Here is a 252,680-nt window from a genome sequence, read left to right as displayed (position 1 = left end):
AAGCAGGGGATTCAAAGTGTCCTGATGCGCAGGGTGTAGACTTGAGACTGCTGGGCCCCTGCACTTCCCTTTAGGATTTCCAAAGCAGTAAGGGCAGCCTCATGCCCCTGGAACACTGCAGTGTTCGTGGAGCAGCCTGCACAGCATGGGGGTGGGGGAGGAGGGTTGGTGTACAGTTTTGGGACACCCAGGGAGGGGAGGGGACAGTGGCATTCATACTGTACCCAAGGCCCTGTATACAAAAACCCACTGGCGGCAGGGGGTGGGCGTGGGGCGCCTGGGTGGCTCAGTGGGTTAAGCCTCTGCCTTCGGCCTAGGTCATGATCTCGGAGTCCTGGGATTGAGCCCCGCATCGGGCTCTCTGCTCAGCAGGGAGCCTGCTTCCCCCACTCTCTGCCTGCTTCTATGCCTACTCGTGATCTCTCTCTGTGTCAAATAAATAAATAAAATCTTAAAAAAAAAACAACCCACTGGGGGTGGGCAGTATTGGCTCTGTTTTAACAGATTCAGAAACTGAGGCATAGCAAGAAGTAACTCAGTCTACATACAATGAATGACAGAATTAGACCTCGGGCCCTGCAGAGTCTATTAGGTCTCCATCAAAATTCCCTGGGAGGCTTGACATTGTGGGGCCTCAACTGCAGAATTTCTGACTGAGAAGGTCTGTGGTGGAAGAGGAGAATGTGCCTTTGTACCAGGTTCCCAGGGGATGCTCTGCTGCTGGTCCTGGGACCACACCTGAGAGAACCAGTGGGTCTAAAGGCACAATATATATGTGCAGCATCAACAGAGGCAACAGGTGTCCCATCCTGAAGGTGGTCGGAGGTCATCGGAGAAGCCAAAGCTCATACCGCTCCAGGCTGGGTGTATGGGCTCCCTCAGTTGTGCAGGTCAGGCTACACGGGAGGAGGCAGAGGGGCAGGTGACCAGGACCTGGGGAGCGGAGTGTGACAGAAAAGCTATAAAGAATTCAGGAAGGAACTACAGGATTTGACCACTTACTGGCTTTGTAGATTTTTCCTGTTCTGGCAAGTGAGTATCATTTCTATATCTAACTAACCTCAGCCACAGCTCACTGAGGATATGCCTCCGTCTCAGAGCTGAATAAATAAAAAGGGCAAAATCCAGGAACTGATGCTGCTATCCTCCATTTGCCTCCGGCTCAGGAGCACTGAAATACCCCTTCAGCATTACAAAAGCACCCATGTCCTCTTACTCATTGTCCTGTTGCTAGTCCCCAGCACAGTGGCTGGTCCACACTTCACAGTGTGCCTGTGAGGAGCACAGGCTAACACAGAGAGTGGGAGACGTGGTTCCTCAAAGGGAAATGGCAGTCGAACAAGGGAAAAGATGGCAGATCTCATCACTGCTGAGCTGAGCTGACACCCAAGGAGGACACAGCCCACTAAGTTCCCAGTAATATTACTTAGGGAGTAGAATAAAGAGAAGGAATTAAAATCCGAACAGTAACAAAAAATGGGGGGAGGGGTGGGGATCAAGTAATGACTGAAATTAAAGTAAGCTAAGATCCTTCCATAGGAGGACAGTAAAAAATGATGATTAGCTTTAGAGTTTAAGTTATGTATTCATGTTTTAAGAATTGAGAAAGCCACTGGGAACTAGAATATGTAACATCTACACCAGACAAGGGGAGAAAAAAAAATTAAGAATACATCAATCAATGAAACTAAATACAGGAAAGAAGGGGAAAAAAGCATTAAAAATGTGACACTTAAATGGGCAAAAGCTCTCAGACTGGGTATTAAAACCACCACCACCACTACTTCCAAACAGGAGTTAATAGATTGAATATATTTGTAAAACTATGTAAGAGAGACACCTAAAATGTAACTGAAAGATTGTGTGTGTGTTTGAGAGAGATAGTAAGCTATACTATGGGCTTTGGCTCCTATTAAGACAATGAAGTGGCTCCCTTCCCCAGAATCTACCAAAAATCCCTCCCAAATCCTGTAAAAACCCCTAGGAGACTGAAGGTCATCATAAACTGGGAAGTAGGGCATCCGTGACAGTGACATTGTCTGCCTTTGCTGTACATGGGATCGTCAGTCACATACGTCACTGGTGTCAGTGGGATACTATTAGGGCAGTCCAAAAGCTCTGCTGGGGTAGAAAAGGGATGGGCTCGTGATGCCTGGCAGGCTCAGGCTCAGCTGGTTAAGGGTCTGCCTTTGGCTCAGGTGGTGATCCCAGGGTCCTGGGATGGAGTCCTGCTTTGGGCTCCTTGCTCAGTGAGGAGCCTGCTGCTCCCCCTGCTTGTGGTCCCTTCTCTATATCTCTGACAAATAAAATCTTGAAAAAAAAAGGGATGGGCTAGGCTACTCTTGGGATTAAAAAACCTTCTCCAAAGCCCCAGGGCTGGTAGATGACAGCTGGGAAGTTGCTGCTGCTTTCTAAGCATATGAAGGTAAATCTTTGAACACCTACTGGTGGGAGTGGTCAACAGTGACTATGATATCTGGAGGTCATTACTTTCCCCTTCTTAAGCTCGCTGGGACAGGATAGAGCCTGGCCCCTGGCCCTGGCCTTTCATCAGTAAATGTCACCAGACAGGAGCTGGTGCTGTGAAGGAACATGACGAGCTTATAGGCCAAAGTAACCAGATGCTGCCTGAGGAGTAAAATCCTCAGCCCCCAAGGACAGCAAACTAAACATACACACTGGCAAGGAACTAAAAATAAAGCAAAATAAATGTAGAGGGAAATATTAGCCATATGAAACAGGAACAAGAACCACATTGGAGGGGCGCCTGGGTGGCTCAGTGGGTTAAAGCCTCTGCCTTCGGCTCAGGTCCAGGGTCCTGGGATCGCCATTGGGCTCTCTGCACAGCAGGGGCAGAGTAGTAGTGTCATCATCTGAGTAACTGGGAGTCCTCGAAGAAAAGGGGAAAAGTGCAAGAGGTAATATCTGAAGATATGACAAAATGACCACAATTAACAATGAAAGAATTCATGGATGAAAAGGTAGGGAAATGTACAAACAGAAACACTATAGTAAAAGACATTTAAGACCATCTAAGACCATCAAAAACTCTGACAGCTCCCAAGAGAAATGGCAGATCAATTACAAAGAGAAAAGAACCAGACCGACATCAGGTTTCTTAACAGTATCCTTAAGTGAGAGACAAAGAATCACATTTTCAAAAAGCTAAAGGAAAAGAAACTTTGAACTCAAAATTCCTATCAAGACAAATTCATTTAAGCATGAGAATGTAATAAAAAATATTCTCAGGGCACCTGGCTGGCTCAGTCAGTGGAGCATGTGACTCAGTCTTGGGGCTGTGAGTTCAAGCCCCACAACGGGGGCAAAGTTTACTTAAAACAAAAAACAAGAAACACGAAACACAAAAAACCCCCAAACTCTCAGGAATACAAAGCTTCAGAATTTTTCACAAAAGATCCATTTAAAAAATACTCTTGGAAGAAGCAGTAAAATATGAAAAATAAATTTAGACATGAGAAGAGCTATAGGAAGTAAAAGTGAGCAAATAAAATACTCTGGCAAAGTTTGTAATCTGCAACAGCTAGGGCCAATGGAATACAAAATGAACTATATCAACAATCTAAAATCAAAACTCCGAAGAGTATCAACTTGGCACAGTTGGGAAGTCCAAAGGAACATAAGAGTATAATAGTCTTACTAGGAAGATTTAGATGGTAGTCATACCAATTGGGGGGTGGTGGTAAACGGAAATGATGAATATTGAGTAAAATCAATAAAAAAATAAAATGGGAATGTATTACTACTTTTAAACAGATAGAAGAAAATTTTCCATTGCTACTCCATGGAAAGCAAAGGAAAGAGAGCACAGTACCTAAACTCTGAAATACCAGCAGAAACAGGTCAGCTGGGAAGATGGCAGAGTAGGAGGACCTGAAACTCGCCTCCTCCCACAGATGCAAAACACTCACATCAATATAAATAACACAGAAAAATGATCCAAAGCCTGGCAGAACAAACTCCACAACTAAAGGAAGAGAAGGGGCCACACTGAAGACGGGAGCCAGTGGTGCAGAGCAAGGGTGAGGGGTGGTGGTGAAAAGACTCACATCAGGCAGCCCATGATCAGGGAGGATGAATCTCTATACTATTTGCCTTTGAAAGCAACAGGGGCAGAATTTTGTGAGTTCTCACAACCAAAGGGATTTAAAGCCTAGGATTTTTTTTTTTTTTAAAGATTTTATTTATTTGACAGAGATCATAAGCGGGCAGAGACAGGTGGGGGGGGCGGGGAAGGAGGCTCCCCGCCGAGCAGAGAGCCCTATGTGGGGCTAGATCCCAAGACCCTGAGATCATGACCTGAGCCGAAGGCAGACGCTTAACCCACTGAGCCACCCAGGTGCCCCTAAAGCCTAGCATTTTAAAAACTCTGCATGCTCAGCTCTTAGGAGAGCCTGCCTGCAGGGCCTTAGAAAGCACAGTCCCCACCCTTAAAGAGATAGCACAGCCCAGGCAAAAACAGCATGGAAGCAGTAGTTTCAAAAAAAACACCAGGTGTAGATGGGAGGGTGAGTGACTTACTAATCTTAGAGCAGGGCCTGGAAGAACAGGGATCATAGAAAGATGCCTCCAGGAACAAAGAAGCTGGCAGGCACCATTTCCTTCCCTAAAACCCCAGTATAAACCCAACAAGCAGGGATCCTGCCCTGATACTTTACCTAAATTCCTTGCACCAACATTCCCCACCCCTCCTCACCTCTGCATATCTGCTCTTCTCGGTGACACCATAAGTCTTGGTGGTTCCGGCCCCACTCCAAAAGACCAGTGCAAACCCTACCAAAGTATCTCCTGACTCCTGTTTTATGGGACCTCTGGAGGTGGCAGGATGGGGAGGGAGGAGGCATTAGGCCTCTTTTCCCAAGCAGACCACCACATACCTTGTTACAATGTGCCCCACCCCTGCTGGGAATCAAACACTGCCCACAACGGTCAAAAAGAACCTCCACACGCAGCTAGAGTAAGGAAAAAGAGGCCAGACTCAACAGCAAAACACACACAACACACAGAGGAGATACTCCCTGCTGGGCCCTCGGGAGCAGGGAACACAGCACTCTGCACTTCAGGGCACTAAGGGACCTCTTCTTCCTAAGGCTATTACTGTTAAAAGCAAGGGTAGTTAACCTTCCTAATGCACAGAAACAGACACACAAAGTTAGACGAAATGAGAAGACAGAAAACTATGTCCCAACTCAAGAACAGGACTAAACCACAGCAAGAGACCAAAGTAAAATGTATATAAGTAATATGCTTGATAGAGAATTTATAGCAATGTTCATAAAGATACTCAATGAACATAAGAGTGGATGATATCAATGAGACCCTTAACACAGAAACAAAAAGAACCAGACACCAAGAACACAGAGCATCTCAGAAGACAGAGAAAAGGATGCAAAAAATTTATTTGAAGACATAAGAGCTGAAAACTTCCCTAATCTGCAGAGGGAAACAGATACCCAGATCCAGGAGGCTACCAGAGATACCCCTAAAACTTCAACCTGAGGAGGTCCACACCAAGAAACACACGAATTAAAATGGCAAAGAAGGGCACCTAGGTGGCTCAGTCAGTTAAGCAACTGCCTTCGGCTCAGGTCATGATCCTGGGGTTCGAGCCCCGCATCGGGCTTCCTGCTTGTGGGAAAGCCTGCTTCTCCCCCTCCCTCTCCCACTGCTTGTGTGCCCTCTCTCGCTGTGTCTCTCTCTGTCAAATAAATAAAATCTTTTAAATAAATAAGTAAATAAGTAAAAATGGCAAAGAATAGGGGCACCTGGTTGGCTCAGTCAGATAAGCTTCTGCCTCTGGCTCAGGTCATGATCTCAGGGTTCTGGGATTGAGCCCCACATCAGGCTCCCTGCTCAGTGGGGAGCCTGCTTCTCTCTCTGCCCCTGCTTGTGCACTCTCTCTCCCCCTTTCTCTCTCCAATAAATAAAATCTTTTTAAAAATGGCAAAAAATACTGCTAAAGAAAAAAAAATTAGAAGTAGCAAGAGAAAAGACAACAGTTACATATAAGGTAAACTCCAGAGGTTATCGGGTTTTTTCAGCAGAAATCCTGAGGGCCAGAAGGGAATGGTTTGATAGATTCAAACTGCTGAAAGGGAAAAATCTACAGCCAAGAATTACTCTTATCCAGTAAGGTTATCATTCAAAATAGGAGAGAGAATGTTTCTCAAACAAAAACTAAAGGAGTTCATGACCACTAAATGAGCCCTAAAAGAAATTAGTATTAAAGGGGACTCTAGGGGCGCCTGGGTGGCTCAGTGGTTAAGCCTCTGCCTTCGGCTCAGGTCATGATGTCAGGGTCCTGGGATCAAGCCCCACATCGGGCTCTCTGCTCAGCAGGGAGTCTGTTTCCCTTCCTCTCTCTCTGCCTGCCTCTCTGCCTGCTCATAATCTCTGTCAAATAAATAAAATATTTTAAAAATAAATAAAAATTTTTTAAAAAAAGGGACTCTAAGTGGAAAGACCCTAAGTGGAGTATAAAAAATTAAAAAAAAAAAAAAACCCTACCACAAAAAATTAAAAGTAAGTATTTCTATAAAAATAAGTCAAGGAATTAATAAAATAAAAGGATGCAAATGACAACATATACCTAAAACATAGGGAGGAGTGGAGTAAAGAACAGGTTCAAACCTAAGCAACATCAACTTAATATAGACTACAATATACAGAAGATGTTACAGCCAAACCTAATGATAACCAGAAATGAAAAACCAGTAATAGATATGCAAAGATATGCAAAGAATCAAGAGAAACAAATCCAAGTATATCACTAAAGAAAGCCAACAAATCATGAGAGCAAGAGAAGAAAGAATCAGAGAAAAATCTATAGAAACAACTACAAAACAAGTAACAAAATGGCAATGAACACCTATCCATAACTACTTCGACTGTAAGTGGACTAAACGCTTCAATCAAAAGACAGAGTAACACAATGGATCAAAGGCCCACCTATATGATACCTTTAAGCAACTCGTTTTAGACCTAAAAGGATAACGATACATTTATCATGTAAATGGATGTCAAAAGAAAGGTGAAGTAGCAATATTTGTATCAGACAAAACAGACTTTAAAACAAAGACTGTTGTCAAGAGACTAAGGACACTATATAAAAATAAAGGGGACAACCAAACAAGAGGGTATAATAATTGTAAATATTTACGCACACAAGATAGAAGCACTCACAGATATAAAACAGCTAATAACAAACATAAAGGACATTACTGATAATAATACAATAATAGTAGGGGACTTTCACACCCCTCTTAAATTGACGGGACTTACCATCCACATAGAAAATGAACAAGGAAACAGTGGTTTGAATGACACACTGGACCAGATGGATTTACATAACCTATTCAGAACATCCGATCTTAAAACAGCAGAATACACATTCTTCTCACACAGAATATTCTCCGGAATAATATCATATATTAGGTCACAACACGAGGGTCGACAAATTAAAAAAAAAATCAAAGTCATACCATGCACCTTTTCTGATCACAATGCTATTAAACTAGAATCAACCAGAAGAAATAATCCAGGAAGACCACCAATACATGGAGGTTAAATAACATGCTACTCAAAAGTGAAGGGGTCAACCAAGAAAACAAAGAAAAAAATAAAAAATTACATGGAAACAAATGAAAATGAAAACAAGATGGTCCCAAATCTTTGGGACGCAGCAAAAGTGGTTCTAAGAGGGAAATTTATAGCAATACAGGCCTACTTCAAGAAGCAAGAAAAATCTCAAATAAACAACCTAACCTTACACCTAAAGGAGTTAGAAAAGGCACAAAATCCAAACATAGCAAAAGAAAGGAAATAATAAAGATTAGAGCTATAGAAACTAAAAAAAAAAAACAACAGAACGGATCAATGAAACCAGATGATGGTTTCTTTTAAAAGGTCAACAAAACTGATAAACCTCTAGCCAGACTCCTAACAAAAAAAAGGGGTGGAGGAAGAGGGCCCAAATATACAAAATAACTAATGGGAGAGGAGAAATAACAACCAATACCAAAGAAATACAAACAACTGTAACAGAATATTATGAGAACTACATGCTTGCAACAAATAGGACAACTGAGAAGAAATGGGTAAAGTCCTAGAAACATATAACCTACCAAAATTAAAGCAGGAAGAAACAAAATTTGAATAGACCAATTACCAGCAAAGAAATTAAATAAATAATCAAAGAACTCCCAAAAAACGAAAGTCCAAGACCAGACAGCTTCACAGGCTAATTCTACCAAACACTTAAAGAAGAGTTAGTACCTGTTCTTCTCCACGTACTCCAAAAAAACAGAAGAGGAAGGAGAACTGCCAAATTCATTCTATGAGGCCAGTATCACCCCGATACCAAAACCTGATGAAGACACCATAAACAAAGAGAACTACAAGCCAACATCTCTCATGAATACAGATACAGAAATCTGCAACAAAGTATTAGTAAATGGAATCCTACAATACATTAAAAAAAACACACACGCATCACGATCAAGTGGGATTTATTCCTGGGACGAACGGTGGTTCAATATTCGCCAATCAGTATGACCGTTTTCGCTAAGAGAGGATAAAAACTAGATGATTTCAACAGATGCAGAAAAAACATTCAACAAAGTACAATATCCGTTCATGATAAAAATCCATCTGCAAAGTAGGCCCATAGGGAATGCACCTCAACGTAATAAAGTCTTTATACGAAAAACCCACAGCTAACATTACAGTTGATGGTGAAAAACTGAGTTTTTCTCCTAAGGCCAGGAGCAAGGTAAGGACATCCGCTCTTCAGCACTTTTATTCAGCACAGCACTCGAAGTCCTGGCCACAGCAGTTAGACAACATAAAAAAATAAAAGTCATCCAGGTTGGTAAGGAAGAAGTAAAACTCAGGATATTATATACAGAAAACCCTAAAGACTACCTGAAACTACTCGAACTGACAAATGAATTCAGGGAAGCTGCAGGATATAAAACGATGTATAGAAATCTGCTGCATCCCTATATACTAGTGATGAAGCAGCAAAAAGTGAAATTAAGAAAATAATCACATCTCCAATTTCACCAAAACCAATAAAATATCTAGAAATAAACTTAGCCAAAGAGGTGAAAGACCTGTACTTTGCAAACTTTGAGACACTGGTAAAGAAATTCAAGGTGATGTGAGAAGGACAGACATTCCGTGCTCAGGGATGCAAGCACAAGTATTGTTAAAATTGCTCTATTACCCAAAGCAATCTACAGATTTAATGTAATCTGAATCAAAATACCAACAGCATTTTTCACAGAATTAGAACAATCCTAAAATTTGTCTGGAACCACTAAACCTCGAAGAGCCAAAGCGATGCTCAAAATGAAAAACAGGAGCATCTGGTGGCTCGGTCAGTTCAGCGACTGCTTCGGCTCAGGTCACGGTCTCCCAGTCCTCAGACCGAGTCCCACGTCAGGCTCGCTGCTCAGCAGTGAGTTGGCTTCTCCCTCTGCCTCTGTGATCTCGCTCCCTTTCATGCTCTCTCAAAGAAATAAATAAAATCTTTTTTAAAAAATGAAAAAGAAAAAACTAGGTATCACGATTCCAAATTTCAGTCATATTACAAAGTGGGTAGGAATTAAAACAGAACAGCAGTGGCATAAAAATAAACATATAGGTCAACGCAACAGAACAGAAAACCAGAAATAAACCCACAAGTATTAATTAATCTTTGACAGAGGAGGAATGAACGCAGAGTGGGAAAATGACAGTATCTACAACAAATGGTACTGGGAACACTGGACAGCAACATACAAAAGAATGAAACTGGACCACTTTGGACCACTCTTTTCATCATATACAAAAATACTCAAAATGGATTAAAGACCTAAATGTGAGTCCTAAAACCATAAAAATCCTTGGGCAAAGCACAAACAGTAATTCCTCTGACACAGGCCATAACAACATTTTTTCTAGATATGTCTTCTGAGCCAAGGGAAGTAAAAGCAAAAACAAACTACTGGGATTACATAAAAATAAAAAGCTTCTGCACAGCAAACAATAAAACTAAAAGACAACCTGCTAAGTGGAAGACGAAATCTGCAAGTGACATAAGCAATAAAGGGTTAATATCCAAAATATATAAACTGATAACTCAACAAGATAAAATAATCCAGTTAAAAAATGGGCAGAAAACAGAAAAAGGCATTTCTCCAAAGAAGAAATACAGGTGGCCAAGAGACACATGAAAATATGTTCAACAGCACTCATAATCAGGGAAATGCAAATCAAAACTCTAATGAGCTATCACTTTACATCTGTCAGAAAGGCTAAAATCAAAAACACAAGAGTTGGTGATGATGTGGAGAAAAAGGAACACGCTTACACTGCTGGTGGAAATGCAAAGCGATCCAGTAATAGCACTACTGGATATTTACCCCCAAAATACAAAAACACTAATCCAAGAGATTACATGAACGCCTATGTTTAATGTAGCATTATTTACAATAGCCAGACTACAGAAGTAGCCTAAGTGCCCACAGATAGATGAATGGAGTATTACCCAGCCATGAAAACAAATGAAGCCCTGCCATTTGCAACATGGGTAGAGCTAGAGTATAATGCTAGCAAAATAAGTCAGAGAAAGACAAATACCATATGATGTCACTTATACATGGGAAGAAATAAGCAAAGGGGGGAGGGGGAGAGACAAATCAAAAAACAGATTCTTAACTATAGAGAACAAACTGATGGGTTACCTGAGGGGAGGCAGGTGTTGAGGGGGATGGGGGAAACGTGATGGGGATTAAAGAATACACTTATCACAATGAAAAGAAAAATAATGGTAGATATAAGTTCTAATAGCAGTAGTTAAAATGAATATAAACATTTTAAACTTAACTGAAGACAGAATCCCACTCCTTCTTTTCCATCTTCACCAGCAACTTTTGCACAGAGACATTAGCATTTGAGGAAGCAAAGGGTGTGGAGTAACTGGGTGTGCCTGGAGCCCAGGCAGTCTGCTGGTGAGGGGCACCACAGTGAAGCAGCCCAGCAGTAGAGCAAATGAGGTTGTGGGTGGCCGGAAAGGTAAGGAGACAGAAAACATTGTGCAAGTAAGTAATTCAGAAAGTAAGTGCATATATTAATAATGGGAGCCGGATTTCTCACTGTTTTATAAAATGATTTATGAATGTGTAAAGGGAGAAGGCTAGAAAGAACCCTAACCAAGGGGTTGGATTGAAATTGCAAGAAATGTTAAGAACTCACAAGCTAAAATAAATGGACGGATGGATAGATATAGTTGTATACAGTTATGTGATATGTGTAAATTTGTTTATGGATTGACTCATTCTATACACCAATAGGACATAAGAAACAATTTTACCTCAGTAAGATGAGCACCAAGTGCTAAGGCATTAGGATTCCACGACGGATTCCAAGATTAGGGCAGGGAAAATACAGAATAATCTTGGAACATCTTGTTTTGAGTAAGTAAATGCTGAAAAAATGATGGGGATATATCAGAAGGACATAGGAGGCGACCAGAACAGGCTTCCATTGGTTAAATCTAGGACAATCTGAGTATTAAAACAAATAATGAGAGCATCAGATTATAACCCAATGAGTAAAATAGGAATCCATAAGTCTATACTGATATAAACAAAAGAGTAAAAAATTAAAAGATTCTACGAATTCTATATAAAACATCTAACAACAGAGAGCAAAAATGATGGGAAAACATTATCAGGCAAACGTTAATTATGGGAAAGGTAAGGGATCAATATTTATAGTATCTGAGAAGACAGAATTCAATACCAAAATAAAAAAAAAAGGCTGAGAGACTGCATACTGATTAGAGCAATTAATCAAGAAAATGGATATTAGTATACCTCAAAGATAGCCTGAAAACTGACAAAATTTTAGGCAAGGAAAGGGAGGCTGGGTAACACTTGGGTTAAAAAAGGAAATGAGAAAACACCTCCAAACAGACTGATAATAATAAAATCATGTCTGAATCTAGGGACACCACTAAAGAGCTGAAGGGGAAAATAGATCTGAAGTCATTTTTCATTTTCATGAAATCATTTTCAGCAATAAGAATAATTAAGAATGAATAAAGCAATCATTCAATTTAAAAAATGAACCAAAAAAACAAAACAAGAAACATAGTAACAAAATCAGAAATAAGGAGAAAAGCAAGACTGACAAAACCAAATGATGGTTTTTATAAAAGATTTTTGGAAAAGATGGATCAGAAAAAAGAGAAAAGGCAAGTAATATCAAATATAGAACGGAAGAAGGAAAAAAATTCATGAACAATATGTTAATAAAGCTGAACATAAATGAAACTATGAAAAACTTAAATATAAATATAAAATTATAGAGAAAACAAAATTATAGAGAAATATAAAAATCCAAATTGACATAAAAAATTTGAATAGGCCAGTGAACATTCAGTGAATTAAAATGTCTCCCCTTTAGAGGGATAAAAACAATTAACAGAATTATAAATTTTATATAGTTTGACTATACATTCAAAAACAAGTTTTCTGTATGTTCCACAAAATGGAAAAGGAATAAAACTTGCCCAACTCTTTTTGAGTCTAGTGATTCTAGACTCTAGTGATTCTAGAGTCTAGTGATTCCAGTGATTCTAGACTCTAGTGATTCTAGAATCTAGTGATTCCAAATTCATTCATCTTATTCAGATGAGAATTCAAGAAAAAAAATTAAATATTTCACTTGTGATTACAGACACAAAAGCAAAACAAAATACTAGCTAGCCAAACCTAACAGTATATACATATTTTTAAATTAATAAGGGTTTGTAAATAAATGCAAAAACTGTCCAAACATAAGAAAATTAATGTGCTTCATAACATTAATAAAGGCAAAAAATAAGGACTATTAAAAAAGGGCATCTGTAAATTCAATACTTTTTTATAACAAAGAAAAACTCATGGCAAACTAGAAATAGAAGGCAATGTCCTTGGTAAAAGTTATATACCTAATCCAAAAGTACATATTAAAAATACATGTAAAACTAGGGTTTCATCAAAGAATGCAAGGATGGTTTGAGATCAGAAAAATCGATCAATGTATTTCACTAAATGAATAATAATACAAAATTATATAGATACATAAAATGCATTTGGTAACAATCTTTTATTTAATGGGGGGAGGGGAGGTGTTTTGTTTTGTTTTGTTTTGTTTTGTTTAGTAAAAGCTATCAAAACTTTCTTATCTTTATGGTTAAGATTGCCTTTCAGACTGGATATACAGTTGACCCTCAAAAAACATGAGTTTGAACTGGAAGGTCCACATATACTTGGATTACTTCATAGCACAGTATCATAAATATTTTCTCTTCCTCATTATTTTCTTAATAACATTTTCTTTTCTTCACATTATTGTAACACAGCATATAATACATATAATACACAAAATATATGTTAATTGACTATTTGTTAAATCAGTAAGGCTTCCAGTCAACAACAGGCTATCAGTAATTACATTTCTGGGAAGTCAAAACTAATACTCTGATTTTCAACTGTGCGATTACTGCCCAACTCCTGCGTTGTTCAAGGGTCAACTATACAGATCAGTTATTCTTGCAATATGTAAGGGTTTTTATATCCTAATACGAATACACTTGGCATTATTCACTTTTCTTATTTGGCCAATCTTAAGGACATGAACTAATAGATTTGAAGAGAAATTCCATGATTACTAAAGGAATCTGAACATCTCTTCACATGTTCCCTGTTTGGGTTTCCCGTCTATGAAGTATTCACTATTCTTTGTTCACTTTTCTTTACAATTCAGCAGTTGTGGGTATATTCGAGATATGTATCATTTGGTGGTTTTGCAAGTACAGGTATTCCCGCTCTCTGAAAGTTGGTATTAGGCCACTTCACTTTTACAGAAACTTACATTAGTACCCATTTTTGCTAACCGAAAGATATCAGAAGAGGATTTTCACTTTCACAAAAAAGGCACAACGCCAAAATAGCATTCTGAATTTTACAGCTAGTCCTTACAGAGGCAGTGAACACCCCAAGGAGCAAAAGCAGCACCACCAAGCTCCTTTCCTGGGAACTACCCTCAGCGTCTCAGCATCAACCACCTCCGTCTCCGTAACTCTCTCTGCAAGGTGTCTGGGAGCATCTGTGCTTTATCTTGGTTTATTTTCTGCATCTGTTAGCAAGATGTGCCAAGAATCAGAAAAACCTAAGAGGGGTCGGGTCTGGGAATGCTAAAATTTTCCATATAGATTTCCATTCTACACTGTTTTGGCTTACTTAAGTTTTCATAGGAACGCTGTACCTTCAGAGAGCGGGGAAACCTGTGTCTTCTCTGAGTCTGTCATTTGTTTGCTATCTTTACTGACAATTATCTTTAATTCTGATACAAAGTTAATATATAAATTTTCTCCATATGGTTTGTGCTTTGGGAATTTTATTTAAGAAGCTCCTTTTCTCCCCCAGATCACAACAATATTTGCCGTATTTCTATTAATTTTATAATTTTACCTTTCACATTTAAGACCTTTAAATCCATTGAGAGCCCACCTTTGGACATGATGCTAGTTAGGTATCCTGTTTTCTCCATGTAAAAAGCCAGTTTTCCAACACCACCTACTAAAACAAACACAGGATTTTTGCACATTACTTAATTACTAAATACTTTATAGCTTTCAGTGCTACTGTGAATAGTATCTTCACCTTTCAATCACATTGTCTAATTAGCTGCTGCTCTAGTAGAAAAGTGCTTGAAATTTTCATGAACTATTTTGTAGCTACCATTCTTAAACTTGTTTTTCAGAGTTTGCTATTTTCTTAAATACAGGTGTCATTGCACATCCAAAAATATGACTTAAAAATAATGAGTTTCGTAAGCGCCCTGGCTGGCTCGGCTGGTGGAGCATCCAACTCTTGTCTTAGGGGTCATGAGTTGGAGCCTCACACTGGGTGTAGAGATTACTTAAAAAATAAATAAATAAAATAAAAATAATGAGTTTTCTCTTTCCAATACTGACAGTTTCTTTCTTTTTCTTCCTTATGGTCTGGATTAGAATTTCTAGTTCTATGTTAAGCAGTAGCATGACCCTGGGTATAGTAAATCTGTTAGGAAATTCGTTTACTTTAGCAGAGACCAAATAACAATGGCTGAAGTAAGACAGAAAGTTTCTTTCTCATGTGAAGGTCTGAGCTAGCAGGCAGTTCAGTAGAGAAGTGCCCCTGCCTTACGAGGTAAATGTGCTTTTGATATGCTGCCCTTTCCCACGCAGACAGAACTGGGCTGCCATGAGCGTAGTGACATTCTGGCCCATTGAAAAGGGGAAATTACAAGACGAAGGCAAGCTCTTTCCTTTTAAAAAGGATGTGGCCTGCTAGTTATAAACTGTTATAATCCCCTTGGCCAAAAGTCAGTCCCATGTTCACAGTTGCAAAGTAGCCTGGGAAATATAAGCGCTTACCAAAGAAACTACTGCCTAGCTAAAACAAGGCAGAGGAGTAGGGGGTTCTGTTAATGAAAGAAGTGGGGAGATGTATATTGCTGTATAGTTGTCTTGCTCCCAAATCATGGTATATAACCATTACTAAGTAAATGAAATTTCATTTCATTCAATTGTGGAAATTTCCACAATTGGGAAAAAAAAAAAAAGTATATCATGTATTTCCTCCTTCTTTCAATGGATTAAGTTATCAGTGGATTTCTGTGATGTCAATTACTCTTCATATGTATATAAGCATGAGTAAAGAACTTATGATTACATAAGGCACTTAGTTATTCTAAATATTTGATTCAAATCATATAGGATATTATGTTTTGCAGAATTGGAAGCACTGGGGTGCCTGGGTGGCCCAGTAGGTTAAACAAGCAGCTGCTGTTGGCTCAGGTCATGAGCCCAGGGTCCTGGGATGGAGTACCAAACTGGGCTCCCTGCTCAGTGGGGAGTCTGCTTCTCCCCCCTCTGCCTGCTGCTCCCCTAACTTGTGCTTTGTGTGTGTCAGATAAATCAATAAAATCTTGGGAAAAAAAAAAAAAAAGAATCGGAAGCACTGAACTTAGTGAAAATACAGGCTGCAGGAAGGGGATTAACCTTTATTTAAAATCTTGCTATATGCCTAGCAATATTATGATAAGAAAATCTATCACATCCAAAAGCCTAACATGTGCCAAATTCATAAAAGTTATTCTTATTCCCACTTTATAAGAAAACTGAGGCACACAGTAGTTAAGTGATTTACCTAAAGCTATACAACCAGTAAGTAGAAAGACTAGGCTTCAAAGCCTCAGATCTTCCTACTCTGTAACAATGCCTCTCAATGACTATTCTTTCAACAATGATAATACACAGGAGGAACTAGTGAATTAGTGCCTAATTCTTTCCTCAAATTTCAACTCACTACCACAGTGAACTTTTTTATTTGCATGGAAAATTAAATTCTGAATTTAACAGAAAGCTGGGATTCATACGTAGAAATTCATTTTACTTTAGACTTCTTGGAAAACTCCTGTTCTACTAAATTAGGAATGCCAAAAGGCAGTAGACAGAAACAGTCCATGTGGAATTGATAGTGGGTTTGCACAATACCCAGATAAGAGTGAGAGTTGATGGAAAATGCCATTTAGTCTCACATTTCCAAATTACGTATTTATCCTTAAGAAATAGATATATGTTCTTTATCCCAGTCTCACAATTTCAGAATCATTCAAGGTGAAATGATGCAAACTTTGTAAATCTCAAAAACCTTTGCCTGAAATGAAACATAATCCTATAGGATACCTGGTATTTCTAAGCTTTCAGGGGTCTCCCTATAGTTAATTAACTAAAAATGGGAACGAGTCTTTTGATGGAAAAAGAAAACAAGTGAAAAGACTTCGCAATGAAACAATATGCTTACTGCACTAAGTAAAAACCAAATAATTTATTTCCTGAAAACTGCTCTCTCTTAGTAATATACCATCTGTTGGCTCATACACATAAGGTTAAACAGAAAAAAAATATTTAAAATTCGTTCAAGACACAGAAAAGGAATAACTCACCCATCAAATACAAATATACTATTTTATTCTAAGGGAATATTTCTGTAGTTTCTGCAAGGGGAAAACCCAAAAGTGGTTAAAAAACAAAAAAGAACAGAAAGGATAATTTAGATGTTTTGCTTGTTTGATGTTTTTTTTTTTCCTCCCCTGGAAATAAAAATGCAATTTTACATAATTTTAATAAAATTTTAAAAAGCAAATAGTCTGACACACATATCAATAGCTACGCTTATGAAGAATGACCAATAATTAATCAAGATTTTCTTTTACGTATTAATTTAGGGTCTGGACAACTCTGTGGACTAACATGCAATTGAAGTCCTGATACAGTCATTGACCTGGGTATTAGCTGTTCTCAGTTAAAAGATACAGATTTCTTTTTTTCTCTCTGGTGTTTTCTAACAAATGTATCTACTATGCCAACAATATTTGTTCTTGATACAACTACAGAAGGGGAAATGTTAGTGTTTATACAAACCATAAAATTTGTATAGTGGGGGCTATTACAACTGATGTTTCTGGATAGTTTATTGGCAGACTTATCAGACAATCCAGTTGCTTTTCCTCCATATCAAACAAGATCTGGATGTAAGAAGTTTTCCAGTCAGAAATGACAAACACAGATGGAATTAATCATACAGAACTGGGGCAGATTTACTTCTTTCACAAAGTTCCTGGTAACCAAAACGAAATTTGTTACAGGCAGAGGGACAGAACCATCAAGTATACAACGTCAAAAGGCCTACTTTTAAACTTTTATTGTACTTAAATGACTTTCATTTATTTAAAAAAAAACAAAACACCTGCCACCCCCATCTAAAAAATGGGATATACTGAAAAGTCTTTCAAGATTAAAATTTCTAAAAGGCTTTTTGGACTTCTTGCATTTCTATTACAGGGTCAAATTCACCTCAGCTAAAGAAGTTCTGTGATTGGCCAGCATTTCTATTACAGGGTCAAATTCACCTCAGCTAAAGAAGTTCTGTGATTGGCCAACATCATAAAAGCTTTGAGTCAAAATTTTCTGGGGGTAGAAGCTGAGAATGGAGATGAGGGAGATGGATTGATATGCCAAACACACCTTATGACTTGCAATCCTCAAAGAACTACTAAAACAGCTAGAGTTTGGAATAATGCTATAAGACCTGCTGTGGATATGCAAGACAGTCAATGTCTTTGTATCCTAACCCCAGAATCCATATTTTCAAGTTTCTTAGGGCAATAAGATCATCTTCCAAATGCTTTATAGGAACATACTAGGACCTTTTCTACCATACTTCTGACAGCTAAGTAATACTGTGTCTTTGTGGAATCACTCACAGGTTTGCCAGAGTAAGGAGAGAGACTATTCTTTTTGAAATGACAAGGGCCTCCAGAAACTGGTGCAAAAGACAAAATAAGAGGATCTGGGAAACAGGAAGATAAAACAATGAGAGAAAAGCTGCCATTTGGGGATAAAATGAAAACAAAAGAACCCCCATTTCTGTGTACCACAGCTCATGCTATGAGACAGCAGCAATAAAGGCTGACACCCAGAGAAGTGGGCATTTTAGTGGGTTTTCTACAAACATTTCAAGACACTTGGGATCTAATGGGCTCCACAGATTTTCTGTGTGCATAATCAGTTCGTGGAGTTTCAGCCCCTTTACCTCAATTTACCCACATTTAGACCCACAGGTGGAAAGGCTAGACCCAGAAAGTGAAGGGACACATTACTGTGTGAACAGCAGTGAAGGCCTTTTTCCCTGATGTGAGGGGCCCATGGCAAAAGCGCCAGAGGCTTCTATCCTTCACAGAACTGGCTTGGCAGTGAAAATCAAAATCAAGACCACATCACTCTCTACCTTTTAAAAAAAAGTTGAGTATTTTTATTGGGTCTTCAAGTCTGGGTCCCACAGTCCTTATCTGATGTCACTCTTAGCTCTGCACTGATTTCTCCCCTGACGTGCACATAGGGCTTGCCCAAGTAGCCTACTGCAGCCAAGGTTTGATTCCAAAGCTACCTCTCTAAGGTCTAAGGTTACTATGGTAGAGTTTTATACAACAGTTTTCCTTAAAAATATTCCACAATTTGTTATTCCCAAACAAAATAAGATTATGCACCACTCAGAGAAATTGGTTAGTCATTCTGAAGATGTCTAAGAACTATATCACTGCCAAAGAACAACATTTCTCAGGTTCATATTCTTTCCTTCAGTTTTCATTTGTACATCCACACTGTGGTTCACGAGTCATCTGTTTTCCATTATCTTATAATCAAGTCAAGAGGACTTGTACTTGTACATCGTTTTCCAAAGCTGGATGCATTCACAGTTTGGTGCATACCCATGTGTATGAAAATAGGAACCCCACTTCCACTTTAATCTGATAATTCAACATCAGAGTCTTCTGATTTGGCTTTGGCAAGTTCTTCGTGTACCTCCCTCACCATGAGAATACGTGTTAACATGGTGTCCAGGGTCCCAGGGTCTATCGGGAATGTGGAGTACCACATGGGACTATTCGGAACACAGGAGCGCTCGGGTTGCAGGTAAAACACATCATTCCTCTGCTTCACACTTTCAGAACTATCCACAGGGAAAAAAAAAAAAAAGAAAGAAAGAAACTAAGGAAATTGGGGATCAGAAAATGTAGGAAATATGTAACTACTCTTTAATATAGTGGCTCTCGCCTTTTTCCCTACTGTGACTAATGTCATAGATAAGCGATGCACCCAGGGAGATAAGTAAGTTTACAAGCACACTCCCCCTAGTGCAACCTGTGACTGCACATTTTCTATACTCACCAGAGGTGAGTATAATGTTAACAGAAGACAAAGTATAAGTCGTTCATGAACTTTAGTATTTAAAACATTATTAGTAGCAACAAAAAATTCAACTCACATATGACACTATGGCTGAGAACCACATATCCTCAGCACCCACTAACCTGGAATGATCCCCAGGAGCATTCAGTACACATTACCACGGGGCAAACCCAGTCACTACATTTCTCTGAGAAAAAAGTGCTTTAGTGTGGCTCCTGTAACTCTAAAGTCTTAAAGTTTCTATAAGAGAAAGACCATTCAAAAAATAGAAATTCCTTAAAAATAAACTGTTTTTCTATTTACAGGTTTAGGAGTACAACCTCTCCTCTAAAATGTTTCCTAAATAAATAGCAAAATCACAACATAGTTATCACATAAAGGGTGAGCAACAGTTGTAAAGATCAAACAATAGCTGTGATTCTTGCTTTTGAAGAGATTTTTAGAAAAACAATTATCAAAATAAAGCCGTTTGTTTTTGGGTCCCAAATCCAGGCAGATATGAGAAAAGGGACAAAAAGGAGATTAAAGGTATACCCTTGTCTAAAGTTGTATTTCTGATATTCAAGTATCTTAAATCATGTCAATCATGTATCTTAAAACATGTTAACTACTTTTTGAACTGTGCTGAACCTAGTCCGGAGGAAGGCTGCTTACCATTTTGACAGGTAAAACTCATAAAGTCGGACTGGACATCGTAATGGGTTGTCAGTATTCTCTGCCATCTCCACACCCACTGGAACCTCATCATCTTCATTTCGTTTCCTTTTGCCAACAGTTAGTTTATCTTGAGATGGGAAATAATAATCAAAAGATTAGAAGAATCTTTTCTTCCAGTCTCAAGGCAGTCACTGAGCTTTGTTTCCAGTCAGAACTGTCAGTCCCTTCTCCTCCCACGAGCACTGACTGAGCACCTACGGAGGCCCTAGACAAACATTCAGTAGGTACTGCTATTAATAGGACTGAACAAATCAAAGCCACTGTTCTGTAAAATTTACGTTTTCCAACTCACCAAAATGGGTGTAGCATGGCAAAAAGCATGGTACTAGAGAGTTAGGTCCTAATTCTGAACCTGACTTTGCTGTGAAGTTTCATCAGGTGTATCTCAAGCCACAGCAAGATAAAGAAGGGAAAAAGGGCTCTAAGTGCTCTTCTACAGAATGGACCAAGAGAGAAGTTGTCACCTCTTCACCTGAAAATACTTTTACTGTGGGGCATCAGAGTCCAGTGGGCATTATCAAGTTTCTTCTAGCTGTCACAGTATTATGAAAAATGGAATCTTTGTTGGGAAAAGAAATTCTAAGTTGACCATTTGATAAGAAAAGGGCAAGCCCTTTTCCACCAACAGAATTTTGTAGAGGCCAAGGGTTATCGAAAAGAAACCAGGGTGAAGACATGGAAAGTGGAGCTGTTTCTTTCCCACTTTCTCCATTCAGGCTTTAAGAGAATATCACTGGGTGGTGGATCTGAACCTGAAGAAAAAGGTTTTCTTCTTCTTTTCTTATAGCTGCTCTTAATAGGTGGCAAAGAACTTTCCCCAGCTTCCTGCATTAGTTATTACTTAAAATTCACCCCAGTTTTCTATTTAGAGGGTACCTAAATATAAAGACTCATTCATTCAGAAAAGCAGCTGAACTTACTACCAGTCTTGTAAAGCACCTCATCAGGAAACAGGGAAATGTTACCTGATTGCCTCTCCCTGCCCCCAATATCAATTAAGAGCATAAAGTGGGCTATATACGAGCAAAATAAAGGAGACAGGACATAGTCATGGGGTGAGAAAGCACAATGGGTGTTACATTTTCTAAAGGAAAGGAGCAACTGAGAGAAAAGTTAAAACAACCATGAACATCACAATTATTCTTTACAGAGTTTAGTTTCAGTAATTTTTAAAGTCTCACATTCAAAACATATATATATTTCATTCTTATCCCAAGAAAGTAACAACTGGACTTTTGGAATTTTAGCACTTACAATTTTGGTTAGAATTAATATGTTTAATTTCTAGTTCCATAATATGTTAGTTTTTTTTAAATGTTAAAAACAAACTACTACTGAGTAGGCTGTTTTGGGAATGTAAGACCATAAACCTTCTAAGAAAATTGTGACTGCTGACATTACTCCACCATGTACTAAACTGATACAGATCTTCCCTGACATACAATGGGGTTACAACCTGATAAACCCACCCCAAACCAAAAATGCATTTAATACATGTAACCTTTCAAACACCATAGCTGAAACACGCTCGGAACACTTATATAGCCCACGACTCAGCAAAAATCCCCCAACACAAAGGCTATTTTATAATAAAGTACTGACTACCTCATGTCATTGATTAAATACAATACTAGAAAGTGAAAGGGCTGACTGCGTACAGAATGGCTATAAGCATACTGTCCCCCCTTGTGATCTTGGGCTGACTGGGAGCTGCAGACTGTTGCCGCCCAGCATCACAAGTGAGGATCATATTGCATTCCACTAGCCCAAGAAAATACCAAAATCCACATTCAAAGTACAGTTTCTACTGAATGCATGCATGTCGCTTTTTCACGACTGTAAAGTTGAAAAATTATTAAGTCAAACACCATCTGCATACTCTAGGCCAGGTTTTAAGTTTCTTCAGAAATTGACAGTTAATATTAACTATAAAGAGTTTTAGTTAACTATTTTTTTAACTAAAAATTAACTAAAAATCAATCAATCAAGATTTAGAAATAATAGGTTTAAAAATTAGGTTCCTTTAAACTAGCATTTGGGTGATCTATTGCCTCTAAATCAGTGATTCTGATTCTTAGCTTTGTGTTTAAATTCTCTGGAAAGTTTTACAATGCAGATTTATTTGGGCTCTATTTCTGACCATTAAATCAGAATTTCTAATTTAAAAGCCAATAAAAGTACAGTGAAGCAAGTGATCGTGGCAAGTCTTTAACCTAGCCTTGGCAATAAAAAAGCATCTATTCTCTAAAGCTACATATAAAGCTACATTCTTCCATGTCTAGAATTTTTAGTTATCCTTCTGTGATAAGTCTCTATTTGCATACTAACCAGACTTCGAATAAAAATCTCACAAACTCCACCACACACCTGGTTCTGACTCCTGCTTTTGTAAAGGTGGAAAGAACCTCAGATATGTCATCTTGGTGCTATACTTCAGAGTCCTAGTCCGTCTCATCACGTGGGCAAAGGAAAGCTTCAAGTGTTCAGTCACATTCTTGAGTTGAAAGTATTTGGTATTGAAGAAAAGGAGGGTGTTCAAGAGGACGATGGGTGAGTAGGCGCCCAGCTGTTTGCACTCCCACAAATGCTCTTCTTCAATGCGAGAGAACATGTAACCTGCACCGAAGAAGGGGGAAAGCAGTAACAGTACTAAGCTCCCGCTAGACAGGACCAAGTAATAAATTCTCAGACAGGACTATATAAAGGAAGTGACCCATTGTTCCCCTCTCCCCTCCTCCCTTCTATGGAAAATCAGAAAAGGCACCCCAAAGAAAGAGCAGATGAGTCCAATGAAGCACACGCCATGAGCAATCCCCTGAAATAGTTTTAATCTATTGTTATTTTAGACCAGGGTTTGGCTAACTTTTTCTGTAAAGGGCCAGATGGTAAATATTTCAAATACTGTGGGACACAGAGGCTCTGAACAACTCTGTTGTTACCAAAGATGGGGAGCAGCAGACAATACAGAAATAAACAGGTGTGGTGTGTGCCAATAAAGTTTACTTATACACGGAAATTTAAATTTCATACAATTTTAATTTTCATTTGCCACAAAATATTACTCTTCTTTAGATTTTCTCCAACCATTTGTAACTCATGGACTATACAGAAACAGGCAGCAGGCCAGATCAAGCAGTTTGCAGACTCCTGTTTGAGATCATTATGCTTACTGTTAACTGGTTCAGTTTCATTTTAGCTCAGATCATTAAAAGGCAGCTAGCTCCCTCCCTCCCTCACACACCCTCTTATTTTAAACTACATTAAGAGTGACTACTGTGATGACTTATATGGGATTCTTTTTGAAAAGCAAGAGTCCTACAGAAGAATTAAGATGAGTACACCTTTAAGCACACACTCCTCATGACAGCCTTTAAACGCAGGTCCTTCCTGATGTTCTCACCAATCCTCTTTGTTGCTGCTTATGCATTCTATTCTTGGGAGACTAACCACAAGCATGAATTTATTACTTCCAACTCTATCTTCCTTGTCTCTTCTTTGGATGCTAAATGCATCAAGACACCACACTGCTCAGAACGCTTCAAAGGTGCTCTCTGCCCAAAAGGGGCACAAAATCCTAAACGTCACATTCAACCTCTCTGTTCACAGCCAAGGAGCCTAAGACCAGGAGTAAATCAGGAAGTTGTCCAACAACATATGGTCAAAGATAATTCAACGATGAAGACTTAACTCTTCTAACAACCAGTACAGGGTACTGATAATGAACTACTGAGGAAGGTCCACTGCTAATGGGTATACTCTAGAAGTAAAGTATATGTCAGCTGCTGGTATAGTGTTCAACTTCACTGACACTACCAAACCAAAAATGGCTTCTAAAAAGTAAATACAACTTCCAGTTTTATTTTTGTTACACTGTATGGAAGTTATAATTTTACTAAAATCAATAATAAACTAAAGAGTTTCTCCTCAGAAGTACAAATATGCTATAAATCAAGACAGAAATATAAATGAACAATTTATAAAAAGATAATCATAAAAATTAAGTACTTTAGGAAGGCATATCATGAAAAGAATCAAAATAAAAGATAAGCATCCTACCATTAGGAAGTATTGTAGGTTCCCATATTTTCAAGAGTTTGGTAAGTTCAATCATAAATCTGGAATAGGGCTCAGTAAAAATGTTATCTATTCTTCCATTTTCAAACAGGTACTACAAGAGAAAAAATGGAAACATATATGTTGATACAAAGAAAACACAAGCTTTTTAAAAAAGATTATTTGAAGGAATAAAGTTTACCCTTGATTTTTGCCCTTAACATTGTGAAACGTTTTATTTAAGGAAAAACCTTGAAATACCAGGATGCAAGCTATAAGGTCCTTTTCATATGAACTATCAATATCCCAACCACTGAGCTTGCAAAGTAAAATTTTCTATTTCCTTTTTAAAACATGCATGATACAGGATAATTATAATAAATACTACAAGTACCTTTTACTCAGTTCATGAAACTGATATACTAAAAACTGGTTCTAATTTGTATTTTCCAAATCATTTTTCAAACTAACAGGATCTGAATGCAAATGTACTCTCAGAAGTTTTTAGTTTTTTAGCCTAGTTACAAGATCACTTCTTAAAATAATTCAGTTAGCTAGTGTCAGGTGACCTAAGGATACCCAAGTTTTAAACTACAGCTCTCAGCTCTCTGTACTGCAACCCAGCCTTCAAAAAAGTTCAAGTTTAATTACAGGATATAATACTATCCTGATTCATCAAGAATCATTTCACAGAATGGGAAACATGAAACAACGTGGGTAAAGTACTGCTAAAAAACATCTTGAGGGTACAGGGCAGGTAGATGACATCACTCAGGGAAATAAAATGAGCATTTACAGAACAACACAAAGTATAATTCATGCCGAAAATCTGCTGTTTTTGAGATTCGGTATTTTTAACTTATTTATCTATGGCTATTTTGGTTTTCTGCTCTTCTATCCAATGTATGACCTGGAGAAAAACTTTAGTTACATTTGTTCTGGCTAGTGAAAATTATATGCCATTTCAACATACATTTTTAATAGGCCTCTTCAAAGGCAATTCATGACATTGCCAGATTACAGTTTTACTGTTGAGAAGTATTCACCTTTTTCTTCTTTTAATAATTTTCACAACCTAAAAATATATATCCTCATTACAGAAAAAAGTTAAAATACAGAGAAAGTAGAAGAATGACATACTCCAACTCACTACATATTAGAAATATAGAGTTGAGTTTTATACCTTTACTCAAACACATGAATCATATAAAATAAAAGTTTTAAAAATCACTTTCCCCCTTGGACCAGGAAAAAGACAAAACTGCCTGTTCTTGCCACTTCCATTTAATATTATATATGAAGCCCTAGCCACAATAACCAGGCAGGAAAAACAAAGGCATTCAAATAGGAAAGGTTCTAAAGAGTAAAACTACCTGTTTATAAATGACATAAGCCTATATACAGAAAATTCTAAATACATACACACACACGAAATTGTTACTAGAGTTAATAAATGAATTCAGCAAAGTTAACAAGATACAAACAACAGAAAAATCACTTACAAAGAACAATCCAAAAAGGAAATTAAGAAAACAATTCAATTTACAATTGTATCAGAAAGAATACTTTAGAATAAATTCAACCAAGGAGGTACATGACTGACACACTTAAAACTACAAAAAAAAAAAAAAATTAAGAAATTAAAGAATACTTAAGAAAAACATCTCATGGGGTGCCTGGGTGGCTCAGTGGGTTAAAGCCTCTGCCTTAGGCTCAGGTCATGATCCCAGGGTTCTGGGATCAAGCCCTGCATCGGGCTCTCTGTTCAGCAGGGAGCCTGCTCCCCCCTTTCTTTCTCTGCCTGCCTCTCTGCCTACTTGTGATCTCTGTCTGTCAAATAAATAAATAAATAAATAAAATCTTAAAAAAAAAAAAAAAATCTCATATTCATGGATCTGACAAGAATACTAGTAAAATGGCAATATTGCCAAAGGCAATCTACAGATTCAGTGCTATCCTATCAAAATCTCAATTTTTTTATTTTTTATTTTTTTGCAGAAAGGAAAAGCCAATCCTCAAAGTCATATGGAATTGGAAGGAGCCTTGAAGAATCATACTTCCCTATTTCAAAATTTAGTACAAGGCAAAAGTAATCAAAATAGTGTATATTGCCATATGATTAACCATACAGACCAATGTATTAGAATTGGAAGTCCAAAACAAACACATGTCAAATGATTTTCAACAAGGATGCTAAGACAGAACATTCAATGGAAAAAGAACAGTCTCTTCAACAAAAGGTGATATCTACATACCCAGTTATCCCTAACTCACATGTATCCCTACCTTGCATGAGATTTAAAAAAGAACTCAAAATGAATCAATGGCCTAAACATAAGAACTAAAACCATAAAACTCTTAAAAGGAGACAGAGGGGTAAATTTTCATGAATTTCAATTTGACAATGGATTCTTAGATAAAACACCAAAAAAAGCACAAGTAACAGGAAAACTGAACATCAAAATTCAAAACTTTTATGCATATTTTTATGCATATATATGTATACTAATAAGAGAATGAAAAGAAAACCTGGAGACTAAGAAAAAATATTTGCAAATCACATATCTGATAAAGAGTTTAATATTCAGAATATAAAAAGAAATCCCACAACTCAACAACAAAAAGACAAATGACCCAATACAGAAATGGAGCAAAGGACTTAAATATTCATCCAAAGAGGACAGAAAGAAATGGCCAACGAGCACATGAAAAAATGCTCAATGGCATTTAGTCATTAGGGAAATGCAAACCAAAACTACAATGAGATATCACCTCACAGCCATTAGATGACTATTAAGAAAAAAGGAAACTGGGACGCCTGAGTGGCTCAGTTGGTTAAGCGGCTGCCTTTGGCTCAGGTCATGATCCCAGTGTCCTGGGATCGAGTCCCACATCCGGCTCCTTGCTCGGCAGGGAACCTGCTTCTCCCTCTGCCTCTGCCTGCCTCTCTGTCTGCCTGTGCTCGCTCGCTATCTCTCCCTCTATCCCTGACAAATAAATAAATAGAATCTTAAAAAAAAAAAAAAAAGAAAAAAGGAAGTTAACAAAATGTTGGCAAGGCTATGGAATACAAATAGAACCCTCATACACTGTTGCTGAGAACATAAAATGGTGCAGCCACTGTAGAAAATGGTTTGGTGGTTTCCCAACAAGCTAATCATAGAGTTACCACATGACCATGTGATTCCACCTGTAGGTATAAGACTCAAAAGAACTAACAACAGACGTTCAAACAAAATCCTGTACATGAATATGTTCACAGTTTGTTCACAGTATCATTCACCTTTCGTGATAGCCACAAGATAGAAACTGCTCAAATGTCTATGAACAGATGAGTAAATAAACAAAATGTGGTATACCCAAGAATTAAATAATTTGTACATCAAAGGAGTGAAGTACTGATTCATGCTACAACATAGGTGAACTCCATGTTGAAAGAGGCCAGGCACAAAAGGCCACATTAAACTGTGTAATTCTATTCAAATGAATAGGCAAATCCATAGAGATAGAAAGCAGATTTATGGTTGCCAGGGATGAAATGGAGGAGGTAAGAGGGAGTGGCTACTTAATGGGAATGAGATTTCCATTTAGGTTATTAAAGTTTAGAGCAACGTAGTGATGAGATTGTACAACATCCTGAGTGTACTAAATGCCACTGAACTGTACACTTCAAAATGGTTGTTTTATGATAGTGTATTTTATCATAATATAAATATTGCACTATACTACTTTAAAAATATATGTCTCTAAGAGTTTTCCATGTAAATATATATAAAAGCAATTCACTGCTTTTTAACTACTCTACAGTATTCAACAGTACAGACAGGTTAAAGACGATTGAACCATTATTATTTTGATGAACATAGAGATGGTTTCCAATTTTTTGCTGTTAAAAACAATGCTACAATGAAAATACCAGTACATATGTATGTACAAGTGTGTGCATTTCTTTGGGGAAAAATACTGATCAATGGATTTACTAGACAGAAGAATCTACATGCATTTAAAGTTTTGTTTTGTTTTTAAGATTTTTAAGTGATCTCTATATTCAACACAGGACTCAAATTCATAACCCCAAGACCAAGAGTTGCACACTCCACTCACTGAACCAGCCATGCACCCCTCCATCCATTTAAAGTTTTAATAGTCACATCAACTTGCCCTCTGAAAAGGCGTCCACGTAAGAAAAATGTACACCTATCTTCACTAATACTTGGTATTATCAAACTTTTCAATCTTTCAATTTTTAATCAGCCTAATGGGTGAAATTTTTCTTTGGTTATAGTTGAACACCCTTCATATTAGAGAGGTGGTCCACCAAAGTGATCGTAAGAACAGACTCTGAAAATAAACCATCTGGATTCATATCCTGGCCCTGCCAATTACTACCCTGGGGACTTCAGACAAGTTTTAACTCACTGTGCCTCAGCAGAAAATGGTGATGATGAGAGTCCTTACACATCAGAGGGGCACACTAACAAATAAATTAGTTAAAATATGAAATAAGTTTATATTAATACATAGCAAACACAGTAAATGATTGTTAGGCATTCCTGTACATTATGTCTGTTGGCTGTTGATTTTCCTTGTTACTTGTCTATTTGTTTCTTTTGTCAATCATCCCCCTTCTTGGCTAATGTTAACAGTGGTGGCCCAGGTATTGATATTACAATTGAATTTAGTTAATTTCTTTACATTTTTATGTTTTTCCAAAATTCTTTACAATAGGCATAATTATTTTTATAATCAGAAGAAAAGAAGCACATTTGAGATGTCAACATAAGTAACTCTTTAAAATTCTTTACAGTTAAGGAAAAGTTATTATTTGTCAAAATTGGTAAAAGGCTCATAATATTTATTTTCTAAAACAATCAGCTGACAATTTATTAACTTATATAATCTTTTTAATAGTATTTTATACTCATCTGTAACTATAAACATGATAAATACACTAGAAAAAAATTTCATAAGTTTATGACTTGTCTCACAAATTAGTATTTTATAGGTACCAGAGTATTTGGTATGCAAAGCAGTCAAATGTTTTTGACTGAAATCACAGCAACAACGTTTTGATTATATTCAAATCAGAACAGGAATCATTACCACACTTGAAATCTCTATTGATAAAACCAGAAAATGTTCCTTAGATTCATAATATCATAAACTCTACAAGTACAGGAAGTCTGCTTAGAATCTTCACAATTTTTACCTAACCAAAACGCACACATAGGTAATAAATTTTATTGGTTGAAAGAACCTATAAAAGTCCTCTCATATGCTGATTTTAAAAATATCTTTTACAATCAAGAAACTGAACCAAAATATAAAGGGAACAATAATTAAATAAGGAAAGTACTCTTTTGAATCTAGGGAAAGTGAACGCTGCTTGCATAACTAGATGCCATCGCAAACGTTATTCATCAGAAATATACTTGTATCATGTACAAAAGTGAATTTCAGATGTATTAAAGATAATCTTAAAAAAATTTTATTAGAAATAAATTAATGAGAATTTGAGTAATTAAAAGTAGGAAGTCCATACTAAGCAACACAGAAAAACCAGGAATTTTAAAGGGAAATAAATGCTTATTATTAAACTATGTAAAAATGAAAAATTTTTGAATGGCAAATATACAAACAAAAACTGGAAGACAAAAATATACTGGAAAAACCTGTTTCAAGCATTTACATCAGAGTTCCTATCCCCGACATAAAAGAGATCCTAGACGGAAAGGAAAAATCTGAATGACCAACAGCATAAAAAGATTCTACTTTATAAAACTGGAAAATACAAACTGGAGCCTAGGCCATCAGAATAATAAACATTAAAAAGAGGAGAATTCAAGAAATGGGCATGCATAACATTGCTGGTAAAGCTGGAAATTAACCATTCTGGGTAGTAAAATGAAAATCTATATTTGGGGGTGCCTGGGTGGCTCAGTTGGTTAAGCATCTGCCTTCAGGTCCGGTCATGATTCAAGGATCCCCGGATTGAGCCCTACCACCTCTGGCTTCCTGCTTAATGGGGCGTCTGCCTCTCCCTCTCTCTCTGTCCCTCTCCCCACCCATACTCTCTCTTAAATAAATAAATGAAATCTAAAAAAACAAACAAACAAACAAACAAACAAAAAAAAAAAAAAGAGAGGCACCTAAGTGACTCAGTGGGTTAAAGCCTCTGCCTTCAGCTCAGGTCATGATCTCAGGGTCCTGGGATTGAGCCCCAAGCCTCGCATCAGGCTCTCTGCTCAGAAGGAGCCTGCCTCCCCCTCTCTCTCTGCCTGCCTCTCTGTCTACTTGTGATTTCTGTCAAATAAATAAATAAATAAATAAATAAATAAAATCTTTAAGAAAAGAAAGAAGGAAAGAAAAACCTATATATGCTTTAACCTAAAAATAAAAGCGCCAGTTCATCAGACATTCAAGTAAAATATTTACTAAAGCACTGTTTTTAAGAATAAGGGGGAATAACCTGAACAGTTTAAAAGAAGAAAGGGTGAATAACTGGTATATTCATATGCTGCAATATTATGCAGCCTGCCTTTATAAAGGAAGCAATTTGATTTATACTCACCTGGAGGGACACACAGATTGAGAAAAGTAAGCTGCAAAAGAATGTGTATGGTAACAACCCCATTTTAAAAACTAAACACATCTAAAACATCTATACACATTCATAAATGTGTGGCACAGAAGGACAGATTCAACACTGGTTATCAGAGACTGGGAATGAAAGAGAGAAAACTATCCTTTTATGTGTTCAACTCACTGTTTTAACAGTTACACTGAGCACACACTACTTTTATAATTTAAAAACAAAACTTCAGGAATGAATGCCTAAATAAAAGAACATCCTCCCCACCATACAAATGGAAGAAAATCTGGCAAATAGAGAAAAAAAAAATTAACGACACCCAGAGCCTTACCACCCGAGATGATAACCACTATCAACATATTTTGGTGCATTTCATTTTATTATATATTTATAGGACTGGTTTTTAAATCACTGTATGTTAACATACACCAAAGCACACAGAATTCATACTCTCATTTTGTTCATTTAGTGCTTTAATATTATATTTTTACATGTTATCAGAAGTTACTTTGTGAACAATTTTTATTGGCTACATAATATACAGCTATATAAATATACCATAATTTACTTAAACATAATACTCGAGGGGGGGGCGGGGTGCCTGGGTGGCTCAGTGGGTTAAAGCCGCTGCCTTCAGCTCAGGTCATGATCCCGGTGTCGTGGGACCGAGCCCCGCATCGGGCTCTCTGCTCAGCGGGGAGCCTGCTTCCTTCTCTCTCTCTCTCTCTCTCTCTGCTTGCCTCTGATCTCTGTCTGTCAAATAAGTAAATAAAATCTTAAAAAAAAAAAATACTCTAGGGGGCATTGAAGTTATTTCTAATTTTGTGCAAACAATATCTGAACTTCAGATATTAGCCCTATCAGACTCCCAAAAAGTATTACTGGCAAAAGAGTATGAACATTCAAAAATATTCCTGAAACGTGTTCAAAACTGCTTTCTAGAAAGTGTGTACTAATTACCAACAGCTATGAAGGTTTCCAGAAAGTGTGTACTAATTACCAACAGCTATGAAGGCAAATTCCCTTCACAGAATTCATATCAACAAAAACTGTTATAATTTTTTTGCTAATGTGATAGACAAATAATGGCATATCTTTTTATTTTGTTTTAAGATTTTATTTCTTTACTTGAGAGAAAGAGCATATGAAAAGACAGAGGAGAAGCAGACTCCCTGCTTAGCAGGGAACCCAACATTGGGCTCGATCCCAGGACCCTGGAATCATGACCTACGCTGAAGAGAGCTGCTTACCCGACTGAGCCACCCAGGTACCTCTGTTATTTTAATATGCATTTAAAAAATTTTTAATGAAACCACATGATTTACATAAACACATATACACATACAGTCACCTATGTCACTTTTTGTGAATTTTGCTATTTTTGCCTTTTTTGTCCATAACTGAATAAAATGCACTATCCTCAATTTCTGTTACTCTACTAACAGTCTCAATTTGGCTTATGATATGATCAAGACTTTTAAATCAGGGGAAGTGGTTCATTAAGAACAGAGTATAAAAGCAATACCAAACGACCACATACACTATAATTTTTCAGCTTGAATCACAAGAGCTATCAAAATTATTAAAAACGCAATACATTTTAGAACAATTACTGAAACTGATACCTGCTGAATTCCAAGGCACAAGTATAAGATACTGTCTGGATCATATTTTTCACCATTTGGTCTCCGCACCTCTTGGATAAACTGGCATAAACCCAAACTCAACTCAGCGAAAGTGCAGGACAGAATATCTTCCTTCAGCTTGATAGAACGGACTACGGAAAGGTAGAAAACATCTGAAATATTAACTTATTAAAAAACATTAACTTATGAGAAACACAGTAACATTATTCATTGAAAAACTACTGACTACTACTGTGGGCTCAGGCACTGTAGCGTACACTGGTGAATACATGGATTACAGATAAACCCAATCTCAAGTCCTTTTCAGTTAAAGAAATAAAAACAATGCAGTGCACCATGTGTAACAGGTGCTATGACAGGGGTTGAATTTAAGAAGGATTCTAGGAAAGCAAATGAGGACCATCTATCTGACAGGGAAGGGTCAGGTGAGATTCTGGAGGATGCGACACAAATGCCAGACCCTGAAAGGTTTAAAAGACTTAAACAAATGAATAAAGAATTGTAATCTAGGGACATAAAAATATTCACCAAAGCATATTCCACAAAATACTAGTAACATGAGAGCTGGAGAAAACCGGGTTTCTAAGATCTGATAAATTCAGAAAACAGCAGCATATTATATCTGTGTCTAAAGAATCTTCGAAGATATATAAAAAGAGGTTTATTAAAGGTTCTGAGAGTATCTGTATAAAAATGCTGTGTAACTTCCTCTAACTCAGATTAGAATAAAGAACACTTCAAATAACATACAACATCTCATGCCCCTAGAAATGCTGGAATACAGAAAAATGAAGATTGAGGGGACTCAGATGTACAGGACAAAATCAAGAAGGGTAGATCAGGGTAGACTGTCCTAAATCTAACCTAGCATATTAAGGCTTTGAAGACAACTAGGAACTGAATTAATTTTACCAGGAGAGTGACCCAATTTGATTTGCAGAGATCCTAGAGAAATTGCAGATCCTATAATTTGATATGTAGAGAAACTACTCCAGTAGAGACCCTACTTCAATTCGGATTAAAGTGGAAGCACTCTTTCTAGTCACTGCTCCTCTGCATTTAGACAAGTTTGCATGTTTTCAAAGACGCACTTGAGCTTCCCTGATTTGGTTTTGCAAAAGATAAATGGTGGTTCAGAAGGGCAAGGACCATGTTTGACCTTTTCACTGAAGTAACTAACTACCATGCATGGTACATACCTGGTACATAAATTCAGTACTTTTTGGATGAATGAATAGCAGAAATGAGTAGGCATCTCCTGAGGTCATCGCATTTAGGCCTGGTAGTCTAATATAATATTACCTCTCTCCCTACCCCTTTCTTCTTTAAAACAAAGATTGCTGTGGTTCAAACTGGGAGTTAAAGGGCCTAATAAACCTCCCTAACAGAGGTATACTTTTATCACTTAGCAGAGATTACACATGATCTGCAGGAACTCAGTGAGTCAGTCACAGACCACAGCAGTCAGTAACTGCTCCAATAAGGAGAGTGACATGTACCTAAAAGCCAGCAGGGTAGACTGAGATGAAGCCAAGAGTGCACGCAATTACCTGGTTGTTAAAAAGAAGGTATAGTTGGAAAGAGGCAAAATATCTAGTGACAAAGACATATTCATCCATTCTTGCCATGCCCATCTCATTCCACAAAGATTACAGCAAGCATCTTACATAAAACACAGATAATAAAAAAGGAAAATAAAAACTAAAAACAAAAGTTTAGAATAGGAACTTCAATACCAGGGAGGAAAAAAGTTAAAGTAGGCTCTAAAATTAAACACTGCTGCTCTATGTGAATTGTTTATTGGGTCCCAAATTTCCTGGCACCCAGTCTCAAAGAGGTTATTATTAGGAAAAATTCCCACAGAAGAGGAAGAAGGCTTTTCCAGGTATTTTTCTCAACACCACCACCAGAAGCAGAAGTGTTACACTGGGTTCCATGTGGGTTACTTTACAGATAAGGGCTCAAGAATACAGATTTGAGTCACCCACATAATGTTAGAGAAAGGAAGACAATTCCTAGTATTTGTGTAACAGATTCATGCCCATACAACCTTACCTTTATAACAAGCTCTTTATAATTGAGGATATTAATTTCTCTTTTACCATAAAACTCCAAATATTCCCATTTACAAATTTAAAATTGGCAATAATATTAAAAGCGATTCAGAGAATTCAGACTACAAAGAGAGAAATGATTTTACCTCTACAGCCTGGGTCTGAGGATTCTTGAGAGAGTGCATGGTCTTGAGAACTTCCTAAAGAGTCAGAACACGGGCTAGATGCAGCATGTTCAATACCTGACAGGAAGAGAAAAAGAAATAAGAAGTTTAAATAAAAATGGGAAAATTTAACACCAAAACCAAAGTTTTATGCAGTTTTTTACCTAGTAGGTATCCCTTTTGTATAGACTGATGGCTTGAACTATATAACCCCAACCCTCTCAATCAAGACACAAATTCATGCTGTGTATTTACCGCCACATTTCAGATCCCCCTGCTCTTCCTTGGCATTTTTCCACTGAACCCAGTTCTTCCAGGCATTTACCCCATACATGTATTTCAGTGTCATCCCAGACACTGAACACCCCTGAAAGGCTCCTTGAATAAGACTTCTGGGCTCCACAGCTACTATAGACTTCTTCCGTCCCTGTAAGAATTTCAAAAATTCACAGAATATAAAATTTAGTTCTGAATCTTTAAGAAACACAGTTCTCAATGAAAGAAGGGAATAAATTTACAGAACACACAATTAACTATTAGACCCTAAAGATTCAAGTTCTTCAAGCTAGAAAGAGTTTTAGAGGTTAATCAAAACCACACGAGGAAAGAAAAAAAGAGAGAGCTGAAATGCAGAACTCTAATAATTTCTAACATTCAAGTACTCACTATGTTCCAGATACTGAACCCACCCAATGAGGTATGAATAACCGTTATTACCACTCAGGTCTACTTCCTGGAACAGATGAGCAGATCCATTCTGGGATACAAAAAAGACCCCATATATTCTCTAATTACAATTAAATCAAACTAGAAACCAATAATGAAATGATGTTAAGAAAATCCTCAAGAATTAGAAATTAAACAACATATTTATAAATACCCATGGTCAAAGAGGAAACCACAAATGCAATTAGAAAATATTTTGAACTTCAGTGAAAATGAAGACATCAATTTTCCCCCCAAAGTGCTAAAGCTTACAATGACATTTATAATATTAAAATGTTTCTATGAAAAATAAATCAAAGTCTAAAATCAAGAATCAAAGCTTTACTTTATGAAACTAGAAAAAAGTAGACCACATTAAAACCCAAAGTAAGAGGGGCGCCTGGATGACTCAGTCCGTTAAGCATCTGGCTCTTGAGTTCAGCTCAGGTCATGATCTTGGGGTCATGAGATCAAGCCCCACATCAGGCTCTACACTGGGCATGGAGCCTGCTCACCTGCTTGGGATTCTCTCTCTGTCTCTACCCACACACTAAAAATAAATAAATAAATTAATTAATTAAATAAAACCCAAAGTAAGGAAAATTAAAGAAATAATAAAAATAAGGAAAAAAATCAATGAAAATGGGATAGAGAAAAAAATAAAATTAAAAAGCTGGTTCTTTCAAAAGATAAAAAAAATCAATACATTTCTAGCTAGAATGATCGGGGAAAAAAAGACAGAAAACATAAATTACCAATATCTGACCCTAGATACATTAAAAGGGAAGTTAAGAGAATACTGTCATGCCCATAAACTTAATAAGGCAGACGAAGGAATTTCCTGAAAGATACAAACTAACAAAGCTTGCTCTAGAAGAGATAACCTAAACAGCCATAAACATTTAATTCATAGTTTAAAACTTTCCTACAAAACCCCTATAGACCCACCAGTTAAATTGTATCAATTTTATTTTAGAAAACAGAAAAGGAGTAAACACTAACTCACTGTACAATGCTACCATTATGCTGAAAACAAGGCCAAAGAATCATTACAAGACTACAGATCAATCTCTCTCTTCAATGGAAACATTTATAAAACCTTAACAATATACTAGCAAACTAAATCCAGCAACAGACAGAAGAATAAATACATCAGAAGAAAGTAAGGTTTATCCCATGAATGCAAAGTTAGTTGACCGTTTTAAGAATTAATGTATGTCATCATTTTAATAGACTCAGAAAGGAAAAACCAGGTAAGTATCTCAATAGATTCAAGAGAGCCACCTGACAAATTTAACACAAATCACGATAAAAATTTTCAGCAAATTAAAAATAGAAGAGAACTTCCTGCCTGATAGGGGCCATCCACAAGAAACCTACAAGTAATATCACAGTTATTATGGCAAGACTGAACACTTGCTCTAAGATTGAGAATAGGCATGAAGATCTGTTCTCATCAAGAATATTTCAACACTGTACTGAAGTCAGTACAATACATAAAAAAATCCCAGCTAGTACAATACATTACAAAAGAAAAGAAAAAAGAAAGTGCATTACAATTGGAAAGGAAAAAGTAAAACAATCTTTATTCACAAATAACAGGATTGTCTAGGTACAATATCCTAGACTTCAATCGAGCAAAATCATAGTACATATAATCGATAAAGAAAAAGAAATCTTGGGGTGCTGGGATTAAGCACCCAACTCTTGATTTTGGCTCAGGTCATGATCTCAGGATCGTGAGATCAAGTCCCACCCACAGTGGACAACACTCGCAGCAGGGGTATCTGCTTGAGATTCTCTCCCTCTGCCCTTCCCCCCGCTTGTACTCTCTCACTCGCTCTCTAAAATATATAAAATTTTTCAAAAAAGAAAAAATATCATGATAACTAGAATTTAAAGAAAAACTTGAAACAAAAAAAATATATATATTAAGAAATAAATTAAAAATAAAAGAAAAAAATCTCTATTTTTATATGAGAATGAACACCAGAAAATGAAATTAAAAATACTACTACTTAAAACAGAATCAAAATAAATTTCAAATACTTATTAGATAAATTTAGCAAAGTATGAGACTTGAACAGTATAAAACACTTGTTGTTGTTGTTTTATAAAGATTTTATTTATTCATTTGACAGAGAAAGAGTACAAACAGGGAGAGCAGCAGATAGAGTGAGAGGGAGAAACGGGCTCTCTGCTGAGCAGGGAGCCAGATGCAGAACTCTATCCCAGAACCCTAGGATCACACTTGAGCCGAAAGCAGCCGCTTAATGAACTGAACCACCCAGGGGTTCCTAAAACACTGCTGGGAGAAATTAAAGATGATCTAAATAAAGGAGAAAAATACCATCTTCATAGATCAGACAGCTCAAAATTGCTAAGATATCAATTCTCTGCAAACTGACCTATGGATTCAGAACAACCCCAACCAAAGTTCTAGCACGCTTTTTTGTAAAAACTGACAAGTTGATTCTAAAATTTATATGGATATGCAAATGATGATTTTGAAAAAGAACAAAGTTCAAAGACTTACACTCCTGATTTCAAGACTCATTATAAAGCTACAATAATCAAGACATTTCGTACTGTATTAAAATATACAAAACAGACATATTAAAATAGACATAGTTCCCTATTCAAGGGAACAGAACAGAAATTCAGAAATAAACCGACACATATATAGTCAGCTGATTTTAACAGAAGTGCAACACAGGGGCGCCTGGGTGGCTCAGTTAAGCATCCAACTCTTGATTTCAGCTCAGGTCATTATCTCAGGGTCCTGGGATCAAGACCCACGTCAGGCTCTGTACTTAGTGCAGAGTCTTCTTAGAATTCTCTCCCTCCCCCTTCCCTCTGCTTCTCAAATAAATAAATGTTTTTTGGTGTTTTTTTTTTTAAGTGCAATGTAATTCAATGAGGGAAAGCATAGTCTTTTCCAAAATGGTACTAACCAACTGGACATCACAAACAAAAACAAGAAACCTTGACATTTTACTCAATTCATACATAAAAATAATCTTGGAATGACACATATAAGCTAAAGTATAAAACTAGAAGAAAACATAAGAGAGTATCTTAGTTCTCACAGGTTAAGCAAAGACTTCTACATGGAATACTAAAAAGCATGAATCATAAAAGAATAAAAAATTGATAAAAAAGGACTTTTACAAAATCACAAAAGTTCTGCTCTTCACCATTAAGAAAACAAAAACGAAGTTGCAGAATAGGAACAAAACTCATGTCTGAGAAAAGAATTATGTCCATAATAAAGAACACAACTCAGTGAGATGACAAACAACCCAGTTTAAAAAATGAGCAATAGTTCTAAACAGACACTTTACAAAAGATGTAAGAATGACAAATATGCACATGAAAAGATGTCCAACATCATCAGTCATTAGGAAAACATAAACTAAAGCCACAGTGAGATACTACTACACACTGGCTAGAATGGCTAAAATTAACTGACAATACCAAGTATTAGCAAAGTCATGGAGCTGATTGGAACTCATACATTCTTGATGGGAGTTCAAAATGGTACCAGCTATTACTTTGGAAAACCATTTGATAAGCTTTCTTACAAAGTTAAAAACACACATACAGTAAGACCTAGCAATCCCACTTCTGCGTGTTTTTCCTCAAATGAAACTGTATGTTCACACAGACATTTATATCTAGAATGTTCATAGCAGCTATATTTGAAATAGCCCAAACCTGGAAATAACCCAAAATTTCCAACCGTTAAACAAATTCTGGTTTGTCCATACAATGAAACGCTACTTCAGAAATAAAAAGGAATGAATGGCTGTCTGATACATGAAACAACATAAGTTAATCTCCAAAACATTACGCTAAGTGAAAGAAGCCAAACAGGGAAGACTACAAATTATGTAATTCCATTTATATGAAATTTTTAAAAAAGGCAAAGCAGTACCATTTTGCATCAATTTGTAAAGGAGATTGGTGGTTATCAGGAGCTAGAGAAAATTGATTCCAAAGGTCATGAGGGAGCTTTTGGGATAGTGGAAGAGCTATGGTTATGGTGGTAATTACATACTGAATATGTATGTTGAAGGCCATCAAATTTTATACTTAAAATTTATAAATTTCTGGATCCAATTATAACTCCAAAGAGATAATTTTTTAAAAATAAGGCTATTAGTCTTTCAGTTTTAGTATGGAAAAATCCTATCAATATAATAAACAGTCCATGTGAATTTCACTACTATACTATATTATAAAAAATAATAAACTTCATTGTTATATGTAAAAAAGAAAAAAAACTAAATTTAGAGACTTTAAAAAAAGTGTACAATGAGGATAATAAAAAACTTTTTAAAGTAAAATAGAACAAAACACCCTCGATTATAAAAACAAAAGAAAAAGACCATGATAAAAGAAATACAAAGTAAAAGGTAGTGGTCTTTTTTTAACAACAGCTGTCTGTCATATTATTGTTATTCTGAGTTCATCAATTATAATGCAAATACATTTAAAGAATTTTAAAAATTCATTAAAATGTAATGATTATGTGGCATATACAAAGGTGTTGTGTCATACGCTATTGTGGAGTGGCAGGAATGCTGCCCTTTCTTGTGTCTGTATGGCTGAAGCCTGGACCATGAGTAAGTACATGCTCCTAGCTCATCAGACCCCAGTAACTCCAGAATGACTTACTGTAACACAAGTGAGTAACAGAACAGAGTAACAAACCATCCACTAGTAAACTGCAAATTTTCCTGGTAACCCTTCTATCGGATGGAAAAGGCTTATAATGATGATCCAGATGATGACAATCGCAACAAACACTGAGCAGCTACATAATAACCACATATTAAGCATCTGCCATGTGCTGCACTAGAAAACTTATCTTAGCAACTCTATTACCGAAACATCGAGGTTTACACATCCCTTTAAAATATTAAAAAAATACAGCTCTTGATTATACGAAACAGAAATAAAGGCACAAAACTACAAGACTGTGTAAAACAATGTATGGAATTCACTAAAAAATACCGAAGGAAAGAAAATGGTAAAAAAATTAAGTTACTGCTTACTCTTCGTCTAGGCTGAGGGAAGCCATCTCTGTGCCGTCGTCTTGTTCGGGAACGAGCCTGGATTCCCTGTCCTTTATTCAGCGGGTCAAAGGACTCTATAATAATTAGCAGAAAGCATAATTTGAGGTAAATAACTCACAGATTTATAGAAAGACAGACTGGGGGAGGAAATATCAGGTAATCATCTCTATATTAATTATCTTGTTCATGATAAAATAACTTACTTATATTCTTAAGAGAAACAAAGGATATAGCACTTAAAAACTTTAAAAATCAAGGAAACCTCCTACATGGTTACTATGGAAAGGTTAAAAAAAATTAACCATTTATTATTTAACCTTCAAAGGCAGGGATCATTTGTGTCCTAGATTATTACACAGTATATCTGCTTCATAATGTCAACACCAATGTTCTAAAATCAAGAGTATTTTATGTCACACAAACCAGATGGAAAATCTGCTTCCAGATCCTGCTCAGTTTCCCCTTTGGAGAGCGGTTTCAAGTCTGAATCAGCCTCTTGCACAGCAGTTGACTTTAAGGCATAATGATTCAACTCTTCCTCCCAGCTATGTGGAGTAGATACTGCCTCTGATTCAAGGTCACCACTGTATGTACTTCCTTGGTCTGAAACAGACAGAAAACAAACTCAAAATAAGACAGACTCTATATAGCTGAGAAACCTTCTTGAACTCCAGAATATCAAAACTGAGATATGATTGCTGCTTTAACTAGGTACACTAAAGAATGAAAACTTCTTCACCAGCCTCACAAAACTGGCTTCATATTCTTGGTATACACTTTAGAGTATTATCTCAATTAGTCCTTAAAACCAGTATGTGATGGGACGCCTGGGTGGCTCAGTTGGTTAAGCAGCTGCCTTCGGCTCAGGTCATGATCCCAGCGTCCTGGGATTGAGTCCCGCATCGGGCTCCTTGCTCTGCAGGGAGCCTGCTTCTCCCTCTGCCTCTGCCTGCCATTCTGTCTGCCTGTGCTCGCTCTCTCTCCCTCTCTCTCTGACAAATAAATAAAATCTTTAAAAAAAAAAAAAAAAAAAACAGTATGTGAGGGGTGCCTGGTGGTTCAGTCATTAAGTGTCTGCCTTCGGCTCAGATCATGATCCCACAGTCCTGGGATTAAACCCCCAGACGCACTTCTTGTATTCCCTCTCTCACTATCTTTCTCTCTCTGTCCAATAAATAAATAAAATCTTAAAAAAAAAAAACCCAGAAAGAAAAAAAAACAGTATCTGAGGTACCTTTTATTATTCGCATTACATATTAGCATACACAAACACCTGATGCACCCTACAAGTAGCTAAAATTGCAAATATTAAATCCAAGGATACTAATACTTTATGATTTGTATTACTAAATATTTTCTTTTAAAGATTTTATATATTTATGAGAGAGAGAACAAAAGCGGGGGAGGGCAGGGAAGACAAAGCAGCAGACTCCCTGCTGAGCAGGAAACTTGACAACAGCTCTATCCCAGGACCCTGGGATCATCTCTTGAGCTGAAGGCAGACACTTAACCAACTGAGCGACGCAGGTGCCCCGAGGATTATATTCTAAGATCTGAAATATATGTAGAATTACAAACCTTTTTCAAAAATCTTGGTGTCTAGAAAGAGTTCCTGTTCAGAAGTTTGGGATCCTAAGGGAAAAAAAAAAGGTATACATTTAACAACTTACATGTATACATAAAGTAAACTGGATCGCAAATGAAATAACTGCATTACATAAATGAATTGTACTAGTGAATGCTAAAATAGCCTTCATATACAGAAAGAATGATTCATTAATAAAACTAGGCATTAGTGGTAAATGAAGTCAAAGAAATTATGACTGATAACAGTAGTTATATTTCTAGGTAGTAGTATGAGAGAAGTCAGGTCAAAAGAGACCTTTATTTTAGATTTTACACTCCTGTGCTTTCTGAATTTCTTTTTTATCATGAAACACATACACCCACAACTTACAAATTGACAAATATGCTTTGAATTGCTTTTTCCTCCCAAAATATAATATGCCTTACCAATGCACTGAAAAGAACAGAGTAGAGTTTTACCAATTAACTACTTAAAAAATAAAAAGTTTTAGGACTCAAAGTAAAAAAAAAAAAAGAAAGAAAGAAAGGAAAAGAAAAGAAAAATGCTTTTTAAAGCCTAGGAAAATTGCTTTTTTTCTCTGAAATAATATATAAATTAGCCAGTTCCCTTCAGATGGAATTCATTTCTCCCTCCTGTATGTTTCTAAACCATTTGATTTTACTTACACTACAGTGATTACAACTATCTTTCTTGAAGGTTAGTTTTGAAAGTTTTTTTCAGTCTGACTCAATTTTTAGGTTAAGGCAAACTTAGAATATTTATATAGAGGAAGCATCTGAAATTGTTAACTATTAATGTGAATGGAGATGCCAACCTAAAATGAAGTTTATTATCAGGAAGTGCTCAAACTTCTAAACCAAGTATCAGAAATTAGAAGATAAAGCACAGGGGGCAATACCCTAAGACATTAAATTCCACATATAAATGGGTCTCAAATTACGAGATTATATACTAGAGAGCAAAATGAGACCAGAAACTGAGATAATAACAAATAAACTTTTTATGCATCTCTGAGAATATATATGATTTTAAAACTTAATGGCAACACAAGAGGAAAGCTGACATTTTTTTCAAATGCTACAGTGTTTTGAAAATCATCTAGCATTTATTATGCAAAATCTAAACCTGGTGGCTAGCTTTGTAAAAAACTGTCACTGAAAAAAAGAAAACATATGTCAGGAAAAAACAATTCCCAGGACTCCTCAGTGATACAGGAAAAGGCCTTCGTGTATTTCAGCTATCCAAACACCATTTTCTCTATCTCTTCTTATACCTACAAATCAAGGAGGTACAATTAAGGCTAGAAACCTTTCTGGATATGTACTGCAACTTCTTGTCACTGCCATTTGCTTTGGAGTCAAACAGAATTCAACTGGTTCCATCACATCCTGACTGCATAACCAGGGCAAGTATGATATCCTATTTTCCAAATGAGGAGTTTCAAGTAAACAGTATTCACCCACAGGGTTACTGTAAAGGTTAAATGAGGTTATGCCCATAGTGCATTTAGGACATGCCCAGGTAAGCACATAACTACTGTTCTTATTGATGGTCTACCCTCACAGCATGGGATTTATCTATAGGTTATTTTGAGCCAAATAGTTTTCCCATCCTAAGGCTCTATTTACCTTCTATCAAAATGCTTACTGTTACACAACAGGAATTCTTAAACAGGCATCATGCTTGGATATAGGAATAAAGCCAGAACATAATCATGAAAATGGATTTATAGATTATTTTTCTGGAATGATTAAGAACTAAAAATAGAATATTAATACTTAATTTTATAAAAAGGATAGAACTTTCAGTTATCAATTTTAACAAATCCATATACTTGCTATTTAGAAACACCTGACTATCCAATACTTAGTATTACTTGAGTTACCCAAATATTTTTAAGTGTACTTTTTACTTTCTTTACTTTAAAATTATACCAACCTCCCTGGGATAGAGTTTTCTCCTTCTCTTCGTCTTCTGCAATCATTTCTGCCATCTCAAGAAGATCAGCTTCAAATGGATGTGAAGGAAGCTTCTCCTTAATGTCTTCAATACTCTCAGTGACTTTATCTTCATTATCCATTGAGGATGGAATTAGCATAGGGACAGGCATCTGAAAGACGGAGAACAGTTTCTGGGGAGTATGTCTGTCAACAAAACTATTATTTGTGAGATGATTTAAGTACTAAAATAATGAACAAATGCAGGTATTTCTATTACTAATGATTAAAACAGTCCTGCTAGTTTGTTCTTATAAGACTAGAGCCATCTGAATAAAAATTCAATTCAGTGCTTTTCTGGACAATCAACAAAATGTGTTTCTGAATCATCTAAAAGAGTAATTATCTAACACATTTTTGTTTCTGATTATATTCTTGCTTAACATTTTCAGTTTCACACAACCATTTTCCTTAAGAATTCACCAAGGAAAAATATGTTTCCAATAAAAAAAGAATACATTTCTAAGAAAAAGAATGATGTAAATCACAGTTTTTACTTTCTCACCCCCGCTAGACTCTAGAATTTTAGCACATACACACAGTTTCTGTTCTTTTTCTGTTTGAGTGGTCTTATTGTGTATGAAACATGAACAGGCTACATCACAGCATTCTCTGAGAAGGCAGGGTATAAAGAGAGGAAGTCCTTCACATACTCCATATTAAAAAATACAGTGATATGATAATAACCAACTATAGTCAGGAATATTTTACAAACAAGTGAAGAGTTTTTTTATGGCATTCTAACATTTTAGTTGAGGAATACGTGCACTAAATCAGTCTTAATCTCTAAATGATTACTCACTGGAACTGGAATGCCAAATGGGACTGGTGCATACTGAGTATAAAGATGAAGAGGTATGGGCACAAACACTGGTACGGGAACTGGTACCACAATGATCTGGGGCTGACTTGGAGTGTCTTCTAATGAAGGGGAAAAAAATTACAAAAAACAAAGAGGGTTAGAAACATTCCAATAACAAAAAATTTGTAAAGGAACAAAGATTTACAGTCCAAAAGAATTATAATTAAAAAACTTTTTAAAGCACATAGACTTGGGGTGCCTGGGTGGTTCGGTTGGTTTAGCATCTGCTTTCGGCTCAATGATCCCAGGGTTCTGGGATGGAGTCCCACATCAGGCTCCCTGTTCAGCAGAAATCTGCTTCTCCCACTCCCTCTGCCTCTCCCCCCAGCTTGTGCTCTAAGAAATAAATGAAATCTGAAACAATAAAAATAAAAAATAAAGCACACAGACTTATAGTTCAACGTAAGTGTAATCTTTCACACTCTGAGTCCACAAAAGTAGAAATAAATGAAGTAGAGAAGAAAAGATTGAAGACAGCAGTGGTTAAAAGTGGTCAACACAACAATGATTGATATGAAGATACAGTGAATGAAGGATATAATTTGGATTAATGAATAGAAAGAACTGGAACAGTAATCTTAGAAGAGAGTAATAGAAAACTGATAACATGAGTAAGAACAGAATGTTGAGGAGATTAAGTAGGCAGAAGAGCCATTTTTATGAGGCTATAATGAACTTTTCAAAATCTTTCCAGTAGATAACCTGGAACTACTACAGATTGGTTAGCACGGAGTAATATGATGAAAATGTCGTAATTTACAAGTTTAATTTGGAGGAGCCTGGGTGCCACAGTCAATTGAGCATCCAACTCTTGGTTTCAGCTCAGGTCATGACAGCAGGGTCATAAGATGGAGCCCCACATCGGGCTCTGTGGTAGCATGGAATCTACATGAGGATTCTCTCTCGCCCTCTCCTTCCCCCTCTGCCTTCCACTCACTCATGTGCACATGTACACACACTCTCTCTCAATAAATAAATGAAATCTTGCTTAAAAAAGTTTAATTTGGAAACCCTCTTAGCATGGAATAAGAAGAATATCATGTATAAAAGTAGGCAACAATTGCAATGTGTAGAGCTATGATGATGAGGACCTCAACCTGGGTGGTTATGATACCTATAAAAAAGAATGAATATATACAAGCAGATGTTCTGAGGTACTAAAAGATGAAATAGAACATAGAAACCTAAATTTGAGTAGGGAAAAAGTGAGTATGATGGAGAATTCATTTAATTATTTAGTAGGTATCCTACAGAGTCCTTTCTGTGTGCCAGAAAAATACCCTAGAAGATTATAAAACCATTAACGTAAAAGAAAGATGACGCTAGTGACAAGAAGTGAAAAGCTGACAAGCTGAGTAGGGTCAGAGGTGGGAAATAATATGGGATCAATTTTACCATGGTCCAGTGGACATTAAAAAAAAATTACTTAAGGATAGGGGACTGGGAAAAGTGGGTGACAGAGAAAAGGAGATACAGGCCTCCAGTTATGGAAGGAGTAAGTCATAAGAATAAAGAGTAGAGTGTAAGTAATACAGTCAATGATACTGTAATAGCAATGTGATGGAACAGAAGGTAGCTATAGTTGAGTTGAACATAATGTATGAACTTTTCAAATCACTAAATTGTACACATGAAACTAATGTAACACTATGTGTTAACCATACTCAAAAACAAAACACCCAAATCACCTGATTAGCGATGTCTGATAACCAAGCTACTTAATACTAAGTCATTATTAATTCAATACAAATATAGGCTAATGTCATCTGTAGCATTACTGGTCAATGTGGTTCATGGGAGCTTTAAGAAAGTCAAAGCCTCAGACCCCACTAAATTACAATGTACTTAATAAAACTCCTAAGTAATGCATATGCATATTGATGTTTTCTCAAACACTGACCTACAGGATAACCTTCCAGATCTAGGATTACTTTCTGGTTTAAGATTTCTGAGGCTTGGGGCACCTGGGTGGCTCAGTGGGTTAAAGCCTCTGCCTTCAGCTCAGGTCATGATCCCAGGGTCCTGGGATCGAGCCCCACATTGGGCTCTCTGCTCCACGGAGAGCCTGCTTCCTCCTCTCTCTCTGCCTGCCTCTCTGACTACTTGTGATCTCTGTCAAATAAATAAAATATTAAAAAAAAAAAAAAGAAGAATTCTGAGACTTTTTGGGTTCCTGGGTGGCTTAGGTTAAGTGTCTGAATCTCAGGTCACGATCTCAAGGTTTTGAGATTGAGCCCTGCGTCTGGCTCCCTGCTGTGTGGAGCCTGATTAAAATTCTACTTTACTCCCTCTCTTTCTGCTCCTCCCCTGGGAGACTCTGAGATTTTATCCACAACCTGCTCCATACCCCTGGCTCAGCCACCTTAATTTTATAGTACCACCCCTCTGGATGGGTAGGTGTGGCCAGAAAGAATGGGCTCCTCTTTCTTCAGCTCCCAAGCAAGGGTTACCATACCTCACCAGGGGAACCAGCCACCATCATTTCTCATCCCCTCCAACTCCAACTGAAAAGGATAATTTCCTAGTGAGTACAGCTGATAGGCCGGGATCCCCCTTTCTTCACCCAGTTGCCACCTGTAGGGTAGAGGCCCTATTGCAGGAATGGCAGGCCAAGAATACTGGGTCCCAATCACCCTTGGCCCTGATCACTTGCAGGGCAGAGATTCCATGCCAGGAGAGGCAAACTGAGAAAATCAGAGGATAGCACCACACCCAGAATCCAGAAAAGTAGCTGAGAGCTTTTGCCTGGGGGAGAGGCCATTCGTAAGAAAAGAAAGCCCTCTGGCAACAGAGGGTGGAAAAGTTCAAACCTAAGGATGCTCTCTCTACAAAACAACAGTTCCTCAGATTACCTGGGGGGCTCAGTCAGTTAAGCAGTTAAGTGTCAGCCTTTTAGCTCAAGTTGTGATACCAGGGTCCTGGGATGGAGCCCTGCTTCAGACTCCCTACTTAGTGGGGAGTGTGTTTCTCCTTCTCTCTCTCCCCTCCCCCTCCCCCACCATTCTCTCTCTCAAATAGATAAATAAAATCTTAAACAACAACAACAGTTCTTCTTAATTAAGACCCTGTCCATATAATTCCAAAATCTAGGCTTATTTCATAAAATTACAAAAGAAAATGAAGTATTCAAAGCATGGTATTATAAATTAAAACCCTCTCTTTGCCATAATTTCTTAATTCTCAGAGGGTGAAAATACCTAACTCACTGTTGTGAGAACAAAACTGGGTAAAGTATATAAGCAACCAAATACAAAACGCAGGAAACAGTAGGCACTCAATCAATGTAAGCAGCTTTCATATTCCTTTCCCCTAAAAAAAAATTTAAAGGAAGAAAGTGCAAGGAATATACCTGTCTGGCATTCTTTGTTTTGGGTATGTGGTTTGCAAGAGGTGGCTTTAGTCTGTGTGATGGGTTTGCACAATAAAGCTTTATTCTTCAAAAGTCTTGGGGGCTGGGAAGGTGGCAGTTTCAGGGCATCTGTTTGTGTACTTGCCTAGTAAAAAAAAAAAAAATCAGAAACCAAAGAGGTTTTCAAAAGCTTATGATTAATTACAAGAAATATTGTAACTTCAAAGGAAATACTACATTGGTATTACATGTAAGACAGAGAACTTACTTAAATATGTAAGAAATACAATGTTCCTGAAATAGCAAGAGTAATAAAATAGTTTGATAACTATATATGGACTCTGAATGTATCTAATTAACAGTTCTATTTACCAAGAAAAACGCTATTTCTATTGTAAGATACTGCTGGCCAATAAAAATACTGGCTATGTTTAAAATGAGAACTGTTACTTCCTGGGTTGAGTCTTAGAAGACCTTGTTTTCAAGATAACTAGAAATAACAGAACCACTTAGGGTCACTTATTTAATGTAAAAGAAAGATACGAAAGTTATCCCAGAGACCGGAAAACACTTTAGTAATGCCCCTGTTCTGGTCATAAGTTTTTCTTGTATTTATTTTTTTCTTCTTTTAAGAGACAAAAAAAAAAAAAAAAAAAAAAAAAAAAAAAAAATACGGAGTAAAAAACCAAGAATGCTTATTTAAGGATAATCTGCCCTGGGTGAAAAACAAAGTACATTTTGTAAATATTTCATCTATAATCTGACTACATTACAAAACACCTCAAATACCTTTTACACCTGGATTCTGTAAAATTTAATTCTCTAAAACTAAACTAAACTAAAAACAAAAACAAATAAACAAAAAAAACACCAACAAAAACCTAAACCAAACAAACAAAAAAACAGCCTTCAGTAACTATACAGATAACAAGCATTCAAAGAAATCAAAGTACATAAAAGGCTTAATGAAATAACCAGAACATTTTGTTCCCAAAGATTAAATGAGCTTATAAAATTTACTTCATATAAGAAAGAATAAAGCAAGGAAAATTAGCATAGACATATTCATATGTATAAAGCTGGGACATAAATACAGTGGCAATACCAGTTAAAAGAATAAAACTTACATCACCAATGATTTTTGCTGTTACTGTTGGAACTGCACCTGATATAAATGAAAATAAATACTTAGGATCTTACACAATTGTTTAAACAGCAGCATTTAAAGCTATGGTGGAATGACAGACACAAAATCTCGTAACAAAAACAAGAATTATCTTAATTCACAGGAATACTACATGTAAAGTGTCACATGAAAAAAAGGTATCTGGAAGTGGTAATGACATTGTTTAATGCCCAGCAGCCCACAGGGAGGCACCACTTATAACGTAAGTGTATCAAACATACGAAAATGATCACTGATGGAAAAAAAAGATATAGACTGACTGTATTCAACTTCAAAAGGCTAGATAAATGCTTTCAAATCAGACATACCTTGTAATACACTGTTAGAATTCACTGTGGGCTGAGCAGCAGGAGCACTGGCTAATGATACTACATTAGCTATAACTGGAGTTGAATCCTTTCTTAGAGATGGGGGCCCTGCTGAAGCAGCTGGCACCATGGACATACTCGCTAATAAACAAAAATTTAAAAACCTTATAATTTATATGCACAAACAAAGAAACCAACATCTCAAGGAGGTTAAACGATGCTTTTAGCAAGGTTAAATTCTAAGAATCACTTTAGGATTAACTGGGCTTTTGTCTACCTTTTTAATTAGTGAAACTTAAAAGTATTGCATGTAGTTTCTCTTGCACAACTATGCATGCGGTATAGATAAAAGGCATGTGATTAGACTCTACGTCCTTTGCTTTACTCTCAAATCCTTTTTTAAGGAAGTCAAGGTGTATATACACAATTATAAATATTAACTGTCATTCTTTCCCATACTTTAAGAGTTTATTTAATTCAATGCGTTCAGAGAAAACATAATGATCTCATTTTTACAAAGCCTTAATCCAAGATGTTAAACAAAACAGGGATTTAAATGTTAATGTCATCTGAACAGAATGAAATTTGTGAATTTACATTTTATGAAATTATTAACAACTGTTTAAAGTTCCCAATCTGTAGAACAGTAATTGTTCCTAGCACTGAGCAAAGACTGTAAAGTTTAATTTTACCTGCATTGTTTTGTGAAGGTGGGTCACACATACTCTGCTGATTACAGAACATCAAGATACAAAGCAGGTTACAGAAATGCTTCATTTCTCCTCGCCATTTCAAGGACTCACTGAGTTTACCCTGTCGCTTACAACCATCACATTTGGCCATCTAAAAATGAAATAAGATGGTAAAGGAGTAAAAAACAAATTATCCGTGGCCTGACAGAATTAAAGCAGCACACAAAAGACAAGTGAGGAAACTAACTTAGAATCTAGAACACAAAACTGAAGGTTAACTACCCTAAAATGGTAAATATTTAACATTTTTAATCTTTTATACTAAACATTAAAAGTCACATTATAGAGATGCCAATAAAGGGTAATTAAAAAACACAGTGAAATCAAAATAAGACACAATCACCTTCAAAATCATCAGAAGAAAAATTCATTTTAGATAAATAATAAATTAATAAAATGCTAATTTTAAATACTTTAATATCATAAGACTGGTAAATCTTCTATAAGGAAATTTTAAAAAAAGAATGTAACTTCAGTGACATTAAAGTCTTCCTAAATCTTGTATTAATACTGAAAGAGGACATAATACATTTATTTTCTTTAATGCCATGTAGTTAACATTTATAAGTTTTAAATCACTAAACTGCCCTTCGTACTACATTAAAAAATAAAAGGAAGCAATGTATGCCCTAACTTGAAAAACTCCAGGAAGGTGGATTATATTTACCTGATAGAACAGAACTGTGTATTTGGACATGCATTCTTCACAACAGAACTCTTCTACTTTTCCCCCCAAATTATTCTGTACCAATTTGGGAGATGTCTGTAAACAATAACTGCACATTTTACAGTGATTTCCCCAGCGTTTTGCCAAGTCATGTTTATAAAGCAATTTGCAACCTAAAAACAGGAAAAATAAAATTTACATGAGAAAAAAATACTAAGTATCTACATCTTTAAACTTAAATGCCCTGTGAAAATGTTTTCACACTTGGATCCTCACCAATTAGTAGATTAAGAGAACAATTTAAAGAAATATCATTTTCTTTTATTAAACAAAATAAGACAGGACCGAAAACATTATAATGCATCACACATAATAAAAGCCAGTTTTATTTCATAAAAGTTTTATTTTGCTTGGGTGGGTGATAACATACTAGGTCACAATGTAAAATGTATTCTTCTTGTGTGTTGTGGTCAAAAGGTTTGAAAGCCACTAGTCTAGGAAGCCAATTGTGTATAGTTTTAGAATAAAACATTTTAAACATAGAAAATACTAATCTAAATAAAGAAGACAATCTACCTCACATTGATTTGCATATTCAGAAACATGTCCATTTAAAACAACAGAAGTATAATATTAGGATGCTACCAAAATTTAAGAAAGTTCTCTTTAGAAATAAGAGTAACAGGAGTGCCTAGGTGGCTCAGTTGGTTAAGTGTCCGACTCCTGGTTTCAGCTCCGGTCATGACCAATCTCAGGGTCCTGGGGTGGAGCCCTGACTCAGGCTCCATACTCAGCAGGGTGTCTGCTTAAGATTCTCTCCCTCTACCTTTGCCCCTCGCCCACCTAATAAATAAATGATTTTTTAAAGTGCAATAACTACAAGATCCCTATTAACGTAAGAACAGAAAATGTTTTTCATATCACCACCATCTTCTGTAATACAGTTCAATGATTTTTCCTTCATTTTGCCATCTATGTGATATGAAGGACTAGCTCAGAAGAAGAAAGCAAACCAAGTGTCAACAAAAGGCTTTGTTGTTATACACATAGGATAAAGTAGATATGTTTAAACAGTAACAACTTAAACCATCAGTTACTTTTAAAAGGACCAACAGTAGTAAGATGATCTTGCCTTTACCTTCACTACAGAATGACTTGTCAGCACCTGAGAATCGCACAGTCTCCTTTACAATTTTCTCAATTTTACAATATTCACACATTGCCATTACATTATTTATCTTCTTATATTCATCAGAACAATTCTTGCCACAGAACTGAAACATTTTACCCTGCAAAGAAATAATCATCAAGTACTAATTAAACATTTGGTTTATCTTTTGGAAATTCTATTCTCTCTTTCAAAACATGTAATTCTGAGAGATAAAAAGAAATGATTTTATATACAGGCCATCTTATACTCAAACCCTTTATCAGGATCCTATATTTTACCTTATAGTCAAGAAGTTCTGGTTTTGTGGCAAAAAGACGGTTACAGTGCTGACACTTGAGTTTCACAACACTTCGTGCAAACCCAACATGCTGGGATTGCGCAGCAAGTCGCTGGAGACCAGCTGCAGCAGAGCTACTGATGGAAGTAGGAGAAACGGCAGAGGTGCTCCCTGCTCCTGCTGACACTGTTGAACCTGTGGGGATGCTTACAATTACTTGGCCCTGAGACAAGGGCACTACTGAAGAATTCATTCCTGCTGGTTTATTGAACAAATTCTGAAAAATGAAACAAACAAGATGTTCAATGTAATCATTTGTTCAAATGAACAAGCAAAATTTGCTATCTTTGAGCAGCTTATAACTGAATGGGCACAGTTTCACTTATCTCCAAAAACTAAAATAATGTAACTAATAATCTCCTTATTAATTTTTAAAACTTTTTAAAAAAGTAATCTCTACGTGCAACGTGGAACTCGAAGTCCTGATCCTGAGATGAAAAGTGGTTTGCCCTACTGACTGAGCCAGCCAGGGCCCCAAACTAATAACCTCCTTTAAAAATAATATCCTCCCAAAAGATAATCTGGGTAATAACAATTCCACTTAATGTTATGGGAGGCAGTTAAACAACAATCCTCCAAACACACCAAAAGTCAAAGAATCCACGTTTAACAAGACTGAGAAAGTGTAGGCAATTGGGGCAGGAGCAAACACCTACCAAGTTTACATACTACATAGCAGGCGCCTCACTGACTGGAGGAGAGGAAGATTTCTGAAGCCGTACCTGGAACGCGACAACACAGCTGTAGCTGCAGAAGTTGCGTATACTTCCATCTGACATGGCGAGGTGATACTGAGGGATTGCTGAGGTTTTACAACTGTTACACTGCACTTGTACACCTTAGCAAATCAAAATAAAAACTAATGAGTAATATATACAAATGTATACAAATGTTTGAGAAAATAAGTAACTATTATCCAGTATATGAAAATTTAAGGGCCAGGTCAAGTTGCAGGAACTGAAACTAAATCATGTCACATACAGACAAAAACTAACTTAACATTAATAACATTTCTGTTAATTTAAAGTTGGAACAGTCTACCCTGAAACTACAAAATAAATGAATACCGAAATAAATCAGGTATGGATAAAAAGATATATTAAAGAAGCCATATGAAATTCTTTTGGAAAAGGGGAATACACAAATAGGCAAGCAAATAAACGTAACTTAAGAAATCAAGGCAAGAGGTGATATTTTACAACACAGATCTGAAATATTTTAAATCTGCCTTAAAAATCAATTAAATTTAGACAAAAATCTGTACCATACAAAAGAGCAATAACCATAACTTTTGTCAACTATTATGTAGTTTATGAAACCAGTATTACCTGCAGAAGTAACCATTTTAACTCTGTAAGCAGATAAGCAATTAACAGAACAGAAAAGCTCTGTCTTTCCCAAGCTATTGGTATTTTCAATCATTTCTGCTGAGGATCTCAATGATTTGCAAAGCGCACATGGTGTAATTTTGGCTGATTTCTATTAAGAGAATAAAATAACATTCATTTTTACCAAATTATAAATAAAAGCATAATTCTTTGAAATGTTTATACTTAACACTGTTGAGATATTTTAAATTAGTGGCTTTCAAACTTTTATGATTACAATCCTCAGTAAGAAATAAATTTTACAAAGTGACCCAATACATACTTTTGAAGTTTTACTTGTGTATTACACATATATGTATATAAAACTGAAAAAGTTTCATAAAACAATATAAATCATGATGGCACATGATGCACGTTTATATTTTCCATTCTATTCTATTTCATTAAAAAATAATGCTGACCATAACCTGGCAATTAATTTGGGGATCTATTAATTGATTGTAACTATAGTTTTAAAAATGGAATTTTAAAAAAGTACACAAGAGGCAATTCATGCTCTTACATTATACTAAAGATCAGAAGAACCGCCCCCCTCCAAAAGGTGCTATCCATGGCCATAAAATGTGAATTCAAGAGAATAAACTTATTAGAAAATTCATTACCAAATATTCTACCAGTATTAACAACAAAGCACACAAAGCAATAAGCAAGGAAGAAATGAAGTGGGAGCAAACTTTAGATATCAAAGTGTCTACATATAAGCAATCAAAGAGTCTGTTTAGCAAACAATGCTAAATACTACTAATGTATCAGGTATTCAGGATATCTTATGAAGTATATCCAGTATTCATTATCTCTGTGATGTTTCTGCTGGTAGTTTCATCTTGTCCTATCAAGTAGAACTGGTCATGTTTCCTCTGTGCCCTCCTGTACCATCATACCATCTCTACTCAGCTGTAGGTCTATCTCCCCCAAGAGACAGGTAGACCCTCAAAACAGGAATCACATCTAATGTTTGTTTAATTAATTACATATAAAGGAAAAAAATTATATATGACAAAGGAAAGAAAGCAGCAGATATGACCATCTTCAATATGCCAGGTTCTATACGAGGTAGTTTCTCATTCTTACTTCACATAATCCTAACAACATCTCAGTAACAGTAGTAGTATAATATCCATTCACAGATAAGAAAATGGACCCAGGAGTTTAACTGCTTTCCCCATGGTAAAATTCTATTTGAATAGAGAGTCAAGTAATCAAATAGAGATCTACTTTACTTCTAAATTCACGTTCTTTCTCTACACCACAGTACATATTAATATGTGAGAAATTTAATAGATATTGGCTAAATTAAAAATAATAAATCAATTTAAAATTAAGATGATTCGGGTGCTTGGGTGGCTCAGGGGGTTAAGCCTCTGCCTTCGGCTCAGGTCATGATCTCAGGGTCCTGAGATGGAGTCCCGCATGAGCCTCTCTGCTTGGCAGTGAGCCTGCTTCCTCCTCTCTCTCTGCCTGCCTCTCTGCCTACTTGTGATTTCTCTCTGTCAAATAAATAAATAAATTTTTTTAAATAAATAAATAAAATAAAATTAAGATGATTCAACCTATTTCTCCTTCTCTTGTGGAATATGAGCCATCTTTCAACGGACTGAACCAAGTAACTTTAAACAATACCAAGAAACAATACCAAGAAAACAGTCCTTTGGACAAGGATAAGTTCATGAAGATACTGGCTTTTTTCCACCTGTGAAAGCAAAACCAAGGTGTTTCTACAGGAAGAAATAAATAGTAAAGCTAAGCCCCTTTAATGTGCTCCATAATAACAAGAAATAGAAACACTGTATAACACTGAAAATTACAAAATCACTGCAAAGTATTAAGAATTTAAAAGAAATTTCTCACACATTACATTCACGAATCTTGTTAGACTATATAAAAATTCACTATTTTAAGAAAAAGAATGATCAGCTAATGCACTGAAACAGGAAGGCACTGTAAAATTTAAAATCTAAAAGGTTTTTACTATTCCTTTGGATTTATGAATTTTAAAATCTAATTTGTGATCAAAATTTACTAATACAATACAAATACAGTAAAAATGAAACTACCTAACAGACGTTTGTCATACGGCATTCATCTAATTCATCTTCTATAAACCTCATCAATTCACAAAATAATACATGATGTACATTTTATTTCCTATTTCATGAAGAAAAGGAAAAACCTTTTAAAAACAATCCTAAGGGACGCCTGGGTGGCTCAGTTGGTTAAGCAGCTGCCTTCGGCTCGGGTCATGATCCCAACATCCTGGGATCAAGTCCCATATCAGGCTCCTTGCTGGGCAGGGAACCTGCTTCTCTCTCTGCCTCTGCCTGTCTCTCGGCCTACTTGTGATCTCTCTCTCTCTCTCTCTCTGACAAACAAATAAATAAAATCCTTTAAAAAAAAAATTAAAAAATAAAAACAATCCTAAGATTTTTTTTTCCTGAATTCCAATTTCAACTATATGGATTTGATGGCAAGAATATATGTTAACTTGGACCTTACCTTGTCAAATAATAAAGTATACACTTATACGCAAACCAAAAATGTATTTCAGAGAAAGCTATTCATGAAAAAGATGAGACTGGGTCTCTCTGGGAGATGCATTATTTTGCTTTGTGCATTTTCGAAATACTGCTCAAAAACATGAATCATATTTTAAATAGCAATGCCATGCCCTAAAAACATGTATTTCAAATGCACGAAGAAAAAAATATGCTACTTATAAAACTCTGTAAGTGGATTTTTAATACATATTCATTTGACAAGTTCTATTTATATGTAAAAATATTAATTAAGCTAATAATAACATCTTAGTATTTTTGTGACAACATGTTCATAAATAAGATCTACCAAAACAAGTAGATCCTCCTAAAAGGAACAAAGACATTGAAGTTAAATACAGTCATGTACCTGCTTATATGCTGTAACACACGCTGAGCTACAAAACTTCTTGGACTGGCCCTCTATCTGAAGCATGTGGCACTGCCCAGAGCCACTGTAACAGTAACCCCCACAGTTCTCACAACAGTTCATCGTGAGATTGTTGGCAGACCGAAACTTCGAGAAGCAGGCATCACTGCAAAGTTTATGTACCACATTCTGGTAATTAACTTCATGTCGAATCTAGGAATTAAAAAACAATACACCAACAACAAGCGGAGACCATCAAAAGCTGTTCTTAAGCACAAATATTAATCTCTCTGGACCCCCTGCCCAAAAGTAAGATGACTTACAACAGCATTCTTCTGACACATGCTGCATTTGGTTGAAATGCTGTTTGTATTTATGGTGACAACAGGTTTCCTTTTCAGTTCATATGTTGACAGACATGACTGGCTGCAAAAATCTTTACTAGTGGTGCTATTTTCAAACTGGGCACTGATCACATCCTTTGGATTTAAAATATCTCTAAAAATGATAACAAAAATAAGATAAGCCACAGTACCATTTGTATTTTTCCTTTTTGTCAGTTAAAATAAATAAAACAGGGGCGCCTGGGTGGCTCAATTGGTTAAGTGTCTGCCTTTGGCTCAGGTCATGGTCCCAGGGTCCTGCCTGGGATGGAATCCCGCATCCAGCTCCCTGCTCAGCGGGAGTCTGCTTCTCTCTCTCCTCTCTGCTCATGCTCTCTCTCGTTATCTCTCTCTCTCTCTCTCTCAAATCTTAAATAAATAAATAAGTCAGAGACAATTATATATATGGAAAGGACACTGATATTTAAATAAGAACACCTCGGTTTTCCCAGGTACACTGATAAATTGCTCTGATCCTTACATTCTGTTCTATAAACAGAACTAAGACATGGCTTACTTCATAGAACTGTTGGGAGTATAAGGTGTTTCAAGACTAAAAGGATATACATCAAACAGTTATCATTCATTATCTCTAGTAGGTAGGATTATAAGAGATGTTAATTTTCTTCTTTAGGCTATTCTGCATTTTCAAAATATTCTATAAAATAATACTACATTTGAAAAATTTTAGAAACACCATATTTTAAAAGTAAAACTACAGGGCACCTGCCTGGCTCAGCTGGTGGAACATGGAACTATTAAACTTGGGGTTGAGAGACCCTCCATGTTGGATGCAGAAATTAGTTAAAAATAAAATCTTTAATAAATAAATAAATGTGAAAATACATTTCAAGCTACACAGTATCTATTCTAGTATGGTTATATAAAATTGAGAACTTCTATTTTTTTTTAAAGATTTTATTTATTTGACAGATGGAGATCACAAGTAGGCAGAGAGGCAGGCAGAGAGAGAGAGAGGAAAGCAGGCTCCCTGCTGAGCAGAGCCTGATGTGGCGCTTGATCCCAGAACCCCTAAGATCATGACCTGAGCCGAAGGCAGAGGCTTTAACCCACTGAGCCACCCAGGTGCCCGGAGTACTTCTATTTTTAAATAATTTAATTTGTACGGGTGCCTGGGTGGCTCAGGGGGTTAAGGCCTCTGCCTTCGGCTCAGGTCATGATCCCAGGGTGCTAGGATCAAGCCCCGCATCGGGCTCTCTGCTCAGTGAGGAGCCAGCTTCCCTTCCTCCCTCTCTGCCTGCCTCTCTGCCTACTTGTGATCTGCCTGTCAAATAAATAAATAAAATCTTAAATAATAATAATAATAATAATTTAATTTGTAAGCATTAGTAGCAAAGGCAATGAAGATTAAAACACTTCTAAGGCCCCCTACCATTCCATACCTTATCCTAACCCCAAACCAGTATTCCCACATAGCAGTTTATTAAATACATTAAGTGTAAACCATTTCAAAAGCCAAAAGAAGGGGCTCCTGGGTGTCTCAGTCAGTTAAGCAACCAACTTTTTATTTCAGTTCAGGTCATGAACTCAGGGTCATGAGATCGAGCCCCAAGTTGGGCTCTGTGCTAAGCACGGAGCCTGCTTGAGATTCTCTCTCCCTCTCTCTGCCCCTTGTTGGCTCATGCTTGCACTCTCTCTCAGGGAAAAAAAAAAAAAGCCAGTGGGGAAAAAAACGCCTTGATGGAAATTTTCTAAAAGGTATCTCTCTCCCATGAGTACACACTCACATTAATAGTATATAAATTATTATATTCAACCTTTCATCTTAGATTATACTAATAGAATACTTTTTACGAAAGATTACAACTTCAATAAAAGATAATAGTAAACATAACAGAATCATCACAAGGAATACCTCCTTGTTGTATATACTTGTATATACACCTTCTATATATACCTTGCATATACTCATGGAGTGTATAACTCCATACCTCATCTTCTGTACTTAATAGCTGTAGGCTCTTCTAACTTTCTGCATGTTTTTACCTTCACAATTATTTTTTAATTAGGTTTTTTTTTTAAGATTTTATTTTTTTATTTACATGACAGAGAGAGGGAGATCACAAGTAGGCAGAGAGGCAGGCAGAGAAAGCGGGGTTAGCAGGCTCCCTGCTGAGCAGAGAGCCCAACACGGGACTTGGTCCCAGGACCCTGAGATCATGACCTGAGCCAAAGGCAGAGGCTTAACCCACTGAGCCACTCAGGCGCCCCTTAACTAGTTTTTTTTTAAGATTTTATTTATTTGACAGAGAGAGAAAGAACACGAGCGGGGGAGGGGTAGAGGAAAAGGAAGAAGCAGGCTCGCCACTTAGCAGAGACCCCATCATGAGGTCCTATCCCAGGACCCTGGGATGATGACCTGAGCTGAAGGCAGACGCTGAACCAACTGACCCACCCAGGTGCCCTTAGATTTTAATATAGTACATTTACAGGGGTACTTATTGAGCACTTTTATTAAACCACGCACTAGCTACACCCTGTGTCACAATATGGTACAAGCACGCACTCAAGAAGCTTACAGTATACTGGGACGAAAAGACAAGTGACATGTATATAAAATACCATCACAGAAGTGTCCTTAAAAATATAAAAGTAAAATAATTATGAAAAAGCATAACGTACAATAGTAACAAAAGCGAAGAAACAATTATTTCAGACAATACGTGACATGAAAGGCTACCCTACCTGACATTTTATCTGTATCTAAAATAGGAGCTTTGGAAGGTTAAGGAGATAAGGATTGGGGAGCAGCATGGATCAAGGCAAGGAAAAATAAAAGCAGGTATTATTTCTCTTATTATGCCTAGCATCCAACTACATTACATCTTACTGTAGATTGTATCTGATTCCAAATAGTAAAAATTCAGAAATGATACAGATAATCCTGAAATAGTTACTTCTTTGAGTATCATTACATCAAGTAATCTGATCTTTCTAATAATATTAAAAAAAATTATCCTCCAAACTACCTCTTTTATGGAGGAACTGAAATAGATTTTTAAAAACAGTGTTAGGGCCTTATTACTAAGGAGACCTGAAAATTAAATGATGATTACCCAAAATATACTCAGAGTTTAGGTTAAATTCAAGATGCTAAGAGATTTGGTTAAGAGGTTAAGAGAAATAAAACTGTTACTTCAAATAGCTAATCAGTTTCTTTCAACCCAAGTGCTGCTGCTGTATTTCTACTGGTCTATAAAAATAGCACTCGCTATCAGGAAGGAAATTTTTTCTATCTCCACCGATTCAAATTAAATTGAAATCCTTCTTGGAATCCTTCAGGGGATTAACTTACAATTTAAACCTGTTTGAAAATATAGACTATGGGGAGTGGGGAGCTGCAGGGTGGCAGGTGGAAGAGGGTTAGTAAAATTAACCAGCTATGTGACTCTGAGGAAATCTTTTAACTTCTTTGAATCCAATTTCCTTATATTTAAGGTATGATCCAAATGAACAATTTTATAGTCAGATAAACCAGACTATCCCAAACTGCTGTAATGACTGTGTAAATAAGAGGAAAACAGGGGCACCTGGGTGGCTCAGTCACTTAAGCGTCCAATTATTTTTTTTTTAAAGATTGTATTTATTTGTCAGAGAGAGAGAGAGCACAAGCAGGGAGGAGCAGCAGTCAAAGGGAGAATCAGACTCTCCACTGAGCAATGAACCTGATGTGGGACTCGATGAGTAGAGGCTTAACCAACTAAGCCACCCAAGCATCCCTAGGCGTCCAATTCTTGATCTCAAGTCAGATTCTATCTCAAGGTAACGAATTCAAGCCAATGTTGAGGGGGTTAAAAAAAAGAGGAAAACAAGGGTAGGGAGGGTAAAGTGGTAAAAAGGAAATGAAAGAGTAGTTCAGGAAGCAAAACAGAAAGCAAGGAAAATCAAGACTGATCATGGGTGAGGGCCAAGCAGCAACAGCAAAGATATCCTATAAAATGAGAAGGGGAGAAAAGTCAGGAAGCAAATGGGAAAAAAAGGCAGAGGTGACAGGCAGTTAAGGAGTACCTGCTGGAGAACAGTAAGAGGCAAATGGAAAAGATTAAGGGGTGAAAAAAGCATAACAGGTAAGTGAATGAATGAGGAAGTAGAAGAGTTAAGTAGAATAAGTGAATGAATGAAGAGATAGAACAGTTAAGAGTCAAGGAACGACAGGGTGAAAACATGGAAGATTTATGGATAAGACCAAACTTAACAAAAGACAAATGTAATTTTAAAAGATAACTGAACTATGTAAGATCAAGATGGGTAAGATATGACAAGTAGGTGAAAATGACCTATCTCCAGATAACACTAGGCAAACCAAAGGGATATAATAAATTTAGATGAAAAGAATTAATATGTATGGACAAGAATTTAAAAACACAGACAGAAAGAGGGCATACATTTTAAAACTTCTGTGAGTGTTCTATGGTCATTTTAATATTCACTGATATATCTCTGAAAATATTATGAAAGAAGAAATAAAACAAATTTTAGAAAGTGCCAATCACTAAAGTAGAATTAGATAAAGAAGCATAAGACAAAGTTATTATATGCAATTATCTCATGGCAAAACCAAAAAAAAAACCCCTATAAAAATTATAATTTTCAAGTTGATCTAATCTTAGAACCTGCTAATAAGTATATGAGAATATAGAAATGAAGTACACACTTTTAAAAGTATGTTTTATAATTCAAACAGTATAAATAAAGAAGTCTGTTTTAACTAAATCAAACATGAAACATAAAAGGAGGCAACATAACTAACTGTGAGAAAGACTTGGAACCACATTCAAATTTCTATCAAGTCTATAAAATGCCTTTTTCCAACTAAACCAGAAGAGGGAGCATCTTCTTCCCTTTCCAGACAGAGAAAGGGAAGGATCCATGTTAGGAACTATAAATACAAATACCTAAATTAATAAATTGTGTTTTGAGTAGCTTAAAAATAGAAGCCAAATGTTTTAGAACAAGAGCATTATTCATTTTTCTCTGGCTTATTTAAGCGGTTTCTAACGATCACCTTACCAAATCAGCCAAAATGAATTCGTGTTCTTCAAACATATCAGGATGACTGTATCAAGGTCTAAGGTCATATTCTTTTGATATTAAACACTAAAATGCAACCTCTGAGGTAGTTCAGAGAAGATAAAAAATATATACACTGGAGACCTTTTAAAGATAAGAAAAGATAACAAGATACACAACTTCAAATATCTGTGGATTTCTATTACCTATAAGATAAAATGTTGTGGTATTACATGATGGCATAGTTTTTGTTTTATAAAGCATCTCAACTAACAAGGATGGGAAGGCCTGTTTCAAAAACATCTCTTAGTATGTAAAAGGCACATTATTTGCACTTAAAATAAGCTGAGCACCTAGTATTCAGAAAAACTGAGAGGGGTGCCTGGGTGGATCAGTCAGGTGAGCATACAACTCTTGATTTTGGCTCAGGTCATGATCTCCGGGTTGGGAGAGCAAGCCCCTCAACATCAGGCTCCACTCTCAGTGGGAAGTCGGCTTGAGATTCTGCCTCTCTTCCTCTCCCTTTCCCCTCCCCCCACAGCTTGGTCTCTCTCAAATAAATAAATCTTAAAAACAAAACAAAACTGAGCAGCAACATGCTGTGGGAATTCTCAATAAACATGGAAATGTAGAAAATTAATACACAGATAAGAATAAAGTACTTTAAAAGGAAACAAACAAAGGAGATAACTTAGAATTCTGCTATACTTCGAGCAACTTGAACAAGTTTTCTTGGTGGGCGGAGGCGGTGGGCGGGCAGGTGGAACTGTATATCCAGTGAGGCACAGCGTGGAGCAGAAAAGCTGAGTAGACCCCTTCCTCTGATAAGCAGTTTGCCCCTTCTGGAGGATTTTTTTACAACCAGAACAGGAAACTCGGACAGCTGTGGCTGGAACTGAAGGAAGCATTTTATTCATGCCAGATGACGCCAGTGAAGGCTGAAAGCCAGTAGTCAACTGTGGAGCTTAAAAAAAAAAAAAAAAAAAAAAAAAAATTAATGTTTTACTTTTTGCCATGAATTTTAAGTATATATATCCTTTCTTTCTCTTCTAGAACTAGTGTTGAAATCCAAAACTAATTATGTAATATACAATTAAAGCCATTCTAAATGGGCAGAGAACTGCCTAGTTTACTAATCAAGTAGATACTTCATCATACTGGTCAGAATAAATAAACATGATGCATTTACTCAGTTCTGTTTCTTACCAAGAGGACTGCCACTGACTGAAAAGACAGCACTAATTTTCAATTCCCCTTCTTGAGTTTTTTGCTGTTGGCCATGACTATACTCCTTCAAAAAAGAAAATAAATAAATAAATACTTAGAGAAAAGAAGAAATACACTGTATATAAAGAAATCCAGACATTCAACACATTTTCTTTGGCTACATAGCGGGGAGGAAATGTTCATACTACATTACCATTAGTAAGAAATAATAGCAAGCAAACTATAATTGCAATGAGGGTATAATCAGTTTGCATATGCTGAGAAGCAAGAGGTAAAAAGTGAAAGTTAGCCTACAGTCTGTAGCACTACTAGAAATTTAAATTATTTTTGAAAATTCTTATTATTACAGTATTTTAAGTTGCTGTTTATCTATTATAAAAGTAATACACACTATACAAAATTTAGACAAGCAGAAATAAAGAAAAAATTCTACTCAGATTTCCATTACACCAAAACAAACACTGTTATTCTTTTGGTATATTTCTTTCCAGTCTTTTCCCCTCCTGTATTCAGAGGCTTTACTTTTCTATATAGTAGATTCATTAAACTGAATATATCATACTATATTCAGTAATTAAACTGAATATATCATTCTAATAAAATGATTTCTTGATCACTTGAGTCAACTGAACATTTGGCTATTATTACATCCGTGTTTTTTAAGCTGGATTCCAAGACCCTGTGGTCTGCAGATGTATTCTAGGAAGTCTGAGAATTCTGAGAGAATACTTTTTTAAAATGTGTATTTATTTCAATGACTTTTTTGGTGAATGTAAACATTTTTCAGCATGAATAATCACATATAACTGAGTTGTACTACAAGTTTTCAGTGCTGTTATTTGTTTATACAATTATATTATTTCATTGTGAAATCTATAAGTGGCAGGTTTAACTTTTATTTTCACTCATTGTTTATCACGTTGAAACTTGCAAAACCCCAGCTTTTTCTTGGAATTCTCAGACAACTCCAATATAACCTCCTTTTTTGTGGTAAGAGGTATCTGGTGCATTACTCACATTTGAGAAATATTGATAGATAAATGATTTAATAGACATATCAGATTACACAGGGATGAGACTGGGATTAGGTGAGTGAGAAACCTGCCTCAGGCACAAAATTAAGGTACCAAAAATCTCAGTAATCACGATAAATATTTTAATGCATTATTTTTTAAATGTACAATCCATGATGAACAAAACAAGAAAACTTATATAAACAAAGACAGGATCAGTATTACTGATTTTTCCTTTGGCCTCAGTCTCCAATTTAATGGTCGTACATATAACCATAACCCAATGTCAGTCCACTTGTTTCCCAACATTTGGTATAATCAGAAATACCATGATGAACATTTCTGTGAATACTCATACTCTCATACTTAGCATTACATTCTAAAGAAAGGATTTTTGAAGTGAAATTACTAGGTAAAAAGGAACACAGTCAATGTTCTTGATAGACAATGACAGTTTTTTTTAAACTTTTAATTAGATTTACGCTAGCAATTTGTGTAAAAAGCCATTTAAAAGTCTTTCTCCACTGTTGTCTCAATCTGCAATTCTTTTTGTAATATCTACTTACAAAAACAGCATTGCAATGTACCAATATTAACTTTGTGTAGCATGTTATCAACATTTTTTCAATATTTACTTTTTTTAAATTTTTTACGTACTGAAGTTTTCATTTCTATGCCAAAAATCTAATTTTTACTTTTGTGACTCCTTTGATTTCTTATAAAGTTGTAGTCCTTTAAACAAGAGGTCAGCAAACTTTATCTGAAAAGGGCCAGATACTAAATATTTTCAACCCTGGAAGCCATACTACCACATCTACTCAACTGCCCTGGTAGAGCAAAAGTACTCCCAATATGTAAATGAATGAATGCAGCAATGATCCAAAAAAACTTTATTTACAAGAACAGTGTGCAGAAAAACAAAACAAAACAGAAAGAAAGCAGGCTGGATTCGGCGTGCTGCTGAGAATTTGCCAACTCCTAATTTAATCCACCTGGGATTTACTTACTTTGATGTTTAAAGGGCATTTTTTCCCCTTCTCTGAGTAACTACTGAATTCCTCCCATTCACTGTTAACATACCAAATTGTTTAAAAATGTCTTGTGGCAATCTATTCTGCATCATTATCAGCCTAATTTTTTTTTTAAAGGAAACTCTACCCCAACATGGGGCTCAAACTCACGACCCTGAGATCAAGAGTCGCACACTCTACCAACTGAGCCAGCCAGGCGCCCCGTTATCAGCCCAATTTTAGGTATCACACTATCCTAATAAACCTAATTGGGATAGGTCTAACCATTTAATAGTCCACCACTATCAACCTACTTTTTTTAGAACACACGTGTAATGTCTGTGTGCATACATGCCTATTTATTCTTCAAAACATCAGGACCTACTGATATTTTCAGTATTATACCGAAACTCTCTCTTGGTTTAGGAATCACTAATACCTTACATTTTTAAAAAGTCTCTCTATTCTATTAAATTGTCTTTTACCTGACATAAGTACTTTTTTAAAGTTGCTTTGCCAAAGGGAATACTATATATTTTCATATTACCTGAGAAACAATGATTTACAGAAATACTGCTTTTATATAACTAAAATTCAATTACTTCATTAAACTTCCATGAATTCTAATAGATCTTTACTAGTAAACAATGATAATTTTTCTCCCCTTTTCCATTTCTTCTAATTTCTTTAACATGTACCAGGTCAAAAATCCAACAAGTTAAATAATAATGCTGACAGCATTAATTTGTGTTCTTTTAGTAATTATTAACAGGTTTCCATTATTTTACTCTTAAATAATGATTGTTATTGATCTGAAGTAGATATTTCCTTACCATGAGCAAGAGTATCTATTATGAAAAATGAATAGTAAATTACAAGATGTCTTTTTGCATCTACATATCTACCCATATACTATTATTTGACCAGTTGGAAGTTATATATTAAAAGATTTCCTAATACTGACTCATCCTGACATTCCTATGTTACATAGTATATTAAAGAAAATTTCAAGGAAGAAAAAATAATTTTTTAATCTCAGGAAACTCCCCCCAAATTAATACTCATTGGCGTACTTTAATGGTCTCCAGTCAGCTCCTTTTCCCACTGTTTATGACAATTATTCCAAACTTCTGATTTTTCTTTAAGCCTCAAAAGTACATATTACTTCTGTAACATAGTAAAATAAGTACATATCTTAAGTACTCTACTTATACACCCCAGAATGCCTTCAAGGCAGAATCATGTTTATGTCAGTATCCCCCTAATAATGACTAACTTCATAAACCTTTAATTATAAACAATGACTAATAACTTGAGAAGTGAAAATCTGATGACTCAAAGACTTTCAGAAGTAGAAAAGCAGATGTCAAAACAAAACAAAAAAATCCTTTATCAGTAGCTCTACCTTCCCTTTACAATAAAGGAAGACCTGTAGCAGTACCCCAAGACAGTATTTTGGAAATGAAGGACCCAGTACCTTCAGCCAAGTTAATCTGACATACCTAAAGAAAGCCCCAACATTTAATTATTGCATTCCATTTCCTAAAACTATATGACTCATTACTATTGATAATCGATTGGCTTCCCCACCCTAATCCATTTACTTTAACAAGAGATTAAAATTAGCTTTCTATTATGAACAAAAAGAACAAAAAATCTTAACTTAAATGTAGTATTCACTGAATTTCAAACTTTTAGAACCTAGAGAAAAAGGGAAAAGGAAAATGAGGTCTCTGGCTCTTTAAAATTTCTATTTGAAACCTTCTCTAGGCATTTTTAAAAATGAAACAACTTTTATTTATATAAGGATTGTCAGACTAATAATAGTAAGACCTTGATTACGACCCCATAGTGGCTCCTTCCTGGCCACATGGCCTTGAGTAACTAGCTTAACCTTTATGAACTTCAGTTCCCTCATTTATAAATGGAATTAATTATCACCTACTCTGGTCATCTTATGTAAGAAAGATGAAACAGCGTGGTACACATAAAAGCATCTATACCTGTAAAAATATTATAGAAAATATAGTAACATGTGATGGGAATTTGAACAAAGAAATGAAACTGGAAGGCCAAATGGTATTATGTCAATAACAGAGGCAGGAGAATGACAACTGAACCCAGAACACCATAACTGAAGAAATAAACAAGAACAAATGGGTAGAAGTCTTTAAATATATAGGCACACACTTCAGCACTTTAGGTACTTTGGAAAGAAAAGAAAGTATGGAAATCAATGAAATTAACACCAAAATGAATTATGTAAAAAGGAGAATTAGGAAGTGAGCTGAAAACAAAACTACAAGTTAAGCAAAGAGAAAATCCAAAGGAGGTTTGACAAAGGGGGAATGAGCTAAAGCTATGATCTTACTAAATCACGAGAAAAGTTTACTACTAGCGACTGACAGTCAAGAGTAAAAGCGTGACCACAACCATTAAACCTATCAGTATTTTATGAGTTAGGTTAACAGTACTGTTTTAGAGACTATTAAAATAATACATTGGAACTCCCTTTTCCAGTCTATGGGAAGTGAGTAAGAGTGATAACGCACTAGGCAGTACTGAACAGCAAAAAATACAGACTTCCAATGATATGGTAGAGAAATACCTTAAAAGAACAGGACAATGAAGGGAGAGGAAAAGGGGTGGGAAAGAAGGAGGGGGAAGGAAAAATAAGGAAAGAGGGAAAAGAAAAGAAAGACCACGTATCTGTAGTTTAACAGAAGGTCCCCGGAGGGATCTCTAGAAGAATTCTAAAAGGTCTGGTCCCACAGAATTGATGTGGTAATAACAAAAAGGATTTCTCAGAGAAAACCTAGGTTTATTAACCTAGGTTTACTAATATCCTGGGACTGCCTATTATATAGTGTCAGGGTAAAGAATGCCTCTGGATCTTATGCCCAGGACCTACACACACTCCTGCTTGGTTCTGAAGAGTCCAATATCCTGGGACTGCCTATTATATAGTGTCAGGGTAAAGAATGCCTCTGGATCTTATGCCCAGAACCTACACACACTCCTAATTGGTTCTGAAGAGTCCAATATCCTGGGACTGCCTATTATATAGTGTCAGGGTAAAGAATGCCTCTGGATCTTATGCCCAGGACCTACACACACTCCTGCTTGGTTCTGAAGAGTCCAATCAATCAGGTGCTGAGCCTTTGAGGAAGTTCTTTCCTGTAATCATGATGAACTCTCACATTCGTCATTTTATAACACATTAGTACTCTCTGAATAGAATATAAAAATGTAGGTGTTTCTAACAATTCCATCCTATTGGTATTCCCAGACCACTGAATGTTTTTTTAAAAAAGTAATACAAATAATCCTTCCTGATGCACTCTTCCCTGAAGGTTATTTATTTGGTCTTTGCAATAACTGCCTTTCCATCCTAAGGAAAATACCACTGCGTCACAGAGAGAAAGTGATGCCTTTGGATCCCTGCCAGTATTATGATTTCTTATGAATTTCCCATGTTCACATTGGGGCAAGTAAGAGACAGGAAATCTTCCCTATATACAGATATGTTTGTACTCTTCTGAACCATACAGTGCCACATGAACTTTTCCTAGATTACCAGTACATTTCTTTAACCCTAATTCAGATAACCAAGATCTCCATTCTGCCTTCCTATATGTAACTATTTTCATATTCCTACTCCACCATCTTCTTCTGTGTTGCCACCACACTCATAACCATCCAGCTACTACATCTTTATCATCACTATCCTATACAGCTACCTTCCACTGAACACCAAGAAATTCCTGCTTAACTGGGTATCAATCTGATTCATACAAAGTATCTATTCTTCCAACTCCTTACTATAAAACAGTGGATCTCAACAGCAGACAATTTTGCCCCCTACTCCCATGGGACATATGGCAATGTCTGGAGACACTGGAGTGGGGGCGGGGAAGTGTTATTAATATCAAGTAGGTAGAAGCCAAGGATGCTGCTAAAAATACCACAATGCCCAGGACAGCCCCTCACAACAAAGAATTATCTGGCCCCAAATGTCAATAGTGCCAAGGTTGGGAAACTGTGCTTACAGACAACTGAATGAAAATACTTCTTCTACAGATGTCTCACATTCTCAGCCCTCCAAAGAGATATAATGGAAAGATAACCTTTCTCCAGATCAAATGTGATTTCAGAGAAATAACTAACTCATGCTACCTTTACTTCTCAGCCTCTAAATTAATGCCATCTGTGTAAAACATAGACACTCTCAAATAATTGCTGACTTTGTGTACTCATCGCTCAGTCCCCTTCATATACTCCAAAATGATTACGGCACCTAACATAATTTTTTTCTTCTATTCTAGCTACTGTAGCATCATTAACTACATAGATATCTTCACTGATTTCAGGACTTCAGTTATAGGATCTCTGAAACTTTTACCTCCAGAGCAGTCTTGAAATAGCAGAACTTGATTCTCCTGATTAATTACAAGTATGAAATTTGGAATCCCATTTCACCCACCAAAGCCTCCTTTACCTTCTATCCACTGATCAAATTAACTGGTTCTTCAACAACTCTTTCAAAGATAACCTATCCATTAATTCCTCCCCCACAACCCTTAAATCCATATAGAGTTTGTACTTCATTAGCAATAACTGCAAAAGGCTTATTACTACTTTGTATAAACTCAATCACAACAAAAACTCATAAACAACCATAAATCTTCAACCATGCCTGCTTATCACCTTCAAATCCTTGAAGATTCACTTTCTCTAGTCCTGCACTGAAACTGCAAAAATCACACAACAGTGGTATTAAAGAACAAAGTGGATTAAAAGCCTAAATTACTACTCAGGAAAAGTTTCATATAATTCTTAATTCCTTAGCATTAGTCTCACAAGATAATTCAAATTACCTCAACTTTCATTAAAAGTCTCCTCTCACACTGTCAACAAACTACTTCACTTCTTAATCAGGAACTTCCTCTCTCAAATGAGTAATTCATGTGTGGAACAAAAAAGAAAGGGGAAAGTAAAGGTGAAATGTTTACTTGAGCATTGTCAGGTTCATCTTTTATTTTGTCTAGTAGTCCCTGCTGTGGTGCCATTGCTTTGTCATACTCATCATCCAAAGGTTCTTCTTTAATTCTAATATTTGATGCAAAGGAATTTCCCAGTTCCGAACCAATGGATTCTTTATTGGCAAATGGATAGCTGGAATCCTAAAACACAATATAAAGGATTAATAAATATTCAGATTTAAAAATTATTCCTCTTCAGGTTCAACACCCAAAGATAAGCTCATTGGAAATGAAGAACTCTATGGATATTCCTTAGAGTCCCTATGCCTAAAAGTAAATGTGATCTATCTAAATATCAAATACAATAAAGAAGCTAGGATCTGAAGCTTCTTAGAACACCTTCAAAGATGTCCTTACCAAATAATAAAGCAAATTTTTTTAAAAACCAGTGCTCTACCTAACACATATAGTTACAGTTTAGAAAATGACATAAAGAAAACTTTGACACTTGCCACAGTTACAGCAATCTACATACACACTGAAAACTTACCCTAAAGTTTGTTTCTGGGGTTTGTGGTAAATGGGTATGTAATGTTTCTTCAACTTGATTAGCTATTGAAGGAAAAAAAAAACAAAACAAACACATGTATATGAATAACCAATCTTATAAAGAGTGACCTAAAAAGCTGTCATTTGATAATCACCTCTCTTGTCCAATAAAGATGCTTATTAGAATGAAATGGGTCCCCCAAATACCCAAAAGATAGCTTCACTCAAAAGCCTGGCCCCACCTTATTTTTAGCCTCATCTTACACTTTCCTTGTTCAAACCTAAATAAAATGTTACTTTAATCACTATGCTCTGAAAACTACTTGTGTTTGTTCTTGTCCATTTCTGCTAATATTATTTCAAGGCCCCGCTATCTATCTTAATCCCTATACAGTCTTCCAGATTCTCCTCAGTTCAAAATCCACCTGTCCTCTATAAATCTTCACTGACCAGAGTTAAAAAATCAGCTTTTTTCTAAGAATACCTAAAGCACTGTTTCAATTCTTTGAAAGAAATCTTGTAAAAAAAATCTTCTGCCATTGTCTTTAATTATAAATTAAATCTTATGCTATTCAACTGGTCACTGATGCTTCTACTACTTGATTTACCCCTTCTACTACTAGACATTGTGTTCCTTGAGGATAAATACCCTCATAATTTATCCCCTGTAGGAATATCAAATATATATATTGAGTAATAAATAGTAAAAAATATACTATACCCTTTACAGCCTGGTACATAATAGATACGTAAATTAATTGTTCTTTTTTAATGATACTAATTTGTTCTTTCTACGATATGTTCCCAGCATTGTCAGAAAAAATGTAAGGATTGTTATATTATACCTTGCTTTCCTTTACATCTATTAAACATTTGTTAATATTACTATTTTCCCTACACCAGGTTAGGCCCCAAGAATACAAAGATGAATAAGACACAATCTGGTTCTCAATAAACTCCTAGGCTAGTAAGTAAGGCAAAACAAATACAGAAGTATAATACTGTAAGGACTACAAATAATGAAGTATAAACAAAATGCTATGGAAATACAGATAAATAATTCATTCTTCATGTAGAGAGGTTAGGGATGACTACAGAGTAGAAGAGGTTTTTGACTTAGGTACTATTGGATAGACGTACTCTTACAGGCATATATACAAAGAAAGAAAAGGACATACAGACAAATGGAATAGCAGGGCGAAAAGAAGGCAGAGAAATAGGAAAATATGTGACATATTCAAGAATGGAATTGGAGCTACAGTATAGGGTACACTGGGCAAAGAGGCTCAAGAGAGGGCCTCGAGAAACTTCTAAAACATACAATAGAAATGTTATCAAGTAGAAAAACCCTCCCTAAGTTGGACTAATCTGTGGGACAGCAGTTTGAATTAGTGCTTACAGCACAAAGAAGTTAAATCCAACTTCAGGTTCCAATGTTCAACCAAAGAAAATGAACAGGTGACTTGAGTATCTTGCCTTCTCATCAAAATATTGCAACCAGGGAAGGGAGAAATGAGGTTTAGAGCTATTTTTCAATCATTTTTACCATTACCAAAAGTTACTGGGAGAAATTCAGTCACTCTGCAAAGAACAAGGATAAAAGAAAAATGACAAGCTTACAATGAATTTAACTGTTCATATTTCGCTTAGCATCACAAGTAATAAAAGTTATACTATTATCAGTACGTCATTATTTATTGTGTTTTATGGCTCTATTCCAACAATTATTACCTGCTTTATCAAAAAAACTGCTTTTCAACCTTGAATCCAACTCTTTATGGGGTTTATCCAACCGTTTTTCACGTTCATGATAAGTTAGGTCTCTATTTTTCTCCTTTCCAGAAAATGTCTCTTTGCTGTTTTCTCTTACTAGACTAAAATCTTTCCGTATTGACTTAAAGACAGAAACCTGATCAAACTGTTTAGGAAAGTCTTTTTTTAATTTATTTTGAATTTGTATTTCATTTTCATTGTCTGATTCATGCTGTGTGACTCTTCTCTCTACTTCCAAGCTATCATCAGTATGAATTGAAGAAACAAGATTGTCCTTTGAACTAAAATCCTGTTCATCCTCATTGTCACTACCAACGACTGGAATTCCTGCAAGATCCCCAGAGTTCAAAAAATAATCATCTTCATCCAGCAATGAATTTTCAGATCCTGTTTGATTCGGCATTCCATAAGACATGCTGTCAAGGGTAGGAGTTAAGTTGTGGTCTATATCTTCAGACATTTCTGTATCCATGATACCACCACCTTAAAAAGTAAAATACTGTTTAGACAAACGATAGTGCTAAAGATGACCACATTTATAAGGTCTGTCTGGTACTTAACCAAATACATAATTTTTCTTTTCAAACAAAATATAAGAAAAATAACAGCACAGTATTCATTTAGTACTTTGATACAGGTGTGACAGATACAACTACCCTAATGTGACAGAAAAGGAAACAGGGACCTAAAACTCGATAAGCTATATTGGGTCAGAAAGGAGGCAATACCAAAAAAAAAAAAAAAAAAAAAAAAGAGAGAGAGAGAGAGAGGGAGAGAGCAAGAGAACCAACTTCAAAATCAGACATATCTGTGTTAGAATCATAGTGTGATCACTAAAAATCTTTTATGTGATCCTGAGAAGTAAACTCTCAGGTTTATCTATCAAACAGTATAATACTCACCTTAGAGATTAATTTGTGGTGAGGATTAATGATAGTATTATAAAAGGCCTTTTAACACAGTGACTGGTACACAGAAGGAACGGCAAAGTGATAGTTTTAATTATTATAGTGATTATTCTGGGGAAGTGAGATTAGAACCCAGGTCTCTGGTATTAAAGTCTCACTGTCTCTGGTTTAACTCTAATAAAGACAGCAGGTAATGTTTACAACAGTAAATATTTAAACATAGAGAATAAAATTTATCCAAGCCAGAATTTAAAAACTATTTACTGTTTGAAACTACATGTTCACATCTCTCCCATTCCAAAATAAAACTAAAAAATCTCCCAGCCCTTATTCAGCTCTCCTTCACAGTCAATCCTCTAGAAAAAAAGTCTACACTGGTTTGTTTTTACTTCATCTCCCAGTCATTAATCCTTTGAACTTAATGCAACTTTGGTCCCAACTTTGCACTGGAACTGCTCTCATTAAGATCTTCAGTGATTTCCTAATGATCAAATCCAATTGATTTTTTTCAATTGCATTTGGCATATGCCTCCTGGAATAAAGGCCTTTAGTTTCTATGACACTATACTTCGTCCTATCTAACTAGTCTATTAATTTATTTCATACTACCTCTTCCTCTGTTGTTGCCCTCAATATGCCAGCTGTCTTCTCATTTTATACACTCGGAACTGATTAATTTACCCCCGTAGCTTTCACCTTTGCTGTGAACTTCCTAAGCACTTTAGCTTACACCTTTCCTCCAAGATTCAGATCTCTACATTCACCTAGCTCCTCTAAACCCCAGGGATCTCCAACTTAGTACTTCTAAAACCAAGCTCATCATGTTCCCATTCCAAGCATACTCTTCCTATATTTCTGTCACTTAATTAACAGCATCACCAAGACAGCAGTTTGCTTATGAAAAGAGAATCAGTCCAATTCTCCTTCCCTCTGGACAAATTCTATCAACTGCACTACTTAATATCTCTCCAATCTTCTCCACATGGCACTACTCCAATGCTCAACATCTCTTACTGTGGACATCTACATGAACATATAGGAAGCAACCATATTCTTGCCTTCAACAACACTTTATCCTTAGGACCAGACCACATAGCACATGCTCAGTAACGGTTCATGATGAAAGAATATGCATTTCATATGGCCAGCAGCTTAATCCAAATTTTATTAGTATATGAGAAGTCAATAGTAAAAAGTAATATTGCAAGCAACTTTCAAAATCACTACAATTAAATGTAGTGGTACTGGGAGAAAAGGGTACCACTTGGAAAAAGTGGATCCTTAACTGCTCTCAAAATAATTTCCAGAGGTATTTAATGTTTAAACATAAAAAATCAGGGCGCCTGGGTGACTAAGAAGGTTAAGCATCTGCCTTCAGCTCAGGTTATGATCGCAGGGTCCTGGGATCAAGTTCCGCACTGGGTTTCCCTGCTCATCAGGATGTCTGCTTCTCCCTCTCCTTCTGCCCCACCCCCCACTAGTGCACTCTCACAAGTGCACTCGCACTCTCTCTCTCTTGCTCTCTAATAAATAAAATCTTGAAAAAACATTAAAAATAAAATACTGACATAAAAAATGGAAAAATTATTTTAAGTCTTAAACTAAGGAAAAGTCTTTCTAAAAATGACACATAATCTAGAATAAAAGACTAATTTATTGGGGCGCCTGGGTGGCTCAATGGGTCAAGCCTCTGCCTTTGGCTCAGGTCATGATCTCAGGGTCCTGGGATCAAACCCTGCGTTGGGCTCTCTGCTCAGCAGGAAGCGTGCTTCCCCCCCCCCCGGCCCTTTGCCTGCCTCTCTGCCTACTTGTGATCTCTCTGTCAAATAAATAAATAAGATCTTAAAAAAAACCAACTAATTTATTGAGTAAAACAATTAACAGATCAAATGTGACTAAAAAATTCCTAGCGGTCCCTGGGTAGCTAGCTCAGTCAGCTGAGCATCCAACTCTTGATTTTGAGTCATGATCTCAGGGTCATGGGATCAAATTCCAAGTCAAGCTCCACACTCTGCTTCTCGCTCTCCTTCTCCCTCTGCCCCTCCTTCCACTCATGCACTCTCTCGTTCTCTCCCTAAAATAAGTAAAACCAAAAAAATAATAATAATTCCTAAGGAAAAGAAAACCCAAAGCAAACCAAAAGATTAAAGTGGTTGAAAAGATTTTTTCATATATTCTATGAGAAAGGGTCATTTCTCTAATGAATAAAAGATTAAATAAGATTCTTATACCTCAGTAAAAACAGAAACAACCAAATACACATATAAAAGGATTTGAGTGAACATTTCACAGAAAAGGAACATGAAAGATAAGCTTTACTCAGAAGTGAAATGCAAAGTAATAGTTCAATGAGATACCATGTTCACATAGCAGGTTTGTAATGACAAAAGGTTTTGGTAACAGCCTAGCAGCTATGATATAGGCCAAAGCTGCCAGACTTTGGCCCAAAGCCAAAAAATATTTACAAAGAAGAGTTTGTGACACAGACCATATGTGAGCTGAAAAGCCTAAAATATTTACTATCTGGCCCTTGGAAGAAAAAAAAAAGTTTGCCAATTGCTACCATCCAATACTACTGGCAGGAATATAAACTAGTACAATCCTAATAAAAGAACCAGAAGATAAATATATGATACTTTAAATATACTAATACCTTTGAGCCAGCATTTCAACTTCTAAAATTTTATCCTACAGATGTAATCTTTATTCATTTTTTAATTCCAGTAGAATCAACATACAATGTTTTATTAGTCCAACAGATATCATATTGCAAGAGAACTATGAAAAAAACATTCATAGCAGTAAAGACTAGAAATATCTATTCATCAATGAGGGTAAATTAATTACAAGACATACCTACAATATTATATTATGTGGTCATAAAACACAATGAGGTAGTTTTATAGGAGTTTCCCAGGTTAATTAAGTAGAAATATCTAAGTGATATCACTGATTTACTTTTAAAAATTTATGTGTATGTATAATTATTTATATATAAAAATATCTTCCATTGATTTTCTATGAATATCATAATTGGGTAGCTAGAAGACAGAAACACCAACTTTTCAAAGCATACCTTTTGTATCTTGAGTTTTGAAGCACATATATCTATGACTTATAGAAAAAATTTTTTTACCCTTATTTGAAAATGCACTTGAGATTTAAAGCTTCTTCAGAGACAACAATTTTTAATAAAACATCTAATTTGAATTTGAAATTTTGCTAGTTATCACACAAGAGATCCGTAGGCTGAACAAATCTTAATGAGGTTAAAACATAAGTACTAGTTATATTAAGACATGTAATTAACTGGACAAGAACTCTACTCATCCTTAAAGCCCAAATAATCAAACAAAAGAAATGGCTTCTGTTTTTCACAGCCTAAATCTACATGACACTACGTTCATTTGAGAATCACAGAACCAAGTGTAACACTTGAAAGCATAAATTTCTCATGGAAGACTCCTAACTGTTAGACACTGTGAACATGCTTGGCATATGTGAGGAAAAGCAAGGACCATATGGCTGGAACTGAATGAGTGAGAGGAAGAGTGCTAAAAAATGAGAAGAGAGAAAAAGCCAGAGAATAGGTTTATTATGAATTTGCAGACCATTAAAAAAAATGCAATATATTCAAGTGAGAAAGGAAGTCATTAAAAGATCCTGAAGGATTAACATGATTTATATTTTACAAGGATCACCCTAGCTTCAGTATGACTTCTTCAAGCCTGTTAAATGTTACAGGGAATGAAGAATGGAAGCAGAAAGAATAGTTATGAGACAACTGCAGTAATCCAAGGAAAAATTGGTGGCTAAAACCAGGGTAGTAATAGTGAATGTGGGGAAACAGTCAGATTTGGGTATGTTTTAAAGGTCTGTGGCATTTCCCGATGTATAAGAGGCCAGATATGAAAGAAGCAAAGGTTAACACAAGGTATCATTTCTTGACATGGGAACACTAAGGGAGGAACAGACAGGAAAAGGGTAACTTGATCTTGGGCTTATTAATTTTAAGAACTTCGAACTAGACGTACATTAAAAAGAGGAGTTAAAGAGGCTCTTGCCAAGCAATGACATGTATATTTGGAAATCAATGAATAGATGGTACTTAAAAATAATGGGACTAGATGAAAACACCTAGCAAATTTATTTACTATGGATGGAAAAGAGCTAAAACATCCTCTTCAACATTAGAAATCTGGTAGAAAGGAGGGAATCAGGAAAAGGAACTAAGATGCAACAGCCAATGAGGCAAGAAGAAAACCAGGTGACTGATGTCAAAGAAGCTAAGTGAAGAAAGTAGTTCAACAAGAAAGGCCTGAGCAACCATAACAAAAGCTACTGAGATAAAACATAAAATGAAGATCGGGAATGATTATTAATATTGGTAATGCGGAAATGAACTTCTAACTTGACAAGAGCTTTATCAGTGGAAAAATGAGTGTGCAAACTGGAGAGGGTTGACCCCAACAGAGAGAGAGAAGACAGAAGTGGGGAACCTTAAGTTCAGAAAACTCTCCAAAAGAATTTTACTCTAAAATAAAGAAAAGCAGAAACTGGATTATAATCTGCAGTAAAGACTCTTTCTGACTTTATATTTTTGTTCTGTTTTCCTTGTTATTTTTTTACTTTTTGGTGAATTGTTGTTGTTGTTTTTAAAAGATGGAGAATATTACAGCTTGTAGTATACTCATGGAAATGATCCAATAAGAGATACTAACTAATGAGTTCAGAAGGAAAATTTGTGTGTAACAGGAGATGTGATCAGTACATAAACTTCCTTCGTAAAGAATGATAGTATATGTTAATGTTAAATTCAAGTAAGCTGTAAGACATCGTGAAAGGAGAATTAAAGTTGTTTTGTTTTTTTTTTAAGATTTTATTTATTTATTTGACCGAGAAAGAAAGAGAACAGGTAGGCAGAGAGGCAGGCAGAAAGAGGGGGAAGCAGGCTCCCTGCTGAGCAGAGAGCCTGATACGGGGCTCGATCCCAGGACCCTGAGATCATGACCTGGGTAGAAGGCAAAGGCTTAACCCACTAAGCCACCCAAGTGCCCCGAGAATTAAAGTTATTTTAAGCAATTTAAGTACAATATTTTTATTTGATACTGCAAGTAAACTTCATGATGCCAGGTCAGCTTTTACTCCTGGTCTTCCTGCTTAGTCATTGCTTTAAGAGGCATACTGATATTTCTACACTATACCTAAGAATCAACATACCTTAAAATGATGGTACAAACACCAACCAAGAAATGCAATAAACACGTAAGTGAACAGTGCAAAAGGGCTGTTGCTTTCATTGCCAATATACTACTTGATGCCTTCATACATTTTTGCTCTTAATCAAAGCATAATTTTCAGAGATAAAGTAAGGTTAATTCTAATTTTAACTTTAGAAATCATGGTTCTCAGGCGCCTGGGTGGCTCAGTTGGTTGGGCAACTGCCTTCAGCTCAGGTCCTGATCCTAGAGTCCCAGGATCGATTCCCACCATCGGGCTTCCTGCTCAGTGGGGAGTATGCTTCTCCCTCTGACCCTCTCCCCTCTATTGCTCTCTCTCTCTCTCTCAAATAAACAAATAAAATCTTAAAAAAAAAAAATCATGGTTCTCTCTCTTCAACATGGTATCATTTCAACAAGGTATCATTTCTAGGGATGGGAACACTAAGGTTGCTTTTCTCTCTTAGATTAAAAAAAAGAAAAGAAAAACTCTGAAGCATGTAGAAACAAGTAAGAATAAGCATAAAACAAGGTAATCTTGGTTCATTTTGAGATATTTCTAAAAGATGATTGTGACTCATTAAAATACTTTTTCCTCAATAATAAAAGCCTCATTGAACTATAAAATCAAGAATGTAGTTTAATAAATCCAATAAAGCCAGGAATCATTAAAAAAATGAAACATTTATTTTTATTTGGGATATATTAAGGCACACTATCCAATCATTTGATGATCAACCAAGACTTGCAAAAGATGCATGCTAATCTGAGTTCTTTCTTACAAGTCCCATTCATAATGCAAAGTTCATGACTGCTCTTTTGGTTTCTTTAAAGCAGGATGACAAAGACACTTGCACCTCCATGTTTTTACTGACTTACCTACTAAGTTTTTCCAAAGCATTCAAATTATTCACAGAAACAACAAATTATTCACAGAAACTACTCACTTTTCAGAGTAAACTTCATTAGTGTAAAAACAAAATCTTACAATTACTATGACAAGTATTACTAAAAGAAATAGGTTTGGAGACAACTGACTCTTGGTAAACATGAAATTCATCAAAGCTGAATTTATGTGGCTTTGTCTGAAACTACTAGCCGCTTTTCAACAGTCATTCTAACTTCCGCCCTTATTGACAGACCCTGATTCTCATTAGGGTACGCTTAACAGTAATACAAAGAATGGTAATTCATATATATAATACTAAACTAAAAACCATTGGCTATTAATAGGCCGGTAACAACAGAAAACTTTTCATGGAAATTGGACAATAATTAGAATACAACTATCCAGTGTTCTTTCAACTTGCAGGTTATTTCCCATTAGCAAGCCAGGGCTTGTTTTTTAATAGGTTAGAATAGAAGAGGCACAGGGCTGGCTCAGTGAGTAGAGCATATGACTCTTGATCTCAGGGTTGTGAGTTCAAGCCCCATGTTATGCGTGGAGATTACTTAAAAAATAAAAAAAAAATTTTAAAAAGGCTAGAATAGAAAACAAAGTACATCATTCAGAGTGACAGTAAGTAATACTATAAAAAATGCTTGTATACACATAGGTCTCCACATAAAATATATTTCTATATGTGTCAAAGTTAGATAACTGGCAATGGATATTAACTTATTACAGTAATCACTTTACAATACACACATAAAGCAAAGCAATATGATGCATAGCTAAAACTAATGCAATGTTATATATGAATTTTATCTCACTTTAAAGAATTCAAAAACAAAACAAAAACAAGCACCCCCTAGATAATCTTGCTTCTAATGCACAGATATGCTTGAGGCTCACTGAGCTAAAGCAAAGCTTAATCAATGATTATCGGCCATCAGAATCTCTTGGTGACCTTAATGGAAACAGATACCTGATTTCCACATCACCCCCCAAAAGATTCTCGTTCTGTAGGTCAAGGATGAGAGCCAGAATTTGAGTTCTAAGATACTCCCAGGTGATGCTAATATTGCTGATCCAGAGAGCACCCCTAGAGTAACAGGCTCTAGTTTTTTATGAGCCAGCCATAAATAAACTATGCAGATAATAAATCACCACACTCAGAGGTTGAAAGCAATCTTCAGATTCATCAAGTCAAGCTCCTTATCAGATGGTCCAATTTCTTCCACGAAACACCCCACTAACCCAGCCCACTGAATCTTCTACCAACAAAGATGAACTAATGAATGTCCTACCACACCAGAAATGACTGCTAAGTCCTAATGAAGATGAATGAGTTACCTCAAGAAGTCCCAACTGAAGATTATAGCTCTCTTTTCTTGTTTGTATTTAATTATGCATTGTTATTGTGGAACTATTCAAGTATGTCATTGTAACCTCTACACATTCAATAAGGAGAGATGAGACTCATAGGTGAGATTCACAGAACGTACTTTCACTAATTTTTGCTTTTATCTTTCCCATGGTGGGGGGGGGGGGAGTTTGAAAGCAGGGGAATATTCAGAGTGATTTGATTTTATTTATAACTAAAAGATTTTATTACCAAAAGGTGACCAACAAATGCTGACACTTGAAATACCTCTGACAGAAATTACACATAATCAATTTCAACAGTCTACTTTGTACACTATTAAGGTAAAAAAAACGTGATTTTAAAGCACATTATAAAACACCTTATAAAACAAATAACCATTTGTTCTTCACTGAGGACAACTAAAGGCAATAGACTATTTAATGTTCACTGATATTTATAGTGCTCTAAAAGTAATGATCAAGAAAGCAGAAATATCTACAAAATGATACATGCAGAGGCGCATGGGTGGCTCAGTCTGTTGAATGACTGAGTCTTGATTTCAGCTCAGGTCATGATCTCAGGATAGTGAGATCAAGCCTCCCATCAGACTTCCTTCCACTCAACAGACTCTACTAAAGATTCTCTCTGCCCCTCCCCTCCCTCATGCACTCTGTTAGAAACAAAACAAAACAAAAAAGAAAACTGGGTTGCCTGGGTGGCTCAGTTGTTAAGTATCTGCCTTTGGCTCAGGAAATGATCCTAGGGTCCTGGGATGGAGCCCCTGTATCAGGTTCCCTGCTCAGCAGGGAGTCTGCTTCTCCCTCTCCCTCTCCCTCTGCCTTCCACTCCCCGTGCTTATTCGCTCTCTGTAAAATGAAATAAAATAAAATAAAATAAAATAAAATAAAATAAAATAATTGATACATTCCATATATACCTAAAAACTATCCAAGGTCTATTGAAACTAAAATACATCACTATAACAGAATCTCATACACTCTAATGAAGTAAAACATTTACATGTTTTTATAATATTTCAGTATTTCAAAGCATATTATTTTTGAAAGCAGAATAAAATGAATTTTTTTTAAAAATCATAAAAGTAAAAGTAATTTAGGCAATAGTTCCAGAAGCACAATGCCACAGAAGTATGAGGAAACAGTTCCAGTTGTGTCCTATAGTTATACATTCCTGCTATTCTTCCAATTCCAAAACTTCTGTAACATGGTTATATTATTTCTAAAATGAAACTTTTAATTTTCATCTTCTCTCCCTTCTTGCCTGCCAGAATCAGCTGATAACTCTTTCTATGAGATAAACAGGATCTGTTCATATCCAGAACCTCATTTTTTATCCTACTCCTTATAGCCAGAAAAAATTGCAATGTTAAAATAATAATTTTAAGAGCTATAAGACTGTATAGATTGACATGTACTTTTTTGCTCTCGATAGCATCAGTAAAATTGTAATACTTTCACTCTGTTACTCTTATGAGCTCATTAAACAAAAGATACACCAATTTTACTAACTGCAAAGGAAGGAAATTCTGGCACAGGCTACAACATGGATGAACCTTGAGGATATTATGTCAAGTGAAATAAGCCAGTCATAAAAACATAAACATAGTATGATTCCACTTATATGAGGTACCCAGAGTAGTCAAATTCATAGACAGAAAGTAGAAGGGTGGCTGACACAGCTAGAGGGAGGAGGAGTGGGGAGTTATTATTTAAAAGATACCAGTTTCTTGGGGCGCCTGGGTGGCTCAGTGGGTTAAGCCGCTGCCTTCGGCTCAGGTCATGATCTCAGAGTCCTCGGATCGAGCCCCACATCGGGCTCTCTGTTCAGCAGGGAGCCTGCTTCCTCTGCTCTCTCTGCCTGCCTCTCTGCCTGCTTGTGATCTCTCTCTGTCAAATAGATAAATAAAATCTAAAAAAAAAAAAAAAAAGATTCCAGTTTCCATTTTGCAAGATGGAAAATGTTATGGACTGGTTGCACAACAATGCCAGTGTACTTAACATTACTGAATTGTACACTTAAAAATGGCTAAGATCGGGGCGCCTGGGTGGCTCAGTGGGTTAATCCTCTGCCTTCGGCTCAGGTCAAAACCTCAGGGTCCTGGGATCAAGCCCCAAACCGGGCTCTCTGCTCAGCAGGGAGCCTGCTTCACCCTCTCTCTCTCTCTCTCGGCCTACCTCTCTGCTACTTGTGATCTATCAAATAAATAAATTAATTAAAAAAAATTTTTTTTAATAGCTAAGATCTAGGTAGGGGTTCCTGAGTGGCTCAGTCAATAAAGCATCCAACTTTTTGATTTCGGCTCAGGTGATGATCTCAGGGTTGTGAGATCAATCCTCACATCAAGTTCACGTGCTGGGGTTGGAGCCTACTTAAGATTCTCTCAAAAAAAAAAAAAAAAAAAAAAGCTAAGATGGTAAATTTCAGTTTGTGTATATTCACAATTAAATATGTTAATAAAAAATTAATATGAAGTTGGGAGAGAGAGAACAAAAAGTTATTAGTATCAGGAACGAAATGAAAAAATTACTAGTATCACAGTAGTGACGATTTCACAGAGACTGAAAATAAACAGGGTCACCTGGGTGGCACAGCTGGTTAAGCATCTATCTGCCTTCAGCTCAGGTCATGATCCCAGGGTCCTGGGATTGCGTCCCGCACTGGGGTTGCTGCTCAGAGGGAAGTCTGCTTCTTCCTGTGCCCCTACCCTTGCTCATGCTCTTGGACACAAACTCTCAAATAAATAAATAAAATCTTTAAAAAATATAAACAACTTAATTAAGAATAAATTTTTAAAAGCTATGAACTGAAAGACAATACATTTAAAAATTATTAAGAACTTTATGGAAATAAATGTGCCAGCTTAGATCTTCACTGTCCAACAAAGGAAGCCACCAGCCACCTATGTCTATTTAAATTAAATTAAAACTTCAGTTCTGCACTCATGACATTTCAAATGCTCAACTGCCACAGTACCTAGTGGCTACTATACTTTAATAGTATACATACAGAACACTTCCACCATCAGCAAAGTTCCTTTCAGCTATGCTGACTTACAGGAAATGCCTTGAAAAGTGCAAACTGCCAAACCAGACATAGATATCTGAATAGCACCAGGCCCAAATAACTTTACTAACAAATTAAATATTTAAAGAAATGTAATACCAATCTTACATGAATTCTTTCAATAAATATAAGAGAAAGGAGTAATTCCTAACTAATTTTATGGGATTAGTATTACTCTGCAATCAGAACCAAAGAAAGACAATACAAGAGAACTTGCAAAGCCTGGGTAGCTCAGTCGAGGAAAGCACGGACTCTTGATTTCAGCTCAGGTCATGATCTCAGCATCCTGGAATCAAACCCTGCATGGGGCCCCAAGCTCACATGGAATCTGTTTGTCCCTTCTCCCTCTGCTCCTCCCCAGTCAAAATCTCTCTCTCTCTCTCAATAAATAAATAAAATCTTTGGGGCGCCTGGGTGGCTCAGTGGGTTAAAGCCTCTGCCTTCGGCTCAGGTCATGATCCCAGGGTCCTGGGATTGAGCCCCGCATGGGGCTCTCTGATCAGCAGGGAGCCTGCTTCCTCCTCTCTGTCTGCTTGTGATCTCCGTCTGTCAAATAGATAAAGTCTTAAAAAAATAATAAAAAATAAAATCTTTAACAACAAAAAAAGGAACTTTACACCAATATCCCTCATAAATATAGATGCCTGAAAGACTAGCATACTTAAAATACTAGCAAACTGAATGAAAATATATAAAACAAATAATATATCAAGACAAAGTAGGATTTAACCCATGAATGCAACATGGGTTTAGTACTGAAATAAGTCAGTTCACCGTATAACACAATAAAAGAAAAAACAAAACCATCTGAGTAGATGAAAAGAAATCATTTGACAAAATTTAATATTCATTCATAAAAAAGAAATCTTTGAGCAAACAATATAAAGAGAAGAGAAAGTCCTCAGACCAGGGAGTATATCTACAAAGATAATAAAGGTCATTTGGAAACCGGAAAAAAGAATTTTCAATCATTATAATGTAATAAAAAGTAGAAATACATTTGAAGGAAGCAAAGAAAGGATTATTATTTAATAACTTAGGAAGGAATAACTGGCCATCTCCGTGGGGGAAAGCTGTCCATAAATTTATCCACAAACAAAAAATCAAGATATGAGAAAGACTATAGATAGACAGATAGATATAGATATATACACACACATATATTTATTTATTTTTATTTTTATTTATATTAAATTTTATAAAACATGTGCAAAATATATAGCCTAAGAAGTACAAGATTATTTGGAAACTTAATTAATAATCTAGAAACTATTTAAACATTTAGAGAAGACCTAAATAAGAAAACTGAATATATTTAAGATGTCACTTCTCCCCCAAATTAATCTACAGATAATGCAATTCCAATCAAAGTCCCAGTGGCTTATCTGTATAAATTTATATGTTAATTCCAAAATATATATGTAAATGCAAAGGACTTCTACAGACAAAACAATATTTAAGAACAGTGGTGGAGGGTGCCTGGGTGGCTCAGTGGGTTAAGCCTCTGCCTTCAGCTCATGTCATGATCTCAGGGTCCTGGGATCGAGTCCCTCATTGGGCTCTCTGGCTGGTGGAGAGCCTGCTTCCTCCTCTCTCTGCCTGCCTCTCTGCCTACTTGTGATCTCTGTCAAATAAATAAAATAAAAATCTTAAAAAAAAAAAAAAAAAAAGAACAGAGGTGGAATGGGGCATCTGGGTGGCTCAGTCAGTTAAGCATTTGACTTCAGGCTCTGGTTATGATCCCAGGGTGTTGGGATCAATCCCTGCAGTGGGCTCCCTGCTCCCTCTCCCTCGGCCCCTCCCCCTGCTCATGCTCTCTCTCTCTCTAATAAACAAAATCTTTTAAAAAAATTTATCTAGAATAGTAAAACAACTTTGAAAAATATGCCTTAGGATAACTGATTTAATATAAAATTAATCAAGACAGTGCGGTATCAGCCTAAGAACAGACCTATAGATCCACAGAACATAGTGAGCCCAGAAATTGACCCAGCATGCAGATAACTGATTTTCAACAGAAGTACCAAGACAAAGCAATAAAAAAATAACCTTTTTAATAAATGGTGCTGAATCAACTAGATACCACACACAAAATTATATATTTGACTCTTACATTACACTATATACAAAAACAAGTTGACATAGATGATGAACCTAATTATAAAAGCTAAAGCTAAAACCATCAAGTTTCTAGGGGGAAAAAAAGTATAAATATTCATGATCTTGGAATAGGTTTCTTAGAACACAAAGAACACAGACCACAAAAATAGAGAAATAATAAAATGTGTCACGGCCGGCATGACAAATCGACCAGGAACGTGAGGGTAAGAGGATGAAGAAAAGAACTTGAGAAGCAGAGAGATGGGGGCAGGAGGAGCACTGAGGAGGATGTCCAACAGTGCTAAGTTTATTCAAAGCATTAAGGCCATATATATAGTGATATTACCATAGGAGAAGCAATACATCTGTGTCTAGTTAAACAACCACGAGTTCCCATAATAAGTTTCACCATTGACTGTAAGTAGACCTTGTGACGCCAAATGGCTGATGTCAGTACAATTGTTCTGTACTGATACAGCAAACCTGAAAGTAATTTATAGGCTGTACTAGGGCAGCAAGGGCCAGCCATGAACTTAGGACCCCAACCAAATTGTTCTCATTTGTTTAGCAAGCGTGTGGGAAGTCACGTAGGTAAGCGCACAACACATAGCACAGACCCTTTCTCAGTGCTACTCAACTTTTCCCGTCCTAAACCTTTTGTTAGGTTATTCGGACTTTAAAGGAGGCACAAGTCAGGGCCTGGTTTGGTCCTCGTCTCAAGCCTTACTGTGGCCTCCCACAAAAATGAGGGTTTTTTTCATCAAAATGAAAAACTGTGCTTTCCAAGGACACCACTGAGGTCATGAAAAGCCAAGCCATGAAATGGATGGATGGATGGATGGATGGATGGATGGATATGAAGGAATTTGCAGACAAATACAGATAGATGGAGATAAATACCCCTACCTATTTCAATCTATTGGTCTATGTAACAGAAGACTTGCATCCAATACATGTAAGAATCCTTACTATCTAATAACAAAAAGACACACAACCGAAGTTAAAATGGGCAATGATTTGAACAGACACTTCACAAAAGAACATTTAAGAATGACCAATCCACACATTAAAAAGATGTGACACATCATTAGCAGGAAAATGCAAATTAAAACCACAATTAGATGCTACTGTCCTTCCCACTAAATTGCCTCAAATTCAAAAGACAAAAAGACCACTTAAATAAAATGGACAAACTCTTTGAAAAATAAAACTTGCCAGACCTGACAAAAAAATGAAATATAAAAATAGAAAAACTTAATTCTACTTGAAAATTTTAATTTATAACTTAAATTCTCACACCAAGAAATCTCCAAGCCTAAATTTCACTGGTGAATTCTAGAAAACTTTTAATAAAGCTATAACTCCAAGTGTAAACAAACTATCCATTTTAACAAAATATTAACAAATGGAATCTAGGAATATATGAATTACCAGTATTTTTCAGCCATTCCACAAGGTAAACTGGGAATATATTTTTAAAAATGTAGGGCACCTGGGTGGCTCAGTTGGTTAAGCATCTGCCTTCAGCTCAGCTCATGATCCTGGGGTCCTGGGATCAAGTCCTGCCATCAGGCTCCCTGCTTAGCGGGAAGCCTGCTTCTCCCTCTCCCCTTGCTCCTCCCGCCAGTTCATGCTCTCTCTCTTGAGTAAATAAAACCTTTAAAAAAAATGTAATAAAGCCTAAGTGATACAAACTAACAATAATTAGCCCTAAATAACAAAATATGAGAACCAACTAACTGAACTCATAAATTAGTCAATGGTGACCACTACCATGATTATCATTTAACGTAATCCTCTAAAATTTAGCAAAAATAATAAATTATATAATTTGAGCAGTCACTGGAAAAGAGAAATAAAATAATTTTAGTTGATAGGGTTTTGTATGGATAACTACAGATTCAAATTTTACTACTACTACTACTACTACTACAAATTTTACTACTAGAGGGGTGCCTGGGTGGCTCAGTCATTAAGTATCTGCCTTTGGCTCAGGTCCTAATCCCAGGGTCCTGAGATGGAGCCCCACATGGGGCTCCCTGCTCAGCGGGAAGCCTACTTCTCCCTCTCTCACTCTCCCTGCTAGTGTTCTCTCTCGTTTCTCTTTCTGTCAAATAAATAAATAAAATCTTTATAAATAAATAAATGAATAAATAAAATACTACTAGATTTAGGGGCACCTGGGTGGTACAGATGCCTAAGCAGCCAACTCTTGGTTTCTGCTCAGGTCATGATCTCAGGGTCATGAGTTGGAGACCCATTTCAGGCTCAATGCTAGGCAGAGCTTGCTTGAGATCCTCTCTCCCTCTTCCTGTAACCACCCCTCTTTTTAAAAAACTAAAATAACAAAAGATGGGGCACCTGGGTGGCTAAACTAATTAAGTGTCCCACTCTTGGTCTCAGCCTAGGTCTTGATCTCAGGGTCATGAATCAAGCCCCTCCTTGGACTCCACAACGGGCATAGAGCCTACTTAAAAAAATAAATAAAATTAAAATAAAATAAAATGAACAAAGGATAAAATTAAGGCAATGGCTAACACAGCAGGAAAATGTCTATACCCAAAGCCAATGCATATATAGTAGTAATAAAATATTTTTTATTATAATACATACAAATAAAACCAATGACACTGGTATAGAAATAAATATTTATAGTAATATATAGTTTTGTAAATATTAACAGAATTTTAACAATTTCCAAAAAGAGATTCCCACACATATAGAACTTAAATATATCTCTGTGCCAATTCAGTTCAGTGACAAAAAGATCAACTATTTAGATGGAAAGATGCATTATTTAACATCCGGTAGCATATGCCACCCATCTGAAAAAAAAAAGTGAATCCTAATCTTATCCTACATCCAAAAATAAACGTCAAATTATTAAGACTTAAATGCTAAAACATAAAAAGCTTACAAGGTAATCCTCTACAGGTCATAAAATGTTACTGAAAAGCATTAAAGATTTAAATAAATGCAAAGACATACCAAGTTCATAGATAGAAGATTAAATATTACATACAAATCCTCTGTTCATCTATAGACTCGGGAAAATTCCAATCAATTCCCAGCAAGATTTTGTAATTTTATTTTGTTATTTAAAGGAAATTGGTAAAATATTTCTAAAATGAACACTGGCAAGAATCAGCAAAATATTCCTAAAGAACAATTTTCTGGGATGTGAACTATCAGATTATCAAGATTTATCATACATCATATTAATTAAAACAACATGGTACTGCCCAGAAATAAACAAATAGCCTACCCAAAAATGTGGGAAAAACCCTAGATACACGTTATAGAGTAGGTTCGTAGATCACCATGAAAAGGAAATACTACTTGATAAATGGTGATGAGACAATCTGTTAGCATTATGAAAAAATCAAATTAAGAAACCTTAACCCAAACTATATAAACAATTAAATCTAAGATAATTCAAGGGCTACATGTGAAAGATAAAATCAATGACTATTTCAGGAAATAATATACAAGGTCTTTCTTATCTCAGCCTAGATAAGCTTTTCCAAAAGAAAACTTTTTTTAAAAGCAAACATAAAGGAAAAGACTTATATATTTACTATGATTCGATTGCATTAAAATTAACTTCTCCTTATGCAAAAACTTTAAAAACACAAGTCATGAATTGGAAGTTATTTGCAATAACTGTAAGTGATGAATTTTTCTTAAGGGTATTTAGAGAACTTCTCCAATTCAGTTAAGAAAAGGCCAAGAACCAAATAGCAAGTGGACAACACATATAATTAAACAGGTGTTTTGCCAAAGAGGAAACAGAAATGGCTAAAAACATGAAAAAATTCAACTAAATTACTAATCAAGGAAATGCGAAGTTTTAAAAAATATTAATTCCATGTTATATCTACCATACTGACAAAATTTAAAAGTCCAGTATCATCATGTGTTGGCCAGATGCACAGCGAAAAAAACTCTGAACACAATGGTATAAGTGAAAATAGATAAACTACTTAGGAAAATAAATTCTGCATTTCTGATTAAGTTGAGAATATACACGGGCTAGGACTGAGCAATCACCATCCCATATATACTCTTGAACAAGGGTAGGTAAACTATGTGTGCATGCCAGATCCAGAAGCCACCTGTTTTTTAATTATTTTTGTACGACCTATGAGCTAAGAATGCTTTTCATATTTTTAAATGGTTAAAAAAAAAAACCAACAACCGAACGAGAAACATTTCCTGACACATGGAAAATTATGTGAAATTCAAAATTCAGTATCCACAGTTTTACTGGAAACAGACACATTAATACCCTTACATACCTGCCAAGAATGCACCGCTGAGTTGTTACTATAGAAACAGTATGACCTATGACTACACTGAGACACAGGTTATGCCTCCATCACAGCAAATTTACTGCAGTGGTAACAATGAGAGCTATAACATTTTCTAAGCTCACGGAGTAGAGAGGAAGTAATAAGATCTTTCAATACCAGAAACAAAGAACAGTATTTTAGACCACTTGCCTAAAATAGCAATCAATGTACTTCCTACAATTTGACTTCCAGGGCCCTAAAATAAAGAAATTGGATCCCAAATATTACAGGTGGGGAATCTTTAAAGTATGTTCATATCTGAGGGGAGATAAACCCAACCCAACCCAAAGAACTAGACTGACTGACATTACAACTGTGGTTTGAACAAAAGTTCTTTTTGAAAGGGCTATTTAAAGGCACATTTAAAGAGCTCAGTCTTAGGATACTGAATTATACACTTAAAAATAATTAAGATTGGAGGCTGCCTGGATAGCTTGTTTCGTTGAGCAGCCAACTCTTGGTGACTCTTGGTTTCAGCTCAGGGCAAGATCTCAGGATCCTGGGATTGAGCCCCATCTCCAGCTGCGCGCTCAGCGGGGAGCCTGCTTGATTGAGGCTTTGGTCTCTCACTCTCCCTCTGCCCCTCCCAGCCACTCACAAAGGTGCTCCCTTTCTCTCTCCCTAAATAAATAAATACATAAATAAACCTTTAAAGAAAATAGCTAAGATGCTATATTTTATGTTTTTACCATGATTTTTTAAAAATTGTAATATACTTAATGAATAAATACAAATCACTGATAAATGAATGACAGCTACATACAACAGTATAGTCAAGTCTCAGGAATATATAATAAACAGAAAGTGGTAACATATACAGTAGAATTCAAAAACAATACAAAGTCCATAAACAAGTAAAACTAAAGAATATCTTGTTAATAATGTAGAGATCATAAAAAGTATACAGAAAAGCAAGGAAATAAGCAAAATCCAGGATAATAGCTATTTGGAGAGAAGAACAAAATGGGACTGAAGGATTGGCATGAAGCACAATAATGCACATTTTTATTTTATTTTTTTAATATTTTATTTATTTATTTGACAGAGATCACAAATAGGCAGAGAGGTAGGCAGAGAGAGGAGGAAGCAGGCTCCCTGCTAAGCAGAGAGCCTGATATGGGGCTCGATCCCAGGACCCTGAGATCATGACATGAGTTGAAGGCAGAGGCTTTACCCCACTGAGCCACCCAGGCACCCCGATGCACATTTTTTAAAAGCTGGGTGTTGAAGCCAAGGGTTTTTATTTTTAATATAGCTCACATTATAAATATTTTGTATTTAATATTTTATAAAAGTATTTTCTACATACTCCAAGAAACTAGGATAGCATATATTCAAAGGGTAAGAAAAACTTTTTTAACCAAGAATGCAAACTGTGATTGTAAAAAGATCAAATTTTTTTATATTAAAAACATTTGTTTAGGGGCACCTGGGTGTCACAGCTGGTTGAGCAGACTTGGCCTCCCAGAGTTTTGGAATCGAGTCCAGCATCTGGCTCCCTACTCAGCGGGGAGTCCACTTCTCCCTCTACCTTCTACTTGTGTTGTCCCTCTATTCTGCATGCTCTCTCTCTCAAATAAATAAATAAATAAAGTCTTTAAAAAAAATTTTGTTTAGGAAAAGATGACGCAAACAAAAGGAAACCAAAAAAGGGAAATCAAAAACCCCTACTCCATTATTTAAAGAACTGTAGGTCACATATTCTAAAAGTTAAATTTTCTGAGTGAATGACTACCTATCTTTTAAAAAGTATACCTGAGGGCGTCTGGGTGGCTTAGTGGGTTAAGCCTCTGCCTTTGGCTCAGGTCGTGGCCCCCCATCGGGCGCTCTGCTCAGCGGGGAGCCTGCCTGCTTCCCTTCCTCTCTCTCTCTCTGCCTGCCTCTGTTCCTACTTGTGACCTCTGTCTGTCAAATAAATAAATAAAATCTTTAATATATATATATATATATATATATATATATATATATATACCTGAATCTTCTTTCAGATTTATCTGTTACCATGCCCACTATGACTCACCTTAACAACTAATATTACAGTATTAAAAAAGCCTGGCACGCCTGGGTGGCTAGTCAGTTGCTATTTGGACTCAATTTTAGCTAGGGTCATGATCTCAGGATCTTGAGATCAAGCCCCACATTGTCGGGGCTCCATGCTCAGCATGGACTCTGCTTGGGAATCCCTCACTCAATCTCCCACTGCCCCTCCCCCTGCTTATGTGTGCATGTGTGCACTCTCGCTAAATAAATAAATACATAAAATCTTTTTAAAAATTTAAATTTAGGGATGCCTGAGTGAATCAGTCAGTTGGACGTCTGCCTTCAGCTTGGATCATGACCCTGGGGTCCTGGGGATCAAGTCCTATATCAGGCTCCTTCTTCAGAAGGCAGTCAGCTTCTCCCTCTGCCTGCTGCTTCCCGTTTGTTTTCTCTGACAAATAAAGAAAATCTTTAAAAAATATATTTTTTTGAAAATTTTAAAAGACTATAAATTGTCATGAAAAAACTTTAAGGTAACGGGCAAAGGATACTTATTTAGTTAACAAATATTTATAATTAGACAATACAGAGGAGCCAGTCCAAATGCTGAACTTATTAAAAACTGCTTAATTCACTTCAACAGGAGTTAAGAAAAATGCAGAATAAAGTTAACAATGTGCTATTTCATATCCGCCAGATTGCCAAACCTGAAGAAGAACTACAATATACATTAATGGGATGGGGGAATGTTCTTATACATTTCTCATGGAAATGTAAGGCATTCAAATTTTGAAAAGCAGGCAAGCAACATCTATTAAAATTACACATACCTTTACCAAACAATACCCACTCTTCATAACCTATGTATACATACAAAATGGACATTTTTAACCCATATAAGGACATTCTTAAAGGATTTTTAATGCATCATCATTTATTATGGCAAAAAAAAAACTAAAATAATATCAATGCCTAGCAGGGCAAAAGATGACTTGTACATCTAAATCATGGGATATTATAAAGAGTTGGAGCTCTCCCAGTTGAGGTGGGAGGATATCATGAAGTACTCCTAAATGAGAGAAAGTAGGCAGAAAAATCTATGTATATGATGATACCACCTGTTGAACAAAAAATTTTTAAAAAGCTTCAAAACCCTTACATATATTTATCTGTATACATTTATGCAAATAATGATTTTAGAAGCACTGGAGAAAAACATGGAAGACTACCTACAAAGGTGTAGGTGGGATGGGGGGATAGGGACAATAATATGGAAAGGAAAAACTGGGGCACCAGGGTGGCTCAGTTGATAAAGCATCTGCCTTTGGCTCAGGTCAAGATCCCAGGGTCCTGGAATGGAGCACCTGTCAGGCTTCCTGCTCAGCAGGGCATCTGCTTCTCCCTCTCCATCTGCCCCTCCCTTCCGCTTGTGCTCTCTTTTGTGCTATCTCAAATAAAAAATAAACTCTTTTTTTAAAAAAAAAAAAGCATTAAAAAAAGGAAAGACTAAGAGAGAAAACATTACTTGTAAAAAAAAAAATCATATATGATCAGATTCATCAGTCTGTGTTTCTATATTACAGGAAGTAGTCAACGTTACGAAGATCCAAATATAGACCTAAAAGATTAATTTTTTAAAGTCATCTTCTGATACATAATGAAATATCCTACGATAGCATTATATGTTGTGAAGTCAGGTTGTATTTTCTAAATATGGCTGCAACAGTAGCTCCTGTCTACATGGTTTTCTACAATGTGACTTTGACCCTTCTGTCAAGAAGTGAGGTATGAATACTCTTTTCTTCTAAATCTAAGCATGCTTGTGACTGACTTCCTCATAGCCAAAAGAATGTGGTGGAAGTGATGGTATGTGACTTCTGAAGGTAGGGCAGAAAAGGTACAGCTTCCGCCTTATTCACTGAACTACTCTTGCTTGGAGCCTAAGCCACCAACAAAAATGTCTTACTATCCTGAGGCTGCCATGCTATGAGGAAGGCACACAGGAGGCACTCAAGCTGGCAGTCCCAGTTTTTGTGCCCTCAAAGCCCAGACCAGATATGAATGAATAAACTTACAGATTATTCCAAGACCACTAAGATCAGGAGAGCTAGTTACCTCTCACTATGTAGTCTAAAAAACCTGTTATCTCTCAAAAATATTAACAAACTAATTCCAAAGAGAAAGTATTCATAGATCCTACTAATGGAAGTTATCTTAATAAACAAAACAAAAAATTGCATATTCTCCTTGACTCAGTAACTCTAGATAATAAAACTTATCCGTAAGAATACAGATACCCTTGGATGATTCATCACTTCTATTGGAATTTATTCTACAGAAAAGGATACACTCCCTTTGTCTACTTCAACAAGTAAACAAAAATGTGTATAGGAATACATACTTAATATTGTTTGTAATAATAAAAACTAAAAATAATATACATATATATAAAAGAGTAAGTTGGTTAAATTATAATACAGCCATACAATGAAATACCAAGTAGCCATTAGAAAGGATGGAATAGGCCAAAATCCACTGACATAGAAAGACGTTTAGGCAGTTGAATGAAAAAAGCAAGAATAGTACCACACGATCCCTATAGACATACAAAAATCCCCATTCATCATCTATAGATCTGTATATATTCACAGAAAAAAAGTCTGGAAAGATATATATTAAACTTTTAAAACTGATTATTTTTAGAGAATAGTGAAAACAAAGGCTTTCATTTTCTATTTTTCTCATTTTTGTATTATAAAATTGAATGTATTACTTTTATAATCCTAAGAAACAAAGTTGGGTATTTTTTTTTTTAAGAGAATCATGTAACACAGAAAGATTATAAACAGAAAATTAAGAGACCCTGTAAACAAAGTAGAAATCTTTACTGAATAGTAAGTATAAGCTTCTATATGATTCATACATACACAAAACATAGCTATATTTCAACATTAATAACTGTGAGAATAAAATATTTACTAAAAAATAGTAAAATTCTTACAATTAAGATTAATTTGCTGAAGATACTAACAGGGTGATGAGATCTAAACTAAATCAAATTGTACCATCACATTAATAGGACCTAATTAAACACTGTTACAGATAAATGCTTTACCTAGACTCAATTACTATCTATCTAAAGACATGACTGGTTTTTTTCTAAAATGGTACTTACAGTTCTCTACAATTTCATCAAAAACTGCACCAGTTTTCTGCTCAAACTGAAAAAGCAAAAAAGGAGAGAAAAAAATAACATTATTGTCACATTCTATCATACTTTCCGGTATCCCTCCTCACTCCCCCAAAAGCTATAATTTCCAACCCAAAGTATACAAATTCACAACATAAACAAAACACTGCCAAACAGAGTAAAATTTAGAATAAAAGAAATCCTTACATGAAAGCCTCGAACCAAAAATCAGTACATGCCCTCATATAAAAAACTTACATTTAAATCACTTTTAAGTCACAAAATACATACAGCCATGTACATTTAAAATAATAATAATAAAGACAGCCACACTTACGAAAAACTTACTAACACTTAACTGATAACTACATAAAACTTCTAATCAAAATTAAACAGAACAATCAGCATCAAATACGTTTTGCTCTTGGCCAGAAATCTGCCACTCTTCAAATGAAAGCCAAATTTTCAAATTTTCAAATTTCAAATGAAATAGGATGGCTCCTATTTCCATAATGTTATGGCCTAAGACAGAAGCAGAGCCACGTCTGAGGTAATTTTGGATCTTTAAGACAGAGATCCAGAAGGGACGGGGGAAGGCTGGGATTCACTCAGGGGTGAGGCATGCCACTCTTGATCTCTGGGTTGTAAGTTCGAGCCTCATGTTGGGTGTAGAGATTATTAAAAAAAAAAAAAGGAAAATTTTATCTATCTATCTATCTATCTAACAGAGACCTGGATGAGGGGGGAACTACAACAAAGGCAACTCTACTCAGAAGCTAAAGACATTCCCATGCTCCATTTTAGTCTGCAAAGTTCTCCTCATTTTGGAAAGTGTGAGCATTCCAGCCTCTTGTTTTTCTTCCTACTATTCATCAATAAGGCAAGAACACAAGGAAGGCAGCTTCTTGATAAACCTTGTCCACTAAAGCCCAGAGTATGTATTCCCATTCAAGAGAGAAACTTCTCAAAAAGAACTGCCTACATACCTATGTAATTACAGAGGAAACACAACAGCTGGCTGTAGTAATCAATAGTATCTGAAATGTATAAATGTGAAGAGACAACCAATGATCCCAGGTTTCTGAAATAAATTAACTATGTGAAGGACGGGCGCCTGGGTGGCTCAGTGGGTTAAACCTCTGCCTTCAGCTCAGGTCATGATCTCAGGGTCCTGGGAACAAGCCCTACATCGGGCTCTCTGCTCAGTGGGGAGGCTGCTTCCCCCTCTCTCTCTGCCTGCCTCTCTGCCTACTTGTGACTCTCTGTCAAATAAATAAATAAAATCTTAAAAAGAAAAATTAAAAAAAAAAAAACTGTGTGAAGGAGAAAACTCCAAGGTGAATAAAGAGAATCACTACTCTAGAAGGAAACAATTAATTTACAGAAAGCAAACTTCTAAGACGCAAAAAAAAAAAAAAAAGAAACAACCATGACAAGGAACTACTTGGAAACAGAAAAATGACTGCAGGGCGCCTAGGTGGCTCAGTGGGTTAAGCCGCTGCCTTCCTCTCAGGTCATGATCTCAGGGTCCTGGGATCGAGTCCCACATCGGGCTCTCTGCTCAGCAGGGAGCCTGCTTCCCTTCCTCTCTCTCTGCCTGCCTTTCTGCCTACTTGTGATCTCTCTCTGTCAAATAAATAAATAAAATCTTTAAAAAGAAAAAAAAAAGAAAAATGACTGCAAAAATTTAAATTTTACTGGAAAGCCTAGTGATAAAGTTCAGTTTCAAAAACAAAACACAGGGCTCCTGGGCGGCTCAGTCATTAAGTGTCTGCCTTTGGCTTAGGTCATGATCCCAGCATCCTGGGGTCAAGTCCCACATGGGGCTCCCTGCTTGGTGGGAAGCCTCCTTCTCTCTCTTCCCCACTCTCCCTGCTTATATTCTCTCTCTCTCTCTCTGTGTCAAATAAATAAATAAAATCTTAAAAAAAAAAAAAAGTCAAAGAGCTAGAAAAGACAGCCTGTATGATGACATGGAAGGACTGAAGTAGTAGGTCTAGGAGCAATCTCAAAGGCACCCCCACAGGAGAGAATAATGGAAAGGTGAAATAACAGAAGAAAATATTCCCCAACAAAAAATACAAACACTTGAGACTGAATGAGCCTACCAAACACCAAAGAGGAGATGGAAAAAAGATATATCCTGGTGAAATTTCAGAATTCCAAAAGAAAACAGCAGAGTAGTAAAAAACAATTATACTGTAGGTGATTCATAAAACACATTTAACATAACTGAACTCAACTACATAAACATGAAAAAGAATGGAAAGAAATAGTAAAGGCCACTCCACCTACCAACTACCCAAAGAGTTATGTCAAAGAATAAAAGAGAAACGGGACATGTGACTCAGCAAGCCAAAAAATCAAAGTACTTGTGTGCACAGAAGGGGATCTAAGTATTTAAAGATAAGACACATGTTGTACAATACTGACCCTATACACTTTGCATACACAACAGAAGAAACTACAATCTTGCTCAAGGATATAAGATAAAACATAGTAGTGACACTACCCATGGTGACACGTCATTACTTTATGGGTAAATTAGAGGGATTTTCTAAGGTAAATTGGATTATATACCATTTGTATATAATTATATGAGCTGATTATAAAACCTAAGCGAGGGGCGCCTGGGTAGCTCAGTGGATTAAAGCCTCTGCCTTTAGCTCAGGTCATGATCCCAGGGTCCTGGGATAGAGCCCTGCACTGGGCTCTCTGCTCAGCAGGGAGCCTGCTTCCTCCTCTCTCTCTGCCTACTTGTGATCTCTGTCAAATGAATAAATAAAATCTTAAAAACAAACAAAAAAAAACCCTAAGCAATAATATAGTATTGTGATTTAGTCTCCTAACTAAAACCATGTTCTGTAAGAAACAACAATCAAGCTGATATCACACTTCTCTGCAAGCTGGAACACAAAAGCTCAATGATTTTCAAGTTCTAAGAGAAAAAAAAACTTATACCATACAGATTTTATTATGAAAAATACTTAACAAAATGGATTAAAATTATACTGGACACAAGGAACAGAAGCAACTAATTATGATTCAGAAGAAATAAAAAGACCTAGATGGGAAGAACATAAGAAGACACTTCAGAAGACACTTGTTTGTTTAGCAAAAATTCTACGATTCAATTTTCTTCTCTACAGCTCAAAACAGAAACTGCTTTACCTCTCTTTCCCTCCCTCCCAAACAGAAAACAAAAACAAAGACAAAGACTAAAAATATTGCCACTGATGTCAAACAACTAACAAGTTTGTTTATAATATACAGTATCATCCACAATGTCCCCCCCGCCTTTTTTTTGACACTGGTAAACATTTCAAAACCATAGGGACAAAATGGATTAGGGCTTGCCTAAAGCTGAAGGGAGTAGCAAGAGTAGGAATGCTTTTTCTTTCTTTTCTTTTCTTAATTGTAGTATAGTTGACACACAGTGTTAGTTTCAGGTGTACAACACAGTGATACAACAATTCTCTATGTTATACATTATGCTATGCTCACCAGAAGTGTTGCTACCACATCACTAATATGACATGATTAAAATACCACTGACTATATTCCTTATGCTGTACCCTTCATCCCCATAACCTCCTCATTTCCTTACTGGAAGCCTGTACCTCCCATTCCCCTTGACTGCTTTTAGCCCAGCACCACACCCTCTGACAACCACCAGTTTGTTCTCCGTACTTATGGGTCTGGTTCTCCTTTTTGCTTATTCATTTGCTTTATGAGATACCACACACAAGTGAAATCACTTTGTTTTTGTCTTTCTCTGGCTTATTTCACTTAGCCTAATACTCTCCAGGGCCATGCAGGTTGTCACAAATGGCAAGATCTCCTCCTTTTCTATGGTTGAGTAATATTCCATTGTGTACATATACCACATTTTCTTCATCCATTCATCCAGCGATGGACATTAAGGGTGCTCCATATCTTGGCTACTATAAATAATGCCACAATAAACAAGGTTGCATGTACCTCCTCAAATGAGTGTTTTCATTTTCTCTGGGTAAAGACCCAGTAGTGGAATTACTGGATCACACAGTATTTCTATTTTTAGTTTTTTGAGGAACCTCTATACAGATGCTTTCCTGTGGCTGTACAATTTATATTCCCAACAGTGCACAAGGTTTCCTTTTGCTCTACATCCTCACCAACACGTGTTTCTTGTGTTACTTCTGCCATTCTGACAGATATGAGGTGATAGTTCATTGTGATCTTGATTTCTATCTCCCCAAAGATTAGTGATGTTGCACATCTTTTCATGAATCTGGTTAGCCATCTCTACATCTTCTTTGGGAAAATGTATGTTCAGATCCTCTGCCCATTTTTAATCAAATTATTTGGTTCTTTTTCATGTTGTATAAGTTCATTACATATGTGAGATATTAACCCTTTTATTAGGTTTATCATTTGCAAATATCTTCTCCCATTCACTAGGTTGCCTTTCCATTTTACTGGTTTCCTTCACTGTGCAAAAGCTTTTTATTTTGGTATATTTTATTTTTGCTATTATTTCCCTTGCCTGAAGAGACATATCTAGAAAAATGCTGCTAAGATCAAAGTCAAAGAAATTACTGTTTATATTTTCTTCTAGGAGCATTATGGTTTCAGGTCTCACATTTAGGTCCCTAATGCATTTTGAAATTATTTTTTTGTATATGGTGTAAGAAAGTGGTCCAGTTTCATTTTCTGTATGTAACTGTCCAGTTTTTCCTACCACTTACTGAGAAGACTGTTTTTTTCCCTTCTTGACCGCCTTTGTCATAGACTAATTGACCAGATAAACATGGGCTTATTTCTGGGCTTTCTATTCTGCTCCAATGATCTCTGTGTCTAGATCTATGTGTCTAGATGTGGTATCTAGATACATAGATACTAGATACCACAGTACTGGTACTGTACCAGTACTATACATTTTTATTACAGCTTTGTAGTCAATATGGGTACAGGACTTCTTTCTCAGTGATGAAAATGTTCTTAAACTGACTGTGATAGCACAACAATGAAAATATTAAAAACTACTGAACTGTGTGGCTGCTCAACAATGTGCAAGCAGGTAACACTAAAAATACTCTCAATTAAATGACAGGCAAGACTCCAGAATAATATCAACAACTGGGTGACAAAAACTTGTAAGTAACACTTAGTTTGGTGATGATATAATGGTTTTACGAACCATGTTTGAGTGCTTCTTGTCCAACCTGTACATTTATAAATAAGAAATTAGTATAAACAGTTTTTATAAAATTTAGCTATGAAATTAACATCCTACTAGTCATCCCTCACATTTCATATAGATTTAACTGAATTTAAAAGCCAACCCAATTTAATTTTTAAGAGTCTGTAATAACTATTGTGTATACGCAGGGATTTTCTCAATACTATGAAACCAAAAGTAAAAATTTTTTAAATAAACAAGTGTGGATACTGATTTAAGACAAAAAATACCAGTTCATTTTTAATTGTAGAAATAGTCTCATGGGTTCTACCCATTAACTTCAAAACATGTAAATGTTACATGCATAAACTTATAAAATAAAACTTATAACTTTAAAAAGTATGACAGCACAAAGTTAAGAGCATGGGCTCCAGTCTCAGGTCACATGAGCCTGAATCCAACTCTGGCCACTTATCAGATAAACAACTTTTAGACTTAAATTTCTTCATCCATAACATATAAAAATAGTGATACCTACTACCCAAGATTGTCCAGATGATTAAATGAATATATTAAGCATGGTGCTTAGCAAACTGTAAATTCACAATAAATGCAAGCTATAATTATCACACTACTAAAAGATATCTTCCCTTGCTTTAAACATTAGGGTTCACTACAACATTTCACTTATAAACTATATCTACTGCTTAAAATAAAAGGAAAGCTCTAGGCAAATGACTCACCCCCTGTATTGCAAAAATTAAGCACTGGGGATAAAGTACATTTTTAGTTATAAAACAAAACACTGGAAGGAGGGAAAAAATATATATATATACTGTGAATTGGTAAGCATTACCACCCACACCCACCTGAAAAGAAAAAAAAAATCACAATTAGAAATTTATTGGATCTTGGGATAAGTTTTTTTTTATAAAGATTCTACTTATTGGGGAACCTGGGTGGCTCAGCAGGTTAAGCATCTGCCTTCTGCTCAGGTCATGATCCCAGTCCCACATCAGACTCCTTGACAAGCAGGGAGCCTGCTTCTCCCTCTCTCTCTACCTGTCACCCACCCCTGCTTGTACATTCTTGCTCTGTCAAATAAATAATTAAGTAGAGACTGAAAACTGTCAAATGTGCTTCATTTTCTTCCTCTTTTCTAAAACATGATCTTTTCATGACTGGTCCTTTTCTCCTTTTAGTCACAGCCCCAACACCCTAGAAATCAAACAAGAACTCTCAAATTAGGGTGTTCCCCTATTCCCTTCAATTGATCAATAGTAAGAACCTTCATTTCTATTTCTGAAACATCTTGGTGTTTCAGATAAATCTCTACCAGGATGAGCTAACCTATACAAGAAGTCAGGAACTGTTCTTTAAGATCTAAAGGATGATTACCAAGAATTAAAACAGGTGAAAAGGTAGAAGAGAAGATTAAAGAAAAGAACAGCAAATGTAAAGGTTCTTAGAAGGAGCAAGAATAGAAAATTCAAGAAATAGAAACTCTAGGCGAATTAGAATTCGGTGAGTAAAGCAGGCCAGTCTGTAAGATAAAACTAATGCTAACTCATGGGCCAAACACCACAGGACATTCTTCACAGATGGGGTGACCACACTGCACTTAACCAATGGTACCGTTGTTTATGACTATCATATCCATTTAGTTATTAATGTGCTCCTCTTCACTCTCAAAACTGTCTTAGTTTCTCAGTTTGGTCACCCTAAATATTAGTGTTTAGACAATGGTCCTTACCTTAAGTAAAAACACTGGAAGAGATGTCAGGAAATAATTCCTCAGGCTATGGAGTGAAAATAATTTCTCACTCCTACCCAAATTTCTAATCATACCACTCTCCTATTGTTTTTCTACCTACTGGTAATGACACCTACCTGATGAAACCCCATTGCTTCTTCAAAGTGTAGTTCTTCAAGGAAGCCTTGCCTGATAATCAACTGAGGCACATTTAACTTACGTATATGTCAGTATCACTTTCTAGATAAAACTTTTTTCATCCTGGGATACCTACAGGCCCTAATATATTGTATTGTGCTTATTGTAATGCATTAGTGTTATCTTGTATAGTATATTAACCAAATGTCGTTAATTTTGCATTTCTCAATATTTATTATGTAAAATCTGCAATATACATTACAATAGAAAGATTTCTGTGATCAAATAAATACGAGAAATACAAATCTTTTCTCAGTGATTAACATCAGCATCAAAGGTTTGTATGTTTCTAACGAACTTTAACACAAGGTCATTTTTTAATTTAGAAGTATACTCCAAAATAATATTTTTGAGGTTTTCTTAAATAACCTGCCATTGGGGTACTTGGGTGGCTCAGTCAGTTAGGCAACTGACTCTTGATTTCAGCTCAAGTCATGATCCCAGGGTCATGAGATCAAGCCCTACGACAGGCTCTGCACTAGGCAAGGAACCTGCGTAAGATTCTTTCTCTCTCGGGGCACCTGGGTGGCTCAGTGGGTTAAAGCCTCTGCCTTCGGCTCAGGCCATGATCCCAGAGTCTTGGGATCGAGCCCCACATCGGGCTCTCTCCTCTGCAGGGAGCCTGCTTCCTCCTCTCTCTCTCTGCCTGCCTCTCTGCCTACTTGTGATTGCTGTCTGTCAAATAAATAAATAAAATCTTAAAAAAAAAATATATATATATATATACTCTAAAATAAATAAATAAATAAGTAAAAATATTCTGAAAATTTAAAAATACATAAAATTATCTAAGAACTTAACAAAATTTTTCAGACAGTAAACAGATAATATACCATTTTGACAAAAGAAAAAAATTCCATACTATGAAGAATATAATTTCCTTACAAAAGACAGAGGGTGGGGGAATAAGAGGTAAATAGATAAAACAATTATCAAGGACATCTGGAAAAATAAAGCTAAAAAGAATATCAAACAAAATACTGAATTATAATATTAACAAGGAGAAAAGTATGCCCTATCATATATCAAAGGTATAATAAATCAAGTATGTGGTATGGGCATGAAAATTAGTAGATTAATGAAACAATAGAAAACACAAAGTTCAAGGTTTACTTAAGAGTTAGAATATAAAAAAAAGGAGTTAGAATATGACCAGTAATCACTTAAGGTGAGAAAATTTGGATCACCACCTCACACTTTACAACAAAATAAATACCAAACAGATTAAAAACAAATCGAAAAAACAAACACTAGAAGATAGGAAAGTCATATAACCAGAAACAGAAACAAGTTCTCATGAGAAAGATTAATGAACTTGATCACATTTAAAATAGAAACTGGAAATTCTTAAGGGCAATCTGGGGTAAAAGTTTATATTAATAACATTACAATGTCAATATATCCTACTTATAAAGCAGTCTTAGAATCCATTGAAGAATACCAACCAAACTCTTCCCACCATCTTTCCATGCCACAATAATGCTGTACATGAATGTCCTGACAGATGCTCTCAAACGAATTAACAATGCTGAAAAGAGGGGCAGCTGGGTGACTCAGTATGTTAAGTGTTAAGTGTCCGACTCTTGATTCCGGCTCAGGTCATGATCTCAGAGTTGTGAAATAGAGCCCCCTGTCGGCAAGGGGTCTGTTTAGGATTCTCTTTTGCCACCCACCTCACCTGCAAATCCCCAACGTGGGTACAAGTGCACGCTCTCTCTTAAAAAATAAAAAATAAAAATGCAGAAAAAAAGAGGGAAACACTGGGCTCTTATCAGGGGACACTCCAAAGTCATCCTCCCATTTCCAACTGTGATGATGAAGCATAGTTAACACTGGCAAATTTGAAACCACTGATGATCACAGAGCTGGGAAAATTGTGAACCTCATGGGCAGGTTAAAAAAGTGCGGAGTGATCAACCCTAGATTTGATGTACAACTCAAAGATCTAGAAAACTGGCAGAATAATCTGCCCCCAGGCCACCAACGTAGTTTCACTGTACTGACAACCTCAGCTAGCATTATGCACCATGAAGAAGCACAACAAAAACACAGGAGGAAAACCCTGGGACTCTTTTTCTAGGGATGTAGTACAAGCCTACAAATAAAATGTCTTAATGGGAAAAAAAAAAGAAATAACACCCCCCCCCAAAAAAGGCTAAAGACCAGAAATAAGCACAAAACTTAACTCAATCTCACCTGAAAAAATTAAAATGACATACCATTTTCTCTCAGACTAGCAAAAATACAAATAGAGATAAAAATTCCCCTCTTTTTTTAAAACCTAAATATATCTAGGGAATTTCTCAGTGAACAGATCTATCTGTTTAGGGGCACTGGGGTGGCTCAGTCAGTTAAGGGTCTGCCCTCAGATCAGGTCATGATCCCAGGGTCCTGGGATTGAGCCCCATGTTGAGCTTAATGTTCAGTGGGGAGCCTGCATCTCTCTCTCCCTCTGCTACTACCCCTGCTTGCTTATGCATGCTCTCTCTGTCAAATAAATAAATAAAATCTTTAAAAAAAAAAAAAAAGATCTATCCAATTCACTCTAGCGGCCACATAATCTTTTATTATATTATACTGATGCACATGTAGGTTGTTTCCAGCCATTTTTCAATACAGTATTATTTACAGTTGTAAATATGTAAATATGTAAATATTATTTACAGTTGTCATACTTGTACACAGAAACTGGCTTACATATGTGAGTGTATATGTTTGTGTTTGTGTGTGTGTGTGTGTGTGTGTGTGTGTGTGTATAAAATCAATTGCTGGGCGCCTGGGTGGCTCAGCTGGTTGGGCAACTGCCTTCGGCTCAGGTCATGATCACAGAGTCCTGGGATCAAGTCCCACATTGGGCTCCTAGCTCCATAGGGAGTCTGCTTCTCACTCTGACCTCCCCTCTCATGCTCTCTCTCACTCTCTCTCTCTCTCTCTCTCCCAAAAATAAATAAATAAAAATCTTTAAAAAAAAAAAAATCAATTCCTAAAAATGGAATCAAGAGGTTAAAGGGCATAGGCGAGGAAACTCTTTTCTGCCACAGGTCCTGTCCCCATGCATTAATAGAAACACCTTTTTGCAAGAAAAAAAGGGGATGGGGCAGAGGTGAATATAGATTTTTGATAGATGTTACTAAATTGCCCACCAAAAGCATTTCACCAATATATACAGAAACCAATGGGCGGAATTTTTGTGGGGGTTTTTTTAGGGTTTTTTTTTTTTGGAAAATTTTATTTCTTTATTTGTCAGAGAGACAGAAAGAACAAGTGAGCACAAACAGAGAGATCAGCAGGCAGAGGGAGAAGCAGGCTCCCCACCGAGCCAGGAGCCCGATGTGGGACTCAATCCCAGGACCCAGGGATCACAACCTGAGCTGAAGGCAGCCGCCCAACCAACAGAGCCACCCAGGTGTCCCAGAATTCTTGTTTCTTAAGCATTTCTCCACAACTTGGTATGAAGTGTTTTTCATCATTCTCAGTTTGGTAGGGAAAAATGTAACCTCATTGCTTAAATTTGCATTTTGTTGTGATATTTTCCATTTAATCATTTCCATTTTCATTTTTAAATTTTTGAATAAGAATCTTTCTGAATAGTTATTAACCATTTGTGATTGTTTCTATCAACTGCCTGATTATGGAATATTTTAGGAGATCCTGAGGCAGGGGTTCCCAAACCATTACAGTTAGTTGTTAAAACTTAGCAAGAACCTCACTCTATGCCTGGCACTTTTTTCCAAGCACTTTACACGACCTAATTCAATTTAGTCTCCCCAAAATCTGATCAAATAAGTACTGTTAGCACCTCTATTTTATAGATGAAGAAATGCAATTCTGAGAATTTAAGGGAACATACATAAATATATTTATACAAAGAGCTCTGAAAAAGGCTCCCTAAAAAAAGTCCAAACATCCAAAATCTGGCTCCTCCTACATCAACTGCTTCATCTTTTCCTGCTTTCATATTCCCATTGCCTCCCTACCCCAAAAGCAAATGCTCTAGTTATTACAAAACAGCAGTAGCTTACCTAGTCTTTCTGGTAGTTTCATGCCTCTCAACCATTACACACAGTGCTTTAGCTTTTCTAGTCATATTTCCACAATAAACATCTATTCAGCTATCCTGACTGAACTAAAGTTACAACTCATTAATAATGCCATAATCTCACACAATGCACATATGCCCAACTTTCTGAACAAGGTAAAATTCACAACTCTCTTTCACAGCACTACTACAGCAGGTCTGTCTAGAATAGCACTATAAAAAATTTACTCTAAAGTTGGGAATGCTATATGGAATCAAGTTCCCATACACATTTCTGAAGCTGTAACATGAAATGTCCCATTCTTGTTGTAGATCAATCTGCAGACAACAGGGTGTGGAGTTTTAACCCCACTCTGGAGACCATCTAAAACAGAACCCAATTTTTAAAAATGCTGTTTTTATACAAAAGCCTCTAGAGTTATATAAAAATTAAAAATATCTAGTTTCTTTCAACCTAAATTAAATCAAGACTCTATAAAGAATTAGAGATTTGACATTTCTCAAAGAAGGAAACAGGTCAGGGGTGCCTGGGTGGCTGAGTCCTTTGGTCGCCTGCCTTGGGCTCAGATCATGATCCCAGGGTCCTGGGATGGAGTCCCGTGTCGGGCTCCCTGCTTAACAGAGAGGAAGTCTGCTTCTCCCTTTCCCTCTACTCCTTTCCCCTGCTCATGCTTGACTCTCACTCTCAATAAATTTAAAAAGTCTGAAAAAAAAGAAAAAAGAAAAGGAAACAGGTTAAAGTATATGCTACTCCAGAGAGATTTTTGTGTTGGATACTGCTGTAAGCCTAGCACCTATAATAATGATTAGTATAAAACAGAAGTTCAATAAACTTTTACTGAATAAATGAACTATTTTTATTAGTTAATAAGTAATTTAAAGGGGGCACCTGGGTGGCTCAGTTGGTTAAGCAAATGACTGCCTTCAGCTCAGGTCATGATCCCAGGGTCCTAGGAAAGAGCCTCACATCGGGCTCCCTGCTCAGAGGGGAGTCTGCTTCTCCCTCTCTCTCTGCCCCCCCCCAACTTGTGCATACTCTCTGTCTCTGTCTCAAATAAAAAGATAAAAATCTTTAAAAAAATAAAAGTCAGTAATTTAAACCTTTTTTAAAATAAAAACTTGATCATCCGAAGAGTGTACCTTTAAAAATTACAAAAGCGTGCCTGGGTGGCTTAGGCAGTTGAATGTCCAACTCTTCATTTCGACTCCGTTCGTGATCTTAGGATCCTGGGATCTGGCCCACATCAGGTTCTACACTCAGCACAAAGTCTGCTTGCTCCTCTCCCTCCCCTTCTGTGCATGCAAACGCTCTCTCACTCTCTCTCAAATAAATAAGATCTTTAAGATAAAAATAAAATTTACAAGACTCTCAAAGATTAAGCAGAAACTTCAAAATGTTTTTTATACTAGCAAGAGACCACTCAAAATTAAATGTCTTACCTCTTTCCTTCAACCCCAAATGGTAATGCTTGTCTTTCCTTACTATTATTCCAATTTAAACATCCCTTACTTATACTTTCAAATTTGTTCATACCAATGATCTTTATAATCATTTTATCAAGTTAGAAAATGTAACAAAACAGTATTCACTTTGAACTGCAGCGCAGAACCATGAAAAAGACCCTGCAAGCTGAAACTGAGCAATCTCATTAATCAGAGGGGGGAAAAAAATCACAACTGTTCTGTGAACTTTAAAATTTCTGTCATAACATTTAAAACCATTTAAGACTTTTTAACTGTCAATTATAAATGCACAGGAAAATGGCAAGTATTGTGTGATTAATATTTACTATTTTATAATTTAAAATAGAACAAACATTTAAAATAAGAGTGTTCTCTTTTTTCTAAAAAAAACTTACCAAGGGTAGGCAGTTCTTGCCTTCTCATTTTCCTCACATAACTTATCACACAGATTAAACAGGTTTTCTATGCCTTGGCAAATTCTCTACATCTGTTTGAAGTATGGTTCAGCTTCCAACCTTTTACCCTTTGACTTTCAAATATTTTGTCAAATATTTCCAAGAATTTCTTTAATGTGGAATTTTTGCTAGAATCACTTCCTCTGGGACATCTTCATCCTTTCTATCACAATGACTTTCCTCACTCATGTTGATAAATTCACCTTTACTGTAAGTTCCCTGGGCTTCATATGAATACTGTTCCCTTTATGACCACTGTATCATTCATCACATTAAGTTACTGATGGCCTGCATTCCCAAACAGATCTATCGCACATTAAACTGTTGATGATAATTACTTGCTCATTAATCTTTGGAATCTGGGTGTGAAGTTCGTTTATCATCCCAATTTGCTCTAGTAGCTTAATCCATGCTGATTCTGAAAAGAAACCATCGTTCACTAGCAATAAAAAGTTCTTCAGTCTCCTTTTCTTTAGTTTTCTTTCATGCAGCAAATAAACTTCAACACTAATAAATAATAGCTAAGCTGAGTTCCTATTACAATTTAAATCTAATGATGTTAAAGTGATTTTACCTTGTTTTTTATATTCTTCCAAGTTTTTCAATATAGTTCATATTATACCTTCATATAGGCCTATAACTTCATATAGTGACCTATACTCACTTACCTGTCACTGTTTTCAAATCATCTATGATATCCAAATTTTCAAATCTAGTGTTATCACTTTTCATTTCTTCACTGCACTTTCATCTTTGTTGGTCAACCCTCCCCTCTGATTACCCAGTTTTGTGAAATGCCACACAGATTTACCATTAGAAGACAAAGAAGTAACACAACTACATCCTTTGCTATTTATGCAAGAACTAAACAGACGCAGTGACCAATCTCCAAGACTTTGAGAGAAGTAACATATTCATAACTGACATCTATTAATTACCTACTGATTTGTGAACTGAAGAGCTAGCACAGTTTATACACTACACAAAAACTGAGAGTTCGCATACCACGAAAATGGCATATGAAATGTGTTGTTAGGGAACTGGTATTATTTAACAAAACCGTGGCAACAAAACCTCAAGCAAAGTAAGCACAAACTAAACAAAGAAAAAAGTAGTTAGATGTGGAAAATATTTGCTGTCAAGTATGTGACAGGTCTCAAAAAAGACCGTAAATATCAGTATTTTTCCATTCTAGTCATTGATCTGCTACTAACATACTTACAGACCTTAAGCAAGAAACTTACTTCCTTGGTGTCTCACATTTTTCAACCCATGTAATTAATGAAATTGATCTACAAAATCCTAAAAGTTCTCTCCAAACTTTGAAACTTGATGCTCACAATTCACTCCAAGTGAGGCATAAATTAAGAAAACAAATTGGTGTAATGGAGAATGAAAATTTGGTAAAGATACAATAAAAGTAGATCTCATTTTCTCTCCATAATGGCATTTCCTAACTAAATGATTTTTTAGGACATTAAAAAATCTTCCTTTAAAATGGAATCATATCAGGGGCACCTAGTTTGCTCAGTCAGTTAAGGGTCCGACACTTGGTTTCAGCTGAGGTCATTATCTCATGGGTCTTAGGATCAAGCCCTGTTGGGCTCCCTACTCAGTGGGGAGTCTGCTTGAACATTCTCTCGTCCTGCTCCTCCCCCAACTCAAATGCATTCACACTCAAGCTCTCTCTAAATAATAAATCTTTTTAAAATAAACAAATGAGGGGCGCCTGGATGGCTCAGTGGGTTAAAGCCTCTGCCTTCGGCTCAGGTCATGATCTCAGTGTCCTGGATCAAGCCCCGAATCAGGCTCTCTGCTCAGCGGGAAGCCTGCCTCTCCCTATCTCTCTGCCTGCCTCTCTGCCAACTTGTGATCTCTGTCTGTCAAATAAATAAATAAAATCTTTTTTAAAATAAATAAATAAAAATAAAATAAGCAAATGAAAATTTTAAAAATATGTCTATTTTATTCATTGTAAAACTTACGTAAAGTTAATAATTGTCCCCACTGAAATTACTTTGACATGAACTAAAAATTAAATAGGCTTGACTACTCCATCAAAACAAAACTATCAACTTATAGTAAATAAACCTAGCATTTCTTTTTTTTTTTTTTAAGACTTTTATTTATTTATTTGACAGACAGAGATCACAAGTAGTCAGAGAGGCAGGCAGAGAGAGAAGAGGAAGCAGGCTCCCCACTGAGCAGAGAGCCCGATGTGGGGCTCGATCCCAGGACCCTGGGATCATGACCCAAATGGAAGGCAGAGGCTTTAACCCACTGAGCCACCCAGGCGCCCCCCCCTAGCATTTCTGATTCATATTTCATGTGCTGTCAGCATGCTTTATTAGTAATGCTTCTTTTTTATTTTTTTAAGATTTTAGTTACTTATTTGACAGAGAGAGTACAAGGAGGGGGAGTGGCAGGCAGAGGGAGCGGGAGAAGCAGCCTGATGTGGGGCTCAAACACAGGACCCCAGGATCATGACCTAAGCCAAAGGCAGATGTTTGACTGAGCCACCTAGGCACTTCAGTTTAATAATGTTTCTTAAAGGTTGTGTAGAATAAAAACCAAAGTTCTAAGTAAAAGCAGGTGAGGTAAGCTGGATTTTACAAATTAATAATTCTATAAAATGAAGCAACTGAATTAATTTCAAGTTCAAAAATTTCTGAACTCAGCCATTAGATAATGTTTTATTACGGCACCCATCAGTCAGTACAGCATGCGAGTCCTGATCTCAGGATTGTGAGTGCAAGCCCCATGTTGGGTGAACTTACTCTAAAAAAAATTGGGACTGGGAGGAAGATGGCCAAGGAGTAGGAGACCTAAATATCATCAGGTCCCAGGAGTTCGGCTAGATAGTTATCAAACCATTCTGAACACCTACAAACTCAACAGGAGATAGAAGAGACGAGCAGCAATTCTAGGAACAGAAAATCAACCACTTTCTAGAAGGTAGGACATGCAGAGAAGTGAATCCAAGGCGATATTTAGAAAGAGAGACCACGAGGGGAGGGGTCGGTTCCCAGCAAGGGGTAAAACAGCAGAACACAAAATGAGAACTTTTAGAAGTCTACTCCACTGAGGGGCATCACTCCAAAGGCTAAGAGGGGGATGGAGCCCTTGCACCAACAGTGTGGTCTCAGGACCCACGGGGCCACAAAAAGACCAGGGGTGTCTAAGTGTGGCAGAGCTCCCTGGTATCAGAGCAGGGAAGCCAGCTGCAGAGAGGGAGCCAAGGAGTGGGCTCTCAGCTCAGGGTCACCTTAAACCGTGATCCAAGGCACAGTCAGGCCACTGCTCTTCGAGCAGAAACCCCACAAGTGGCTGATCCAGGGAGACCCCCACCTTCCTCATCTGGGAGGAGTGGCGCAGGAGTGCACTACAGGAATCTGCTGAGTTTGGAGATTCCAAATGGGGCCATGCATGAGATAGAAATGCTTGTTCACAGGCCAGGTGAGCATGGAGTACGGACAGAGACCAGAGAGATGGAAGATATTCATTACTTTTCTCTGAGGGTGCACTAAGGAGTGGGGCCCTGAGCTCTCAGGTCCTACCGGGCAGAGACTGGGAGGCCGCAATTTTCATTCCCATCCTCCAAAGCTGAACAGAGAGCATTCAGGGAACAAAAGCTACCAAGAGCAAAACCGAGCAAATTACTTAGCCTGGCCCCTGGCAAGGGCGGTACAATTCCACCTGGGGCAAAGACATTTGAGAATCACTGTAACAGGCCCCTCCACCAGAAGATGAGCAAGAATATCCAGACAAGACCAAGTTCACTAATCAGTGAGACCCATGGAACTCCAGAGCTAGGAGAAAGCAACAACTACAATTCATGGCTTTGTCCCCAAGATTCTATAGTCTTTCAAAGTTAATTTTTTAAATTTTACTTTTCTCTTATTCTTTTTAATTTTTCCTCAATCCTATTTTAACCTTATTTAACTCTTTTATCTTATCAATACCTGTTTAAAAATCTTTTTTAAATTAAAAATCTTTTAAAATGTTCATTATTATAGTCATATTCTACTCCTTCATTGTATTTAACCTTATTTTTTGTATACATATAGCTTTCTCTTCCTTCAAAATTTTGGGATAAAGTTTTATCTAACAGATCAAAATATACCCTATACCTAGTGCATGGCAATGTTCTAGTCTCCAACCTGATGATGTTCTTTCCTTCTTTTCTTTACTCAACCAACTTCTTATCAATTCCTCTTTAAGAATCATTTTTTTAATTTTCATTTTTACATTCATATTCCATCCCTTCATCATGTTTACCCTTATTTTTGTACACATTTAAGTTTTTCTTTCTTTGAAATTATAGGAGGTAGTGTCTTCTAACAGACCAAAATACACCCAAAATCAAGTGTGTGGTTCTGTTCTATTCACCAGTCTAATATATCTGTGTGTGTGTGTGTGTGTGTGTGTGTGTGTGTGTGTTTATATAACTATTGTTTCCTTTTTTTCCCGCCTTTCTTCTTCCCCTGGTTTCAGGTCTCTTCAGATTTGGTTAGTGAATATCTTTCTGTAGTCACTGCTACACTTTTAGTATTTTGTTCTCTCATTCACCTATTCTTATCTGGATAAAGTGACAAGGGAGAAAAACTCACAACAAAAAAAAGAACAAGAGGCAATACCAATGGCTAGGGACCTAATCAATACAGACATTAGTAATATGTCAGAGTTCAGAATGATGATTATCAAAGTGCTAGGTGGGCTTAAAAAAAGCATGGAGGACACCAGAGAATCACTTTCTGGAGAAATAAAAGAACTAAAATCTAACCAAGCTGAAATCAAAAAAGGTGTTAATGAGGTGTAATCAAAAATGGAGGCTTTTTAAAATATTTCATTTATTTATTTGAAAGAGAGCAACACAGAGAGAGAGGGAACACAAGCAGGGGGAGTGAGAGTGGGAGAAGCAGGCTTCCCATCAAGCAGGGAGCTCAATACAGGGCTTGATCCCTGGACTCTGTGATCATGCCCTGAGCCGAAAGCAGATGCCTAAGGACTGAGCCACCCAGGCACCCCAAAAATGGAGGCTCTTACTACTAGGATAAATGAGGCAGAAGAGAGAATTAGTGATATAGAAGACCAAGTAATAGAGAATAAAGAAGCTGAGAAAAAGAGACAAACAACTACTGGACCACAAGGGGAGAATTCGAGAGATAAGTGATACCATAAGATGAAACAATATTAGAATAATTGGGATCCCAAAAGGAGAAAGAGAGGGCCAGAAAGTATATTGAAGTAAATTACAGCAGAGGATTTCCCTAATTTGGCAAAGGAACAAGCATCAAAATCCAGGAGGCATAGAGAAGCCCCCTCAAAATCAATAAAGACAGATCCACACCCCATCATCTAATAGTAAAACTTATAAGTCTCAGTGACAAAGAGAAAATCCTGAAAGCAGCTCAGGACAAGAGGTCTGTAACATACAACGATAGAAATATTAGATTGGCAGCAGACCTATCCACAGAGACCTGGCAGACCAGAAAGTGTCGCAGCCGGCGCAACAAATTGACCAGGAACGTGAGGGTAAGAGGATGGTGAAAAGAAATTAAGAGACAAAGAGATGGGGGCAGGAGGAGCACTGAGAAGGATGTCCAACAGTGCTCCTCCTGCCCCCATCTCTTTGTCTCTTAATTTCTTTTCACCATCCTCTTACCCTCACGTTCCTAGTCGATTTGTCGCACCGGCCGCGACTAGAAAGGACTGGCATGATATACTCAGAGCACTAATGAAAAAAGATGCAGCCAAGAATACTATATCCCGCTAAGCTGTCGTTAAAAATAGGAGAGATAAAAAGCCTCCAGGACAAACAAAAACTAAAAGAATTCACAAACACCAAGCCAGTCCTGCAGGAAATATTGAAAGGGGTCCTCGAAGCAAAGAGAGCCTAAAAATAACAGACCAGAAAGGAACAGAGATAATACACAGTAACAGTCAGTTTACAGGCAATACAATGGCACTAAGTTCGTATCTTTCAATAGTTACCCTGAATGTAAATGGGCTAAATGCTCCAATCAAAAGACAAAGGGTATCAGAATGGGTAAAAAAATAAGACGTGTCAGCAAGAAACTCATTTTAGACCCAAAGACACCTCCAGATTTAAAGTTTTGGACTGGAAAACAATTTACCATGCTAATGGACATCAAAAGAAAGCTGGAGTGGCAATCCTTATATCAGAACAATTAGATTTTAAGCCAAAGACTGTAGTAAGACATAAGAAGGACACTATATTATTCTTAAACGGTCTGTCCAACAAGAAGTTCTAACAATTTTAAATATTTATGCCCCTAACATGGGAGCAGCCAACTATATAAACCAATTAATGACAAAATCAGGGGTGCCTGGGTGGCTCAGTGGGTTAAGCCTCTGCCTTCAGCTCAGGTCATAATCTCAGGGTCCTGGGATTGAGCCCCTCATCGGGCTCTCTGCTCAGCAGGGAGCCTGCTTCCCCCTCTCTCTCTGCCTGTCTCTGCCTACTTGTCAAATAAATAAATAAAATATTTTTTAAAAAATAACAAAATCAAAGAAATATATCAACAATAATAAATAACAGTAGGGGACTTTAACAGCCCCCTCACTGAAATGGACAGATAATCATCTAAGCAAAAGATCAACAAAGAAATAAAGGCTTTAAATGACACACTGGACCAGATGGACATCCCAGATACATTCAGAACATTCCATCCCAAAGCAACAGAATACACATTCTTCTCTAGTGCACATGGAACATTCTCGAGAATAGATCACATCCTGAGTCACAAGTCAGGTCTCACCGGGTACCAAAAGACTGGGATCATTCCCTGCATATTTTCAGACCACAGTGCTTTGAAACTAGAACTCAACCTCAAATACATGGAGGCTAAAGAGCATCCTACTAAAGAATGAATGGGTCAACCAGAAAATTAAAGAAGAATTGAAAAAATTCATGGCAACAAATGAAAATGAAAACACAGCAAAATCGGTCCTGAAAGAAAGTATATAGCAATACAAGCCTTTCCCAAGAAACAAGAAAGGTCTCAAGTACACAATTTAACCCTACACCTAAAGGAGCTGGAGAAAGAACAGCAAAGAATGCCTAAACCCAACAGAAGAAGAGAAATAATAAAGATCAGAGCAGAAATCAATGAAATAGAAACCAAGAAAACAGTAGAACAAATCATTGAAACTAGGAGCTGGTTCTTTGAAAGAATTAGTAAGATGGCTAAACCCCTGGCCAGACTTCTCAAAAACAAAAGAGAAAGGTCTCAAATCAATAAAATCATGAATGAAAACTGAACCAGGAAGAAACAGAAAATCTGAACAGACCCAATAACCAGTAATGGGTCATCAAAAATCTCTCAATAAACAAGAGCCCAGAGCCAGAGGGCTTCCCAAGGGAATTCTACCAAACACTGAAAGAAGAATTAATACCTCTTCTCCTGAAACTGTTTCAAGAAGAGAAATGGAAGGAAAACTTCCAAACTCATGTTATGAGGCCAGCATTACCTTGATCCCAAAACTAGGGATCCCAAGGACCCTATCAAAAAGGAGAATTACAGAACAATATCCTTGATGAACACGGGTGCAAAATTTCTCACCAAAAAGTAGCCAATAGGATCCAACAGTACACTAAAAGGATTATTCACCACAACCAAGAGGGATTTACTCCTGGGTTGCAAGGTTGGTTCAACACCCGCAAATCAATCAATGTGATATAATACATTAATAAAATAAAGAACAAGAACCATATGATAGTCTCAACAGATGCTGAAAAAGCTTGACAAAATACAGCATCCTTTCTTGATCAAAAATTCCTCAAAGTGTAGGGATAGAGGGTACATACCTCAATATCATAAAAGTCATCTATGAAAAACCCACAGTGAGTATCATTCCCAATGGGGAAAAACTGAGAGCTTTCCCCTAAGGTCAGGAACACAGCAGGACTGTCCACTATCACCACTGCTATTCAACATAGTACTAGAAGTCCTAGCCTCAGCAATCAGACAACAAAAAGAAATAAAAGGCATCTGAATCAGCAAAGAAGTCAAACCCTCAATCTTTGCAGATGATATGATACTTTATTTGGAAAACTCAAGACTCCACTCCAAAACTGCTAGAACTTATACAGGGATTCAGTAAAGTGTCAGAATACAAAATCAATGCACAGAAATCAGTTGCATTTCTATACACCGATAGCAAGAGACAAAAAAGAAATTAAGGAGTTGATCCCATTTACAACTGCACCTAAAACAGTAAGATACCTAGGAATAAACCTAACCAAAGAGGCAAAGAGTCTATACTCAGCAAACTATAAAGTACTCACAAAAGAAACTGAGGAAGACACAAAGAAATGGAAAAACGTTCCATTCTCATGGATTGGAAGAACAAATATTGTGAAAATGTCTATGCTACCTAAAGCAATCTACACATTTAATGCAATCCCTATCAAAATTCCATCATTTTTTTTTCAAAGAAATGAAACAAATAATTCTAAAATTTATATGGAACCAGAAAAGACACTGAATAGCTAGAGGAATGTTGAAAAAGAAAACCAAACTGGGCAGCATCACAATTCCAGACTTCAAGCTCTATTACAAAGCTGTAATCATCAAGACTGTATGGTACTGGCACAAAAACAGACTCACAGATCAATGGAACAGAATAGAGAGCCCAGAAATGGACCCTCAACTCTATGGTCAACTAATCTTTGACAAAGCAGGAAAGAATGTCCTATAGAAAAAGACAGTCTCTTCAACAAATGGTGTTGGGAAAATCAAATAGCCACATGCGGAAGAATGAAATTGGACCATTACTTTACACCACACACAAAAATAGACTCAAAATGGATGAAAGACCTTAATGTACGATAAGAATCTGTCAAAATCCTTGAGGAGAACACAGGCAGCAACCTCTTTGACCTCAGCCACAGCAACTTCTTCCTAGAAACATCACCAAAGGCAAGGGAAGCAAGGGCAAAATGGACTATTGGGACTTCATCAAGTTAAAAAGCTCTTGCACAGCAAAGGAAACAGTCAACAAAACCAAAAAAGACAACTGACAGAATGGGAGAAGATATTTGCAAATAACACACCAGATAAAGGGCTAGTATCCAAAATCTATAAAGAACTTATCAAACTCAACACCCCAGGAACAAATAATCTAATCAAGAAATGGGCAGAAGACATGAACAGACACTGCAGCCAAGAAGACATCCAAATGGCCAACAGACACATGAAAAAGTGCTCCACATCACTTGGCATCAGGGAAATACAAATCAAAACCACAGTGAGATACCATCTCATACCAGTCAGAATGGCTAAAATCAACAAGTCAGGAAACAGATGCTGGAACCCTCCTACACTGTTGGTGGGAATGCAAGCTGGTGCAGCCACTCGGAAAACAGTAGAGAGGTTCCTCAAAAAGTTGAAAATAGGGCTACCCTATGACCAAGCAATCACACTACTGGGTATTTACCCTAAAGATACAAATGTAGTGATCTGAAGGGGCATGTGGCCTGAATGTTTATAGCAGTAATGTCTACAACAGCCAAACTATGGAAAGAACCTAGATGTCCATCAACAGCTAAATAGATAAAGAAGATGTGGTATATATATATAGATATATCTATATCTATATATAGATATAGATATATCTATATATCTATATCTATATATAGATATAGATATATAAAATCAAATACTGTGTAGCCATCAAAAGAAACAAAATCTTGCCATTTGCAAGGACGTGGATGGAACTAGAGGGTATTATGCTAAGCAAAATAAGTCAATCAGAGAAAGACAATTATTGTATGATCTCTCTGATATAAGGAGTTTGAGAGGCAGGGCGGGGGTTGTGGGGGAGGCAAAAATGAAACAAGATCGGATCAGGAGGGAGACACACCATAAGAGACTCTTAATCTCAGGAAACAAAGTGAGGGTTGCTGGGGGGTGGGGAGGGAGGGATAGGGTGGCTGGGTAATGGACACTGGGGAGGGTATATGCTATGGTGAGTGCTATGAATTGTTTAAGACTGATGATTCACAGACCTGTACCCCTGAAGCAAATAATATATATGTTAATTAAAATTTAATAATTAATTAAAAGGAAAATAAGTAAATAAATAATATAGCTTTAAAAAAAAAAAAGGAAAGAAAGAAAGAGAAGACCCTAGGTGGCTCAGAAGGTTAAGCATCTGCCTGCAGCTCAGGTCATGATCCAGGGTCATGGGATCAAGCCCTGTTTCAGGCTCCTTGCTTAGGAGGGATTCTGCTTCTCCCTCTCTCTTTGCCCATCTCCCCTGCTCATGCTCTCTTCTCATGCTCGCTCTCTCTCTCAAATAAAGAAACAAAATCTTAAAAAAGAACAAAGAAATGTATTATTAAAGATACACACTTACCAATAAATGGTGTTGGGAAAAGTGGACAACTACATGTAAAACAATTAAACTGGACCATCTTATACCATATTCAAGATGCATTAAAGACTTGAATGCACGACCCAAAACCATGAACCTACTAGAAGAAAAAATAGACAATAAGCTCTTTGACATCAGGCTTAGCAGTATTTTTTTTTTTTTTTTTTGGATCAGTCTCCTCAGGTAGGGGCAATAAAAGCTAAAATAAATGGATATACATCAAACTAAAAAGTTTTTGCAAAGCGAAGGAAACCAACAAAATGAAAAGGCAACCTACCCAATGGGAGAAGATATTTGCAAATTATATGTCTGATAAAGGGTTAATATCTAAAATATATATAGGTCTTACACAATCTAATATGAAAAAAGAAAAAATTAAAAAGGCATAAGACATGAATAGACATTTTTTGAAAGAACACATACAGATGGGCAACAAGCACATGAAAACATGGTCAATACCACCAATCATCAGGGAAATGCAAATCAAAAACCACAATATATCACCTCATATCTATCAGATTTGTTCTTACTAAAATACAGAAAATAACAAGTGTTGGCAAGGACACAGAGAAAAAGGAACCTTTGTACATAGTCAGAAGAAAAGTAAATAAGAGGAAAAAAAAAAGAAACATAAATTGATACAGCCATAATGAAAAAAAAATATGCAGGCTCTTACAAAAATACAAATTCAGGGGCACCTGGGTAGCTCAGTGGGTTAAGCCTTCGGCTCAGGTCATGATCTCAGGGTCCTGGGATCAAGCCCCACATCAGGCTCTCTGCTAGGCGGGGAGCCTGCTTCCCCTCTCTCTCTGCCTACTTGTGATCTCTCTCTCTCTCTCTGTCAAATAAATAAAATCTTTAAAAATTGTTTTTAAAAATACAAATTCAAAAGAATATATACACCCCTATGTTTATTGCAGCATTATTTACAATAGCCAAATTATGGGGGCAACCTAAGTATCCATCAACAGATGAATGTATAAAGAAGATGTGGTGTATATATATAAACTGGAATATTATTGAGCCATAAAAAGGAATGAAAATCTTGCCATCTGCAACAACATAAATGGATCTTCAGAGTATAACACTAAACAAAATAAGCTAGTCAGAGAAAGACAAATACCATATGATTTCACAGATACATGAAATTTGAGAAACAAAACAAGTGGAAAAAAAAAAAAAAAAAAAAAAGAGAGAGAAGCCAAAAAATAGACTTAACTACAGAGAACGGATGGTTACCAGAAGGGACGTGGGTGGGGGGATGTGTGAAGTAGGTAAATGGGATTGAGAGTACACTTAATCTTGATAAATACTGTATAATATATGGAATTGTTGAGTCACTACAATGTATACCTAAAGTGAATATAACACTGTACATTAACTATACTGGAATTAAAATTAAAAATAAAGTATGGAGGTTCCTCAAAAAATTCACCGTAGAAATACCGTATAATTAAGCAATTCTACTTCTGGGTATTTACCCACAGAAAATTAGAACATAACTCCAAAGAAATATGCCCGCCTATGTTCACTGCAGCATTATTTACAATAGCCAAGACAGGGAAGCAACCTCATGTCCATCGAAAGATGAATGGATAGAGATTTGGGTGTGTGTGTGAATACACTAAATATACACACATATATATACACTGGAATATCACACAGCCATAAAAAGAATGATATCATGGGATGCCTGTGTGGCTCAGTCAGCTAAGGGTAGGACTCTTGATTTCAGCTCAGGTCATGATCTCAGGGTCAGGAGACTGAGCCCTACACCGTGCTCTGCACTCAGCATGGAATCTGCTTGAGATTCTTTCCCCCTCACTCTCCCCACTCTCAGGCTCACTCTCTCTCTCCCAAATAAAATAAAATAAAATAAAAAATAAATAGTCTTTAACCCACAGCAACCAAAAAAGAATGAAATCTTGTCATTTGTGGTAACATGGATGGACCTACAGGGTATTACAGTAAGTGAATTAAGTCAAACAGAAAAAAAAGACAAATACTATATGATGTGGAATCTAAAAATCAAAACAAAACAAAACAGAAACAGCCTCAAAGATAGAGGAAACCATTGGTTACCAGAGTGGGGAGAGGCTGGAGTGTGGAGAAAATACCTGAAGAGGATTAAGAGGTGTAAACTTCTAGGGTTTAAAAAAAATTCAAAGAATGTATCACTTGAGTGTTAAATTTATACTATATATGTTTATGGAAATAATCTGTTTAGATACCTATAAAAACCTAATAAAAAGAGAAGAAATAAAAGTCTAAATTTATCACCAAATACACAGTATAGATTTTTAGTCACAGCTGTGAAAACAGCTTCAAACAAAACCAGATTCAATTGTGAAAAGCTATCACCTTAAAAATGACTTCTTTCATGACTTCTTTTTGTAACAGCTAAGAAGAAACATAAGCTATCCAGACTTTAAATGGAAAAACTCATTTGGAGTAAGTGGATAATGTCTCCCTTTCAATGTGAATGTACAGAATGCTATATTTAACCTTACACATGAACTTATGATGGAGGAAATATATGTTCCCATGATTCTTTATAAGTTTGGAACAATTAAACTACACTTGTCACCAAGTTTAATAATCCAACATAATGTATAAATTTGTTTTTAAGTTTGGAAAACCAGAAACATTTATAATAAAATCTATGATGAAAAACATAAAAATATAAAAATCTGTGTTACTCAAGGCAAGTATTTTCAGTGTTTCCTAAAACCTATAGCAAGTATGAACTTGTAAATTACAAAATTTACAACAAATAAAGGGTTTCTTCAATTATTTAAGGTGAAAATAAAAATCATAACTCTGACTTCAATCAAGAGGCAAACCTGCCAGAAACCAGAAAAACAAATATCAATCCAAAGAAATCCCCAAAATCATATATGTTGACAAAAAAATTGAAGAGCCAACTGATATCTAGCTTCAAATTATTTATGAAATAAAGACAGAAAGCAAAGATAACTCTGCCTGTAAAGATCTGCAACCATATAAGAAACTTTTAAAAAAGAAGAAAATCCCAGAAATAGTTGTTCCTTAGGGGTCCCATGGCCCTTTCAGGAGTTACCAAAGTGAAAATTATTTTTGCCATAATACTAACACATTATTTGTATTTTTACTGTGTTGACATTTGCACTAAGGGTGCAAAATCAATTCTGGCCCCTTAGGCAGTGACACCAAACAATACTGGTAGTCACTATATTCATCACTGCCCAATAATGACTGTCGTGGATATATATTAAGAGAAAATACAATTTAAATATTTTAAATTTCTTAGAAGAGTGTGTCTTGTAGAAGTAACCAGAAATCAAAAAGTACTTCTATTTAAAGAATACCTTAAAGGCAAGCCCAGTGTAATTAAAATATTTATTCCCTTGGAGATATCCCATTAGCTATTTTGATAATGGAAGACAATACCAAAATCTAAACTCTGTTTTTTCCCCAAACTACAATTAATGTAAGATTGTATGTAACTGTACTTTAGTATAACATTTAATACATTACACAAGATAATACAGGCAGAAGCCAGAGAGCTCAAACTTAAAATGTCACTAAAAAATAGGGACTACCGGGGTGCCTGGGTGGCTCAGTGGGTTAAGCCTCTGCCTTCGGCTCAGGTCATAATCCCAGGGTCCTGGGATCGAGCCCCGCATCGGGCTCTCTGCTCAGCAGGGAGCCTGCTTCCTCCTCTCTCTCTGCCTGCCTCTCTGCCTACTTGTGATCTCTGTCTGTCAAATAAATAAATAAAATCTTAAAAAAAAAAAAAATAGGGACAACCTGGGCGCGTCTGGGTGGTTTAGTCGGTTAAGTGTTTGACTCTTCATTATGGAGTAGGTAATGATCTCAGGGTTGTGACATTAAGCCCCATGTCAGGCTCATGCTGTATGTGGAGCCTGCTTATATTTCTTGCTCTCCTGTTCTCTTGGCCCCTCCTTTTTCTCTCTCTCTCTAATAAAAATAAAATAAAAAATAGGGGCACTTGGCTGACTCAGTCCGTAAAGCATAACACTCTTGACCTCAGGGTTTTGAGTTTCAAATCCCACATTGGGTATAGAAATTACTTGAAAAAAATAAAAGCTTAAAAAAACTGACACAAAAAATAATTTCTAACTAAATTTTCGTAAGTTTTCAACATAATTTATAGTGTCATGTTACATTAACTCCAGGTTATCTAACAGACCAACATATAGGAAACCAATTAAAAATATATATATTTAACAAATATGAAAACTCAGCATGCCTGGATCATTCACTTTATACAAGAGATATTCATCTTTTTTTTTTAAGATTTTATTTATTTATTTGACAGAGTGAGGGACAGTGAGAGAGGGACAATCAGGAGGAATGGAAGAGGGAGAAACAGGCTACCCATGATCAGGGAGCCCAATGTGGGGCTCGATCCCAGGACCCTGGGATCATGACCTGAGCCGAAGGCAGACACTTAACGACTGAGGCACCTAGACACCCCTAGAGTTATTCATCTTTTTGAACGAATATTTGACTAAATACATACATGCTATCTCTTTCTAAAGGACAGAAAAAGGCATAATACATATAAATTAGTTATGAGCAATCTAGTAAATTTCTTTCCTAGGTATAGAAACTAGATACACTCAAAATACATATCTCTAAACTCTTAACTGAAATGAATACAAATGCTATTTTAGAATTATTTAAAATCAGTTGCTCATTTTCTTAAAGGATCCACACAGCCCTGAAACATATCCCTTGAAACCAAGAACAGACCAATTATACATATTGAAATTGCACATGTGTGTATCACTTTGATAAGCAGAAAATACAATTTTAAGCCTTAATAAATTATATGTACATTTAATATATAACATATACTTTTAATATGAACATTTTAAAAAGGAATGGCAACAAGTGATAATATAGTAAAAGTTTTTTATCTTGACACACACACCCTTTTCTTTTTTAAAGATTTTTTTTTATTTATTTGAGAGAGAGAGAGAGAGAGAGAGAAAGCATAAGCAGGAGGGAGGCCTGAAGGGAGAAGCAGACTTCCCATGGAGTGGTGAGCCCGATGCGCAACTCAATCCCAGGACTACAGGATCATGACTTGAGCCCAAAGCAGATATTTAACCAACTGAGCCCAGATGCCCCAACACACATCTTTACAAATCTCTTAACCTCTAGAATTGTTCCTGTGCCTTTACAACACAGGATGGACATCTGTTGCCACATTATCTTCAACAATGAAATAATAGAAAAAAGGCCCTCTACAGAGAAATGATTAAATGATTTATTAATACACATTATACTATGAATTCTATGCAGACTTTACAAAGAATAAGGTAGAAAGTTCTGGAGATGGTGGTGATCTTTCCACAACAATATGAATATACTTAATGCCTCTGAACTATAAACCTAATTAATAATGATTAAAACGGGGGCACTGGGTGGCTCAGTGGGTTAAAGCCTCTGCCTTCGGCTCGGGTCATGATCCCAGGGTCCTGGGATTGAGCCCCGCATCAGGCTCTTTGCTCAGCAGGGAGCCTGCTTCCTCCCCTCTCTCTGCTTGCTTCTCTGCCCACTTGTGATCTCTGTGTGTCAAATAAATAAATAAATAAATAAATAAATAAAATTTTAAAATAAAGATTAAAATGGCAGATGCTGAGACACCATGGGTGGCTCAGTCAGTTAAGCACCTGACTCTTGATTCCAGCTCAGGTCATGATCTCAAATTCTGCAAATTCAAGCTAAGCAAATCCCAAACACGATAAATCTAAAGATATCCAAACCAAGAAACTCTTAATGAAACTGCTAAAAACTAAAGACAAAGAAAAAGTCTTTAAAACAGCCAGAGAAAAATGACATATTACTTATCATTGCAGATTTCTCATCAGATCTCTTGGATGCCAACACTTTCTTTTCTTTTCTTTTTTAAGATTTTATTTATTTATTTATCTGAGAGAGGCAGAATTTGCGAGAGCATGTGCAAGCTGGGGGAGGAGCACAGGGAGAGGAATAAGCAGAATCCACAAGGAGGGCACAGCCCAACACAAGGCTCAATTCCATGACCCTGAGATCATGACCTGAGCCAAAATCAAGAACCAGACGCCCAACAAACTGAGCCACCCAGGCACCCCAGAAGAAGACACTTTTAAAGTGCTAGAAAAAAATGTCAACCCACACAGCTACATACAATAAAAATACCCTTTTGAAATAAAGGTGAAATAAAGATAATCTCTAATGAGGAAAACTAGAAGCATTCACTGTCTGCAAGCCTCCTCTAAAAGAACTTTAAGAAAGGTTTTTTATGTAAAAGTAAAATGTAAGAAAATTTAGATTATCAGAAATAAAGAAAAGAACTGATAACAATGGAAGTAAATATTACTTATAAATACAAGCCATTCTTATACCCCTTATTTTACATGTTGACAACTAAATGTAAAAATAACATTATATGATAGAGATTTGTTTTACAATCTGTGAAATAACAACAACAACATAAAGGGAAAGGGTAATACAACCTATACAGTGGGATCCAAATTTCTGAAAAGGAAGCCGGTCTCAAAATACTAAAAATACCGTATGCGTCGATTTATGATATTCTCAAAAAAAAAAAAACCCTACAGTGACAGAAAATAAAATTGTGGTTGCCAGTGGTTAAGAGGAAATGAAGAACATGACAACAAAGGGATAACATGTAGGAGTTTCTTGGAACAACAGAATTGTTATTAATCCTATTTGTTGTGGTGCTTACAGGAATCTATACTTATGTTTAAAATTTATACAACTATATACCACACATGAAGAAAAGAGTTTTAAGGGCATACGTTCATCTCTAAAATAAAATACATATATGCATGCAAGATAAATGTGCACATAATTATAAATACACTGAATGGTGATATTACAAGAGATTTTTATCTTTACACTTTTTAAAAATCTTTCAAATCATCTACAATGACGGCTGTCTATAGAATAAAAATAAAATATTCAAAAATAACCACAATATACTTAATTAAGCTAAAACTGTGCCACTTCAAAGCAGTTCTCTAATAGTACTATTTGGAAATGAGTAAATGAGAACACTACAGAGTATTCTGAGATCTCCAAGTGTAAAGTTAATCATAATAGCAGGCAGCTGCAATCCCCATCCCCAACTCTCTATCACAAAAAATCTCTCTCAAAACTTAATAAATACAGTTGACCCTTAAACAACATGGGGTTTGGGGCATCGACCCACCCCTAGTCAAAAATCCACATATGGGGTACCTCGGTGGCTCAGTTTGTTAAGCATCTAACTCCTGGTTTTAGCTTGTGTCATTATCTCATAGTTGTGGGATAGAGCCTTTCATGGGGCTCCTTGCTCAGTGGGGAGTCTGCCTGAAAGAGTCTCTTCTTCTGCCCCAACCCCTACACACTCTCTCTAAAAATAGATAAACCTTAAAACACACACACACACAAACACACAACTTTTGACTCCCCCAAAACTTAAGTACTAATAGCTGACTGTACTGCAAGCCCTACAGAAAACATTAACAGTCCATTAATACATACTTTGTATAGGTATTATATACTATATTCTTACAGTGAAGTAAGCTAGATAAAAGAAAACATTATTAAGAAAATGAGGAAGAGGAATTACATTTAACATATTATACTGTATGCACTGTATTTATCAGATAAAATCTGAGTATAGGGCACCTGAGTGCCTCAGTAGGTTAAGTGACTGCCTTCACAACTCACGTCATGATCCCAGGGTCTTGGGATCAAGCCCCGCATCAGGCTTCCTGCTCAGCATCAGGCTTCCTGCTCAGCGGAGAGCCTGCTTCCCCCCACCCCCAACCTGCCTCTCTGCCAACTTATGAATAAATAAAATCTTAAAAAAAAAAAAAAAAGTTTGCAACTTCCAGCAGGTAGGTTTGGAAGGAAAATTTGGGGTTAATTTCAGCTTTTAGAAGGGTAGCATCTACCTATCCTCAATCTCCAACTACAGGGCAGGCAGGTGAACATACCTTCCAGAAGCAGCTTATGAGAGCTAGGGTGGGAAAAAATGACCACGTCCTCCAAGTACTGGGGATCTGTGCCCTAATTCCTCATCGCTGCTTCCAATCACAGAAATGAAGCCAAAGAGGCATACGGCCATTCTTGTTGCACCAACCCCCCACAGCTACAGGTCTCTCCCCTTCTGCTCAGTACCCTTCCCCTCCCTTCCTTTCTTTTCTTTTGTCCCCTTTGGGAGCCAATCATTAAAAAGAGTAGGACATTCAAAAGCAACTGCACATATAGAAGAAATAAGAAACTCACCACCACTATCTAGGGAAAAGCAATGACTGAGAAAAGAGCTGAGAAGAACGTAAACTGACACCTCAGGTTGAACGTAACCACAAAGACAGTCTACAACAATCAAAAAAACAAAGTATTTTTTTAAAATTCTGAAGAAGGGGAGATTCTCATTTTCAGAATTACCATATTACTATACTGAAATGTCCAGTTTTCAACAACAGCAAAAATCACAAATAAGAGGAAAACACAGCCCATACAAAGGAAAAATATAAACTAACAGGAAATATTCCTGAAAAAGACCTGATGATAGGCCTACTAAACAAAGACATCAGAATAACTGTCTTAAAGATGCTCAAAGAAGTAAAGGAAGGGGTGCCCGGGTGGCTCAGCCGTTAAGCATCTGCCTTCTCTCAGGTCATGATCCCAGGGTCCTGGGATAGAGCCATGTCAGGCTCCCTGCTCAGTGGGAAGCTTGATTCTCCCCTCTCCCAGTCCCCCTACTTCTGTTCCCTCTCTCACTGTGTCTGTCTCTAATAAATAAATTAAATATTTAAAAATAAATAAATAAATAAAGGAAAATATAGAGAAAGTCAAGACAACAATGTATAAAACACAGTAGAGGGACGCCTGGGTGGCTCAGTTGGTTGGACTGCCTTCAGATCAGGTCATGATACTGGAGTCCCAGGATCGAGTGCCGCATCGGGCTCCCAGCTCCACGGGGAGTCTGCTTCTCCCTCTGACCTTCTCCTCGCTCATGCTCTCTCTCACTACCTCTCTCTCAAATAAATAAATAAAATTAAAAAAAAAAAAAAAACAGTAGAGGGGCATCTGAGTGGCTCAGTCAGTTAAGCATTTGACTTCGGCTCAGGTCATGATCTGGAGTCCTGGAATCAAACCCCATGTTGGTAGCCTGAGCGGGGAGTCTACTTCTCCCTCTCCCTCTGCCACTCTCCCTGCTTGTGTGTACTCTCTCTGTATCAAGTGGATAAAATAAAATGTAAATTCTTTATACTCTGATGCAAAAGATGTAATACAGATTTTTAAAATAACACTAATAAACAAAGTAGATCTATCAATATATTAAAAAACCTATAAGAAAACCAAACAGAAATTCTGACAATGAAAAATACAGTAAATGAAATGAAAAACTCACTAGAGAGATTTAAAGACAGCTAGGAGCAGGCAGAAGAAATAATCAGCAAACATGAAGACAGGACAATGAAAATTACCAAGTTTAAGGAACAAAAAGAAAAATAACAGAACAAAATGAACAGAGTTATGTACCTAAGGGACACCAACAAGCAGACTAACATACACATCATGGGAGTCCCAGAAGGAGAAGAGAGAGAGAGAGAAAGGGGCAGGAAGAATATTTTGAAAAATAATAAACTGAAAACTTAAAGACATTGATTAATTGATTAAATTGATTGAAGACATGAATATAAATATCCACAAAGCTCAACAAGCCTCTCATAAGACAAATTCGAAGAAATTATATAGAGACACTTTGGAGAGCCGCAAAGAATCTTGAAAGTAGCAAGAAAACAATGATTCACATACAATGGATCCTCAAAAAAGTATATGTGCAGGTTTGTCATCAGAAATGTTGGAAGACAGAACCCACTGAGTTAATATATTCAAAATGCTAAAAGAAGAAATAGTCAGGGGCACCTGGGTGGCTTAGTCTGTTAAGTGTCTGCCTTAGGCTCTGGTCATGATCCCAAAGTCCTGGGAACGAGCCCCGTACCGGGCTCCCTGCTTCACCCTCTCTCTGTGCCTACCCCCTGCTTGTGCTCACCCTCTCTCTCGCTATCGCTCTCTCTCTAGAATAAATAAATAAAATCTTAAAAAAATAAAAGAAGAAGAAGAAGAAATAACAGTCAAACAAGATTCCTATGTCTGGCAAAACTGTCCCTCAAGGGGCGCCTGGGTGGCTCAGTGGGTTAAGGCCGCTGCCTTCGGCTCAGGTCATGATCTCAGGGTCCTGGGATTGAGCCCAGCATTGGGCTCTCTGCTCAGTGGGGAGCCTGCTTCCCTTCCTCTCTCTCTGCCTGCCTCTTTGCCTACTTGTGATCTCTGTCAAATAAATAAATAAAATCTTAAAAAAAAAAAGTATTTTAAAAAAAAAAAAGGCCCTCAAAAGTTAGGGAGAAATTAAGACATTCTCAGATAAACAAGAATGCCCAAGGGTGTCCAGCAGTGTGAAATGAAAAAAGACAGTAAACAGTAATTCAAAGCCACATGAGGAAATGAGGATCTCAATGAAGGAAAATTCATGGCAATTATAAAACCTAGTACTGCGACACCTGGGTGGCTCAGCTGGTTAAGCGTTTACCTGCAGCTCAGATCATGATCTCAGGCTCCTTGCTCAGTGGGGAGTCTGCCTCTCCCTCTGCCACTTCCCCTGCCTTTTCCCCCACCCCTGGTTCTTATGCTCTATAATAAATAAAAGCTTTCCCAAAAAGTAAAAAAAAATAGGGGCGCCTGGGTGGCTCAGTGGGTTGAGCCTCTGCCTTCAGCTCAGGTCATGATCTCAGGGTCCTGGGATTGAGCCCCACGTCGGACCCTCTGCTCACCGGTGAGCCTGCTTCCCCCTCTCTTTCTGCCTGCCTCTCTGCCTACTTGTGATCTCTGTCAAATAAATAAATAAAATCCTTAAAAAAATAAAAATACAAAGATAGACAGGATGAAAGTAAAAAACAGGGTAAAATATTCCATGCAAAGAGTAACCAAAAGAGAGCAGGAATGACTACACTAACACTGTACAAAACAGCCTGAATCTAAAAGGTTGCAAGTGACATATATGAATTCAACAGTCTGACACAGCAAGATATAGCAAATATAAACATTTACGTACCTAATGACAAACTATCAAAATATATTAAGCTAAAGCTGGCAAAATTAACAGCAGAAATAGTTTTACAATAATAATTAGATACTTCAATACCCCACTCTCAATACTGAATAGAACCACCATACAGGAGATAGATAAGAAAATGAAGAATTTAACACCACAATAAACCAACTAGACCTAACAGACATATACAAAACACTCTACCCAACAACATCAGCATATACATTCTTTTCAATGCACATGGGGTATTTTCCAGGACAGACCATATGTTAGTTAGGTCACAGACTGGGGCACCCAGGTGGCACAGTCGGATATGTGTCCAACTCTTGGTTTCAGCTCAGGTCATAATCTCAGGGTCATGGGATTGAGCCCTAAATTGGGCTCTGTGCTCAGTAAGGAATCTGCTCCAGATTCTCTCTCCCTCTTTCTCGCTCATCCCACTCATGCTCACTCTCTCTCCCTCTCTCTAAAATAAATATTTAAAAAGAAAAAAAAAGTCTCAGTCTTAAAAACACAAATACCATACAAAATATCCTCTCCAACCACAAAATGATGAATTTAAAAATCAGTAACAGAAGTAAAATGGGGGGCAACTGGGTGTCTCAGTCATTAAGCACCTGCCTTCAGCTCGGGTCATGATCCCAGGGTCCTGGGATTGAGCCCCACATCAAGCTCCCTGCTTCTCCCTCTCCCACTCCCCCTGTTTGTGTTCCCTCTCTCGCTTCATCTCTATCAAATAAAGTAAATAAAGTATTTAAAATTAAATAAATAGAGAAGTAAAATATGAAAATTCACAAATTTATGCAACACTCTCTTAAGCAAGCAAAGGACCAAAAAAGAAATCACAAAAGAAATTAGAAAATACTTGAGACAACTGAAAGCAAAAATACAACAGAACAAAACTTATGACATGCAGCAAAAGCAATGCTAAGGGGAAAATTTATAGTTATAAACTCGTACCTATCATAAATAAAAAAGATTGGAACAGAAATTATAAAAATAGAGAATAGAAAAAGAACAAAGAAAAAATAATAGAACCAAAACCTGGTATTTTGAAATACCAACAAAACTGATAAAACTTTAGCTAGAGAGACTAAGAAAAAAGAAGAAAACACTCAAATTACTAAAATTAAAAAGTGAAAGTGGAGACATTACTGGTTCTACAGAAATGAAGAGAACTATAACAGAGTACTATGAATAATTTTACACCACCGAATTGGATAACCTAAATGAAATAGACAATTTCCTAGAAACACAAAATCTACCAAAACTTAATTATGAAGAAAGAGGGGCTCCTGGGTGGCTGAGTCAGTTAAGCATCTGATTTCAGCTCAAGTCATGATCTCAGGGTTCTGGGATCAAGCCCCGCATGGGGCTTTGTGTTCAGCAGGGAGTCTGCCTGTCCCTCTCCCTCTCAGTTGGTCTCTCCCCCTCCACGTGCTCATGCTCTCTCTTATTCTCTCTCAAAACGATAAAAACTTAAATAAATAAAAAGATAATAAAGAAATAGAAATCCCAAATAGACCTGTAACTAGTAAGAAGACTGAATCAGTAAACAAAACTCTGTGAAAAAGAAAAGTCCTGGCCTTGATAGCTTCACCAGAGCTAAAAAACATTTAAAGAAAAATACCCATCTTTCTCAAACTTATACCCCATGATCAAGTAGAATTTATTCCTAGAATGCAAGGATGGTTCAACACACGAAAATGAATCAACACAATACACATTAACAGAATGAAGGAAAAAGAAAATACATGACTGTCTCACAAATGATACAGAAAAAGCACGTGACAAAATATAACACCCTTTTTCATGATAAAAACACTAACATCGTACAACATGGATGCAACTTGAGGACATTATACTAAACAAAATAGAGACAGAAAGTAGAATGGCAGTAGCCAAAGACTGGGGGAGGTGATAATATGGATTATTGTTTAATGGGCATAGTATTTCATTTTATAAGAAAAGTGCAGATGGTTACACAACATTACAAACATGTTATCACTAAACTATACACTTAAAATGGATAAGATGGCAAGTTTATGTGTTTTCTACATCTATTTTGTTTTTTTAAAAGGCAAAATAAAGGATTTTTCAGCTATACATTCTTCAGATAGAGGAATTCATCATCAACAAACCAGCCCAGAAAGAAATACTGAAGGTGTATTTGTCAAGGCGGGGGATAACATATGGAAATCAGGGTCTACCCAAAAGAATGAAGAGTACTAGAAATGGAAATATCTGGATGTACCAATTATAAATATATTGCCTCCAACTCCAAATCTACTTCTCTCTACCCTGCTTTGCATTTGCAATAATGAAGCTGGTACCTGTAAACATTTCTTCTCTGCCTGCTGACAAAATGGTAACCTTTGTCAGCAGATGGCACTGGAGGAACACTCCAGATAGAAGTGGATGCTCATCCCTTTAGTGTGCTCTAACCTGCTAGTTCCAGTGGAGGACAGTGGTGTGCAAAACACCCAATGGCCCTCTCCCCAGGCACCAACTTCCCATCAAGTCTCAGTGACACATATACAACCCTACAGGTAGTTTCCCAGAAAGTTTTGTCAGCACCCCTGACAGCAGCTGCCCAGCAAGTTTCAGCAACACTCCAAAAGGCCAGACGCTTCCCAGAGAAGTGTCCCAACTGACTTCTTAGCCAGGTTCAGAAAAAGGCTGCCTAGTGATTCCTCTCAGCACCCCAAAAGGGAGTTTCCTGCTTGACAGCAAAAATCTGCACACGTCAAACTTCTCCATCATCCAGTGTAACACACCCTCTCCAACAAGATCTGAATCTCCAGCCCTGAAAGTAGAAAATGGAGCATCTTCCAAATTTGTTCTATCCCTGCTACTGTGCCTCAGCCCCAGAGGCAGTGACTACTCCCTCTACCTGCTACTGTGTACACTTTAAAGTTCTCTTTCCCCCTTAGGGTTAATTCTCTGCTATGGTTAATAATTCTTTATCTTGTTTATTTTAAGATTTTTTTTATTTATTTGACAGACAGAGATCACAGTAGGCAAAGAGGCAGGCAGAGAGAGAGAGGGAAGCAGGCTCCCTGACGAACAGAGAGACCAATGTAGGGCTTGATTCCAGGATCCCGGGATCATGACCCAAGCTAAAGTCAGAGGCTTTAATCCACTGAGCCACCCAGACACCCCTATAATTCTTTATATTAAACCTTCCCTGTTCAAATTACGGTGTGGTTTCTAACCTCTGACTGACATAGAACTGATACTGGTAGTGGTCACAGAAAACAGACCTACAAAGATGAGATATGGAAACTGGCTTGGTTGTGCCCTCCGGCTTACACAGGAAATAGGATGCTAGCAATCCCTGGCATGCAGTGGCATCGCAATTCATCAAGCTATCAACTGTGGTTGATTGTGATGAAGTGCCAAATGAAGCAAGTGCCTTGGGACCCCAAGTGGCTGTTGTACTTGACTGTTAAGGCAGCAGTGATAATTACAAGGTCTGTTACATGAGATGTATTCTCTGTGTACTCTTGAACAAGCACACAGAAAAATAAGTTCAAGTCCATTAACTGTCAGATTTAATCACAGTCTGAAAAACACCACGTTCATGCAGTATTAAAAAAATCTCCCAAAAAATCTCTTCATTCTTATAACCACAGGTTGACAATGCTAGAAATCAAATGCAAAATTTTCAATTTCAAACCTTCAGTGGCAGTAACCTACCCTTTTGTATCTAAAAAGACACTTTCCTTTGCTTCAAAGTCCTGTGATCATATATTCAGCAAATGACTTGAAGGAGGATGCTCATTCTCAAGACCAACTACAATCAACCCTGTTGACACTAGACCCAAAAGTAGGTTCAAATCTCAGCATGTTATAGAGGAACAGGTACACATAGGACCAAAAGAAAACAGCTTACACACTAAAACAATGCCCAAATTGTGTTAATATATAAAGGAGAAAACCTGGGTCTGAAAATAGATGCTGATACGGGTATTAGACCAAGGAGGTTAGAATCCATTAATATGAGTGAGCTTCTACAGATTCTGAATTTGATGTGATAACTTGTGCAGCTGAAGTTGGCTCTAACAGCACACTTGTTGACTGAAACATACTCAACAATACTGCTGTAATCATTAGGAAATGCAAATCAAAATTATTCTAACAATGACAACGAATATTTAATAAGGTTAAGATATTGAAGTTTTACCAGCATTATGTGGAAGAAGAAATCCAAAGGCTTAGGGAGATAGGAATACTGAAGTGGATTTATCCTCTGCTATCTATACACTTGCTACCCAACTGCATTCCGTGAGAAAGCCCAGAAGACACTGTAATTAGTGAGGGAAGTACCACATATTAGAAAGCTGTGTGGCTGCTCTTTTTAAGTCAGTTATGACTGCAGGGAATGTCACCACTGAGATGGGCTCCCTCATTTCACTGAGGATGATGGGATCCCAAAGTAGCAGAGGCCAAGTGGTAACACTTAACTCCAAAGATAAGGGCAGCAGGGACGTACCGGTAATCAGAATGCTTTGGCCCGCAGGGATCTTTGGCAGTGGCTAATTGATCACGATGTTCCTAGGAATGAAATAGATGGGCAGTTTAATCTAGACAGAAAATGTCTAAATCTGGTGGCCCAAAACTGACTTGAATCATCACAGTGAAAGTCAGACATCTGCCCAGTTTCCAGACCTGGTCAATTCACAGACCCATAGATAGCCTCTTGTGATCAAAGAGAAACTGAGTCCACCTGAAGGAGGGCTCTGTACCATTACCACAAGTACACACCATAAATCTTTCTCCAAAACTTCCCGAAAGGGACTAGAGCAATAAGGTAGAACAGTGGTTTTCAAGCAGGGGCAATTCTGCTCCCCACATCTAGAAAATGTGGCGATATCTGGAGGCATTTTTGGTTATCACAACTGGGGAGCTGTACTGACATCTAGTGGGTAGAGGCCAGGGATGCTGTGAAACATCCAACAATGTACATTACAGTTGCTACAACAGCTTAAAAGCCCCTCAATATTTAGATGATTTCATCTCCTACTACTATCACCTAGCTTCAGCTATCTTTGCTGTTCATAAAATATACACAGCATTCACCTGCATAACCTTTACCCTTATTGTTCCCTCTACCTGTAATTTTCCTACTCTTAGATACTGACATAGCTGGCTTTTTCATCTCCTTCCAATTTTTGCTTAAATGCCCCTATTTAAAATGGCAATGCCCCTTCCACCATAGCACAGTATATTCTTTTCCTGTTTTATGTTTCTCTACAGTAGTGTTCCATTTTAAATGCTCTACATTCATTATTTGATTAAACAGGTCTCTCTCCCATCAACAGAACATAAACTCTGTAAGAAATGTTCTCCATTTTATTAATTACTGTATCCTCAGTTCCTATAATGGTTCCTTGAACATAACAGACAAACTCATTTGTTGAATGGAAGCATGAATGTGACTGGATGGAAATTAGGAATGTGAAGCCCTAAAGAATTCTAAGATGACTCCTAAAGTGGTTATCTGCTTTTATCTGCCCAGTACCCCCATTCTTCCATAAAGTCAATTCTGATCATCAGATATTTCAAACAGTTTTGCTATTTAAAAATGTGACATTTTCAATGTAGGCAAATCTACTGTTCTTTTGAATTATCTTCTTTTGGTTCATGCTCAAAATGGTATTCCCTGTATCAAGGTGTTTGTTATATTTACCTGTATTTCCTTTGGGCAACAGTTTGTTTTTTTGTTTGCTTTTGGTTTTGAAGATTTTACTTATTTGACAGAGAGAGCACAAGCAGGGGGAGCAGCAGGCAGAGGGAGAGGGAAGCAGGCTCCCTGCTGAGCAGGGAGGCTGATGCGGGCTTGTTCCCAGGACACTGGGATCATAACTCAAGCTGAAGGCAGTCACCCAGGCACCCCATCCTTTGGTGAATAGTTTCATTTTCTTATATCTATATATTCAATCCCTATAAATTTGTTTTGGTATCTGGAGGAAAAGATCTAACTTTATTTTTTGCCCAAATGACCAGCAAACTGTCCAAACACAATTTATAAAGAATAACTTTATTTTATAACTATATTCTTATATACAGACATGAATCTCTTTATTTGTAATAATTTAATATAGCAGCATTATATTCAAGATTCTGTAGAACAAGGTACCCACCATTCCCCTACTCCTCCACTCTCCCATTATTCTTCTAATTCAAAACTGTACTAGCTAGCTATCTTTCACATAGTTATAATTCCCAATGAACTTCATCAATTTTCTCAAAGTCTACCTTCCTCACCATCAAAAAGAAAAAGGAAATCCTATTGGGTTACTGATGAATATAATATTAATCTAATGGGACATATATTCTTATTATATTGGATTTTCCCATCCAGGAATAAGGTGTATCACTTATTTTTTTTTTCAAGAGCCGTCAAAGCATAATGGTTACAGATTCTTTGGAGTCTGGACTCACATGGCCTGAGTGGGTTCCAATCCCATTATTCTTTATTCTAGCACCTATATAACTTCGACAAGGCACTTTACCTCTCTGTTATCCTCAGGCATTAACACTATATTATAAGGTCATTTTCTGGACTGAGTTAAAACATGTACTTAAAACAATCCTCATAAAGATTAGTTATTGTTGTAACTATTATTATTAATTACCTTGTCCTTAGGCAAACTCTTGTCAAGTCTCATTTATTTTAGGTTTATCCCAAGAATTTAGTTTTGTATTACTTTGTGAATCAATCTTTATTTTCCAACTACTTACAAAGTCATTAAATTTTATAGGATTTTTAAAAATATTTTAATATTGTAACTAGACATTTTACTATTCCCATTATAATCCTAGTATAATTTTCTTCTTTTCCTCCAGACTTCTTTCATTTTTGAATTTTTACTTCTTAGCCCTAAAATATTTTCTACTGATACTCTTGAGATTTCCAGGCAAATAAATGTATCATCAGAAAATAATCATAATTTTGTTCTCCAACCTTCCAAGATTGACACCTCTTGCTTCTTTTCCTCATCTAACTATACTACTCTATAACTTCCAGAAGAGTAATAAATAACTGTGGTAATAGCAGGCATCCTTCCTAAATTTCAAGGATGGTTGCTAGATTCCAACATGTTTATTATGTGAAAGACCCTCTATTCCTAGCTTTATAAAGAGACTTTATTAATAGAAAATGAATACTAAATATATCAAAGTCCTTGTTAGCACCTTTATATAAGATCTTTTCTCTTTTGGCAAATACTGTTAAAAACATAAAAATGGACTGTTACTCAAAGGTACAAAGAATAATTATAAACTTGGGCTGTTCTTTGACATTAATTCCCATTTTCTTTAAAGATTTTATTTATTTGACAGAGAGAGAGAGCTATCACAAGTAGGCAGAGAGGCAGGCAGAGAGAGGGGGAAGCAGGCTCCCTGCCGAGCAGAGAGCCCGATGTGGGGCTCGGTAATAGGACCCTGAGATCATGACCCGAGCTGAATGAAAGAAGGGGCTTAAACAACCCACTGAGCCACCCAGGCGCCCAATTCCCATTTTTTTAAAAAAGATTTTTATTTATTTATTTGACAGACAGCGAGAGAGGGAACATAAGCAGGGAGAGTGGGAGAAGGAGAAGCAGGCCTCCCGCTCAGCAGGGAGCCTGATACAGGGCTTGATCCCAGAACCCTGGGATCATGACCTGAGCCACAGGCAGACACTCAACGACTGAGACACCCAGGTGCCCCTGTCATTTCTTTTTTTTTTTTTCTTAAAGATTATTATTTATTTATTTGACAGACAGAGATCACAAGTAGGCAGGGAGGCAGGCAGAGAGAGAGGAAGAAGCAGGCTCTCCGTGAAGCAGAGAGCCCAATGTGGGGCTCGATTCCAGGACCCTGGGATCATGACCTGAGCCAAAGGCAGAGGCTTTAACTCACTGAGCCACACAGGCGCCCCTTTTACTATGATTATTGAGGGGTAACTGACACACGGTTACATTCTCAACAGTTTGTAACTGAAATCAGCTTCAACTTGTTTAACCCCAAAATTACTTACAAGTTCTAAAATTTCCAAATGGTTGGACTGTTTTAATTAACTTTATTCACTTCAGCTTTATTGCATTGTGGTCAAAAAATGCAGTCTCTAAATTTTAAGGTTTTAAAATATGCATTTTTTTCTGGAAGTATGAATTATGTATCAACTATGATTAAATTCTATAAATGTTCCATGAAAATGTAAAAGATGATCGTGTTTTTCTAGAAGTGTACCAAATTCAACTGAACTTCAGTTCCCCTAAACTGTTAAAACTTTTGTTTTATATCTGCCAATACAAGATTTTTTGATACATAATGATTTGTGGCAGTTACAGCCTCAGTGTAAATTATAGCTCCTACAAACAAAGTCAGAAATTTCTGACTTTAAAAAGTTACTTTTTAACAAATTAAAAAGTTAATTACTTTTGGTATGAATAGCTTTGTTTTCATATTAAAATTATCATTTTTGCTGCACTTGCAAATTTGACACATTGGCATCCTTTTATTTTTAACTTTTACCAGTTTCATTTCATTTTAGATTTCTAAGTAGAGATGATACTCAACATGAGAATCTTTGTCATTTAACCTTTATAAATGGTTTTCAAATGAATCTAATTATGAACGTGAAAAATACTTAAGAGGGACACAGACTCCTACACTGGGTAGAAATTTCAAAGAACCCTTCTAAATCTAAAATTTAAGATGATACAACTTTTAAAAAGTGGTTAAGTGTTAGGGTCTCTAAATACCATTTCCCACTAAAAGGAACCAGACCTCCTGGGAAAAATGGCTGACTTCAGGTCTGGAATAGGAATTATACAGATGAGACTGATTCATTCTGCACCAGAAAACAAGAAGCTATCAAAGACTACTGGAGTCATGGCAAAATGACTCCAGAGCTAACCTAAAGAGGCTTTTACCCACCAAACATGGCATAACAGACTAACATACAATAAATATACAAATCTATTTATAATGATTTGTCATTATAAATCATTTATTCCCCTTACTCCAAAAAACAATCCTCAATGGTTATTTATGGAGGCTGCTAAGTCTTCAACTCATTCTTAAAAATGACAAAAGAATCAAGCATTTATCTTGTCTTTATCTCTCCTTTTTTTGTCTTGTGTTTGTCTTATATTAACATATTCAAGGTAATAAAGAAACCAAATGTTTGCTGATAAGAGAAAGCGCTCTACAAAATAATCATAACTAACAGACACAGGAGAAATAAAAGATCTAGGAAACCATCATTTTATAATTCCTAAAAAAAAGAGTGAACCAAAAAATAATTATTAGGGTGCCTGGCTGATTCACTAGGTGAAGCATCCAACTCTTGATCTCAGGGTTGTGGGTTTAAGCCCCACACTGGACTTAGAGGTTACTTAAGGAATATAATCTTTAAAAAAAGAGAAGGGTGCCTGGGTGGCTCAGTGGGTTAAGGCCTCTGCCTTTGGCTCAGGTCAAGATCCCAGGGTCCTGGGATGGAGCCCCACATCGGGCTCTCTGCTCAGAAGAGAGCCTGCTTCCCCCCCCTTCTCTCTCTGCCTGCCTCTCTGCCTGCTTGTGATCTCTGTCTGCAAATAAATAAATAAAAATCTTAAAAAGTAAATAAACAAATAAATAATTTTAAAAAAAGAAATAACTATCAATGAAAGCTAAAACCATTCAGGTCAAAAACTGAAGGGGAGGGGCACCTGCATGACTCAGGTCTGACTCTTGGTTTCTGCTCAGGTCCTGATCTCAGGAATGAAATGGTACCCCACATCAGGCTTCATGCTCACCATGGAGTCTGCTTAAGAGTCTCTCTCAAGGGCGCCTGGGTGGCTCAGTGGGTTAAGCCTCTGCCTTCACCTCAGGTCATGATCCCAGGATCCTGGAATCAAGTCCCACATCAGGCTCTATGCTCAGCAGGGAGCCTGCTTCCTGCTCTCTGCTTGCCTCTCTGCCTACTTGTGATCTATCTCTGTCAAATAAATTAAAATCTTTTTAAAAAGATGTTTTAAAAAAAAAAAAAAAAAAGATTCTCTCTCAGGCCTTGTGGGGCAGGAGGCTACCTGGGTGGCTCAGTCAGTTAAGCATCTGCCTTTGACTCTCAGGTCATGAATCCAAGGTCCTGGGATCAAGCCCTGCATTGGGTTTCCTGCTCAGCAGACAGCCTGCTTCTCCCTCTCCCTCTGTTGTTCCCCCTGCTTGTGCTCTATCTAAAATAAATAAATAAAATCTTAAAAAAAAAAAAAAAGATTCTCTCCCTCTTCCTCTGCCCCCTCCCCCACTCACTTGCACTCTTGCACTATCTCCCTCTCTCAAATAAATAAATAAATCTTAAAAAAAAAAAAAAAACTGAAGAGGAACTTTTAAATATAATGGATTAAGCTTTCATCACCTGAACAAGGACAAACGTGATAGTTCCACTAGTGGTATCATGGGAAGAACACAGCACCCCCTATGGAGAATTCCTTAAAAAAAACAATTTGAACCTGAATCTAATCACAATTCTACAAATTACAGGAAACATGAAGAACAGAAGAACATGTTCAATGACACTAGAATATAAGCAGCAAACCCCAGGATGTGGGAAATGCTGCAAAACAAATCATCCAATGTCTTCTAAAAATAAATGGCAGTTTTTAAAATGGGGAGATTTACTGATTAAAAGAGGCTTAAAAAGACGTAACAAGTCACAAACCTTGTTTTGGCTTCTAACTTTGTGAAACAAGTAAGAAAGTTGTACAAATATTAGGTGGCATTAAGGAATCACGTTGATTTTGTTCAGTGTGATAATGGTATTATGATTTTTTTAAAAAAGAGACTGCATTTGTTAGAGATTCATACTTTGAGTATTAACAGGTGAAATGAAGTATGTCTACAATCTGCTTTAAATTATAGGGGGGCGCCTGGGTGGCTCAGTGGGTTAAAGCCTCGCCTTCGGCTCAGGTCATGATCCCAGCATCCTGGGATCGAGCCCCGCATCCAGCTCTCTGCTCGGCGGGGAGCCTGCTTCCTCCTCTCTCTCTGCCTACTTGTGATCTCTGTCTGTCAAATATATAAAAAAAATCTTAAAATAAAATTATAGGGAAAGACATGTGAGAGGAATAAATAAAAGGCAGAAAGTTGATGACTATTAAAGAAGGTGAATGATGAATATATAACCATTAGTTGAACTATTTGCTCTACATTTAAAGTTTCTGTAACAAAGGTTTTAAAAAAGTAGTAACCCCTAGAAACCTCTTAAATGCACAGTTGTACTCCTCATATAAAACAAGCAGCTTTTTTTCTATATAATATCACTTATAACAACTCAAAATAACTATTTTGGGGCCTCTCTCTATTCTTTTCTTCCAAGAAATGACAATTAAACAAATACAACAAATCTTCCTTTGTTACTAGATACAACACCCTTTTTTCCTTGTTGGTAATGATCAGATACTGCGTCATTAAAATTTACTTTCCATATATAAAAATTATAGTGAGGAAAATAACTACTTATATGTTAAGGCATCAAACATGAAGAAAACTGAAGGACTAAGCATGCATATTTTCTGTAACTATCTCTAGAGAAATAATTCAACTCTGACATAAATTCTATGAAAAATCATATGAAGATCGTATAGAAAAGCAAGAAAGTTACTACGATATAATAGAATTCAAGAAAACAAAACATCACAGTCAATTTCAGGGGAACAAAAGGGTTGAATGAAAGGAATACTTGGAGCAAACATTTGCTTCTTAAATAATTCAAGTGTCACACAGAATAGAAGGCAAGAAAAAAGTAATGTTCACATTCACTTCCCAACAATGACTTCCAAAGCTTCCATGAAACTACTCAATCTCTCCCCTTTGCCTCCAGAAAACACCTCCCAGTGTATGCTAGTATTTCTTGTGCACTAACCTCCTGAAACCTACTAAGTTACATAGATCTTTATTTCTATTTTATCTGTAAGGAAACAAAAACCATGTTAATGTTAAGAACCAAGGCCAAAACATACTATGATAGTGGTTCCTACTTTGCAATCCTCCACTTAATCTATTTCAGAAGGTCTGGGACAGATAGGGACTAGACATTTGTGTATTGTAAAGGAGCAGGGATAGAATTCCCTCAGGAGGGGGCGCCTGGGTGGCTCAGCGGGTTAAAGCCTCTGCCTTCAGCTCAGGTCATGATCCCAGGATCCTGGAATCGAGCCCCACATTGGGCTCTCTGCTCGGCAGGGAGCCTGCTTCCTCCTCTCTCTCTGCCTGCCTCTCTGCTTACTTGTGATCTCTGTCTGTCAAATAAATAAATAAAATCTTTAAAAAAAAAAAAAAAAAGAATTCCCTCAGGGGATTCTGAAGCATGTTGCTAATTAAAAACGAATACACCATGATTCTCCTGGGTCTCCTGTTATCTATCTGCTGATTCCCACAAAATTAAATCCATGTCTGTATACATGTATGTGTTCACCAGCCTCAATCTCAATTTCTGCTCTTTGAAAAACAATGTTAAGAAAATGAAGATGAGCCACAGACTAGGAGAAAATATTTGCAAAACACCTATCTAATAAAAGATTTATATCCAAAATACATAAATAACTCAAAACACAACATAAGAAAACTTTTATTACCCAGCAATCCCACTAATTATTTACCCAAAAGAAATAAAGACATGTTCATACAGAAACTTATAGAAGAGAAATTGAGACTTTCTTCTGTTAAAAAGAAAATGTTAGAGCTTTCTCTCTTACAGCCTTGTGAATATCACAATTTAAACCCAACGCCATCTTTGTGAGCATGCCTTTCTTTTTCGAAATGGTATTATGCTTGCTCATGGCAAACAAATAAAATAAAATTAAATTAAAAAAAAAAAAAAAAAAAAAAAGAAAATGTTACTGAAGACAATGTTCACTACATTACTCAGTGTCTCCTACTCAAGATTCACATCTGAAACTTTTAGACAGTGCTACAATATGCTCTTTCTTCACAGATGCAGTAATATGCTCTATGTGCTAACAGAACATACTTAATTATATTCTCTGATCAATCACAACATTAGAGTTATCGTATCTGTATTTTCCTTTACCACGGTCCTTAATTATTTTAATTTTTATATATCTTTTTGTAAACTACCTCAAAATATTTGTGGAAAGTTAAACCTCAACTGAATACAAAGAAACTGTAACCAACATAACAAGCTTTCTTCTATTAATTCCTTCTCGGGAATGAAGGGTTTTTTTTTCTTTTTTTTTTTTAATTTTTGGTGTTCAAAGTTTTTGTTTTTGTTTTTATATTTTTTATTATTTATTTGACAGAGAGAAACCACAACTAGGCAGAGAGGCAGGCAGAGAAAGAGGAGGAAGGAGGCTCCCTGTGGAGCAGAGAGCCCGATGTAGGGCTTGATCCCAGGACCCTAGGACCATGACCTGAGCTGAAGGCAGAGGCCCTAACCCACTGAGCCACCCAGGCACCCCCAAAGTTTTTTAGAAATAGCTCAAGGCACCTGGGTGGTTCAGTGGGTTAAAGCCTCTGCCTTCGGCTCAGGTCATGATACCAGAGTCCTGGGATCAAGCCCCGAAACAGGCTCTCTGCTCGTTAGGGAGCCTGCTTCCCCTCTCTCTCCACTCTGCCTCTCTGCCTACTTGTGATCTCTGTCAAATAAAGAAATAAAACCTTAAAAAAAAATTTTGGAAATAGCTAATTATTAACGGTAGTACAGTTGACCCTTGAGCAACATGGGTATGAACTGTACAGGTCCACTTACACAGTTTTTTCAATAAATACAGTACAGTACTGCAAATGTATTTTTTCTACCTTACGATTTCCTAAAAATTATTTTTTTGGGGGGGGTGCCTGGGTGGCTCAGTCAGTTAAGTGTCTGCCTCTTGATTTCTGCTCAGGTCATGATCTCAGGGTCGTGAGATGGAGACTGCATCAGGCTCAGAGTGCCACACTGGGCATGAAGCCTGTTTAAGATTCTCTCCTTCTCCCTCTGCTCCTCTCCCCCACCTTCAACCCCCTTCTCACAGTCTCTCTCTCTCTCTCAAAAAAGAAAAAAAAAATATATATATATATATATGTATGTATGTATGTATATACACACACACATTTTCTTTTCTCTAGTTTGCTTGATTGTTAACAGTATAATACATAATACATACAACATACAAAATATGTGTTAATCAACTATTTATGTTATCACTAAGGCTTCCAGTCAATAGTAGGGTGTTAGCAATTAAGTTTCAGGGGAGTCAACAGTTATAGGCAGGGGTGCCTAGCTGGTTCAGTCAGAAGAGCAGGAGACTCTTGATCTTGGGGTTGTGAGTTCAAGCCCCACACTGGGTGTAGAGATTACTTAAATAAGGGGCGCCTGGGTGGCTCAGTTGGTTAAGCATCTGCCTCTGACTCAGGTCATGATCTTGGGATCCTGGGATTGAGTCCTTCATTGGGCTCCCTGCTCAGTGGGGAGCCTGCTTCTCCCGCTCCCTGTGCTATTCCCCCTGCCCATGCTTTCTCTCACTCTCTTCCCCACTCTCTGTCAAATAAATAAAGTCTTTTAAAAATTATTTATTTTTAAAAAGCTAATAGGCAGATTTTTTTACTGTGGGAGGACAGATGCCCCAACCCCACTGTTGTTCAAGGACCAACTACACATAAATGTGATAAAGCTGAATGTATAAATTAGGCACAGGAAGAGACTAACACCAGTAACAGAACAATTACAACACTACAGTGTAATAAAAAGTGAATTGGTTACTCTCTCAAAATATAGTATTCACTCTTCTTGTGTTGCCATGAAATGATAAAATGCCTATGTGATGAGATGAAATGAGGTGAACAACCTAGGCACTGCAATACAACATTAAGCTACTACTGACCTCCCAACAATACAGGAGGATCGTCTGCTTCCGGATGGACCGCGGTTGACTGTGGGTAACTAAAACCACAGAAAGCAAAACCACAGATTTCGGGTGGGGGTGGACTATTGTGTTGGTTTTGTAATTCCCTCCCACTATACTCAATTTTTAATAAAGTCTTGCTTAAAAGTTACCACCTCAGGGGCACCTGAATTGGTCAGTTAGTAGAGCATGTAACCCTTGACCTCAAGGTTGTAAATTCAAGCTCCACACTGGATGTTAAGATTGCTTAAAAAATCTTTTAAAAAAGTCACAACCTGGTCTCAACTGTGCTGGGTGGAATTAAGCAAAGATTCTATTTCTACATTCTGGCTGCTGGGCCAAGCAGGACCCCTACCAAGGCTAGCATGACAATAGCAGAGACAATTAGAAAAAACCTCTCCCATGAAGGAAAAGTACATTTCTTTTTTTCTTTTGAAAAGTATATTTCTAAGAGGAGAGTCAGAGCCCTAATGCAACCTGTTTCTTGCCACAGGAAGAGAATCTGAATAGCACCTATCTTAGTGAATTGAATGATTATTAAGGGAGCCAAATTGTTACCATATTGATGAAAAGATTTTCATTTCTGAGAATAAATCAGTCTCCAGTATACAGAATGAATGGGAGAGGAAACAATAGACAGTGGGGGGAAGAGTTTTAAGGCAAGGAAAGGGGCATCTGGGTGGCTCAGTGGCTTAAGCCTCTGCCTTTGGCTCAGGTTGTGATCTCAGGGTCCAGGGATCAGGCCCCGCATCAGGCTCTCTGCTTCTTCCTCTCTCTGCCTGCCTCTCTGCCTACTTGTGATCTCTCTCTCTCTGTGTCAAATAAATAAATAATATAAATAAATAAATAAAGGCAAGGAAAGTTAAGACGAAGCAAACAAAACGAGTACCATAATTAGGCTGGTGTTAGTAGAAATAAAATCTTAAAAATCATATCTGAGGTAATCTCAGTAAGATTCACCAATTAAAACTGTATTGATAAGGGAAAGAGAAGAAGCAAGAAGACTCAGAAGTTTCTAACATGGATGACTAGAAGACAGTTACTAAAAGAGAATACAAAAAAGGAAAACGGAGAGAAGGAATGGGGCACTATTTGTGAGAGCAAGTACTTGCAAGAGGAACAGAGTCCATTTTAGGCACACTGAATAAGCAATATCTGTTAAACTGAACAACACAAGTCAAATTACACATCCGGCAATACAGATTTTGAGTTTTAGATACACAAAAAAAAGCAGCAAAGAAGCAAAGCATGATGTATTTAATGGGTAGTTTTAAAGCGACTGTAGGAGATTACCCAAGAAAAACACAGGCCAAGGAAACACTTACTGGGCATGCAAAAAGAGTCAAAGACGACCGAAAAGAAGCAATTCAAGAGAAGAACCATGAGAATGCCATCTTTATAAACAAGGGAGAAGTTTCAAGGAGGAACGGGCAATAGGGTCAGATGTCTAAGAGAAATCAAATAAAAGCTCTGAAAAGCATCCATTAGACTTGGTAATTATTAGGTCATTTCAGTGATGTTAAAGACAATTTCAGTGGGGAAACAGAAGGAAAAACCAGATGTGAGTTGAGGAATAAGTATAAAAAACACAAGCAATAACAGTCTCAAAAAACCCCTCTAATTTCAAAAAGCGTGTCTCAGTTCAGACTACAGTCTGTAACTACCACTTCCTACTGAAAGGTACCCAGGCTTCTTGGGATTTAATTCCAAGTCTCAGATAGTAACAAAAGCATGAGCCTAGGCACATCCTTTTTGACCAAAAGGGAATAAACTTTCAAGGACCACTGAGTTAAATCAAAAGAATACAGAAAACTAAGTATTTTATTCTTTTTGATGCTTATGTAAATGAAATAATTTTCTTGATTTCCTTTCAGGATTTCATTGCTAATGTGTGGAAATACACTGATTTTCGTGAGGTTTTTTAAATCCAGAACTCTGCTGAACTTACCACCTCTCACAGGGTCTGCGGGGATGGGGGATCTTGGTGGATTTTTAAGGTTTTCTATATATATAAAATCATGTCATCTGCAGTAAGAGATAGTTTTACTTCTTTCGTTCTAATTTGGATGTCATTTCTAACTTGCCTAACTGCTCTGGCTACAACTTCAAATACATTGATTAGAAGTACCAAAAGAGGGCATCCTGATCTAAGGGGAAAGCCTTGCAGTCTTTCACCATCAAATATGATGTTAATTACAATTTTTCAAATATAGCTTTTATCATGTTGAGGAAGTTACCTTCTATTCCTAATTTATTAAAGAAAGTCTGATGAAGTTTTTCAAATGTTTTTTCCTACATCAACTGAGATGATCATGTGAAGGTTTTTTTCATTCTATTAATACAGTGAATTACACTGGTATTTAGGAAAAATTTAACCAAGGAGCTACAAGACTTGTACACTGAGACCTGGACAAAATACGGCTGAAAGAAATTTTAAAGGACTAAGCTCTGGCTTAGTCAGCAGAGCGTGGCACTCTTGATATCAGGGTCATGAGTTCTAGGCCCATGTTGGGGGTTAAGTTTACTTAATTAAAAAAAAAAAAATTTTTAAAGGGCATAGCTAAAAGGAAAGATACCCTGCATTCATTGACTAGAAGATTTAATAGTATGAAGATGACAATACTACCCAAGAGATTTATAAATTCAATTCAATCCCTAACAAAATCCCAATGGCATACTGTATAGAAATAGGAAAAAAATCTTGAATTTCATATGGTATTTTAAGGGATGCCAAATAGCCAAAACAATCTTGAAAAGGAGAAACAAAGTTGGAGGATTCGCACTTTCCAATTCAAACTTCTACAAAGCTACAGTAATCAAAACAGTGTAGTACAGGCACAAAGAGACATACAAACAACTGGAACAAAACTGAGAATCCAGAAATAAGCCCTTACATACATGGCTGTTATGGACTGAATGTTTCTGTCCCCAAAATTTATATGTTGAAGACTAAAACCCCAATGTTATGATATTTAAAGACAGGACCTTTGGGAGGTAAATTGGGTTAGATGAGGTTATCAGGGGAGGGCTCTCATGACAGAATTAGTGCCCTCCTAAAAAGAGAAACCAGGGAGCTCACTCAATCTCTGAGAATACACAAAGAAAAGATTATGAGGGCACAAAGCAAAAATGGCAGCTGCCAACAAACCAAATGAAACCTACCTTGCTAAAACCTTAGTCTTAGACTTCCCATCCTCTAGAAATAGGAGAAATAAATTTCTATGGTTTAAGCCACCCAATCTAAGCTATTTTGTTATAGCACACAAAGTGATTAATACAAAAGCCAAATGATTTTTGACAAGGGTGCCAACATCATTTAACGGGAAAAGAACAAACTTCAACATATAGTGCTGGAAAAACTGGATATCCACATACAAAAGAACAGAACTGAACACATACATTATACTATAAACAAAAGTTAACTTTAAATGGATTAAAGACCTACATTAAAGAGCTAAACTACAAAACTCTTAGACTTCTTCATATGAGAAAAACTACAGGATCTTATATTTGGCAAATGTTCCTTAAACTGAAAACAAAAGCACAAACTACAAAAGGAAAACAGACAAATTAGACTTCATCAAAACTGAAAATTTTGTGGCTCAAGGGACACTATCAAAAATGAAAAACCACCTGAATGGGAGAAAATATTTGCAAATCACATATCTGATCAGAGTTTAATATCCAGAATATATAAAGAACTCCTATAACTCAGTAACAAAAAGACAAACAACCCAATTAAAAAAGGGCAAAGGATTTAAATACACATTTCTCCAAGGAAGATATACAAATGGCCAATAAGCACAAGAACAGATACTCACCATCAATAATGATTTAAAAATTACAAATCAAAACCGCAATGAGATACTGCTTCACACCCACTAGGACAGCTATTATCAGGGGAAAAAAAAAAAAAAAAAGAACAAGCGTTGAAGGTGATATGGAGAAATCAGAACCCTTGTGCATTGCTAGTACACCTCTGTGGAAAACAATCTGGGGATTCCTCAAAAAGATAAACATAAAAATCCCATTTATCCCAGCAAATCCATTTCTAGGTATATACCCAAAAGAAGTGAAAACATAGACTCAAACAGATTATTGTACAACACTGTTTATAGCAACATTTTTCATAATAGCCAAAAGATAAAAACAACCTGTGCCCGTCAACAAATAAAAGGATAAATAAAATGTATTACCTACATACAATAAACTATTACTTAGCCATAAAAAAATGAAGTTCTGATATATTATGCTAAGTGAAGTAAGTCAGACACCAAAGGTCAAATACTGTCTAATTCCACTTATGTGAAATATCTAGAATAGGCAAATTCATTGAGGTATAAAGTAAATTAAAGCATAACAGGGGCGCCTGGGTGGCTCAGTGGTTAAAGCCTCTGCCTTCGGCTCCGGTTGTGATCCCAGGGTCCTGGGATCGAGCCCCATATGGGGCTCTCTGCTCAGCAGGGAGCCTGCCTCCTCCTCCTCCTCTCTCTCTCTGCCTGCCTCTCTACCTACTTGTGATCTGTCTGTCAAATAAATTAAAAAAAAAAAAAAAAAAGCATAACAGAAGCTAGAGGAAACAGTTATTCCTTAATGTGGACTGACTTTCTGTCCGGGGTGAAAAAGACAGTGGTAGGAGCACCTGGGTGGTTCAGGTAGTTGAGCATCCAACTCCTGGTTTCAGTTCAGGTCTTGATTTCAGGGTCCTGAGATCGAGCCCTGAATGAGGATGAAGCTCCACACAGAGTCAGCTTGAGATTCTCTCCCTCTCTCTCTCTCCTTCCACCACTCCCCACACTCACTCTCTCTAAAATAAATAAAATCTTTTAAAAAACAGAAAAAAAAGACAGTGGTAATACTTGTACAACACTATTAAAATGTACTTAATTCCATTGAGTTACACACTTTTAATAATTAAAATGGTAAATTCTAGGGGCGCCTGGGTGGCTCAGTGAGTTAAAGCCTCTGCCTTCAGCTCAGGTCATGACCCCAGGGTCCTGGGTTCAAGCCCCAAATTGGGCTCTCTGCTCAAGTAAGGAACCTGCTTCCTCCTCTCTCTCTGCCTGCCTCTCTGCCTACTTGACTTTCTGTCAAATAAATAAATAAAATCTTTTTAAAAAATAAATAAATAAATAAAGAATAAAATGGTATATTCTATGTCATGTGTATTTAAACACATTTAAAAATTTTAAGGTAACTTTTTTTTTAAGATTTTATTTATTTATTTATTTGACAGAGAGAGAGAGATCACAAGTAGGCAGAGAGGCAGACAGAAGGGGAGGGGGAAGCAGGCTCCTTGCTGAGCAGAGAGGATGATGCGGGGCTCGATCCCCGGACCCTGAGACCATGACCTGAGCTGAAGACAGAGGCTTAACCCACTGAGCCACCCAGGCACCCCTAAGGTAACTTTTAATATAATTTTTTTAAAACATTCAGGTGCTAACCTTAAAGACCTTGTTGTAGGTTGAACTGTGGCCCCCAAAGATATGTCCTCCCAGGTATCCAGAAGGTGATCTTTGCAGATGTAATTAGCACAAGGATCTTGAAATGAGATGACCCTGGATTAGGGTAGGCCCTAATTCTCCTTAGAAAAGACAAAAACACAGAAAAGGCCATGTGAAAGCAGAGGTAAAAATTGGGAGTTAATGCTGCCACAAATCAAGGAACCTAAGGCCACCAGAAGCTGAAAGAGACACAAAGAAGGTTCTTTCCTAGAGCCTTCAGAGAGAGGATAGCCCTGCTGACAACTGATTTTGGAGTTCTAGCCTCCAGAACTATGAGAGAATAAATTTCTGTTGTTTTCAGCCACCAAGTTTGTGGTGATTTCTTACAGCAAACCTAGTAAACTAATACAGATTTTGGTACTTGGAAATGGTATATTGTGGTAATAAATACCTAAAAATATGGAAATAGATTTGGAACTGGATGAGTAGATGCTGGATGAATTTTAAGAAGCATGTAAGAGGCAATCTGTCAACTATCAAAAAAAAAAAAAAAGAGGGGTGTGACTGGGTGGCTCAGTCGGTTAAAGCATCCCACTCTTGATCTCAGCTCAGGTCTTGATCCCAGGGTCATGAGTTCAAGCCCCAAATTGGGCTCTACACCTGGTGTGGAGCCTACTTAAAAAAATAACAAGAGGGGCGCCTGGGTGGCTCAGTGGGTTGAAGCCTCTGCCTTCAGCTCAGGTCATGATCCCGGGGTCCTGGGATTGAGCCCCGAATTGGGCTCTCTGCTCGGCGGGAAGCCTGCTTCCTCCTCTCTGCCTACTTGTGATCTCGGTCAAATAAATAAATAAGATCTTAAAAAAAAAAAAAAAAAGCAAGCAAGCAGAAAATTTGTTTTCTGGTTTCACAGGAATACAGATGAAGAATTTTATCCCAGATGGGTCATACCCAGAATCACACTCCCAGAATCACACTCGTCCTCAGATCGAGCCCCGAGTCAGGCTCTCTGCTCAGCAGGAAGCTTGCTTCCTCCTCTCTCCTGCCTGCCTCTCTGCCTACTTGTGATCTCTGTCTGTCCTATAAATAAATAAAATCTTAAAAAAAAAAAAAAAAAAAAAGAATTCATGCTATAAGGGGTTGAGACTCTGGGGGATGTTGGGATAGAGATGAATGTATTTTGTACATGGGATGGATGTCAAGTTTGAGGGACAAGAAGGTGGACGGTAGTGGCTTGAATTGTGGCCCCTAAAAGACATATGCATCCAGAAGCTCAGAATGTGAGCAGAATAGGTCTTCACAGATGTAATTAAGGTAAAGATGTTGAGACATGATCATCCAGGATTAGGCTGGACCCTAAATCCAATGAAGATATCCTTAAAAGAGACAGAAAAGAAAACACAGAAGGCCATGGGAAGAGGGAGGCAGACTTGAGTTATGCTTAAACAAATCAAGGAATATAAATCAAACCACCGGAAGCTTCCAGAATCCTTCCAAAAGCTGGATGAAGGAAAAATTCTTCCTTAGAGCCTTCAGAGAGAAGCTGGGCCTACTGACACCTTGATATCAGACATCCAGCATCCAGAACCAAGAGAGAATAAATTTCTGCCATATTAAGCCACCAAACTGGTAGTAATCTGTTATGGATTACACATGGGTAACATATGGATGTTATGTTAGGATTCTAATACAGATAGCCATTAATAAAAACTGAGACAGGGGCACCTGGGTGGCTCAGTGGGTTGGGCCTCTGCCTTCCGCTCAGGTCGTGATCCCAGGGTCCTGAGATCGAGCCCCACATGGGGCTCTCTACTCGGTGGAGAGCCTGCTTCCTCCTCTCTCTCTCTCTGCCTGCCTCTCTGCCTACTTGTGATCTATGTCTGTCAAATAAGTAAATAAAATCTTAAAAAAAAAAAAAGAGACAAATTTAAACATCAAAAAGAATACTGACCACAACACACTTAAATATAGCAAACATATTAAAATCTGTGTCTTCATAATGATATCACCTCCCAAGCCTCACCTTTAGGATTTGCTCTGGCATCGATTCATTTTTCTGGAAGTTGATAAATAAAGGAGAAAAAATAAGCATTTACTCTCTGCTTTTCCTTAAAAATATTATAGGGTAACCAAATAACTGATGAAGAAATTCTTTACAGAAGAATTCCAGTGAATAACATGTTAAAAAAAAAATCACTCCTCTAATGAAATCAAAGACCTAGGAGACTCACCTATGACTAATAATTCATTACGTGAGATATTAAGAAACTATAATGTTTAGGGGTGCCTGGGTGGCTCAATGGGCTAAAGCCTCTGCCTTCGGGTCAGGTCATGATCTCAGGATCCCTGAATCGAGCCCCGAATCGGGCTCTCTGCTCAGGGGGAAGCCTGCTTCCCTTCCTCTCTCTCTGCCTTTCTGCCTACTTGTGATCTCTGTCAAATATATAAATAAAATCTTTAAAAAACAAAAAACTATAATGTTTAGATCCCCCGGGCAGAATGTAAATTGACCAATTTTAGTAACACTAAAAGTGTGCCTCCTGGAATAATGCAGCAAGAATTCACCATCTACTAGCATCATCTAATAGGGTGACTATATATCCTAATTTGTCCAGACAGTCCCAGTTTATGGCTATTACCCCACTGTAAACAGCACACCCTTTTATTCTTAAAACTGATTGGAAATAAGTTATATATAACTCTATTCATGAATTTTTCTTCTTTTTTTTGTCACAAATTTTTCTTTCTTAAAGAAACTGAACCTAAATCTCATAAAGCTCTACCTATTCAAGTTCTCAATCTTGACTACAGACTAAATCACTTGGGAAATTTTTTTAAATATTAATGCCTAAAATCCAGCCATGAATTCTAATTTCATGAATCTGAAATGTAACCTGAGAATCATGATATTTAAAAGTTCTCCAGGTAATTCTCAAGTTTCAGCCAAAGTTGAGAACTGCTCTATATGTAACTACTAATTTGCGGGAAATATGAAGGGTAATTGAACATGTTAAAACACCACAAGAATTCAAGGAGCCAAATCCAGAATGTGGGAAATTCTCCCGAACAAATGACCTAGTTTTTTCAACAAAGAGATAGCATGGGAAAAAGTACAGGGTGTATACAGTAGGGAGGGCAATAGCTGAAGTTAAGAGAAATTTAAGAGGCAGATAAACCAAATAAAATGGCAAATCTTATTTGGATAGTGACTTAAACAAACCAACTGTAAAAAAAAAAAAATTTAGAGAATCAAAGAAATCTGAACAGACTGGATTAAGGAACTCTTAACTTTATTAGGTATGGTATTGGAGTTGTTTAGTTTTAATTCTCACTTGTTAAAAATACATGCCCAAGTATGTACAGATTAAATGATATCATGCCTGAGATTTCTTTAAAATTATTTTGACCAAGTGCTCACTTCAGAAGCATATATACTAAAATTATTTTGACCAAAAAAAAAAAAAAAAGTTGGATGAGAGAGGAATAGCAAAATGTTGAGAACTGTTCAGCTGTCAAAGCTGGGTAAGAGGAATATGCAGTTTCACTGTACCAATCTGTATTTTATATTCTATTAGTATCAAATTATGAAACAGAATAAAAATGGGTTTTTAATTTTTGTTTATAAATGTACAGTACGTATTTCTACGTGTATATATCTATCACATTGAAATTTATAAGACAACAAGTTAGGAGATGTAAAGAAAGATGAACACATGATCCTTAACCTCAAAGAGTAGTAGGTAGACCATGTGGCATAGAAAAGGTTTGCTCAGGTATCATCTTTGGTGAAAAGCAGGAAGGTAGCTAACACAAGCTTCCAGGAGGCCAGAAAGATAGGAATGAAATCAAAGTAATATTATGCATATTCCCTAAGCATAAATGGGTGTGGGTGTTATTATCCCAATATTGCTAAATACTAGAGACTGTACCATAACCTGACTTTGAAAAGCCCATGCTCTATTACGTTCAGCTCTTTGAAAATGCATTCTTGGCTCTTTAAGGAAGACATAGTCATAGCTACAAGAGAGCTTCTGGGTGCCCCGCTTCTGCTCCTCACTCACCACTGCTTGCTCTCTCCAAGGAACAAGTCCATCAGAAAGCTGCGCTGCAGACAGGGCTTTTAAAGACACCAGGAAGACACCCGTGGAAACAGAGGCATCAATTCACCAAATTAGAATTACTCTAAGCAGCACAATGTAGAATCTTTGGAGAAGGTATCTGCGATCTGCGACTTGATCAGAGGGACAAAGAAGAATCTCAAAGTAGAAGGACAACTTTGGATGCCTACCAAGACTCTTAAAATCACTACAAGGAAAACTCCTTGTAGTGAAGGTTCTAAGATTTGGAATCATTTTCAGATGAGGATCCACAAGCAATTCACTGACTTGCACCGTCCTTTTGAGATTGCTAAAGCAAATTACGTTCATCACTACTAAGCCAGGAGTTGAGGCTGAAGTCACCATTGCACATGCTTACGTCAACCTTTTTAATAAACTGATTACAGTTGTTCAAAAAAATTAAAAGAAAATGCATTTTTTTATAAGTCAAATGGTCAAATATTAGCAATTTTATATGGTTCAACCTAATACTATGCTATAATGCTTTCCTTTCTCTTTCCTTTGCTAAAATAATTACATAATTAATGCACAGTAAAATAATCAGAATATTTAAAAGAAACATCGGTCTTCTTTAAAGAGTGGTCAGTTTCCTAATACAGAATTCAAAATATTCACTAAATATCCATAAAATTGCAATTTTACATTTATCTCCTTAAATGGTCTTTAGTAAATTAGAAAATCATTCTATTTTCAAAGGAAGCACAAACTTTACCTTTAAAATAAATAATAGCTTTAAAATATTTAGTGTATACTTTCTTAAAAATAAACCTCTGACTTGTGAAGATGTTTTAAGGTTATCTCAAACTAGAATGGATTTCGATGCATCCTGAGAATTTACACCTTGATTTAAGTATGATTCCACTGATTTTTAACCACCAAAAATCCCAGATAATTCAGTACCTAGGCTATTATTATACATATTAGATGCATGTATTTTATGTTACACGTTACAAAAGACTGACACGTTAACTTTTATGTTATTATAATGAGTTCTAATCTACACTATCAAACAGTATAATTTTCAGTAATACCTGATATTGGTTTAGCCTATTATATTATGACCTTGAGCAAAAAAAAAAATCTCTGAACCTCAGTTTCCTCATTTATAAAATGGGACAGTAATAGTGATCACTGTTTATGGAATTAACGAAGATTGGAGGATATATTACACATAAAATAATGATGAAAACTTAAATGCTTATAAATATCAAGTATTACCTTTATTTACAGAAACCTCTGCTAGTTATAAGATGGGTACCGTGAAAATAATTCAGAATCATCAACGCTAGAATGGCCTCTTCAAATGCTCTCTATACAAAGCCAACGCATTCAAGTAGATGCTTTACACTGTGTACATGTGAGCTGCAAATATTTTTAATATGTACCATTGTGCTTTTTAAGTAACACATTTAGTGAAAAGAGAAAAGATTAAAAGTTCATCAAGGAATTAAGAGGGATCAACCTTTTGCAATTATTTTATTATAAAATATTAAAATAACAGAAACCCAGAACAAAACTTCTCCATAATCCTATCACATGATAAAAATCAATGTTTTCATTTGTTCATGTTATTTTTTATTCCTTACCTACATGCATGTTCACGCTTTACATATTTACAATATAATATAGATAATACTTTATAGCCTATATTTTCATGTAATATTATATGATGACTGTTTTTCCATTTTGCAAAAATTTTTCCCTACTCTCTTTCCTTCCTTATCCCCACCCCTTGAAGGTAATCAACAGTAACATGTAGCCTGACATGTAGCCTCCACAACTTTCTCCAAGCTCATCCATATACAAGTATAGACACATATGTGGGGAAGGGAAAATGGTCAATTTTTACAAAAATGGAAGCATACTACTTATACATATGCTTGTCTTTCTTTTAAGCATACCAAACACATATGCCTCAAATTTAATATACAGACAAGTTTGAGTGGATACAACTTACTAGACCATGTAATAACATATACATTTACCAGAGTCATCATTCTATATGTAAACTCTGAAAAGATACAGGGATTTCACAAAAAAATATGGCCACCAGATTTAGTTAGATCTCATGCATGCTTCAAAAGTTTATTTTAATAGCCATGTGTAAAATAATTCCACTATTTACAAGCCTAACTAATGAATTTTAAAACTTACATTAGAAAATAAAAATTTTATAATCTTAAAATTCATAAATATCTCAAAAATATCCTAACTTTAAAGAAAGACTATGTTATATGAACTTCATATGAACTTGGTTCTTAGCACAGATGATTGATGGATATGGTGCTGACCCACCCACATAATTAGCTTCCCCAAGTTCAAAAACTGAAAGACTGGCATTCCAATATAGTCAGAATACAATCAAATCAACCTTATCTAATGAATACCTATTGTTCTAAATGCCCACAAGCATAAAAGACAGCCAGCAGTCCTACACAGAATTTAAGATTAACCCAAGTCGTAAAATACACTTACCCATCTAAACATAATCCAGAACAATCAGAAGATCCCTAAATCTGAATCCACAGGAGACAATTTTGGAGTATAAAAGATGCTATGTAAGATTTACTGAAGCAACCAAATTACAAAGCAAATAACTCGGTACCCAAGCCCTAGAACCTCTACTCTAACAGGTGAACTTCTTAACCAAATATCAATGTAAATCTTTTTGAGTTCCTATTACATGGAAGTCATAGGTTTTGGAGATGCAAAAAAGCAGGAGAGCCAGAATATATTATCCAAGATGATCATAAATATCACAGCGTAATACATAGCATACAGTTCAACAATTGGCATATGTGTTCAACAACTTTTTGTGACTAATGATTATAAAGGTCAAAGCAGCTAAGCATCACAAATACAACACCATGTCATCATCAATGCAATTTCAGATTAAATAACCTAAACTTATTATCTAGGCCTATGTACTTTTTTAGTTGTATCAAAGCAGTCAAATTACTTAAAAAGATATTGTACTTTTGTACATAGTCCCCACTAATCTGTTTAGAATATATACACATATGGAATCCATGAGTTTAGCACATATCAAAGAAATGAGGGGAGAAAAAAAGCATGTGTACCATGTGTACAGTTCAGGATAACCCTACTGAACATTCTAACCAAATATCAAAAACAAAATGGAGGCACACCTGTCTGGTAGAGCATGCGACTCCTGACCAAGGGTTGTAGTTCAAGCCCCACACTGGGAATAGACATTACTTAAAAAAAAATTTAATGAAATAAAATAAAATAACTTAAAAAATGGATTACGGAGCCTAAAAGTTAATGAATGTAACCTTCCTCCACAATGAAACTGGTAAAATAATGGGAAAAATCTGTAGAAGGGCTATATATATATTACATGATATTAAAAAAATAATGGTTTAGATTACTACCAGTGTGGCACCTTTAAAGTATATTAGAAGAGAAAGAAGTATTTAAAATCTAGATGAATTTGTTACCAACCTGCTTAGATGTTTTCCAGAACATTCCATTTTATAAGATGAATGATAATAGCATTAGTAGCAACTGGATTCAGAGATCTCCTTGAATGAACATTACAGCTAAAGTAATTCATCCTATATATTTTAATTGGTAGACCACATGCCACGTGCCTCTCCTCAAATGAGGATCCAGTTTAAACTGACTCAGAGCTTGAAGAGTAATTTAAAATTTCAAAACATGTGCATTCCATACCCAATATTTATATTAAATGAACTATTTAATATACTATCATACAACATATTTTGTTCTAGCTACGACTAATTATTGCATAAGGAAGATTTAAACTTCTATATACCTAAGACTATCAACATTAAATTTTAATTGCTCCAAATACAATGAAATGCATTATAAAATAACTGATAATGGATAAAAGGCTACATATGAATAAATACATTATAAAACCAATAAAATGTTAATAATTGAATCTAGGCAGTGAGTATACGAACGGTCTCTGTAAATTTTTTCAGTTTTGCTGTGTAACTGAAAATATTTCCGAATAAACTGTTGGAAAAAAACTATTTGACATTTCTCTGGTTATTTATAATTTAAGTTTTGTTTTGTTTTAGGTAGGCATGCTAGGCATGGAGCCCAATGCGGGGCTTGAATTCAAGACCCTGGAATCAAGACCTGAGCTGAGATCAAGATCTTATGCTTAACCAACTGAGCCACCCAGGTGCCCCTATAATTTAAGGTTTTAACGGGAGACACAGAGATTGACATCGAACACAAGTATTGTAGTTGGGACAAACCTGAATTCAAATCCCAGATCAATCTCTTAAAGAGCTATCTGACCGTAAGTATAATTACTTAACCTCTCTACGCCCACATTTCTTCATCTGCAAAATGGGTTTTACATAGCTAATGCAAAGTTAAATTCCTCCTATAAAGCACAGTGCCAGGCACATAGTAAGCACTCAAAATGTTAGCTGTAATTCATTATGAGATTGCTAATTCTATGCTAAATCATAAAGGCACTGTCAGTAAAAATTAAGTAGTAATTTTTTTTTAAAGATTTTATTTATTTATTTGACAGAGAGATCACAAGCAGGCAGAGAGGCAGGCAGAGAGAGAGGAGGAAGCAGGCTCCCCGCTGAGCAGAGAGCCCGATGCGGGGCTCGATCCCAGGATTCTGAGATCATGACCTGAGCCGAAGGCAGCGGCTTAACCCACTGAGCCACCCAGGCGCCCCAAGAAGTAATTTTTTAAGTGGTTGGCTTAACACTAATTTGATCATTTTGTGACCATTCCCCAAAGGAAGACTCCTAATAGGAAACTCACTGCTCAACATGCTAAGGTTTGGGAGGGTGGGGAGGAAATATTTTTTTTTAAATCTGAAAAATATTTCTCAATCGATAGTATTGTTCTCCGTCTGAAAAAAAAAATCATTCAGAATTAAATAAGAAAAGTTTCAAGACAAACTTTAAAAGGCATTCAATAACTCTCATGTACAACTGGCTTCACCTCTGCAGGTTGGTTGGGTACACCCTTGTGATGACAAAACTTGTCATAACGTTCTTAATTGTTGGTAAAGAGGCTAGACTAGAACACGACATTTAGAGTTGCCAAAATCTAAATGAGGACATGCCAACGACCCCACTTCTTCACAGGTAAGAGCACCACCTCCACCTTGGTCTTGATAACGGTTATGGGGGGAGGGGAAAGGAGGTAGGAAAATGAATTCGCGATGGTGTTACTGAAGAACCCTCCAGGTAATTCCTCTTGAAACCTGTCCACGACTTATTCCCGCCACTACCACCCCCACCTGACCTCTCCCCAGTTAAACTTCCAGACTCTGATATAGTGAGGATGCACTTAAGAATATGACACCTTCCCTCCCTTGGCCCACATAAGCCACCCCCAAATGCCAGAAAAAAAATTTTTTAAAAAAAGAAAAATAAAGCAAACAACCACCCCCGCCCCTCCCCCTCCTAACCAGCAGCAAATCTTTGTCCCACCTGCCGAAGGACCACTCTCCAGCGCGCTCCATACCCAAGGTTGCCTCAGTCCTGCCCGCAACCTCTCCCCAACCGGGCCTCAGCGACCCCTCCACGAGCTTGCGCCTGGCCCATTCCCGGCCCCGGGACGCGACTCCCGCCCCGCCCCCCGCCGCCCGCCGCCCGAGTTCTGCCTCACCTCACCTACCCTCTTTCGGGGGCCGGACTCCACCTCTCTCTCCGCCATGTTGGGCCCCGCTCGGAACCGCTGCGGCTCCCGGCGCGGTGGCGGCGGAACCTCTCGGGCCCCCGGCCCCCGCCCACACTGCAGGCACGGCCGCCTCGCAGTAGCTTCCCCGGACCCAGCCGGGCCTGGCGCTGAAAGTGAGGAGGGGGCGGATGCCGCGCGCCGGGTCGGAGATGTAGAGATCCCACGGGTGCGCGCGTGGGCGGTAGGGCCTGCCGGGGAAAGGGGGGGGGCCGGGACTCGGGGGGTTAATGGCCTCCAAGGGGCCCCGTGAGTAGGATTATTTTCTCTGAGAGAAATTCCTCCGCCTGCGGTTTCTTAAAGGGATCACTAAACCAGCCCCTTGCGCGCGCCCCAGATGCGCAGGCGCACCTTAAGCCCCTCCTTCCTTTCCCACCAAGCCCCCGGTCCTGAGCGTGCGCGGTGAGTGGCCAAGGGTAGGCCAAATCCTGCAAGTCTCTTTGCTGCCAGCAGCTGCTCCCACCACTCAACTATGGCCGCTGCCTTAAAGGGACCATGACGCAGTGATGAGGGAGGAATGAAAGAAATTGATGAAATGACTATCTGGAGAATTGGGTGAAATGTCAGTGAGGGGTCCAGATCATCAACTTACGCCTGACTGCGGCGATGCCATTGAGCTGAAGTTCTCAGTGGACCTCTGAACATGAAGAATCCCAACCAATGCGGGAACAAGCCAGTCAACTCAAGGAGACCCAACTTTCCTTCCCTTACATAGCCTAATCTGAAGCACGGGCCGTAGAATATTAAGGACCAACTCTGACAGCCTAACTTCAAAATCAGATCCTGTAATGATTTTGAAGACCAAACCAACAACTGGAGATAATTTCCTTGATAGTAATTTGTCCTTAGACTATCTAATCGAAAAGAATCTCAGAAAGCATCTACTCCAATGCTCCCAATGGTAAAATTGCTGTCTGGTCCAGAAAAGTAATTTGCCTCAAGGCGGCTGAAAGCTGGTGTGAATTTAGAATCAAGATTTGAGCAACAGCCTTCCGGGATTTTCAATGTACCAACCTGTCTTCAAAGCAAAATATAAATCAATTTTCATCTAGAAGATCAGAAATGGGAGTTCCATGATACTTCAAGAATATTGTAATTCTCCTTTGAAGACGTGTGATGATTCGCAGATAACTGTGTGTCCTCATTCACCTCCATTCAAGGAGCTTTGAGACTCTGACTTAAAGGATGATCATCTTATTTCCAAGCAGAAAACTGGGAAGTAAATTTGGGTCTGTCTTGCCCTAAAATGGAAGCTGAGGAAGACTGTTGAGAATAAGGGCTTGATTTATTCCTCTTCATACCTTCCAGTTCCTTAGCCTCAGGTGGAGAAAAATTGTTCTAATGGAGTTCATAATGCTAGCTTAAAGACAATCAAGTAAGAAAGACAAAGAAGCTGCCTCTTGAAGGTCATTCCCCCACAGTAAGAAACATTCAAATGCAAATGAGAAACTCCTAAAATCACTGGCTAATGAGAGGTAATTTATGACTTTTGTGTGTCACTTGGTAGCTGTTTGGAAACTGAAAAGTTTCCTAGCCCATCACATTTTGCTGGAAACTATCTGCAAAGTTGCTGGAAGTTTCCACGATGGTCCTTGCTTAGGCCTCTTCATCTTTAATTTCACTTCTTGGTAGAAAAAAGAAAAGGACAAAAGAATGTATATTTCAGCTGGAATTTTTGAAACATGTCAGACCCTTTAGTTCCATGTTTAGGACAAAAAGGAAATAAAAAGAAAACAAGAAAAGACTTTTAGAGAATGTGGGTACATGAAAGGTCTAGTGGTTTCCACCTATTTTATTGGCAGTGGAATACTTCTAATAAATCTAATACTTCTAATAAAATCTGACAGCTTAAAATGGAGTTGCTAAATTAGTAGTGGAGATGGGAACCCATAAACTGCTCACCCATCCTTCCCTTTGTCCTCTTCTTCAATGCCCCCTCTCACCATTAGAGAAATAGAGCATTTCTTAAAACACAGTTGAAAGCCATTAACTTAGTCGAACTCCACGTTGTAAACAGAGTCACTGAGGCTCAGAAACTTGTATGCTCAGAAACAGCACCAGAACTGGAACAAGCTTCTTGACCCCAAGACTAGCACTATTATAGCAGATTATTTCTAGAAGTATTAGGAATATACTGGGTCTTGAACAATAGGCAAGATTTGTGCATCCCAGATAATATACAAGCATATCATGAATGTTCACTGCAGTCATCCATTTAAAAGGAAGGAGAAAAAAGAAAACCAACACTCAGCACTGCAAGGTTAATCACAGTATCCTAATTTTACAGAGGGACTTCTAGAGGTTAAGTGACTAGTACAAGGTCATTTAGCAGAGAAGCCAAGCCAGAATTCAAAGGCTTTTGCTTTCTAGCTTATTCAAACCTATCATAAACTAGAGGTTCCACATTGGCTGCCTTGCAGACAACTCTACCCACAGACATGTATTTGGTTTGCAACACATACAGCTATGTGATCTTGGTCAAGTTACTTGCACCATGCCTCAGTTTCCTCATCTGTAAAAGAGGTTGTTGGGAGAATTAGTTAATATTTCTAAATGTCTCAGAACCCTTTTGGTTCCTAGCATCATAAGAATATATTATTTTATATATTCTAATTTTTTATTTTTTAATTCGATCCCAACATTTAAAATAGGATTATGTCATGTACAAATCCAATTTTCTGACTTCTTTTTTAAAAAGGAGAGTACAATGGTATAATGCTTTGCAAATATCAAGCTGATTCATTTTAATTTGCTTCTTTAAATCATGTTCCATCATTGACTCTTGCCTGAAGTGGAGCTCTGAGACTTATTTCCTTAATCAGGAAAGAGTAGAATAGGCTTAGTGGAGAGAAAAAGAATTTGCTAAATTTCCTTAATTCTATTTAACTTATAAAATTCAGCACATAGTAAGAATCTCATTTCTCCCAAACTCTGGAAGAGATGCTCCTTTCGTCTAAGACAATAAGCCATGAGGCTGTGACATAGGGGAGTAAAGGAAAGCCTGACTCTTTAAAGAGTAGTGGGAAAAAGGAGGGAAAGAGAGGCAGTGATTGAGAGACAAATGCCTCTGTCTTCCTACTCTAGCTCTTCAATAGAAAGCACTCTTGTTTTGCTTCTGTTTGAAATTCCAGGTAGAGATGATTTGCAGACTGTATCCATGCCAACAGGCAAACAGCCACATACAAGTAAAACTAATGGCCTCGTGCAGTTGGGAAGAGAGAGAAGGCCTGCACTGAGGCCCTCAGAGTGTCTGTCAGTTAGGGGTGAATCCAGTTTTCATGGGTTTTGAAGCGTATGTGATGGGGGCAGGGAGGAAATTTTTAAAGAAATAGAACACAAACTTCCACATACAAAATTAGATACAGGGTCTTGGAAGAAGTTCTGCATGTGAGTGGCCCATAATCCCACTGTGATTTAGAATATATCCAGAAGTTCTCACCCTCTGGGGAGGCATAGTAAAAGTAGCCATGAGATTACCTGGTAAGTACAGGGGAAAGTAGCTCTGTAGATCTCACCAGACCCAGAACAGAATGTAGTAGCACCCAGGCCTCAGAAAGAGATGAGGTTTGCCTCTAGTCTCTTAATAGGCTTAGAGAGTCCAGGGTACAAGATACAGCACTCATTGACCAATAAGCTGTTGAGCATCCAGAGAAGTAAAATATAGTACAAGGACACCAAATGGATCCAAGGTTTCAGGCTTCCTTAACACATTAACAACTCACACATGCAGATGTCATCTTAAGGACGTGTGCAGAGGTAGAGAGCGGCTATGAAAAACTTGGAGTTTCTTCCCCAAAGAAGTTATTACCTAGAGGAAGGCTATCCATTAGATTAAAATATGTTTAAAACAAAATTGAACATTTAGATACATTAGATAAAATCTGAGGATGTTGAAAAGAAAGTAAACAGGCATTGGGATAAAAAGTGACTGGAGGAGTGCTGCTTTAGTTGGTTAGTTCCTTTAGTTAGTTTCTGAAGAACTTCTGAACTCTGGTTGTGAGAACTGAACAAGTAGAGAGGAAGTTGTGTGTCCCTTCTTTTGGAGTGCTTCTTGTAGTGGGAAACCATCCTTCTTTCCATGCTATCTGGTGGGATAGTTTCAAGAATTCCACAATTAGGGGTTCACGGGTGGCTCAGTCGGTTAAGTATCTGCCTTCAGCTGAGATCATGATCTCGGGGTCCTGGGATTGAGCTCCCCATCAGGCTCCCTGCTCAGTAGGGTATGTGCTTCTCCCTCTCCCTCTACCCCTCCTCCTGCATGCACTGTCTCTCAAATAAATAAATAAAATCTTAAAAAAAAAAAAAAAGAATAGGGGTTCTCTGTCAGTCATTGAGTGACCTTGAGCCAGGCCCCTTACCTTTATCGACCTCAGTGTTCCCATAATGTTAAATGATTAGAATACCTTAGCGAGGGCCTCACTGACAGCTCCAATTACTTGGTAATGGCTACTGGGGGCATTGTGTAGAAAACATCTGTTGAGCCACATTTAGGTTCAATAATTGATTAGTGATGTCTGCCACCAGTGAGGGGTGGAAGTGACATCACCCATCACATATCCCATCCCTTGGCTAAATGCTCTATTAATTATTTCCAATTCTAGATTTCTTTGATTCTGTCATTTTTTATGACTGCTATTGAGATCTATCCCAATCTAATTGCACCGTTTTGAGTATTTGCCTTTGTGTCGATGAGAATGGAGAGAAGAAGGTACAGAAAAAAAAAAATTGATATTCCAATTTGACACTGCCCCTTGAGTAATGAAGACCCAGAAATCTGGTCTACTCCTTCTCTTCAAACCAAACCCAAGCCAGCAGAAACTGGAAAAGATGAATTCTTTTGTTAAAGGATAGCTCTTGTTTTTCTTGTCCTAAAAATGGAGGAAATGATGCTTATCTCTTTTTCAGAACACCAGGCTATTATGTACAAAATTCTGACTTAAAGAATGACCTTCAGGCATGCCTGGGCCTTTCAGTAACCTCAGCATCTGCCTTTGATTCAAGTCGTGATGACAGGGTCCTGGGATTGAACCCTATGTCAGGCTCCTTGCTCAGTAAGGACCCTGCTTCTCCCTCTCCCAGCTGGAGGCTCTCCCAGCTCTCTCTCACTCTCTCTCTCTCTCTGACAAATAAATAAATAAATAAAACCTTTGAGGGAAAGAAGGAATATTATTTAATACAAATAAAAAATTAAATCAAGGAAAAAATTAAATTAAGAAATAATGTAGAGATTCTCATTCTGAAATGAGGACAATGGAAAAACTGAAATTAAAGCAAGTGATAAAATATATTTCTATATCTTTTTGAACGAATAAAAAATAATAGTAAGAAGGACCATGGAAACTTTTCAGCTTCCATGACATGTGTGTCTGAGGAGAATGGTTTAGAGGACTGAACACCTAAATACAAATAAAATAAAAGCCTACCTAACAAAAATGGTAGGAAAGAGGGAGAACATTCAGCTTAACTGATAGTTAACATTCATGTCATAAAAAAATTCAAAAATTTGGAGAATGACTATATAATTCAAAAAAAATTCAAAATAGAGTTTTTAAATGTTATTTATTTATGGTTTTTCAGCTATAATTAACACACAATGTTACATTAGTTTCAGATGTATAACATAGTGATTTGACACAGAACAGAATTTAATCATGATTTGGTGATCTGAAAACACTTCAGAATTTTGTGGTACCACTGAGCCATCAAGTCAGAAACCAGTGATTCTTACTCTCTGAAAGTGTGGGAGTTTGAGCTAAATCTTTCCTGATTCCATATTTTGACATACATTGGAGAAATAAGGGATATTTTGTTTGTCATTTTCAAAAAGGTAACATGCAGAAACAAGATGGAGAGTGTTACTGAGGGGTGACTGGGTGGCTCCATCAGTTTAGCCTTTGCCTTTGCATCAGGTCATGATCCCAGGGTCCTGGGATCCTGTACCACATCAGACCACATCCTTGCTCAGCGGGAGCCTGCTTCTCCCTCTGCCTGCCACTTCCCCTGTTTGTGCTCTCTCTCTCTGACAAATAAATAGATAAAATCTTTTTAAAAAAGGAAAGTGTTACTGATTTGAAGTTATTTAGATTCCTTATGTCAAGTTTACGCACCTTTTATTAGTAGATTGTCCACATTTTCAATTCAATTTTTTCAGTGACTGTTCTTTATAAAAATCTCAAGTATATCATGCCCTCATGTGTATTATCTCAAGTGTATGAATTACATTGCCCTCATGTGAACAAGAGGTTTTCCCCATTTCCCTTCACTAAAAAATGATCCACTGTAAAAAAACAAACAAAACAAAACAAACAAAAACAAAAACTTCCCTGTGATATTGTGATATATTATAAAAAATATTAATTTAGGGGCTCCTGGCTGGCTTAGTCTTTCGAGCATACAACTCCTGATCTTGGGGTTGTGGGTTCAAGCCCCATGTTGGGCATAGAACCTACTTAAAAAAATAATAATAAAATAAAATATATATGCACATATATGTATATATACACATACATACAGACAGACATGTAGTCTTCTTTGTTTCTGTCTCAGAGCTTCCAAAACCCAGGAATTTCCCAAGTGCTGAGAGTGGTAAAGGTGTCTTTGGTCATGTTAATGAGGTGACTTTTTAAAACCATCCAAAGGTGGGGTCTGTTTGTCTGGAGGACAACTTTCAGTCCCACCCCCTGACCTCCAGAGAAGTAAGGGGGACTAGAGATTGAATCAGCCAATGGTCAATGACTTAGTCAATCATGACTATTTAATGAAGTCTCCATAAAAGCCTAAGAGGTCAGCTTTGTGATCCTTTTCAGAGTGCTTCCATGCTTGGAGAACCAGAATACATACATGTGCCATCAACCTAGGCCCCAAGGTCCATAAGATCAAAGGCTCCTTTGTTGGAGACCTCACCATATTTATCCCCTCATTTGACTGTTGATTCATAACCTTTATCGTATCTTTTAATAAAATGGTAAGTGTAAATGTTTCCCTAAGTCCTATGAGCCATTCTAGCAAATTAATTGAACCTAAGGAAGAGATTGTTTTACCCTCCAATTTATAGCCTGTCAGTCAAAAGCCCAGGTAATAGCCTGTGTCTTATATTGGTGTCTGAAGTGGAGAGTAGAGGGCAGTCTTGTAGGACTAAACCCTTAACCTGTGGCATCAGATTGTACCTCTGGGTAGACAGTGTCAGAATTGAGTTGAATTCTCAGATTCTCAAAGAATTCTCTGAAGTGCTTGGTGTTGTGGGGGTAAGGGGGAGAACCTACCCCCAAGGTTAGTATTGGGCCCAGGCACCCTAAAAGACCCACTAAGACATGAATGTTTACTGGGTATGTAAGATATGCTCAGACATGAAAGGAGACTTGGTTTTACAGGATCTAAAGGATGGGAACTTTTCCAAATGGGAGCTCATCCATCACATAGTCATTAACGACTTCTTACATCAATCCATACCCTTCCCTGAGCTCTAGAACCTCATAGCCACTGCATGATTATTTAACATAATTTACGTATTTATGAACCTGGCACATGCCAGAAATTAGAGGTGACAAGATAAATGAGATAATGGCTAAGATGGACATATAATTAGACAAACTGGTTGTTATGATAAATATATAGCATGGTAGGGAGCCCAGAGGAGAGGTACCTAATTTGTGTAGACTCCAACTACTGTAAATATGTCTCTACTTGAACTCATTAACTGTCCTCACCCAAACTCATACTTTAAGAAACTAAAAGCCAACTATGGAGACTTGACATGACTTTTAAGAACCTAAGTTCCTTCAGGGCAACCCTATTCAATAAAGTCCCTGGAGATCTCCCAAAAGGTCTGGTGAAGCAGGAAAGCCCTAGAATGAATTTCAGAAAACCTGTTTGTTTGTTGTTGTTTTTTGTTTGTTTGTTTGTTTGTTTTGTAGTTTTTGTTCTGATTCCATCTCTAATTGTAAAACCTTAGGCAGGTCTCTTCACTGTGAGAACCTAAGTTCCTAACCCTATGCAATGAAGTCCCTGGAGATCCCCGCAGAAGTTCTGGTGAAGTGGGAAAGCTCAGGAGAGATAAGGGGTCCTAGAGATAGGAATGTTGCAGCCATCAGTACATGCCATAAGACTGGATAGGATTAAGCAGAGAAAGTAAATTAAACTGAGCTGTGAAGCACTCCAACATTTATAACTCAGGAAGAGAAAGAGGATCAATTAAAGTAGCAGGAAAACTAGGAGAGAGCACAATCTCAGAAACCAAGAGTATTGGGGGGCCTGGGTGGCTCAGTGTGTTAAATCATCTGCCTTTGGCTCAGATCGTGATCTCAGGGTCCTGGGATCAAGCCCCACATCGGGCTCTCTGCTCAGCAGGGATCCTGCTTCCCCTCTCTCTCTCTCGCTGCCTGCCTCTCTGCCTACTTGTGATCTCTGTCAAATAAATAAATAAAATCTAAACAAACAAACAAACAAAACCTTCAAAAAAAAAAAAAAAAAGAAAGAAACCCAGAGTATTTTGAGAGAGGATCAATTACCAACTTGTCAAATGTCAGTAAGAAGACAAGTAAGATGAGGCCCAAGAATTGACTATAGAATTGGAAGGTCACTAGTGATCTAGACTAGAACTATTTCAGAAAATTGGTTTCTGAAAACTTAGCTAAAGCAGATTGAAAGAGTTTGTGAGCATGTTGTCTTCCATGTGGGAAGTCCATGTAACCTGCAAACACACAAATGGCTCAGAGAACTGCCTTTTGTCTTTTTCTCTTACCTCTCATCAGGAGTCCATTCAGAATGGTAACATGATGGTCAATTTATGTGTAGACTTGGCTAAGCCACAATGTCCACGTATTTGGTCAAACATTGTTCCTGCATATTTCTGTGTTTGTTGGATGAGATTAACAATTAATTCAGTGGAGGGGTGCTTCCGTAGCTCAGTCGATTGTGCATCTGACTCCTGATTTAGGTTTGGGTCATGAGGTAGAACCCTGCGTTCAGCTCTGCTTTTGGCTCCACACTCAGTGTGGAGTTGGCTTGAGATTCTCTCTCTCTCCCTCTGCCCCTGCCCCCCACTCACTTGCACACACAATTTCTCTCTCTCTGTCTTTCTCTCAAAATAAATAAATAAATAAAATCTTAAAAACAAAAACAGGGTGGGTGGCTCAGTCAGTTAAGCATCTGCCTTTGACTCAGGTCATGTTCTCAGGACCTGGGATCCAGCCCTGTATCAGGCTTCTTGCTTAGCCGGGAATCCACTTCTCCCTCTCCCTCTGCCCCTCCCCCCACCCCCCACTCATGCACACTTGCTCTCTCACTCTCTCTCAAATAAATAAATAAAATCTTTTAAAAACAACAACAATTCAGTGGACTATGAGTAAACAGATTCTCCTCCATAATTTGGGTGGATCTCATCCAATCCTTTGAAGGCCCTAAAAGAATAAATAAAGACTGATAAATAAAGACTGATACTCACCCCTCCCGGCAAAAGAATTTTGCCAGCTGACAGCCTGGTACTTGAACTGTTACATTGACTCTTCCTTGGGTCTCTAGCCTGCCAATTTACCCAGCACATTTTGAACTTGCCAGCCTCCATAATCACATGGGTGAATTTCTTAAAATGAAGCTCTCTATATATACACATCCTATTAGTTCTGTTTAGAAAAAGAACCCTGAGTAATACAGGCGGTGAGCAGCCTGTGATTATTTTTCAAATGAAAGGAACAGGCACTGTCATTTTTGAGTTTGCACTATGTGCCAAACACTAGTTTTTCTTTCTTTCTTTTTTTTTTTTAAAGATTTTTATTTATTTGACAGACAGATCACAAGTAGGCAGAGAGGCAGGCAGAAAGAGAGAGGAGGAGGAGGCAGGCTCCCTGCTGAGCAGAGAGCCCGATGTGAGGCTTGATCCCAGGACCCTGGGATCATGACCTGAGCTGAAGGCAGAGGTTTTAACCACTGAGCCACCCAGGCGCCCAACACTAGTTTTTCTAATTGCTGATAACTTGAAGACTTGTCTTACTATTAGAATGGCAGTAGTATGTTCCTTAAAGAAAGTTGAGAAGAAGAAGAACAGAAAGAAAGAAAGAAAGAAAGAAAGAAAGAAAGAAAGAAAGAAAGAGAGAGAATAAAAAAAGAAAGAAAGAGCCAATACATTCCTATTGCCCAAAGCAGATGACCATTGGCAAATATTTTGCTGCTTTTTATATCTTTCATATTTATTTTCTAAAATTTTTACTTGATATAGTTTAAATATATTACCATGCTGATAAAGATTAATCTACAGTATTTTTGTTAGCTTTATATATTCTACTGTGTGACTCTAATGTATACTTTTTAACCAAGCCCCTTTTATAAGACGTGTAAGTGGTTTCCAGTTTTTGCTGTTATAAGAGTATATTAGAGTAAATGTCCTTTTGTGCATTATTTTGCAAACATCTTAAATATTTCCTTAAGATAAATTCCTAGATGTAGAATTGCTGAGACAAAGGTTATAGCTTTTTTGTTTTGTTTTAAAGATTTTATTTTTTTTATCAGAAAGAGAAATAGAGAGCACAAGCAGGGGGAGCACCAGGCTCCCCACTGAGCAAGAAGCCCAATATGGGACTCGATTCCAGGACCCTGGAATGATGACCTGAGCCAAAGGCAGACACTAAATGACTGAGCCACCCAGACACCCTACTATATTTTTCAATAATTAAAATATAGCTTATATACATAAAAGTGTACAAATTATAAGTATATAGCTCAATAAACTTTTTAAATTGTGGTGAAATACACAAATATAAAATTTAACATCTCACCATTTTTAAGTGTGCAATTCTTAGACTTTAAGTACATTCACATGATTTTTAAATCATCACCACCATCCAATTCAGGAATTCTTTTCATCTTGCAAAACTCAAGGCTGTACCGAGTAAACAATAAGTCCTCATTGCTTGATTAATTTTTAAAACATGAAACCAGCTCCCAAATCAATAAATAAAATATTAGCAATGTCCCAGAAGCCCCCCTAGGTGTTTCCTTTTAATAACTAAACCCACACACAAGGGATTGACTTCTAGGTGGGCTCTATTTCTAACTATGCTGATTTGATAAAATAGTATCTTACTGTTAACTTAATTTCTTTGAATTATGTAAGGAGGCAGAACTCTTTAAAACATGACTCAACCCTTTGTATTTCTTCTTTAGGAGTTGGTATCACATCTTACTTAATCCTCACAAAAAGCTGCTGAGAGAAAATCAACAAAACCAAGAGTTAGTTCTGGCAAAAGATCAACAAAGTTGACAAACCTTTAGCTAGATTGACTAAGAGGGGAAAAAAAGGGAGACGGCTCAAATAACTAAAATCTGGGACATAACAACCAATTCTACAGGAATAAAAAGGATCATAAAAAAGTAAACAATCATCTGCCAATAAATTGGATAACTTAGGCATGGGCAAATTCCTAAAGCCATAACCTACCAAGACTAAATAATGAATAGAAAATTTGATGGGAGGGAGGTGCCTGGGTTGCTCAGTCGGTTAAGCATCTGCCTTCAGCTCAGGTCATGATTCTAGGGTCCTGGGATAAAGCCCCGCGTTGGTCTCCCTGCTCCGCTGGAAGTCTGCGTCTCCCTCTGCCTCTCCTCCTTCTTCCTGCTCATGCTTTCTCTCGCTCACTCTTTCTCAAATAAATAATAAATAAAATCTTTTTTTTTTAAAAGGAAAGAAAAAAGAAAATCTGATGGGGCACCTGGCTGGCTCAATCAATGGAGTGTATGACTCTTGATCTTGGGTTTCTGGGCTCAAACCCACTTTGGGTGTGGCAATTACATAAAAATAAAATTTTTTAAAAAGAGAGAATGGGGCGCCTGGGTGGCTCAGTGGGTTAGCCTCTGCCTTTGGCGGAGGTCATGATCTCAGGGTCCTGGGATTGAGCCCCGCATTAGGCTCCCTGCTCAGTGTGGAGTCTGCTTCTCCCTCTCTCTCTGCCTGCCTCTCTGCCTACTTGTGATCTCTCTCCCTGTCAAATAAATAAATAAAATCTTTTTTTTAAAAAGAGAGAGAGAATAAGAAAATATGAAAAATTTGAATTAGTAATTACAAAAATAGAAACGAAGAGAGAAGTCCAGGACCAGATGTCTTCACTACAATCAACATTTACATTTACAGAATTAACATCAGTCCTGTTCAAACTCTTCCAAAAAATTGAAGTGGAATGAACACTTCCTAATTGATTCTATTAGGTCAGCATTACCCTGATATCTAAACCAAAGATACTATGATAAAAAAACAAAAATATAGACCAATATCTCTTAGGAACACTGAAACAAGAATCCTCAATGAAATACAGGCAAACTGAATTCAATAGCATATACTAAAAGGATTATGAACATGACCAAATGGGGTTTATCCCTGAAGTGCAAGGATGGTTCAACATATGAAATCAATGAATGTAATACCACTTTAATAGAATGAAGAAAAAGAAAAACACACATGATAACCTCAATTGATACTGAAAAAGCATTTGACTGATAAAATATCCTTTCATGATAAAAATACTCAACAAACTAATAGAAGGACACTATCTCAACATGATAAAGGCTACCTATGAAAACCCACAACAAACATCATATTCAATGATAAAAAACTAAAACATTTTCCTTGAAGATCAGAAACCTGGCAAGCATGCCCACTTTTACTACTATATGCAATGTAGTAATGGAAATCCTAGATAGAGCAATTAGGCAAGAAAAATGAATCAAAAGTGTCCAAATTGGAAATGAAATTCTTTGTCCACAGATGATATGATCTTGTTTATAGAAAACCCTAAGGATTCTACAAAAAAGGGGTGGCTGTGTAGTTCAGTCAGTTGGGCGACTGCCTTCAGCTCAGGTCATGATCCCAAGTTCCTGGGATCAAGCCCCATATTAGGCTCCCGCTCAGCAGAGAGCCTGCTTCTCCCTCTCCCTCTGCCTGCCATTCTGCCTACTTGTGCACTCACTCTCTATCACTCTGTCAAATAAATAAATAAAATCTTTTTTAAAAATTCCACAAAAAAAAATTGTTAGAATAAGGGAATTCAGCAAAGTAGCAGGATACAAAGTCAACACACAAAAATCAGTTGCATTTCTATCTACTAACACTGAACAACATGAGAAGGAAATTAGAAAAACAATTCCATTTACAATAGCATCAAAAAGAATACAATACCTACAAATTAACCAAGGAAGTTAAAGACTTGTACAATGAAAACTACAAAACATTTCTGAAAGAAATTAAATAAGACATAAATAAATGGAAACATCCCACATTCATCGGTTGAAAGACTTAATATTGTTAAGATGGCAATATTATCCAAAGTGATCTACAGATACAGTGCAATTCCTATCAAAATCTCAGTGACTTTCTATATGGAACTAGAATAACCCAGCCTAAAATTTGTATAGACCCTCAGGGGACCTCAAATAGCCAAAATAGTCTTGAAAAAGAAAAACAACCCTGGAGGGCTCATACTCTCTGATTTTAAAACTTATCATAAAGCTACGGTAATTAAAATGCTGTGGTACTGGCATAAATCAGACACACAGAACAAAGGAAGCAATTGGAGAGCTCAGAAAGAAACCCTCACATATATGGGCCAAGGGTGTGCCAAGACCATTCAATGGGAAAAGGACAGTCTTTTCAACAAATGGTGTTGAGAAAACTGGATATCCACATGCAAAGGAATGATGTTGGACCCTTATCTTATAACCACATACAAAAATTAACTCAAAATGGATCAAAGACCTAAACATGAGAGCTAAAACGATAAAACTCAGAACAAAACACAAGGGAAAAACTTCATGACAATAGATATAGAACCATTTTTTAGAATGACACCAAAAGGAAAACCAACAAAAGAAAAAATAGCTAAGTTGGAATTTATCCAAATTAAAACTTGTTTATCAAAGGATACTATCAACAGAGTGAAAAGACAACCCACAGAATAGGATAAAATATTTGCAAATCATATATCTGATACATGATGGGTATCCAGAATATATAAAGAACATTTATAACTCAACAACAACAAACTACCAATTAAAACATGAGCAAAGGACTTGAACAGACAGTTGTCCAAAGAAGATATACAAATAGCCGATAAGTTTAAAGACAGATGCTTAGCATCACTTGTCACTGGAATATATAAATCAAAAACACAGTTAAGATACCACTTCACACACATGAGAGTGGTTATTATAAAAAATAAACAGAGAATGAATGTTGGTGAGGATGTAGAGAAACTGGAACCCATGTATGTTGTTGGTGAGAATGTAAATAAGGCAGCCACTGTGGGAAAAAGTACAACAATTACTAAAAAAAAAAAATAAATAAACCTAGAATTACTACATGATCCAGCATATCTACTTCTGGATATATGTCCAAAAGAAGCGAAAGGAGGGGCTTTTTGAAAAGATTTTATTTATTTATTTGACAGAGAGAGACACAGAGAGAGAGGGAACACAAGCAGGGGGAGTGAGAGAGGGAGAAGCTGGCTTCCCACTGAGCAGGAGCCTGATATGGGGCTCAATGAGGGGCTCAATCCCAGGACCCCAGGATCACGACCTGAACCGAAGACAGACGCTTAACCCAGGCATCCCGAAAGGAGGGGCTTAAACAGATATTTGTATACCTATGTCATAACAACATTATTCATAATAGCCAAAAAGTGGAAGCAATCCAAGTGTCCATCAACAGATGAATGTATTTTTAAAATGTAGTACATCAATAAAATGGAATATTATTCAGCCTTTAAAAGAAAGGAAATTTTGACACACATCACAGCATGGATGAAACTTGAAGAACTATACTACGTGAAAAACCCATTCACAAAAGGACAACTGCTGTATGATTCCACTTATATGAGGTATCTAAAATAGTTCAGTTCATACATATAGGAAATCAAAGTGTAAATGCCAGGGGCTAGGGTAGAAGGTAATGGATATTTAGTGTTTAATGGGTACAATGGTTTATCTGGGGAAGATAAAAAAGTTTAGAGCTGGATGATGTTGATGGTTACGGAGCGATATGAATGTATTTAATGCTGTGGAAAGGTACGCTTGAAAATCATTATAACTAGGGGCACCTGGCTGGCTTAGTTGGTGGAGCATATGGACTTTTGATTTGGGGTTGTGAGTTCAAGCCCCATGCTGGGTGTAGAGACTTAAAAATAAAATCTTAAGGGGCGCCTGGGTGGCTCAGTCGTTAAGACTCTGCCTCTGGCTCAGGTCACGATCCCAGTGTCCTGGGATCAAGCCCCACATTGGGCTCCCTGTTCAGTGGGAAGCCTGTTCTCCCTCTCCCATTCCATTTGTGTTCCCTCTCTCGCTGTGTCTCTCTCTGTCAAAAAAAAAATTTAAAAAACTTTAAAATAAATAAAATAAAATCTTAAAAAAATCATTAAAATGATACATTTATGTTATGCATATTTTACCACAATAAGAAAAACCACTGAGGTAGGCAACTTTCTCATTTTTTAGATGAAAAAAGTTAAGACCCATCAAGATCAAGTTACTTTGCACAGGCAGAAGTAAAAATGCTTTTAGAAAGTAAAAATGCACGTAGGAAGTAAAAATTCAGGGCTTTTTACCTCTGGAACTAATAATACACTATATGTTAATTAATTGAATTAAAATAAAACTAAGTTTTAAAAAATTAAAGGCTTTCTTAAGTCATTCGGAGAAAGACAACTATCATATGATCTCCCTGATATGAGGAAGTGGAGATGCAACATGGGGGCGTTGGGAGGTAGGAAAAGAATAAATGAAACAAGATGGGATTGGGAGGGAGACAAACCATAAGAGACTCTTAATCTCACAAAACAAACTGAGGGTTGCTGGGGGGAGGGGGATCCAGAGAGGGTGGCTGGGTTATGGACATTGGGGAAGATGTGTGCTATGGTAAGTGCTGTGAAGTGTGTAAACCTGGTGATTCACAGACCTGTACCCCTGGGCTAATACATTATATGTTTATAAAAAAATTTAAAAATAATAAATAAATAAATTGAGCCAATAAAAAAAAAATTAAAGGCTTTTTAACACCAAAACTTATGTTCTTTCCACTAAATCATTGTTTTATTTTTTAAAGTAAAGTTTAGCTATAGCGGATGCATAGATCTAAAGTGTGCAATTTAATGAATCTTGATAAATTCATATGCATGTGTATATGAATACACACTACCCTGATCAAGATAAAGCACATTTCCAAAAGAGAGTACCCTCTTGCTCCCTTCCACTCAATCCCTATCCCCTTTAGACAACTGTTACCTTGATTTCTATACACGGATGAGCTTTACCTGTCTTCCAACTTCATATAAATGGAAATATTCATATGTACTCTTTTGTGTCTCACATTTTTGGCTCAACATAATGGTTTTGATGTTCATCTACATTGTTGCTTATATCAGTAATTCATTCTTTTATTGCTGAGTAATAGTCAATTCTGTGAGTATGCCACAATTTGTTTATTCTATTATTGATAGACATTTTAGTTGTTTCTAGTTGTTGGTTCTTATGAATAAAGCTTCTATAAACACTTTTTACAAGTCTTTGTGTGGACATATTTTCATTTCTCATCTCATATGACTTGGTTCAGTCAATGGAACAGTAACAAATGATGCAAGCAATTGAAAAGTTGCTTGTATGTTTTCTCTTCCTCTCTTTACCTTGCCACTACAATGAAAATAAATACAGCTAACTTGCAGGAAGATGACAGACTATGTGGATTGGAGCCAAGTCATCTCATCCAAGGTCATTCTAGACCAGCTAACCCCCAGCAAACCCAACAGGTGTTTATAGATTCATAAACAAGTTCAAGTAAGATTAGCCTTACCCAGACCCAAGTCAAAAGAACTGCCCAGGTGACCCATAGACTCATGAGAAATAAATAGCAGTCCCTTTAAGCCACTGAGTTTTGGAATGGTTTGGTATATAGAATTATTGTGACAATAGCTAATTTATGCACATCTGTACCAGTTTTCTAGTGCTGCATAACATATTACCAGAAATCTAGTAGATTAAAATAACACAAATTTCTTATCCCATAGTTTCTGTGGGTCAGAAATCTGGGCATGGGTTATGTGGGTCCTCTGCTTGGAGCTTATCAGGCTGAAATCAAGATGTCAGCCAGGACTTCAATCTTATCTGAGGCTTGGGGTCCTCTTCCAAGATCATTGGTTATTGGCTGAATTCAATTTCTTTTAGTCATAGGACTGGGCCTTCAATTCCTAGGACCCACCCATGATTTCCTGCCACATGGCTCTCTCTCAGATATGACAGTTTACTTCTTCAAGGCCAACAGGTGAGCATTTGATGTTTTGAATCTCTGCAACTTCTTCCATCTCTGTTATCTAGGCTTCTTCATAAAAACCCCGCTGATTAGGTCAGGCCCACCCAGGGTTATCTCTCATATGAGAACCTTAAAATCAATTGATTAAAGCCAACACCTGGGACGCCTAGGTGGCTCAGTCAGTTAAGGATCTGCTTTCAGCTCAGCTCATGATCCTGGGACCCTGGGGTCCTGGAATTGAGTCCCGATTTGGGCTCCTTGCTCGGTGGGGAGCCTGCTTCTCCCTCTGCCTGCTGCTCCCCCTGCTTGTACTCTCTCTCTCTCTGACAAATAAATAAAATCTTTAAAAAAAATAATAAAGTCAAATCCTTACTTCTGTTGTATAAAATAACTTAATCACAAAATGAAATCCCATAACATTTACAGGTTCTAGCCGTAACTTACTGGTAAGGGATTTTATAGAGAGTGTACACTGGGGGATGGAAAACTTGGGACTCAACTTAGAAACCAAGATAATGTAAATAATTTTTGAAGGTAAGGAAATCTATTTATCAAGTGGTGAAAATAAATATTAAGCAATAAAATAAATTTGTATGTTATATAATGGCATAACGTCCATAATAATTTATAATTTATTATTTTTTAAAGTTTATTTATTTGTTTACTTAAGAAATCTATACACCCAACATGGGGCTTGAACTCATAGCCCCCAAGACCAAGAGTTGCACACACATCCAACTGAGCCAGCCAGGTGCCCCTATAATTTATAACAGATTATTTATAATGTATGATAAGATATTACAATATACAACATATACCATTGATAAAGGTATATTGTGTAAATATAAATAATATAATATGTTATATATTATAATCATGATGGTATGTATCATAATGTATAAATAACAATTATAGATTATATAATAATTACATAGCACAATTATGTAGTATGTTTATATAATTATAATTTGTAATGTAAATGTATTTCTAATTATATGTATTAAAAGTATTAAATGCATTTATAATCTATATTACATTATATAATTATATTATAATATGCATTTAGAAGTATATTATATATAGTATTAAAATAATATCTTAGTATATTATTTTTATATTATATAACATAATGATATTTGTTACTATGTATTATATATTTATCATATATTATATAATGTACTGTGTATTTATTATATATTATATAATGTACAATTTGTTACTTATATATTAATTACTATATTTATATATAAGATAACATTAATATATAAAATGTATTATAAATCATAAACATATAATACATAGTTATATAGTCTTATCATATGTATATATGTACAACTATGTATTATATATTTATGATTATATGTTTATAATTATAAATGTTATAAATTATATTTAATACATTAATGTTACCTTATTATAAATATATTAATTATCTAGTATAATTATGCCATATATATTTATATTATGCACATATATTTATATATTATTTATATTATGTATATATTTATATGTATATGTACATATATGTATATGTATATATAGTATAATATGATTATTGCTGTAATTACATACAATAGAATTATATACCATAATATGATTATAAATATATACCATTATATGGTATATTATATTATATATCTTATGTTATAATATATATTAATATATACCATTATATATCATATATTGTATATATAATGTACACCATGTCATATACCATATTAACCTTCAAATAAACAACTCTTTGAAGGTTAATACCATTTGTCCATAAAATGTAATTCAATTAGTTTTGGGATGCCTGGGTGACTCAGTCAGTTAAGCGTCTGCCTTTGGCTCAGGTCGTGATACCAGGGTGCTGGGATTGAGGCCCACCTGGGGAGTCTGCTCCATGGGGAGTCTGCTTCTCCCTCTCCCTCTGCTGTTTACACTGTCCTCCCCCTGACCTCCCCCTGCTCCTTCTCTCTCTCTCAAATAGACAAAAAAAATCTTTTAAAAAATATAATTTAATTTGTTTTATTACACTTATCTAAGGAAGAAGAGAAGGCTCGATTGTGATATGTGGTTAGTGGAGGAGGGGTGCAAGGAAGTTATTCTTTAGGAGGTATATTCTTTTGTTGGCCATTTTCACCAATTTTTCAACCTTTTCAGACTCATGGTTATCTTTACTTAAATTGAACTTGAAAATAAATTTATTACATAGAAAAATACTCCTAGAGTAAAATAAAGGGCTACATACAAAAGTGCTTTGAAAATCATAAATAACTTAAAAACAACAACAACACAGTGATGGGTGCTGGAGAAGAGGTGGCCAGGGGGATGGGTTAATTGGTGATAGGGATTAAGGAGGGCACTGGGTGGGCGCCTGGGTGGCTCAGTGGGTTAAGCCTCTGCCTTCAGCTCAGATTGTGATCTCAGGGTCCTGGGATCCAGCTCGGCATCTTTGCTCAGCAGGAAGCCTGCTTCCCCCTCCCTCTCTGCCTGCCTCTCTGCCTACTTGTAATCTCTCTGTCAAATAAATAAATAAATAAAATCTTTAAAAAAAAAAACTCAAAGAAAAAAGGCGGGCACTGGGTGCTGTAAGCATTGAATTACTAAATTCTACTCCTGAAACTAATATTATACTATATGTTAATTAACTTGAATTTTTTTTTTTTAAGATTTTATTTATTTGTCAGAGAGAGAGAGGGAGAGAGAATGAGCACAGGCAGACAGAATGGCACGCAGAGGCAGAGGGAGAAGCAGGCTCCCTGCCGAGCAAGGAGCCTGATGCGGGACTCGATCCCAGGACGCTGGGATCATGACCTGAGCCGAAGGCAGCTGCTTAACCAACTGAGCCACCCAGGCATCCCTAACTTGAATTTTAAATAAAAACTTGATAAAAGGAAAATGTAAATAACATATACACACAATTGACTGAAGGATTGTAGAAGATGTTCCATTTTTCTCACTTGGTATACATACGCAAAACAAAACAAAAAACATTTTGTTCATCTAAGTCTGGAGCACAATTCAAAGTTTTTCTTGTAATATTCTCTGACTAAATCTGTCGTACCAAGTAAATTGGTGTTTTTGCCTGAAACCATAGCATTGAAAAATTATAGTATAAAAATAGAGCATATTTTTAATATTTTTTAAGTGAAAAGCTTGTCATACTGGAGAAAAAGTGGAACAATTTTTATGGCAAAAGCTCATTAACTGAATGATCATTACATGAAGTAAGTCCGTGCTCATTCCTTAACTCCAGATCTGAAGTACTTATTGTCAATTTGCTGACTGGTATGTCTCATGTCCGACCAATATGACAGTTGAGCTGCCATATAGTAAACAACCATGTGTCCGCCAAGGGCTGTAAGTATATCATCTATTTTAAATCTCATTACAAGGGACGCTCAAGTGGCTGAGTCGGTTAAGTGTCTGTCTCTTGATTTTGCTTGGGTCTTGATCTTGGGGTGAACTTGGGGTCTTGGGATGGGGTCCCGGGCAGGCTCTGCCCTGGGTGTGAAGCCTGTTTGGGATTCTCACTGTCCCTCTCCTGCGCCCCTTCCACCCCAACTCATGTGCACTTTCTCTCTCTCTCTCTCTCTCTCTCTGTCTCTCTGTTTCTAATAAATAAATAAATAAATAAATAAATAAATAAAAATAAATCTCATTATTAGACATGGAGGGAAAAACTGACCTTGGAAAGGTGAAGTAACTTGCTCAAGGTCATACAGCTAAGAATTAACCTTAGAGTTGGCATTTCAATCCAAGTTTGTTTAAGTCCAAAGCCTGTTCTCTTAGCTGCTGCTTCTGCCAGTCAAAGCCTGGTATCTGGCATATGGAAGGGGGTGGAGGGGAGGTGGTGTTCTTGGAGTACAAGACTAGCTTTCTTTCAAGTGCAGCCTCTGTCACTTAAAATAGTCCTTCAGGCTTAAGCAAGATTCTTAACATCAATGAGGCTATTTTGTTACTATAAAATAGGGATAGTAATTCTTACCTCTTATGGCTTTGTTTTTGTTTGAATTCAAGAGACTATGTTTGTGAAAATAAATTTAGCAGCACTTAGTAAATTATAGGTGCATCTCCCATAAATGATAGCAGCAGATAGGCCTGACACTCACTCTTACCCCCCTCCCCACTACCACCCATAAACCTCTCCACATTTTGTGTTTCTTTCAGGGTGACCATTGGTCACCCTGTCCAGTAAACTAAATCATCTTTAATTCTTCTTTGTCTTTCCTTTTAGCTCCATCACCACCCACCCCTTCAAAATCAAATCAGTTATCAAGACCAATCAATTCTACTTTGGCAATAGCCACCAATCCATTTCACTGCCTCAACCATAGATAAGACCCTCACCAACTGTGGTTGGAACTATTTAATTTTTCTTAATTACTTATGTAAAAAAATATGAGGGCCGTCTGGGTGGCTCAGTCAGGTTAAGCACCTGCCTTCGACTCAGGTCATGATCCCAGGGTGTTGGGATCCTGTGGGGATCCTGCTTCTCCCTCTGCTTACTGCTCCCCCTCCTTGTGCTCTCTCTTTCTATCTCTGACAAATTACTGAAAAATTATAATATAAAAATAGAGCATATTTTTTGTATTTTTTAAGTGAAAATCTTGTCATACTGGAGAAAATTTTGAGGAATAAAACATACTCCTGATGTGAATTTTTTTTTTAAGGCAAAGACCCATCCCAGAAAATGTAAATTTTTTCAGGGTGCCTGGGTAGCTCAGTTGGTTAAGCAACTGCCTTTCTGCTCAGGTCATGATCCCAGAGTCTTGGGATCAAGTCCTGCATTGGGCTCCTAGCTCCACAGGGAGTCTGCTTCTCCCTCTGACCTTCTCCCCTTTCATGCTCTCTCTCACTCTTTCTCTATCAAATAAGTAAATAAAATCTTTAAAAAAAAGAAATGTAATTTTTTTCAAAGACATAAAAGAAAAAGAAAAAAAAGATAAAAGGTCACGTAGCCAAAGATAAATCTCCTTTCCATAACTGTCTTCTGGCCACCTAATTCTCCACCTCAGAGATAGCCACTGATACAAGTTTCTATTTTTTTCTCTATTTTAAAATTTCATTTCATTTTTCTTTCATTCAAACTTCATTCCCATGCTTTTGTCATATTTTTTATTTGGGTATAGCTGACACACAGTGTCACACAGTGCTACATTAGTTTCAGGTGTACAACAGAGTGATCCCAAAAGTTTATGTAAGTTTCCTGTTTTATCTGTTCAGAGGCTACACGTCCAACACACACACACATACACACACACCCCACACACACATTTTTCATAGATGACAGCCTACCAGGTACATTGTTCTCAACCTTGCTTTTCATTAACAATATATTTTGGAGGGACACTTGGGTGGCTCAGTGGGTTGAAGCCTCTGCCTTCAGCTCAGGTCATGATCTCAGGGTCCTGGAATCGAGCCCTGCATCGGGCTCTCTGCTCATCGGGGAGCCTGCTTTCTCCTCTCTCTCTCTCTGCCTGTCTCTCTGCCTACTTGTGATCTCTGTCTGTCAAATAAATAAATAAAATCTTAAAAAAAAAAAAACACAAAAAAAAACCCCAATATATTTTGGAGATAATTCTGTACTAATACCCTTAAAGTGGATTCATTCTTTTCAATAACTTCATACTATGCCATTATATTCATAGCTTAATTTATTTAACCGTCCTCCGGACATGTACAGTCTTTCCAATCTCTATACATGTAATTTTTTAAAAATGTGCATATATTTGTAGCACAAATCCCTAAAAGTGGAATATTGGGGTCAACATACACATATATTTTATTTTATTTATTTTTAAACTAATTTTCTTTCTTTCTTTTATCTTTTTTTTTAAACTAATCTCTACACCCAACATGGGGCTTAAACTCACTACCCCAAGATCAAGAGTTAGTTGCAGGCTCTACTAGCCAGGTGCCATATATATATATATATATACATATATATATATATATATTTAATATTGATAGGTATTAATATTTTGTAAAAATCTGTTCATCCACCAGCTATGTATGAAAGTGACTATGTCTATGTACCTTCACCTACTAAGCCTCTTACCAGACTTCTTGAGCATTGCCGATCAATTAGATGAAAAATGGTAGCTTACAGTTTTAAGTATTAAAGTTTCTATTGTATTGAAAACTTTCATCTATATTTTTGTTACTTCTTTGCATTGAGATTATAGAATGTTCATTAGAATTATTTTTTCTAATTAATTAATTTATTTTATTTTAAATAACAGTATAGTTAACATATACACTACAACTATTTTAATAGCTTCCTCACTGGTCAACTTGCCTCTGATTTTTCACCTTTTCAGGCTTTCCATACACTCTGTTCAAAATTACATTCTTTTTTTTTTTTTTTAGGGTTTTATCTATTTATTTGACGGAGAGCGATCACAAGTAGGCAGAGAGGCAGGCAGAGAGAGAGAGGAGGAAGCAGGCTCCACCCCAAGCAGAGAACCTGACGTGAGACTCAATCCCAGGACCCCAAGACCATGACCTGAGCCGAAGGCAGAGGCCTGACCCACTGAGCCATCGAGGCACCCCAAAATTACATTCTTAAAAATAGCTCTAGGGAGGGCGCTTGGTTATGGCTCAGTCCATTAAGCCTCTGACTCTTGTTTTGGCTCAGGTCATGATCTCAATGTTGTGAGATCAAGCCCTGCATCGGGCTCCACACTGGGCATTGAGCCTGCTTAAGATTCTCTCTCCCTGGGGCACCTGAGTGGTTCAATCCGTTAAGGGACTGCCTTTGACTCAGGTCATGATCCGGGTTCCTGGGTATGAGCCCCCCTTGGGCTCCTTGCTCAGGGTGAAGTCTGTTTCTCCTTCTGCCTGCTGTTCCTCCTGCATGTTCTCTCTCTCTCTCCCACTCTCTCTCTCTGTCAAATAAATAAATAAGCTTTTTTCTTCAAGATTTTATTTATTTATTTTTAAAAGATTTTATTTATTTATTTGACAGACAGAGATCACAAGTAGGCAGAGAGCCAGGCAGAGAGAGAGAGAGGGGAAGCAGGATCCCTGCTGAGCAGAGAGCCTGATGCCGGGCTCGATTCCAGGACCCTGAGATCATGACCTGAGCTGAAGGCAGAGTCTCAACCCACTGAGCCACCCATGAGCCCCAAGATTTTATTTATTTATTAAAGAAAGAGAGAGCAAGTGTGTGCACAAAGTGAGAAGGAAAAGCAGACTCCCACTGAGTAGGGAGCCCAATGCAAGGCTCGATCCCAGGACTCTGGGATCACGACCTGGGCCAAAAGTGGACGCTTAACAACTGGAGCCACCCAGGTGCCCTAATAAATAAAATCTTAAAAAAAAAAGAAAATTTTCAGGGCACCTGGGTGGCTCAGTTGTTAAGAGTCTGCCTTTGGCTCAGGTCATGATCCTGGGGTCCTGGGATCGAGCCCTGCATCTGGCTGCCTGCTTGGTGGGAAGCCTGCTTCTCCCTCTCCCACTCCCCCTGCTTATGTTCCCTCTCTCTCTGTGTCTCTCTCTGTCAAATAAATAAATAAAATCATAAAAAAAAAGTTTCTCTCTCCTCCCTCTGCCCTTCCCTCTTCACCCCCCACACTCACACCCTCATACTCTCTCTCTGTCTCTCAAAACAAAAACAAAGGGGTGCCTGGGTGGCTCAGTCGCTAAACTCCTGCCTTCGGCTCAGGTCATGATCCCAGGGTTCTGGGATTGAGCCCCACATCGAGCCCCACATCGGGCTCCCTGCTTAGCGGGAAACCTGCTTCTCTCTCTCACACTCCTCCCGCTTGTGTTCCCACTCTCACTGTGTCTTTCTCTGTCAAATAAATAATATCTTTAAAAAAAACAAAAACAAAAATGGTCTCATTTTGTCTAAGTCAGCAGTTCCCAAGCTCTTCCTATCAGGACCACTTTACACTCTTCAAAGCTATTGAACTTTTTTTTTTTTTTTTTGGTCAACTACACTAAAAAGGTAATAAATGATAATTCATACATTATTGAGCTTTTGTCTATGTACATTTACCATATTTGAAAATAAAAGTGAGGAAGTTTCAAAGTATTTGTTTACTTAAAATTACAGCAATAAACCCATTGCATGTTAATATAAATATGTTTTATGACAAATAACTGTATTTTCTAAAACAAAAATTCATGAGAAAAGTGGAGTGTTTAACATTTTGCCAACCTCTTTCATGTCTGGATTAATAGAAAACAGCTGGATTCTAATATTTTCTGTATTCAATCTACTGTGATATGCAGTTTTGTTTGAAGTCTATGAAGAGAATCTGTCTTCACACAGTTATTGGAAAAGGGAAAAGTATTTCAAAAACCTTTCTGGATGTGGATATTCTTCCTTGGTATAATATCAATAATCAACATACAGGAGTTTTTTAAAAGTTAGTTTCAGTATGGGACCTAAAACCATGTCAATGAATTCTGTATTCTGTTACATTAAAATCCATTGGTCTATCTTATATCTTGAATGGATGTTCTACTCATAATTTTATCTATTTACTTTTTAAAAATATTTATTTATTTATTTAAGAGGGGAGAAGGGCAGAGGGTAAAGGGAGAGAGAACCTTAAGCAGACTCTGTGCTGAGTGTGGAGCCCTACATGGGGCTTGATCTCAGGACTCTGAGATCATGACCTGAGTTGAAACCAAGAGTCGGACACTTAACCAACTGTGCAGCCAGGCACTCACTCATGAATTATTTAATTTTTTTTAATGTTTCAGTAATCTCTATACCCAACATGGGGTTCAAACTCACAAGTCCAAGATCAAGGGTCATGCACCCAAGTGACTGAGCTAGCCAGGCACCCCTACACATGAGTAATTTTAGAACACCATATTTTGGTCATTCGGAAAATACTGGTTCACTGCATTATGCTGATCTTCCAAATGCTTACACGTTTCATGACAAAATGTCAAAAATCTCATTTATTAACGTCACCATCAATTTTACCATAAAAGCCTTCAAGTATTACAAAACTGTCAACGTCCTGATGACAGATGCAAGTATTCCAAAATTCTAATTTCACACAAAAGCTTGAATTTTATTATTGTGAACAAATACTGTTAGTTGTTTTCCTTGAAGTAATAGCTTCATTCACTCATTTTTGAGAAAATGTCTGGAAGTCTACATAATCACTGTTTGTTTGTCAATCATATTTTAAAAATTTTTATTTATTTATTTATTTGTCAGAGAGAGAGAGAGAGCACAGCAGGGGGAGCAGTAGGCAGGGCAGGCAGAGAGAGAAGCAGGCTTCCCGCTGAGCAAGAAGCCTGATGAGGGACTCCATCCCAGGACCCTGGCATCATGACCTGAGCTGAAGGCAGATGCTTAACCAACTGAGCCGCCCAGGCATCCCTGTCAATCATTCTTTCAAGTAAAAATGGTGTTCCCTGAAAAAAGCAGCTAGATCTGCTCCAAACTTACATGACTCCTCAGGTGCTTTCCCCTAGAATCAACCTCATACTTTGATATGCTGTTTGAAGTCTTTATACTTTTATCATATTTTGTGGCACAGAATATTAAAAAGATTTGTACTCAAGAGTCGAGATTTAGGGAAATTAAAATTAAATAATTTTTACTGCTTCATCAAGAACATTTGTTTTATTGGGGTGCTTGAGTGGCTCAGTCAGTTAAGCGTCTGCCTTAAACTCAGGTTATGATCCCAGGGCCCTGGAATCGAGCCCTATGTGGGGCTTCCTGCTTGGTGGGGAGTTTGCTTCTCCCTCTGCTCTGACCCACCTGACTCATGGGCTCATGTGCGCGCTCTCTCTCTCTCTCTCTCAAATGAATAAATAAAATCTTAAAAGAAAACAGAAAAAAAAAACAAGAACATTTGTTTTACTGTGATTGTGTGTCAGTAAAGAATACATATTCAGTTTGGGGCTACTGTGCTATAGTGACAGAAGATCAACCCATCATTGATTTGTAGCATCAGTCCAAATATCAACACAGTTAAAAACACAAATAACAGAATGTAAAATGTGCAACCACCATGAAAAATACAATGACAACTCATCAAAAAAATTAATAGAATTACAGTATGATTGGGGTGCCTGGGTGGCTCAGTGGGTTATGCATCTGCCTTCAGCTCAGGTCATGATCTTGGGATCCTGGGATCAAGTCCCGCAACAGGCTCCATGCTCAGTGGGGAGTCTGCTTCTCCCTCTGCCTGCTGCTCCCCCTCATTCTGCTTTCTCTCTCTCTGACAAATAAATAAATAAAAATCTTTTTAAAAAATTACAATATGGTCTATCATACCACTTTAATATCTAAAAGAATCAAAAGCAGGATCTCAAAGAGATATTGGCACACCCATGTTCATAGCATTATTGCACTATTCACGGTAGCTGAGAGGTAGAAGCAACCCAAATGTCCATCAGCAGATGAATGGATAAACAAAATGTGGTATATACATACAATGGGATGTTACTCAACATTAAAAAGAAAGGGAATTTATATTTTAAAAAAAGGAAGGGAATTCTGACACATGTTGTGGTATGGATTAACGATGAAGAACTATGCTAAGTGAAAAAGGCCAGTCACAAAAAGACAAATACTATATTTTCCCATTAATATGCAATATCTAAATTAGTCCAATTCATAAAAATAGGAAGTCGAATGGTGGTTGTCAGGAGCTACTGGCAGGGAGAAATAGGAGAGTTGTTTAATTGGTGTCAAGTTTTAGTTTTGCAAATGAAAAAGTTCCGGAAAAGGAGGATAATGGTGGTGGCACAATAACAGGAATGTACTTAACACTATCGGACTGTACACTTAAAGATGGTTAAGAAGGCTGGGACTCCTGATTGGCTCAGTTGGTAAAGCAGACAGCTCTTGATCCAGGGGTCATGAATCTGAGCCTCATGTTGGGTGTAGAGATTGCTTAAGAAAAGAACATCTTTTTTTTTTTTAATCTTTTTTTTTTTTTTAAGATTTTGTTTATTTACTTGACAGAGAGAGATCACAAGTAGGCAGAGAGGCCGGCAGAGAAAGAGAGAAGGTGTGTGGGGGACGGGGAGCAGGCTCCCTGCTGAGCAGAGAGCCCGATGTGGGACTCGATCCCAGGACCCTGAGACCACGACCCAAGCTGAAGTCAGAGGCTTAATCCACTGAGCCACCCAGGCGCCCCAGAAAAGAAAATCTTAAAAAAATAAATAAAGAATTAAGAATAAATTAAAAAAACATATCTCAAGAGCCAAAGAAATGCAAAATTCTATCAACCAATATATTCAATCAACTAGAATGGGAAAAGGAAAAGTTAGGAAATGTGTATATATGGGCACCTGGCTGGCTTGGTTTGAAGAGTGTGCCACTCTTGATCTCTGGCTTCCGAGTTCAAGCCCCATGGTTAGTATAGAGATGGCTTAAAAATAAAATCTTTAAAAAAAAAAAAAGGCAGGGTGGCGTCTGGGTGGCTCAGTTGATTAAGCATCTGCCTTCGGCTCAGATCCTGATCCCAGGGTCTGGAATTGGGATCCCTACTCTGGGGAATCTGCTTCTCCCTCTATCCCTCCCCTAACTTGTGCACACCATGTGTGCATCCTCTCTCTTTCTCTAATAAATAAAATCTTTTTAAAAGAATTAAAAAATCTAAAAAAAAAAAAAAAGGAAATGTGTGTGTTTAACATGGGCTGTGTTTTCATTCTCCACTTGAAGTTAATGAGTGAGACAATAATTTTTTTTAAATATTTTATTTATTCATTTGACAGACAGAGATCACAAGTAGGCAGAGAGGCAGAGAGAGGAGGAAGCAGGCTCCCTGCTGAGCAGAGAGCCCAATGCGGGGCTCGATCCCAGGACCCCGGGACCATGACCTGAGCCGAAAGCAAAGGCCTCAACCCACTGAGCCACCCAGGCGCCCTGAGACAATAATTTTAAAGAGGGTTCAGTGTGTTTGCGGCCATTCATAATCTCAGTAAATATCTCCCTTTCTGGTCTGCATCATGCAACTCTGGGGAATTTGAGAATTTAATATAGAGAAGTTGAAGAGAATCAAACTGTATTTTTACCCTTTGTGTGTTAAGAAGAATCCATGCACAATTGATATTTTATATACTTTTATATTAAGAGAAATTATTTCCAGATTCAAAAAGCCTACCAAAGTGCCCAGCACAATGAATAAAATTATCCCAAAACTTCAAATAACAAGCTATAAAAAGAAATTCTTGGAAGTTTCCAGAGGGTAAAAACAGATGACATTTTGAAATCAGAATGTAATACTAGAAGTTAGAATACAATGGAGCAAGAACTTTCTAAATTCTGAGAGGCAAATCTAGTTTTCTTCACTTCCTCACACTATTAAGGGTAAGTATTGAGTTGACTTTTCCAATCTATAAGGATTAAGTAGATTTACCTTACATGCCCCCTTACTAGAGAAACTCCTGGAGGATATTCTCCGGTAAAACAAGAGAATAAACTTAGAAGTAAGATGGAGAAGAGAGAAGACGCAACACAGCAAAATGTCCCGAAAGAAATCCAATGGTAATAGCTTGTGGCATATCTAGAAATCTAGCTCTTACTCCAGAATGGAACAACAGAAGGCTCTGGAACAGAGATGTCTCGGGGAAAAAAATGAAATTGATAGAATATCTGATATGTATGACCAGTAGAAAAATAATATTGAGGGATGCCTGGGTGGTTCAGCTGGTTAAGCATCTGCCTTCAGCTCAGGTCATGATCCTGGGATCGACCCCCAGGTCAGGCTCCCTGCTCAGCAGAGAGCCTGATTCTCCTTTTCCCTCTGCCTGCTGGGCTGCCTACTTGTGCTCTCTCTTTCTCTCTCTCTGTCAAATAAATAAATAAATAAAATCTTTTTAAAAAATCATAACAATATTGATAGGCGTAGGAGCACCTGGGTGGCTCAGTTGGTTAAGCAGCTAACTTTGGCTTGGTCATGATCTCAGGGTCCTGGGATGGAGGCCCTACAGGGAGTCAGCTTCTCCCACTCCCTCTGCCCCTCTTCCTGCTCGTGTGCTTGTGCTCACTCTCTCTCAAATAAGCAAATAAAATCTTTAAAAAAGGAAAGAAAAATAATATTGACAGGTATATAGCTAACTCCACAGAACACACAAGGACAGCTAGTCTTATGAATATCGAGAACTAAGCAAATAGGTAAGTGAGGGATTCGCTATAGGAAAAGCAACCATACAACGGAAGGACAGAAACTAAACTGCAATCAGCATTCCACGAGGCACAGAAATGAGTAACTCTTGTGAAATCATAACAATGCAAATACTGATTACTAATTGAACAAACAATTGTGATACTGGGAGAATGAAGAGAGGAAGTGGGAAAGGTGAGTAAGAGGAGCTAAATCCTCAGTTAACCATAATAAAGAATCAATGAGTAATGTCTCCATTGAAAAACTGAGGAATAGCAGTATAGGCCTATATGGTTGAGACATGTAGAAAAATACCAGAAAAAAATAGAGGCCACTCAGTCCACAGTCTGACCAGTGGAACTAGTTAGTGGGTGAGGACTGGTAGGAAAATTTCATGATAAGACTACTCTTAACTGAAATTTTAATTTTGTGTATGTATAAAATTTTAGATCAATTTTTTAAGTTCTAAATGATGCTGCAATAAACATATATATATATATGCCTTTGCACTCACTTCTGATTATTCCCAATTAATTCTGAGAGCTTGAATTCCAGGATCGGTCGATAGGGCATACATATATGTTCAAGGCTTTTGATACCCGATGTCAAGTAACTCTACAACCATGCCTGGCTGCTTTGTACTCACCAGAGGGCTAGTCTGGCCCACCATCTCCTCACTAGGTTGTCAGCAGCTCCAAACCCAATTTAACTGGTTCTTTTTATTTGCTTCCTGGGTCATTCCTTTGCCTCCCGTTTGAAAGTCAGATTTTTGAACTGGGAAGGTTCTTTAGTCAAAGAGAGGTTGGGACTGGAAATTCCATTCTGGCTCTGCTAGCGCCTGACTCTGGTTTTCAGTACATCTCTTCCTCTCTCTCAACGCAGTTTTAGTATCTGTAAAGTGAGGAGCTGGGACCAGAACTGTAATCCTCAGCCTTTTTACAATGAAAGCTCTTCCCTTGAACACCATGTTTTTATCCACTAAACAAACTGCATTTGCTAAGAAGGTATTGATTCTCTTTACTGGTGTGTATAACTCATACCAGGTGAAAATCAGTGAGGATTTCTGAGTAGCAGGAGAGAGATTCTTCTGGCAACCTAAGTGAATTAATAAATTCAAGTCCAAACAATTTTATTACCCTGCTTGCACAGCCTGGCTGAAGCAAATACCTAAACTATGTTGGAATGCTCACAGATCCCCTTTGCTGTTTTCAGATTCCCTAGGAAGCATGAAGTGGGGTAACTCTCTCAGATTCAATAATCCATTTTCTCTACCTATACCTCCACCGGCATCAGAGTTTATGTGGCCAAGATTAACTCCCCAGCTAAATCAGTTAAATTGACCTTGGGCATATTTGTTGGAGTTAGCCTACAGCAAAGGGCACTGCAGCAGATTAGCACTTTGCCTTATAAGGAAGAAGGAAAGAAGGATTTATTGTGAGGTCGGTGAAGCTTAAATTTCAGGGCCCCTCACTTGCATGGGTCCCTGGGAGGGCAGAGGGTTGCTGGGAACTGTAGTCTGGGAGTTGAAGAGAGGAAGCCGCTTGCCATCAAGAAACATTTCTGGAAAACTGCTTAAAAATCTCAGGAAAGAGAGATGGGAATCTGAGTCTTCAATAATTTGTCCTGATTTCTTTTCTCATTCTAAACAAAGATTCACATTCATACAAAAATTGCACTCATTTTGTATTCTTTTTGTTAGAGAGGGCTTCCAGAAGTGTAAAAGCTGGAGTCCTACAAAATCTGGGTCTGCTGCATACATGGAAATGAATTCCTCCCCAGTTAGATGGAAGCGAACAATCTGCTTTTCCCACTAGACACAGAGGAGAAATGGTTCTCTCGCCTTTCCTTCTTTGTCCAGCTGAGCTGGACAGGCATGCTCCGTTCCCGTGCCCCGAGAGCCCACAGGTAACCAGCGACTCCTGTGTTGTCCCAGATTGTTGCAGCCACCTCTTTGGAGACCCTGAAAGTCTGCACAAGTGATCAACCAGTCAAATAATTTCTGTTTCTTCTTGACCATTGCTCTCAAATCTCCTTCCCACACCCCACCCCAGGTTTTTGTCCTCCCTTCTAATACATTTCAAAAGCAATGTGTTTGCTTTTTTATGCCTGGCATATTTGAAGGCATGAAATAAATAATTGTTAAGTAAATAACTTAGAAGAATGAATCTTAGCCTTTCTGGTCCCCAGCCTCTTAAGAGTGCTAACAAGCTCTGAAATTATGGACAGTATTGGAAGGAAGATTACAGCTCTTCTTCTCTGTTTAGTCACTAAGCCAGTGATTTGCAAACTTAGTGCACTTTAGGGAATCTTATTTAAAATGGAGACTCCAGGGGTGCCTGGGTGGCTCAGTAGGTTGGGCGTCTGCCTTTGGATCAGGTCGTGATCCCAGGGTCCTGGGATTGAGCCCCACACTGGGCTCCCTGCTCAGCGGGGAACGTGCTTCTCCCTCTCCCATTTCCCCTCCTTATGTTCCCTTTCTAGCTGTTTCTCTCTCCGTGTCAAATAAATAAATAAAATATTTTAAAGATAAAAAAAATCACAAAATAAATAAAATGCAGATTCCAGGGCTGTGTCCCTGGAGGGAATCAGTTGTTCGGGAAGGGGTTCAGGAGACCACATTTCGATAAGGGGTCCCCAGTGATTCTATTGTAGGCCACTTCTTGGGAGACACCACAAAAATGGGTCTGGGCTGGGTATAGAATTTACTTATCTCTTGCAACCACTCCCTATTTTGGTAATTCTGGTCCAAGATCTGTCTGGGGGTAATTCCAGAGAAGATTGGTCCCCATGAGATTGGGGAATCCTTTATTTCTCTTCTTCAGGCAAATAGTCACAATTGCTATAATGGAAACAGTGCAGATTTGGGAAATTGGAGAGATCTGGGTTCAAATGGTTGCATCTCTCTGAACCTCAATTTGTCTGTGAAATAGGATCAATAATGTAACTCATGATTAATGTGTGAACCAAATGCACCAACTTATGTGAATATGTGGTACACAAGGCCTAGTCCATACTAGCTGTTAAGAAGAAGTTTATTTTTTTTTATTTTTTATTTTTTTTTGTTTTTAAAGATTTTATTTATTTGTCAGAGAGAGAGAGTACACACAAGCAGGCAGAGAGGCAGGCAGAGAGAGAGGAGGAAGCAGGCTCCCTGCCGAGCAAGGAGCCCGATGCGGGACTCGATCCCAGGACCCCAGGATCATGACCTGAGCCGAAGGCAGCGGCTTAACCAACTGAGCCACCCAGGCGTCCCAAGAAGAAGTTTATTTTTATCTCATCCTTTGCGTGAATGATATTAAGGATAAAGAGTTTCCTCGGAGAACTCTGAGATACTTGAAATTCTATCCTTTAGACATTCACTTCTTAGGCTTCAGTCTTTAGTTTCTGTTACAATGTAAATGCCCCTTAAATCAGTAACTAGAGGCCTTACTGTTATTAATACCTTAGTCAAAGGTAGTTCAGGAATTATTTAAAAAAATCAAAGCCAGGAAGAAGGCTTGGGAGTGCCATGAAGGGAAAGGAAGAAGAGGAAAGCTTAGGGGAAGGCAAAGAGTGTAGCAAAAAACTAAAGTTACCTGAGAACAAAGTTTTTCAACATTATAGTCCTACATGGGGCCAAGGCTATGCTGCAAACAGTGGTTTTCAGCTTATAGTCCTGGTTGCCATATGAAGACATGTTCAGGTAGTACCAGACACAAGGGAATTTTACCTCACCTGTTGGTGGGAAAGATGTCTTTGCATAAAGGTACTGAAATTTTAAGTTTTTCTAAGAGTAGATCTTGGGAAAACATCTTGATAATCCTCTTGAAGTAGAAGGAGAAACCCTATGGTCATGACTGTAGCTGGATAAACCACATCAAGTGAATGGAGGAGTTTGGTTTTGCCTCTGAGAGAGAGAGGAAAGGAGAATAGCATAGGGCAGAGAAATGCGGAAGTAGCATGAGGTTGGGGGGCTATGTGGAGTGAAAGTAGCTAAATGATATTAGAGGGGCGCCTGGGTGGCTCAGTGGGTTAAGCCTCTGCTTTTGGCCCAGGTCACGGTCCCAGGGTCCTGGGATCGATCCCCGCATCAGGCTCTCTGCTCAGCAAGGAGCCTGCTACCACCTCCCCCGCCCTGCCTGACTCTCTGCCTACTTGTGATCTCTCTCTCTCTGTCAAATAAATAAAATCTTTAAAAAAAATAAATAAATGACATTAGAAAAAGAAATGTGTTCGCATTGAAATTTTTGGTGATAATGTGATAAAGGTAATGATTAATAGTCACTAAAGTGGGGGCTCCTGGGTGGCTCAGTGGGTTAAAGCCTCTGCCTTCGGCTCGGGTCATGATCCCATCATGATCCCATCATGATCCTAGGGTCCTGGAATCTAGCCCCATATCTAGCTCCTTGCTCAGCGGGGAGCCTGCTTCCTCCTCTCTCTCTGCCTGCCTCTCTGCCTACTTGTGATCTCTGTCAAATAAATAAATAAAATCTTTTAAAAAAAGTCACTAAAGTGTTAGATTTTCCATATCCATCTTTTACCCTTAGTATGCTTGCATTGGAGCTTTGACAGACTGCTGATTACCTCCCCCAAATCCAGCCTCCCTTTCTTTTATCATCATAGAAGTTTCAGCTGAGCACAGAGCTGTCTACTAAAAGACTATACTTCCCAGTCCCCTTTGCAGGTACATATGGCCATGTGACTATGTTCTGGTCAATGGAACACGGGTAGCTAGGTATAGTCATGGGACTATGTTCTGGCCAATGGAATATGAGCAGCGAGGTATGACCACGGCCAGTGGAATAGAAACAGCTAGGTATGGTCATGTGACTATGTTCTGCCCAATGGGAAACGAACAAAATGGATGAAATGTTCATCTTCCAGGTGTGTTTTTAAAAGAGCATATTGGGGGGCGCCTGGGTGGCTCAGTGGTTAAAGCCTCTGCCTTCGGCTCAGGTCATGATCTCAGGGTCCTGGGATCGAGTCCCGCATCGGGCTCTCTGCTCATCAGGGAGCCTGCCTCCTCCTCCTGTCTCTCTCTGCCTGCCTCTCTGCCTACTTGTGATCTGTCTGTCAAATAAATAAAAAAAAAAAAATCTTAAATAAAAATAAATAATAATAATTTAAAAAAAAAGAAAGAAAAAGAAAAGAGCATATTGGGGGTGCCTGGGTGGCTCAGTAGGTTAAAGCCTCTGCCTTTGGCTCAGGTCATGATCCCAGGGTCCTGGGATCGAGCCCCATGTCGGGCTGTCTGCTCAGCAGGGAGCCTGCTTCCTCCTCTCTCTCTCTCTCTCTCTCTCTGCCTGCCTCTCTTCCTACTTGTGATCTCTGTCTGTCAAATAAATGAATAAAATCTTAAAAAAAAAATAAAAGAGTATATTGAACATGTCCTACTGGAAGTGGATATGATGGCAAGCTCTAGAGCACCCACCCTAGTCCTGCAACCACAGATGCTTCCGTTGTAGCCCTGGAAGCTACTTGTTAAGGAAAACAGAACCATGAGATAGAAGGAAACTGGGTCTTTTATCAACCTTGTTAAACATGTTGCCCTAGTAGCTCTGGACTGCTTTGTCTAGAACTTTTTGAGAGAAAGAAATTAACTTCTATCATGTTTTAATATTTTTGTTTCTTTTTGTTATAGCAGCCAAATTTTCATCCTAAACTAATATATAAGAGAACGCATTACCCTTGTGCATAGTCAGAACTTTATTTTTTTGTTGTTGCTCTTAGTCAGAATTTTTAAAAGCACATTTATTTTTCCATTTTATTTATTTTTTATTTTTTAAAAGATTTTATTTATTTATTTGACAGACATAGATCACAAGTAGTCAGAGAAGCAGGCAGAGAGAAAGGAGGAAGCAGGCTCCCTGCTGAGCAGAGAGCTGATGGGTGGCTCATCCCAGGACCCTGGGATCATGACCTGAGCTGAAGGCAGAGGTTTTAACCCACTGTGCCACCCAGGCACCCCTATTTTTTTTCATTTTAAACGTAACATACCAACAACTAATGTGAGTACCTTTGATATATGATGAGAATGGTACTCTAATTTTATGGTCTTCCACCCAAAACTCTGTAACTCCAGTCCAGTCACCAGAAAGACATCAGACAAATCACTTGAAGGGGCATCCTACAAAATACTTGTCCAGTGCTCCCCTAAACTACCAAGGTCATCAAAATCAAGGAAAGTCTGAAAAACTTTCAAAACTAAGAGGAGACTAAAGAAACATAATGACTAAATCTATGTGGTATTTTCGATGGGATCTTGGAACATAAAAAGGGCATTAGCCAAAAACTAAGGAAATCTGAATAAAGTACAGATTTTCACTCATAATAATGACTGATATTGATTCACTAATTGTGACAAAAGATGTAAATAATAGAGGAAATTGAATATGGGGAATAAAGAAATTCTGTCCTATGTTTCCAACTTTTCTATAATCTAAATCTATTCTAAAATAAAAGTTACCAAAAAAGTAATAAGAAATAATCATTTTAGAAAACTTGGAATACAAATTGAAACGAAAAATCACTCCAAATACCGTAATTCAGCCTTTTGCTGCATCTGTCAATGTGTTTTGTCTTTTTTTTCTTTTAAGTAGGCTCCACTCTGGAGATCAAAACTGAGCTGAGATCAAGAGTCAGATGCCAGGGCACCTGGGTGGCTCAGTGGGTTTAAGCCTCTGCTTTCGGCTCAGGTCATGATCCTAGGGTCCTGGGATGGAGGGCTCTCTGCTCAGCAGGGAGCCTGCTTCCTTCTCTCTCTCTGCCTGCCTCTCTGCCTACTTGTGATCTCTATCTGTCAAATAAATAAATAACATCTTTAAAAAAAAAAAAAGAGTCAAATGCCCAACTGACTAAGCCACCCAGCAGTGTTTTTAATGAAAACTACCATACTTATGTACAATTTTCTGTCTTATTTTACTTAATACTCATCATGAGGCATTTTTACATACACTTTCTAGCCCTTCAAGAGGACCTAAAAACAATGACACTTAATAAAATATACATATTATATTAATGACCAATTACATTGGTATTAATAATAATTTTTTATTATGTTATGTTAGTACATACATCATTACATAACATATGTTAGTACATACATCAGTACATAACATATGTTATGTTAGTACAGTACATCATTAGTTTTTGATGTAGAATTCCATGATTCATTGTTTGCATATAACACCCTGTGCTCCATGCAATCCGTGTCTTCCTTAATACCCATCACCGGGCTAACCCATTCCCCCACCCAATATTATTAATAATTAATAACGTTAATAATATGGTAAATAAGATAATTGATAAACAATACATTATATAAATATATAATAACATATAATAACACTGAATACGCTTGGTTTCTACAAGGAACCCGAACCCCTTAGAGAAATACCGATTACAAGGCTGGGATAGAATGAACCTGCAAATATTTGTTATGCCACAAAGTAAGTAAGTAGTGTTCAAAGAAGTACGGAAGGGGCACCTGGGTTGCTCAGTGGGTTAAGCCTCTGCCTTCAGCTCAGGTCATGATCTCAGGGTCCTGAGATTGAGCCCCACATCTGGCTCTCTGCTCAGTGGGGATCCTGCTTCCCCCTCTCTCTCTGCCTGCCTCTTCATACTTGTGATCTCTCCGTGTCAATTAAATTTAAAAAATCTTAAAAAATAAAAAAAGAAGGACTGAACATGTCAAAAGGATACATGTGCTATCTTGAAGAGGCTCCCACTGGTCAAACCTGGGACAATTTAAAAATTAACACCCATGGGGCGCATGGATGGCTCTGTTCGTTAAGCATCTGCCTTCCACTCATGTCATGATCCCAAGGTCCTGGGATCGAGGCCCACATCTGGCTCCTAACTCAGTAGGGGGCCTGCTTCTCCCTCTCCCTCTGCCTGCCACTTTGGTTGCTGGTGCTCTCTCTCTCTCTGTCAAATAAATAAATAAATTCTTTTAAAAAATTAAAAAATAAAAATTAACACCTCTGATTAGCCAATCACTATTGATTAGTCAATCATTTCATGAGAGTGATGAAAAATAACACATTAAATAAAACAGGAAAGCAGTTTAACTGATTTATTCTATTTCTCCATACCCTTGCCAATTCTGTATATTTACACTAAATATTTGCCTTGTCCACTATGGTTATAGCTTAGGAATCACTACTTGCTAGTGAGGAATTTATTGACCGTTTGTATTTATTTCTTCAGTGAATTTTTGATTCGTAATCCTTGCTAGTATTCCAACTGGATTAGCTGTATTTTTCTTACTGAATTTTAGAAACTCATATATTATGACTGTTAAGCCCTTGTCTACTATACATGTTGCAAAAATTTTCCTCCAGTCTTGTGCTTGTTTTTAAAATTTTGCTATCATTTCTTCCAGGAGCAACTTCAGGGTAATGGTTGAGAACATGGACCCTGGAACTGGATTGCATGAGTTCAAATAGGGATTCCACCACTTAGTAGCTGATCTTAAGCAAAATATTTAATCCTGTTGTGCCTCAGTTCCCTTATCTGTAAAAGGGAGATGATAATAAGCTTATTAGGATGCTTAAATTAGTTAAGATGTGTAAAAAGCTTAGATGAGAAATTGGCACATATAAAGGGACAAATAATTACTAGTTATTCTTCAGGCAGTATTTTCTTTTAATGCAGTTAGATCTATTTTTTTTTTTTCTTCATGGCTTCTTGATTTTCTCTGGTTTAGGACAGTTTTATATACCCCAAGGACATAACAATAAATGTTTTATTTCTTTTTTTTTTAAAGATTTTATTTATTTATATGAGACACACAACACACACACACACACACACACACACACACACACGCACGCAGCAAGAGAGGGAACACAAGCAGGGGGAGTGGGAGAGGGTGAACCAGGCTTTCTGCTGAGCAGGGAGCCCGATGCAGGACTAGATCCTAGGACACTGGGATCATGACCTGAGTCAATGGCAGCTGCTTAACGGCTGAGCCACCCGCGCCCCAAATAAATGTTTTCCAATATCTCTTTCTGGTATTTTTATAGCTTGTTTGCTATCTTAAAATCTGTAACCATATGCCAGGAGTTGTGTTGGTGGCTGAGGATATAAGGATAAGGAAGACTTGCCTTCCTGGAACTTACATTGTGGTGGGGTAACTGAAAAAGCCAACAAATTAGGACTCCTGGGTAGCTCAGTCAGTTAAGCCTCTGACTCTTGATTTCAGCTCAGGTCAAGATCTCAGGGTTGTGAGACTGAGCCCTATGCCTGGCTCTGTTCTCAGCACAGACTCTGCTTGAAATTCTCTCTCTTCCTCTGCCACTCCCCAGCCTTTCTCTCTCTCCCTCTCTAAAGAGGAGAAAGAGAAATAGAGAAGAGGAGGGGAAGGGAGGTGAGGGGAGGGGAGGGGAGGGGAGGAGAGGGGAAGGGAGGAGAGGAGAGGAGGTGCCTCGGGAGTTCAGTCTTTAAATATTTGCCTTTGGCTCAGGTTCTGATCCCAGGGTGCTGGGATGGAGCCTGCTCAGCGGGGAGCCTACTTCTCCCTCTGCCCCTCCCCCTGCTCCTGTTCTCTCTCTCTCTCTCAAATAAATAAAATCTTTTTAAAAAAGAAAAAGAAAAAGCCACAAAATCAATTAATAAAAAGATAATTAGGTAAGTGCTATAAAAGAAAGACATTATCAACTTGTCTGGATATTTACAGCCTGTTTTCTCCTCCCAGGAAAGGTATCTCCTCTCCTCATTGTAATGTTTATCCTTAGCATTAGGAAAGCAAATAGAAGAGAAAAAAGGAAGAAGGCCTTAAGTCTGTCCCAGTGGCTTTTGGTGCAGCTGCATCCCTAGCTTCTGTCTTTTCTGGCTTATGTATTATCTCTGCTCTTGTTTTAGTGGAGGCTCCTTTTAACCTTTTTTTTTTAATTTTTAATTGAGATATAATTAACATATTATATTAAGTTTCAGGTGTACAACATAATTTGATTTTTGTATACATCGTGAAATGATCACCCACAGTAAGTCTAGTAAATATCCATCCCCACACAGTTGTAATTTTTTTGACTTGCAATGGGAATTTGTAATCTTTTGATGGTGTCCTTGCCACCATCCCCCTGAACATTCCTCCAAGGAGCTTGCAGGCATTGGTGCAGAGCCAAGAAGGAATTACAAAGACTCCAGAAGGATGAGAACTGAATAAAGTCCTGGACTATCTCAAAAGGGACATTAGTGACCTTTCAAAGTACAGCTGCAGTCCTGTGGTTGTGACAGTAGCTGAATTTCAGGCATTGAAACTTGTTCTTTGTTGTCTAGGATTATGGGCTCTGTTGACCCTTTTAACTCATTCAGTCCTGAGTCTCCTTTTGGTGGGGGGTGGGGGGCGCTGCTGTTCTTCCATTCAACTCTCCAATCTCATTTTCATGAGTTGAAATCCCTCCAGACCTAGAAATTGAGCTACTACAGTTTTACCAAAGCAGAAACTCTGACCAGAAGGGTTCATTCTCTTCTTTCAAGGATGGGAGTTACATTATTCTTCTAAGAACAAGCATTCAACTGGCCAAGCAGAAGAAAGTAAGAGGTTGGAGCAGAGTTTAAATGGGAACGGCTAGGAATGGTGGTTTGTCAGCATGTACCAGAGGAGTTAAGCTATTAAAGACCTAGGATATAAATCTCAGTTGCTATCTACATAGAGGAGTTCAAATCTGCATTCTAGTAAAATAATAGTATGTATGTATATTAAATAGTTTCTTTTTTTAAGTTTATTTTTTGTAATCTCTACACCCAACGTGGGGCTCAAACCCAAGACCCCAAGATCAAGAGTCACGCATTCTACCAACGAAGCCAGCCAAGCTCCTCGGTAGTATATATTTGTATAGCATGTTCCATGTGCTAAATGCTGTTCTATGTGCTTTAAATAGTCATTTAATCCTCCTAACGCTACAAGTAAGTACTATTATTATCATCATCTCCATATTTCCAGGGAGGCCCAAAAAGGTTCGCAGACTTGGCAAAGTCATATAACTAGTAAGTGGCAGGCCCAGGATTCAAACCAAGACAGTCAGGCTGTACCATTTATGTGCTTTTTAAAAGCTATATTTGCTGGGGCGCCTGGGTGGATCAGTTGGTTAAGTGTCTGCGTTTGGCTCAGGTCATGATCCCAGGGTCCTAGGATGGAGCCCCACGTCGGGCTCTCCACTCAGTGGGAACCCTGCTTCTCCCCCACCTTGTGCTCTTTCTCACTGTCAAATAAATAAATAAATAAATAAATAAATAAAATCTTTAAGAAGTAATAATTTAAAAAATAGTAGCTACACTTACTGCTCCCCAGGAATGAGTTTTTTTCTTCTATTTCCTGAAACATTCTTGATTTCGTTGTTGCTGTTCTTTTATGTATTTTTTAAAATGTTTATTTATTTATTTATTTTTTTTTTTTCAGTGAGAAAGAGAGAGCGCAACATTGCGACCCAGGGGAGAGCAGAGAAGCAGATCACTCACTGAGCAGGGAGCCCAACTCGGGACTCGATAGTAGGACCCAGAGATCATGACCTGAGCCAAAGGCAGTTACTTAATCTACTGAGCCACCCACGCACCCTGTTGTTCTTTTATAAAACAGAAACTAATTTAAGATATCTAGAGGCACACAATTCCTTGAGAATTTTGAGAGCATGAGAAACATAGCGTAGGGCAATTTTCTTACGGAGCTGGAAAAAATATCCCAAGAGAAGAGGTTGGAGGTGTTGGCTATTTAGAAATACAGGTTTTGAGTTTTTTCAAAATCATGGGTTCAGGATTGCGAGGCTGAGGTAATTTTCTGCAAATAAATAAATAAAATAAAATATATATATATATATATATATATATATTTTAACTCAGGGAAGAAGTGGGGGCAGAAGAGGCCATGCTGCACTCAGTAGGCCCCAGCAGGAGGGCAATGTGAAAGAGAAAGGAGGCAGCCAACGGTGATGGAGCGGTGATGAAATGATACCTCAAAGGGGTCGTGGGCAGATGATGGGTTTCATTCAGTTTTGTGACAATGCTGTTCAGAATTTTAGGCCATTGGCTCCTAGAGGCATCTTTTGTGTGACTGCATCTTTTCCTCCCAAACGACTGGGGCCAACTATGGCAAAGAGAAGGAGCAGGCTGTTTGACTTTGTGACGGGGATCACTGCGCTGCTTCAGAAGCATCAGATTCTCGCTCCCAGAAAGGCTCCGAAGAGGCAGCAGGCACGTGGTTTGTGGTCTAAATTCAGCCAGCAGCAAGAAGGCAGTGGGGGAGGGATGGAAGGTGGGTAACGCAGGACCTGCAGGAGGAGCTACTGCGCAACCTCAGAATCTGGTTTACCCGGCATGGCATTCGTAGAAAACTCTCCCTCTACCCCTTTGGCTTGCCTCCCCCCCTTCATTATCTCTTACCTCTGTCCAATCAGATTTGTGTTTGTTTAAAATCCAACCCCCTCTGGCCGACTCAGCCCCTGCTGTCAGCCATCCACCAGAGCTGATGAATCCTCAGTCCTCTTTCCAGTTCTGGTCTGGTTGGGGTGGCTCACAGAGCAGCCCCAGAAGAGGAGGAGGGCGCACTCACCAGGGCCTGGCAGTGTCATTAGTGCCTGTGAAGAGGCTTGGGAAGAGATGGTGCTGCCTGAGGTGGGGGTGTGGAGCTGCCACCCCGCCATGACTCCTGCCCCAGACTTTCCCTCCTGTGAGTAGTGTCCCTTGAATGAACTCCAAGGAGAAGGTGTTTTCTTCCATTATGGAAAAATGTCAAAGAAGATTTAATTAACCCCAATGATAACACATTAGATTTTTCCTTCAGCTGAGACACCCATTGCTTAGCCAAAGACATCAGAGTATTTTTTCATTTATCTTGGGTATTCTTACTCTATGAGAAAGTAAAGGAAACTCAGAGTCCAGGAGATTGGTATTTTATTTATTTATTTATTTATTTATTTATTTATTTATTTATTTATTGTGTAAGTTCCCAGAGTGGGAGGGGAACTCATTTACTGAGCACCTAAAACTGACCAGGTTGGGGGTGGTACTCTGGCTCTCCTGCACTATCCCGCTTAATCCTTAAAGCAGTGTTGAGGGGGAGAGTTTTCTCATGCCTGTTTTCGGGTGAGGAAACAGACTCTGAGTGAGGTAACCTACTAGAGACACGCAGCTTTAATGACAAGGTTGGGATTCAAGTTGGGTCTATAAAAATTCCAAAATGCATACTTCTTTCAATTTTAACTGCTTCATCAAGAACATTTGTTTTATTGGGGCACCTGGGTGGCTTAGTCGGTTAAGTATCATCTTCAGCTCAGGTCATGATCCCAGGGTCCTGGGATGGAGTCCTGTATGTTGGGGGTGGGGGGGTTCCCTGCTCAGCGGGGAGCCCGCTTCTCCCTCTGCCTGCTGCTCCGACTCCCTGCTCGTGATCTCACTCTCTCTCTCTCAAATAAGTAAAATCTTAAAAAAAAAAAAAAAATATATATATATATATATATATATTGCTTTAGTGAATAGTCTTTAAACACTCTCTAAGCAACTAAGATATGAATTCACAGAGGAGGCTGCGGTGTCTGCCTTCAAAGAACTCCCCAGCCATGTGGAGGAAACACGTAAGTCAGCAGATAATAGAAATTAAATGTAGGGGGATAAGTATGATGACAAGCCAAGCGCAGGGGGTTGAGGAGCCCAAAAGAGGAAGTGGCAGGCCCTGCCTAAGGAAGTCATCAACCAATGTTCACTGCATTCCAGGTCACGTGGAGCATGGGAACACAGACGATTAATAGCCAACATTTCATGCTGGGCCCTGTACTAAATATGTATGATCTCATTTAATCCCTACAACTTTGATCCTGAGTTGGACTTCAAAAGATGGCAAAGGGATTTCGAGGCATGCTGCCTCCCATATTGTTTGTGCTCCCCCAGCAACCGCAGCGTGGTACAGTGTTTGTGGAGTCTCTAGGCATGTTACTTGATGATCATGAGAGCCATCAGTAGTAGCACTTAACCTGGAGCTAAGGCCCATTCTGGGGATGTCTGAGGAGAGGCAGAGGCAACAAAGATTGTTTGCTGTGCTCACTGCAGTCCCACTGATCAGGCGGGAAGGACTAGTGCCCCAATTGGTTTGTACTGTGGTGTCAGGAGGACAGGAAGTCTATCCCCTTTGTGGTCTGAGGGGTATTAAAATTCAATCCAGTTTGCCCCAGATATCCCCTGCTGCAGTGCCTAGCATGCTTGCCAAAAATCAGTCTTGATGATCTTGTAGGTTTTGCCCTGACCTTCTAGATTGTTCCCTTGTGTTCTCTTGGGAAATGTCACCCACGCTATGCTTCCGCTGTGTCCTTCTTTGCTCAAGCCTGTGAAGTTATTTTCAAACCTGATCCCATCCAACTAGAGTCACCACCTGAGAGTCCCAGGTGGGTTCCCACAACTTGGACGTCATGATGATAATAATAACTAACTTTAACTGAGAACTTACTAGAAGCTAGACCTGTGTTAGTGCTTAGTATGACCCATTTCACTTAATCCTCAAGCCAACACCAGGAGGTGTTATTAGCTTACCATTGTATGAATGAGGAAGCTGAAGCTCAGAGAGGTTCAGAAACTTGCCCAGGGACAAACAGCCTGAGATGGAGCTGGGATAGGAACCTGAACCTGTTTCATTCCATAGCCAACCCGTGCTGCTTCCAATGTTGAGAATGAAACTCAGAGATGTCGACACATGATGGATGGGACATCTATAGCCAAACTTCAACATGATCTGTGACTCTTTAGCCAACTCAAGCCTATAAAGGGTGTTTAATTGATTGGTGCCAGCAGAGTATATTCAGATGGGTGAGGTGGTACTTAAAAATACCAGGATCTGTTTTAGGGAAATAATTTAAATTTTGCCCTTCTGTAATGTATAATAAAAAAACCCTGATTTTTAAGTTTTCTCTTTTTATTTTTTGTTAAAGATTTTATTTATTTGTCAGAGATAGAGAACAAGCTTGCATAGGTAGGGGGAGCAGCAGGCAGAGAAAGAAGCAGGCTCCCCACTGAGTAGGGAGCCGAATGCAGGTCATGATCCCAGGGTCCTGGGATCATGACATGAGCTAAAGGCAGATGCTTAATGGACTGAGCCACCCAAGCATACCAGTTTTTTTTTTTTTCTTTTTAAAAAGATTTTGTTTATTTGAGAGAGAGAGTGAGTGGGAGAAAGAGACAGAGAAAGAGAACACAAGCTGGGGGAGAGGCAGAAAGAAAGGGAGAAGCAGAATCCCTACCCAGCAGGGAGCCCGATGCAGGCAGGGCTCTATCCCAGGACCCTGGGATCATGACCTGAGCCACTCAGGCACCTGTTTAATTCATTTTAAATTAATGATACAAGAAAAATATTTGTCCACCAATACGTTTATTTTTTTCAAAAGATTTTATTTATTTATTTGAGAGAGAGAGCATGAGCAGGGAGAGCCGAGGGGTGGGGGGCAGAGGGAGACAAAGAGAAACAGACTCCCAGGTGAGCACGGAGCCTGACAAGGGGCTTGATTCCAGGATCCCGAGCTCATGACCTGAGTCGAAGGCAGATGCTTAACCAACTGAGCCACCCAGGCAACCCTTGCTGCAGGTATTTTTAATATATTTTTTAAAGTAAGCTCTACACTCAACGTGGGGCTTGAACTCACAACCCTGAGATCAAGAGTTGCATGCTCTTCTGACTGAGACAGACAACCCTAAAACAGATATTTTTACTGTGTGTATTTAATGTATGCTGAAATTTAGGGGCACCTGGGTGGCTCCGTCATTAATTGCGTTCGGCTTGGGTAATGATCCTGGGGTCCTGGATGGAGCCCTGAATCAGGCTCCCTGCACAGCAGGAAGCCTGCTTCTCCCTCTCCCACTCCCCCTGCTTGTATTCCTTCTCTTGCTCTCTTTCAACTAAATAAATAAAATCTTTAAAAAAAATGTATGCTGGGGCGCCTGGGTGGCTCAGTGGGTTAAAGCCTCTGCCTTCGGCTCAGGTCATGGTTCCAGGGTCCTGGGATCGAGCCCCGCATCGGGCTCTCTGCTCAGCAGGGAGCCTGCTTCCCTTCCTCTCTCTCTGCCTGTCTCTCTGCCTACTTGTGATCTCTGTCTGTCAAAAAAATAAATAAAATCTTTAAAAAAAAAAAGTATGCTGAAATTTAAACAGACATATAAACATCTATCAAAAAGAACATTCATAATGTGATGTTTGGGATTCCTACAGTTTACTTATTTCTTTATGAACTTGCCTCTTAAAGAGTTTCTTAAAAATCAGTTATTTATAATATGCTTCTAATTGGTGGATTTAAGGGGAAATACTTTGTTTCTATGAAATAAAGAGAAACCTTTTTGGTACTCCTCAAATAACATTTATAAGCAAAGGTAGTCTTTATTCCCCCATAAATGTATAAGAAGCCCATTTTGATAGAGTTATCACTATGGGCAGGATACCTTAGTGTTTAAAGGTATGGAGATAGATTGTCTGTATATAATTCTTGGTTCCACCACTTAAAAATTGCATGACTCTAGGTAAGTAATTTAATATCTCAGTACTCCAATTTCCTTATCTTTAAAAAAAAAAGGCAGTGAAATAAGAAAAGAAGAATAATTATAGGGTTGTGAAAATTAAATGAGTTAATGCATGTAAAGCCCATATGAATATAAAATCCACTTTGGAAAATCTGGAAATTATAGAAAAATAGAGAAAAAAAAAAGAAATTGCCCAACCTCCGTAACTCAATGGACAGCAGCTAATCTCAGTGGTGCTTTTGTACAAATTACAAAAGTTGGCCCTGCCTCAGGATACTTAACTGTCAATAAGCCAGAAAGTTGTCTTAATAAGGGGCACCATTTATTAATTATGTGGGGACATCAGGCATGAACCTAGATTGTCCCAAGCAAAACAGGACATTCTGTTACCTTGTCTGTGGATGACAATGTAGGATGTTTTCAATTTGAGACCATTACTAATCATGTTGAGATGAGCAAATTTGTACATAAAGTTTTTCCTGTATTTAGAACTTAGGCTAGATTCCAGTACCTAGCAGACACACAGAGGGTATTTGTTGAATAAAAATGAATGAATGAAAGGGGGGGAGGGAAGCAGCTGGAGGGAGAGGGAGCCTGTAGGGAGAGAAGAGAAAAAGAATGAATTTGCTGAAGGATATACTAAATTATTTTCTGGAAATGCTAAATCAGTATTGGCTGTTTCAATTTGTGTTAACCTAGATTAAGAGTGGTATCTCAATTTAATTTGCATTTCTGTTATTACCAGTGAGGTCGAATATTTTCCATACGTTTGTTCATTTATTTTGGCTGTTTATTGGGATCTCAGCTTATAAGATTGTGTAAATTCTTTATATATTGGAGGTATTAACCACTTAATTTTTCTTTGCAACTATTTTTTCAGTTTAATTTTTAGTCGTCATTATTTCTTGTTTTTTTTTTTTTCCACATGGTGATTTCCAGGAAATTTATTGTTGTTTAGTTTTGTATTTATTTTATCACATTAAATCTCAGAAATTTCTGTTCCTGACAAAGAACTGATATTCACATGTATTTCTTTCTCATTCTTTCACAATCTGATTTAATAATATCTTTATCTCTTTAATCCACCTGGAATTAGTTTGATAATCTGTGTGTGTGTGTGTGTGTGTGTGTGTGTGCGTGCACACAAGTTATTCTAGTATCATTTGTTGAATTTTTATTTCATTTTTCATCCATTTTGGATGTTACCTTAGGGTAAAAATTCATATATATATGGGATCTTTCTCTGTGCTATCTTCCTCCATTTGGTGATTCTTTAAATTATTTTTTTCACCTTTAAGATCAGTTCAAGTGGTCAATTTAGCAGCCAAGACTGATGGATGTCTTCAAGGTGATATGGTACTTATGTGCAGGGAGCCTGGAAGGACATTTAGTTCATTGTGGGGGTGAGAGGTGATCAAGATCAGGCAGAACATCATAATCACCTCAGATGAAGACTCCTTCCTGCAAAAATAAATACATAGAAAAATAATCAAGTAAATGGATGTACAGCCAACACAGTATGTCATCCCTAAACAAAGGAAAGTAAGAAGAATGAGACACTGCGATTAATCCAATGTTCCTATTATTAAGAGAGGCGATCTAGCTACTCATGAGATCTGCTGGAAAATTTACCCAGTGTTGAAATCAACCTTCAGAAATGTTCTTTGCTTGGAGGCTCAGTAACAATAGAGTAATGGTGTGTGCAGCTAGCTGCTTTCCAAGGAGATGGAGGAAGTGGCACGGCCACTGAGACACCTAGTGGCGAGGATCTTTACTGCACCGTTAGAGTTCGCCAGTTGGGTTTGTCTAGGAAACATTTATTCCAGGGGAGTGTACGTTTGGGGGGCTTAGGTGCCCTCTTTGCTCCTCCCCAATAACGCAATTTGAGGCCTCTGCTGCGTGCAATGAAGCTGCAGAAACAAGTGCTAAAAGATCTGGAAACTGAATAGCCCCTGCAAAGTTGGAGCCATGAAGCTAAATGAACCCAAATTAAGCTGACCAACATGGATTCTCAAGCCCTGGGATGCAGTTTAAGATGTAAATTCAGTCAGTTCCATTAATATTCATTAGGGAGCATCAGTGTGTTTCAGCGAGCATATTATCTCCATCCCCTACCCTTCCAGACTCACAGAAAGTTGAACCAGAGGATAATTATACTTCTTATTTATTGTAATTATAGTTTTGAATTATAGGTTCACCCACATTCGGACTATTACAAGGTGAAGATTGTTCCACGTGCCTTCCAGGATAATTTGCCACACATGTGAACTGCAGAGTTGTGCTTAGGATCTGAAATTAGTCACTGATGACTGGGGGCATTCTTCAATGGCTCAGAAAAGGACAGATTAATGGAGTCATTCATTCACTCATCTCTTCATTCATCCAAATCCATATAGAGTGTCACAACACTATGCTCTGGGGCTATGGCGGTGAACAGAGAACCTCAGTCATTGCTCGCTCATGATCTCACAACCTAGAGGGTACGATTTAGAAAGTCTCCACGATCAGTGAAATGATGTTAGGAGAGTAAACAACAGGGTGACAATCGACTGAAGCGGCTTGGTCTCTAGGGTCACAGAAAGCCTTCAGAGAAGGAGAGGTACTAGTTGAGTCCTGAGCAACGGATAGGAGCTAACAAAACGTGAAAAGAGAATGGCCAGAGGGAGGCTATTTCAGGTGAGAGCATGATAAATTTAACTTAGAAGCAGTCATGTGACTTGAGCAAAGGATGCGAGAGGGAGCGACAAGGGAAGAAGAATGTGATGGCCAGAGAAATGGAGGACAGCCTTAGGACTTCGGGGCTTTTTGTGCTTCTCCTAAGGGTGATTCAAAGACAATAAGTAGTGTTTCATTTTGTTCTGTTTAAAGATTTATTTATTTGGGGGCGGGGGCAGATGGAGAAGGAGAGTCAGAATCTCAAGCAGACTCCCTGCTGAGCCCGGAGACCAGAGCCTGACTCGAGGCTTGATCCCATGACCCTGAGGTCATGACTTTAGCCGAAATCAAAGAGTTGGAGGCTTAACTGACTGAGCCATCCAGGCGCCCCAATAAGGAGTTTTTTTTATTTTTTTCCCAATAGGGAGTTTTTGTTTTTTTTTTAATAAAGATTTTATTTTTTTGACAGACAGAGATCACAAGTAGGCAGAGTGGCAGGCAGAGAGAGAGGAGGAAGCAGGCTCCCCGCTGAGCAGAGAGCCCGATATGGGGCTCGATCCCAGGACCCTGGGACCATGACCTGAGCCGAAGGCAAAGGCTTTAACCCACTGAGCCACCCAGGCGCCCCAGCCAATAGGGAGTTTTAAAGAGTAGGGTAAGAAGCATCAGATTTGTTTTTTAAATTTTTTAATTTTTTATTTGTTGACAGAGAGAGAGAGAGAGAGAGAGCACAAGCAGGGGGACCAGGAGAGGGAAAAGCTGGCTCTCTGCTAAGCAGAGAGCCGGATGTGGGGCATGACACCAGGACTCTGGCGTTATGACCTGAGCTAAAGGCAGACGCTCAACCAACTGAGCCACCCAGGCACCCCATCAGTCTTGATTTTTTTAAAAGTTGATTTTGGATGCTGCCTGGAAAATAGGAAGGAGGAGAGCACTTACAGCACCATTTAAGAAGCTTAGGTGAAAAATCATGTTACTGTATTCGCTGGGGTTACAGTGGTGTATTAATCCGTAAAATGAGGAAAACAATACCATCAATCTTATAGTTAAAATGGTAATTCAATATTAAATATTGACACAAGTGTCTAGCATATGGTAAATGACCAATTAATTTTGGCTACTGTTATCATATTGGCTGTTATTTGAGGCAGCTGTTTCTTACTATATTAAAAAAATTTCCTTTTGGTACTTTTAACAATAGAGTGAGAAAGAGTGAATGAAGGTCAGATTTTATTCTAGAAATGTATTCATTACCTGAATCTTTTACACTTAACATGTGTGAGTGTACTATTCGTGTACTTTTTAAAAATTAATAACTAAGCTTAAAATTGAACCTAAGCATTAACATCTGGAATGAAAGAAGAGGAAGGATAGAGGCTTGATGCTTGAAAGGCTCAGAGCGTGAAATGTCAAGTTAGAGAGATTCGGATTCAAATCCCAGCTCATTTATAGCTGTGCAATGCTGGGAAAGTCACTAAACTTCGGTAAACCTCAGTTTCTTCATCTGTAAAATGGAAATAATCATGGTATCTCGTTCATAGCATTATTGTTAAGATGAATGGAGATAATAGAGTGTCTGGTACAAAGCAAGTGGTCAGGGCTGCCTGGGTGGCTCAGTGGGTTAAGCCTCTGCCTTTGGCTCAGGTCATGATCTCAGGGTCCTGGGATCAAGTCCCACATCAGGCTCTCTGCTAGGCAGGGAGCCTGCTTCCTCCTCTCTCTCTCTCTCTCTACTTGTGATCTCTGTCAAATAAATAAAATCTTAAAAAAAAAAAAAAAAGCAAGTGATCATTAACTGGCAGATAATCCCGATATGTAGAATGCATGAAATTACTACTTTTCCATTTCCGAATGTGGTTGGTATAATCTGAATTCACTCAATAGAATATAATAAAGACTTTCTAGAAGAAGAATCCTCCTGTTTCAATTTTTTTAAATGTGTATAACTCAACGAGTGTTGAATTTTATCAAATGCCTTTTCAGCATACACCTGTGGTTTTTTTAAATTTTATTTATTTATTTGACAGAGAGCCAAGCAGCGGGAGCTGCAGGCAGGCAGAGGGAGAAGAAGGCTCCCTACTGAGCAAGGAGCCGGATGTGGGGCTCCATTCCAGGACCCTGGGATCATGACCTGAGCCAAGGGCCGTCACTTAACTAACTGAGCCACCCAGGCACTCCTACACCTGGTTTTTATTTATTGATGGGATGTATTATCTTAATACTTTTCTTCTGATACCTTAATAACTTTCCTGACGTTAAGACATCCCACTATTCCTAAGAAAACCCCTACTTAGCTGGGGTGGATCATTCTTTTAGTCTACTGTTGAATTCAAGAATAGACTTTCTTGAAAAATGTATGAAAGGGGTTCCTGGGGGTGCCTAGGTGGCTCAGTGGGTTAAAGCCTCTGCCTTCGGCTCAGGTCATGGTCCCGGGGTCCTGGGATTGAGCCCCACGTCGGGCTCTCTGCTCGGCAGGGAGCCTGCTTCCCTTCCTCTCTCTTTGCCTGCCTCTCTGCCTACTTGTGATCTCTGTCAAATAAATAAATAAAATCTTAAAAAAAAAAAAAAAAAGAAAAGAAAGGGGCTCCTGGCTAGCGAATTTGGTAGAGCATGCAGCTCTTGATCTTGAGGTCATGACCTCAAGCCCCACATTGGGCATAGAGTTTGCTTTAAAATAAATAAAATAGGGGTGCCTGGGTGGCTGAGCCTGTTAAGCATCTGCCTTTGATTAAGGTCATGATCCTGGAGTCCTGGGATTAGGCCTGCTTTGGGCTCCCTGCTCAGTAGGGAGCCTGCTTCTCCCTCTCCCTCTGCCCCTCTCCCCACTCATGCTCTCTCTTCCTATCACTCTCTCGAATAAATAAAGTCTTAGATAAATAAATATTTACTGAAAATATTTATTTATTGAGTAAATAAATAAATACATAAAATAGGAGTGCCTGGATGGTTCAGTTGGTGCGCCTGACCCTTGATCTCAGCTCAGGTCTTTATCTCAGGGTGGTGAGTTTAAGTCTAGCATTGGGCTCCACACTGGGTGTGGAGCCTACTTAAGAATAAATAAAAATAAATAAATACAATAGAACTCAATTTTATTTTATTTATTTTTTACGAGGGTGGGGAGGGGCAGAGAGAGAGAGAATCTTTTTTTTTTTTTTTAAGATTTTATTTACTTATTTGACACAGAGAGACACAGGAAGAAAGGGAACACAAGCACAGGGGAGTGGAAGAGGGAAAAGCAGGCTTTCCACTGAGCAGTGAGCCGGATATAGGGCTTGATCCCAGGAGTCTGGGATCATGACCTGAGCCAAAGGCAGAGCTTAAAGACTGAGCCACCCAGGCACCCTGAGGGAGAGAAAGAAATCTTAAACAGGCTCCAAGCACAGCACAGAGGCCAACACAGGGCTCATTCTCACAACCCTGAGATCATGACCTGAGCCGAAATCAAGAGTCGATTGCTAAAAAAAAAAAAAAAAAAGTCAGATGCTTAACAGACTCAGTGACCCAGGAGCTGCCAAGTAAGTTCAGATTCTTTAAAAAAAAAAAAAAAAAAAAAAAATCGTTCCAAACTTCTTTGCCTTTCAAGAATACACTAACAAGACTTTACTGAACTCCACTTGTCTTCAATACTCAAATGCCTTTAGAGATCCCTGATTTTTTCCCAACGATAGCTAGGATTTACTGAGGGCTGAGAAACTGCTAAACACTCTGCATAATCCTCCTAAGTTCCCTAAGCAATAGGTACCACTTAGGGAGTGTGTTAGAAAAGTAAAGGATCAGGATGCCTGGGTGGCTCAGTGGGTTAAGCCTCTGCCTTCAGCTCAGGTCCCGATCTCAGGGTCCTGGGATCCAGCCCCGCATCAGGCTCTCCGCTCTGCGGGGAGCCTGCTTCCCCCTCCCCCTCTGCCTGCCTCTCTGCCTACTTGTGATGTCTCTCTGTCAAATAAATTTTTAAAAAATGTTAAAAAAAAAAAAAAGAAAGAAAAGTGAAAGATCTTGGACAAAACCCTGGAGATGAACCAGAGCCTGTTTTTCAGTGTTATTATTTCACTCATTCGTTCATTCATTCAACACGTGTTATGAAGCATCCCTGTACTGGTGTCTGTGTTAGCTACCAGTGGTCCAGCCTTAAAGAACTCAGACTCAGAATCCCAGTCTAAGAGGGGCGCCTGGGTGGCTCAGTTCAGCATCTGTCTTTGGCTCAGGTCATGATCCCAGGATCCCTGGGATTGAGCCCAGATTGAGTCCTGTGGGGCTCTGTGCTCAGTGAGGAGTCTGCTTCTCTCTCTCCCCCTGTCCCTCCCTCTACTGGTGCTCTCTCTTGCTGTCTCTCTCTCAGAAAAACAAACAAACAAGAAAACACCTCAGGCTCCCAATCCCAGTCTAACAGAGATCAACAATAAACAAGTGAAGAAACACACAAGATAAACCCAATGTGTGAAGAGAGCTGTTCTGTACATGACACCATGTACAGCATGGTGTAACAGAGGCTTATTTTAGATGTGGTGGTTGGCAGGGAAGTTTTTTTGAGGTGACATTCAAGCTGAGATAGAAGAATGAAGAAGCTATAACTGTAGAAAGTTGGGGGTGGGGCGGGGGAGGGAAGGAAAGCACTCCAAGGCTGAGTAAACAGCAAGTCCAAGTACCCTGAAGCAAAATGCATCCAGACAAAGTAACCTGATAAATCCTAAGAACAGGTGGATGTTGTCAGGCAACTAGACAGATAAGACTTGGTTGGGGAGCCTGGCTGGGTCAGTCAGTAGAGCATGCAACTCTTGATCCCTGGCTTGTGAGTTCAATCCCCATGTTGGGGGTAGAGTTTACGTAATGGAAAAAAAAAAAAAAAAAAAAAAGCCTGGGAAAGCAGACAGGGTCACATCAGATCAGAACTTGGTAAGTTAGTGTTTAAATTTTATTCCAGGAGCAATGGGAAGCCACTGTAGGGCCTTTAAATAAGAGAAGAAAATGACATCTGAATTATTTTTCTTTTAAAGATTTTATTTATTTATTTGACAGAGAGCGAGAGATCACAAGTAGGCAGAGAGAGAGAGTGGGAAGCAGGCTCCCGCTGAGCAGAGAGCCCGATGCGGGGCTCGATCCCAGGACCCTAGGATCATGACCCAAGCCGAAGGCAGAGGCTTAAGCCACTGAGCTACCCAGGCTCCCCTGAACTATGTTTTGTTTTTTTTTTTTGAGATTTACTTATAGGGGTGCCTGGGTGGCTCAGTGGGTTAAGGCCTCTGCCTTCGGCCCAGGTCATGATCCAAAGGTCCTGGAATCGAGCCCCACATCGGGCTCTCTGCTCAGCGGGGGTCCTGCTTCCTTCTCTCTCTCTGCCTGCCTCTCTGCCTACTTGTGATCTCTGTATGTCAAGTAAATAAATAAAATCTTAAAAAAAATTTATTTATATACAGGGCACCTGGGTGGCTCCCTGCTCAGTGGGGAGTCTGCTTATCCCTCTCCCTCTGCCCCTCTCCCCCATGCTTTCTCACAAGGGCACTTCCTCTCTCTCGAATAAATAAATAAATAAAATATTTTTAAAAAAGATTTATTTATTTATGGGGGGACGGGCAGAGTGAGAGGGAAATAGAAAATCTTGAGCAGACTCGCCACTAAGCAGGGAGCCCATGAGGGGCTGATCCTGTGACCCTGAGATTATGATCAGAGTGGAAATCAAGAGTGGGAAACTCAACCAACTGAGCCATGCAGGCACCCCTGAATTATATTTCTTAAAAGATCACCCTAGGTGCCGTATGGAACATGGATTAGAGAGCACCCAGAAAGACAGCAAGATGACAAATTAAAATGTGGCTGCAGTAATTTAGCTGAGAGATGGAGGTAAAAAAAGATTAGGTTATAGTGGTAGAGATGGAGGAGGTAAATAGATTCATGATATACTTAGTAGGTAGAAACGAGTTCTGGATTTTATGAAGAGGATGAATCCTTGTTGTTTTTAACTAGGTGATGCTATTTAGTATGCTGGGGAAGAGTGTGGGGAAGAACAGGTTAGGCTTTTTCTTTTTAAGATTTTGTTTATTTATTTGACAGAGAGAGAGAGAGAGAGAGATCACAAATAGGCAAAGAGGCAGGCAGAGAGAGAGAGGGAGAAGCAGGTTCCCCGCTGAGCAGAGAGCCCAATGCGGGGCTCAATCCCAGGACTCTGAGATCATGATCCAAGCCGAAGGCAGAGGCTTAACCCACTGAGCCACCCAGGTGCCCCACCAGGTTAGGTTGATAAAATCAAGAGATCCAGTTTAGGTATACTATATCTGATATGCCAGGGAGACATCCAAGTGGAGAGGTCCAAGAAGTAGTTGAATATATGACATAGGAACTCAGAAGACAGACCTACCCTACTATGGAATTATACATTTAAAGATTATTAACATTTAGGTGGTATTTGGTCTTGAAGAGATTATCTACATAAGGAGAGAACAGTTAGTTGTTAAAGAGTGTCTAGAAATGAGCTCTGAAATATCTCAGCATTTAGAAGTGCAATAAGGGAGGAGTCAGCGACAGAGAGGGATCTCTGAAACAGGAGAAAAATCATCAGTGTGGTGTCACACAGGCCCGTGAGAAAAGTGTTTCATCAAAGACAGAGAGCCATCCATGTGGAAGGTTACTAACAGGTAAAAAGAGTTAATTATAGAGAAGTGTTTATTGAATTTTGCAACATGTGGATCACTATCATCCCTGGCAAGGCATCTTTTAAGAGAAGGGTGGACAGATTAGGGTGGATTTAAGAGTAAATTGAGGTGAGGAAATGGAGACCTCTAGTGTAGACAACTTGTTTTAGTTTTCTTGTAAAGAAGAATGAACGGGCGCGTGGGTGGCTCAGTGGGTTAAAGCCTCTGCCTTTGGCTCAGGTCATGATCCCAGAGACCTGGGATTGAGCCCCACATTGGGCTCTCTGCTCAGTGGGGAGCCTGCTTCCTCCTCTCTCTCTGCCTGCCTCTCTGCCTACTTGTGATCTCGCTCTGTCAAATAAATAAATAAAATCTTTAAAAAAAAGAATGAAGAAATGAGATGAAAGGATAAAAGTTTTGTTTATTTTTTTTTTAAGATTTTTTTTTTTTATTTATTTATTTGACAGAGAGAGATCACAAGTAGGCAGAGAGGCAGGCAGAGAGAGAGGAGGAAGCAGGCTCACTGCTGAGCAGAGAGCCCGATGCGGGGCTCGATCCCAGGACCCTGAGATCATGACCCGAGCCGAAGGCAGCGGCTTAACCCACTGAGCCACCCAGGCGCCCCAGTTTTGTTTATTTTGAAGATGGTTGTGTCTCAGTAGAAGTAACTGATGATACAGCGAGGAAAAATCCTTGAGAAGACATTCGGGGGGTGGGTATCCACAGCACTAGAGGAGGGGTCTGCCCTTTGATAGGGGTGAAGACACATCTTTTGTGGTATCAGGAAGAAAGACAGAGGATGGGTACAAATACAAGCAGGCTTGAAGCTTTCCATCTAGATGAGTGTTCCTCTCTGATTTGTATTTTCTCAAAGAAAATAGGAAAATTAGTTATGGTGAAGTGAGAGAAGAAGGTATAAGAGTTTGAAGAGAGAAAGCATGAAATACACTATCTCTGGAAGTGGGGAAGTGGGAAAGTGAATTTACTAGTGAGATTCATTAAGATTGCCAGAAAAGTCTAATGCCTTTTTGAGGCTTATGGTCAAGAATTTAAAGTGAAAGCCTCAGCTCTTTTAAAGAAAGTGAATTGTTGGGTCCACTTAGAATTGGGGTTTTACCAAGTGAGTACAATGGAGAAAGAGAAAAACAAGCATTGTATTTGTTAGCAATCATAACATCTAAGCCTGGTGACAGATGTTATGAATATAAGAATGTGAAAGTGAAAAAATAATACATTTAATGATCTGAAGGTTTTGAGGAAGTAAAAAAAAATCAGAGTTACTATTGTTCAGACAGTTGAGATGCTTAAAAGGTGATCTCAGAGACAGTATAGTTACTAGCAATAACAAACACCGGATAACTATGTGGAGGATTAGGTGGATACTATAGGATGGAAGGTAAGATTGTTGGAGGTGAAGAATTAACAGAATATCTGGCAGTCATCCAAATAGATGTTGAATGATGAGCAGAAGTAGAGATGGAAAGGAAGACAAAGAGCCATGAGCTAGTATTAATAAAGGAAGGAATGATCCATCAAAAGGTCCATGGATGACAGTAACTTGGAAGGGTATTAAGGGACATGGCTGGGGTACTTCAAAGCTAGAGGGTTTTTTGTTTTGTTTTGTTTTGTTTTTAACCAATAGTTGTTTTTTTTAGATTTTTATTTATTTATTTGACAGACAGGGATTACAAGCAGGCAGGGAGGCAGGCAGACAGAGAGAGGAGAGAGGAGGAAGCAGGCTCTCCGCTGAGCAGAGGGGCGGATACGGGTCTCCATCCCAGGAGCCTGGGTTCATGACCTGAGCCGAAGGCAGAGGCTTTAACCCACTAAGCCACCCAGGTGCCCCCAAACTTAGAGTTTGAAGGAAGAAGGATACTGTCCATTGTTTGATTCGATATAGATATTTTAACATTGTAATTTTAAAGTATCTTAATCTAGGGCGCCTGGGTGGCTCAGTGGGTTAAAGCCTCCGCCTTCAGCTCAGGTCATGATCCCAGGGTCCTGGAATCGAGCCCCACATCAGGCTCTCTGCTCAGCAGGGAGCCTGCTTCCTCCTCTATCTCTGCCTGACTCTCTGCCTACTTGTGATCTTTGTCTGTCAAATAAATAAAATCTTTTAAAAAAATAAAGTATCTTAATCTGTTCACAAAGTGTTGAGTGCTAGTGGATTATTTTATTTATTTGAGAGAGAGGGGGGAGAGAAAGCACAAGCAGGGGAAGGACAGAGGGAGAGAGTGAGGGAGAAGCACGCTCCCCGCCCAGCAGGGAGCCCAACGCGGGGCTCCACCCTAGGACCTTTGGTATGATGGCCTAAGCCGAAGGCAGATCCCCCAGTACTAGTGGAAGTAAAGAAAATGTTATATTCCTTCTGTGATTTGTGTATGTAAATTACTAGTCTATACACACGCATGTACACAATTAAAATTTTTCTTTTTGAACAAAGAGTGCACTAATTTAAGCCTATTCCGAAGTTTATATTGCTTAAAACAAATCTGTACTCCAGTGAGGGTCCAAAATGAAATTAATAAGACTGTGTGTGAAATCGGTAAGATTTTATTTCTCTAATTTAATTGGCCCAGCACAAGGTAGAGTAGGTAGTAACCACAAGTAATTTATGCTTTTGAACCGGAGAACATCTGTTCTTTTCGGGCAAGAATACCGGCAGGCAGCTCTTGGGGGGTAATCAAGAAAAGAAAAGGGTCCTCTAACATCTCTCCCCAGGAGCTGATAGGGCCCTGGCTATCAGAGAAAATTGCTCTGGCGAACCCATTCAAATTTCTCACAGCAAATCACAGTGGCCTACAGCCAACTCCTTTTCCGCTCATTGGCCAACTGGAAACTTCAGCCCCTCCCCCTATGCCTCCCTCCTCTCATCCGGAAGCCAATCGGAAAGATTAGCGCTCCGTAACTTAGTGTCATCAAGTACCGTACTTGTAATTGGCTATTGGAGCTACCGATCGAGAAGTAGGCGGGGCCATACCAGCTGGTCTATATAAGAGGAGGACAAAGGCGGCGCGCCGCCTGTGTCATCCGCCATCTTGTGCGAAGCAAGGTGGCCTCCACGTTCCCTGAGCGTCTTCTGCGCTTCTGCCTCGACCGCCCCTTGATCACAGACATGTCTCGGGACCGGTTCCGGAGCCGTGGCGGCGGCGGTGGCGGCTTCCACCGGCGCGGAGGAGGCGGCGGCCGCGGCGGCCTCCACGACTTCCGCTCCCCGCCACCCGGCATGGGCCTCAATCAGAACCGCGGACCCATGGGGCCCGGCCCGGGCCAGGGTGGCCCCAAGCCCCCGATCCCGCCACCGCCTCCGCATCAGCAACAGCAGCAGCCACCGCCGCAACAGCCGCCACCACAGCAGCCGCCGCCGCTTCAGCCGCCACCGCATCAGCCGCCGCATCAGCAGCCGCCGCCGCCACAGGACTCGTCCAAGCCCGTCGTTCCTCAGGGACCCGGCCCGGCTCCCGGAGTGGGCAGCGCTCCGCCGGCCTCCGGCTCCGCACCGCCTGCCACTCCTCCGACCTCCGGGGCCCCTACGGGGCCGGGCCCCACCCCGACCCCGCCGCCCGCTGTCACCTCGGCGCCCCCCGGGGCGCCTCCGCCCGCGCCGCCGAGCAGCGGGGTCCCCACCACCCCGCCTCAGACGGGGGGCCCGCCGCCTCCACCCACAGGGGGCCCGGGCCCCGGGCCTAAGCAGGGCCCAGGGCCCGGAGGCCCGAAAGGCGGCAAAATGCCAGGCGGGCCGAAGCCCGGCGGTGGCCCGGGCCTAAGCACTCCTGGCGGCCACCCCAAGCCGCCGCACCGAGGCGGCGGGGAGCCCCGCGGAGGTCGGCAGCACCACCCGCCCTACCACCAGCAGCATCACCAGGTGCCCCCGCCTGGCGGGCCAGGCGGCCGCAGCGAGGAGAAGATCTCCGACTCAGAGGTGAGTGTCTCCCGGAGCTACGCGTCGGTTTCTCTAAGATGGCGGCGGCCCCCTCCTCTTTCCCTTCCCGGCCTCCATTTTGTCGGAGACCGGAAGGCGCGTGCGCGCGGGCGGCGGAGGGCGGGGCCGCTGCCGGAGCGAGGGGCGGAAGGCGTGGGTCCTCTTCCTGGCCCCGGGCTAGCCTCGGTTGGCTGAGGACCGAGGGTGGGTGGCCTGAGGAGGAAGCGCTGAGAAGCTGTGCTGGGCCCTGTTAAAAGTAGAGGATCCTGGGGACAGAGTAGAGCGTGAAATGCAGGGTTGGCCAGGTCGGAGGAGACCTTAAAAGCGCAGGCACAAAGGTACGGGTGATAGCAGGATTTTCTTCGCATCTTTTTTTTCCACTTAATAGATGGTGGCCATTTTAACTTAATGTGTGCTACGATTTAGGTTTGCCAGGAATACTTAACATATACAGCTGATGTTGATTATGTAGAGTCGAGTTTGGAGAGGGTTATAGGTCCATTCTCGAGTGTGTTGGATGGTTTGGGCTGTTTGATGTTTGGATAGTTAATACGTTGGAAATCCCTCAGATACGGAATCTTGACTTTGACTTTAAATGGACCAGAAAAGCAACCCGATTGGTGGTATTACCCAGTCTGGGAAAGCGAACATTATTACTGGATTTTTCTATTTGCTAAGGTCACTGGTTTCTGAAAATTTCCTTCCTTTTTCATTAGGGATTTAAAGCCAACTTGTCTCTCTTGAGGAGGCCAGGAGAGAAAACTTACACTCAGCGTTGTCGATTGTTTGTTGGGAATCTACCTGCTGATATCACAGAGGATGAATTCAAAAGACTTTTCGCTAAATACGGAGAACCAGGAGAAGTTTTTATCAATAAAGGCAAAGGATTTGGGTTTATTAAACTTGTGAGTTTTTTTTTCTCTTTTTAATGTGGATTTAGAGGGGTTTTCCCTTGTGTTTTTTTTTTTTTGCTACTGCAAACTCTAGTGTTCAAGCCAACAGCAGTAAGTTGGTCTTTAAAATTTTCATCGTTTTTTACAAAAAAGGTGCAACTGTTGTATTGTGAATAATTGTTGGTACTAAGAAAAGAGGAGTGGGCGGGTAAGACCTTTACCTACCCTGGGTGGTGTCAGGGAGAGCTGCCTGCGGATCTTGAGCTGAGCTGAGCTGGAGAAAGGGAAGGGAGTTAAGCTTTTGACAGTTTTAGAGTGGGTGTTAACTGATGTTGAAGTTATATTAACATGAGTATGTCTGATACTTTCAGGAATCTAGGGCATTGGCTGAAATAGCCAAAGCTGAACTTGATGATACACCCATGAGAGGTAGACAGCTTCGGGTTCGTTTTGCCACACATGCTGCCGCTCTCTCTGTTCGCAATCTTTCACCTTATGTTTCCAATGAACTGTTGGAAGAAGCCTTTAGCCAATTTGGTCCTATTGAAAGGGCTGTTGTAATTGTGGATGATCGTGGGAGATCTACAGGGAAAGGCATTGTTGAATTTGCTTCTAAACCAGCAGCAAGAAAAGCCTTTGAAAGATGCAGTGAAGGTGTTTTCTTACTGACAACGTAAGTTCATATGCTTATACTAATTTTTATTTATTAACTTGGATGAAGACATTGGGATAAAACGAAAGCAGTTAAGATGGAACCATTTCTGTTACTAGAACTCCTCGTCCAGTCATTGTGGAACCACTTGAACAATTAGATGATGAAGATGGCCTTCCTGAAAAACTTGCACAGAAGAATCCAATGTATCAAAAGTAAGATTGATTTAATCTGAGCAATTTTTAATTGCAAATGAGAACTTGTAGTAATTTTTCAGTTTTGCTTAGAGAATGAGAAATTCTTTGAAATGCATGTGCTTGATAGAAATAGAAGGGTCAGGAAGTTTAGAAGTTTTGAAGCAGAGATAGTCAAATGCTTAATGTTTGTTGCTGAGATAGGTATGTTTTATATGCAGTTTTGTTTGGCCTTCGAACAACTGCATGATGAATACCTATCTTTTTAAGGATTAAAAAAACAGTCCTTGAGGGATGCCTGGGTGGCTCAGTTGGTTAAGCTGCTGTCTTTGGCTCAGGTCATGATCCCGGTGTTCTGGGATCGAGTCCTGCATCGGGCTCTTTGTCCAGCAGGGAGCCTGCTTCTCTCTCTGCCTCTGCCTGCCACTCTGCCTGCTTGTGTTCTCTCTCTGACAAATAAATAAATAACATCCTTTAAAAAAAAAAAGTACTTGAATAGGAATTTGGTTAGAGGAAATAAAATTAGGAAATGAGGAAGGTGGGATTTATCTCCCAGGATTTATTGTCCTGGGATCTGTTATTTATTACTTGGTGAAGATTTGTTAGCACGGCCGGGTACGCATGGCGTGGCAGTGGGTGGGAGTAGAAGGAGAGAATCTTAAGTAGACTTCTGCTGAGGCAGGGCTCACTCATGGCCTGAGCCAAAATCAAGAGTCAGAATGAGCCAACCAGCTGCCCCTGGAACATGCCATTTTTTTTTTTTTTTTTTAATTTATTTGACAGAGATCACAAGTAGGCAGAGAGGCAGGCAGAGAGAGAGAGAGGAGGAAGCAGACTCCCTGCTGAGCAGAGAGCCCGATGCGGGGCTCTATCCCAGGACCCTGAGATCACGACCCAAGCCGAAGGCAGAGAGGCTTAACCCACTGAGCCACCCAGGCGCCCCGAAACATGCCATTTTTAACGTAGGCTATTTTACATGAACCATGGGGGCCGTTGCCTTTTGGGATTTCTTACATGTGATAGGCAGGGGGGACATCTGTGTTTTTAGGGCAATCAGGTAGTATCTCTTGTGTGTGTCCGCAAACTGGTTCATGTTTAAATACTGTCAGGGAGAGAGAAACGCCTCCTCGTTTTGCCCAACATGGCACATTTGAGTATGAATATTCTCAGCGATGGAAATCCCTGGATGAAATGGAAAAACAGCAAAGGGAACAAGTTGAAAAAAACATGAAAGATGCAAAAGACAAATTGGAAAGTGAAATGGAAGATGCCTATCATGAGCATCAGGCAAATCTTTTGCGTCAAGGTAAAAGACCCTTTTGTGTAAATTTCACTGATAGGATCAGTTGGTTTTTGAAATTTTTTTATAGTCCCATTGACGTGAATTCAAAACAATTTTCTAATGTTCAGATCTGATGAGACGCCAGGAAGAATTAAGACGCATGGAAGAACTTCACAATCAAGAAATGCAGAAACGTAAAGAAATGCAACTAAGGTAAAATTTTGTTAAGCTAATAAGTCTTTGCTTCTGGATTAACATTTAGAGGAAAAGATGGGCCTAAATTTTGCAGGCAAGTCTAATGGACTACAGAGAGGTTACATACTGTGTCAGTGTTGGTTTAACACAAAGTTGGAGTAGAATGTAAGGTTTTGATTGATGATGTGTTTTCTTTGCCAGAATGCTTCTAAGTCTATTCTACACCACACTTTCATGTGTGTTTGCTGTAATCTAGACTTCGTAAAGCTCTGAGGCACATTACTAGCTTTCTTTAAAATGGCTTTTAAAAGATGCATATGACACTTTAGTTTATATGCTTGATGAATATTTCCAGGCAAGAAGAAGAACGACGTAGAAGGGAAGAGGAGATGATGATTCGTCAGCGTGAAATGGAAGAACAAATGAGACGCCAAAGAGAGGAAAGTTATAGCCGGATGGGCTACATGGATCCAGTAAGTAAAATTCTTTTGAAATGTAATTGGAGTTGTCTACAAAACTTGGAGGTACCTAAAATGAAACTTTACTCAAATAATGACATTTTACTTCACGGCCGTTCTTTATACAAGTGTGTTATTGTGATTAATACACTGTTAAGTTTTATTTTTTTAGCTGGGCCTAAAGATTTCACTGGGTGGGAAGAAGCCTTACAGGTTTTCTGATAATTGAGTTCTCAACATTTGGTTTCAGAATATTGGTTTTACGTGTAGTCTTAAGCGATTTTTAAGTTCTGGAAATTTTTTAGGTATAGTACAGGTGTATGAAAGGGTTTATTTTTCTTGCAGAGAGAAAGAGACATGAGAATGGGTGGTGGAGGAGCAATGAACATGGGAGGTAAGCAGGAAAATCAAATTAGCAATACCATTAGAGAGCAGTGTCCTGGTTGAGTCGTAACCAGCATTTTTGTTTCCTAGATCCCTATGGTTCAGGAGGCCAGAAATTTCCACCTCTAGGTGGTGGAGGTGGCATAGGTTATGAAGCTAATCCTGGAGTCCCACCAGCAACCATGAGTGGTTCCATGATGGGAAGCGACATGGTAATGTATCCTGTATGACGTAGTACGAAGGAAATTCTCATTTTTCACAACTTACGTGTGTGTGTTTTGTTTTTTGTTTTTTGGTTTTTTTTCTTTTTTAAGTAGGTAACTGGACCTCTTTTTAGTTCCCTTATCACGTAAATCATAATATCGAGGAGTACTTTGGCAACATAGAAGAACTCTGTGTGCGGTAACCTAAACAGCAGTGGTTGCCAACAACAAGTCAACGCTGTCAGTAGTGTGTTGGAGTTCTCTTTGGCAATAAGTAGACATAGGTGCTTTCTATTATATTGCTTGTGTACTTTTGCACTCTAGCACATGGCAAATTCAAATTCTAAATGTTAGATGATGTACCTGATTATTCTACATCCAAGTGAGAGTAATCAAATGGCAAACTGTCATTCATTAAGCTGATATTTGCCATAAGTATGAATCAGACTTGTAGTTTATAGTTTTAGGCATGTTCTAGTGATGTGTAGGACTTTGATCTATATTTGGTGTGGTTTCTACCCATGAAAAGGGAGTTGTTCACTGTTTTGACTCGTCGTTTCCCACTTGTTGGGCCTGTCCATAGGTGCACCTTCTAAAATAAACTGACATCTCTATTTTGCTACAGGATAGCAAAAATCATTGACAGTTTCAAGCATACTAGTTGTGTGCATTTGATCTGAACCTTCTTGATGCTTTCATATTTTAACTGTACAGATAGCCTGTCAGGATGCTTTTAGAACCACCAAGTGAGTTGGTCTGAGTGGCTGTGTTAGGGCTTTACAGATCGTAGGAAAATTGAATAGTGGATTTAGAGGTGGGTTTAGAGAAGAGTGCATTTTCACAACTGAACTGAATCTGATTGGTTCACCTGCAAACTTTTGGCAGAGGAGGGAAGCTTCAGCACGAAGCTCATTAGATTCATTTTACATCTTTATGTATTTTACATATAGGAGTATAAGGATTTAGTATGGGGCCTAGTCTATTTAAAATCTACATAAGGTTTTTTGAGAATTAGAATCATAAACACCTGGTTGGGTTAAAACACAGTGTTACTAGCTTTCTTTAAATTTTAAAAAATACTGTGGGTAACATTTTGGTTTATATGCTTTTCTAAAAGGTAGATTGTAGGTCTGTATCAGATTTGTAAAACTAATTTGACGTGATGTTCCCACAATTAAGGTTCTTTGTATGTCCCTTGTAACAGGTAGGGTTTTAAGATGATGTAATAACATAATCGTGAAACCCCAAAATTTTCTTAGAGCTTTTGAGATACACAGCATAATGTGCTAAAACCCTCAAATTTTTAGGATTTTGAGAAATAGTTCAGAGGGTTGAGGTTTAGTTTTTTAAGTAGTTCTGTAGTATTTAGTAGGAAACCTATTGGAAATATGTATAGGAACAGTTAAACCCTGATGCTCCCCCCCTGCATTTTTGGAGTGATGCTCTCAGTAATTTATTTTGAATGGAATTTGAAAGATAGTTGAAGCTTCTGTGCTTTGCATATCAATAGGGTTTTTCTGTTTGGGGACTATAGGTTTCTCAGATTAGAAGTACTTAAAACTAGGTGGAATCATGAAATCCTGCTTTATTGCAGTTACTTGAGCTTGGTGTTTAGGTTGTTTGAGAGAAAGCCAAAACGTGGAATCCTAGCTAACCAGTGGACTTCAAAGACCTGAAGAAAAAGCTGGGCCGGTGTGGGGGTGGGCTGTATATTCAGTCAATTGGCAGCAGTACAGACTACTGTGAACATAATTGTCTCTGGTTACGCAGTGATGGTTCTGAAGGTGGTATACCTGTGAGAATATGGCAACACTTTTTAATGAAGTTACTGTGCCGGTTAAGTGACTAAATCTGGTAGTCTTCTATGCTTTTTCTTTTTGTAGTCTGGTAGCATTTTATTAAAACTTTGAACCTTTTAAGATTTCTGCAAGTTAGCAGATGTGTCTTAAGGTCTTGAAAAGCACAAGGTTTCTTATGCAGCTCATGCCACTAACTGGTGAGTAGGTCTTTGTCACTTCATTGAGTGCATTGAATCTGTCTGGTTGGGCTTGTTAGGCTTACTTGGAAAATAAATTTCCTGTTCAGACCTTGAAAGTGAGAAGTTTGCAAGCTTTTCCAGTGGGTTAATCTGATGTGAAATTTCTTAAAACTCATTTTGGAATGGGTTTTCACATCTGCACTAATTCTTAAATTTTTTAGCACTACAGGGAAGACCTATTCTTTGAAACAGGTGTATGAGAATGGCTCAAGTGGGAACATACCACAAGGCATGTATTATCGTAAACTAATTTTCAAATTACCCTTTTTTCCTTTCTATGTTCCCGGTACCTGTGGATCGACTCATTGGTGATTGTATCGACGAACGTTGACTACGGAACCTTCTAAAATATTTACTTAACACACATGGACATCAACTACATATAATGAACTGTTAATTTACTGTTCCAATAGCGTACTGAGCGCTTTGGGCAGGGAGGTGCGGGACCTGTGGGTGGACAGGGTCCTAGAGGAATGGGGCCTGGAACTCCAGCAGGATATGGTAGAGGGAGAGAAGAGTATGAAGGCCCAAACAAAAAGCCCCGATTTTAGATGTGATACCTAGGTTTTCATTCCAGTTTGTTTTTGTCTTTTCTTGTTTAGATACCAATCTTTTAAATTCTTGCATTTTAGTAAGAAAGCTACCTTTTTATGGATGTTAGCAGTTTATTGACCTAATATTTGTAAATGGTCTGTTTGGGCAGGTAAAATTATGTAATGCAGTGTTTCAAACGGGAATTTTTTTTCTTTTTATTTCCTTTTTTTTTTTTAACTGTATAATGTCCCTCAAGTTATGGCAGTGTACCTTGTGCCACTGAATTTCCAAAGTGTACCAATTTTTTTTTTACTGTGCTTCAAATAAATAGAAAAAATAGTTATAATATTGATCTTCAACTTTGCCATTCATGCTTCTATGCACATTAGGCTAGGTATTCCACTTTGAAAGCATGAGCGTGTCTAGGCCTTCAAATGGCACCTGCCATTTCTGGGAAATGTATCTGTAGGCTAAGTATTGCTTTCTACAAACAAGTACCCCCTTGTTTTAAAAAGAAGAAATGCATATTGAAGTAGTTTCATGATTTGATTTGTTTGGCATTATAGGAAGCAAGCTGGTGCTAAGTATTTTTAAATGGTTATGTAAGCAAGCTGAACTGTAAATCTTCCTTCGGGAATGTGTATTAAGATGATGGAATGGGTGAAAGACTATTGGTAGGGAGAGAAAGTGGGTATGACTAAATGGATCTTTATGGCCCTATGATCTATTCTTTCCTTGAAAGTTTCTGAAGAAAAAGTGGAAAGATCATTCTGTTGCATTTCTCCATTCTTGTTTTTAAAAGAACAAGTCCAAGCCCTACATATGGCTTGTATTGAACTTTCACATTTGAATTAAAGATTGTTAAACATGAAGCCTTTTCATGTATTACTTCAAGTGATTTATGAAGATGGGGTTTAGTCTGAAAAATGCAACTGGAAAGTAAGAAGCGTAGTAGCCATAAAGTAGCTTTAGCTATGTATGCATTTGTACTCTGTAACTTTTACATCTCCTTGTGCTACTGCTGGTGGGCAAAATCTGTAGGACTGTAACAATCTACTTATTCTCTTGTCTAAGAACTAGTGGTGACTGTTAATGACAAATAGGGTTGCAGATAACAATTCTTACTGTAAAATATTTGTTAAGATGTTTTTCCATAGTTTACTTTCGATGTAGCACTAATTCTGGAGAGAGTTGCTTATGCTACACAGTACAAATAGCCCTTCTTCCCACCATAAAGTTTTGGAGTGTTTCGATGCTGTTGTCAGTTGATTGTCAACTTCATTGAATCTCCTTCCATTAGGAAAGACATTTTGACTTTTATTAAAGTAGATCGTTACTGTTGTCTGTTAGTACAACGGGAACCTGTTTTCCCAGTGCATATATGTTAGCAGAGGAACAGTTTCCTAAAAGTAGGTAAAGTAATGAACGGTTTGGCTTGTTCTTAGTTACGTTTCCATTCAAATTTGTACATTACAGAGCTCTCACTATGGAATGTGTCTTCCTCTTTTTCACCTCTGTTCTTGGTGCTAATTGGCAAAAGTAAAATTCTAAATCAAATCTTGGTTAAAATGCTGAAGCTTAGTATTGTGCCTGAGTACAAAGGGAAACCTATTGTTGAAACAGTTGAGCACTTTCTGCATAGGAAACTGGATAATACTAAAAGTAAAACATTAGTGGAATATAATTATAGGCGTGTCACCCAGTTCTGCTTGTGTGACTGACAGGTACATGGTGTGCTAATTAAGGAAGAGAGTCTCCTTAGAAAATCATCATTTCTTCACCAAGACACTTGGAAATGGGTAGTAGTTCTACCACTATTCTATCAATAAGGAAGTTTTGTCCTAAGTCATCAATTGGTGATATGTATGAGGTTATCTGTATGGAAACAAGGGTGTGGATTTGAAAGGAATCCATTACAATCTGATTGAATTGCATGGTAGGGACTCCACTAATGATAAAATAAGGGGTGTTCATGGGACACCCACAGAGGGTGAACTTGAATGTGTGTGGGCGGGGGCTGGTGGGGAAGTGGGAAAATCTGCCTATAAAATTAATGTTTCAGTTTATTTTTCAGATTACATGCCTTTCTTTATAAGGGATGCTGGCACAGACCCCTAAAATAAGCTTTTGTTAGTACTGTACCTTTGAAGAGTGGTGAAGGATGCTAATGGATAATCTCCTGGAAGTTGTGGCTTTGATAGCCTTACTGTGGGCTGTAGAATTGCTAAACGTTGTTTAGCAAATAATGTTGCTTAGTTCCAACTAAGTTTTGCCTTTCATCACTGAAACAGCAGTGTACCAAGGGTTGTAAGCTACTCAAATAGACTTTCAATAAGTCTTGGAATGCATATGATAGTTTTTAGACTAATGTGAATTTAAATCATCTTAAAAAGGAATTTCCTAAAAGCTGATAATGAAATGTGGGGTGGGAAAGGGAGTGTAGTACCTTTGAAGTATTTTAGTCATTTTTCTCATTTAAAGTAACCACCTGCCCCCATTTCCTCTCCTCTACTTTCTCTCATAATTTTGTGTTAAGAGGAACACTGATCGTTTTAAGCCTATTACTCCTAATCTTAAAAAATTGCATTCTCTAAGAGACCCCAGTGTATTAAGTAGGTACCTTCTAAGATTAACCCAATGGCTCACATTCAGTGAAACCCTAATCCTCTTGGCTTAGAACACTAATTAAACTCCTTCTAAGTAGAAGTACTATAAACCCCACCACTCTTTATAGATGTATTATACCACTAATATAAACAGATAATAATTTGGGAAATTGTAACGGTACGCCTGTGCAATTTTTTATAAGTGGCATATTATGGCAGACAAAAATTTAGATACTTGGCTTTTCTTGGGCGCCACTACGTTGTGGCGGAATGTTTTCTGGTGTTCTTGGACTGCAATTATGCACTCTTAAAGTAGTGGCCTGCTACATAACTGCGTTTAGCCAGCATTTCTGCAGTGCGTAACTGTGAGGAACGTAGTACCGCAAATGGCAATGGACATTAGGACCCGGATGTAGTATTCCTGCTTGCTCCAAGATTCTCATTGCCGACTGCATACAGGTAGGTAACAAGCAATATAATCTAACTTGGTGACTTGCTATGTACTTTTATTCCGTGGGCATTCTGACATCACACTTCTGACAATGAAATTACAGTGCAGCACCTAACACTTGTATGGTAAAGCTAGTTTCTATCAAAACTGCGTGGGTTTGGGCTTAGAGCTGTAATTTGTCAGGCAGAATTCAGTGCTGTTGCAGTTCTCAGATAAAAAGTGCAAACTTGATTCTTTGGTATGTCTGATTCAGTTGCGTGGTTTCCTTTAGTTGCATTGTAACTGAAGAGAACCTGGAGCATATCAGTGGTGTGGGGGAGAGGGAATCAAACCATACGTGGGAAGTAGAGTGCTTTTAAGCATCTTGACACGACTGTATAGCATGTGATACTGAGTCTCTGTTGTAGCAAACTGACCTCATAGGTCAGCAATATTGATTTCAGAATGCAATCTCGGTAATTTCTGTAGGTTGAATTAAGACAAAGTACAGTTTTTTTTTTTGTAATGTGATTAAAAAAATTTTTTTTAAATGGGCTTCATGGGAATACCTTTGTTACTAATGTGGGCTTAGGTGGGAATCTAATGTGTATAGTTCAAGTTATGTGACTTATCTAAATATGTCTCTGCTCTAAACCTGGGGGAAAGTGGTGTGGCATGTTGATTTGCCTGCAGTTGAATACATGTTGGGAATCATTTCCCAATCCTAAGCCTTCGTCGTATTCTGTAGGATAACTGCACATGTTCAGAGTAGCTTTTCGAATTTGGTTCCCTTATTAGCTTTAGGGATGTGATGTTACATAATCCAAAATGTTCACCCAAGAAAAAGAAAAGTCTTCAAAAGCACCTTCTTTTGTTGCTTAGAACTTAAGCTTTTTGTAAGCTTTGCATCAACTGTTGTTCCAGACCTCAATTCAACTTAACTTTGGTCTCTGAGCTGGTTTTTAGATAGCATGCATGAGAAACAGCTATCATGTATAATGCTTTCTGCTCTGTAACTGAAAAGTGCGGTTTACTTTGCATAAATGCCGGTGAAAACTCTTCATGACTATGAGAATTTTCTTCCACTCTATCAAGAAAAATGGCTTGTTCTTTGGCAAGCAATTCACAAGGTGGGGACAAATTGGTACTTAATATGTAGTCTGTTCAAGCAAATAACTTGACTCTCCTATTAAAAAAGCAAATGGTGACTAGTTTAGTTCTATATTGATAGTACAATGCAGTGCAAACATAATGCTCAGTATTAGTGACGAGAGTGTCACTAAATTGACATACAACCCTGATGGGGTTTTCCTGTGGCATAATTCATTAAATCGGTGGCCAACACTTGCTGCCGTGATTTAGTGATTCGAGTGCTTAGAAACAAAAGCTCAAGTTTATTTCCGAACAGCCAGTAACAATTTTGAGAGAACGTACTTGTTATAATCTATGGACTTGAGGAACATTACTGGGGAGGGCGGTTAATTTTGCTTCATTTCTGCTTATTTCAAGATGAATAGGTTTTTGCACTTTGAAATGAGAAACCTGTGACTTAAGTCGATTCTTACTAGTTTCGATTTGTATGTAGCTATAATTTGTGAATCTTAGTGTAGAGGGTCTCACTCACTCAAAAAGCTGGGAATAAATGGGTTGCAGTAACAACACTATACCGAGGTGCTTGCATTGTATTTCATAGTCTTTTCTTGTTACAAACCAAAATTATTCTTTTTAATGAGAATGGTCTAAGGTTCAGAGGTGTGATGCCAGAATGCATTTTCGTACTGTTAGGCCCTTGGAACAGATACCGGTGCTTTCTGAAAGATGAAAGAAATGGAATGGGTGCTCTTCACACAGGTTGCAAAACCTACAAAGAATGCATAATAGTCTCATTTTTTCCCCTAGAGAAGAGATGCGTGTGACTAGTTTTGGACTTTTAACCTAAATGGGGGTTGCATGTCTCCTATTGTTAATCATTGTCAGCTGCAGTGACATGATCCACAGTCCTGCATTTACTGCCTTTCCCTTAATGATTTTGGACAGGTTTGAGAGAGCCAGGATGTTTGTTCTGGGCCTTTATTTGGTTTTGGCTTTAGCTGATAATGTTTCAGTGTTCTGTCAGCTAGTGCAGTTCTCAAATGGCTGCCTATTAGGGAAAGAATTCTGAGGATTTGACTGTTCCTAATCATCTGTCATTGCTGCTAGATAATGATTGGCAATTTTTAAGACTCAACTGTGGAAATCTCACAGTTGGTAAACCATCAACCATAAAAATGTTGCTTTTGAACACCAGTGCTGAAAAGATTTTATTTGGAGGGTGAGAAGGGGGCTGGATGCAGGATAGGATAATCTGGAGAATGGGGGAGAATGCAAACGATATAGTATCCCTTATGGATGGTACATGTGCAACAGGGAGCTCTTTTTTTTTTTTTAATCCCCTTGGCAGTAACTGATAATCAGGGAGGAAGAAAAACCTGGAACTTGAATTAAGGCTGATCTTTCTGGTTTTTGTGCACTGTGGCCCTGCCAGGCATATATAGTGAAGGTGAATGTTTTCTCCCTCAGAAAAACTCAGGTTCCTTGCTGTCCCGAATAAGGCCTAGCTTCCCTGCCCTAACTGAAAACTCAGTGAGGACTTGGAGGGAAAGAACGAGGCAAATACAGAGGATTGCAGGATAACAACTGCATTGTTGTGTACTGTGGATGGGGGAGGGCACTCTTGGGAGGACTCCTGCTGCAGGTGGTCAGTCCACCTGAGACCGGAAGACATACTTGAATGGGGAGCAGGGTACGTGCTTTTATATGAAGAGAGAGCTGATGTTAAAACTCATTTGGTAAGGTAAACGTTGTCACATACCTTCACATAAGGGATAGTATATTTTGGGTTGCAGTCAAACTTGATTGTGCTCAGACTGGTGAAAATAGCAGATAGGCTTTTGTATTTTAAATAAGGTACAGTTTTTATTCTTTGAATTGAGCTGTCTACTTTATTACTTTACATAAAAATAATTTTAGATTTTTTTCCCCCCATCAAGTTTCTTCCTGTTTTTTTTTTTTTTTTCCTTTTTTTTTTTTTTTTTTTTGGTTTTTTTTTTTTTTTTTTTTAGTTTATTTATTTTTTTAAATGCTGTAACTTGCCCCTAATCTTTGTCTCTGGAATTTTACTCTCTAAATTTTAAAGTTAACTAGCATTTTCAAACCTTTATACCCTTGTCTTTTATATTAACTTTCTCTTATTATTCTTTAGGTAAGAATGATTGAGGTTGGCTGATACTGGAGTACTCACTTCAAGTAAGTTTCCTTAGAAGTCCTAACCTGTAGAAGACTTTTTTTTTTTTTTTCTTTTTTCTTTTTAAAGATTTTATTTATTTATTTGACAGACAGAGATCACAAGTAGGCAGGCAGGCAGAGAGAGAAAGGGAAGCAGGCTCCCTGTTGAGCAGAGAGCCCGATGCGGGACTCGATCCCAGGACCCTGAGATCATGACCTGAGCCGAAGGCAGCGGCTTAACCCACTGAGCCACCCAGGCGCCCATTGTAGAAGACTTTTGAATGTGATTTGTTAACAAAGGTTAAGTAATGTGATTTAGCTATGTGGGGTGAAACGTGTTTGATTTTTCTTTTTTTTAAGATCTTATTTATTTGACACACAGCAAGAGAGGGAACACAAATAGGGTGGGGGGGAGTGGGAGAGGGAAAAGCAGGCTCCCTGCTGAGTAGGGAGCCCAGTGTGGAGCTTGATCCCAGGACCCTGGGATCATGACCTGAGCGAATGCAGCCGCTTAACGGATGAGCTACCCAGGCGCCCCAGATGTGTTTGATTTTTAAAATGCTTACTTCTGAGATAATACCCATGTGTTTTTGTTTTTGAAAACAAGATGCGGGGGGGCACCTGGGTGGCTCAGTCAAGTGTCTGCCCATGGTTCAGGTCATGATCCTGGGGTCCTGAGTTCAAACCCTGCATCAGGCTCTCTCTGCCTGCTTCTCCCTCCCTCTCTCTCTGCCTCACCCTGCTTATGTTCTCTTATGCGCTCATGCTGTCTCTCAAATAAATCTTTAAAATGGGTGTGTGAGCTTGAGAAAGTGGGGACTATTTTATTTATAAAAGTGTCAGACGATAGACGAGTTGACAGAAGGTACGTGGATGAAGCTGTGTTGTATACCTAAATAGACTGTTGTGTGTTTTATGTTTTAGTTTTAAGAAAAGATACAGGATTGGGGCACCTGGGTGGTTTGGTTGGTTAAACGTCTGCCTTTGGCTTGGGTCATGATCTCAGGGTCCTGGGATTGAGCCCCGCATTGGGCTCCCTGCTTCTCCCTCTCCTGCCTGCTGCTCCCCCTGCTTGTGCATTCCCTGTGTCAGATAAATAAATAAATCCAAAAATAATAGAGATACAAGATTATGTAAAGGGAAACCAGCTTGAATTAGTGGAAAAATGCCATATTTTTAGAACTCTAAATTCCACTCTTGACCCATTCAGAATCTCCCTTAAGATTCTCTTTTATTGGGGTGCCTGGGTGGCTCAGTGGGTTAAAGCCTCTGCCTTCGGCTCAGGTCATGATCCCAGGGTCCTGGGATCGAGCCCCACATCGGGCTCTCTGCTTGGTGGGGAGCCTGCTCCACCCCCACCCTCCACCGCCACCCCACCCCCGTCTCTGCCTGCCTCTCTGCCTACTTGGGATCTCTGTCAAAAAAAAAAAAAAAAGAAAATTCTCATTTACTTAGAGAACAGTCCAGTCTTGGGTAGGAGGAAAAATCCTGTGTGTGTGAGGAAATTTAGAAGACTATAACTGTAGTGTGAACCAGGTCTTTTCTAAGCAATAACAGAGCAAAACAAAAGAAAAAAAACCACTGATTGGGTGGGCTAAAAAATGTGCCTCTTGGTGATGTGGAGAATAAGATGTACACACTATAGTTAATGAAAATGTAGTATGCTGTACATGTTATTTTAATAAGATGATATTTTTAATGATAGGTGGATAAGCTATTAGTCTCGACGACATCACACAACGTGAACCAAGAAGGAAAGCCACAGCCTATTAGACTGAGGAACTATCTAGGTAAGTTGAATGTTTCTTATTCTGTAAACTCCCTTCAGAAGAACTCTTGGGTGTTACAGACGTAACTACTTGTGTGTGAATATTTAATTTTAACTTACTCTGTGTTAAAACTATGTAGGGAGTAATGTTGTTTTTATACTACTAAAAATACTTACAATCCTTTTAATAGCCCTCTTGAGGCTGTAGGCCTTGTTGTTGGTTTGCCTCAACCCTCAGAAAAAACCGGGACTGTAGGGACGCCTGGGTGGCTCAGTTGTTACGTGGCTGCCTCTGCCTGGCATGATTCCAGAGTCCTGGGATCAAGCCCCATATTGAGCCCCATCTCAGGCTCCTGCTCAGTGGGAAGCCTGCTTCTCCGTCTCCCACTCCCCCTGCTTCATTTCCCTTTTTCACTGTGTTTCTCTCTGTCAAATAAAATCTTTTAAAGGGGGGAGGTGCGCCTGGGTGGCTCAGTGGGTTAAGCCTCTGCCTTCAGCTCAGGTCAAGATCTCAGGGTCCTGGGATCAAGCCCCACGTCAGGCTCCCTGCTCAGTGGGAGGCCTACTTCTCCCTCTCGCACTACTGCTTGTGTTCCCACTCTCTCTGTCTCTGTCAAATAAATAAAATCTTTAAAAAGAAAGAAAAGGGACTTTAGTTTTCTGTAGGAGTTTGTATGTCTTTTTGCCTCTGTACATAGAACTGTGCAAAAGAGGGTTTGGAAAATTGGAAATTGCCTATTTTTTAACCAAATACTTATAAGATGGGGTCATCTAGAGTTGATGATGTCCTAGAAGGGTTGGCAGTTTCAAAGGGCAGCTTAGTTCTGCTGTTGTAGCTGGGAAAGCAGTCATAGACTGTATGTAAACAAAGGGACAGGGCTGCGTGCCAAGTTTACAAAAAAGTAGGTAGACAGTAGCCTGTTGTCTCATCATCTCATACAAATGGATATATAGTTAGATTATAGCTCAGCTAAAGGGCTGTCATAATCATTTAAGAGTAAGGTAGAAATAGTGTTAAGTAATTGACTGGATTTTAAACCTAGGGGAGGTGCCAGGTAGTGGAGTGTCTTAAAAGATCTCCCTTCTCAGTGGTTGCAACTAAAGTTCTAATAAATGGAATTAAAGGTGAATCAACTAGCTGGTGACAAAGGCTGGTGGTAAAATAATCTGCATTTTAATCCTTAACTATATAGTACTTAATGATCTATAAGTACTGTTAATACTTAGGATTAACAATACTTAATGATCATTAAGTACTGTTAATACCCCATTTCTTGATTAGTATTACTTTGATATTAAAAAGTTTACTTTTAGTGCTAAACGGTGAGTGTTTTTGACAACTCTGATTCTTAACATCTTTTGGAGTAATTGTTTCTTTTAATTGGCAGGATCAGGTGAACTCTGTCCAGAAAACCAATGAAGAACAGGGCAAAGAGGAATGAGCAGCCTAATTGTTAATAAAGACATTTTTAAATCAGATTGTGCTTTTATTTGTTTTGGTTTTTGTGTTTAAGTAGGACTTTTTGTTTGTAATATTTTCTTTATATGTCATCACCTTGTTTTTAGGTGACATGGGCATGGAACATGGTGATTCAGGACTCGGGCTTTCTGGCCGAGCTGCTTCAACATTAATTACTGATCAGCCTGATGGCCCTTCCTTGGCTCTTGTCCTAACTTAACTGATTAAGCCATCAATATTTTAAAATTGCCTTGATTCTTTATAGGTTTTATTCCTAAAATCAGCATGTAATGAAATACAGCAGTTAAAACTACATGTCCCTCCTTGATTGGGCTTTAGGCATAATACCATTTTGTATCCTGCTTTTGTATTTCCCCAAAGAATTGTCAGAGACGGTTATAGAGTATTGACATTACTTCACAAAGAAGCACAGACAGAATTAGAATTCCATCTTGCCAAATAATCATGTTTGGGTTACCCTGAGTAGCAATTTCTTGAAGTTAAAATGAATTGGAGTTTCATACGCAGTGTGAAATATGAGTAGATTCTTTGAATAGAAGCAGAAGGGAAGGATTGTTGGAATCGACTGTAAAATCGGCTCAATAAAGAAATTTGGAAGTAAAATCTGCTTTTCTCCCTTCACTCTAGTTATTTTGTTGAAATTTGACAAGTCTAGTCAAAGGGTTTGGCACCAGCTTAGTTAAGCATTTGTTCAGGAAAAGGTATGAAGCACGTGTTTAAAAGGTAATTCTGTTGATTTGTCACTGTGGGCCACGTTACTTAGAGTGCAGACTTTCTGAAAGCTCTAATTTGTTAGCTTGCTGTAATTAAATAGAGGAAGCTCAGGATTTAGAACATCTTGCTCAGTGTTACTTGAAAAAGTACAAAGAGAGTTGAAAGCCAAAGCAGTCGCTGCTTCCATGGGATTTGCTTTGAAAACCTGTGCAAGAGGAAGCCTAGCACTTAAAAACTACCAAGAGGTTGAGCATGAAAAAGACTGGGAAGAAATTCAAGGTTCATATGGGGAAAAAAATCCCATATTCAGGGATTTAAAGACTTAGCAATTGGAGCTTCTTGGTGGCTCAGTTGGTTAAGGGTCTGCCTTCAGCTCGGGTCATAATCTCTGTGCTGTGAGATACCAGGGTACTCAAACTTAGGTGGCAGCTGCCTTCCCTCAGTAAGCATCGCAAGAAACCCTGATGGAAGCTGCATGATGTGACCTCTTGTTTGTCACTTCTACACTTGGTAGAAACAGTCACAGTCCCAGTGAGATTAATGGAGAGGGGAAATACCCTCTACCCCTCAATGGAAGGAGTGAGAGAATATGCAGGTACAGTTCTGGGGTTTTTGTTCCTTTATTTTAGTATGTATGTATGTATGTATGTATGTATTTTAAAGATTTTATTTGATCTCAAGTAGGCAGAGAGCCTGATGTGGGGCTCCACCCAAGGACCCTGAGATCATGACTAGAGCCAAAGACAGGCTTAACCCACTGAGCCACCCAGGTGCCCCTATTTTTTAAAAGTGCAGATAATGTTTTGAGACCACTAGAGTCTTGAAATTCATAGGCTAGTTACTTGTTCATTTTTTTCATTTATCAGCAATACACTTGATTTAGCCAAAAGGACAAACATTTATCTGCAAGACATTTTGTCTCTTTTGTGCCAGATACATACTTAAAATGGAGATAACAGAGATGAAAAGATGTTCTGGTGGGGAGGTCTACGTAGGTGTAAAGGGGGAGAAACAATATATATATATATTCCACTTAGGTGTCAGAGCCTTTATGTTGGTCACGTAAGTTTAATTTATTGTCACAACCATTCACTAGTCCTCGACATACGCTGAAGCATGGAAATGGAATGATCTATGTAAGTAGTAGGCAGTTGGGTATTTTTTACTTTCTCAGCTCTATGCCCAGCAGAGGGCTTGAACTCATGACCCCAAGATTAGGGTTTCATGCTCAACTGACAGCCAGCCAGATCGTCTGGGGTATTGTTTTAGATGGAGACTTAACAAGCAGTGCACTCAGCAATAACACATGTAAGGGGTAAAAAGGAAACAGGCTTAGATGGGAAAGTTGGAAGTTGACATAGAGCAGGTCTCAGCCAATCCATGAACTGGCTCTTCAGAGTTGTCCCAAGTTATGTAAGGGGCTGAGCCTTTTTGTCCCACTGGATATTGACTGTCTCTAGTGGAATGGGGGGAAGGGTGGGCATAAACTCAGGCCTCTCTTTCAACTGAAGACAATTCCCAGAAAGGGATAGAGTGGGGCGCCTGGGTGGCTCAGTGGGTTAAAGCCTCTCCCTTCGGCTCAGGTCATGATCTCAGGGTCCTGGGATCGAGTCCCGCATCAGGCTCTTTGCTCAGCTGGGGGCCTGCTTCCTCTCTCTCTCCCTGCCTGTCTGCCTGCTTGTGATCTCTCTCTCTCTGTCAAATAAATAAATAAAATCTTTAAAAAAAAAAAAAAAAAAGGGATAGAGTTAGGAGCCTGTAGGAAAGTTGGGAGAGCAAGGGACTCAATTCTGAAAGGGGTGTCTGGTGGTATATCAGAATCCAAACCCCGTATGTTCACAGGAAACTCAGGGAAGACTAGTGCGCTCGCAATATATTTTTGGGGCTCATCAGCCTATAGGTTAACAGTTGAAGTCATGCGCCCAAGTAAGATTGTCCACGGAGCATATACAAGATGAAGAATCTGAGGATGCACCTCTTGAGAACACTGTGGACTCTGGTACTAAGAGTTTATGAAAGAGGGGTGCCTGGGTGGCTCAGTTCTTAAGTGTCTACCTTCAGCTCAGGTCATGATCCCAGGGTCTTGGATCGAGCCTGGCATCAGGCTCCCTGCTCAACTGGGAAGCCTGCTTCTCTCTCCCACTCCCCTGCGTGTGTTCCCTCTCTCACTGTGTCTCTGTTAGATGATAGTTCATGAAAGAGGGTTGCCTGGGTGGCTCAGGTTATGATTGCAGGGTCCTCAAATAAATAAAGTCTTAAAAAAAAAAAGCTCATGAAAGAGACTAAGGACAGGCAAGAAGTTACTCTCTAAAACAGAAGTTTGGAGTTTTGGAGGCAGAGGAAAGTGTTAAGAGTCTAGAGTGCAAGTTGGCAGGAGGATTTTCTATTTCTCTGAAACCAGAGGGAGGAGTACGGAGGGCATCTGGTGTTACCCTGCTGTTTGCTGTGCTGTGAGTAAAAAGAACCTGTCTTGGGGTGTCTGCCTGGCTCAGTCGGTGGAGCATGCGACTTATCTTGGGGTTTTGAGTTCAAGCCCTCTGTTGGGCATAGAGCTTACTTTATTTTTATTTTTTAATTTTTGGGGGAAGATTTTATTTGATGGAGAGTACAAGCATGCGGAGCAGCAGGGAGAGGGAGAAGCAGGCTCTCGCTGAGCAGAGAGCCTGAGGGGGGCTTGATCCCAGGTCCCTGAGTTCATGACCCCAGGCAAAGGCAGACACCTAACTGATTGAGCCACCACAGCACCACTAGAGCTTACTTAAAAAAAAAAACTTCTTGAGTGTCTTATTCGGACCCATTGAGTTTCATTTTTAGCACGTACAGAATTTTGGCAAGCTCCTGAGCTTGTTTGGTTAGTCATCTTTCTTGGAGTCTTGTCCTCTGTAAGATTTGCCATCCTCTATAAGATTTGAGTTATCTCTCTCTTTTTTAAGGATTTTATTTATTCACTTGACAGAGTGAGAGAACACAAGCAGGGGGGAAGTAACAGGCGGAGGGAGAAGCAGGCTCCCCACTGAGCAGGGAGCCCAATGAGGGGCTCAATCTCAGGACCCTGAGATCATGACCTGAGCTGAAGCCAGACGCTTAACTGACTGAGCCACCCAGGTGTCCCCAAAGTTCATTTCTTCAGACAGTATATTGAAGCTTGCTTTTTCAACCAATTCGACAATCTTTATTTTTCAATTGGAGTCTACTTTAGGCCATATATTTAATATAATTACCAATATGGTTAGACTTAAGTCTCCTATCTTATGTGTTTTCTATTTGTTCTGTTGTTTCCTTTTCCCTCTTTTCCTGCTATCCTTTGGCTACACTGAATATTTTTAGTATTCCATTTTATTCCTTCTATTGACTTATTAGTTATCCCTCTCACTGTGTCTTAGTGGTTGCCCTAGAGCTTCAGTATGTGCCTTTAACTTACCACTCCTTACCATCAAATATATGCCTCTTCACAGAGAAGTTAGAACCTTAAGACAAATTTTCCCCATCCTTTGTGTTATTGTCATACTTTATTTCTACTTGTGTTATAACCCCTAGAAAAATATTATTTTTGCCTATATACTCAAATATATTTTAAACAAATCTGAAAATTAGGGAAAATAACATATATATGTATATATGGCCTTTTCCCAAGAGCTAATTCTAGTGTTTGCCGGATGCCCCAGGTGTGTAACAAGGTTCTTCCATTTTGGATAGACAGAATGCCAATGTTTCCCAGGTTTGTGGAATCTCTGGGTTCGTCTTACAGTTCCTTGGCTGTTCAATTTTAAATAGTTGTTCTTTGACCTGATGGAGTCTCATTCTATATGTGCAGAGTTTAGTGTTCTGCCAAGAATGCAAAAGAAGCTTTATACAGGGGCGCCTGGGTCGCTCAGTAGTTAAGCGTCTGCCTTTGGGTAAGGTCATGATCCCAGGGTTCTGGGATTGAACGTCGGGCTCCCTGCTTGGCCGGAAGGCCAGCTTCTCTCTCTCCGACTCCCCTGCTTGTGTTCCCCTCTCTCGTTGTGTCTTTCTCAAATAAATAAATAAAATATATTTTTTTAAAAGCCTTACACAGATTTCTTTCTTTGCATAGCTCCCTCCATTCTAGTAGTCTGTTCCACAGATACCAGCTGCTTCAGCCTCATCAAACACCCATCTCTTCTCAATGTAGCAAGACCATCACGCTCTGCTTGGGGCCTCCTTCCTATGCAGTGAATTGAATAATGCCTCCAGGCAGATGGCTGTGACAAGCACTTACCTCATTTATTACTCTTTTCTCGTGGATCACAGTACTGCATAGTCTGTTTTCCAGTTTGTTTTGCACTGACTTGTATCCCTCCCAAATTCATATATTGAAGTCTTATCTTCCAGTACATATCAGAATGTGACTGTATTTGGAGACAGGGCCTTTAAACAGGTAATTAGGGCATAAGTTTGGGCTCTAAACCAGTAAGACTGGTGGCCTTATAAGAAGGGGAAGAGATACAAAGGTCATATGCAAAGGCCATGTGAGAACACAGTAAAACAATGCTATTGGCAAGCCAAAAAAGTAGACCTCAGAAGAAATCAAACCTCCTGACACCTTGGTCTTGGACTTTTGGCCTCCAGAATTATGAGAAAATTAATTTGTGGTATTTTAGCCATCCAATCTGGTATCTTATGAAGGCGGCCCTAGCAAACTAATGCATAATGTACAATCAGTAGTCATTTAATATACTTTGTGTAGTTCTGGGGTTGTTTACAGCAGAAGGACAGATCTGGTACTAGTTCTTTGAGCTGGAAGCTGAATCCAACAGATTTGTTTTACCAGAGGACAGAACAAGTTGGACAAAATATTCACACAAGTCTGTTTTATACTGGAAAACATGATGAATATTTTTAAAAAAACAGCTTTATTAAAATATAACTGATACATAACAAGCCATATATTTAAAGTGTAAATTTGATAAGATTTGACATATGTATACACCATGAAATCATCACCACAATCGAGTTAACGAAGGTGTCCATCCCACCCCCAGAATCTTTCTTGAGCCCCTTAGCCATCTGATTACTGCCTTTTCCTCTATCAATCTGCAGGCAACCCCTGGTCCGCTTTTCTCCTTAATTCACTTTCCCCACTCATTTACTTCTTCCCAGGAGCATCTCCCAAATGAACTACATACATCCAAGCCCTTGTCTCAGGCTCTGCTTCTATGGAAACAAAACAAAACAAAAGAAAAAAACTAAGAAACTCACCCATTCTGTTTCTAAGGAATGTGATTTGGATATGTAACAGATCTTCTTGTACTACTTGTCAGTATACCTGAATGTCTTAGAGTTCCTAGTATGTGAGACTCAGTAATTCAGCGAACATGTAACAGCTTGATTGAAATATAATTAAGGCACAGTGAAATGTACATATATGAAGTGTGTAACTTGGTGAGTTTTGGTAGTGTGTGATCATGTGTGAAACCATAGCTGCATCGAAATAATAAACATAAATATAACCTCCCAGAGTTCCTATTGCTTCTTTGTAATGCAGCCTTTTCTCCTCACTCAGGAAACCACTGGGATGCTTTCTGTCACTCTACATTAGTTTGCCTTTTCTAAAATTTTATATAAATGAAGTAATACAGAATTTACCTTTTTTTGGCCCAGCTTCTTTCATTCAACAAAATTGAGATTCATTCATGTAGTTTTGAGTATCAATAGTTGGTTCCTTTTTACTGTTGAGTAATATTCCATTGTATGGATATAATATAATTTGTTTATTCACTTACTTGATGGGTGTGATAGTTAGTTTTATGTCTCAGTTTGGGCTAAGAGATGCCTAGAGAGCTGGTAAAAAACATTACTTTTTGGTGTGTCTGTGAAGATGTTTCCAGAATAGATTAGCATTTGAATTGGTGGACTGAGTGAAAAGATCACCCTCATCAGTGCAGTTGGGGATCAATCCAATCTGTTGAGGACATGAACAGAAGCCTCTGTTCAGAGAAGGTAGAGGAAGGGTGAATTTGCCCTCTGCTCGAGTAGACGTACACTCTTGCCCTTGGCGCTCCTCTTGGTTCTTCAAACTCAGATTGGGACATTCATCATCAGCTCCCCTAGGTTTCAGGCCTTTTGGACATGGACTGAATCAGATCACCGGGTTTCCTGATTCCCCAGTTAGCAGATGGCAGATGGTAGGACTTCTCAGCTGCCATAATTATGTGAGTCAATTCCTATAATAAATTTCATTTATATTAATATAAATATTATTAAATTAATACATTGAATATTAATACATAAAATAATAATAAATTATATTATGTATCTCCTATTGGTTTTATTTCTTTGGAGAACTGTGACTAATTCAGTGGGCATTTGGATTGTTTCCAGTTTGGGGTATTATAATAAAGCTGCTATGAATATTTGTGTACACGTCTTTGGACAAAGGCTTTCATTTCCCTTAGGTAATAACTTAGGAGCAGAATAGCAGGTCATATGGTAGATATATGTTATCTTTTTTTTTTTTTTTTGAGAGCTAGAGAATGAGAGAGAGCACGAGAGGGGAGAGGTCATCAGGAGAAGCAGACTCCCCGCCGAGCAGGGAGCCTGATGTGGGACTTGATCTGGGACTCCGGGATCACGACCTGAGCTGAAGACAGTTGCTTAACCAACTGAGCTACCCAGGCGCCCTATATGTTACATTTTTAAAGGAACTGTTAGACTGTTTTCCAAAGTGCCCATACCGTCTTTTAGTCTCACCGGCAGTGTATGAGAAGTCTAGTTGCTCCACATCCTTGCTGACATGTAAATTTTGCTAGTCTTTTTAGTGTTACATGTTCTAGTAGATTGTATAGTAGTATAACTTTGAGGTCTTAATTTGCATTTTCCTAAGAACTAATAATGTTGAGTATCTTTTCATATACTTATTTGACATCAGTATCTCTTCTTTGGGGAAGTATCTGTATCTTTTGCAAAGTTAAAAAAAATTAGATTATCTTCTTCTTATTAAACTGTAAGGATTCTGGGGTGCCTGGGTGGCTGAGTCGGCGTCTGTCTTCAGCTGTCCCGCGTGGGGCTCCCTGCTCAGCGGGAAGCCTGCTGTTCCTTCTGCCTGCCGCTCCCCCTGCTTGTGCTCGCTCTCTTTCTCTGTAAATAAAATAAGTAAATAAAATCTTAAAAAAAAATAAATTGTAAGAATTCTTCATATATTGTAGCTACAAGTTTTTGTTGGTTCTGTTTGGCAAATATCCTCCAGTATGTGGCATAGTTTTTCATTTTCATAACAGTCTTTTGAAGAGCAAAAGTTTTTAACTTTGATTACATGCAATTTATTATTTTTTCTTTTATAGTTTGTGCTTTTCGTGTCTTATTTAAGAAATCTTTGCCAGGGGCGCCTGGTGGCTCAGTCAGTTGAGTGTCTGACTCTTGATCTCAGCCCAGGTCTTGATCCTGGGGTCATGAGTTCAGGCCCTGCCCTCATGCTGGGCTCCATGCTGGGCATGGAACCTACTTTAAAAACAACAATGGAATACTATGCAGCCATCAAAAGAAATGAAATCTTGCCATTTGCAATGACGTGGATGGAACTAGAGGGTATTATGCTGAGTGAAATCAGTCAATCAGAGAAAGACAATTATCATATGATCTCCCTGATGTGAGGAATTTGAGAGGCAATGTGGGAGCTTTGGGGGGTAGGGAAGGAAAAAATAAAACAAGATGGGATCGGGAGGGAGACAAACCATAAGAGACTCTTAATCTCACAAAACAAACTGAGGGTTGCTGGGGGGAGGGAGGTAGGGAGAGGGTGGTTGGGTTATGGACATTGGGGAGAGTATGTGCTATGGTGAGTGCTGAGAATTGTGTAAGCCTGACCATTCACAGACCTATACCCCTAGGGCTAATAATACATTATATGTTAGTAAAAAATTAAATAAAAAATAAAAACAACAACGAGAGCAACAACAAAAGAAAAACAAAAGTTCTCAAAACTTTTATTTTTTATTATTATTTTTTTAAATATTTTTTTTATTTATCTGACAGAGATCACAAGTAGGCAGAGAGGCAGGCAGAGAGAGGAGGAAGCAGGCTCCCCGCGGAGCAGAGAGCCCGATGCGGGGCTCGATCCCAGGACACCAGGATCACGACCCGAGGCTAAGGCAGAGGCTTTAGCCCACCAAGCCACCCAGGAGCCCCTCTCAAAATTGTCTTCCTTTCCATCCAACTTGTTCATCTTTTTGCAGCACATCTTCCTAGTCCATGAACTTGGAGGTTTTAAAATCTATTTATAGCACAGCTTTATATAAATGTAACACTGTTGTAATCTTATATATTTGATCTGATTCTTTTTGGGGGAGAGCTCTTCCATCTTTTTTTTTTTTAAACTTCTATTTTATTTTATTTTATTTTATTTTAGAACTAGAGGGCACATACACATGTGCATAGGGGGAAGGGCAGGGGAAGAGAATCTTCAAGCAGGGCCCCCCCGCCAAATGTGGAGGATGACACAGGGTTCAATCCCAGGACCCATGAGATCAAATCAAATCAAAACCAAGAGTCCCACGCTCAACCAGTTGAGTCACCCAGGTGTCCTGTGAAGTCTTTCATCTTTCAGATTCCTGTCATATGTTGCGTCCGGTCCTTTACGTTCTCCTGACTATTGGGCCTCTTCCCTTCACCATCCTTCACATTCTCTCATTACTCATTTTGTTTCCTTCTCTTTTGAGCCTAAATTTCCTCTGGATCCACGTGGGGTGCCTTTACTTCCACAGGCTGCTTGCAGTTCTTCTACCATTTTCTTCTTCCCTGGACAAAGCTGTTCATCCTTTTGGAAAGTAGCCACTGTGGTCATTTCCTAATCCCCTTCTTTCTTGTGGGTTTTCATCCTCACTTAATACCCTTCCTATTTCTTCTTCTTCTTTCCTCCCACCCCCTTTTTTGTTTTTGTTTTTGTTTTTTTTCTTATCATGTCTTGTTTTACACAGCCATTACTGGAGCCTGGTTTCTTTATAAGATGCTCTAAGAAGTGGCTTACAGAGCCACAAAATATCATCTCATCCATCTAGTTCCTTTTGGTTATGAGGAAACTGAGACCCAGAAAAGATACCAGGTGCCAACCAACAAGTTGCTATGTTTAGTGTTTGCACAGAGTAGGTTTCTTCAGCTCATGTTCAGACAAGCTGGTTAGAGCAGAAAGAACACAACGAATTTAGAAGTTGTGCTCTACCACAGTGATTCCCAAAGGTGACTGTGCCTCACAATGACCTGAGGAGTTTTTACAACTACAGTTTCATTAGCTTTTTCCAAGACTTAGTGAATCAGAGCCTCCAGGGGTAGGACAGACGGGACTCCATCTGAATAGCTTATGCCTTGCCAGGTTTGGGAACTGATCTTCTAGGGCAATAAAAGAAAGAGGTGAAAGGGGCACCTGGGAGGCTTAGTCGGTTAAGCGTCTGCCTTCAACTCAGGTCATGATCCCAGGGTCCTGGGATCAAGTCCCACATCAGGCTCCCTGCTCCGTGGAAGCCTGCTTCTCCCTCTCGCACTCCCCCTGCTTGTGTTCTCTCTCTCACTGTGTGTCTCTCTGTCAAAAACATAAATAAAATCTTAGAAAAAAAAGGAGAGAAAAATTTTACTTGCCTCTGAAGTAAAATTCTCTTTGCTAATAAATGAATTTGGCAAGCTCATGTGAAGACAGTGGCAACTCAGGTTGTGATAAAAGGTAGGTGACATTTGTTGAGTCCTTATAATGTACTTAGCAAAAAACTTTTCACACATCAATCCATTTAACCCTTATAAAAACATTGTGAGTTAGGGTCCTATATTATCTGTGTTTTACCGATAAGGAAACAGAAATCTGAAAAGATGAAGTTAATCACCCTGGTTCATATAGTTGTCAAGCAGAGAAGGAGGATGACCCAGAGCGGGCCAGAGTTAACTGTTGGAGATTTTTCTAGAACTTTTGTATCCTATATCTGGAAACCTTTAGAATTTGATCCATCCTTCTGAATATGTATTAATAGGATTAAGTTCTATTTCTTTTTTTAAAGGATTTTTTTAAGATTTTATTTATTTATTTGATACAGAGAGAGAGAGATCACAAGGAGGCAGAGAGGCAGGCAGAGAGAGAAGGGAAGCAGGCTCCCTGCTAAGCAGAGAGCCTGATGTGGGGCTCAATCCCTGGACCCCGAGATCATGACCTGAGCCGAAGGCAGAGGCTTAACCCGCTGAGCCACCCGGGTGCCCCAGGATTTTATTTTTTAAGTAGTCTCTATACCCAACTTCAGGCTCAAACTCAAACCCTCAGATCAAGAGTCACATACACTATTGACTGAGCCAGCCAGACTCCCCAAGTTCTATTCCTGTGTCATTTATAGTGTTGCTTAAATTCCATAACTCATATTGAAGTTTATATTCCTTAAATATGTAGATTACATGTAAAATGTGGTCTAAAAGTATGGGTTTTGTTTTTTTTAAGATTTTATTTATTTATTTTAGAGAAAGAAAGCGAGAGACAGAGCAGGAGCAGGGGGAGGAATATAGGGAGAAGCAGCCTCCCCGCTGAGCAGGGAGCCTGATGCAGGGCTCCATCCCAGGACCCTGGGATCATGACGGGAGCCAAAGGCAGATGCTTAACCGACAGCCACCCAGGAGCCCCAAATAAATAAAATCTTTAAAAAAGTTTGTTTTGTGACTCTGTGTGTCTAAATGTTTTGAGGTGACCAGATTATACTGTCTTGCTACCCATAGCCTAGTACAGGGGCAGGTATTTGTAAGCCCTAAAATATATATATGTTTAAATGAAATGCAGAGACAATCAGAGAGAACACAAAACTGGAAAGCATATCAATACAAATAATAGTGTGGAGCCAATTGTGTAGGGATGGAATGTCCTCTGTTTGTTACTTAGTTCTGAAGAAGGTACTTTCTGCATATGGTGCTAAGGTTTTGTGTAGTACCACCTGTTTAAGATGGACAATCTCTAGCACTATTTTTTAAAAAGATATGTTTATTTTAGAGAGACAGAGAGAGAGAGCACGAGTAGGGGGATGGACAGAGGGAGAGAATCCTCCAGCAGACTCCGAGCTGAATGTGGAGCCCAATACGGGGCTCAGTCCTACGACCCATGAGATCATGACTTGAGCCAAAACCAAGAGCCCGACACTTAATCGATTGAGCCACCCGGTGCCCTTAGCACACTTTTAAAGAACTCATTCCAAATATAAAGATTAAAAGACCTCCCCTTATGCCCAAGATGGAGCAATAGGAACCAGATTTACCCGACTGCCTAAAACAAAACAAAACAAAACAAAAAAGAAAACTCAGGCAGCATATCAAAAGTAATGGTTTTCAAACCATTTGACCATTGTCAAAGGACAAGAGTTGCTGAGAAATGAGAAACAAAGGAGGAGAAGCTCCTAGTTGTCCCAGCACACTGTCTTGGAAGAGTTTCCAGCCTCTGGTGCAGGAAGAGGAACCAAGAAGAGGTCAGTGAACTGCGAGTTACGGGAGATGCAGCTGAGCATCCCAGATGGCTAGAAAAAGAGACAGCCTTACCCAGAGAGACAGCCCCAGACAGACAGCCCCAGACACTAGATAAAACGAACTGAAGCAGATAGTCCTTCAGTGTGATGTTTTAGGTCTGCCTGGCTAGGAGTCAGGCTGTGTTTACTGTTTCATGCAGCTGTGGTATTAGAGGCTGAAATTCCCTTGGTGTCCTTGTTTTCTTTCCCTTGCTGTCTTGGGTATTCCTAGAGACTCCTTAAGTAGGGTCTGGGCTTGCAGTTCTTTCAGCTGTAATCCTCTGCTATTATACAGGAACACTACTGAGGTGGTGGTGAGGTATGGGGGCAGAGGAGGCATTCTGTAGTCCTATGATTAGGTCTCAGTCAGTGAGCCTGGGTTGGGTATTTTCTTTCCCCTAAGTCTGTTAAGCCTTGGCAAAACCCTAGTCAATTAGGTTCTGGCAAAATGGTTTCCCTTGAGGGCAGGCCTTGTTAGTGAGAACAGAAGGATCTGGAAGAATTTCAGAATGGTTACTTTCCCCCTCCTCCTGCTGGAAGCACAAGAGGGATTTTTCTCTAGTCTTCTCTTTGAGAACCAGTGGGGTCCCAGAGGTAAAACTCACAAAAGCATGGAACCTCCCCATAAGAGCAGGAGTGTGGGCCCCTGGAGTTTTGAACTCTCAAGCTTTTCCACAGTTTGAAGTGTTCTACAGGTGCTGGCTTCAGCGGCAGGCCGCTCCTCTCAGGCTTCTGCTCTGTGCCTTTGTCTGTCTCCTGTCGCTCTGTCCAATACGGGAGCAGCAGTTTGCCCTCTGACTTCAACTTTCTGATGGATCCAAGAAGAGTTGTTGACTGTCAGTACGTTGAGCTTTTTCTTGCTGTGGGGACATGAGTATTGTTTTCTAAACTCTTTGTGCGTAGCCTGGAAACTCTGGATGTTTGTAGAGGTCTCCCTCAAATATTCAGCAGAGTACTAATCAGCTCATGTGTGCGAAGAATCTTCCTGAGGTCAAGATACAACCATTAGGGGCCGCCTGGGTGGCTCCACTCAGGTCATAATCTCAGGGTCCTCGCAGGGAGGCTGCTTCCCCCTCCCTCTCTGCCTGCCTCTCTGCCTACTTGTGATCGCTCTGTCAAATAAATAAATAAAATCTTTTAAAAATAAATAAATAAAATCTTTAAATTAAAAAAAAGATACAACCATTAGAATAGGTTAGAGAACAGTGCCTCGCACTCACATAGGGTTGAAAATAGTGCCAGGTCCCACCAGCCGGACTAGAAAATCTCATAATTCTCACTGGGAGAACACTCAGGAAGGTCTTACCTCTCAGTCTCATTAGCCCTAGACTGAGCACCGCTTCAGACCACCAAGCCAATTATGAAAACAAGGACAAAAAGGATCATACTGTCTACAAGTAACTTAACTGAATCAGAACAAAGATCAAGGAGGTTTATGAAAATACAAGAATATCTGGTGCCCAACAAAGTAGATTCACAATTTCTGCCATCCAATTGATGATTAGTAGGTATGCAAAGGAGGAAAATATGACTCAGTTTGAAAAAAAAAATCTTCAATGAAAATGCACACACATAGAGCTCACATAGATTATAATTTTAAATCCTAAAAGCAACTTATCCTGGTAGATTCTGTTTTCTTTCTTTGACCAAAAAGACTTGCCTGAGGCTGCCATGCTAATAGGTGCCAGAGTTATGATCCAAACCCTGTCCAGCGGGCCCCAGAGCTGGAGCTCCTTGCGCTGCATGGGGCTGTTCCTACCATTGCTGCCCTCGGGTCCATTCTGCAGGAGAGTGGACACAAGAAGGCATACTGTCCTCTTGTTTGACTTTAGCTGGGAATGTCTGTGTCTACACATGTCCACATGCCCTCAAATGACTGTGAAAAAGCCGAAGTATTGATTTTTTTCACTCTTTTGAATTTTTTATTTTTATTTTTTATTAACATATAATGTATTATTACCCCCAGGGGTACAGGTCTGTGAATTGTCAGGCTTACACACTTCACAGCACTCACCATAGCACATACCCTCCCCAATGTCCATAACCCAACAACCCTCTCCCTACTCTCCCCCCCCCCCCCGCCGGGCAACTCTCAGTTTGTTTTGTGAGACTAAGAGTCTCTTTTATGGTTTGTCTCCCTCCTTATCCCATTGAAGTGTTGATTTTTGAATTATAAATATTAAGGAATAGGTAAATTGGCAAATATGGTCTCCATGAGTAGTCTTTAAAGTATCTTTATGCCATCCTCATTTTTAAAATATTTTATTCATTTATTTATTTGAGAGGGAACATGCATGAGTGGGGGTGAGGGGCAGAGAGGGGAGGGAGAGGAGAAAAAAACTCCTAGCTGAGCTGGAAGCCTGACTCCATCCCAGGCCCCTGAGATCATGACCTGAGCTGAAGGCAGACACTTAACTGACTGAGCCATCCAGGCGCCCCTATGCCAGAGTCACTTTTGAAGGGTATTTTTTACTGGGTATAGAATTCTAGGTTGTCAGTTACTATTTTTTTTTAAGATTTATTTATTTACTTTTAGAGATGGGGGAGGGATAGGAGAGAATTTTTCAAGCACACTCCATGATGAGCGAGGAGCCCAGTGCTGGGGCTGAGGGGAATGGTGGTAGAGCTTCATCCCAGGACCCTGATATCATGACCTGAGCCAAAATCAAGAGTCTCCGGCTTAATTGACTGAGCCACTCAGGCGCCCCAGAAAGTTTGATTTCTTTAATCTCTGAATTAATGTCTTTCTTCATTAGAAAAATTCTCAGGGGGCACTTGAGGGGCTCAGTCAGTTTAACATCTGACTTCAGCTCAGGTCATGATCTCAGGGTCTTAGCATCGAGCCCCATGTCAGGCCCCTTGCTCAGCAGGGAGTTTGCTTCTCTCCCTGTCTCTGCCCCTCCGCACCCCCCTCCCACACATGCTCTCTCTCT

The 252,680-nt window shown here is 38.2% G+C and overlaps 2 protein-coding genes and 1 pseudogene across 14 annotated transcripts; 2 read left to right on the top strand and 1 right to left on the bottom strand.

The window, feature by feature from the left end:
- Positions 1 to 11,158: 11,158 nt before the first annotated feature.
- On the bottom strand, positions 11,159 to 161,255 carry ZMYM4 (zinc finger MYM-type containing 4). Of its 12 annotated transcripts, XM_032877204.1 has the most exons (32): positions 161,095 to 161,190; positions 135,512 to 135,573; positions 96,403 to 96,448; positions 73,294 to 73,818; positions 71,564 to 71,625; positions 71,044 to 71,214; positions 63,988 to 64,072; positions 63,490 to 63,745; positions 57,691 to 57,865; positions 57,368 to 57,580; positions 54,407 to 54,557; positions 53,801 to 53,916; positions 53,020 to 53,295; positions 52,709 to 52,859; positions 51,571 to 51,743; positions 50,844 to 50,994; positions 50,152 to 50,292; positions 49,785 to 49,822; positions 48,658 to 48,802; positions 45,249 to 45,367; positions 44,388 to 44,559; positions 42,440 to 42,493; positions 41,285 to 41,464; positions 40,841 to 40,935; positions 35,331 to 35,502; positions 35,058 to 35,153; positions 32,837 to 32,988; positions 24,623 to 24,734; positions 22,934 to 23,182; positions 20,504 to 20,633; positions 18,010 to 19,610; positions 17,047 to 17,953 (listed from the first exon to the last, which is right to left on the bottom strand). In XM_032877204.1, the coding sequence occupies exons 4-31, from the start codon at positions 73,805 to 73,807 to the stop codon at positions 19,403 to 19,405; spliced, it is 4,557 nt and encodes a 1,518-aa protein (XP_032733095.1). In that variant the 5' UTR covers positions 73,808 to 73,818; positions 96,403 to 96,448; positions 135,512 to 135,573; positions 161,095 to 161,190; the 3' UTR covers positions 17,047 to 17,953; positions 18,010 to 19,402. The 12 variants fall into 12 exon arrangements, with proteins under 12 accessions (XP_032733098.1, XP_032733099.1, XP_032733101.1 ...); XM_032877203.1 differs by lacking the exon at positions 135,512 to 135,573 and having other exon boundaries at positions 161,095 to 161,255; XM_032877207.1 differs by lacking the exons at positions 17,047 to 17,953; positions 18,010 to 19,610; positions 135,512 to 135,573; positions 161,095 to 161,190 and adding exons at positions 11,159 to 11,488; positions 14,523 to 14,630.
- Positions 154,822 to 155,851, top strand: LOC116879096 (annotated as a pseudogene).
- Positions 161,256 to 220,266: 59,011 nt separating the features above from the next.
- Positions 220,267 to 238,165, top strand: SFPQ (splicing factor proline and glutamine rich). Of its 2 annotated transcripts, XM_032877201.1 has the most exons (13): positions 220,267 to 221,181; positions 221,898 to 222,086; positions 222,446 to 222,747; positions 222,846 to 222,941; positions 224,030 to 224,226; positions 224,331 to 224,415; positions 224,753 to 224,870; positions 225,201 to 225,249; positions 225,330 to 225,451; positions 227,894 to 231,079; positions 234,292 to 234,335; positions 236,020 to 236,104; positions 237,471 to 238,165. In XM_032877201.1, the coding sequence occupies exons 1-10, from the start codon at positions 220,375 to 220,377 to the stop codon at positions 228,029 to 228,031; spliced, it is 2,103 nt and encodes a 700-aa protein (XP_032733092.1). In that variant the 5' UTR covers positions 220,267 to 220,374; the 3' UTR covers positions 228,032 to 231,079; positions 234,292 to 234,335; positions 236,020 to 236,104; positions 237,471 to 238,165. The 2 variants fall into 2 exon arrangements, with proteins under 2 accessions (XP_032733092.1, XP_032733093.1); XM_032877202.1 differs by lacking the exon at positions 227,894 to 231,079 and having other exon boundaries at positions 237,471 to 237,561.
- The last annotated feature ends 14,515 nt before the right edge of the window (positions 238,166 to 252,680 follow it).

The sequence above is a fragment of the Lontra canadensis genome, unplaced genomic scaffold (genome assembly GCF_010015895.1).
Source record: "Lontra canadensis isolate GAN:19392208 unplaced genomic scaffold, GSC_riverotter_1.0 scaffold60, whole genome shotgun sequence".
NCBI lineage: Eukaryota > Metazoa > Chordata > Mammalia > Carnivora > Mustelidae > Lontra > Lontra canadensis.
Note: the sequence above shows the minus strand (reverse complement) of the source record. Positions and strands in the feature narration are given on the sequence as shown.

Coding starts and splice junctions, on each gene's coding strand:
- ZMYM4 (XM_032877203.1), bottom strand. CDS start 161,133: ATGGCGGAGAGAGAGGTGGAGTCCGGCCCCCGAAAGAGG. Junction 71,215..71,563: donor CCCCAGAAACAAACTTTAGG/GTAAGTTTTCAG, acceptor ATTGTGTTTTAG/GATTCCAGCTATCCATTTGC. Junction 53,296..53,800: donor GCTGTGTTGTCGCGTTCCAG/GTACGGCTTCAG, acceptor TTCATTTTTCAG/AATTTGTTCAATAAACCAGC.
- SFPQ (XM_032877201.1), top strand. CDS start 220,375: ATGTCTCGGGACCGGTTCCGGAGCCGTGGCGGCGGCGGTGGCGGCTTC. Junction 221,182..221,897: donor AGAAGATCTCCGACTCAGAG/GTGAGTGTCTCC, acceptor CTTTTTCATTAG/GGATTTAAAGCCAACTTGTC. Junction 225,250..225,329: donor AGGAGCAATGAACATGGGAG/GTAAGCAGGAAA, acceptor TTTGTTTCCTAG/ATCCCTATGGTTCAGGAGGC.